General features: G+C 41.4%; 3 protein-coding genes across 3 annotated transcripts; 1 reads left to right on the top strand and 2 right to left on the bottom strand.

Moving 5' to 3' along the window:
- Positions 1 to 18,670: 18,670 nt before the first annotated feature.
- On the top strand, positions 18,671 to 160,586 carry SH3RF2 (SH3 domain containing ring finger 2). Its single transcript, XM_065935631.1, has 11 exons — positions 18,671 to 18,766; positions 19,897 to 20,386; positions 78,420 to 78,689; positions 82,408 to 82,503; positions 92,006 to 92,329; positions 127,434 to 127,525; positions 128,981 to 129,151; positions 136,105 to 136,337; positions 139,863 to 140,218; positions 142,045 to 142,340; positions 157,724 to 160,586. Exons 2-10 carry the CDS (start codon positions 20,009 to 20,011, stop codon positions 142,306 to 142,308), a joined length of 2,184 nt encoding a protein of 727 aa, XP_065791703.1. The 5' UTR covers positions 18,671 to 18,766; positions 19,897 to 20,008; the 3' UTR covers positions 142,309 to 142,340; positions 157,724 to 160,586.
- A 2,398-nt stretch (positions 160,587 to 162,984) lies between these two features.
- Positions 162,985 to 183,968, bottom strand: PLAC8L1 (PLAC8 like 1). The gene is made up of 4 exons (XM_065918833.1): positions 183,723 to 183,968; positions 175,664 to 175,800; positions 164,391 to 164,527; positions 162,985 to 163,125 (listed from the first exon to the last, which is right to left on the bottom strand). The coding sequence occupies exons 1-4, from the start codon at positions 183,845 to 183,847 to the stop codon at positions 162,985 to 162,987; spliced, it is 540 nt and encodes a 179-aa protein (XP_065774905.1). The 5' UTR covers positions 183,848 to 183,968.
- Positions 183,969 to 194,086: 10,118 nt separating this feature from the next.
- On the bottom strand, positions 194,087 to 258,062 carry LARS1 (leucyl-tRNA synthetase 1). The gene is made up of 32 exons (XM_065918831.1): positions 257,916 to 258,062; positions 249,392 to 249,510; positions 247,335 to 247,422; positions 246,860 to 246,940; positions 244,906 to 245,043; positions 241,957 to 242,118; positions 241,205 to 241,317; positions 240,478 to 240,541; positions 238,815 to 238,882; positions 238,486 to 238,711; positions 235,372 to 235,459; positions 235,212 to 235,288; positions 233,906 to 233,959; positions 232,682 to 232,822; positions 229,387 to 229,464; positions 225,677 to 225,762; positions 225,519 to 225,584; positions 225,205 to 225,287; positions 224,666 to 224,804; positions 223,537 to 223,749; positions 222,101 to 222,158; positions 220,011 to 220,074; positions 215,183 to 215,366; positions 212,362 to 212,452; positions 210,994 to 211,134; positions 209,837 to 209,977; positions 209,486 to 209,596; positions 205,598 to 205,708; positions 202,696 to 202,800; positions 200,631 to 200,726; positions 199,043 to 199,175; positions 194,087 to 194,479 (listed from the first exon to the last, which is right to left on the bottom strand). The coding sequence occupies exons 1-32, from the start codon at positions 257,919 to 257,921 to the stop codon at positions 194,274 to 194,276; spliced, it is 3,531 nt and encodes a 1,176-aa protein (XP_065774903.1). The 5' UTR covers positions 257,922 to 258,062; the 3' UTR covers positions 194,087 to 194,273.
- Between the last annotated feature and the right edge of the window lie 7,369 nt (positions 258,063 to 265,431).

A 265,431-nucleotide genomic window follows, 5' to 3' on the forward strand; every position in this document is an offset into this window, starting at 1 on the left:
TTGATCATTAAGTGACAGAAATGTCACCATGCCCCTTTATCTTTTCCACCCACCTTCTAAAATAAAATAGTCAGCACCGATGATTTCCTCAGTGGGAAGATCCATCCTTTATGTACTTAAAAATCCTAAGGATGATGGGGTTTTTTACAAGTTACCAAAAGAGATTCTGGCCTATAGAAGTCTCTGTAATTTACCAGAATTTCCTTAAAATGTGCCCTTAATACCTGGTAAAGAGTCTTGTACAATAGGAGAATGTTACAGAAATGTGTTTTTTAAACCAGCACACCACAAGCAGGGCAGGCTGATAAAAACTGTATTGACACCTGGTCAGTCCAGGCCCCTCACTCCTGTATCTGCATCACACAGACGTCCTTTGGAGCAAAGGTGGATTCTAACCCCCTAGAACACAAAAGTCTTCCTCCTCACCACTTATATTAGTTCCACTTAAATTTTCAAAATTAACTATTTGACACGGCCAAAATAAGAACCCCAAAATTAGAGTGATAGCCAAGTGGTGGTTACTACATTATATGTACATATGCCTGCTCAGTTGCTAAACTGTCTGAATCTTTGCAACCCCATGGACTGTAGCCCACCAGGCTCCTCTGTCCATGGGATTCTCCAGGCAAGAATACTGGAGTGAGTCGCCATTTCCTACTCCAGGGAATCTTCCTGACCCAGGGACTGAACCCACATCTCCTATGTCTCCCGCATTGCAGGCAGACTCTTTGCCATTGAGCCACCGGGGAAACCACTACATTATGTTGCTGTTGCTGTTGCTCAGTCGCTCAGCCATGTCCGCCTCTCTGTGAGCCCACGGCTGCAGCACGCCAGGCCTCCCTGTCCCTCACCAACTCCCAGAACCTGCTCAAACTCATGTCCATTAAGTCGGTGATGCCATCCAACCATCTAGTCTTCCATCGTCCCCTTCTCCTCCTGCCTTCAATCTTTCCCAGGGTCTTTTCCAGTGAGTCAGCTCTTTGCATCATGTGGCCAAAGTATTGGAGCTTCAGCTTCAGCATCAGTCCTTCCAATGAATATTCAGGGTTGATTTACTTTAGGATTGACTGGTTAGATTTCCTTGCAGTCCAAGGGACTCTCAAGAGTCTTCTCCAACAGCACAGTTTGAAAGCATCAATTCTTTGGTGCTCAGCCTTCTTTATGGTCCAGTTCTCACATCTGTACATGACTACTGGAAAAACCATAACTTTGACTATATAGACCTTTGTTGGCGAAGTAATATCTCTGCTTTTTAATATGCTATCTAGGTTTTTCATAGCTTTTCTTCCAATGAGTGAACACCTTTTAATTTCATGGCTGCAGTCACCATCGCAGTGATTTTAGAGCCCAAGAAAATAAAGTCTCTCACTATGTCCATTATTTCCCCATTTTCCATGAAGTGATAGGACTGGATGCCATGCTCTTTGTTTTTTGAATGTTGAGTTTTAAAGCAGCTTTTCACTCTCCTGTTTCACCTTCATCAAAAGGCTCTTTAGTTCTTTGCTTTCTGCCATAAAGGTGGTGTCATCTGCGTATCTGAGGTTATCGATATTTCTCCCTGCAATCTTGATTACAGCTTATGCTTAATCCAACCCAGCATTTTGTATGATGTACAACACATCTAAGTGAAATAAGCAGGGTGACAGTGTACAGCCTTGACGTACTCCTTTCCCAATTTGGAACCAGTCTGTTGCTATTCCATGTCCGATTCTAACTGTGGCCTCTTGACCTGCATACAGGTTTGTCAGGAGGCAGGTCAGGTGTCCTGGTATTCCCATTTCTTGAAGAATTTTCCACAGTTTGGTGTGATCTACACAGTCAAAGCCTTTGGCGTAGTCAGTGAAGAAGAAGTAGACGCTTTTCCTATAATTCTCTTGCTTTTTCAATGATCCAACGATGTTGGGAACTTGATTTCAGGTTCCTCTGCCTTTTCTAAATCCAGCTTGTACATCTGGGAGTTCTCAGTTCACGTATTGTTAAAGTCTAGCTTGGAAGATTCTGAGTATGACCTTGCTAGCATATGAAATGAGTGCAATTATGCAGTAGTTTGAACGATCTTTAGCATTGCCTTTCTTTGGGATTGGGATGAAAACATCTTTTCTAGTCCTGTGGCCACTGCTGAGTTTTCCAAATTTGCTGGCATATTGAGTGCAGCACTTTCACAGCATCATCTTTTAGGATTTGAAATAGCTCTGCTGGAATTCCATCACCTCCACTAGCTTTGTTCATAGTGATGCTTCCTAAGACCCACTTGACTTCACATTCCAGGATGTCTGGCTCTAGGTGAGTGATCACACCATCGTGGTTATCCAGGTCATTAAGATTTAAGATCTTTTTTGTGTAGTTCTTCTGTATATTCTTGCCACCTCTTCTTAATATCTTCTGCTTCTGTCAGGGCCATACCATTTCTGTCCTTTATTGGGCCAAATTTGCATGAAATGTTTTCTTGTCTTCTCTCATTTTCTTGAAATCTGTAGTCTTTCCCATTCTATTGTTTTCCTCTATTTCTTTGCACTGTTCATTTAGGAAGGCTTCGTTATCTCTCCTTGCTATTCTTTGGAACTCTTCATTCAGATGGGTATATCTTTCCTTTTCTCCTTTGCCTTTTGCTTCTCTTCTTTTCTCAGCTATTTGTAAGGCCTCCTCAGACAAGCATTTTGCCTTTTTGCATTTATCTTTCTTAGGGATGGTTTGATCACTGCCTCCTGTACAATGTTACGAACCTCCTTCCATAGATCTTTAGGCACTCTGTCGGATCTAATCCCTTGAATCTATTTGTCACTTCCACTGTATAATTATAAGGGCTTTGATTTAGGTCATACCTGAATGGCCTAGTGATTTTACCTATTTTCTTCACTTTAAGTCTGAAATTAAAGACTGCATTGGCTATAGCAAACACCGTCTTCCAACAACACAAGAGACGACTCTACACATGGACATCACCAGATGTTCAATACCAAAATCAGATTGATTATATTCTTTGCAATCAAAGACGGAGAAGCTCTATACAGTCAGCAAAAACAGTACCAAGATGACTGTGGCTCAGATTATGAACTCCATATTGCAAAATTCAGACTACATTGTGACCCCTACGCAAAAAAAAAAAAAAAAAAAAGAATGATAGTAGCTTACTTCTATCTGGTGTTGACAGCCTGTCCTGTCGTTAAAGTGTGGCATGGGACCACCATATCAACCCTACCTGGGAATTGGTTAGAAATGCAATTTCTCAGCCTCCCTCAAGACTTAAGAATCAGAACTCCTGCAGAAGGAGTCCAGCAATCTGTTTTAACAAGGTGACTGTGTGATTCTGGGGCTTCCCTTGTGGCTCAGCTGGTAAAGAATCCACCTGCAATGCGAGAGACCTGGGTTCGATCCCTGGGTTGGGAAGATCCCCTGGAGAAGGAAAAGGCTACCTGCTCCAGTATTCTGTCCTGGAGAATCCCACGGACTATACAGTCCATGGGGTCACTGAGAGTCAGACACAACTGAGCGACTTTCACGTTCACTGGGTGATTCTGATGCTCTCACATTTGGGAACTCTGGCTCACCTCACTGAGTCCTTATAGTGACCATGGAAGGTGTAGGAAGTGTTGGGCATCACTGTTCCCATTTTACAGAGAAGAAACCTAAGTCTCAAAACTATCAAGTGACCTGTCCCAAGTGAGTAGTAACACCAGGACTGGAATACAGGGTATGCTTTTCCCCAAGTTCCCACTTCTCTACACATGTGTTTCCTTATTGGTGAAAAGTAAGCAGGGGAGAGAGTCTGGGATTCACATATCTATTCCTATGGAAACCAATTAAAAGTACTGGGTTGGTCCCAAAGTTCATTCGGGTTTTTCCCTACCATCTGACAGAAAAACCTTAATGAAATTTTTGGCCAACCCAACAGTTTTAGCCAAGGGTCAGGAAAGAACATCTATTGAACGCCAGTTATGTGCCAGTCACTGTACCCAAACGTCTCATCTCACTCCCTTGTCACAGAAGACCAGGCCAGGTAGGCATTCTGAGATCAGACCAGGTAGGATAAGCCACTTTCCCAGGCTCTCACAGCTAAGTAAGTTGCAGAGTAGCACCTGAATCCTGCTTAGTCTGCCTCTAAGAATCCTCCCAGCCTCCCTGGGGCACATTTACACATTCAGCAGATGCAGGTGTCCTCATGGCAAAAAGAGCAGAAAGCCAGGGTTGAGTGCATAGGGAGCAACGAATGAGATCACCCCGCTCCAGGGGTGAAAAACCACCTCGACAGCAATTGTGGGGCTTTCACAGCGTCATCAGCCACCCCGGGCTGCCCCTCCCTTCCCTCCCTTCTCTCTCAAAAACCACCGACTTTTCCCTTTCCCCTTGTGGGACAGGGAAGTCAAGTTCTTACCAAGTTAAACATGCTTATTCTCTTCCTATTAACTGAGTATTCATCTACCTTTCCAGGGAAGCCAAGCCTTTTGTGGGTAATGATGCTAGAAATGGGTGAATTGCCAGTAGAAAATTCTAGCAATACTCAGCGAGGATTATCATACTGTTTCAGATGCCTTTAACCAGCTCCCCACACAGAATATATACACACCCTCGAAACTGGTTTGGAATTTACCAGCTACCTTCCAAGTCGATGGCTTAATTAACTTGCAGACAATGTACAACATGTCATGAAATGTCTAAAATCAAGCAGCACAGGAAGATAAAAAACTTAAAGCTACCGTTTCTCAGCCATCATTTTGTAGCATGTTATTTCTTTTTTAACACATTGCTCTTTCTTTTCACTTCAGAAAAACACACCAGTATTTCCACCCCCTCCCTCTTGGTTCATAGAATCAAGGGAATGCAAAATGAAAACTCTGGGTGAAAATATTTGTTGACAGAAATATATTGATATATGTGGGCTGAGCTCAGTCATGTCTGACTCTTTGCAGCCCCATGAACTGTAGTCTGCCAGGCTCCTCTGTCCATGGGATTTCCCAAGCAAGAATGCTGGAGTAGAGTACCATTTTCTACTCCAGATATTGATATAAAACAGCCCCAAATCTCCCTAGCTAAAAACCAATCATTGGCTTTCAGGTGCTTTCAGGATGGGGTCCAGGCAACCAGGCTGCTCTGTCAAGTGATCAGGTAGCTGCCCACGCTTGCCTGAAAGCCTGACATCTCCTGCCACAAACTCAGTACTCAGGCTCTACAGAGTACGGGCTGTTCCCAGAAGACTCCAGGTCCTCTCCTGCCTTCATACCTTTACGCCTATGGGGTCTCTCAACAGCCCCCTCCATTCCTTACCAGGCTAACTCCTCCTGCTCGTCTCTCCCAACTTAGCCCAGGTGCCACCTCTTGAGGGAAGTCTTCCCCAACTTCCACTGGGGTCTCCCAAGGCACCGTGTGCTGACCCTCACCACAGGACTCTTCATTCTGGTTGATTTGATGTCACCTCCAAAGCTGGGAGCTACATGCAAATACCTCACTCTCATAGGGGTACAACACAGGGCCAGACACATGGGAAGCACTCAGAACATGCATCTATGTTGATGGCAGCAGAGCCCAAGCAATTCTTCCTTTTTTTTTTTCACCTCACCACGCAGCATGCAGGATCTTAGTTCCCAGACCAAGGATCAATCCCAACACTTGCTGAAATGGAAGCCCCAAATCTTAACCACTGGACCAACAGGGAATTCTCAGAGCATCTTTGTTGAATGAAAGTGAATGAATGACAGATGATCACTTATATATTCTTTGTCTCACAAGCTCTGGGCACACCATGGAAATGACAGAGAAAATCATTCTGTCCCAGTATTTTTAAAATGCTGCTTCCACCATTGAGGACTCATACAGTCCAACATGACCAGAAGTACCTTGAAGCTGTAGAAACCCTAGTCCAAAGCAGTATCCAGACGAGCCCATCATCATTATGTAGATGAGCCCAGGGGTACCCATCAGACTCAAGATTCTTACTGTCAGTAATACAACCAAAGCTGGACCAAAATCCAGGAACTGGCTCCAGTCTGAAATGGTCTGGAAACTCATTCGGGTTCAGACCTTTCTAGCATAAGGCCAATAAAGTAGGTATGTTTGCATTTATCATAAACGCAGTAAGGAAACAAGGAAACCTCACTGCTCTACAGCCCAGCTGATGGGAAGGGGTAGGGTGTGTGCGGCTGCAAGTTCAAGAGCTACCCAGCATCCTGTGTGCACCAGCTCTCTACGCCAGACCATGATGTCATACCAAGTCTTCCAGCAGACTGCCTTCTGAGTGAGGGGCCTGTGGCTGGAGGGGTCAGAAGCAGGGGATGGGACACTATCTGGACAACCAATAAAGCTGTCAAACTCTAGGCTACATGAGGCTGTGCTGAGTTGCCTTGCAGGTGGGGTGGGGGGAGCTATGTGGCAGATCTGAACATCTTCATGGAAGGAACCAGACACTTACCATCTACACCCCATAGTTCTCTTGCAGGGGAGTCATGGCCATGGGACCAGCTGTCCATCAAGAGGCTCCATTCAGGAGGCATCTCCTCACTGGGGCATACCTTGGACCTGCAGATTTCCAAAAAACACTTACTCTCCATTACCTTGAACCAGTCTAAGGCTTATCTCCAAGACCTGTCCAAGGACGTGGATTTCTAGGTCACTGCAGAGGCCCTGGCCCTTGCTCCTCAAGGGTGTAGGCCCCTTACCCACTCACCTCGACCAATAAACTGGTCCTGTAACAGTCCTAAAAACCCTCAAACATAGAGCAATGTATAGAACATGGAAAACCATGCTCTGATATTGGCCCATAATATAATTCTTCAGAGATAGTCACTGGCGGGGCTTCCCTGGTGGCTCAGCTGGTAAAGAATCCGCCTGCAATACAGAAGACCCAGGTTTGATCCCTGGGTCAGGAAGATCCCTTAGAGAAGGGATGTCAACCCACTCCAGTATTCTTGCCTGGAGAATTCCATGGACAGAAAGGCCTGGCGGGCTATAGTCCATAGGACCACAGAGAGTTGGACACAACTGAGCAACTAAGCTTGCAAGGATGCAGGAGTATTTTAGAGACTGACATGACATAAGCCTGCAAGACAAATCCAGTTTACAGATGACCTTATACAGTTTTTTTTTAAAATATTTCTATTAGTTGCCATGAACTAAACATCAAAATGTTCTTGTATCTGAGATATTTTTGTTGAGATTTGAAGGTGGCAGAGAGGGAAACAGAGTGTCACAGAGTAGCATGAAAAATACCATCACTTACAGCTTCTCTTGGAAAATCCAAAGATTTTCCCTACCAGTAATGACTATCTGAAGCTGAGTAGTACCAGTTATTTCTACATCAAATGTGCTCTCAAGGTTGTTACAGTCCCTACCTAACCCATCTATAAAACCAGTCTGGCCCCCATATGCATTTGAGTTTGCAATCATTGATGTTGATCCTTATGAAACCCTTCCATAATACGAGTATTATGAGCGCTGCCTATAATTTTCTCTTTTCTAGTATATCCAGATTAATACACACAACTCTACCTATGTATTCCTCTGAATGACCTTATCATTATGGTCCCTTCCTGGCAGTTATTTAGGTTAGCCCCATTTACCTTCAGTTACAAACAAAAGGTAACAGTAAAAACCCTTGTCTGTATCTTTGTATATTTGGGCATTTTTCATTTTTTTAAATTGTATTTATTTACAAAATAATACAAAATGTATTATCTTTGGCTGTGCTAGGTCTTCGCTTCTGCATGTGGGCTTTCTCTAGTTGTGGCAAATGGGAGTTACTCTCTAGTTGTGGTGCAGGGGCTTCTCATTCCAGTGGTTTCTCCTGTTGTTGAGCACGGGCTCTGTGGAGTGCTGGCTCTAGTAGTTGTGGTACACAGGTTTAGTTGCCCCTTGCAGGTGGAACCTTCTGGGACCAGGGATTGAACCTATGCCCCCTGCATTGGCAGGCATATTCTTAACCACTGGACCACCAGGGAAGTCCTGAGCATTTTTGTTGAATAAACTTCAAAATGTGAAATTAGTAAAAGAAAATAATGCATATTTAAAATTTCAATACATAAGGCCAAAATACTGAAGTTGGGTTAGAATCCAAGCCATTTTTTAATCCCCAAGCAAGAGGCATGGAGTGGTTGAGACTGGAGAGAGGGATCAGAGATGAATCGCCCAACTCACAAACATAGAGAACGGACTTGTGGTTGCCACGGGGGGAGGGGGGAGAAGTGAGGGAGGGATTGGGAGCTTGAGATCAGCAGATGCAAACTATTATATACAGAATGGGTAAACAACAAGGTCCTAGTGCATAGCACAGGGAACTATATTCAATATCTTGTGATAAATCATGAATAAAAAGAATATGAAAAAGAATATAAATATGTGTATAACTGAATCACTTTGCTATACAGCAGAAATTAACACTTTGTAAATCAACTCTATGTCAATAAATAAATTTTTAAAAAAGAGATGAACTGTCCAAAATGTGAGCCCTCTTCTTGAATAATCACATTCTTATACTCCTGATCTACTCACAGATGATCACCACAAAGATAATATTGCAAATGGAAAATGCAGATACAGCAGGACAAATATATTTTAGAGTTCTAGCTAAAAATTATTTCACAGTCACCTCATAAACTGGGCATGAAAACAGAATGATATCATAATTCTGGTTATATTTATGGAATTCTCCATTTGTTGTTATAAGCCAAAGGAATTTTTTTCATTTTTTTTATTGGCGTACAGCTGCTTTACAATGTTATGCTAATTTCTGCTGTTTCACAAAGTGAATCAGCTATATGTATATATATATCCTCTTCTTCTTGAGCCTTTCTCCCACCCATCCACCCCCACCCCATCCCTCTACGTAATCACAGAGCACTGAGCTGAGCTTCCTGTACTACACAGCAGCTTCCCATTAGCTATCTGTTTTACACATGGTAGTGTATAGATGTCAGTCCTAAAATGCCAGTTTGTCTCACCCTTTCCTCCCCCACACCATGTCCACATGTCTGTTCTCTCCATCTACATCTCTATTCCTGTGCGGCAAATAGGTTCATCTGTATCATTTACTAGATTCCACAAATATGTGTTAATATACCATATTTGTTTTTCTCTTTCTTACTTCATTCTGCATGACAGATTCTAGGTTCATCCACATCATTACAAGTGACCCAATTATTTCCTTTTTATAGCTGAGTAATATTCCATTGTCTATATGTACCACACCTTCTTTATCCATTCATCTGTTGATGGACATTTAGGCTGCTTCGATGTCCTGGCTATTTAAACAGTAAAATCAAAGAAATTTTTATACAAATATATTGATTAGTTTTTATTTAGTTCTTTGATACTTCTTGTTGTTTTATCTATTAAAAAAATACTCCCTATACTTTCTCTCTTTATGCTTCAGGCTTATTTCCATTTCTGTTCCTTGTATATAACCCTGATATTACGGTGTAAAGGTTGTGTATGTTTCCAAGTTTTGAGTGGAACTAAAGATTAAAATCTGGGATCAAAATTACAACAAGGATTTGACTAAAATAGTCTCTCTTTATATGATAAATGCAGCAAGTGGGATGACTTGAAGGTTAAGAGTAGAGATTGCCAGAACATAAGTCCTGACTTCCCCCAAGCACTAGCTGGGGCAAAACAAAAACCTCTCTAAGCCTGTCTCCTCATCTATTAAGATTGGGGTAAGAATAGGGTTACTGTTCTTGGCATAGAATCTGTCACAGGATAATGTTTATTGTTAGTATTTATTCTAACACAATGGCCAACCTCCACTCCCTCTTAAAGTGTATAAGATGCTACAATGCCCAAGACCACATAAGCCACTGGGCAGCTACTCTGTGAGTTGATAATCATGTAATGGCCAAATCAGAATGAATAACTCCTTCAGAAAAGAAACCAGAAGTTGGGCTCAATGTTAAGCTGTACTTTAGATACAACATGATAAATAATAAGAGGTCTGGTAAGAGGATAATGGCTAACCTTTACTTAGAACTAACTCTGTATCACACTCTTTGAAGCATTTTATAAGCATCTTCTCAGGGTATGCTTACAGCGATCCTATGGAGTGAGCGCTATTATTATCATCCCTGTTTTACAGATGAGAAAACCACTTATATGATGTTTAATCAACTTTCTCTAAGTCATCGTCTTATTTAATAAGATGGCATGTCAGAAAGAAAAACAAATATTGTATAATATCACTTATACCCGGAATCTAGAAAAAATGGTACAGATAAACTTGTTTGCAAAGCAGAAATAGAGACACAGATGTAGAGAACAAATGCATGGATACCAAGGTGGGAAGAGAAGGTGAGAAGAATTGGGAGATTGGGATTGACATATATATGCTACTGTGTATAAAATAAATGACTGATGAGAACCTGGGAACTCCACTCAGTGCTCTGTAATGAGCTAAATGGGAGGGGAAGCCGAAAACAGAGGGGATATGTATATATATATGTATGTGTATGTGTAGCTGACTCACTTTGCTGTGCAACAGAAACACAACCTTGTAGAGCAAGTATACTCCAAAAATTAAAAACATAAGAGACAGCACAGGCCTTCTGACTTCAGAGCTTATGCTGTTAACCACTATAGTAAGTGAGAAACAATGGCAGCAAGGAACCAATTACAGCTAGGGCAAAATAAGGAGCTTGGGTGTTGTCAACTAATATCTTTCAAGCAATTACTGTGCATAGATTATTCTAAGGGCTACCCATACATATTAGGAAGTTTATTCCTAATGTCATTCCTGAGAATTACGCATTACTGATAGCACTTTTGTGGACTGGTGGAGCTTAGAACTTTTGAACACCTGAGAACACGGCGCTGTTAGTGGCAGAGGCGAGTTTCAAAGCCTGTCTGAAGATTCCAAGTGTCAGGCATTCTCCCTAGGAATGCAGTAAGAATTCCAAGCACAAATGACTCATCCTCACCACTCAGCAAATATTTATTTGTCTCAGGCACAAATGAGCAACACAGACATGGTTCCTGCACCATGGAACAGGGATTATTTGGAAGAGAAACAATTTATAGGGCTGAGTAACATTTTATATATTGGATAATTAATAAATAATCAGCACATCACAGGGCCCAAAAAATGTCTAATTGACTTGACAAATATTTACAGTAGTTAGAGTAAAATAATTCTAATCCTTTCTTTTAAAAAAAGAGGAAGGTATCTGTTTATCATGTATTTTCCTATTATCCTAGAAGACCTACTTATGAAGAAAGGCATGTAGGACTAATCGGGGCATTCAGGGAATAACTAAGTTTTGCAACTTTCCCACCTCTGATCAAAAGCACAAGATTGTGGTTACCCAATAGCCCAGGCAAAGAGTCAACTCTTGCACAGACTTGCCCTGAATTTAATAAGTATTAAGGTTGCATCCTGCTTATGGTTTTGAATCAAAACATTTACTGATTTCATCAGAAAGGAAACAGTAAAGGAAGAGGAGAAAGACTGGTTTTGAGTGAAATAACTGCTCCCAGCCCTTTTCTTCTGTAAGGCACAGTATCTGTTATGGATTAAAGTGTCTACATACAGCAATTTTGGAGCTTTGGTATTTATTTTTCTTTTCAATGGCTATCATCCATTGTAATTCATAGACTATTAGTGTTATAGGATTTAACTGTTGTAAATGTTTTAGTAAATCTATAGTGATTTAAGCTATTTTTATTATTTTTGAAAATTCTATTATACCAGTAATATATATTCATTGTAGAAAAACTACAAACACACCTGAGCAAAATTAAAAAATTAAAATCAATTGATAAGTCCAGTGGGCAGAAGTAACTGTCACTGACATTTGGGCATACATTCCTCTAGTCTTAATATTATATTTCTACTTAACATTCTTAAATAACCTGGGCTCTTATTGCTTGTGAGTTTCTATCACCACTTAATTGTGTATGTCCTTTATGTCATTAATATACATCTCCACTATAATTTTCAATAATTTTAATATGTGTCTATCTTCTATCCATCTACTCCACTATTTATTTATCCATTTATCCATTACCCTATTGTTGGACATTAAGGATGTTTTAAAATACCACAAATAATTATATGAGGAACATATATCTGTTCCATTAGTATAAATTTCCAGAAGTGGTATTTCAGTGTCAAATAGGGACATATTTGTAAAACTGTTGCTAACTTTTTACAGGTTTCTTTTTTTCTTCTTTCTTTTTTTTGAAATAATTATAGACTCATGAGAAGTTGCAAACATGGAAGTAGTATGGGGAAATCCCTTGGACCCTTCACCAATCTTCCCTCAGTGATAATATCACATATAAAAATAATACAGTATAAAAAGTGTAACACTGGCATAATATTAGGTAGGCCGAAAAGTTCATTTGGGTTTTTCTGTAAGATGGTATGGAAAAACCTGAATGAACTTTTTGGCCAACCCAATACAATAACTAGGCTACAGACTTACTTGGATTTAAACAGCTGAATTTTTTTTTTTTAATATTAATAGAATGGTAAGATGTATTCTCCCTTTCCTACATCTGCAGATGCCTTTAAAACTCTCACACAGCTGCCTTTAGCATTCCTTTCCAACCTTCCATAGAGGAAAGAATACAATGATACATAGTAGACTATTGTCTTTTATTAAAAATTAAGGGGAAGAAATGCAAGTACAATTCTCTCACCCAATGCAGAGGTGGTTGAATCAACATTTATGGCACAGAAAACAGGTAGAATTCTGTCCTTCTTTTGGTACTTTGCATCACTCCAATTCCTTTACTAGGGTGGTTTCAAAAAGTGGGGGTACTCCAACACAAAATAAGAAATAGTGAGTCACACAGGAAGAAAATCATTCATTTCTCTTTCAGGCCTTTGATTACATCAAGGAAAAAGCCTCACTTTAGGGCTAGTCTTCAATGCCTCTCTCATACTTGGTAATTCTCCCTCTTTAACAAACTGTTCAGGCTTCAAGTTCAGAGGTAGGAAGGCAATATCAGTCAACTGGAATTCAATGGCATTTTATTAGTTTAATGAAACGCACTTTTGCCTTCAAATTGCAGCAGATGAAACTGGTTTTCCATTTACAGAGTATTTTTGAAGTTCCCTTTTAAAATAAATTTATTTCAACAAAAAAGTGATTTGATGTAAAAATATATATATATATGATTATGGCTAAAAGCAACCAAACAGGGATCTAGTTCCCCAACTAGTTCCCCAACCAGGGATTCAACCTGCACCCTGTGCAGTGGAAGCACAGAGTTTTAACCACTGGATCACTAGGAAGTCCTGTGTAAGCATTTTGGTCAATAAAAAATTGACCAGTCACCTGGCCTGGCATATTCTACTTAAGAGTTGAGCTTGGGAGAGAGGGAGAACAACCTGACTCCTGGTTCTCTTATGGGATCTGCCTCCACAAATGAAAAAGGTGAAGAGAATTCTATAGCTATTAAGTACTTATTTGATACATCATTTCATAGACCCTCAGAACAACTCAGTGAGATAGGTTTCATTACTAACTTCATTGGAAACATGAGGAATCCAAGGGATAGAAGAATGGAATAATCAGCCCAAGTAATCCTTGATTCAGACTAGGTGACTGCTGGTTCCTACCATTTCTCATGAAATTTAAAGACCATTAGTCATCTCTGGGCTTTCCCAGAGGCTCAGCAGTAAAGCATCTGCCTGCAATGCAGGAGATGCAGGAGACTCGGGTTCGCTTCCTGGGTCAGGAAGATCCCCTGGGGGAGGGCATGGTAATCCACTCCAGTATTCTTAACTGGGAAACTCCATGGACAGAGGAGCCTGGCAGGCTACAGTCCATGGGGTAGCAAAGAGTCAGACACAACTGAGCACGCATGCATGCACAGTCATCTTGAGAAAATTTGGCATAACTCTTTATCCTTGCCAGGACTTTGGGTCACTGTGGGTCTGGTGATTGCATAGGAATTCCCTGAAGTATATTCCTGACCTGCAGACATCCTTCTGATTAGAAGGGAGATTTCAGTTCAAAAAAGACAAAACATCTAATAGCCATTCAACCACTGCCATTCTGCTTTCCTATACAGTTCCACTCTTGGAAGGATGTCTGCTTTTCTCTGATCCTTGAATAGTTCCAAATGTTTCCCAATACCATTAGAAAACCAAATCACAAGGGCAAATTCAGCATCATGGAATCAGATAATAGAGCTTCATTCAAATATTTAAAACCTATATTCAAATTTATACTAGGTACTGAGAACAGAGAGCTAGGCATTACAAAGCATGGGGTCTGCCAACAAGAGTCCAGGGATAGTCAACAGAGTCTTCATGACCCTTTGACATAATACCTCAGATTTCCAGCAATTAAAGTCCTTTAATGGATTTATGGATTTGTTTACAAATGATTAGGTTTATGGAAACACTCCCAAGACCTCCAAAGGGTTAAGAACAGATTAAATGAAAAGAGCACATCTCTAAAATGATAACTCCAATGAGTAAGCCAATTTGATTGACAAAACTGTCTGTACACCTGTTTCATGATTTAATTTTAAAATTTGAAAGACACTATCTTAGCCTGAGACAAACACTTGCTTGCTTGAAGGTAATTTATTTGGGAGCAAAAGTTAGGGATGAAAAAGTGATACAGGGAATGAAGGAGAGATGATATGAGGATGCATTTCATATTAGCCACCCAATAAATGAGTGGTACTCATGCCACAGAACCTTCTGAACATGCGTCTTAGTCACTTCAGTCGTGTAACTCTTTGCAATCCCATGAACTGTAGCCCACCAGGCTCCTCTGTCCATGGAATTCTCTAGGCAAGAATACTAGAGTGGTTGCTATGCCTTCCTCCAGGGGATCTTCGAGGCCCAGGGAGCGAACACTCACCTATTATGTCTCCTGCATCTACAAGCAGTTTCCTTACCACTATCACCACCTGGGAAGCCACTGAAACTTCTGAAGAGTCTTATGAAATCTCAGGACTGCTCATTCCAAAGGACGAGAGGAAGAAGCATTTATCAAAGACTCACCATTAGTGAAAGCTGGCCCACACTTTTGGATCATGCCCTTGTGACTAGAGACCAAGTTCCCATGGGTATCCCGTATTGCAACATCAGAGAAGCTCTGGAGCAGGAAGCAGAAGGTGCATGGCAGGGTCCTGACAGTGCCAGGTAGCAACCACTTGAATCTGGCAAAACTTCTTAGTATAAGATGTGAGGCGGAGAACAAAGTGACATTCAAGAGGTCTCCAACATAAAACTATTATCAACAGCCTAGATTTAATTTTTTTTTTTCTGGCCACACCACAAGGCATGCAGGATCTTAGTTCTGGACCAAGGATCAAACCTACACCAGTTACGTTAGAAGCATGGAGTCTTAACCACTGGACCACCAGGGAAGTCCCGGCTCAGACATAATTTTTTAAAAAATTATGCCATTCATTCATAAATGCACCCAAAAAACATTTATTAAGCATTAACCACATGCCAATGACTATGTTAAGTACAAGGGATAGAGTAGTTTGTCTATTATAAGTGCTTTGCTGTCTTGGAACTTGCAGTCTATTGGGGGGAATCAAGGATTCAACAAATTATTACAAAAATTACTGAATTACAATTGTGATAACTGTCATGAAGCATAGGATGATAAACTTTCTAGTAATGAGAATCAAGGAAGACTTCCTGGAGGAAGTGGCATTTAAGCTAAAATTTGCAGAGAAGGAAGTGAAGAAAACAAAGTGTGGGAGTGTAACTAGGAAGAGAGCAACTAGAAAGCAAGTTGCAGGCAGAAAGAAGAAATGTGAACAAATACCCAATGGCAGAAAAACTTAAACTATCCCGAGTAAAAAGAAAAATCCAGTGGGACTGGAGTGAATGACTGAATGGGGAGACATGAGGGTAAACTGATGAGTGAGCAGGAACCATATCACATCTGGCCTGACAGGTCAGAAAAAGATCTCGATTGTATCCCAAAGTCAGTGGGAATCTACTGAGGGATATTGCACAGGGGAACACTTACGATCAGATTTTTTTTTTTTTAACATAAATCAAGGTATGCTTGTACATACAAGCAGCAGAAGCTTGTAAATATCACACAGCAGGTATTTAAAAAGAGCACAGTCTGTAATCAGTACATAATCGTACAAATATAAACAGGAGTGTTGTGGTGAGGGTGGTGGCCTGAGCCTGGAGTCTGGGAAGCCTTGCAGAGTTAACCTTTTTGTTTGTTTTGGAGGACTGGTTGTTCAGTTGATTTGACGCCAGGTTTGCATTTGGGTAAGCCAGGATGAAATCCCCATTGAAAACTCTTTCCCTGCTTCAGAAGCTTCAAAAGAAAATTTCTCCTCAAATTTCCACTAAGACTAACTTCGTAGGTGGGCGGTGGTAGGGACCACCTACAGGGTGTGATCCGAAAGGTGCTAAAACACCACTCCTGTTCAGTGTAAACTTTCTCTGCCCCACATTAGTGTTGGAAATTCTACCATCACCATTTCATTCTGAAGAATTTTTAATTGTTAAACATAGTAGCACTGAATCTGTTCTGACTTCCTGAAATGGAGTGTTCTCAGGGATGGGAGAATCTGAAGCTTTTTGAGATGACTGGCCACACAGGAATAGGAAGGGGCCATGAGATGGGGTAGGTTACAGGAGGCATCCATAATATTGCGTGTGTATCTTTACAAGCACTTATGTAAACCTACACGGTGTACTTAGGGCGAATACATAACTTTATAACACGGAACGAAAATGATAAGGAACCTAGGCCCTGGAATTAGGCCAACCTAGATCACAACCTCTGTGACTGGGAAAGGTAGCATTAGCCTTGTAGGGTGGTTGGCAGGAAAGGGAGATAGTCTGTTCAAAGACTTAGCACTGCTCTGGGGCATAAATGTTACATTACTTGTCCTTGTGCACACATGTGTGTGCCAGTGTGTGAAGGTGCAGATGGGGGTATGTGAGACAGAGAGAGGATGTTCAAGAACAGGAGAGGGGAGCAGGTAGAGTTCCCACAGGAGTGGCCCCCTCTGCAGGGTGAAAGGACAGGGGCCACTCACAGAGGAGGTAGATCAGCTTTACCAAGCAGGGACACCAAAGGGTCTCAAATGGCAAGGGGCATCCTGATAAGCACAAAATCTAAAGTGGAAATAAATTGAAGGAGACAGGTAATAAGGTAAGGGTAAGGTGTGGTGGTGTTGAAGCTCAAAACACCCTCCATAAAAGGGAGAGGTAAAAAAAAAAGAATTGAAAGTGATCTCTGAAATTGACACGGATCCAAACTAGGGCTCTATACTTGAGAGGGACATATGACTTCATCTGCTCCATCCCTAAGATCTCCCCTGTTTTGAACTTCAAGCATGCTTGCTTTTTCAGAACTGACAGGGAAGAACTTTTAAAAACAAACAAATCACCACAATCTGTTTGCTTTCTGCCTGATAAGGAATTGTCAGCCTTATGTCTGAGAGAGAAGACATAGTAAAAGGAGAACACCCACTATCTAGTCCCAGCTCTGCCCCTAACTCACTGAGCAACTTCAAGGAATCTCCCAACTTCAAGAATCTCTCAGCAGCCTCATCTGCCAAAGAATTTGATTGGTCACTTCATTCATTATCTTTTGACTTTCTGCTGTCTTAGATGAGGTCCAGCTCACCTCAACCATCTCTCCCCCTCTTAAAGTTGTATCACCACAGGACAGATCACCTGCCTCTTGCTCACTTTGTCTCCTGGGACGACTTATTTAATGTCTCAGGTCTCTCTTTCCTTCTTCATAAAATGAGGGTAAGAGGCCAGTGTATCGTGGGGTTGATAGAAGGATTAAATGAGTTCATGAAGATAAAATATTTACAACAATGCTTGGCACAGATAAGAGCTACACTACTCTGTTGTTAGGTATTAATGATAAGATTATTATTATTTACTTTATTGGATAACTTTGTAGCATAGTGTTAAAGTGTTAAATGAAATATATTATTGATAAATCAAGAAATAGAAGTATAAGCATTATTTGGGGCTATAAAAGGCTCCAGTGGGTAGGGTAACGGAAGCTGGAATATTACATTTTCTTTTTACCTTTGTAAATTTATTATTATTATTTGGCCCATGCTACATAGCTTGGTGACTTGTGGGATTTTAGCTTCCCGACCAGGGGCCAAACCCAGCCCTTGGCAGAGAAAGTTCAGAATTCCAACCACTAGACCACCAGGTAATTTCTACTTTTCTTTTTTTAAAAAGCCCTCCTGTGCTTTGATTTTTCAAGGATGTGTCTGGACTACCACAACACTGTTGTTTTGTTTTGTTTTTTTAATTTCATAAGATTGAGCAAATAGATCACTCAAGTCCATCTCAAATCTCACAGTTCAAGGACTGACTGATTTTATAGGGCAGTACTTTTTAGGTGACCGGTTTATCTTTGTGTTCACAGCTACCTTAATATGTTTGAACTTTTCAGGAAATCCTCATAAAGGTTTGAAATAAACACAATCACCTTGGCATGTTCATAACTTGAGTGTGTTTCAATTTCCAGGAAAGGACAGAAAATGAGGAAGGGGAAATATAAACTTAACCTTAGAGTAAATTGACTTGTATTTTGCCCCCTTGTAATCTTTTCCCTGAAATCGCCTCCCACAAAGGAAGGATCCGTAGCAGAGTGTGAAAGCGCAAAGGACAGAACGGCGGTGAAGGCGTTAACTGGGCTGGGTAAGGCGATCCCCGAAACGAGTTAAGACTCAAGTTAAAGTTTTCAAAGCGGCGGCGGCAGCAGCAGCTCCGGGGAAACGGAAGCCGGTGGAGGGAGCCTGGCGGAGCATCGAGCGGGACCGTGCTGAGCTGAACTCAGCCCCGGGTGGCAAGCGCAAGGTGAGTGGCCCCGCACACCTCCGCGTGCTGACATCTTTGGAGCTGTCTCGGGAGGCCGGGCGCCTTCTCAGCCTGGCCTGTCCTATCTGCCTGTCTCCACCAGTGCGGCCCCCGGCTTGTGCCAGCCCTCCCGCTGAGCGGGACTGGGACCTGTTCCCAAGCCACTCTCCTTAAGAGGGGACTTCTCAGACATCCACAAGGAAACTGCTTCTGGAACAAGGACGATTTTCAGAATACACACACACACAGGTACGCGCACACACACACGTACCCCCCCCCCCCACACACACACACCTGGATACGCTGCCCCATCTTGGTTCTTGCAGGTTGTGACCACAATCCTAAATTCCTGTCTGCTTCAGTCGAAACTGAGAACAGTTGTCAAAGTAATAAAACAGGCTGTGCAACTTTATCCTATGGGAGGGATAGTGTCTCTGAGGCTAAGATAATCAAGGTAAGAAGGCAAAAAAAGAGGAACGAAAAGAAAGAAAAAAAACTTTCAAGGTCCACAGCCTGGAGTTGAGGCAAAACAATTTTGAAAATTAGGTTCTTGTAGCAATTGTGCATTGCTAGAACAAAGTAAAGGGGGAAGATGTACTGTGAAGGACAGAATTCTACAACTATGGGAGATTCCCATACCCTTATGTAAATAGCTTGTTATCAGTGTGATGCAGATAACAGATACATTTTAAGAAGGGAAAGAGAAAATAGCTTCAGAGAAATTGCATCCTGAGGGGCCTTTTTTTCCCCCCATTTATTTTTATTAGTTGGAGGCTAAATACTTTACAATAGTGGCTTTTGCCATACATTGACATGAATCAGACGGACTACCAGGCTTCATCCTTGGAGCCCCGGGTCAGTTCTGTCTCCCCCCTCCCGCCTTGCTCACGGAGAGGCAATGAGTAAGTTAGTCCCGCAAGCAGTCAGAAGCTGTATTGGCTGCTCCCTCGCATCCTCCAGCAGGCAGGAGTCGAGGTCTCTACCTGCTGGCACTGAATCAGAATGAGTCATCTGAAACTTGGGTGCGGAAACAAAGTCCCTGCGAACCGCCTTACGAGGCTCTGCCTCCTGTAGGTGGGATACACCTCTGAAGGCAGTCACAGTTTTTTCCCTCTTCCTTTCTCCTTCAGACAAGCGGGCATCCTGACGCTCTCAAGAAGCCCCGTCTCTGCCCCACTGGCTCAGCTGACCCGACCATGTGGACTCTGCCCCTCCAGGTCAGGACTGGAGTTTTAAAATAAAATGGATGACGTGACGTTACTTGATCTTCTGGAGTGCCCCGTGTGCCTTGAAAAGCTCGATGTCACCGCCAAAGTTCTCCCTTGCCAGCACACCTTCTGCAAGCCATGTCTCCAGAGGATTTTCAAGGCCCACAAGGAGCTGAGGTGCCCCGAGTGCAGGACCCTGGTGTTCTGCAGCATCGAGGCGCTGCCGGCCAACCTGCTGCTCGTGCGCCTTCTGGACGGCGTGCGGGCCGGACAGGCCTCGGGGAGAGGGGGGTCCTTCCGCCGGCCCGGCGTGCTGACCCCGCAGGACGGCAGGAGGAGCAGGACTCACCCCAGAGGTCCGCCGTGCAGTCCTTTCCGGCTGGTGCCTAACGTCAGAATCCACATGGATGGGGTAAGAAAGATCTCATCTGTTCCTTCGTGTTTCCTTGGAGGTTGGGTTTATGTGCGCCAGCAGTTGGGGCTTCTCTTCTTTTAGCTCTGTTTCAAAGGGCCGCTGCCGAGGATTCCCTGAGGATAAGTTTCCGTGGGTGGTGATTGTCGTATGGAGACTCAGTGGAACCGTGAGCCTATCCTGTCCAATCAGGAACTCTTAAAATTCTTCAAGCGACCCAGGTCCTCCCTGCTTCTAGTCCAGAAGGTGGTAGAACATGGAAAGCCTTCTTGATTGTTTATTTATGCATGTGTTTATTTTTGACTGCACTGGATCTTCCTTGTGGCTTGCAGGCTTCTCGCTGCAGCAGCTTCTCTTGTTTGGAAGCACGGCTATAGAGCCTGCGCTCAGCAATTGTGGTGCACAGCCTAGTTATTACTGGCATGTGGGATCTTCCAGAACCAGGGATCGAACCCATGTCCCCTGAATTGGCAGATGGATTCTTAACCACTGGACCACCCAGGAAGTCCTTTGATTATATTCTTGGTCTTTCATTTCTGCTGTTCTGAGGCCAAACCAGGGCATGGGAAATGCACAGAAGATGAGAAAAAGAAAACCAAGTCCAACTGCTTGTTACTTTTGAGATCTCAGAGAAGTTACTAAATGTCAGGTTTTGTTTGCATTTTACCCAAATCCATCCTTCCACTCCCAGTCATAAAGTGCCATGATGACAACACTCATTCACAATCACTCAAAGTTATCAAGACACTGGATACACAAAGTTCAATAGGGAAAGAAGCATGTATGTGGGTGGAGTGATTGACAGGAAAGGCTGGGCTGTGAAGTACAAGCGACATGTACAGGAGACCTGAAGATGTGTCTTACTTTACAAAATGAATAAAACATACAGAAAATGCACATCAGAGCCTGCCATGAAAAATGAAGCGCCCCAGGTGAGCTGCAGGAGATCACCCAGTAATGCGTTTTGTGTTTGGACAGTGTGAATCGTCCTGTCCAGCCTTGTGGGCATATCCTCGGGACTTTATGTGACCTGCCTGTGAGCCTCATTCTGGGAAGCTGGGGAAGGGGATAACTTGAGAGAAGATCATGGTCCTTGTGGCTCCAGGAAGATTAGTGACTGTCACCCCCAGAGTCTGTGTGTCCAAGTGGGCATGGCATGCTGTGGCCTGGGTGGTTGGCATGCTCAGAAATTCTGTGAGGTGCCACATAAAGCAAGCTTTAACCCTGGCAGCTAACCACAACTTTAACCATGACTCCCCACTGTGAAGAGTAGCAGAGGGTGGGAGGGTCTTCCCCAGACTCCTTCCCAATGAAGGAGAATAGACTCGGGTGTGCATTCAGGATAAGTTTCTCAAATACTCTTCTCAACAGCCTATTCTTGGATTGCCTGCACCCTTTTGCCACCCATGCAGCAGGGTAGTGTGGAAACTTTCCAAAAGGAGAGCAGGAAGAAACCGGGCATCAGTGTGATTTCTTCACAGCAGACTTTTTATTGCCATTGTGCCTGTGTGTGAGAACACATTCCACAAAAGGGCTTGGCGCCCTCCTTTCAGGCTCCTTATTAGCCCTAGGTCTAGCCATCAATCAGAATCCACAGGCTTGGAAAAGGAGGGGTAGGGGAACCAGCTTCTCAGGCAGGCTGTGTTTACAGAGCATCAGGCTGTATCTCGGGTCAGCAGATCTCCCTTTGAATTCCTAAGACCCAGCAACCTCTCTCCTCCCTCACCCTGCAAAGTCTGACTTGCCTCCCCGCAGGGCTGAGTATCATCCATCACTCAGAGAGTGATGGGAGACTGGGAGGAGGCAAGTCCTCTATCACCTTCGCATATTTTTGTTCATGCTTTCATCTTTTTGATGTGGCTATGTTGCTAAGAAAAGGTAGCAACAGATGGATCCACAGCTACCTACTTTTTGAACCACAGAGAATTCCCAGGTCCCTCCTGGCATGGGGAGCTATAGGAACTAGAGCTCTTATTCTCTTATAGGAATAAGAGACAGCCAGTAAGATCCTGCGTGTCCCTAGAAGTCTTTCACGAGGACCCGTCACTTCAGACCAAGGGGCCGGTGACGGGGTTGTGCCCATCCTCCGAGCTGCACTGGAGTCCTGCCATGAGGCTGAAACAAACCAAGCCATCGAGGAGGGCACCTGGTTTAGTGAAGATGCTCTATGAGAGGGCAGAGCCAGGGGCCACTCCACACCCTCACCCATTTCCTCCCTTTCCTGAGCCTACCTTTCTCCGTGTGGTTCATCTCATCCCTTTTGACTCTGTCAGTGGGGATGTGGACAAACTATTCCTGGACGTAAATACAGCTATAATTCTGCATCCTGTTCTACACCCCCTAATCTAGCTGCCTTTCCTGAAGTGTGAAAGTAATCGTGCATCCCTGGGTTCAGACAATTGCAGACTATCTTCGAGTCTACACCCTGTTCTAAGAGACAGAGGTGTGGCCTTACATCCTCGGTCAAACCCTCATCAAGCTACTTGCCCTCTTGGCCTCAGTTTACCCAACCCAGTCAACTGTTAATAATACTTGCTACCCCTCTTCCTCCAGGATAGTGTAAACATTATCTTTACAACATACTCATATCACCTTAGAAAACCTCCGTTGGATAAATGCAAAGCATCATCATTATCATTCATTTAAACTGACTATATGACTGTGGGCAAGCCACTTCAGCTTGCTGGGTCTCAATTTAAAACTCTGTAAAATGGGAAAATATATTATAAGAGTGGAGAGCCATGGTGAGGCTTAACTAATGAGTGTTTTCAAGGCACTTTGAGATCCTTAGATGAAAGGCATTTGGAAGATCGTTATCATAGTAAACATTATTATTGACTGTTTACTGTGCCCTGTCGTGCATGAGACATTCTACAAAACACAGCAGGAGTGATAGTCCTTGCAGAAGAGTGTCATAGGTGTTATTATTGAATTTGAGTCTACAAGGAGTCCAGGCCAGTATAATACTAAGTATAAAGTACTCTACTAATAGGGCATAAACAACCCGTTGTCACAGGGTACCATTTTGCAAAATACTTCTTTTGACTCAGTGTTAAGGTGGCATTCTCAAAGAGTTCATTTAATTTCCTGTTCAGGAGCTTTTTAAGTCCAAAGTCTGTTCTGCTCACCTTGCCTCATCTGAAAAACAAGCTCATCGAGATCTTTCTGTTGGCTCAGAGAGGTCTGGTACTTCTTGTGCTAGCCAGTATACCAGGGTGGAACCAAGAGCCACACTTCATAGTGCCAACGCAAGAGAGAAAAAAAAAAATAATCCATTGTGCCTACCTGTCTAAAACCCTCCCAAGCCAGTTGTGTAAAAAGAAAACTTGAGAAATGGCTGTAGGTTTCTACAGCATGCAATCATTTCAAGCCAACAGGTAAGATCAACAGACTCCTGGAGGACCCATGTCAGTGCTGATCTCACTGGTTCTCACTCCTTCCCACATTGTGGCCCAGCCAAAGGAACTTTGCAAATCTTCGAGAAGGTTATGGGCTTCTGAATTGCTGATCACTCTTCCTCTTTCCTCCACTACCCTTTAGTAGTATTTCTGATTTAGAACAGGCAGGAAAGCAGTGACGCTAAAAACTTGCAAAGTTAGGCTTTGAAAAAGCCGGAATTCAGATTCTGGTTCTGCCTCTCGATAGTTGCGTACTTCGGATGAACCTCAGGGCCAGCCTCCAATTCCGCTCTGTAACCTGGAGATAATAGCAGCACCTACCTCTGAGGGTTGTTGGGGAGAAATAAACGAGAAAATTCATGTCACTTAACTCGTAGCACCGTGATTGGTTCATATTACGTGGTCAATAAATTTTAGCTGGTATTGTTATTGTTATTAAAGCAACTCAAGACTTTCCATGCTAAATTATGTACCATCTCTCTTGTTAATCAAGTGTCCCGCAGAGATGGTCCTTGGTACCCTGGTTTTTGGTTGGTATGTGTGTCTCCAAAGGATGTGATGCCATAATTCAGATGTGTGATTCCTCCCAGCATGCGCTGGCTTGGCAGCTCATTTCCAAGACCCTTTAGGAGCTAAGAATGGATTCTAGGAGAAAACAATGCTAACCAGCTTCTCTTCCCCAAATGGTGAGCTCAGCAAAACACCAAAACAATGCTGACCCACCTTCCCAGCATTGCCAATGCTTCATTGGCATCTGTCTTTCCTTTCCCCTGCATCTTTCTATCACCAACACAAATGTTGCCGCCCTGGGTTCTTGCAGGGCCAGACTCTCTTCCTTCTTTGTTAAACATCATGCCAGCCACACACATTCCTGTCTTGCCTGCCCTACCTCAGCAAGAACACACCTGCCACCTCCAGCACACAGACCAGGTGGCTGTGTCCTAGAAACTTCTTCAGCTGGTGTGGCAAGCAGCTGAGATGAAAAAATGAGGTCAGAAGGCACAGGGGGGAATTGAGGCTGGGGAGAAACCAAAAGGCATCCAGGCCCTTTCCTGGGTCTCAGCTGCTGTGTCCTACAGCAGTGCTGCAACACACATGGTCATCTCTGCTAAATTTGCAAGGCAGTTAAACCATCCCAAGCCCCTGAAGACAGCAGGCAGATGGCAGTGGGTCAGCGAGGCCTGGATGTGGCAAGTGGAGGAGCCAAGCCTGAGAAGTCAGGAGACCCAGATAGTTCTCCAGCCTCTCCCACCTTTGCAAACCTTTTACAAAACCATATGTCTCCAAAATGACTTGACCCCCAACCTGTGTCGATGTACCACCTTCTTAGTTACAGTCCTCCCCATTTCACTGATTACTGTTTAAGGACTGTGGTCAAACAGCTGAGTTTGTGCTGGTATTCAATTACTTTTGAGCTGTGAGGCCTCAGGCAAGTCACTTAACCTCTCTGATCCCCAGTTTCCATATTTGTGCACTGGTAGTATTAACGGTGTACATATGTCATAAGGTTACATTGAGATGATGTATGTAAAATGCTTAGTATTCTATGGTAAATGTTAAGTAACAAAACAGTAACAATAGAGGACAAAGTTTGAAGCATTGGATTTGGAGCTCTTTGTACCCACACATAAACATACAGAGACCTCTGTTCAAAAATTAAGCAAAGGGGATAACGAAAGAAAAAGGGGTTTTCCCTGAAAAGACAAAACTAGGGACCTCCCTGAAGGCCCAGTCATTAAGACTCCACGCTCCCAATGCAGGTGACATGGGCTCAATCCCTGGTTGGAGAACTAAGATCCCACATGCCAAGTGGTGTAGCCCAAAAACAAAGGCACAAAACTACAGTGATGAAAAGGTGTGGTTTTCAGTGGTGACCAGGGGTTATGGGTTGGGAGAGGATTTATAAAGGATAGCATGAGGGAATTTTATGGGATGGAGGGACTATCCTGTATCCTGTTTGTGGTGACAGTTAAATGAATCTATATATGTGTTAACATTCATATGAATATATGCCAAGAGGGGAAAAAGTCAATATCACTTTATGACAATGTTTAAAATAACATTTTTAAAAATGAAAGGAAGCGCTTGTACATTTCTTTGAGTCTCTATCTGATTTTCACCTGGCCCTCTCTGATGTCCCTTCATGTCTGTGTGTATTGGCTCAATGCTATTTTGGAGAAGGATTTTGCCATCATTTAAGCAATCAGGGTAATTCCTGTGGGTGGGCTTCTCTCTGTTTTAGCAAACAATTCTATAACTGCTTCAGTTTTCTCATCAGTTAGAGGTATCTGGCCAGTAGACAAATAGCAGCGCATCCCCCAGTGGAGATGGCCCAAGCAGATGGCTGAGGCAGTAGGTTCTCCTTACTCAACATCAATTATCCATCACGTGTACTGGGGCATGTCACCTAAGTGATTAGTCAGTGCATAATTTGTGTTGTTTCGATGCCTCTTAGGAAAGGTTGTCTGTCCACGTGTCCCTTCATACTATGAAGAGATTATGGAACAAGGGAAAGTGCTTGTTCAGCCCTTGACACGCGAAGAGCATCCCCATCTATCTCATTCCAGACGCCACTGCATAGCTTTTGGCTGAGCAGGGACCAGCTCACATATGGTTCTCTTCAATCTCAATATCTTCCCCCTTTTTCATTTGTTTAATTTAATTTATCTTTATTATTTCATTTGGCCTGCTCTGGGTCTTTGTTGAGGTATGCAGGTTCTTCGTTGGGCACAGGGGATTTCTCTAAGTTGCATCGTGCAGGGGCTTCTTTTGCTCCCAAGCGTGGGCTCTAGAAGACCTAGGTTCAATAGTTGTGGTGCTCAGGCTTAGTTGCCCTGTGGCTTATGGGATTTTAGTTCTTGGACCAAGGATGAAACCTGTGTCCCCTGCGTTGGAAGGCAGATTCTCAACCACTGGACCAGCAGGGAAATTCTTCTTTCTCATTTTTGAATCTATGCTTATGTGTTAGACCTGTCTTTGACAAACTGTATTATGTAAGTGATTAATGGAGGTTCCATAAAGCTCCAGAGTCAAAGAAACCTGAGGTTGAAACAGTTAAACCTTTTTTCTTTGCTGCAGGACTTTTCTGTACTTTTAGTACTAAAGAATGGTGAATCTCCAAGTAGTGGACAATAAGAAACATTTCCCAAATTCCTGTGACAGCGGTAACCCTAACACTTTTATTAGTGCCTTGAGTTATATTAATTGTCCACAGAACAAATTTTGGGAAATGTTGTCTCATACTAATGCAGAGATAGCTGAGCCCTCAAAGAGAATCCCGATTATAATTAGAGACTATTGATGCATTCCAAGAAGAGTTGTAGGCAAGTTTTTGTCGTTAGAAGATATTTTTGGAAAACTGTTTGAAACTTGCTACCACCACTTTCTGCAGTATTTATTTAGCTTCTATCATTTTATTTTTTGGTCATGCACACATCATATGGGGTCTTAGTTTCCCCACCAGGGATCAAACCCACATCCCTTGCATTGGAAGTACAGAATCTTAACTAGTGGGCCATCAACGAAGTCCCCTAGCCTCTGTCAATAGTCAGCCAAAGGTACTTTGGGAATCTACACAACAAAGGAATGATTCTACCTTCCCAGTGCTTACTGTCTGATGGTAAAACCAACTAATTAGATATGTGTATTAACCATATGTGTATAAATATATACATACATATCCCTGATTTAAAGATATTATCTATTATAAGGCACATTATTTAGTTATAGCCCTAAAGGGAATAAAAAAAGAACTACTATATTAGATGTTCACTGTAAGATACATCCAATTTTAGAAATGTTAAGATGTGAAAAAAGGACTGTCTTACTGAAGAGTACATATTGTCTGATTCCATTTATATAAAATTCCAGAAATGGCAAACTATAGTGCTTTTTGGGAAATGCAAATGTTTTATGTGGTGTTATATAGGTTTGTCTAAATTCATCAAATCGTACACTTAAAGAGTACATTTTTGGTATATAAATTATAACGCAATAAAGTGATTAAGACAAAGAAGTCTTAGACTCAAAAGATAATGGTTTATGAAAATGTCAGATGAGGAGGTGGTTCAGTTTAAGGGAAATGAAGTTTGGCTAAAAAAAGAAACTTCCTTTTAAAAAATGGGCATTTTAATGGTTACAAAGAACACAGTCAGGGCTTGAAAAGGCAGGGTCTAGTGTGGGCACCTGGGGGCTGGGAAAGATGAGATTTCTTGAACAGAATGGAAGTTGGAAGAGAGGGAGAAAGAGATGGAGAGGAGTTGGCGTGACTGGTTATCTGCTTCAAAACCACCACTAGGAAGGCACATGTCAATTACTCTAATGAAGTCTCTCTGTGTCTGCTTCCATGTCATCACGTGGCCTATGGGTTGTATCTACCTGGTGGATTCAGAGCAGCCAGACAAGATATCTCTGCTCTGAACAGGTGGCCGAGCTCCCTGGGTAAACTAAGGAGCAGTTTCCACTTCACTGGCAGACGAACCACTCTTTTTCCTTGAAATGGTCAGGTTACCTGACAACCCCAGCATGCAGGAATGCTAGCCAGCACATCCACGGCAAGCGGTAGAACACAGGGCAGGGAAAGGCAAGTCTGTTCATCTTGAGCTGCTTCCTGCAACTTGGGTCTGGCTCAGCGCCAGGGTCACACTGTTCCCGATGCCTGACTCAGAAGCCAGGGCATTCAGCAGACTGCCTCTAAGGGCCTGCTACGTGCCAGGCTCCATCTTGAAAGCTCACACCATTGAAAGCTCATCGCAGGAATGCTCATGGGCTCAGACTCCAGGACTCAAATAGCAGCTGAGTTCACTTTAGATCTCTGTCATTTTTCCAATCTTTTATACAAACACCAGCACAACAGGCAACTTGTCCTGGGTCTGGGTCTCAGTACCATGCTTGGAACATATACCTACAGCCTGGCCCAGGTTAGGAACCCTCAAATGTTTTTTTAATTAATGAATGAACACATTCACGTTTTTGGTAGACTTTACGGAGTCATGGAATAATAACCCCTCATAATGCGGAAATGAACTCTTCCTGAATTGAGCCATGACAAAGCTCTATGAGGAATGAGCAGCATATTATATTAGGCATAAAGCCACGTGGTGGATGAAATATTCTGGAGGTGAAACACCTTATTAAATACCTTTTGGGGTGACAGACAGTACTGCCCAGAAAACATAGTGGGCCAAGTTCAAAGCCACTTAGCTCATGAATTGTTAACCCTAAGAAGATAGCAAATGTGTCTCCATATATGACCAAATTCCTGTGTCGGAATCCACAAATGCTATGTACTCCTCTGATGGTGGGGAAAATATTCATGATGAGTTAATTTACACTTAGCCCCAGTGACAGAAAGGATGAAGCCTCAGAAGAATTTGCCAGCGAGTTATGTGCTAAACTGGCCTGACCTCCTCCATGAAGGAAGGCAGCATTTCAGGTAGGAACATGGCTCCTGCACCTCTCAGGCTGACAAACCTATGTCATACATGTATATAATATATAGAACATAAAATTGACATTTTTAGCCATTTTTGTGTGTATAGGGCAGTCGCATTAAGTATATTTACATTGTTGTGCACCCATCACCACTATCCATCTATCTGCAGAACTTTTCATCATCCCATACTGAAACTCTGTACCACTTAATAGCTCCTCATTGCCTCCTGGTATGTGTGTGTGTGTGTGTGTGTGTGTGTGTGTGTGTAGACAGACAAATAGATATTCACATGTATATTTTGAAACTTCTTTCTGGGTAAGAGGAATAAGTCTTTTAGTATCATTTTTTAAATATATATTGTAATTTTCTGCTGCTCTGACCTAAGACTTCCAATGAGATAAGCAAACAAGATAAGCTGTGATTCAGAACCAAGGCTCTTCATTCATGTGTACTGGCTGTTTGCTTCTGGTCGTTATTTAGTCACTCTGAGCATCACGGCTACAAGATGAAAATAGGGAACTCAGCTCCTAGGGTTCTTGGGAGGATTCAGTGAGGCAATCCCTATGAAGTGCTTAGCACCGGTCTGGACGAGGTACGCTCCGAGTAAGGGTGAGCTGTTTGCTCGCACTCATCCAGGTCGGTTAACTCGTAAAGCACTACCACGCTTATTGCGGTCAGCCTGCTATTTTACTGCATTGAAGACATGGGGGTAACAGTGATCGTGGCTTCATTTGGAGGATGTCAAGACAACTCTTGTTAAGTTCTTAGCACAGGGCGTGACACATACTACTTCTTGATAATAATTGTGAGGCATTATTATTATTTCCTATGCCTCATTCAATCAGCAAGCATATACAGGATGCCTTTTATGAGTAAGACCCAATGCCAAGCTCTAGTGAAGAACAAAAGCAAATAATATATGATTCTTATTAACATGAACACATGGAAGAGACCCAGGAAAACTGAATAATTCACCAAAATGGCTGAAACCCTGCCTTAAAGAGCTCATGGACGTTTGCGAGGCAGCCACGTAAGGTAATAATTACGAGGCAGGTAATAAGTGTTAAAACAAAGGACTTACTGTGTCAGGCACTGAGACAGGCACTCTTTACTACAGAATCTACAGAGTCTCATTTAACTCTACAAATCTGAGATGACTGCTACCATTTCTGTCTACTTCACACATAAGAGGTTTGTGCTCAAGAAGAGTTCATATAAGAAAACACAATGGGAGAAAATGGCTGCAGATCAAAATTGAGCATTCCTGTATTTGTGTTCAGGGCAGTTGTTGAGGTTACATTTTATTTTATTTTTTTTAATGCAGTTTGTTGTCTAGTCACTCAGTCGTGTCTGACTCTTTGCGATCCCATGGACTGTAGCCCACCAGGTTCCTCTGTCCATGGGATTCTCCAGGCAAGAATACTGGAGTGGGTTGCCTTTTCCTTCTCCAGGGGATCTTCCTGACCCATGGATTCAACCCTCATCTCTTATATTGGCAGGCAGATTCTTTACCACTGAGCCACCAGGGAAGACCTAAATGCAGCTAGTCTTTTTTTGTTTGTTTTTAATTTTATTTATTTCTTTATTTGGCTGCACTGGGTCTTAGTTGTGGCACTTGGGATCTTTAGCTGCTGCATGCAAACACTTTAGATGCAGCATGTAGGGTCTAGTTCCCTGACCAGGGATTGAACTCCAGACCCTGCATTGGGAGTGTGGAGTCTTATCCACTGGACCACCAGGGAAGTCCCTGCAGCTAGTCTTATTCTTGATCATTCACAGCCACCCATGACACTGAGGATTGCAAACCTCAAAATACACTGAGAGGCATGTACACTGGGTGATGAGTCCTGGCATCATGGTCCCCACACCGCTGGTTTGAAAAAATATGCCTTTTGGCTGCCATTCACACTCACAACATGGAAAGCCAAGAGGATTGACGAGAGAGCTTGAATTATTCACTGTTAACCTAAGGAGAAATAAGGCAAATATTTCCCAGGGTGCCTGACGCAAACCACCCCCGGTTAAGGGTATCAGCCACCTGCCAGTGTTGGAGTAGGCAAGTGTGGAACCACTTGCTTAACTGGGAAATTGGTCCACGTGGCTGGCTGCAGCCCATTCTCCCATCTCAGTGTCCCCGTTGCTCCTCCAGGAAGTCAGCCCTCTGTCCCAAAGGGCTTCCTCCTCGGGCTTTCAGAGGCTACCCTTCAGCCTCCCAGCATATGTAAGCTCCTGGGGCTAAGGGGGTGTCTTGTCTTCTCTGTACCCCGCAGAGTGCCTGAAACGCAACCAGCATTCAATAAATATTGAAGTACTGAATGCCTAGTGTTGGTGACAATGCAAGAAACTGCAGTTAGATTCAGCATCTTCAAGGCCCTGGTGTTTTCCCCTGGGACAAGAGGAAAGGAAACATCCCCACTATCTCATCCCCCGGATCCCTTTCAGCCCCTGTCTTGTTGACCAGGGTGTTTCTTGACTCAAGGCCAGGTGTGTTAGGAATGGCACGTAAGTGCTTGCTGGGGATTCAGAGGTGAAAAAAGGAAGACCAGTATGGAGTCAGAGAGAACAGCAAAACTGGCAAGTGCATTCCTCTGAGCAGGTTCCCCTGGTTTTGCAGAATTAAGGATGATATCGCCACACACATAGGAGTATTTTAATTGGTTGCCAAGGCAATGAGGCAGAGTCAGTGGGCATGGAGCAGGAATAGATCTCTGCAGAGCTGTGCTCAGGAAGGGTGCTTGGCTGTGACATTAACGAGCTGCCTGGATGGGAGAAAGGCAGGGCTGCCATAAATCTTATTTGGGGCTTTTCTTCAGTATACGGAAATGGCAGAGAAAGGGAGGGGCAAAAGAGAAAACTTCTCTTTCTGGCCCTCTGGAGAAGCAGGAGAGGTAATCTTCTGGATTTCAGGTTTCTCCTCAGAGTGGTGAACTTTTGTGGATAAGGGAAATCCAAGGAGATTGGTTGCATGCTGGAAGGAAGAAGGAATGGAATGATTGAAGAACAGAAGGAGATGGCAGTGTTTTCTTCTTCTTGAGAGATCATAAAAAGGACCCAGGATGCAGGAGCCTGTATTTTCACAAAAAGAACACTTTCCATCTACTCCTTTTACTTCCCTTTGTGTGAGCAAGGAAAAGAATTTGCTATTAAATACATTTTTTTTGGGGGGGGGGGCTTCCCACGTGGCACTAGAGGTAAAATACCTGCCTGCGAATACAGGAGACATAAGAGACACAACTTTGATCCCTGGTTGGGAAGATTCCCTGGGGAAGGCATGGCAAACCACTACAGCATTCTTGCCTGGGAAATTCCAGGCCCAGAGGAGCCTGGCTGGCTATAGCCCATGGAGTCACAAAGAGTTGGACATGATTGAAGTGCTTAGCATGCATGCATGTTTCTATCTATTTTTTTGTTTTCTTAAGTTTTTGAATAACTGAGATTTTTTTTCCCCCCACAATCATAGAACTTTGTGGTTGAGACAGGTCCTGGGTTTTCTAACTTCTCTGTTCTACTTGCTGTCCCACAGCCTAGAGAATCAGACAAATTCCATCACATGGCATGCTCGTCCTGATGGCTTGGGCAAGGAAGGTGGGACCAGAAGAGAGAGAAGCCAGAGGGGAGGTGACATTTCTCATTAGCACCTTAAGAACTATGACCATCACATAGCACACACCATGCACCAGACACTGTGAAAGAAATATGGTTTTCTTGAGTTCTCCCAACAACCTCTGGAAGTCCATGATGTTTTCTCATTTTACAGATGAAGGAAGAGACAGGATTTGAACCAGATTTGCCTACATCCAATGACAGGGCTCTTAACCAGATCAGTTAGGGTGTCTAGAACAACGATGGTGCTCCCTTGGCAGCCCAGGGAGCCCTGCACCATCTGCCATTGCCCATCACTTCCTGTTGGCACCAACACCACCACAGTCTAATAGACTTCCAGAGGACGAGGTAATCTCTAACCAATCCAGCTCCATGCGCATGATATGCTATGTCTTAACTGGATGCCACTTGGCCATAAATTGAAGGGTTTAAGTAGTAGAAATGCGTCTAAGTGGGGGAATAGAGAGGGAGACAAGAGAGGAGGAAATGGAGTCAGAGAAAAGAGAAAGGTAGGGATAGAGAAAGGTAGAAAAGACACATGGGAGATGTAGACAGGGGCAACAAAAACCAGGGAGAAGGAGGAGGAAAGGGAGAAGCTGATCAAGGAAACAAGTGTGTGGGAGTAGCAGGGGTGGGGGGGAGCAACCTTGGGGAGATACCTTATCAGGAGACATGTCAGGCTTTGATCCAAAGCTGGTCTGCTTTTCTTGAAGTTAAACAGAGTTAAAACAAAATATTTATGCTCCATTCCTTTCAGAAACCTGTCATCAGGACAGGCAAAATGGTCTATTATAGGTGGTGAAAAATAGAGCCTGAAATTCAGGAAAGTCAGCTTTTAATCCTGGCTTAGCTGAGAACCAGCCCTGTGACATGAAATGTATCTGAGTGCTTAGTAAATGATAGCAGTTAGTATGGTTAAAGAAAAAGTCAGATTCTCTGAGTGTCTGAATTCCACTGTATCAAAGATTTTACAGAATATGGAAATGATTCAGAAGTATTTGCATTTATGTTTTAAAGAGAAAGATGCATAAATTTCTCCCTTTTCAAGGCTTCTCTGGTGGTTCAGTGGTAAAGAATCCGCCTGCTGATGCAGGAGGCACAGGTTCAATCCCTGGGTCAGGAAGATCCCCTGGAGAAAGAAATGGCAACCCACTCCAATATTGCTGCCTGGGAAATCCCATGGAAAGAGGAGCCTGGAAGGCTACAGTCCATGGGGTTGCAAAAGAGTTGGGACACAACTTGTACATTGTTGCGAGTGGCAAAATTTCCTTCTTTTTCATGGCGGAATAATGTTCCATTGTATTTATGTATATCACATCTTCATTCATTCATCTGTCCATGGGCACTTGGGTTGCTCCCATATCTTGGCACGTGTACATAGTGCTGCTATGAATATAGGGGTGCATATTATCTTTTCAAATTAGAGGTTTTGGTATTTTTCACATGTATGCCCAGGAATGGAATTGCTGCATCTTGTGGTAGTTGTATTTTCAGGTTCTTGAGGAACCTCCATACTATTCTCCACAGTGGCTACACAAATTTACATTCCTACATGTTGGTGATTTTTGCTGTTGTTTAGTGTTATTATTGTCCCTGTCTTTGCATAGTTGTCCATCTTATTCTCCTGGGAGCAGCTGGTACAGGATCCAGTTGCCCTTTGCTTAAACTATCTAAAACATAAGCAGTTCTGTCTTATAAAAGATCTCTGAAGTATCTCCACGCTGGAATTTCAGGAAGCAATGACACAGTCTTAGAGAATGTCTCTTGAGATCTCTTCCAGTAAAGAGCCTTCAGCCATAATAAACCTTGCTAAAACAATACTGTAACAGGAATGCTACTCTTGAAAGCACTGTGGAAGGCAAATATTTTTTATTCTGTACATTTGGGAAGAAACATGTAACATTATGTGGGTGCAAGATATGTGTGTTAGTCACTCAGTTGTGTCCGACTCTGCAACCCCATGGACTGTAGCTGTCCAGGCTCCTCTGTCCATGGAATTCTGCAGGCAAGAATACTCGAGTGGGTTGCCACTCCCTTCTCCAGAGGATCTTCCTGACCCAGGGATCGAACCTGGGTCTCTCGCATTGCAGGCAGATTCCTTACCATATGAGCCACCAACGAAGCAAGGTAGGTTAGTGGTATAAACTAAATTCAATGAAAGGAAAAAGTGCTACATTGCAGTAGTAATACCACTAGTAGGTACTCATTACAAAATTATATATTGAGTGTTCTCACCATGTACCAGACAGAAAACTAGGCAGCAGGATATAACCATGAACAAGATAGACATAAAACGTACACTCTCCTGGGATCGATAAAAACAACAAAAAAGCCATGGTCTTAGTTGGGTTCCCCTAGGAATCAGACTCTGACATGAGGGTTGAGTGCTCATAGATCATTTGGGATGCATGATGACATTGATCAGGGAGTGGGACCTCATACAGGAAAGGCAGGTGACTAGTTAAGGTGTGTTTTGTAGCCACTCACCACAGTGGGTTACTGATACTTAACCCTTTGGAAAAACTGTAGGAAGCAATGTAAAACTCAGACCTTAGAATTATCGTGGCCAAGAGGTGAGAGATCTGGGGCATTTAAACCCCTATACCTGTCAGTCATTGGTTAAGAGCTACCCCAAGGGGCACAGTGTGTTCTGGGAGCTCAAGGGAAGTCTTCCAACAGAACTGCAGGTGCTGGGTATTGGAAGCGAAGCTGAATTGCACAGAAATGGGAATGGGACCTGAGACGATAAGGGCAGAGCACTAACTGTGCCACTTACATGCACACGAGATAACCAAGATAATCACACATTGTGCCAAGTGTCTGCTGTATAAACTAGCTTTTATCTCTACACGGATATGAAACAGAGGGTGAAAGGGGAGATCCTTGACCAGGGGAGGCATTTGTGCCGAGATCTGAGTGATGAAAAGAAGGCAGCTCTGCGATGAGGAGAGGATGAGTTCTGGTGGTAGAGGACATCATGAGCCTGATCCTGGAAGGAACTCGCTGAGTTTGGGGAACTGACCGAACACCCGCTTGGCTAAGGGATGATAAACAGTGAGGTGAGAGGCATGAGAAAAGGTTGCAAGGGAAGGTCTACAGGGACCAAGAAGCCATGGTCAAGAAGGGAACTCAGATCGTGGATACAATGAGAAAGACTAAAGCAGGGACACCATCTGACCTGAATTTCAATTTAATATATTACTTTGGCTCTTGGGTGGGTAGTGAATCTCTAGGGAACAAGAATGGAAGTACTGGGTTGGCCAAAATTTTCATTTAGTATTTTCTGTGTGATGTTATGGAGAAACCCAAGTGAACTTTTTTGGCCAACTGAATAGAAGAGCAATTTCAAGTCTTCTGGATGTGTGACCTGGACTAAGATGGTATGTTTGATGGAGAGAAGTGGATGGGTTTGAGAATACACTTGGAAGTAGAAACAGTGGAACTTGATGGATTTGGGCATGCAAACTGGACCCTTGAAACCTCACTGAAAACTCGCTATGTGAAGCACTTCCATTTAATTCTTGCAACTTCTGTGTAATGTAGATACCATTTACCTTCATCCCATTTTACAGGTAGGGAGACTGAGGCTCAGAATGAATAATTTGCTTAGAGTATCACAGAGATCAAGAGACAAAGCTGGATGTGGTCATAGCTGGTGACTTTAAGGTGCTCTACTGTCACATTAAACCCAAGAGGAGATGAGGATCAGCCCCATGTCCCCCTGTCTGAACTTGTCACTGGTCAGTGGTGTTGACTGGCAGAATGTCAGTCTGGCACAGGGGAAAGCACAGGCATTAAAGCCAAAAGACTTGAGTCTGATCCCAGCTCTTTCACTGGCTGGCTGTCACCGAAACTCTCTGAGCCTCAGTTTCCTCCTCTGTAAGTCAGCTTTGTCTTTTCAAATGGTTGTTTTTATTTTATTTTATTGATGTATAGTTGATTTACAATGTTGTGTCAAATACCTGTTCTTGATATTAAATGAAGGACGGGGGAGCCTGGCGTGCTGCAGTTCATGGGGTCGCAAAGAGTTGGACACAACTTAGCGACTGAACACTAACAACAAAGTCTGAATCACTGAGTTGTCCAGAGCCAGTGTCCAGAACTCAGACCAACTCCTTGGGTGCCCCCAGCCAGGAGCAGAATTGGGGCCATGTCAGGCTTGCATCCTTAGGTGCTGTTTCAGGAGACTTGACTCTGAGGACTCAGAAAGACAGATTCCTTCAAGGGGGAAACCCATCCAAACGAATTCCTCCCATGACTCTGCCTGAGGCCTGACCGAGACTGGTGTTACGTAAAAGGTGCTCTTAACCCAAGTTCATCTCAGGCTTTCTTTAAAAATGCCACCTTGTAAGGAATCATAAAGCACAGGTGCTGAGAGCTGAAAAGGACCATAAGAAACTGCCTGGAGTGTCTTCCTATACAAATATGGAGTCTGAGGCTTAGCAAGAAGAAAAGACCAGCCAAGGCGACACAGTTTACCTGTGAATAGACAGGAAGGAGCAATGCCAGGCTTTCTGAACCTTGGCCTGAGCCCATTGTATTTTAACTGCCTTGCCTCTTGCCCAGGCCATTGTAATGAGTTTGCTGGACTGGGATCGGACGCCTCCAAAACAGATTTCAGCATAACGCACTCCTTTAGAAACGTGAGCACATTCAGATCACATGTAGTGTTTTGCAGCGTGGCCTGGTAAGGGTACTTTGAGACCTCTGGCGCTCAGCTGCAGTTTGGGCTGAAAAGCATGCAAACGTTTCCACGGTCTTACAGTTTACGCCAATTTGGAGCCTCAAGAGGCAGTTTCTAAAGACTTGGGGGAAAGAACAAGGGACAAACTACACAGAGAGAGACATAGAACAATGCTAGGATGGCAGTGAAAGAAAATTCTTTCCTATGGCAAACAAAAGGTATGAGAGAGGTGAGCCTGGCATTGACATCAAGTGGCTCTAATTTCATGGATATTGTTCTCTGAAAGCCCTTTCTTATGCAACCATTTGCCTAATCACAACCACTATTTTGGTTTTGTCTTTTAAACATTTTAAATTATTTCCAAAGAATAGAAAAGTGATTACTGGCTCAAAGGGGATGAATATTTTTGAGCCTCCTGATACATAATATTCATTTGCTTTCATCTGTGTTCATCTGAACTCTTTTACTTGCAAGTGACAGAAACCCACCTCAAATGAGCTCAAACAGAAGTGGGAGTTTGTTAACTCATGAAACAGGAAGATCAGAAAGCTGGTCTCAGGACCTCAAAGGACCCAGATTTTCTTGCCAGATCACTCTTATATCATAACTCCACTTCTTTCCCTATAATGGCATTATTCTCCCCAATTACAAATAACATTCTCCATAATGTGGATGGAAGAAGGTGCATCCCCCAGGGTTCCTAGTTACAAACAAGAGAATCCACTGCAAATAATAATAGTAGTAGTGGTAATAGTGTACTTCCCTGGTGATTCAGTGGTAAAGAATCCGCCTGCCCATGTGGAAGACTAGGGTTCGATCCCTGGGTTGGGAAGATCCCCTGGAGAAGGGAATGGCAACCCACTCCAGTATTCTTGCCTGGGAAATCCCATGGACAGAAGAGCCTAGCAGGCTATAGTCCATGGAATCACAAAGAGTTGGACATGATTGAGCAACTAAACAACAATAAGGTGTAGAGGTAGTAGTAATAAAAGTAAGAGTCAGGATTACTAAAGTCACAGAATTTCTGGAAAGGCTGCAAAGACTGACTTGGAGCCACTTTGCCAGGAGCACCACTTCAGATGGCCAAGTGCTGACTTCCAGGGTGGACCCTGCAGACAGCGAACACTGAATCTCCCCCTGCCCCGACCATGACCCTCCTCCTGATCCTGCAGTTGGAGCTCACCTTTGTATTATGCCCCCACCTTCCCACAGAAGTGGAGATGAGTCTTCCTTGGGTGCCTTCGTGTGTCACTCACTCCCAATTTGAAGTCCAAGTCAGATCTCTGTCACTGACAGAGCCTGGCCCCTGGTTGAAAGTGGTACCGATAAAGCAGGGATTTACAGCTTCGTAATTTTGAGGCAGTTTCTCCCATGCGCTAAAATTCATAAGGGGGGTGACTCTCTAAACATAGAAAGAGAGTTCAGACACATGGCACTCAAAAGAATCACGAACACATACCACAAGAAACATGACAGCAGACAGCTGAGCGTTACATCGCTCTAGCTCCACAACCCCAGAAAGAAAGAAAATTCTTTTCCAACACCACCTTGCTCAGTGCCTGCGTGCATGAGTGCTCACTCAGTCGTGTCCAGCTCTTTGCCTGGCACATAGTAAATACCTGTTGGACTGAAATAATCCTAAAACTTTAACAAATAATACCTGATTCCAAATCCCAAGACTCCTTTGTTTCTGGCTAAACTAAGATGAAATTAAAGTCCTGTGTTCCTCTGGTTTCCTTGTATCTAAAGTATTTCTTCCCTGAACTTTTGTTTAAAGGTGGGCAGGCTGACGTAACTCATTTATGTCTAACATTCATGGCTGTCTGATTTCTTCTTGCAGAGGGAAAAAGGGGGATGTAATATTTCTGATAAATGGAAACCCGGCATTTTTACCAATGGAAGTCTGCTGAAATAGAAGATGAGATTCTTACCTAGGAAGAACATTAACAGCATGTAAAATTGATATTGGCACTTAAAGATACATTAGTAGGGTCAAAACTGGGATCAAAAAGAGTCCAATAGGCACGGCAGATGCCAAATACAATTCTCAGTTTCACTGAAAATAAGGCAGGAAGTTAAAATGCAGTCCCTCAAAGAGCTTTCACAGGTAGCGTGATATTTGATAGCAGCACGCCACTGATGGAAAATTTTATACAGATGCTGAAATTAGCTTTGCTAACACATCCTCCAACAGTGAGCATTACACAGCTTTGACTCTTGGAAAGTTGCCTGTGGAGATAAAATGAAGAGGGTAAACTGGTATGGTTTTTGAAGACAGTAGGATTTTTCAGGAACCACTGTATTCCTGCATCTGCATCCATCTTTTTTTTTTTTTTTGCTTCATGTCAAATGTCAATTCAAAAGAGTGTAGCAGGGAAAATTCCTTAGAGGGTTATCTTTAGTTGTCACTTGTGACAGTCTTTCCCTAATTTGGTAGTAGAAATCAGCACGTGTTGAGTCATTAGAGTTTTCTCATTTCTCAGGAAAGCTCGCTGACTCTTCCCCAGACCATCCCACCTCTTTCTCCCTGTGGGGAAGGAGGGAGCCAGAGAAAGAGATAACCTTTCAGACGCAGATGAAGTAAACATTCAGAAAATCCTAGGTGCAGATAGGGAACTATTTCAGAATTCTCTGGAATGAAAGGAATCAAGACCCTAAAATATACAAATAATAATGGTGATTCACGGTTAAAAGAATTTTGTGGTTTTGGTGTAAAGAATTCAAAGTCAGGGTATCTACTTAGCCTTGTCTTATAACCACAGTGGTTTTATCATTTTAACTGAAGTTGCTGATTGAAGCCGTCAACTTATCAAGCATGAGAAGTTGGCCAAACCAGATGTCAACCTGAAATGTCAATTTTTATTATTACTGTTTAGACCAGCTTATCCAAGAAAATTTCCCTTGTGTCAACACAGTTTATCAGCTCTATGTGTGAGGATGTTTTCAGTTGCAGTTTGCAAAACTTGCCAAACTAAGTTAAGCAAAAAAAAAAAAAAAGGGGGGGAGAGAGTGACTAGAGGATAGGTTGTTTCATGGAGATTTGAAGAACGGATCTCAGGAGTGGCAGGGTCTGGGGGTTCATGGCAATCTGAATTCCATAGCTCTCTCTCTGCCCTACTTGCCACTGCTTTCTTCCCTCTTAGAAAAGTTCTTTCCAGGAGGAAGATATTGGCAGTCAAACTCTACAACATTCTTAAGGCTGTTACTCTTAGAGAAACAGAGGGTATTCTTGACAACTCTATACCAGAGATGCTAATTAGCTTGCCTTGGGTCTTATGAGACCCTCTGAGAAATTGCTGTGGGTGGGACGTAAGGAACAGTCTGACTGGTCAGGACCAGGTCATGTGGCCACAGAGAGCAGGGTGGGGTCAGCCATCTGCACCACAGGGACTAGGCCAGAATTATTAGGGAATAAAGGTGGCTGACAGGAGGAAAAGAGCCTGTGCAAACATCTCAGTAAGAATACAGCTAAATCTGGGCACATCTTTAGTATTATTTAGGATTAACTGTTATGCATGGCAGTTAAAAGCAAAAACAAACCAAAATACCAAGTACCTCCCAATGTTTTATTATTTCCCTGAACTGTCTGACTTTCCATCCAACCTTTTCACCATGCCACAGCTGAGTGTATCAAAATCCTGCCCACACTTTAAGGGTCCTGTTCAAATGCCACTTCTTTTTTTTCTTATTTTTTTTTTAAATTGAAGTATAGTTGATTTATAATGTTTTCAGGTTTATAGCAAAATGATTCCATATATATAACAATGAGGTATCACCTCACATGGGTCAGAAAGGCCATCATCAAAAAGTCTACAAATAACAGATGCTAGAGAGGGTGTAGAGAAAAGAAAACCTTTTTACAATGGAATGTCTAGCTTATATATTCTTTTTCAGATTCTTTTCCATTGTAAGTTATTAGGAGATACTGAATATATTTCTCTGTGCTCTACAGTGGCACCTTGTTGTTGATCTGTCTTATATGTGGTTGTATATATTTATTAATCTCATATACCTCATTTATCCCTCCCTCCCCCACCCTCTTCTCCTTTGGTAACCAAAAATTTGTTTTCTATATCTGTTAGTCTATTTTTGTTTTGTAAATAAGTTCCTCTGTGTCATTTTATTTTATTCCATGTGTAAGAGATATCATATGATATTTGTCTTTCTCTGGTTTGCTTCGCTTAGTATGATAATCTCTAAGTCCATCCATGATGCTGCAAATGACATTGTTTCATTCTTTTCTTGGGTGAATAATATTCTGTTGTGTGTGTGTGTGCTCAATTATTTCTTTCTTTTATAGCTTGTACAAAATAAATACTGGATTCATGGGTGGATGGATAAACAAAAAATGAATGACTTTATAGAGTTAGTTGTGGGCTGGCATAAACCTTCCCCTTACCCAATAAAAAAGAGGTCCAAAGAATGAAGGGATTAAGCTCAGCTGGGTAAAGAAATGAAAAACTTTATACTGGGAGGTATCATAACCACATTGAACACAAAATAAAGAAAGGAAGAAAGAGAGGAAGGACGGAAGAAAAAGGATGCAAATGGAGCACAATACCTTAAACTATTGCAGAAGAGAATTTGTTTTCGTATAAAGAAAAACTACTAAACTGATCAGTCCTGTCAGGCTGATTAAACACCAAACCCCCTCCTACCTTCGCCTGTATCTACCTTTCAAGCCCCCTGAACACAGGGGCTGGATTAAATAACATCAGGTGACCTTCCTCAACCCTCTCCCTCATCCCCAGCTCTTTGATTCCTTGGAGTCCCCCTTAATTGTTTTGGGTTTTTATTGCCATGTCTCCATATTATTAGAAAGTATGAAAACTGCAGTTCTAGTTCAATTCTATTTACAACAAAACCAGAGGCGAGCATGTTACAGACGCATGCCGTGTCAGTTTGGACTATGAATCCTTAAGTGATCTGCTTCACAGCTCCACTTTGTTCTCACAAAAAATGCTCAGTAGAAAGACATTTTCTCGTATGTGCCGAGAATAATTAAATGGCCAACTCATTTTTGAGGCTTTTGTTATTTCTGACAAGGTTTTTCAAAAAGCAAAAGCTAGAAGAGCCCTACTTTAGGCAATTGCAATTAAGCTAAAGGTTTTCTCCCAGAAATGGCACCACCCTGTTGTGTCAGAGGTGTTTACCCTCAGTTTCTGTTTGATTCTGTAGGTAGCTATCAAATGAAGAGTGCTGTGAGTGCACTTGTTTATCTGGGGCTGTATTAGCCCAACAGTCAATGGTCAATTGACTCACTGTGTTACACATCATCGTAAGACTATTCTGAGCAATCATCATTTTGCTATCTCGAGCCATCACCATTTTGGACTAGGATGACAGCAGTCTTCTGTTAAACTGCCAGAAAGAAAAGAAAGTTGAAACTCGATTGTATTCATTTCAACAAACATTGCCTTTTGCACAGAGAGAAATAGAGTGGGCATTTTGGGGTTTTCAAAGTTGAAAAGAGGTGAGATAATCAGTTTTGAGATGAGTCACTCTAAGTGTCATTCATCCTTTCAACGGATATTTGTCAGCCACCATATGCCAGACATACTGCAAGGTGTGGAGGGGCGCAGTGGAGAGAAATGGAGATGCAGCTTCCACTGTCACAGAGCATGCCATCTCATCAGAGAGGCTAAGTAGTGAAACATATAGACACATGTAACATTCTAAGGTGTGTCTGGTAATAAGAAGAAAAAGGTCCGAAAGCTCTAGCCTGCTCTTGGGGAGGGATATTTTAGACAGGAGTTGATGTCGTTATTCAGTCACTAAGTCATGTCCAGCTGTTTGTGACCCCATGAACTGCACCTCGCCAGGCTTCCCTGTCCCTCACTCTTCCCCAGAGTTTGCTCAAACTCACGTCCATTGAATTGGTGATACCATCCAACTGTCTTGTCCTCTGTCGTCCCCTTCTCCTTTTGCCCTTGGTCTTTCCCAGCATCAGGGTCTTTTTCAATAAGTTTTTTTAATTAAAAGAAGTTGATGAGGAAGTCTTATGTAAAATGAGAATCAGGGATGAGAAAAAGTTACTTCCCAAGGGAGTGAAGGATCAGTTGGGATGACCCAGGTAAAGAGCTGGGCAGGAGTATCTGAGGCAGGGATGTAGCTTGTGCAGAGGTCTCCGCAGAAGAGAAAGTGGACTGTCAGAGGACCCACCCTCAGGCCTTGGACAGAAGGGGCAGGGAGTCACCGGGAAAGGGAGAGGAAGGCGGGCCAGCCAGATTTCAAAGGCTCTGAGAAGCCCCCGACAAGTGTCAGATGGAAAGGGTATGATCTAATTCAGGTTTCCTAAGGATCGTCCTGGCTGTGTTTGTGTGAAGGACTGGGTGAGGGCAAGCAGAAGTAGGGACGCTGTGAGCAGGGCATGGCAGAGAGAGACGACAGCGGGAGGGAGACAGAAGTGACCTAGCTGAGGCCTATTTGGGACTCAACTCCCTCACCTTTAAAGTGGGATCAATAACACCTACACCTTGAGGTGGTGAGAGAAAAGGAAGGCAATGTATGCGATGGTGTATAGCAATGTTTGACACCTTGTAAATGCTCAATAATGTTAACTATTGTTGCTTGCAGAATTTTCAGACCGATTTTCAGGATAATTTGGAAAGAAAAAATAAACAGACCTCTCTTCTCTGTATTGAGGACCTCTTGAAAGGGGTTCTAATTCGCAAGAATTAAAATACATGTTCTATATCCAGTCCTGTACCAGATGCTGGGGGATCCAAGAGACAGAGGAGATGTGGTTCTTACACTCAGAATAATCCAGACTTCATGCGTAGGAGTGGAGAGATGATAAGATGGGTCCTCATGAAGCAAATAGAATTAATGACTTCATAAACAGGGGCCAAAGATCCTTCAAAGGGGCTTTTTCTTTTTACCCTTTAGCTCTTATCCTTTAGGTGAAAATCTGCCAGTTGGAACCCCAGTACTGGAACAGGAGCCCTGGTTTGAGTTGAATACTGTTTTAAATGGTTCCTACTTAGGCAACTGCTTCAAAACAATACTTTTGTGTAGGGAAAATGTGCCCAGCCTTTAAGTAAGCTCAACATAGATATGAATTCACTGTTCTCATTCTCCATTTTATGACTCCTGTCCGAGTTGGTCACTGACCAGGTACCAAGCCCTGAAGGCAGTCTGTTAACTGTCGGTGGATCAAAGATGCCTCAGGGTAAAATCCTTCAGCAAAAGTGCCAAAAGAGAAATAATATTTGTTTAGTGCCTGTCAGACCTCGTGAGGTAGGCTGTGTTCCTCTGCTTCATGGTGGAGGAGACTGAGGATGTGTGAGTTCAAGGTATAAGCCTCAGAGTGGGGCTCTGAACCCAGGTCTGCCTACCACCAGGGTGTGGAGTTAGATCTGCCTACCACCAGTGGTGCTGGACCACTGTGGGCTTGTCTGTCTCTTCTAGTCAATAGTCAGGACTCCTCGAAGCCGAATTTAAGGCAAGTTGTTTCACCGGCAGTAGACTCCTTAACTTTTTGTTTGTTTGTTTTTGTTGTTCGGGTTTTGTTTGTATTTTATTTTAAAATTTTATTTTGTATTGAAGTATAGCTGATTAACAATGTTGTGATAATTTCAGATGAACAGCAAAGGGTCTCAGCCATACGTATATGTGTATCCATTCTCCCCCAAATTCCCCTCCCATCCAGGCTGCCACATAACCCTGAGCAGAGTTACCTGTGCTTTTCAGCTGGCCCTTGTTGGTTATCATTTTCCATAGAGCAGTGTGTACATGTACTTCTTAACTTTGATTTCAGGAGATCCTTGAATTCCTGACACTCTATGGAAGACCATACACGTGTTTGCCTGTGTGCAATTTCCTGGAGAGAGAGTCCATACCTTCATCAGATTCTCAAAAAGTGTTCAAATTTGGCTTAATCTATCAAAATTTGAGATATGTGTACTTATTAATTTAATAATATCACTTGTGAAATATTAATGAAGTGCTTAACAATATTTGTGCATAGATGCTTAAACTCTGCATCATTGCATATAAAAGAAAATACTGGATACAGCCCCAGTTGTAAGAAATGATCAAATAAACAATGATCTATCTATACAACAGAATGTCAATTGCCATTTTTTAAAATGAAGATAGATCTAAATATACTAATAAAGCATGTCCACAAAGTATAGCTAAATGAAAAAAAAAGCAAGATGCAGAGCATATCCACATGTGCTATGTGGATATTTTTGTTAAAATTATGTTTACACATGCTTGTGCATGTATGTGGATGTGTATATGCATAGAAAAAAATCCTAGAACAGTATTCTCTAATATAATATGAGCCATGTATATAATTTAGCTTTTTTATGGCCACATTAAATTTTAATAATGTATTTTAGTTAATCTAATACATCAAAATATATCATTTCAGCATGTAATCAATATAAAAATTACAAGATATTTTCATTCTTTTTGAACACTGTCTTTGAAATCTAGTGTTTGCCTGCAGCACATTAAATTTTACTAGCCACATTGTAAGTGCCACATGTGGCTACCATATTGAATAGTGCAAATCCAGAAGCATAGACATCAAACGACAGTCTGCCTGCAATGCAGGAGACCCAGTTTCCATCCCTGGGTTGGGAAGATCCTCTGGAGAAGGAAATGGCTACCCACTCCAGCATTATTGTCTGAAGAATCCCATGGACAGAGGAGCCTGGTAGGCTATAGTCCATGGTGTTGCAAAGAGTCAGACACGACTAAACAAGTAACACCACGCTACTGTCCAGGAAGTAGAACAGAGGAGAGAGCAAAAAAGGGAGCTATATCTTCTTAATACATTTTATAATTTCTAGATTTATTTTCTTTTTTTAATTTATTTTATTGAATTTGTTATAATATTGCTTCTATTTCATGTTTTGTTTTTTGGTTGGGAGGCATGTGGAATCTTAGCTCCTCCGCCAGGAATCAAACTCGCACCACCTGCCTTGGAAAGCAAAGTCTTAACCAATGGACCCCCAGGGAAGTTCCTAGATTTTTTATAGATAAGATTTATTTCTTTTTAATCACATATATTTTAAAGAACTGTTAGGAGCAGCATAGAGGTACCTGAATTTGTTCTCAAGTTCAGCCAGATATCCAGCCAGACTAGAACATATTCGAATGTTTTTTGTAATCCAGAACAAATTTTCTATATCCAGGATATGTAAATATTTACATGCTGCTGCCACACAGATAAATAAAGCCATCAAGTGTTTATTAAAAATGTACAGTGCAGTGTCAGAATGTCTGTCATCAAAAATAACATAAATAAATGTTGATGAGGACATGGTGAAAAGGGAACCCTCGTACACTGTTGGTGGGAATATGAATTGGTGTGATCACTATTGAAACAGTATGGAAGTTCCTCAGAAAAACTAAAAAGAGTGTTTACCATATGATCCATCTATCCCACTCCTGGGTATAATGGAAACACTATTTCAAAAAGATACCTGCACCTCAATGTTCATAGCAGCTTTATTTATAAGCTAATCTAAGTATCCATAAAAGATGAATGAATAAAGAAGCTGCGGTATATATACCACATATATATACACAATGGAATACTACTCAGCCATAAAAAATAACGAATGTTGCCATTTGCATCAATGCAGCTGGACTTGGAGGGTATTATGCTATGTGAAGTAAGTCAAACAGATTTTAAAAAGACAAATATTACATGATATCAGTTATATATTGAATCTGAAAAAAACAGCAAGCTAGTGAATAAAACAAAAAAGAAGCAGACTCACAGATAGAACAAACTAGTGGTAAAGAATCCACCTGCCAATGCAGGAGACATAAAAGATGCAGGTTCCATCCCTGGGTCGGGAAGATCCCCTGGAGGAGGGCATGGCAATCCACTCCAGTTTTCTTTCCTGGAGAGTCCCATGGACAGAGGAGCCTAGCTGGCTACAGCCCATACAGTCACGAAGAGTCAGCCACAACTGAAGCGACTTAACACACACACACACACACACACACACACACACACACACACAGTGGTTACCAATGGGAAGAGGAAAGGGGGAGGGGCAATATGCAGGTAGTGGATTAAGAGGTACAAACTATTAGGTATAAAATAAGCTACAAGAATGTATTATACAACTCAGGAATATAACGAATATTTTATAACAACTATAAATGGAGTATAACCTTTAAAATTACAAATCAGTATATTGTACACCTCAAACTGACATAAGATTATATGTCAACTGTACATCAAGTTAAAAATGCATAGTGTGAAAAAAATCTAGTGAGAGCTAAACCCCATATAGGTTATAAAGAAGAAGGAAACACAACTCCTGCCCTTGAATTTAGAATTTTGCTGGAAGAAAAGACTTATTTATGGAAGAACTAAAGAAAAAAATTCAAGGCTGAATGGCATCATCAAGTAGGCAGTGTAGGTCTGACAATGCAATGGGAATTCAAAGAAACAGGAATTGGTGGGAAGTGGACGGAAAGGAAAGATGGAAGGGAAGGAGATGAGAAACAAACAATTTCAATCATGGGTGAATTAGATCAGAAGGACTCCAGGTTGTCATGTAGCTGAGGTGATGGAAAGGGCTGGAGGGCAGATTCGAACACCTCCTGTTTCTCTACCTGATTTTTGTAGCAGCTACAGAGGTGAGAGGGTAAACCAGCTTAGAGGAAAGAAGGATCCCAGCTGTGAGTTGTCAGATAACACCAGGCAGATCGGGATGGGGTGGTCAGTATACCCACTGATTTTGAATGATCAAAGTCATCCTATAGCATCACATGTCGTGAGCACATTCTCCTAGGACTTATTCTCCCCCTACCCCTTTAATCTGAAAATGCTCTACTTAACAAGAAAGAAGAGATTCATGTGCAGAGAACCTACTCATCCTGCCTAATAATAACAATAATGGCTAATCATGAACAAACCCTTTCTCTCAGGGCTTTACATGTATTAACTCATTTTATCCTCACAGAAACCTTGGGTAACTGTACCACTATCATCCCGTTTTATATCCAGGAAACTGAGACTCAAGAAAAATTAAATATTTGGAATACTTCTCCAACATTTTATTACATTTTAACTTAATTTTTAAAAATAAAATGCTTTTCTCTAATAAATTGCGATGTCACCGTTATCTCATATTAATTGAAGTGTGACACATTATGGACTTATATTTTATGCCACACTTTTATTATAAAGACTTCATACTATATTTAAGTATCTGAAAGTCTAGTCTCTAAAATTTCTCTTATTTTTCAGTGTTTCCCTGAATTACATGTTTACATACAAATTTGAAAATCAACAAGTATTGGTTGAAGGAAAAAAAAAGAAACATTAAATAGCTTGCTTGCCCAGATTTCTACTGCCAGTAAGGGCTGAGTTGGCATTTGATATAGTCTGAGCCCAAACCAGCATTCTCCCATCTCCCACCTCTTAATGGCTTGTTTGTTTCTTGAAGTAACATTGATTTATGGCATTATATGTTTCATGTGTGCAATATTATATTCCTACTTCTGTATAGCCTACAATGTGCTCACCACCAAAAATTTGCTTTCCATTTGTCACCATACAGTTAATCCATTTTACCCATTTCAAACTCTTCCCCCACTGCCCATCCCTTCCCCTCTGGTAATCACTACCCTGCGTGTGTGTTTGTTTTTGTTTGATTTGTTTATTGACTTTGTTTTGGTTTGTTTATAGCTTTTTTTATTCCACATAGGAGTGAAGTCGTATAGTATCTGTCTGTATCTGTCTGAATTATTTCACTTATCATAACACCGTCAAGGTCCATCCATGTTGTTGCAAATGGCAAGATTTCATCTTTTGTATAACTGAGTAATATTCCATCGTATGTGTGTCTGTGTGTGTACACAGCCATATCTTTTTTCCTTCTTTATCCATTCATTCGTTGATGGGCACTTAGGTTATTTCCATATCTCATGTGTTATAAATACTGCCACAGTGAACATGGGGTACAAATAAATTTTTGGATTACTATTTTCATATTCTTTGTATAAATACCCAGAAGTGGAATAGCTGGATTATATGGTTAGTTTTATTTTTAATTTCTTTGAAGCATCTCCATACCGTCTTCCATAGTGGTGGCACCAATAGTATAAGAAGGTTCCCTTTTCTCCATATCCTTGCCAACACTTACTATTTATTGTCTTTTTGATAATAGCCATTCTGACAGATGTGAACCAATATCTCACCTTGGTTTTGAATTGCATTTTCCTGACAATTAGTGATGTTAACCCTCGTTTCACGTGCCTGTTGGCCATCTGTATGCCTTCTTTGGAAAAGTGTCTGTTCAGGTCCTCTGTGCATTTTTAATCAGATTTGCCCACCCAGTACTCTTGACCACTGTGCTATGTATGTTTTCCTTCCTACTGAGTGTTGAATGGGCCCCATCTTACTCTAGCAAATGAAATGAAAGTCAGCATGAGAAAACTATTCTTGCAGTTTTTCCCAACCCCCTGGGAATTAAGAGCTTTGAGAATTTTTTTTAAGAGAGAAGTGAACTTGGTGATTTTCAGATGTTCTGACAATTAATGAATGTGTAATTTTCCCTGACAAGCTTAGAAATGCAGTTTGATCTCCACATTATTCTCAGAGTATTTGAAAAGAAGGAGGGAAATCAATCTCTTGACAAAGCTTTGACTCATTTTTGAGTCATAGGGAATATTAATGAGAACCCAGTTCCAAGGACTTCCAACCCTAAATAGTGTCAAGTTTTGAGGATTCCTTTGCACTGGGCTGGTTCTTAGATCAGGGCTCTGCTTTGTCTTGTAAGAACTTAGAAATTCAGCCCCAAACAGCCTATGAATATTATTTGCATGACTGTGTCTGGACTTGAAAACTGCAAGAAGCCATATTTGTTTCATCTACAAGCTGAGCCCTTGGGCTTAGAAATTTTTCCTACCAGTCAAAAGCTGACAAGCAGGGTTTATCGGTTTGTAAGTAAATGAAGCAACAAGCCAGTAAACAGCAGTCTACCTCTCTCTTTCCCTCCGGATCCCAGCATCTGGAGGTTACTGTCCTAGTTACAGGAGCTAGTTGAGGGAAGAGAAGGGATCAGTGCATCCTCACATGTCATTTCACCTCTGCAGGGACTGTACAGGGTGGGGGTTATTCTTTCCACTTGACTGATGTGGAAAGTAGAAATTAAGACGGGCTGTTTTTCTGAAGTCTCCCAGACAACAAATAGCTCTAAAGTCTGTGTTTATTCCTCAGCACCATGCTGTTTTCTAGGATGGGGGAAGCAAGCATCCGGGCTTGAATAACTGATCAAGATGTCCACTGTGTCCAGCCACGTGCTAGGTGTTGTGGTGAGAAAAAAAACACAAAAATCACATGGTCTTAGCTGATCCCAGCAGTGTTGGTACCTAAGACTATCAATCCAGAATGGTCAGATTAAGACCCATTCACAAAGTTAAGACACAAGACAAAACACAAGACCTGGAATAGCCAAAAAGTGAAAGTTACAATGATGATGTCTAACAAATTTGAGCAATTAACGAAGTTCTGAGCATTGCATATGGACTGTTTCTTTTAGTCCCACAACAAGTGCATGAGGTTGATGGTATCATCATCCTCGTTATAAAGAGGAAGAGACTGGGCCAAGGTCACGCAGCTAGGAGTGGAAAAACTGGGATATGAATCTACTTTCTCTCTTCAGTGAATATACTTCTTAGAATTTAGAACCAGAGAGACTTTGTTTTAGTCCTTTCTAGACCATTCATTCATCGGATGACCTTGAGCGTGCTATTTAACTTATTTTGCTTGCATCAATTCCTCTGGAAAATAAATAAATAAAACTAATAATACCAAAAGAGGAAGGGAGGGAGGAAAGAAGGAAGAGAGAGGTCACATTCTTAATCATATTAGGTAGAGAAGACAGGGACTCCTCTAGCATCCTACCAGAATAGCAGAGGCTCCATTTCTACTCTTCAGGACCAACTGCTGTGCCACCTCCAAAGGGAGTGCAGAAGTACAGGCATTAAAAGGGTGTGGAGTCCCCCCATCTCCACGACTACCACCCCAAATACTTGACTTCTCCCTGCAGATCAGGCTCTAGGGTGCTATTCACAGGGTAATCACCAGTGACAGTCCACAGCCGCAGATGGGGCAATGAACTAGATGCAAAGTCCTCTCCTAACCCAAGCACCGCCTCAACGTGTGAGTATCTGGGGCCACATGATGCCAGCAGGAAAATCTGCTCTGCAGTTGCTCCTACATCCTTTGTACCCTTCTGGGAGTTACAGAGGCTACATATATTATCTTTACCTCAGATGATCTACCACCATGGCAAATCACCTGGCCTATTTAGTTGAGAGATTTTGAGAGGAGCTGGGGCTGGCATTATCCATTACCATGATCCTAGTTTGAGCTCCGTGGGGGTGAACCTTGGTCCTATTTGCTGCTTGAGGCACAGTGATAAGCACACAGCAAGGTGTGAGGGATACAGAGGAACCAAACTATAAACCTTGCCCTTAAGGAACTCACACTTCACTGGAGCGAGACAGGCTTGTGAACGTGCAATTAAAATGTAGTGTATTAAGAGCTATGGTTGGAGAAGGAAAGGTCCCCTGGAGAGACACCTGACCTGTGCTTGGAAGTCAAGAAAGGCTTTGAATGAATGACACCTCAGCTGAGACTTGAAAGATGGATAAGAGACAGCCAGTTAAAGAACTTGGCAAAGAGGGTTCAGGACATAGGAACAACACATTCCTGTAGCAGGAAATTTCTGAAACAAGAGAGATCTAGGAACAACAGAGAAAGAAAGAGCAATAATGAAGCTGAAGAAGTTGACAGTGGCCTTTAAGCCATGTTGGGCTTCCCAGGTAGCGCTAGTGGTAAAAAATAAATAAATAAATAAAAATAAAAAAATCTGCCTAACAATGCAGGAAACACAAGAAACATCGGTTCCATCCCTGGGTCGGGAAGATCCCCTAGAGGAGGAAATGGCAACCCACTCCAGTATTCTTGCCTGGAAGGTCCCATGGACTGAGGAGCCTGGTGGGCTACAGTCTGTGGGGTCACAAAGTGAAATGAAAAGAAAGTCACCCAGTCATGTCTAACTCTTTACGAACCCATGGATTATACAGTCCACAGAATTCTCTAGGCCAGAATACTGGAGTGGATAGCCTATCCCTTCTCCAGCAGATCTTCCCAACCCAGGAATCGAACTGTGGTCTTCTGCATTACAGGTGGATTCTTTACCAGCTTACCAGCTGAGCTACCACAGAAGCCCTGATCATAAAGAGTGAAGCTACCAGGAGTCTCACAGAATCAGACACAACTGAGTGACTGAGCATGCATAGCATTTATTAACCATGTATTGTGTGCAAGGTCCTGTGCCAGTCATCTTTACATTTATTTTATCCCCACGTGCAGTAGGTGTTACTAATATTCCCATTTTTCAAAAGAGAAAACTAGGGTTCAAATCAACTACATTTCTCAAGTTTACATAGTGTAAAAAGTAAAACTAGAATTTACAATCATTCCTACTAGATAGATTCCACTGTCCGAGTTTATAACTACTATTCTATGTTTTAAGAGAGCTGAGAATGGGAGAGAGAAAGAAAATAAAAGAGAGAATAAAGAAATAAGAAAGAAAAGGTTTCCCAGTAATTGCAAATTTGTTCCTAAAAGAGTTGGCAATCAATAAGGAAATCTTAGGTCTGTAACATATTGGATTGGTTTCAGCAGGAAGCAGCCAGTTAGAAAAACATGAACTGAAGCTGGTGGGATCATTGATGAGTCTCAGCTTCTGAACCCTTTTCTGGCCCACCTGGGTTTTTCAGAACCTGGAATGAAGCACTGCAGTCTTGGACCTTGGAGATGCCAGCTCATCCAGGCAGTATCCTATACCCACCTTCTGCCAAATTTCTGCAGGAGCACATCTGGGCCCAGGTGGCTGGGCCGGAGCCTGGGCCTGTTTTTCACGGCTCATTTGCAATGTCCTGTTCTATTCCTGGGCGCTCCATCCTTCCCAGGTGACCCTGGAGCTCGGTTTTCCAACAGTCACTGTAACTCAATTGCTCCAAAAGTACTACTCAGCATCAGTCCTTGGAACTAGTATTTTCCAACCCTTGCTCCAAGAAGGATGGCTGAACATTGTACAGCCCTGACTTCCCTCCGATGTCTGCACAGAGCAGCCCTAGGCAGCACAGGAAGCCTCCTCCCGCAGACAGAAGATGACTCTCAGCCAGCAGTGTGGGGGAAAGGAAGGGTTTAGACACAGACCCTCTGCACCAATTTGGGGCTGGCAGTATGGCTAGCCCTGGCCCGCACCCCCACTGCCTGCGCTGTTTGACTTGACAAAGCCCCCAGCTGATCCCCTCCTGCCCAGAGGGAGAGATGAGTGAAACCATTGACCTTACAGTTCACAGTCAACCCTGCAGTAGTCCAACCCAGCCTTAAATCTGAACTGAGCTCAGACTTTACACCGGGGCACTGCACCCTCAGCAGAGAGGCCAAGGACACAGAAGACATTCTGTGCTCATACCTGGCCCCCGCCATTCACAAGCTGTGGCGTTGCTCGGTGCCTCACGTCCCTTTTCTGAGGGTTGGGACAAGAGGACCTACCTCATGGACTGTTCTGAGTCTCAGTTGAGATGCTGCCTTAGGGCATAGTACTGACTAACCGGTAAACGTAACTTATAGCAGACACTCAGCAAGGAATGAAGGGTGTTGAAAAGTTCCCACCTGCCGTGAACGACGTATACAAGTACTGTGCAGCTTGAGCAAGACAGTGACACGTCACATGCACCGCAACGAAGAACTTTCCTTTGCATGTGACGGACTTAGTAATATTTGTGGAGTTAACTGACCTGGAATATCCAGCAAGTACAGCCGCGAAGCCACTCCTATAGCACTCCCTGAAGAGGGATCTTTAATAAATGTAGGATGCAAGAGGCTGGGCTTCGTCTCAGGCTCCACCACCTGTTTATCAGCTGTGTGACCTTGGGCAGGCAACGCCTCCTCTCTGAGCTTCCAATTTCTTTGCCTGTAAAACACCAGTAATAACTGCCTCAGGACTTCCCCGGCAGTCTAGCAGTTAAGACCCTATGCTCCCAATGCAGGGGGCACAGGTTCAGTTCTTGGTTGGGGAACAGAAGATGCCACATGCTGCACAACACAGCCAAAAAAAAAAAAAAAAAAAAAAACCGCCTTGTAGTCTGGTTGTCAAGATTGAATGAGATATTGCATCTAAAGCTGCTTTAGCCTGATTCCTGATTCACAGTAAACACTCGATGATAAATAATGACTTTCATTCACTCTTTTACAGATTGAGTTAAGAAGGGAAAACAAAAGGGGATCTTTCAACTGACATGCACTTGCCTAAAGATGAAAATGACTAACTGCTTAGAAACCACCATGCCACAGTTTCACTCCCCGAATTGAGAGAAAGATTGCCTCATTCATGCCCGACTGGGAATTTGAATAGTCTTGTTCTAACTGGAAAAGTCAATGGGAAGTGAAAGATATTAGTCACTGACTGATAAAGGATCTGAGCTGGATAGACTCTTAGGCCAAATTGAGCAGAAGTGATATCGCCACTGTAACCCAGTGAGCCCAGGCAAGCCCAGGACGTGAAAGAGATGCGCACGCAGTTGACAGCTAGGCACTCCAGCCAATCCTCCCCATGGTTCTCTAAGCTCAGGTCATTTGAAACCATGTAGAGCTAACCCACTGTGTGATCCCGGGCAAGTCCTGTCGTCTCAGTTAGTGTTAATAATGGAGCGTGTTAGAACAGAAAGTCACTCAAAGACTCAGCCACTCACCGTGTTGCAGAGTCTGGCACGTACCCTTTTGTCTATACACACACTGCGCAGGGCAAGAACTCGTTACAGCGAAGTGCATTCACGTCACAAGGGCGGAACACAACCTGGACCAACCCACACCCTCATCTCAGTGACAGATGAGAAAACTGAGGCTTCGTGAACGTCAGTTGAACAATTAGAGGCGAGCAATGGGTGAATGGAAGCCAGAACCCAAGTTTTGTTTTTGTTTTTAATTTGGCTGCACCAGGTCTTAGTTGCAGCATGCAGGAGCTTTAGCGAACTCATAGCATGCGAACTCTCAGTTGCGGCATGTGGAATCTAGTTCCCTGACCAGGGATTGAACCCAGGCCCCCTGCTTTGGGAGCTTGGAGCCTTGGCCACCAGACCAGCAAAGAAGTCCCTCAGGTCTTCTGATTGCTAGCCCAGAGCTCTTTTTCTTAGGTCAAACTACCTCCCGCACCTACTATAATAAAAGAAAAGACAAGGTAGCTAATGGTTGCTGGTCACCTATACTTTGTTCTGACATATATGTTTATTATTTTTCCACAGACTCAAGAAAGGGAATTAACAGTTATTGAATACCAACTATATACTATAGATGCCTTACATACATTAAAGTCTCATCATACACCTCATCTTTTATATGTAGAATCTAAAAAGAAATGATACAAATGAACTTACACAACAGAAAGAGATTCCAGACTTATAAACAAGCTTCTGGCTGACAGAGGAAGGGATAGTTAGGGAGTTTGGGATTGACATGTACACACTGCTATATTTAAAATGGATAACCAACAAGGTCCTAGTGTGTGGCACGGGGAACTCTGCTCAATGTCATGTGGCAGCCTGGATGGGAGGGGCGTTTATGTGAGAATGGATACATGTAACATGTATGGCTGAATTTCTTCCCTGTTCACCTGAAACTATGGCAACGTTGTTAATCGGTTATACCACAATACAAGATAAAAAGTTCAAAAGAAAAAAGAAAAGTCTCATCATACACCCACAAGAATAAAAGATAGCATTTATTGATTAAAGATAGCCAAGTGCTGTTCTAGGAGATTATTTTTTTGGCCGCACCTTGCGGCTTGTGGAATCTTAGTTCCCCATCCAGAGATTGAGTGCAAGCCAGGCCCTCAGCAGTGAAAGCGTGGAGTCCTATCTCCTGGACCACCAGGGAATTTCTTCTATGAGCTTTATGTGTATTTGCACATGGAACCCAGTCAAAGAGGTATCATGGGGGCTGAATCCAACCTCTGCTTATCCAACCCTGACATGTGACCATATCAGCTGTTTGGCAGGAGGGCGGGCCTCTTAGTGTAACTTACCTGCCCAATTATACACACAGGCACACGTGGATATGTGGTGCAGAGGTCTTGACAGCATCTCCATGCAGCTGGTCCTATTACCATTCACTTGCTGAGATGTCACAGTTAGGTAGTGGGGTTGAGGCAGGATTTGAAACCAGGAACTCAGACCCTTGTCTCATATGTGGGCTTCATGAAAGTCAGGTTGAGATAGGAGCTCTAATAGATCTTGAGGACAGAAATTCTGACTGCTTTACTGACGTAGCCCCAGTGTCCAAAGCTGTATCAGCACGCACAAAATCTTGTGGAATGATTGACCCCCATTTTACAGATGAGGAAGACAAGTGTCAAAGAGGCTAAATAACTTGCTTCAGGTGACACAGAGAGTCAGAGATAGGGCTGGGATTTGAATGCAAGTGGCTCTGACTCTAAAGCCCCTGTTCTTTCCACAATAGCATTCTGTCATTCATAAGCATTCTGAACTCTAATTATGTGCTCAGGAATATGGAGCTACAAAGGTTAATAACATTTAGTGCCTACTCTCAAGAAATTGGAATCCGAATTGCCGGCGAGAATTCGTATTCCCCTGAAAAAGGATAGAGATGTGTGTATGTATGGCTGGGTCACCTTGCTGTCCACCTGAAAATAACACAACATTGTAAATCAACTATACTCCAATATAAAATTTAAAAATTAAAGAATTCATACTCCCAGATCCACGCCCCCCCCCCCGACTTCTTTATTCAAAGCAGATCCAAATGGTATAAGCCCACAGTACATTTTAAGGCAAGAAAGTTTCCCAAGCCCAGGATTGCAAAAGTGGCCCATTCAGTCCATCGGCCACATCTATTTCCTTCTTTGCACAATTGGCTGGGATGTCCACAGAAGACTGTTGCAGGGAGAATGGATTAAATCTGTGCAAACTTGGGACAGCCAGATTCACATCCCAGTTTCTCTATATTCCTTTGAAGTGATGACCACAGGTGACTTTATATATATATCTCCATGCCCTCTTTTTTTTTTCAAGATTTTTTTTAATGCAGACCATTTTTAAAGTCTTTATTGAATTTGTTACAGTACTGCTTCTGTTATTTCTGTTCTGGTTTTTTAGAGTGAAGCATGTGTGAAATCTTAGCTCCCTAACCAGGGATCAAACCCAAACCCCCTGCATTGGAAGGCAAAGTTTTAACCACTGTACCTCCAGGAAAGTCCCTCAGTGCTCTTTTGCTTTCTCCCCATTTACCAAAAAAAAAAAAAAAAATGAGATACTTAAGTCAGAACATTAGGTTAGGAAAGTTATGCTGTTCTAAAAGCAGCAATCACGTTCTGATGAGGAACATTAATTCAGGATTTGCTTCATTTGCCTTCCTGGTTTTGTGTTCTATCATATTTAAGAGGCAGAAAGTGGTTAGAAGAGAAGGGTGGTTTAACAAAATATCTCTAAATTCGTTAGTTGAATTCCACAGGGCTGTGTGAGCAATCTCTTAATAATCCTACATCAATACCAGAGAAGTTGTAACTAGTTCACTTGGTGTAATTATAGGGCAGCTCACTTTCTGCCAGGCTTTAAAGATAGACTTTCAAATGTTCCTTTTTTTTTTTTTTTTTCATTTGCCTCCCGCTGTGTGTGGGGAGCAGCTCAGGCTCCTGGGATACCAGCCAGAGCTAAATGGGGCCAACCAGAGAGAGAGGCACCAAGATTTGGTTCCTGTCTCCTTCTGCTCAGACTGCTGGGAGGATAAACCTCTTGCCAAAATGGTCTCCTGTAGAAAGCTCTGGAGCTGGAACCAGTATGGAAGTGCTCCCATCTTTTGATCAGAGAGAGTTAGTCAAACCACTAGGATGATTGCAAGATATACAGCACAAAGCTTTAGAGTTTGCACCAGAACCGTCGTTTCCCACCTGGGGTCCCCAGACCAGCAGCATCACCATCACCTGCGAACTGGTTAGCAATGCAGATTATTGAACCCCACCCCAAAATGCATAAGAAATTCTGAGATCACCAGCAATCTGTGTTTCAGCAAGCCCTTCAGGTAAATCTCAGGTGCTCTAAAATTTGAGAACCTTGTTTTTAGGGACATGATATTGAAGAGCATGATCCTACTAGCTTTGTCCAGGAGATGAGAATTCTCACTTGTAAGGAGAGATTTACTCAGACAAACCATATCTAAACATTAAGATCTTTGAAGCTGAGTAGAGCAGGGCTCAAATCCAGGCTCTGCCTTTTACCAGCGCCTGGGTTTAGACACAAGTGATTTAACTGCTCTAAGTGATAGGATGCTGGTAAATGTTTAACAAATGGCTCAGTGGGAATGCAGTGTTTGCTGATTTCCATGGTGTACATACTCCCATCTCAGCTAATTTCAAGCTACCTGCATGATGGTCAACGAACTCAAAAACTTCATGAAAATTTAACAATTAGCACTCATAAACCCATGCAAGCTGGTGCTAGCACACCACTGCCTCTAAAACTCAGTTTTCTCATCTGTCAAATGGATGAATTTAGTGTTTACCTTGTAGACTTGTTGAAATGCTAAAGAAAGACAATCATGAGATACTTATATGTGCCAGGCACTTAATATGCCTTATGTCACTGAATTCTCATAACCATGAATTGGGTACTATTTTCCCTTCTATTTTATTTATGAGGAAACAGCTGAAGTGTCCATGGTCCCACACTTAGCAAGTGGGAGAATCTGAGCTTGACTTCAGAGCCTGTAGGTGAGAGACATGTGTATAGACTTCTTAGCACCACGCTAGGCACAGGACGTCACTCAGTAACTGGTAGCTATTATCACCATAAAAACAAACTTTTTTTTTTTTTTTTTTTGGCTGTGCTGTACAGATGTGGGATTTTAGTTCCCTGGCCAGGGATTGAACACATGCCCCCTTGCATTGGAAACACAGAGTCTTAACCACTGAACCACTGAACTTAACCAAAGAAACTTCTCGGTCACAGACGCTGCCTTCATTTTCTTCTGGGAGCAAGGGCCAATGTCAGGGCATTCAGGCTGCTGTAGCAAATACCACAAACCAAGTAGCTTATAAACCACAGAAATTTCTTTCCCACAGTTCTGGAGGCTGGGAAGTTTACAATCAAGGCACCAACCTGGTCTTGTTCTGGTGATAGCCCTCTTCCTGGTTCATAGTTCAAGTCTTCTCCTTTCTGTCCTCATATGGCAGAAGAGCTAGGGAGTTCTGTGGAATCCTTTTTACAAAAACACTAATCTTGTTCATGAAGGCTCCATCCTCATGAGCTAAGCATCTTACTAAGCCTCACATCCTAATTCTATCATCTTTGGGGGTTAGGATTTTAACATAAAAATTTTTGAGGGACACAACATTCAGACCAGAGCAGCCAGATTGTCTGATGGAAAAGCCAGCTGTTTATTATTCGTGGTACTTCTTTAAGCTCCTCCCCTCCCCAATTTCATATAGTTTTCCCTCAGGCTTTTTCTGTGCTTACACACTGATAAAATATGTATACATACACATCTGTGGGCTTCCCTGGTAGCTCGGTGGCAAAAAAATTCACCTGCCAACAGAGGAGATGCAAGTTCAATTCCTAGGTTGCGAAGATCCCCTGGAGATGGCAACCCACTCCAATATTCTTGCTTGAGAAATCCCATGGACAGAGGAGCCTGGTGGTCTGCATCCATTGGGTGGCAAAAGAGTCAGACACAACCTAGTGACTAAACAGCAACAAGTATGTAGTTTTCTATTGGATCATAGTACACACTTTTTTTTTTTTTTTGCAATTTTCTTTTCTTTTTAACCTAAAAACATATCATGAACATCTTTCTGATGGTGGTCCATACCAATCTATTGCATCCTCTCTCAAGCTGTTTAGCACTCCTCACTGGCTACATGCCAGCATTTATTTAACCACTTCATGACTGAAGGACATTTAGACTATTTCCAATTCTTCACTCTTATAAATGATTCCCCACTCCATAATCTTTTATAGATTCTTCCATATGTCTGAAGGAAAAATTCCTAGAACTAGGATTTCTAGGTCAAAAAAACAAACAAAAAAAAAAACTACCCAGTTTAAATCTTGATCAGTGTATCCAAATTGACTTCTCAATGTGAAATTGAGAAGGTATTAAAAAACTAAGGTGCCTCATGTAAAGGCGCGCAATATTGCTCATTATCAGAGAAATGCAAATCAAAATTACAATGAGGTACCACCTTACACCAGTCAGAATGGCCATCATCAAAAATTCTGAAAGCTATAAATGCTAGAGAGAGTGTGGAGAAAAGGGAACCGCTACATCATTGGTGGAATTGTAAATTGGTACTATGGAGAACAGTATGAAGGTTCCTCAGAAAACTAAAAATAGAGCTATCATATGATCCAGCAATCCCATTTCTGGGTTTATATCCATACAAAATTATAATTTAAAAAGATGCATGCACCCCTATGTTCATAGCAATACTATTCACAATAGTCAAGACATGGAAACGACCTGAATGTCCACTGACAGGTGAACGGAGAAGACGTGGTACATACAAGCAATGGAATACTACTCAGCCGTAAAAAGTAATGCAATAATGCCATTTACCTCAACACGGATGCAACTAGAGATTATCATAGTAAGTGAAGTCAGAAAGAGAAAAACAAACACCATATAATATCACTTATATGTGAAATCTAAAATATGACACAAATGAACCTAACTATGAAACAGAAACAGACTCATGGGCATAGAGAACAGACTTGCAGTTGCCAAGGGGGAGGATTGGAAGAGGAATGAGTGGGAATATGGGGTCAGCACGTGCAAGCTGTTGTATGTACGATGGATAAACAACAAGGTCCTACTCTATAGCACAGAGAACTATATTCAATATCCTATAGTAAACCATAATGGAAAAAATATAAAAAAGAATGTGTATGTATGTATGTTGATATACATATATGTATGTATAACTGAATCACTTTGCTGTTGAGACCTCTAAAACTTTTTATTATGAAAGTTTCTTAATACAAAAACCACAAAATAATAATATTGAACTGCTGTGTAGTCATCACTTGGCTTCCACGATTATCCAGTCTTATTTCATTTATACCCTGCTTTCCCCTTCTACTAGATGAAGTGGAGATAAAATTCATGTATCATCTTTCATTTATCTGTGCACATCTCAGTAGGTGCCTTTAAAAGATAAGGATTCTTTTTTTAAAACATAGCCTCAATACCATTATCACATCTAAAAATTCCTTGATATCATCAAAAATACAATTAGTGTTCAGATTTCCCCAATTGTCTCAGACATTTGTATTTAATTTATTTATTTTTAATTGAAGGATAATTATGTAACAATAATCTGTTGGTTTCTGTCATATATCAATATGAATCAGCCATAGGTATATGTGTCCCCGCCTTCTTGAACCTCTCTCCCACCTCCTACCCCATTCCACCCCTCTAGCTTGTCACAGAGCACTAGTTTGAGCTTCTTGTGTCTCAGAAGTTTTTAATGATTGTGTTGTTTGAATCCGGATCCACCAATGACCACATATTACCACTTGATTGATATACTTCTTACGTGTCTTTTAATCTCTCTATTTCACAAACACACATAACACTTTCTCTTATCTCTCATTAGAGGAATTTGGTCATTTGTCTTATAGTTTCCCACTTTTTGAATTTTTCTTATTGCACCCTTATTGTGTCATTTAATATGTTCTTCAGTTCTTTGTATTTCTCGCTCTCTCTCTCTCTCTCTCTTTTTTTTTTTGGCCACACCACGCAGCTTGTGGGATCCTAGTTCCCCAATCAGAATCGAGATTGTGCCCTCTGCGGTGAAGCACAGAGTCCTAACCACTGGACCACCAGGGAATTCCCCTTTCTGTATTTCTTTTAACTGTTATATCCAGAGCTGTGCAGTCCAGTATAATAGCCACTAGCCACATGTGGCTATTTACTTTGTATGAATTAAAAATCAATAAAATCTAAAATCCAGTTCCTCCCTCACAACAGCCATATGGCAGTACTCAGTAATCATGTGTGGCTGGTGGATACTGTATTGGACAGTACAGAATAGCACATTTCCATCATCACAGACAGACATTTGGACAGAATGCTTCTAGAGACATCGTCATATCCTCTATGACTGTTTAATTATTTTTTCCTCATTTGTGCTCAAGATCAAAGATGCCCACCCCAAAGTTTGCATTACTAGGCAGGCTTGGGTAATATGAGAAGTCACTCACATGTGCCAGGCCACCCCTGCCTGTTTTAAGTGGCAGCCACCTGTGTTTACAGACAATGATCTTATGTTTGCAATGAGACACGCAGCTACGTACGAGATTCCGTGATGCTAGAAGGTCAGCAGCTCCCAGCGCACTAGCAGCCCTGACCCTACCCTGCCTCCTCAGAGGGAAATTGAGGGAATCAAGGCTAAGCCGGAAGGCTCAGGCTTGCAGTTCTAGGGCATGCTGGTTCCAGAATACTCCCAACCATTCTTCCTTTCCCAGAGGGGCAGGTGCTTCTGTCTGGAATCTTCTTCCTGCCTTGTGTCTTTGTCTTGGCATGTGTGTAACGAGCACATTTCAGAGCACACCGAACAGGTTTCTCAGCTTGTTTCAGTGACACTTGGCAGAGCCCGGGGCGGGGAGGGGGGCGGCTGCTCTGGACGGCAAGCAGTCTGGCTGGCTATGCTTTCTAGCAGAAACCCCACGCCAGAATCCTGAGAAAGCCTCAACCATCTATGAGAAAATGGATTCTCTGGGGATCCTGATAGGAAATAGTGTGGAAAGCAAAACATTCTGTGAGTGTAGGGTTAGGAGATCATCGTTCATGGGTTCATTCATTCTAAAAATAGTTATTGGGCCATAGACTGTGTTTGGCACTAGGATCAATGGTGAACCCAATAAAAGTTTCTGCCCTCAGTGTGGGATGGACATGTACACACTGCTATATTTAAAAGGGATAACCAACAAAGATCTACTGTACAGCAAAGGGAAGTCTGCTTAATACTATTAACTACCTAAATGGGAAAAGAATTTGAAAAAGAAAAGATACATGTCTAACTGAATCACTTTGTTGTACACCTGAAACTATCACAACATTTTTAATCAATGGTACTTCAATATAAAACAAAAACTTTAAAAAAAGTTTCTGCCCTCACCAAGTTTACAGTCTTGAAGGAGGCAGATTCATAAACAAGCCATTTGAACAACACCGTGATGGGGGTGGTGCTAGCGAGTGTCATTAAAGTACCTGGAAGAGATCCCTGCCCCTGACGTGGACTTTCATGGACACACAGTTTAAGCTGAGACCTAAAAGTGAAGTAGCAGTTGGGCAGAAGAAGAGGGTGGAATGCTGAAAGAACATCCTGGAGGAACATTAGAAGTAAGCGTGCATGGGGCATTGGCAGTACAGGATGATGCACGTTTGAGCCGCAGTGGTCAGGGTGGGAGGAGAACAACCAGGGTGAAGAGCAGAGAGACAGGGACTGAGCAAAGCCAGCTCTAGGAGCTGAGGCCGGTCCGAGCTTCCTGTGCCTTGATTTCTTCCTCACCAAATAAGCATAACTCTAACCATGCAGCATGATGGTTAGAGCCCGGTGACCTAACAGACGCAGGAGTATTTTACCACCCATAGCCTAAAGTCCCAGTTGCAGAAAGACAACTGTACTGGTCTGTACAGTCTTTTACCCCTGGAGCCAGTGTGAATTAGAGAGCTATGTCCTGGCATCAGGCTATGTCACGGCATTGAACTCAGCTCCTCTGGGCCCATGAAAGGCAATAACACACATCTCTTGTCTTCCCAACTCCATGTTCAGCGATGCCAGGTTGTTAGCCCAAGTAGGGTACTTACATCATGGAAATTGTCAAACACTACAAATTAGAGCCATCTTTTCCCCTTTGTTGGAGAGCTCGTTAACCAGCACACCACCAAGATGAGGAGGAAAGGGATGGGAACACGAGGAACCCTGGGGCAGCAATTATCAAGGAATGTCCACCCACAACCAGAAAGATCCTTCACAGAGTGGGTCTCTCGTTTCTTTCTGCCATCTGAAGCTGGCCCACCCAAATCTAGCCCTCACAGAAGGGAACAGCAGGGCCACCCTTTCATGCCAGCCTGCTCTCAGACATAGATGAGGAGTGCCAGTGACGCCCGGGTCACAGGGCTGGGACCGGAGCCTCTCAGATCAACAGCTGCTGGGAGCCGCTGTCTTTGGCTCATATGGCCAGCGAGAAATTGGACTTCAATGTTCTGAATAGGCAGAAAAAGATACCTCCTTGCTCCCTTCTGCTCCCTTTCCTGGGGCTGCCAGCTGGCATTTTTTGTCACTCATCATAGCTTCCTGCAGTGGAGATTAGACCCTTGATGAAGAGGACATGTGGGCAAGAAAAAGTCTTTAGCGGTAGGAGGCTCCAAGGCAGGTATACATTGGCATAATGGGGACGCAGACATAGCTCAAAGCACATTTCAAGTGATGGGGCCTTTTTTTAAGGATGACCTAGAGAAATACTGTTTTTATCTGTGGCTAGCATGCCTGGATACTCTTCAATCCTAGAAAAATAGCTAGTTGGGCCTGCTAGAATTTTATGTCAGGAACAGAGACGGCAAAATATCAAGGTTGGAGTTGAATTTAAGTGGCAGTGGTGTGGCTTAATATTCATTCTTTCATTCATCCAACAGATGCTTTCATTCAACAAATACAAATATTGAGTTCCTAGGTGCCTCTAGAATGTAAGTCCCGTAAATGCAGAGACATCATCTGTCTAACTAGTGTGGGTTTTCAGTATGTTTGTGTTGAATAATAAGTCGATGGCGTTGCTTTGACAGGTGTGACTGCTTTGTACACACCATGGTGCTTCTGTCGTGTCCGACTCTTTGTGACTCTGTGGACAGTAGCCCGCCAGGCTCTTCTATTCATGAAATTCTCTAGGCAAGAATACTGGAGTGGGTTGTCATGCCTTTCTCCAGGGGATCTTCCCAACCCAGGGAACGAACCTGCACCTCTTTACATCTACTGCATTGCCAGGAGGGTTCTTTACCTCTAGTGACACCTGGGAAGCCCATGGGAAGTATAAAGATGGACAAATTGTAGACCGTGCTGAGGCAGAGCTCAAATCTGGCGGACAGCAGACAAGTAAACCAGCAGTTACGACACAGGGGGATGAGTGTTGTGCCAGGGGAAGTGTAGGGTTCAGTGGCTCACAGAAAAGGAGGCTCAACTCAGCCTTGTGGGATGAGACAGCAAAGGCTTCCCAGAGACCGGGATGCAGAAGACATAGACTCCATGCCAAAGACATTGGCATCTATTTGACAAGACCTTACGGAAAAAAACAACCATCCATGTATTCTGCAACATCTCATATTCCTAGGAAGACTATAGACTTTGTCTTATTGAGAATATGATTGCAAATAACTGCTGGAATACTTCTATGGCTTAGCCCTCAAAAGCAATTTCTATTTCTCAGGGACGTTCAGAGGATCTCCCTAAATTCAAGCTTCCCACTCCAGTGATCCAGGGCCCAGTGTGACAGGCGACTTGTGGGTCTTCAGTATTTCTCTGATGTCCAGTCACTCACTCCTAACATCAGGTCCAGCTCTGTAGGCAAGCAGGGTACTCTCCTCTAAGGTCACGTCTGTTCCATTTGATAAAAAGGAGAGGGATGCTGTGAATTTTTATTTCAAAGAGGCAGACACGACTGCAGAGGTGCAGAAGGTCCTGGTGGTGACAGTCTTGTCTCAGGGACAGCTGAACTGAGAGCGGAGATTTCTAACTTCCCAGGGCTGTCTATTTTCAGCAAAGGTCATGCAGACTTTTTCTTTGGGTATCACCAGATTAAGATGCCAATACGTCTGAGTGGGCACACATACACAAAAACACCCGGGGCTGAAAGGAGGGAGATTAAAAAGTAAAGCATTTGAAATCCAGATGTAACTTTGGGACAGCAGAAGACAAGCCCAGCCACTTCAGCTCCGCTCGCCAAAGTCACTTTCCCCGAGGGTCTGGGGCACTCACATCCCTTCATTCCTTTTCACATCCTATCCTGTGTGGCACTTTTACTCACCAGCCATTCTCTGGAGGAACACATACACGAGAGCAGAGAGAGTGGTGGAATAAAGTGCCTCTACCCATGACTCTTCAATGGCTAGCAACATTTTGCCAATTTGGTTTTGTCTCATCCCTTGCCCTTATTTCTGATATATTCTGGTATATTCTAAAGTAGATCCTCTAACAGGGAACTCTGCTCAATGTCATGTGGCCGCCCAAATGGGAGGGAGTGTGGGGGAGAATGGATGTGTACATATGTATGGCTGAGTCCCTTTGCTGTCCACCTAAAACTATCACAACATTGTTAATTGGCCATACTCCAATACAAAATTAAAAGTTTAATAAAAAAGGGAAAGAACAGAGATCCTCCTGAAGCTTTAATCATCCACCTAATCTCCCACTATCATGAGCATTGGAAGGAAAGGTAAAATTCACCTTCTTCGCTTTGCAGTTAAGGAAACTGAGGCCCAGAGAGGTGCAGTGCTTCAAGGACCAAGTCTATAAGTTGGGTGTCACATCTTGGGGCCACCTCCAGTGCCCAGACCAGACGACTCCGTGATCAGAAACACTGTGCTGTTTAACCGCGTCATTGCTCCTTCCACTCCAGAAACCTCCACACGGAGGCAAAAGATAGAAAGAACCTGGGGGAGAAAGCCAGTGTACACGTGAGCAGAGCTTCCCCCCACAGGGGAGTAGTGGCGGTGATGGTGGGAGGGTCATTTGACTCATCTTTCCTCCCTCTGTGTGGTGGCTTGGGCTCAGCTTCTCAAACCACATGGAAAGACACTCATAAACCAAGCCCCACACCTACAGGAAAAGCTCTCTCGGGGAATGGGAAAAATTAATGAGGGCAGAATGGCCCCCCAGAATGGGTGAGATGGCTCCTCCCTTTGTCTTTCAGGCTCCCACACACCTCCAGCCCTTCCTCCAAGGTCCCCTGTGCCCTACCTGGAGGAAGACACGGCCACCAACAGCTTCAGGACCAGAGACCCCGCTTATCTCAAAAGCAACCCCAAGCTGTGTATCGAAAACCAGCTGATGTCAGGAGCCGGGGATATGGCTATGAATGTGTTGGGGATTATTTCCTGTGCTGGGGGGTATCAAATCAGCCCCAAAGCAATCTCAGAGAAATGTTTGGAAGGAAAAATGAAAGCATGCTAATAGCGACCCTGAAAAGAGGCTGCTGGTTGTGAGTGGTTCTGTCTCTGACCACTGCTTGAACTCCTGCTTTCTTCCCCCTTTTTCTGCTTTGCTGTGCCGTGCTGAGTCGCTCAGTCATGTCTGATTCTTTGCAACACCTTGGACTGTAGCCTACCAGGCTCCTCTGTCCATGGGGATTCTCCAGGCAAAATTACTGGAGTGGGTTGCCATGCCCTCCTCCAGCGGATTTTCCCAACCCAGGAATCAAACCAGGGTCTCCTGCATTGCAGGCAGATTCTTTACCAGCTGAGCTACCAGGGAAGCCCTTTCCTGCTTTCAGTTTAGTTCACTCAGTCGTGTCTGACACTTTGCGACCCCATGGACTGCAGCACACCAGGCTTCCCTGTCCATCACCAACTCCCAGAGCTTGCTCGATTCATGTCCATCAAGTCGGTGATGCCATCCAACCATCTCATCCTCTCTTGTCCCCTTCTCCTCCCACCTTCAATCCTTCCCAGCATCAGGGTCTTTTCCAAAGAGTCAGTTCTTTGCATCAGGTGGCCAAAGTATTAGAGTTTCAGCTTCAGCATCCGTCCTTCCAATGAATATTCAGGACTGATTTCCTTTAGGTCTGACTGGTTGGGTCTCCTTGCAGTCCAAGGAACTCTCAAGAATCTTCTCCAACACCACAACTCAAAAGCATCAATTCGTTGGCTTTCATCTTTCCTTATATTCCAACTCTCACATCCATACATGACTACTGTAAAAACCATAGCTTTGACTAGACGGACCTTTGTCAGCAAAGTAATATCTCTGCTTTCTAATAAACTGTCTAGGTTGGTCATAGCTTTTCTTCCAAGGAGCAATCATGGCTGCAGTCACCATCTGCAGTGATTTTGAGTGTGGCAGTGTATACAGGAGACCTTTTGAAGAAAGTTGCCATTATCTTCATTACCTCCACGATAGTTTGATCTCAAGTCAAACAGGGAGGGAACAGAGCCCTGCCCATCAACAGAAAATTGGATTAAAGATTTACTGAGCATGGCCCCACCCATCAGAACAAGACCCAGTTTCCCCCACAGTCAGTCTCTCCCATCAGGAAGCTTCCATAAGCCTCTTTTCCTTATCGGGTGTGGACAGAATGAAAACCACAATCACGAAAAACTAATCAAACTAACCCAGGGATCAAACACAGGTCTGTCACATTGCAAGTGGATTCTTTACCAGCTGAGCCACAAGGGAAGCCCAAGAATATTCAAGTGGGTAGCCTATCCCTTCTCCAGGGGATCTTCCCAACCCAGGAATTGAACCAGGGTCTCCTGCATTGCAGGTGGATTCTTTACCAACTGAGCTATCAGGGAAGCCCTCATATGGACCACAGCCTTGTCTAACTCAAACTATGAGCCATGTCGTGTAGGGCCACCCAAGACAGACGGGTCATTGTGGAGAGTTCTGACAAAACATGGTCCACTGGAGAAGGCAATGGCAAACCACTTCGGTATTCTTGCCTTGAGAACCCCATTAACACTATGAAGAGGCAAAAAGATATGACACTGAAAGATGAACTCCCTAGGTCGGTAGGTGCCCAACATGCTACTGGAGATTAGTGGAGAAATAACTGCAGAAAATGAAGAGATGGAGCCAAAGGGAAAACAATACCCAATTGTGGATGTGACTGGTGATGAAAGTAAAGTCTGATGCTGTAAAGAGCAATGTTGCATAGGAATCTGGGATGTTAGATCCATGAATCAAGGTAAATCATAAGTGGTCAAAGAGGAGATGGCAAGAGTGAACATCAACATTTTAGGTATCGGTGAACTAAAATGGACTGGAATGGGTGAATTTAATTTAATTCCTGCTTTAGGATCCCTGGTAACTCAGGAAGGGGGTAGGAGGGACCAGGGGAAAAAAGGCTGGCATGTTCTGGGTGCCTGATTGATATTTGATTCGGGGGGAAGGAAGAAATGCCATGTCCACTGACTCTCAGTGGCTGGAGATACAGAAGGCAGACGTGGGTCTGCGCCCTCCCAGCTCTCTGCCCAGAAGCAGGAGAGGCCTGAGACAGAAGACTTCAGGGAAAGAGGAGAGAGATACATGACAGAAGTCACAGGACAGAAGAGACATTTTTTAAATTGGAAGATACTGGGAAGACCCAGAGGAATCAGGTGGAGAGGGAGGTGGGATGGGGGACCGGGATGGGGAATACGTGTAACTCTATGGCTGATTCATATCAATGTATGACAAAACCCACTGAAAAATAAATAAATAAATAAATTGGAAGATAATTGCTTTACAATGGAGATGTTTAGCTATAGAGCCAATAATAAGAACCTTCCTTGCACTGGTTCACCTTCTATTCCTCAGTGTCTCTCACCTCCCTATTCTCCTCTATAACACTCCAACTTCTAGTTATGCACATAATTGTTTACTTATATTATAAGTTTGATCTTTGTTCCCCCCTACAACTAGACAACACCTGTCATAGTTGGCACTCAAAAATACGGAAGGGACTTCCCTGGTGGCACAGTGGCTAAGACTCTGTACTCCCAATACAAGTAGCCCAGATTCGATCCCTGGTCAGGAAACTGGATCCCACACACTGCAACTAAGAGTTTGCGTGTCACAGCTGAGAGTTCAGAAGCCACAACTGAAAGATTCCACGTGCCACAACTAAGAGTTGGTGTAGCCAAATAAATATTTTAAAAAAATACTTCTTGAAAGAAAAAGTAAGACGTAGGACTGGAAAAGTCAGTCCAGAAGGTATAACAGCAAGCTCATTACTCCCCTTTCCTCCTTTGGGCAAAAAATCTCCAAGCATTCTAATTTAAATACTTCTTATTTGCTAAGAATTTTACTCATTGTTTAATTTATCTCATTAGGTCTCTCAGCAAACCCGTGGGAAAGTGTGTTCAGGGTCCCCAAGAATCCCCAGGATTCAGTGATTCTCTAGAAGGGCTCACAGAACTGAGCAAATCTGTTATACATAGCCCACCAGGTTCCTCTGTCCATGGGATTTTTCAGGCAAGAATACTAGGGTGTGTGGCCATTCCCTTCTCCAGGGGATCTTCCCAATCCAGGGATCGAACCTAGGTCTTCCGCACTGCAGGCAGATTCTTTTCCATCTAAGCTATTAGAGAACCCCCTCATATGCAGTTACAGTTTATTACAGTGAAAGGATACAGACTAAAGTCAGAAATGAAAAAAAAGAAAAGCACATAGGATAGAATCCAGGAGAGACCTGGCACAGCAGCACTTATTTCTCCCTGTAACAGTGCATGACAACACACACATGAAGTACTGCCAACCAAGGAAGCTTGCCCAAGACTCGATGTCCAGGGTTCTTATTGGGGGGTCAGTCAGGTAGGTGTCACTGGCTCTCCATGCAGTTGGCCTTAGTCTCTAGCCCCTCCAGAGGTCAAGATTTTACTGCATAACCCAACCTCTCCCCCAACATAAATCACATTGTTCACCTAGACTATCTACTATGTCCCAAGGCTCCAAGCAAACAGTTCCTCTTGTCAGGCAGGATTTTCCAGGAACTTAGAGGTTATGTCAGGTGAATGGGCCAAATCTCCCACTGGAATCTGCAGAGTTTGGCTAACACAGATTTACCGAGTTTACTACACAAAGAAGTATTAGTATTAGCCCCAATTTATGAATGATCCATACTAAGAATCAAGAAGGCTAAGTGATTTGGCCACAGTTACCAAAGCCAGAATGCAAACCAACGTCTTCCTTGACTTTAACATATGTGTTCTATTGCACCCTAGTACCACTCCCTGAACAAGTGAAATTCTCTATGATAAAAAGAAGTTCTCATAGTATGTCTCATAAGCCTGGCCTCAGAGAGGAATGTCCAGATTCAGACCTTCTGGTGATCTCAAGCCCCCAGCAACAGATGGTCTGGGATTTATCAAGGCCAGCCAGATATGATGTTGTTGAGTGCTGGGAGGGTGGGGGTCTCCCTCCTCACCAGAGATGCATGAGCACAAGGGCCAGCAAACACTTTCTTAAATATACTCCCTTGCCTCTGATATCTGCTCCCAAAGGATTGTCACCATGAGGGAAGGAGGCAGGATGGCTCAGCTGGCCAAGAAAGCAACTAGGAAGTGAGAACCCAGGCCAGTCAGCTTGACCCTTTGCCTCACGAGCAGAGTGAAGTCACCGGGGAAGTTACGTTTACTTTACCCAGCATTTCCTGGGCCTGTCCTGCCAATCTGCAAAGTGGTTCAGATGGCAACGCGAAGTCACACTAGCGGAGTGGAGCTTCTGAGAAGCCTGCCAGCAAATAAGCCTGTATGACTTTGTTCAACTCAGTGATTCCTGAGCCTATTTGAGTATGGAACCCTTTCTGAGTATGGGTACCACTAAATTGTTAAAATTCAGGGCAATTTGGAAAATAGGACCCCAACTCTCCTTTTTTTTTTTATTTTCTAGCTCATGCCAATAGATCTTTCAAATAATTATTATCAGCCATAATTAGTAATCTAATATGCATTCTTTCCCTCCAAGAATGGCAATTTCTGGATGTTTCTGGATTAATTCACAAATTCATTCATTCACCAAGCATTTATTAAACACCTGTTTGTGTCCAGGCCTCAGAGATAGAATTTCAGAGGTGTTTCAGACATGAACCCTAATTTATCCGGTAGGGAATTCATAGCCTGGTGACTGATAACTTGAGCCAAAGGCCAGGATGTTTTTCTCTTGGCTCCATCCTCCCATGATGGGCCATCTTGTGACCAGCGCAGGGAGGTAAGCTGTTAGGTCAGCACATTGGTTTTGGCCCCACCCAATGCCAGGAGTAGAGAACCAGACCAGCCTCTTTCTAAACAAGTGGGGAGTGCCACTCATGCATGGTAAACAGCTCGTTACCCAGGAACAGGCTAAATGCTCACTGCAGCAAAGCTTTTTCCCTTGTCTGCACTCACTGTGATGGTTCCACTCAATTGGGCTCCTTTTCTCTTACCCTGTTATCAATCCACCTACCTCCTTCTTTATTTTCCAATTGGAAATAAGCTCAGAGCTCGTTGGCAGATAGACCTGCTGCTGTTTTTGAATTCTGCCATTTGGTTATTTCCCTGTTTTGCAGTTTTACTGTCTATAGGGTTGTAGTATGCATTAATCAAGACTTTTTCAGTTTCAGGGGTCAGAAAACAATTCCAGGCAATTTCAATAATAAACAATACATTGAGAATATCATCTCATTTAACTGTGTATCCTGAGTCATAGCTGGATGTAGACATTCAAATTTTATTGCCAAGGCTCTATCCATCAATACCTATTATAGTTACCTGTTTATCTCATGATTTCGCTAGTTCTTCTGCCTTCTGCACCTTCGTTCAAGAAGGTGTGCCTGGTGTTTGGGAAATATCATCACTGGTAGTCCAAGGCTCACCACCTCCAGGCTCATGATCCAAAAGAAACACTCTCTTCTTGGGTGTCTATATATCACACATCAAAGAAGATTCTAACTGACCCTATTTGGAGCACATGCCTGCCCTGTACTGGCATTATACCAGGAGGATTTGGGCACTCTGTTACTGAGCAAAACTTGGGTCCACTCACCCACACAGTAAAACCAATCTACTGACATTGGTCGTGGTGAGGAAAGTGCAGCATTAATTGCGGAACACCAAGCAGGGAGAATTGGTGGCTAATGCTCAAAAGACCCAACTCCACAAAGGATTTCAGGGAAGGGATTTTAAAGGCAAGATGAAGGAGAGGGTTGCAGGATGCCTGATCAGCTCATGGATATTTTTCTGATTGGTTGGTGGAGAGGTAACTGGGTGGTATTTGGCGAGTTAACATCATCAACCTTTTGGTTTTGACTGGTCTGAGTTCTATGTGTATGTGGTCATCACTTTTTTCACCTGAAGGGGATTTTAGTATCTATAAAACTACTCAAGGACATGGCTCAGAATATTACCTATCATCCTTGATGAGAAACGAAAGGTCCTTGACTTTGTATTTGGCTAAACTATTTATTGTGTCTTACTTGGCTGTTCTTGTTTCTGCATTTTCTCATCTTAAATTTATTTTCTGAAACTCAGGGAAGCCTTAGGAGGCTAAAATTTTTTTCATATAAACAAAAAGCAGAGGACATAGCACCGAATAGGGGTTAGTCCTGTCCCCAGAAAGACCCCCACAGGGCCTTACTCAGTTTATTAATGGCCAGCCTGGGCCACATACCCATGTGTATGTGGTGTGACCAGAATGAATGACATGCCTCTGAGAAGATGGAGACCAAACCGGTGGATCCTCAGAGAAGGGGCGCCTGCCATTTTACTAGTAACACACATAAGTACTGCAACATAATTTTACCATGAATATCTCTGCATGCCCCTGTTGCCTTATTTCAGTGTCCTATGCTTTATCTTCCCTCAAAGAATGGCCCTCAAGACTTTCAGACCCTACTGAGGTGATAGATCAATAGACTGGCACATTGACTTATTAAGTCTTTTGAATCTCAGAAAACGAAAGCTTGTTAGCCACACACTCAGCCTTCCATTGGATTATCTGGCTCTTTGAAAAGCACCAGGAAAAACATTTGGTTATTACCTGACTCTGAAACCTCCACACTCACTTTATCCTCATCGCCCCTTCCACCTGCACCTGTCAATACAAAAAACAGGGTGGTAAAAGCTGTTTCCAGCCATACACCAGGTGATGGCTAATGTGGAACTTGGAGTCATTTTCCCTTGAGAGAACCTTTGAGGACCAGATAGAATCTGGTCCACCTGAGTCTCTTCAGGTGCTTAACTTTTACATGAGGGCTCTGGAATTCAATAATTCATGCTAATGCGACCAGCAGCAAGCAAATCACATTCAAACTCTGCTCAGATTTTGATTATAAAACAACACCCCAAATGAATTTTATGATGGATAACATACTAGGTGATTTCAGGAGGATGAAACAAAAGTCAGGGCTTTGAGGTCAAATGAACGGAAGTCAGTCTCAGGGCCGCTGGTCATTGACTGTGTGACTTTGCCTGAACGTTGAACATCTCAGAACTTCTGTTTCGTCATTGATAAAATTAAGATAAAACTATTTTACGGGTTTTGAGATCATATGAATGAGATACTACATAGAAAGTGCAATTATTGTTGTTGCTTAGTCATTAAGTCGTGTCTGACTCTATTGCAACCCCATGGATGGTAAATAACCTGCCAGGCTCCTCTGTTCATGGGACTTTCCAGGCAAGAATGCTAGAGTGGGTTGCCATTTCCTTCTCCAGGGGATCTTCCCAACACAGGGATCAAACCCACATCTCCTATGTCTCCTACACTGCAGGTGGACTCTTTACCACTGATCCACCTGGGAAGCCCACAGTAGGGCAATAAGACAAATCTCTACGGGTTGCCAGAACCACAATAAATGTTCATTTCCTTCCCCTCTTCAGATTCTCTCTGTTTCTTCTTCCCCATCCCCACCCCCACCTCCACCACCTTTACAACACAGAAGCCAGTGTTTCCTATAAGTATGAATGTAGAACTGAGAATAAAAGGGGAGAATGAAGAGAAAAGGTGATGAAAAATATTTTCATGTTAAAAGTAGAATTTACAATCTGCTTCCACAATCCTTTATCCCTACTGAGGGGAGATGGAGATAAGATGAAGATGGTCAGACAATTAGTACTATCACAGGGTTTCAAAGTTTATGTCTCTTCAAAGAGATTTAAGCAGTTTGTGCAGTTTTAGTTTAATATACTTGCTCAGTGGTCATTAAAATATATAAACCACTTGTATGGAAATGTCTTCCAGAAAAGAAAGGAAAAAAGCAACTTGGCCATTTACAACACCTACGTTAAATCTCCATTGCTCTTATTTTAGTTAGAATAAAATGTAACTCAGACCAGAGGCATCAAACTTGGATGGGTGGGAAAGTGTCATAAAAATGCAGCTAAACAGTTCATGAACTTAGGCAAATTTTTAACCTCTTTGATCCCCAGTTTTCTAATCACAGGTGGGAAGAATTAAATAAAAGATATTGTGGAGTGCTTAGCACAGTATCTGGTACATAGGAAGAAACACTCAATAAATATTAGTTATTGATATCATCCTTATTATACAAAGTCAAAGGGCTTAAATTCTTTTTTTCCTAATTTTTCATTCCTCCTTCCTTTGCTTTCCTTTCCTTTTACAAATCAAAAATGACAGTGTAATAGGCAAGATGGAAGTTCATTTAGCTTTCAGATAAAAATTGGGAAGTAAAGTAACCCAGGACTTGCCTAGCAGCTCTACAATGCAGACTACTTCCCCCCTTTTTAGGTGAGACTTTCATCCTCATTGTTCAAGATGGCAGCTAGACCTCCAGCAATCATGTCCACATTCCCCATAACAAAATGGAGGAAAGGAAAAGAAAGTCAGTCCCTTTCAGTAAGGACATTTCCTAAAATGTTCTTATATCCTTTTGGCCAGATGTAACTGCCAGTTGAGTTCAGTTCAGTCGCTCAGTCGTGTCCAACTCTTTGCAACTCCATGGACTGCAGCGTGCCAGGTTTCCGTGTCCATCACCATCTCCCAGAGCTTGCTCAAACTCATGTCCATTGACTCGGTGATGCCATCCAACCATCTCATCCTCTGTCGTCCCCTTCTCCTCCCGCCTTCAATCCTTCCCAGCATCAGGGTCTTTTCCCCTGAGTCAGTTCTTCAAATTAAGTGGCCAAAGTCCTGGAGTTTCAGCTTCAGCAGAGCTGGTAAATGTGACCTGTGTGTTCCAGATGCTGACGTACCCAGAAAAATGTGATTTATATTACAACATAAAACTGAGAGAAGGCATAGAGACTGACAACCATTACTCCCTGATATAGCTCACCCTGGGAGTCTAACAGATTTAGATCATTTCCCAGAAATCCTCTGCTGTCATTCTGCTTCCTCCTACTTACTTCTCATGTAAGGGAACAGCTTCTCCAAAAGGTAGTTCCATGGTTTGTTAATCCTACTTAGCTTGGCTTATTTTCTTCCTAAATTTCTCCCATACCTTTCACTTCTCATCCCCTAGCTTCATTCATTTTCTTTCTACCATCCGATTTTAATAGACAACACAATTACTCCCTTGTAGAAAAGTTAGAAAACTCATCAAAGCACTTAGGGGAATTTTATTTTAAATATTCAAAAATCTCAGCATTTAGAAATAACCACTTTTCAACTGTTAGTGTACAGCCATCTAACATTTTCCCCAGGTAAATATATACATGTATATATATACATGTATATATTTATAAAGAAAGCCTAGCGTGCATAACTGTTTTTAATCTCTTCTGTTCTACTTAACAATATGAGTAACTCTCAGTGTTGTTAATTATAGATCAACATCATCAATTTTAATGATTGCAGGGTTTTCCATTGTATGGGTATATCATAATTTATTCAACTGATTCTGTTTATACACAACACTGGGTTAAACCTCCTAATACATCCATCTTGGCCACTTGTCCACCAGAGGAGCTGTGTTCCCGTGGTTGTCTAACTCCCCAGGGACCAGCAGAAAAGCACTCGTCTGCCATCCCATTAGCAATATGGTGCTGTTCAGGTCTTATCTCGATCCCTAAGCTGTGTGCAGTTCATTTTTAAATGAACATTGAAGACTCAGAAGGTCCTTGAAGAACTGAATTAATATCTCCTTACCTCCCCCTCATAAATAGAAAGACTGTCCCCAGCCGAGGGGCTACTCCACCCAATGACTGAGGGAAACACAATACAATTGCAGCTGACACTGAAGGGCTTTCTATAAAACCCAAGTTACTAGAACTTTCCATTTGTCAAACTGACTTCAAGCAAGACCAGAGTGAGACCGTTTCTCTGTGGAGAAACCAGTTTCAATTAGGAAAAAAAAATGCATTTGACTGAAATAATTATTTAGACTGACAACTGATTTGACAAATAACAGTTCTTTAGCTGATTTTTTTTAAGCGATGATTGATTTCTGACTGTTAATTTGTCTTAGTTGTGCTTGCTAAAGATCCAAACACACATGGGGTTTTCAGTTTCTAGACAAGGCTGAAGACAAATTATGGTGTATCACTCTCACATCGCACTTTCTATTTTCAGGGAGTTTTCACCTCAGTTTTCTTCCCATTAACACGGAGGAGTAGGTAGAACTGATAGCAGTAGCCCTACACTACAGATGATCATTCTAAGAGGTGTCATCTATTGAGCACATTCTATGCAAAATATGAAACAATTCACAAATACATCTTTAATATTCTTTAGTCCTCACAGCAACTCTAATAAGGTAGATATTGTTATCACTTCATCTTATAAGTGAACATGGTTTAAGAAAGATGAAATGACTGTAGTCACACAGGAGCAAAGAGGTGAAGCCAGAATTCAAAATCAGTATTCCTAGCAAGAGTCACGGTCTTACCCAAGTTCCCAGAGTTGCCGTCAAGTCCAAAGCCCTGCTCCCTGCATAGTGACTAAGAACAGGGTCTCTAAAGTCAGATTGTCTGAGTTCAAGCCCCCTATCGCCATTTCCCAGCTGTGCCACCTTAAGGCGAGTTACTACACCCTCTGTGCCTCAGTCTCTCCACCTTAGAAACGGGGGTAATACTGTCTGTCTCAAAGGTCAGACAAGGAAATCCACCTCTGGCACTTAGTGCGTGGAAGGTACTCTGTAATTAGTACCTAATGTGACCCCTTGGTCCCTCCAGCCTCTAAGCCATACATATTTTCTTGATCTGTGTCACTGCAGGTGCCTCGAGCGAAGGCCTTATGCAACTACCGAGGGCAGAATCCCGGTGACCTGAGGTTTAATAAGGGAGATGTCATCCTCCTCCGAAGACAGCTGGATGAGAACTGGTACCAGGGGGAAATTAATGGAGTCAGTGGAGTCTTCCCAGCCAGCTCCGTGGAGGTCATCAAGCAGCTGCCCCAGCCACCCCCACTCTGCCGGGCCCTCTACAACTTCGACCTTCGTGACAAGGACAGGAGTGAGAACCAGGACTGCCTGACCTTCCTCAAGGTGAGATTCTGGGCGGCCACCAAAGTCACCAGTGATCACATAAAGGCTGTGGCAGAACTTAACTGTTTGTTTAATATTTGTTGATTTTTTAAAATTGCATTTTATAAAGGCTTCCCTGGTGGCTCAGTGGTAAAGAATCCACCTGCCAATGCAGGAGATGCAGGTTTGATCCCTGGGTCAGGAAGATCTCCTGAAGGAGGAAATGGCAACCCACTCCAGAATTCTTGCCTGGAGAATTCCATGGACAGAGGAACCTGGCAGACTACAATCCATGGGGTCTCAAAGAGTCGGACATGACTGAGTGACCAAACAACAATGAACAGCGTGTGCCTATATATGTTATGTGTACGTGTAGTTCAAACTATATGGAGGTGAAGTCACCAGAGAAATCTAACAGGAGTTTGATGGCAGTCCTCAAACATTTGTATTGCAATTATGAAACTAAGTATCCATACACTCATTCATTCATTCATTCATTCATTCTGCAGTCACTTTTGACCACCTGTTCTTTTCAGACACTGGGGAGATAGCATGAACAAGTCACAGCATCTGCGCTTGGGCAGAGTAGTGGGAGAAACAGATAGTTAGAAAATTGTAAACATAGTTTAACAGCATGCTGTATAGAACTACAGATCTTACCTCTTCATTGAGTGTCTGTAAGGATATTCTTGCTGACCAAGTTCACTACTGCTTGTTTACCACACTATTTTGTCTGTAGACATTGCATTCAAAACACTCTAAACAGCAGCTCCTGAAGCCTGCCTGCCTAGAGCCTGTGCTCCTCAACATCAGAAGCCACCACAATGAGAAGCCTGCACACCACAGCAAAGAATGACCTTCACTCTGCAACTAGAGAAACTCCATGTGTAGCAACAAAGACCCATCGCAACCATAGATAAATAAGTAAATTTTTAAAAACCACTCCAAACACACACAATAGCATAATTATATCTTTACACATAAATAACCTCTTACAAGATACATTTTCCAAGGACATCAGTTACCTACGATTTTTTTTAACCTCTCTTCTTTATTGGCTGATTCTTCACCATCTGTAAGTAACAAGTTTGCTAAAGTCTAGACGATAGCCATCTCTGTATATTTGGGGTGAGGGGGTGGATCCAGGACACACTGAATCCTGAGGATGCAGAGTCCATGGATCCAGAGGCTAAACTGTACCCTAAGTCTCGAATCTGAGCAACCTCCGGGAGGTAGTGGAGGACGGGGAAGCCTGGTATGCTGCAGTCCATGGAGGTGCAAAGAGTTAGCGACGTAGCGACTGAGCAACAACAAAATTCAGGATTTATTATTCCCTAAACATTCAAATTTTCTCATAGAAACCAAAGTTGGGGTAGTTTTTATTCTTTGCAACTTAAGTCAAATACAAGTGCAAGTAGCACTGCTACCGTAAGTTCAGGAAAAGTCTTTTGTTTTGTAAAACATTTTTCTTCCATCGCTCCCTGACATGAGATTTGCTTCAGATTCCCTCAGACCAGATCACTTCACTGTTCTCCATATTATGAAATACTGATCTTTGTTATTGTCTTCACACCTCAGAGTGAGTCCCCTAAAGAATACTATTCTGTAGCCGACCTGCATATTTTATACTTTGGCTACAGCCAGAGGACAGCAGTTCAATTCCACACATGTTTATTGAGTAGTTACTCTGTGCCTGGCATTAGGCACTGAGCTCTGGGGATACAGCCAGAGGAAGACATAGGCAGGGAGCATATCTGCTTTCGTGTCCCCTCTCTGGGAATTTGCAAACCGGGACACTTACCCAAGAACTTGTTCATTCATTGAATTCATCCATGTACCAGGCTGTCTATGCAGATACAGTGAAGAGTCATTGTCCATATCTTCATGGAGCCAGCAGTCTAGTGGAAGGAGCAAACACATAAATGGGAAATTATGACAAAGGACTCAGAAGAGAGGATTTGCTCCCTCCTAGAAGATTATCAGGGTTTCCCCAATGGTTCATCGTTAAAGATCTGTCTGCCGATTCAGGAGACACTGGTTCAATCCTTGGGTTGGGAAGATCCCTTGGAGGAGGAAATGGTAACCCACTCCAGTATTCTTGCCTGGAAAATCCAACGAACAGAGAGCCTGTCGGGCTACAGTTCATAGAGTCACAAAGAGTCTGACATGACTGAGCGCGGCACAATGGCAGAAGGCTATCATAGACTGAGACTTCACTAGGAAATCTCATGGTCTTCCTAAATTCAGCATGTCTAAAAAAAACTCAAGGTCTTTTCTCCCAAAGCTACTCTTTTCCTGGTATTTTCTGCCTCAGTAAGTTTTCCAGTTTATTCACACATGCATTCATTCATTCACCCATGCATGCATTCAAGAAATACTGATTGTTTAAAAATTGTGAATCACTGTGTTGTACACCTAAAACTTATATTGCACATCAACTATACCTCAATTTAAAAATGATAATAATAAAAACTGATTAGTTGACTGCTAAAAGGAAGCCATTGTATAAGGTCCCGGGCACAAAAAATGATCAAAATAGATCCAGGCCCTACAGACACAGAGTTTATGGTCTGATGGGATAGACAGATATTATAGCAACCATAACATAAACGTGTAATTGCAGATTATAATAAGGACAAAGAAATCTAAGAAATGGTATAGTGCCATAATGAATTTAGATTTGGATTCATCTACATTACTAAGGGACATAGATCAGAGAGATCAGTGGATGAATATTCAGATTTAGATGGATGAATATTCAGACTTAGATCGATGAACAGGTGTGGACATGGAAAGATGTTCCTGATGTGATGTTAAGGGAAAAAAACAATGTATCCTATATGACTTCATTTGAATGAATGCAAAAGAAGCCAAATGAATATATATGCTAGAGTCAGAGTGGAGGTAACCTCTTGCTAGGTGTCAGGGAAAAGCACAAGAGCCATCTAGGTGCTGGAAATATTCATATGGGGGCTTTGTAGATATATTCAATTTTAAGACTTAATCAAGCTTTACATCTAAAATATTTATGCTTTATTGTATGCTTGTATACATTTTTTAGAAAGAGGTTTTTAAATTTTAGTTTCTAATTTTTATATTAAATATAAAATATATTATAATTTTATATATTTATTTATATATATTTTATCTTCATATAAAAGAACCTGGAAGAAAAACATGTTAACCAAGAGGTTAACACTGATTGTATCTATATTGTGATAGAATTCTTTGTTTTGCCTATTTACGTTTTCAAACATTTCTACAAATCTCCATATAACCTTTGATAATAAAAACTTGAATAAAAAGCCATTTTCTGTTTGATACATTAAAAATTGAACGGGTTCTGAAAAGTGTTCAAAATCAGAGTACAATACATTCTTCATTTTGCTAAGCCAAAAGTCTGTCTCCCTACGTCTTCCATGTTGATTTCGCATCAGATTAATTTAAATGAAAAGCCCTGATTCTGCTGGTGATGGAACATTAGAGACATTTCCAAGTTTTCTTAATGGATTTCCTTGATGCTCCAGATTATTTCTACTCCTCCTTTGGTCTTAGTGACCCAAATACTGCCCTTTATGGAGAAAAGAGTATTTTAGCAGAGAGATTTTGTAAATAGGTTGTGAAAGAGTTACCTTACTTGCACCTTACACCGTCTGAGACTCCAAGCTGATCTCCATGGAAAGCTTCCCTCCCAGAAAACTGAGAGTAAAAGCTAACCAGGAGACTTTCTGTCTTTCAGGATGATATCATCACTGTGATCAGCCGAGTGGATGAGAACTGGGCAGAAGGCAAGTTGGGAGATAAAGTCGGTATCTTCCCAATCTTGTTTGTAGAGGTATGTGACTATCAAATCTACATCTGATGTGAGGTTAGAATTATACACAGACTACAGTGATGACCGAGAGCAATTTCTATTTGATATGAGGCTTATTTCAGAACTAACTAAAGTCTTGAAAGAGGAGATGCTAGTCCATAATATCCATTTCTGAACTTCTCTGGTGGTCCACTGGTTGAGACTCCGTGATTCCAATGCAGGGGGCACAGGTTTGATCCCTGGTCCAGGAACTAGTGTCCCACATGCCATGCTGTGAGGCCAAAAAAATTTTTTTTATTACAAAATACCCATTTCTGGCAAGAGTGTGGGTAAATAGGCCTTTTCATTCTGCTGATGGCAATACAAATCACCATCATCTCTCATCTCCAGACTTAAACTCTATCAAGGATGTTGAAAATGTACATCTCTTGTGAGCCATGAATTCCACACCTGAGAGTTGATTATAAGGAAATAATAAAACAAATGTTCAAAGAAGTATGTACAAAATGCACAAAAATGTTTACCATAGCATTGTGCGTAGTGGTGAAAAGTCTGAAATAATCTAACTACACAGCAATAAGGATTTAGGGGTTTTTTTAATTATGGTGATGGAAAAATACAAGCCCATTAAAAATAAAATGTTAAAAGATAATACTCAATATCAGGGAGCATCTGGTATTATGGAAAGATGTTTGTGATTTATTGTTCAGTTCAGTTAGTTCAGTAGTTCAGTCATGTCCAACTCTTTGCAGCCCAATGGACTGCAACACACCAGGCTTCACCACCATCTCCCATCACCAACTACCAGAGCTTGCTCAAACTCATGTCCATTGACTTGGTGATGCCATCCAACCTTCTCATCTTCTGTCATCCCCTTCTCCTCCTGCCTTCAATCTTTCCCAGTATCAGGGACTTTTCCAAGGAGTCAGTTCTTTGCAGCAGGTGGACAAAGTATTGGAGCTTCAGCTTCAGCATCAGCCCTTCCAATGAATATTCAGAACTGATTTCCTTCAGGATGAATTGATTGGATCTCCTTGTAGTCCAAGACACTCTCAAGAGTCTTCTCCAACACCACAGTTTTTTTAAAAGCTTCAATTATTTGGTGCTCAGATTTCTTTACATCCAATTCTTACATTCATACATGACTACTGGAAAAAAACCATAGGTTTGATTAGATAGACCTTTGTTGGCAAGGTAATGTCTCTGCTTTTTAATATGCTGTCTATGTTGGTCATAGCTTTTCTTCCAAGGAGCAAGCATGTTTTAATTTCATGGCTGCAGTCACCATCTGCAGTGATTTTGGAGCCCAAGAAAATAAAGTTTGTCACTGTTTCCATTGCTTCTTCATCTATTTGCCATGACGTGATGGGACCGGATGCCATGATCTTAATTTTTTGAATGTTGAGTTTTAAGCCAATTTTTCAGTCTCCTCTTTCACTTTCATCAAGAGGCTCTTTAGTTCTTCGCTTTCTGCCATAAGGGTGGTGTCATCTGCATATCTGAGGTTATTGATATTTCCCCCAGAAATCTTGATTCCAGCTTGTGCTTCATCCAGTCCAGCATTTCACATGATGTACTCTGAATATAAGTTAAATAAGCAAGGTAACATTATACAGCCTTGATGTACTCCTTTCCCAATTTGGAACCAGTCCATTGTTCCATGTACGGTTCTAAACTGTTGCCTCTTGACCTGTGTACAGATTTCTCAGGAGGCAGGTAAAGTGGTCTGGTATTCTCATCTCTTTAAGAATTTTCCAGTTTGTTGTGATCCCTACAGTCAAAGGCTTTGGCATAGTTAATGAAGCAGAAGTAGATGCTTTTCTGGAACTCTCTTGCTTTTTCGATGATCCAACAGATGTTGGCAATTTGATCTCTGGTTCCTCTGCCTTTTCTAAATCAGGCTTGAACATCTGGAATTTCTCAGTTCATGTACTGTTGCAGCCTGGCATGAAGAATTTTGAGCATTACTTTGCTAGCATGCGAGATGAGTGCAATTGTGTGGTAGATGGAACTTTCTTTGGCATTGCCTTTCTTTGAGATTGGAATGAAAACTGACCTTTTCCAGTCCTGTGGCCACTGCTGAGTTTTCCAAATTTGCTGGCATATTGAGTGCAGCACTTTCACAGCATCATCTTTTAGGATTTGAAATAGCTCAGCTGGAATTCCATCACCTCCACTAGCTTTGTTTGTAGTGATGCTTCCTAAGGCCCACTTGACTTCACGCTCCAGGATGTCTGGCTGTAGGTGAGTGATCACACCATCGTGATTATCTGGGTCATGAAGATCTTTTTTGTATAGTTCTTCTGTGTACTCTTGCCACCTCTTCTTAATCTCTTCTGCTTCTGTAGGTCCCTACCATTTCTGTCCTTTATTGTGCCCATCTTTGCATGAAATGTTCCCTTGGTATCTCTAATTTTCTTAAAGAGATCTCTAGTCTTTCCCATTCTATTGTTTTCCTCTATTTCTTTGCACTGATCACTTAGGATTGTTAGCTAAAATAAATTTTAATGCTTGTAGAGTTTCAGATTTAGAAAATGAAGTTCTAGAGTTTTGTTTCTTAACAATGTGACTGTGACTATAATTAACGTTAACAAATTGTATACTTAAAGATGATGATTATGGTAAATTTGCTATGTATTTTTTCCCCATGATTTTTAAAAAACAAAGTAACTGCATGAAACTAGCTTTATAAATGTGTGTGTGTGTGTGTGTGTGTGTGTGTGTGCGCGCATAAATGGATAAAGGACTGGAAGAATATGTACCAAGATATTAACAGTGGTGATCACCAGATGGTGCGATTCTAAATGATTTCCATTTTCTTCTCCCACCCTGTATTTTGTAAATCTTCAGAAATAAGCACAGATTACTTCTATTTTTTTTAATCTACTTTAAAAGAAAGAAAGAACACCTGTTAAGTTATCTCCCTGTTTCTCCAGATAATATATCATCTATAGCCTCTAACCTCTCTAGCTGTCAGCCTCACCCCAGCTTGAAGCAGGTTATCACAAATTTGAAAGAGAGGTTTCATTGTTTAACGACATTTGTTGAGCGCTTACCAAGCACAAAGCTTTAAAAGTGAGCAATGCCGAGCTATAAAAGAAGTAAAAGGTGTATTCTTGGCCCTCTAGGAGGGTGGGGTGAAACGAAACAGAGGCAGAGTTGCAGAGAAGGGACCAGTATGTCCATCTGAAGAGCCAGAGCAGGTTGTGAAGTGCATGGAGCGCCCAGAACACTGCCCAGGTGTTGAGGTTCCGTCTGTACCACCCACCACCTCCATCTGTATGGAAGGAAGGAAAGATGGGAGGGAGGGAGAGAGGAAGGGTCCAGAGAGGCTGGGCCTCCTACTCTCACCACCAAACGATAGTGCTTTTTCTCTTGTTGAAGCCCCACCCAGGTATACCCACCGAGTTCTCTACTTGTTCAATGTCACTCATTTTATGAGGCTCAGCTAGAAACCTATTTTTCCACACAATTCCAGTAACTAGTTGGAACACTCAGCTGTCTCTTTCTTCTCTGAACACCTCATGAATATGTGCATTGTACTCCACAGGCTAGCCCAACACAGAGCAGATACTTTGTTTAAAAATTTTTTTTTAAAAAATTAGCTTCACAAGCAAATGAATGAAAAAATATTTGGGAAGTGTTCCAACTGACTGGGGAAAAACCTCAGAGAACCATCCTTTCAACGTGACCTCGTCCCTCATCCTAAATATGTATTCAATCGTTCAACTAATTTTTCATTGAATGCCTGCTATGTCAGGTCTTGTGCTAAGTTCTAGTGATACAAGTCAGATATGGGTCCCTAAGTTCAAGGACTGTAAGGGAGACATTAATAAGTAATTATAAGTGTGATGAATGATGCAAAAAGTGAAGGAGAGGGAATTACTGGGGGGAGGAGGGTATGATGTGCAACTTACTTGAGTAGGGTGTTAGCAGATGCCTTGTAAACCAAGATCTGACAAGTGATTAGGAGTTGTTTAGGTAAGAATGGAGGGAAGAGAGTTTTGGGGACTGGAGGTAATATGTGCAAATGTCCTGCAGGATAAGGAAGTGTGGTAGCCTCCAAAGAACCAAAAAATACTAGAGCTGGAGCTTAGAGAGTAAGAGAGAGACAGGAAAACAAAGCCAGGGAAACAAATGGGAACCAGACCAGAGGGGACCTTGTAAACCTTCCTGCATTAGTCAGGATGAGCCAGGTTATGCCATGGTAATAAACAGCCCCCATATCTCAGTGGCGTCACAAGAAAAGTTATATCCAACCCACATTACTTGCTCACATAGTCATTGAGGAACCCTGCAGGATGAGGCTGGGCCATCTTAAAGCTATGCCATCAGGAACACATGGACTTCCTAGGTTTCATGGCAGGGGAAGAGTAAAGAAGAGGGAGTTGTATACCAGCAAAGGCCTCAGCTCTGTGACATTTGTCACTCCTACTCATAGTTCATTGGCCTGAACGAATCACATAGTCCCTTCTGTCCTAAAGCCAGCTGAGAAGTATAAAGGATCACATGAAATATTTGCTGAGCATTCCTGCCATAGCATAAGAAGTTTGAACTTGACCCAGAAATCAGTGGACACAACTGAAATATTTAAAATGAGGCAGTGGCTCCTTCAGATTTGGGCTTCTTTTTTTGATTATTATTTTCAGTTTTTGGCTGTGCTGGGCCTTCGGTGCTGCACGTGGGCTTTCTCTAGCTGCAGAGGGGGCTCCTCACTGTGGCGGCTGCTCTTGTTGGGGAGCAGAGGATCTAGCCCCACAGGCTTCACTTGTTGCTTCACATGGACTGCGTGGTTGCGGCTCGCGGGTTCTAGAGCACAGGCTCAGTAGCTGTGGCACACGGGCTTGGTTGCTCCATGGCATGTGGAATCCTCCCAAACCAGGGATCAAACCCATGTGCCCTGCATTGGCAGGTGGATTCTTTACCACCTGGGAAATCCAGATTGGGGTTTCTTAAAGATTGCTCTGAATGCAGTGGGGAAAATATATGAGCAGGAGGGGTTAAAAAAAAAAAGGCAGAAAGATCAACTGAGCTACTCCATCACTCAGTTAGAAAATGACTGTGGCTTTGACCAGTAGATTGGAAACAAGTGGACAGGTTCCAGAGCCTTTGAGTAGGTAGATCCACAGGAGTGGGGGACACGGGCGAGGAAGTGGTCAAGGATAACACCCCACTTTTGGCTCTGTGTGCCCAGGTCAGTGGTAGGGCCATCTGCTGGATGAAGCAACACTTGGTGACGAGGAGCAGTTATGATGTTTGGGAGATGGCGGTTATGTCTCCAAGGACAGGCATCAGCTACGAGTAAACCCTGTGCTGAGTTTAGTTTCTCAGTCGGGTCCGACTCTTTGCAACCCCATGGACTGTAGCCCACCAGGCTCCTCTGTTCATGGGATTCTCTAGGCAAGAATACTGGAGTGGGTGGCCTTTCCCTTCTCCAGAGGATCTTCTCAACCCAGGGACTGAACCCAGGTCTCCCGCATTGCAGGCTGATTCTTTACCATCTGAGCCACCAGGGAAGCCCAAGAATACTGGAGTGGGTAGCCTATCCCTTCTTCGGGGGAACTTCCCCACCCAGGAATTGAACTGGGGTCTCTTGCATTGCAGGTGGATTCCTTACCAGTTGAGCTACCAGGGAAGCCCCTCAACTAATCCCTAGCTGGATGCATAGTAGGTGCTTAAATTTTTGTAGATTAGAGCTTACATAGTCCCTTGTATTATTTCAAGAAGCTTCTTCATCGGTATGGGAAAACAAGGCATCACTGATTTCATTACCCTTTTCTGATACCCTTCTTTCCCAAAACTTCTACACTTAATGATTATTCATTTGGATACTCTCCCCACCACTCCACCTCTAAAATTAGTGATTACAAGAACCCTCACGATCATCATCAAACTAGCCATTGCTTCATTTGTTCTTCTAATTGCTAGGAAGGGGAAAGATAATCAAGTGGTTGCTCTAATCTGAGAACCTGGTTTTCAAAAATTACTTGAAATCCAAATTGAGCTTTTTAAAGCAGCACTTAAATGTTGACTCCAGTCATTTCATTAAGACCAGCACTCGCTGAGAACTCTTTAAATAAGTTTTGAACCACCAAGGCCATGCAGAACAACTGGAAGGAAGGAGAGCTTCCTTCTGGGAGCAGCAAAGTGGGGCGTTTTTGGCATCAACAGAATTTTTCTTGTTAATGTATCATTTGACTTATTGAATTGCACCTGGATAAAAGGTGATAAAACAAATGCCGAGCTTATGCCAGTTCTTGTCAGGACTCCTCCTATGGGGCCTGCCTGGGTCATGTGAACCTCGCTCAGCCCAATGAACCTCAAGGATATTGTTTCGAATGAGTGAGTGCAAATTGAAGAGCTCTGCAGCCCTTCCCCGACGGAGCTATTAATCACACTGGCAGAGGACAGGGAAGACCCACAGTCACATGGGGCTCTTTGTCTGTGTTGCTGATGGAAAACTCACAGTGTTGCTCATCTAGGGACAGAAAAATTAGGTAGAACCAGAAAAAGAATATATTTATTTCATTGTGGCTGTGAATGACCAGAAAGAACTTTACTCATTCAGTTCAGAGGGTGTATTATCCTCTTCCCGGGGGAACAGTAGCGGGAGGTGTGCTCTGGGGGGACGTGAGGCATGGTCCAGGCTTCCACTAGAATTGCCCTAAGTAACTTCAGTAATTTCCCAATTGATCACCCTCCTTCCGGCCTGACACTTCTGAATAGCAGCCAGAATGAGCTTTTGATGTATTTATTTTTATTTACATACAGTAAAATTTGCTCTTTTAAGGGACAACTTAACCATCGTCTCCCAAGCATCATGATTGCTCCTCATCAACAAATGTTACTTGATCCAGCAAATGGCTGTACTGCTGACGTAGGCACACAAAGCAGAAAGTGGGGCATGGTGAATGACCACGTCCTCTTCCCCACCCCATGCTTCTGTCCAACTCCCAGTCCTGTGGATCTGCCTCCTGAAAGGTCCTGGAATCTGCCCACTTGTCTCCAATCTACTAGTCAAAGCCACAGTCATTTTCTAACTAAGCAATGGAGTAGCCTCTTAATGGGTCTTCCTGCTTTTCTGATAAATGCATACAGTATAACCACACCACCATCAAGATGTAAAATAGTCCCTATACCTCCCCAAAAATACAAAGGCAGACTGCCCCTTTGAAGTCAGCTCCTTCCCTGACTCCTGCTCCCGGACACCCCACTGATCTGTGTTCTGCCCCTGCAGATTTCCTTTTCCCGAAGGTCATAGAAATGGAATAGAATAGAATGTAGCCTTTAGAGTCTGGCTTCCTTCATTTAGCATAGCGCCTCTGAGGCTCATCCGTGTTGTTGGGTGTATATGAAGCTCATCCATTTTTATTGTCAAGTCATATTCCACGGTAGGGATGTGCCAGAGTCGGTTACTCACTCACCAGTTGAAATACATTGCGGTTGTTTCCAGTTATTTGGCAGCTAACACTAAAGCAGCTATAAACACTTGCATGCCAGTTTTTGAGTGAGCCTAAGCTTTCATTTCTCTTGGGTAATTACCTAGGAGTGGGACTGCTGGGTCAGATGCTAAGTAAGAAACTGCCAAACCGTAGCATGAGCTTTTAAATAAAGGCATAAATCAGATCATGTCACCCTTCTACCCCAATCCTGCCAAATGCTTCCTGTTACACTTAGAATAAACTTGAAGGCTCCCAGCCTGGTGTGATCCAACTCCTGCCCATCTCCGTGGTCTCCTCTTTGCCACCTGCTCCTCACTCGCTCTAGACCATTCTCCTTTCTGATTCTTTCACGTCTTTTTCTCAAACAGTCTGAGCTTGCCCCCTCTTGGGGATTTTTCCACTAGCTTACCCTGCTATCTGGCATATTTTTATCCCCATCTTCACATGGCTGGTTCCTTCTTGGCATCTATGTCTTGGCTTGAATGTCACCTTCTCAGCAGGTCTTCCTTGACACCTCACCAAACCCCCCCAAATCTGAAGTAGCCTCCACCCCCTGTCACTCTCTGACACATCAGAGCATTTATTACTGCCTGAACTTTATTTATTTATTCATTTGGTTGTGCTGGGTCTTAGTAGTGACAAATGGATCTTTAGTTTTGGCAGGCTAACTCTTAGTTGCTGCTTATAGGATCTATGAATAGATCCTATAACCTTACCAGGAACGAAACCCATGCTGTCTGCATTGGCAGCAGGAAGTTTTAGCCAGTGGACCACCAGGGAAGTCCCTGCCTGATATTTTCTTGTTTAGTTGTTTATGTGCTGGCTCTAGCATGTATAAATCACCCCTTTTGGGCCTCAACTCTCTTATCTTTAAAGTAATAATGCCCCTTTCCCACTTGATGGCTTTTTCCCCCAATATTATAAGCTTCTGGAGGCAGAAACTACCTCTCCATTAAAATTTTCTATCTCAACTTAATCATTTTAATCATCTGAACATTTTCATTAGAAAGTTCTTAATGAAAAAACAGTTCTTAAATGAGCAAATTCCTTTTTCCCTCTATCATTGAATTTCAGAATTAGAATGAGATGTGCAATTTTAGAGAGCAACTGGTGACAAGCATCGTGATGAAGATACGTTTTAACTGTCCTGGAAAGTTTATTCACACCATCCCCTTTGTCAGCATATTTCTGATTTCTGAAGGACATGAACTCACGGGGTGCTTGACAGGCAGAGTATTCAAAAAATACAGTACAGTCAGTGGTGGTGCTAGTGCTAGAACTGGCTGGAACTCGATGGCAAGGGCTGGCGTTAGGTTTACAGGAATCTTGCTAGACAGTGGTTAAATTGCTGGTAGATATTTACACCACAAATCATGGTAAGAGGATTGTCTGTTTTTCTGATGTACCAGCACTAAGAGATATAGAACAAGAGAGAATGAAGATGAGATCAAAGTATTTAAAAGAAGTAGTAAAAGATAGTCTTAGCCTTAGATGATCCAGGGTCCTGAATGGATTTACATTCTGGTCAAACTTATCAAATGTGTGAACTTGAGCAGCTTCATCCACCCATTCTTCCACAAGCCCATAGGAACACCCACCCTGGGATACAGCAGAGAACACCCTGCCCTCAGGTAGCTGACAGTCCAGTGAAGGAAAGGAGGGTAAATGATTACAGTGTACAGTGGGAAAGCGTGGGGGCTGCAGGAATAACGAGAAGGACAAGCAGCTGAGTCAAGGTTGGGGGAGGGGGACTCGGGGGGAGCTAGAAGAAAAGGGAAGGGTCTTCCAGGTAAAGGGAGCCACGATGATGCTGAGAGAGATGGGCAAATCAGAGCAGAGTATCAAGGCTTGTTTTAAATTCTTCAGCCCTCAGTAGAGTTGTACCTACGTTGCAAGCGAGTTGTGAGAATTGATTGATACAGTAGAGGGATTGGGACTTATGGATAAAAGATGGAAACTGTCCAAGGAGTGACACCTGAAGTGGTGGCATTGGCGCTGGCTTCAGGCTAGCCTGGGGAAGATATAGCTGCTCACACGAGGTGAGGATGACTAAATTCTTATTGGATCTTTCATCTTTTCAGCCAAACCTCACCGCAAGACACCTCCTAGAGAAGAACAAAGGCCGTCCATCGTCCCACACGAAAAACCTGTCCCTGGTGTCCTCCCCCTGCAGAGGCAAGGCAACCAACACGCCCACCCTCCGAAGGGGCCCAGGATCCAGGAGGAAGGGGCCCGGCCAGTTCTCCATCACAACAGCCTTGAACACCCTCAACAGGATGGTGCATTCTCCCTCGGGGCGCCACATGGTGGAGATCAGCACCCCAGTGCTCATCAGCTCCAGCAACCCCTCTGTGATCACCCAGCACGTGGAGAAAGTGGATGCCTCCCCTAGCTCCGTGGGACAGGTAGGGAACAAACCCCCAGGAGAAGGCCACCCTGGAGTTGGGCAAGTGGTCCACACCATGTCACAGGCAGTATTGGATATTCAGTACCTGCTAAGCCCTTATAATGCATTAATAATAACTAATGTCAAATGTATTATATGTCAGGGCTGTCTTTACATGATCTCATTTCACCCTTGAAACAGCCTATGAGCTAGGTATTATTATTATTGTTACCCCCGTTTCACAGATGAGAAGACAGAGGTTTAGAGGCAGAGGGTTGCTTTCCCATGCTAAGAGCCATGGCATGGTTCCTGCCCCTTAGAGAACATCCCTCCTGAGCAATAATAGCATGCTTTCTGGGATCACAGTCTGACATTCACTGTTTCATCCTCTGGCAATGTGTCAGACATCACATGGAAGGGAAGGAAAAGAAAAAAGAGAAACTATGGGTTATTGGGTGTTTTCAGGACTAGCTATATACTTTACATGGCTCAATGAAAAGTGAAAATGCAGATCAAAAATGATTAAGAATTTCAAGATGGCAACAGCAGAGCATCAAACCAAGTGAAGGGCCCTTCGGAGCCGAGAGCCCCATGTGACTATACATGTCACACACTCATGAAGCCAGTTGTGGTGCTTTCCTATGACACATTTAATAAGATAATATATATAAAGTACTTAGTACCATGCCTGGCACATACTGAGTACCCAATAAGCATTAGCTCTAAATACTATTATTATTAATACTACCACTGTTATTGTTAAACATGGCCCCTGAATTGCCTACTGTAGGGAGATAAGCCAAAAGGCAGTCCTGACCACCCAGCAGCGCAGACATACTTCTAACAGCATGAGGCTATTTAGGTTGAAGGATGCTTTAAAAGATGAAGGACCGGAGGTATGAGGCAAAGTAATTAAGAACTGCTTGTCGGGTATTCTGCTATAAACACTCTTTGGAACCATGCAGGTGGCAACTTAAAAGGACAGACCTCAACGTGCAATTTTTTTTAAGCTGTAAATCTTGTTTTTAAACATGATTCTCTACCTTGGGATTAAATGACTTAATTGGACTCTAATCCGTTTTTAACAAGTCAAGGAGGAGGAGAAAGTCAAGGGCTCCTCAAAGACCTGTGTGCTGGTCTAAAAGGAAAACAATCACTTCCAACAGCACTTCAGACCTTATGCCACTGTCTGCATTTCTAGAGGGCTGGCTGTGGATGTCATTCTGCCCGCCACTTGCATTACATACATACCGCACACACACACAATTACACTCTTCCCTGCTTATACACTCTTCTTTCATTAAAAAATCATGAATTTCCTTCCCTTCCTATACACACACTCCAAATGCTTTTTTATAAGTACACACATAGTTTGCGCCCAAAGTTCAACACTCTCTGTACACACACACACACACACACACACACTCCAACATGGGGATCTAGTGACATACTTAAGTGAAAGACCAGCAGAATCTTCTGAAACCATTCTTTCTCTACAGACATAGGTATATGAAGTACGGTCCACATCCAGGAGACCTAGGCTAGCTCACTCAGCTGTAAGTTAGCTTTCTAAAGGATTTGGCCAAGAGTCACTTTCCATGTGCTTTTTAAACTCTTTGTCCTGGTCAATTTACCTCACAGACAGAAAGGCTGGACCAGAGTAGAGAATCCTAGCAGGATTCAAACAAGCATTAACTAATAACTAACACTGCTCTCAGCTCTCTCTGACTCTTTGTGACTCCATGGACTGTAACCTGCCAGGCTCCTCTGTCCATGAAATTTTCCAGGCAAGAATACTGGAGTCGGTTTCCATGCCCTCCTCCAGGGGATCTTCCTCACCCAGGGGCTGAACCTGCATCTCCTGCAGTGGCAGGTGGATGCTTTACCCCTAGTGCCACCTGAGAACCCCAGGTATCGGGTGGCCAAAAAGTTCATTCAGGTTTCTGTACCATCTTATGAAAAATCCCAACTGAACTTCTTGATCAGTCCAACAGTATTTGTTCTTAATTTTCACAAATGGTGAGAATTCCAAAGTGTAGCTTTGGCATATCCTGTCCCCAAGGAACCACTACACAGTACTGATAGCCTTTTCTAGATTCAGATGGCACTGGATTATCAGCATTTCTACGTTTGCCCAGATCTTGTCAAAAACACCCTTGTAAAATGTCCCACCTAAGAGCTATATCTAAAGATGAGAAGCAAGTTGAGCCAGTGACAAGGTCTGCTATTTCCTTTGTCTCTAATATCCTTCAGAGCTGTGACTGGATCCGGCTTCTCAAGCCCCTCCTTCCTTCCACATCCCAGCACCATCTATGGTACAGAGTCCCTAGTAGGTCAGTAAATCAAGGAATCAAGACATTTGATTTAAACACCTGGGCAGACAGTGGTGACATATACATAGAGAGGGAAGACGGGAGGAGGAATTGTTTTCTACAGAGAGACCACAGGTCATTGTAACTCTTCCAGCCAGTAGACATCTGTTGAGTGCTTACAGTGTACTAGTAACCATGGCAAGTCCTAGGTATTCTATACCAAAACAATAAGAACAGCAGTAATAACCTCAAACATTTATTGAAAGTAAAAGGATAGGGAGGAGGGAGGGAAGGAGGGGAGGAAGGAATGAGGGAGGGAAAGAAGGAAGGAAGGACAGAAGGAGGGAGGGAAGTGCCAGTCTCCTGAGTGCTGCCCTACATTCTAAAATATGGTTAAGAGCCTTTGTAAGAGAGGTATTGTTACCACTTTATAGCAAAGTAATTAAAGCCCTGAGAGAAAAATGGTTTGGCCAAAGTTCATGTAATTAGTGAACAGCAAGAGGCTGTATTGACCCTAGAATCATGTGATTCTGGCTCATAGACTCTTGTCACTCCACTATGCCATCAGCAAAGATGTCATCAGGCAAAATCCTGAAAGTCTTTAGCCTCCCTTTTCTTGCATGTCTTCATTTGACTCCCTGTAGATGCTAAGGCCTTCTAGTATTCTCGTCCCTTCCCACCCCTCAGTAAAGAATTTGCCCTAAGCCTTCTGTACCTCAAGAAGGTCTTCATTTAATATCACTTTGTTCCTTTATGAACTACCAACTGTGCCCAAGTTTTATGTGCAGCACTGAAGGCAGCAGTGTTTGTCCCCAAGGAATTCACAGTCTAGCAGGGATATAAAACATAAGTGACTGTAGTGGAGTTGGGACTTCCTGAAATAAGATGAGGACCCTGTTGGCACCTGCACTGACTTTGGTCATGAAGATACTTGGAATTTTACAACCAAGAACTGTCGTAGAGACAGGTATTCCCTTTCCAGTTTCCCCCAAGCCTTTTGGTGATATCAGAAAGTCTCAGTTTGGTGCTTGTCTTTCTGGAACATCTTGTACCAGGGTGCTAATCTCCTTGCATCAGGAAGAGAGAGCAAGGTATCAGGCTCAGGGCTTCAGCCACCAGTTGCCCATGTCTGAACTTCATAACACTGTATGTTTTTATCATGTTGTTGGATGGGATGGTTATCCTCTGTATCATGTAAGAGATGCCAGTTTTATGTTCTCAGAAGTCTATGAAAAAATTTTGCTTTCTTAAAATTTTAAAGCTTTTTTTTTTAAAGAGCAGTATGTTAACAAGGTACAAGTGGGAAGTAGATATGGCAAAAATCTTTAAGGATGAGAAGCAATATAGTTTAGAAAGCAGAAGTCCAGAGTAATTAATGCAGAACTAAGACACATGTGAAGTGCTATGGAAGCAGAGAAGAGGGCATTCGTTAGCTTCATTCTCCCCATTGTTGCCTCCATACTCTTAAAAACCCAAATCTGATACGCTGCTCCTCCTCCCCAGACCACCAGTGGTTCTCTAGTCTTCAGAGGCAGTAATACTGCCATGAATTAAGTGGCCACTGAAAGTCAGAGACTATAAGACTTCCTCCCTTGCCTCCTCGGAGCAGTTCTCTCAGGATTACTTGAGATGCTGCTTCAGCCCTAAAAATGTTCGCCAAATAAGACATAACTCTCAAGAAGAAAAGAAAAGAAAAAAGAAACTATAAGAGATGTAGTACAGACAGTATGACTCTTCTCACAACTCTTCCGAGTAGGTGTTCATATGCCCATTTTTACCAAGCAGCCCAAACTATGGGACAGAACAATTTGGAAACTTTTTCAAAGCCTTAAAGCTGGAAAGACCCAGGATTTGAGGGCATACGTGTGCTCTCTCTCCTAAATAGTTAAGGGCATTCTAGACCCTCCCTGATCTGACTATAATCTTCCAGCCTCCCCACTTCTCCCCTATACGTGCACACATGAGCAATCAGGCCTGCATGCTAAGTCACTTCACTCGTGCCCAACTCTTTGCAACCTTATGGGCTGTAGCCTGTCAGGCTCCTCTGTCCATGGGATTCTCCAGGCAAGAATACTGGAGTGGGTTGCCATGCCCTCCTCCAGGGGATCTTCCTGACCAATGGGTCAAATTCAAGTCTCTTACGTCTCCTGCGTTGGCAGGCGGGTTCGTTACCACTAGTGTCACCTGGGAAGTCACACACGAACACACACACACGAAACTTGCAGTGACCCCTCAACATTCATGAGTACAGTGGACACTGGGCCGCCTCTTGGCTTTTTGCCCTTGTACCCAGCTTAGCGCCTGTATTATTCTAAGCAATGAATAATGTTCGTGAAATAAATAAATGTTGCTCCTCCTAGAATTTATTTTTGGTGCAATGGCCTGTCACAAACACATCCGCACCCCACGCCCTGTATGCACACCATTTCTTCAAGGAAACATCTGCCACTCCTCTTCTGCAGAATTCATTTTTCCTCTGTGTTCACACTGTATTGTCTACAGTTGGGTTCTCTGTGCTGGAAGTACCTCGTATGTATCTTAAAGGTTCACTAGATGGCAAACTTCTTAGGGGCAGAATTGGAGTTTTATTCATGTATGTTGCTGTTGACGTTCCAAAACCCCAATAAGTTTTCTAATAGCATATTTTGCCTCAAGAATCAAAAACAAAGACAGAGGCCTCTGATTTACTTCATTATCAAGTTGGCCAAAAATTTCATTCAGGGAACTTTTGCCAACCCAGTAACTACCAATCCTCTTTCACTCTTCTTATTACCCAGAAAACAAAAGAGCTAAGACAGAGAGGGGAAGGCAGGTCACTGAAATTATTCCTTGTGTGCGATTCCCACACCCAGGCCTCCTCCATCCCATCCCAGGCTGATAACGGCAAGTCTAAGCATCTTTTCCCTGGCTCCTGGGAAGATGAGCTGTCATGTGCCTTAGGGAATTCTGAGGTCTATAAAGCTGACTCTCCTTTTGATCTAATATCTTAAATATCCTGAATGAAGTAGTTTCTGGGAGCTTCAGCTCTAAGTCCAGATCTCCTATGTCCCTTTGTCTGCACCTTTTGGAGAAGTCTCCCTACCCGAACTTCCAGTACTCAGGATGGCCATGAGAGATGCTTTTTACTGAGTAGTAACATCTTTTTTTTTCCTTTGGACACAGTCTCAGTGCTAACATATGTTTAAGATTCTTAGCTAATCCTCCATCTAAGGTAATTTACAGAAATAAGCTTAACCCTATATTTATATTCTTATTTTGAATATCTCCCAATATAAATTTCATCTTTAAAATTTTCACACAGCAAATCCCTACTCACTATGATGCTGTCAGAGCTTTCTTGAACTGGCCAAACTGGCCTCAAAGAGTCATGGATGGAAAGTGGGGAGGCTCCATTAAATGGACACTTGGCCCCTCAAACTGTTCTGTATCATGTCTTCATTATCTGCCCCAAAGTACCTTCTATGGAACCTAACAGGTGCTTGAGATATCTTTATTAAATGGTCAAGAGCACACCCCTTGGGTGAAGACAGCCCCTTAAACTGTTCTCATACATTATCAGTTCATGCCTTAGCAGAACTTCCCTGGCAGACATCTGAAAGCAAAAAAAAAAAAAAGACAGAGTAGAACCAGAGGGCCTCTGCCACCCTCTGCTTTGCCAGATCTTCTGGATAAAGGTCAGGAGCCACCTAGAGAAGCAGTGTCGTAGGGGAAACCCCTCCAGCCTTAGACCCAGATGCCTCTCCCCCATCCCAGCAGTGAGACTTCAGACAAGTCAGGAGACACTCTAAGCTTCATTCAGTTTCCATCAAGAAAATAGGAAGAACCCCTACCCCCACAAAGTTGTTGGGAAAATCAAAAGATGTAAAATGGGTATAAAGTGTTTGGCTTCCATTTTTATTACTATCAAAAATATTAGCAGTCAAAATTTCTTAGTAGTTAGTTGCTAGATTTTTCTTAAATCACTCTCCTGTAAATTTTTGGAACTTTTCTGTAATAGGAAATTTCAAAAATGTACAAAAGTTAAAAAAAGAACACAATGAATCCTCCGGTATGTATCACCCTGTTTCAGCAATTATCCACACCTGGATCAATCTTATTTCAGCCATATCCTCACTCCTGAGCCTGCTCCCCCATCAATCATTTTAAAGCAAAACTCAGACATCATATTATTTCATTTGTACACATCTCAGTGTCTCTTTTAAAATATCAGTATTTTTCCCTAAGAGTTTAACACAAGCACAGTCCCATTATCACAATAATTTCTTTAAAGCATTATTCAGCCCATGTTCCAATTTCTATATTTGCTTTATACATGTTTTTTTTATAAGATTATTTGTTTCAATGCCATCTAAATGATGTAAACACCTTGCATTGGGTTGATGCATCTGTTAGATTTCTTTTATTCTACAGGTCCTCTTGCTTTCATCTTCTCTCTCTCTCTCTCTTATTTATCCTCTGCTATGGACATGTACAAAAGAGCCAAGTCATTTGTCTTGTTGCATTTTCCACATTCTGGGTATTACTGGTTATGGTTATGCAGTGTCAACATACTCCCCTCCTCTGTTCATGAGGAGCCATTCATGACCATTTATTGGGGGTTGCAAAAAGGTGACATTCTAAATCTATCGGCCCTCCTGAATTTTTTTCCCATTTATTTTTATTAGTTGGACGCTAATTACTTTACAATATTGTAGTGGTTTTTGTCATACATTGACATGAATCAGCCATGGATTTACATGTGTTCCCCTTCCCGATCCCCCCTCCCACCTCCCTCCCCACCCCATCCCTCTGGGTCTTCCCAGTGCACCAGGCCCGAGCACTTGTCTCATGCATCCAACCTGGGCTGGTGATCTGTTTCACCCTAGATAATATACATGTTTTGATGCTGTTCTCTCAAAACATCCCACCCTCGCCCTCTCCCACAGAGTCCCAAAGTCTGTTCTGTACATCTGTGTCTCTTTTTCTGTTTTGCATATAGGGCTATCATTACCATCTCTCTAAATTCCATATATATGCATTAGTATACTGCATTGGTCTTTATCTTTCTGGCTTACTTCACTCTGTATAATGGGCTCCAGTTTCATCCATGTCATTAGAACTGATTCAAATGATTTCTTTTTAATGGCTGAGTAATATTCCATGGTGTATATGTACCACAGCTTCCTTATCCATTCGTCTGCTGATGCAGCCCTCCTGAATTTTAAACTACAATGCTTCTTTAAGAATGATTACTACTTTCTAAGAGTTGATGATGTGTAAGATCCTTTCCTGTGACTTTTAAATAAATTATCTCACAATGATCTCCAAACTTTGATATCGTAGGCCCTCAAGGTCTACTGGGGACTCCCAAGTTAACTGCTCTTTATTTATTCTCTACCACCTGCTCCCTGTTTGTCTCTCTCTGTCTTCCTTGTTTGTTCCCGGGCGCTCCCCTGGTTCAAAGACAGGGCTCATTTCTCAGCACCTTCTCTTTTCTGGCTACTCCTGAACTGCTGCCCCTTTCTCCACTGGTCGCTGCCAGCTGGGCTAATCTCCCCTGCCTGCCTGTGCCAGTCTCCTTGTTTACAGCCTTATCAGTGCCCTCAGGCCGCCTCCTCGGCCTGGCCTCTGCAGCTGTGTGTTCACCCTCCTGAGGATCAGCTCTCACAGCTGGGCTGAGACCAGGTTTGGTCTGCCTGGAGAAGAAAGGGCTTCGGGGTTGCTGTGGGGACAAGGAGATGACTTTATGTTTCCAAACATGGGTTTAGAGACTGGTTTGGTGTTCGTGTGTCTGCAAGAGGGAAGGAACATAAACAGCACAGGAAAGATCTCATGAGAGCCAAGGAGAAATCTCTCCCGTTGCATAGATTGTTAGAAACCAGGTCCTGAAAATGCTGCAGGAGACTATGGAGACTGCTGTTAGATTTGGGGGTGGTTTTTATGTTTCCCTATAGAGGAAAGGCTCTTAGTATGAATAGAAGGGCTCTGAGTCCTTCTCAAAGCTTCATGCCATGGCTTTACCTCCTAATGACTAAGTGACAATGAACTAAGTACCTTGCCCCACCGAGCCTCAAGTCTTCATCTGCAAAATGGGTAGGTCCTTCCACCCAGGGTCTTTGCAGGGATGAGCTGTAACCGACTAAGCTGTCACCATTGCTTTTACCTGCTTGCTTCCAAGCAGAGCATTTTGAACAGGGGTCCCCAACCTTTTGGGCACCAGGAGCCAGTTTCGTGGAAGACAGTTTTTCATAGACCTGGGAGGCGGGAGGCGGGAGGTGGGTGGGATAGTTTCAGGATGGTTCAAGCATATTACTTTTATTGTGCACTTTATTTCTATTATTATTACATTAGCTTCAGCTCAGATCATCAGGCATTAAATCCTGGAGGCTGGGGACCCCTGGTTTAGAACATAGCATCATTTGGTGTGATTGAGGAGGACCCCTGGCTTAAACCCGGCAATGAGTGACACATCTTCCAAGATCTAGGTGACCCTCCCAATCTGAATTCCGTAAGACATATTTTTCACAACTCCTGGCCAACATGAGAGTGATCTTGTCTCATTTTATATGTAAGAAAATAGGCAGGAAGAGGTGATTCCTTAAGAGTCAATGTCTTTCCTCGAAATAAAATAAACTAATTGCAGTTTAAGACCAAACTAAGAGTCCTTTTACTGCATCATTAATGCCTCACCCTTGAGCCATGTAGTCCCAGGCTGCAGTAGCAGTTCTTGGCACAGCACTCATGCTGTCACCACCTGACATGTCACTTTGTCATCAGTTAGGCCTAAGAATCTGATCCCAAGGGCTCCCTCCCATCCAGCCGCATGACCCTGGGGCAAGCATTTTGCCTCTCTAGGTCCCAGTTTTCTCATCTTCTAGGTGGAATAATCAAACAGACCTGAGCATTCTGTTGCTCTGTGAGTGAATAGCACACTCAAAAGGTAAATGGCACCCAAAGAACTGTTTCTATTATTTAGTTAATGATGGTCATGGTTGTGGGTCCTCCAGTCTTCCCTCAAGCACACTTTTACACAAGAGTCCTGTTTCCTTTCCAGCTACCACAAAGCTTTCTCAGGCCCAGTAAGTGTCAGGTAGAGTTCTCTAAGAGCTTATTAACAAAGAGCTTCTTGGTACTTTAAGAAGAAGTAGTATATAGTGAGAGAATGAAAGTAAGGGCTTTGGGGGTCAGCCAGCTCTCATTCTGCTTCTTACTGAGCAGCGTGACATCAGGCAAGTTACTTCATCTCTCTGGGCCTCTGTTTTTCCATCTGTAAAATGGAACTGGTGTAGTGATTCTTTTTTTCTTTGTTTTAACCTCTTAAGATTGCTGTGGGGATAAAATGAGGTGATGCATGTATATGAGCTAATGGCCAGGGGTTGGCAGGAGTAAATGGCTCAATAAATGTTCACTGTGTGATTAATGTTGGGTCAGGTTCCCATGCCCATGCCCCGGGGCTGGCCTGTGCGGAGCATGCCGTTCACCAGCAGCACGCTTCAGAAGGATGCTCTGTCAGAGCCTGCCTGGGAGTGCAGCGGCTTCCAAAAGTCCCTGTGTTTCATTGATAAGCAATGATAATTGTGGAAGTAGGGCAGGAATATGGCTTTGGGCTTATATCCAGGATGCCCCTGGGGCGATTGTACTTGCTCAGCTCAGCCTCTCAACTGTAACTCCATGGGGAACCCATAGGAGAAAAGCCAGGAAAAGAGACTGGACAAAGGAGGAGACCAGGGTGGAGACTGAGGCAAGGTCTTGTTTCCACCATCTTCTGTTGGTACCTTTCAGCTTTTTCTCTAAGCCACATCCTTACCTGATCTGGTCACCCAAGTGCCTCATGGTCCACCAGTGAAGCGAAGCAGCAGTAGGATCCTCCCATGCACCAGGCACAGGTGATACAGTGGACCAGACAGATGTGGTCCCTATGCTCATGGACACTCCAGACCAACAGGGAAGACAAATACTAACCAAAATACTATACATACCTGATTACGTGGTTGTAGATGTGCAAAGTGCTGTGAGGTTGAAGGATGGGAAGTGAAGAGACTCATCATGGTCAGGAAGCCTGCCTGGAGGCTGTAACCTTCGGGTGGAGACCTGAAGGATAAAGGGAGTAGGCCAGGGGAAAGGAGAAGTTGAATTGAGTCCCTCTCCTTGGTCCCAGTAACTTAATCCTGAAGTTACACCAGAAAACAGCAGCTCTTGGTGCCCCGTGAGGCTTGCAGTCTCAGATCCCAGCCCTGCCCAGGTTCCCTGAGGTCCCTGGGGAAAAGCCATTCTTGTTTCTGGTGACCAAAGCAAGTTCAGTAATTAACCCGGCTTGCTGCTTTGATTCAGCATTTCTCCAACAAGAGTTTAAACTTTACATCATCATTCTGCCCAATTAATCCTGGAGCCCCAGCCCTGCCTGGGTGAAAAAAGGAGTGGCCCAGCCTGCACTGCAGACATTTTAACACAGACGCTATAGCTCTGGGAGCCGGGAGCAAGGGTAACTGATCCCCAAGGTCACCGGGGCCTGCAGCACATAAACATAAACACACACACACACACACACACACACACACACTGACAGAATTCAGCAAGAAGGAAAAATAAGAGAGGAAAAATAGAAGGACAAGAGAAAGAGAAAAGTGGGGTACAGTCAGGGACAAGGAGGGTTGTATACAGAAATGTGGGATAGTGGTCAGTCCTTAATGCACAGAGACCTTGTCCCTGTGGCTCAAACTTGCCAAGACTCAGTAAGAGCACCCTTCACACAGACCTGCTACGAAAGTGAATGAGATATTCATACACAGGATTTCTCCACCTCAGCACTGCTGACATTTGGAGCTAGATAACTTTTTGTTGTGTGGACTGTCCTATGCATCACAGGGTGTTTAGCAGCATCCTTGGCCTCTACCTACTAGATGCCAGGAGCACCCACCACCCAGCTATGGCAACAATATATGCCTCCAGACATTGTCAAATGTCCCCCAGGGTCAAAATCAGCCCCAACTGTGGACTGCTGATGTGCAGGAGATGACCCAGGGCCTGACATATAGTACATGCAGAATAAATGGCAGCTAAGGGGACTTCCCTAGTGGCCCAGGGGTTAGACTCTGTGCTTCCCATTCAGGGGGCACAGGTTCAATCCCTGGTTGGGGAACTAGACCCACAGTGATGTGGGCCAAAAAAAACAAAACAAAATTAAATTAATTTTTTTTCCCTTAAATGGCAGCTGACATGAGGTCTGTGCAAGGCAAACGCCCTTTCTGAATAGCAGCCCCTTCCTCCCAAACACATGCCAAGAATATAAGGGCTTTGGAGGAAACCGGAGCTTTCCAAATGCAGGAGAGGTAGACCTGCCAGTGCCGTCACTGGACATGAGCGATTGGAGACTCATGTGCCCCAGGGTGGAGAGGCTCAAGGGAACCTGTGTGTTGGCTGGATTGTTGGAACAGGTACACTTCCCACTCTGCGCAGCTCGGAGGGGAAGGAGCTAATTTTGTGGCATGGGTAGCAGGTGTCAGGCCCAGTGCCAGGGTCTTACATGCAGACCAGCTTCTGGGAGCACTATGTAATTACTTCCATGTTAGATGGAGGAACTGTGACCCAGAGACCCTAAGTAATTAGCTAAATGCTACCCAGCAAGGACATTTCAAGATTTGGGTTAGAAGATTCGGGTCTGACTCTCTTCCAAGCCCATACTCTTTCCCCACCCAGGTGGCAGGAGTGGGACTTCTCATATACCAACTTGATCATTCGCAGGGACAGTTTAAGAGCAAATCGAGGGCAGCAACCAGGCTCATTGGGAAAGAATGATGGGATTGATTAGTAATGTCTATCATGGGCCCAGGAGTAGGAAAAGGAGGCAGGTGTGACATGTATTTGCCATCCATGTACATGCCCATAATCCAAGATTCTGTGATTCTGTATCATCCTAGCTGGCATGATCTGCAGTTGTACTGGACTAGGGGAACATCTGGGTTTTTTCAGCAAATTAACTGCTTTCATGCTTTCTCAAGTCATAGCTGAAAATTAAGCCTTCTCCATAGGTGAGGGTTTCCACGGAGGGCACAAGGAGCCTGCTCTTAACAAATTGCTCTCAAAACAAAATAAAAGCCCTATCACAGCCCTTTGTTAATGCTTGAGGAATTTTATTTTCAGTGAGTAATCATGTACTCAAAAAAGAAAAGGAGAGAGAAACTTCTGGGGAAATGAGCCATTTTTTTTTTTCATAGAAAAAACTTGTTTATTGTATTTTCAAAGCACAAGCTTCGGAAGATGCCATACCCATCCTTCTCCCTCTCTTCCCATTCCTAAACAATCCAGCCCTGGTGGCAAATGGCACAACTAATGCATGCTAAAACCTGCTTACATGTGCAGAGAACACTGCAAACACCAGGTTGTCTGTTTCCAGACCCATCAGCTTGGGCAATGTGCTTTCTCACGGCTGAGTGGAGGGCAGCTCTGAGGACAAGAGAGGGCAGCGTCACAGGAACAGACCCTTCCCTCCCACTGGGCTTAGTTCAAGCTGCCTAACTGAGCTATCTGCTCTGCCCGCTGCCCTGGCCTTGACCTTGACCTGAGCTGCCACTGATTAGGGAAGGCTCCTTGCCTTCCCCATTCTGTTCACAAGCATGGCGTGCCCACCACATGCCAGACAGCCATTCATTCGATAAACATTTGCTGACTTCCTATCATGTGCCAAGTCCTGGGCAAGCCTTGGGAAGACCAACTGTTAATATATGTGAAGCAACGTATACCAGGTCATAGAGAGCATTCACGATTGTTTAGTCATTTTCTTGCATCCCTTTCAAGTGGGCAGAACATGAATGAGATTGGAGAATGTCTGCCCTTGATGTTCAAAATCATTTTCCCCATGCCTAAGATTAGGCCCTTACTGGGCCCTCATCTCTCAGTCGCCAGAGAAGGACTATACTCTACAAACTATTTCTGCTATTGACACCTGGAAATTATCCACTATTCATTTATTTGGGGGAGCATTTTAAATGGCAAACTATAGGTCACTGGCCAGATGCTGCCTTCAGCCTGGATTTTTATGGCCCATAGCTGTGAAGGTTTTTGCAGGTTTAATTGGTTGAGGGTAGGAGAGGCTCAAAAGAAGAGTACTCCATGATGTGTAAAAATTAAATGAAATCCCACTTTCAGCATCCAAAACTCAAGACTTTTTGTCTTTTTTTTAACTTTCTGGCCACACTGTGAGGCATGCAAAATCTAGTTCCCTGACAGGGGATCAAACCCAACCCCGCTCCCCCACATTGGGAGTGCAGAGTCTTACCACTGGACCACCCGGGAAATCCCCCAGAACAAAGTCATATTGGCTCACAGCCCCACTCATTCTTTCCGTATTGTCCACTCCAGGATTCTGGCCTGGAGAAACCCATGGACAGAGGAGCCTGGCAGACTACAGTCTATAGGATCGCCAAGAGTCAGATGCAGTTAACACTAACCCTATTCCTAGTGAGTTCTGAGGTCCTGATGCCTTGGTGAGAACGCATGTACCTGATCACTTGCAGCCACACAAGGGAAGAGGCAGCTCAGATGCCTGGGAGACACCAGAGGCGCCAGCTGGTTGAACCCCCTCAGCCATTCATCTCTGCCTCTTGGTGTATAGCTGTCACCTCACATCTTGTTTTGGCTTTTATGAAACTGCTGTCTTCTTACCCTAAACTCCTTAACCATAAGGTAACTGGAGCCTCCTGACCCCCTCCAGGGTTAATTCTAGTTGAGCCCAGCATGGGGACGTGTTTAGGAAATGTTAGTTGATGTGGAGTGAAAAAGTGAATGAAACCCAGTGAGTGTACTGAGGTGTCTGAGTCAATAAACATAAACAAGAGATTGAGAAATGGATGAATGAAGGAATGATCAAGTGATTGGGGTGCTGGATGAAAGGAAGGAGATGTGAATGAGTGTGTCAGTGAGGGAATGCTTGTAAGAGTGAGGAACTGAACAAAAAACTAAGTGTAGGACTTCCCTGGCAGGCCAGTGGTTAAGGCTGCACACTTCTACCACAGAATGTACAGATTCGATTCCTAGTCAGGGAGCTAAGATCCCCCATGGCACAGCCGAAGAGAAACGGAGAAATAAGCGTACAAGTGAAGGTAGGTGATGGGCTCCCTACAAATGCCATGTAAGGAGGAGGAAGGATGTTACCGCCCAGTCTACTGATCCCGCTGTGCCTTGCCTGCTCACGCCCTGCCAGCCCTGGGGATTTAGCACTTAATCAACACCCTCCCTTGCTGAGGGTGTGCCCGTGTGTTAGTGCTTTAGTGTCTAGGGCTTCTGTCAGAGGACAAAAACACCTGCGCCCCTGGGCCTGGGGCCAGACAACCGCCTCCCAGACTGTGGCCTCCCATATATGGAAAAAGTATGCCTTCAGAGGATGTGTCCTCAGCCCCAACCCTCTGTGCACTGCAGGGGACAGGACCTACCCCAAAGCTGAGAGCCCCAGAAGTCACACTTTCCAGGTGCAAAGGGTGGGCAGCCTGTCCATTTGGATAACATTCATGGCCAAGGTCATCCTAACCAGGTGGCAAGACTGGAATCAAAAACACCCTCTTCAGTGCCAGCCCCTCCCATTATCCTGTTTCCTTCCTAGCACATATATTTGAGTCTCTTGCCTCGTTTTTCATTTTTGTGTTTATTGTTTTGTCTCCTCCCTCATTAGAATATAAACTCCCTGAGGTCAGAGCCAGGTACAGGGAAGTCTCAAAAAATACTTGGCAAAATGAATGAAACATAGTCTGGCAAACAAACCATGTAAACCAACCACTTGAACCAGCTACCATCACAGGATCCCTTCTCACAGTGGGGACCTGACCTGACTCTGCCACCAAATCCCACGTGTGACTTTCAGCATGCCGTTTCCCCTGCAGAGGCTCAGGAGATTAGGTTAGACTATTTCCACAGTCCCTTGCAGCTCTCGTATGTTGTTGTCCTTGGCTAGTCGCTAAGTCATGTTCAACTCTTTTGTGACTCCATGGGCTATGGCCCGACAGGCTCCTCTGTCCATGGGATTCTCCAGGCAAGAATACTGGAGTGGGCTGCCATTTCCTTCTCCAGGGGATCTTCTTGACCCAGGGATCGAACCTGAGTATCCTGCTTGGCAGGCAGATTGTTTACCATCTGAGCCACCAAGGAAGCTGCAGCTCTCATATACTAGAGCTGTAAAACCAAGAGGAGGGACTTCCCCGGTGGTCCAGTTGCTCAGATTCTAAGCTTCCAATATAGGGGGCTGGGGTTCGATTCCTGGTCAGGGAACTAAATCCCTTATGCCACCACTAAGAGTTTGTATGCCACAACTAAGACCTGGCACAGTCAAATAAATAAAAATAAATATTAATAAATAAATAAAGCCAAGTGGATTGGGCTTCAGGTTTTCCAAGGTTCAAATATAGTTAATAAGAACCTCAGTCCCCTTACCACAACTGTAAAAAATATATATATATAGCTTTGACTATTACATAAGGGACAGCCATTCTATCTGGCTCATAATCAGGATAAAGTGACCTGGGTGTGGTGACATCCCTGTTTTGGCCAGCGGCCAACTGAGCAAGTGTGACTATCCAAATGCAGCTGTTCCTCCCCCTCAGGCTTTGCCAAGCCTCCACCCAAAGCCAAAGTCCGCCTTATGTCCCACTGCCTATGCCTTATGAAAGCCATAATTGTGTGCCATGAAACCCTGGGAGAGAAAGGACTGGGAGATCTGTTCCCAGGCATGCTTGCAGGGTTCCCAGAAAACAGGCAAACTTGTCCTGGCTCAGCCCAGCAAATAAGGTACAGACATCATCCCTCGCTGACTCATGCACTCTCAGGACCCTCCAGCCCTGACAGCCTCTTGATCCAACCTCCCAACTCCACACGCTGCTTTGAACACTATGTAGGGAGCTCTGAGAGGGCTAGCTCTCAAGTCCGGATGTTTAGGTTTGAACCCCAGCTCTGCTCACTTGCCAGTTCTATGGCCTTGGTCAAATTTCTTTCATGGATTTTTACCTTGATTTTCATCTGTAAAATGGGACTGGTGATGATAATAATAGTATTAGGTTGGTGCAAAAGTAATTGCAGTTTTGGACTGTGAATTTTAAATCATTATAACTAGGCTCAAACACATCTTTATTAACCAAAATAGGAACCACTACAAGCAACATATTTTTGCCAACTAGAAATAAATTTGCTTATTCCTGTAGCATAAAAATCCATGCTTTGGGATTCACAGAACTCTTGGAAAGCATTTTCTGCCTCCTGGTTGTGGAAGCATTTTGCCTGCAAAAAGTTGTCAAGATACTTGAAGAAGTGGCAGTCAGTTGTCAAATGGTCAGGTGAATATAGGACTTCTTTAGTGACTCAGATGATAAAGAATCTGCCTGCAATGCAGGAGACCCATGTTCGATCCCTGGGTCAGGAAGACCCTCTGGAGAAAGAATGGCTATCCACTCCAGTGTTCTTTCCTGGAGATTCCATGAAGAGGAGCCTGGTGTGCTACAGTTCATGGGGTCACAAAGAGCCCGACAGGACTGAGTGGCTAACACTTTCACAGATGAATATGGTGGGTGAGACAAAACTCTTTAGCCCAATTCATTCAACATTTGAAGTGTTAGTTGTGCAACATGCGATTGGGTGTTGTTGTGGGGAAGAATTGGGCCCTTTCTATCGACCAATGCCAGCTGCAGGCATTGCAGTTTTCGATCTATCTCATCAACCTGCTGAGCATGCTTCTTAGATATAGTGGTTTCACAGGGATTCAGAAAGCTGTAGTGGATCAGACAGGCAGCAGACCACCAAACAGTGATCATGATCTTGTCTTTGGTGCGAATTTGGCTTTTGGAAGCTCTTTGGAGCTTCTCAGCCCAAAAACTGAGCTGGTCATCACCGGTTGTCATATATAAAATCCACTTTTCATTGCACGTCACAACTCGATCTAGAAATGGTTCATTGTTGTTGCATAGAAAAAAAGAATACGACACTTGAAAATGGCAACTTTTTGATTTGCAGTCAGCTCATGAGGCACTGACATATCAAACATTTTCACCTTTCCAATTTCAAATGCCTAATGACCATAGAATGGTCGACATTGAGTTCTTCAACAACTTCTTATGTAGATGTTAGAGGACCAGCTTCAATGATTGCTCTCAATTGGTTGTTATCAATTTTTGATGGCAGGACACTGTGCTCCTCACCTTCAAAGCTCTCATCTTCTTTGCAAAACTTCTTGAACCACTACTGCATTGCACGTTCATTAACAATTCCTGGACCAACTGCATTGTTGATGTTGCGAGTTGTCTCTGCTGCTTTACGACCCATTTTGAACTCAAAAAGAAAGTCGCTCGAATCTGCTTTTTATCTAACATCATTACCATACTCTAAAATAAATATAAAAATAAACAGCAAATAATAAGTCATTAGCAAAAAGCATGAAGCGAGAAATGCACATTAAAATGACATAAAAATATTGCACTTATTTAAGAATGTATTCCAATATCAAACAGCAAATTTCAACAGAGCAAAAACCACAATGTTTGCACCAGCCAAATCTTAGCCCTTTGGTGTGTTGTGAAGAGGACTTGAGCTAATAGGGTGCTTAGGAATGGGGGATCCCTAAGAAGCAATTTAAATATTAGCCCTTTAGGTGGTTGTGATTTCCAAGATCTGTTGTGGTGTTCTCTATCTTATCTCAGTGAGATTAGACACTCCTTTAGGGCAAAGATTGTGCCTTCTTTTCAACCCATCTCTCATTGCCTCACTCAAGGCTGGGAACACTCAGAACGCTTGACAATCAAAAGACATCAGACATTCATCCTTAAATGGTACTGGAGGCCTGTTAATCCAATTCCATGGACACTGAGACAGTTTGTGAGAAGAGGCTGAGCTAAGGAACATCAAGAGAAGATAAAGAACAAAAAGTAAAACTTTCCCCTCACACACCAAAAAATATATATGGCTCTTTTGTTTGGTTTTAACAAATTCTAAATGCCAACAGAAAAGAGAGTTGGGAGGATAGTATCTTCACATCTCTCCCAGATGGTTCAGATATGGACCTTTCTGGAAGCACTCAGCAGACATTTATTGAGTGCTAAGCCACTGTTCTACAGGCTGGGAAAACCAGTAAGTTGACAGTTGTTCTAAGCAAGGGCCTCCTTAGTGCACGTCCATGGTTTCATTCCTTCCAACCATAGTGAGATGAAAATATGACACCTGGAAACGGAATTTGCCTGAAAGGTTGTCTCCCTTTATTTCCTGTCGGATGCCATGCTCTGAAAGGTGAGGTCCATCACGTGTGCAAACAGCCTAGGGTTATAAGCTGGTGTGGTCCACTCAGGACACACAGAATTGCACCAAAGTCTGTGGAGGCACCAGACTGAGCCCTCTGGGCAGACAACCAGAACTACTGAAATCTAAGTTGAGACTGTAGTCGACAAGTTCCTTCTGATTTCTACAGAATCTTATAAAGCCAACAAGCACGCTGTCCAGAAAGGAGCTATAAGTTCCTGCTCTGGAAATCCTACATGTTCTTTTCACTCACTGTAGATTCCTGAGCTTGTCTCAAGAAAGGACCTCTGGATTTCAGTGGACTTTACAACCACATTCTGTCAAGCCCGTGGGAAGGAAAAATTGTTAGTTTGACAACCACATCAGAGGTCTCCCAAGTGTCTCCTGTAACAATAATCCAAAAGAGGAAAGCTGACTTGTCAATCAAAATACATCAGGCAGTGTTCCAGGGTACCATGACAACTCTAGATCCTATAGTTTCTAAGATTGTAAATCCTTCATTTACTAAGGGGACTTAATTACTCAGAAGTAGCAAAGACAACTACTTCAATAATGTGGAGGGGTAATGAGTGATTATCTTTTTTCTCTTCTTAAAAATATCCATTAGGGTTGCTATGATATCCTTTGAGAAATTTTTAAAATAATGAGACAATGGATATGTGGCAAGTAATCAGCTTTCTGAAGATGCCAAGTGAACTTCACATTGTCACATGATTCCTGGGCTCACTAATTTTTTTTTTTTTCCTTCAGCAGCACCACACCACTTGTGGGATCCTATTTCCCCAAACAGGGATTGAACCCAGGCCCTCAGCAGTGAAAGCACCAAGTCCTAACCACCAGAACACCAGGGAATTCCCTTCATTAAATTCTTTAGAAGGAAATTTTTTTAACCATTATAAGTCCTGTTTCAATTTCCTTCTCCACTGACTCTCCCAAAGTAAACCTATAAACACTGACAGTCCTTAGAGAAAATCCTATTAAACCTCACCTAAAACAGATGAAGGAATTTAGGGCCAGGCTGGTAAAATAACTTCCCCAGGGTAACATGCTGAAAGAGTAATAAAGTGAGGAGCTGTCCCTAGGAAAATTTGCATTCAGAACCCACGTTTTGTACAATGATCCCAGACTGTCTCTTGACTGGTCTTCGTCTGAAGCTCTCTCCATCTAGCTCTCCTGTGGGTCTGTTTTTCTTATTTCAACAAATAACTGTCTGTTCCATTCTCTCCATCATAAAAAGCCACTTTCTAAGACATGGTGTCTGTATCAGAGGCAGGGAGAACATGTGAATTTCTGGATATTCAGAAATTGCTCCTCTTTGGGATGCTCTTGTCTGAAAGATGTGAGGGCAGGACCCAGGTGTAGGACAGGCAGAAGAGTTCTCATTCAGTCTGTGCTATCCTGGTAAGCAGTGGCCTTTGTCATCCATCCCCAGGATCTGACACAAAGTTTGGTACTCAGTAGATGCCTGACAAGCATCTCCTGTGAATAAAGACCATGAGAAGACCCACAGCAGACTCAAGAGGAACTTTGCTTGTTTAGGTTTTTATAGCCCCTAAGGAAGCCCAGTGAGAGGACTTAATTATAATTATTGCCAAGCAGTTACTTCTTCAAATGGACTGTTATGACTAGGAGGGCAAGAGTTGTAATTAAGGTTTGGGTATAGCCCAGCATTTCAGAAAGTACTGGTGGCACTCAAGTCATCAGACTCTGCTTTAGTACTAAAATCCTGCCTTGCAGGCAGCAAGCTGTTGGGCTCAGGAGGACATGAGGTCAAAAATGGAAGGGGAGTAGTGGAGCTGGGGACATTCTTTGCCCAAATAGAGGACTCAACTTAACAAAGAAGATTTTGCCTTTCTGGTTTGAGGTGTGGGGTTTTTTGTCTGTTTTAAATTTTATTTTATTTTTCATTGGAAGATAATTACAATATTGTGATGTTTCTGCCATACCTCAACATGAATCAGCCATAGATATACATATGTCCCCTCTCTTCTTAAATTTCTCTTCCACCTCCCTCCCCATCCCACCCCTCTAGGTTGTTTTGCATTTTCTCAAGAAGTCGATGCAAAGTCGAGCTGTGGAGAGGTGCCAGAGCCCTCCTTCACTGGAACCTCAGCATGCATGAGAACTGGCCAGTCCAGTGTTAGGGAAGAGACTCCTGAATGCATGTCCCACGTACAAGGCTAGTCACCCATCACTGGGTCTTTCTCAAAGGCAATCTGGACTATTGAAGCTGGCCCTTGAGTCCCAGAGAAAGAATATTTCCTCCTTAAAATCCAGTCTCATTGAGAAAGTCCTATTTTCTTCTTCTTTTTTGATGTTTTTTATGGTGATAAAGGGGTAAGAGTCACATAATAGAAAACATACTGTTTTAACCATATTTAACTGTACAGTTCAGTGACAACAAATATATTCACACCATTATGCAAATCTTACCATCATCTATCCCCCAAATTTTTTACCTTCCTAAACTGAAACTGTCCCCATTAGAAACTAACTCCCCATGCCCCCTCCCCACTCCTCACCCCCCACTCCCCAGTCCCTGGCACCTACAACATAGAGAAAGTCCTGTCTTCTGCTGCTTCTCATATTTCTGCTTTGTGTGTCTCCCTTCTCATAATAGTAGCAATGTTACAATTAGGTGGGTTTTTCATATGAGCCCAACAATAAGTACTTTGCATGCACGTTCCAATTGAATCCTTATGAGAATCTGATGACGTGGGTACTGTTATCGCCCCTTTTTATAGATGAGGAAACTAAGACTGGGAGGAAATATGTCTGAGCCTCATACAGTTGGTTAGACTGCCAAATTTCAAACTCAGTTGAGACGGCCCCTGAAGTCCATTCTCTTAACTATAGCTGCATAGTGTCTCAAGGAGTTATACAGAAATCCACTAAATCAGTGACTGTCCCCATGGGGTTCTTCTTGAGTAATGCGGTGATACCCTGGAGGTGCTAAGGGCTTGAACTGACAGTGTGGAGGACCACATCAGCTGTGGTTTTCCAAGCTTCTATACAGATGTTCTGATACCACATTCCTCCCCAGCAGAGGCCAGTGAAAGTGAAAGTCGCTCAGTCGTATCCAACTCTTTGCGACCTCATGGACTATACAGTCCATGGAATTCTCCAGGCCAGAATATTGGAGTGGGTAATCTTTCCCTTCTGCAGGGGATCTTCCCAACCCAGGGATTGAACTCAGGTCTCCCACATTGCAGGCAGATTCTTTACCAGCTGAGCCACAAAGGAAGCCCCGGCAGAAGCCAGTAGGGAAATAAATTAAGCAGGAATTTATCTTCAGCAAACAAGGTTTATGAAAAATATTTTACATCTGAGACATAGCTCTTGGCAACCCTCTAGAATCGTATTATAACCATTAAATAAATTTAAAATATTCCTGCAAAGAAAACCCCAGACCCAGACAGGTTTACATGTAAGTTTTCTCACATTTTCAAGGAGGGGATAGTTTTCCTTTTTACAAACTCTTCTAAAGAAGGGAAGAAAAGAAAATATATCCCAACTCATCTCATGAGGCTGAGATATTCGTAATTTCAAAAACCAGAAAACAACAACATAAGACAGGAAAATTTGAGTTTTACCTCACTTATAAACATAGATGCAAAACCCCTCAAGTGTCTATTAGCAAAGCAAACCCAAAAATGTCTGGAAATAGAATATACCATGATTAAGTTGGTGTTTTCCCTAGACTGAAGGGTTAATGTTACAAAATTAGTCAGTATAATCTCTCATTAACAAATTAAAGGGAAAAAAAAACCTTTTCAATAGATATAGAAAAGGGTTTGATAAAATTCTATAACTATTCATTATGCATATTTAAAAATCTTAGCAAGCTAGAAGTAAAAGGGAACATGATAAATGGAATTTATATAGTCTACAGCAAGTATCATACATAATGGTAAAATGTTGCAGGCATTCTCTTTAAGATTAGGAAAAAGAATAAAATGTCCATTATGTTTCAACTCAACACAGTCCCTCCCAGAGCACCTGGAAAAAAAGGAAAGATAGGAAGGAAGATAGGGAAAAAAAGTAAAAGGTTAAATATTTGAAAAGAAGAAACATAGCTGTCATTATTTGTAGATGATATTGTTGTCTATATAGAAAATTCAAAACAATCTAGAAAAGTGTATTACGAATAAATAAGAACTTAGCAAAGTTACTACATACAAATCAGTACAAAAAAGTTCACTGCATTTCTGTATTCTAAAAAGAAAAACACAGAAAAATATTTTTTTTAAAAAAAGATATATATCATTTACCATAGCAACTCAGTCTATAAGTCCAACAAAAGATATGCAGGCCCTTTTTGGAGAAACTGTATAAAACTTTACTAAAAGACATTAAAGAAGACCTAAAGAAGGTTGGGGGAGGAAAGGATTGGGAGTTTGAGATCAGCCAGTGCAAAATACAGAACAGATAAACAATAAGGTCCTACTGTATAGCACTGGGAACTGTAATATAATTGATATCTGTGATAATAATGGAAAAAAATATGAAAAAGAATACATACATGTATAACTGAATCATTTTGCTAAACAGCAGAAATTAACACAAGATTGTAAATCAGCTATGCTTAAATAAAATTATAAAAAAGACCTAAAATAAATGAAGAATTATGCTCTTGGCTAGAAAGTCTCACAGTTTTTAGGATGTTGATTCTCCCCAAATTTTTTTACAAATTCAAATCCCAATGGGCTCTTTGTGTGGAACTCAAAAGGTGATTCTAAAATTCAAATGGAAGGACAAAAAGCCAATGACCAAGATACTTCTAAGAAAGAAGATGGAATTTGGTTAGGGTGAAGAATGGGACCTACCCTATCAGATATCAAATTTTATTTTAAATCTATAGTAATTAAGATGGCCTGGATTTAGCATAGAGATTCTATTAAACCAATGGAACATACTGGAGAACCTAGAAACAGATGCAGCATGAAGACTTGATTTATGACAGAGCAGGCTTTGCAGATCAGAAGGGAAGAATGAACTATGGTGCTGGGTTAATTGGGTATCCATGTGGAAAAAGATGAAATTGGATTTCTCCCTTGTCAAAAAATCAATTCCAGGTGGGTTAAAGACTTAAATGGGAAAGACAAAACTATAAAACTTTTAGAAGACAATATAGAAGTATATCTTTATGACCTTGGGATGAAAAAAAATCATATTCAAGATTCTTCAAAAGTATAAACCATAAGGGAATATATTGTAAATTTGACTCTATTAAAAACTTCAGCTCTTCAAAGGACACCACAGAGTAAAAAATGCAAGCTACAAAAAAATTCATATCCAAAATATTAGAACTCCATAACTTAATAAGAAAATAACCCAAGAGAAGGGGAAAATATACAAAGAAAATGAACAGGCATTTCATATAAGAAACAAGAATGGCCCATAAACATTCAAAAAGGAACCCAAGCTCATTAGTACTCAGAGAAATTCATTTGAAACCACAATGAGATATCATTTCACACCCACCACAGACAGGTATTAAAAAGCTCAGCCTTCCCACACACTGGGGTAACAGGAATTGTCATTCACTGCTGGTAGAGGTGTAAATTGTTACAGCCATGCTGGGAACCAGTTTGATATTGCCTAATAAAACTGAGCAGGCTCCTACCCTATAGCCCATCAATTCTACACACAGGCATAGATCCTAGGGGAACTCTTGTACGTGTGCACGGGGGGCATACACAAGAATGTTCCTAGCAACATCATTCAGGACAGCCCCGAGCTGAAAATCACTCAAATGTCACATAAATGATAGGATGATTAGATGGTGGTAGGTGCACATGATGAAATATGAGACAGCAGTGAAAACCAACCACAAAAACCTAGTGTTAAAGCAGAAAAACGCACGTCACAGAAGAACACACGCAATGTGCATCCATATGCCCTGTGTTCAGAAAAACAGGCAAACCTCAACAACATGTGGTTTAGGGATGTATTCCGACATGGTAATAAAAGTTGCATAGAAAAGTGCCAGAACCATTAGCTAAATTTCTGCATTGTCAGCTCTGGGAGGAGGGAAGAGATCTGATTACAGAGGAATATGCAGAGGGCCTCTAAGCACAGTGTTCAATTCCTGTTTTTATTCTGTTTTCTGAATTGGGTGGTGGTGTATGCAGATGTTAGTTTCATTCCTCTTCTTTAAATAACAAAAAAATTATATGCACATTTCATGCATAGTGTGTGTGTATATATATATATATATAAAATTTAAAATGTCAGCAGCAAGGGAACATAACAGAGCAGAGGTGGGGTGGGGGTCTGGAAAGGGCAGGGGTGACAGAAACAGTGTGGTCTGCTCAAGGAGCTGAAAAAAGACCCATGGCTGAAGGAAGTGAAGGGGGAGGGTGAGGGTGGGAGGAAGGTGAGGCTGGAGCCAGATCACAGAAAATATTCTAAGCTTTGATGACCCCCTGAAAGATGGAAATGGCGTTGTCTTCACAGCATTACACAGGATTACCCCTACTGACTTCACTATGTACTTTAGAAGACATTAAAAAATTTTTTTTCTTTTTTAAATTTTTTGCCATGTCTCACAGCATGTGTGATCTTAGTTCCCTGACCAGGGATCAAACCCTCGCCCCCTGCATTGGGAGCAAGGAGTCTTAACCACTGGATCGCCAGGGAAGTCCCCTAGAAGATACTTTTTGAGATGGACCCAAAGTAACCTGCTGCCAGCTCCTGAGTGAGTTCTGTTTCTCAGACGTTTTTACTCTCAGAACAGATCATAGCACTGGGGAGCTGCTCCCTGCTCATCCAGAACAGGGAGAGATTGTAGGCTGGGCTGGCTCTGAGACCGGCTTAAAGAAGGAAGGGGAGCAGTCTGGTAAACGGAGTTCTGACTCTGTAAGGACCTCACTTCTGCCAGGGAATGAAGAAGAAAAACGAACAAACAGAAAACCACTTCATAGCCTACCTGTCTCCAGATCTATTGTCTATTACAGGAGACGCTGGCCAGGAACAGTGGTCATCAGGAACATGACATAACTGTGACCCTAAAAACAGAACTCTGAGGGCTTCCCTGGTGGCTCAGTGGTAAAGAATACTCTTGCCAGTACAGGAGATCCAGGTTCAATCCCTGGTCTGAGAAGATCCCACATGCCACAGAGCAAATAAGCCCATGCGCCACAACTTCTGAGCCTGTGTTCTAGAGCCTGAGAGCCTCAGCTGTTGGGCTTACCTGCTGCAGCTACTGAAACACTCGTGCTATAGAGCCTGTGCTCTGCAACGAGAGAAGCCGCTGCGATGAGAAGCCCACACACCACCACTAGACGGCAGCCCCTCTTTGCCACAACTGGAGAAGAGCCCACATGGCAGTGAAGACTCAGCAGAGCCAATAAATACAATTATTTTTCTTTAAAAAATGAATGCTGAATTTGGCTAGAAGGCTTTTCCTGGGATCCCCAAGCATGCCTCACAGATGTGAGCTCTCTAGGCACATGGAGTTAAGTGCTAACCTTGAAAGTGAAAATCGCTCTGTCGTGTCCGACTCTTTGCGACCCCATGGAATAGTCCATGGAATTCTCCAGGCCAGAATACTGGAGTGGGTAGCCTTTCCCTTCTCCAGGGGATCTTCCCAACCCGGGGATCAAACCCAGGTCCCCAGCATTGCAGGCGAATTCTTTACCAGCTGAGCCACCAGGCAAGCCCCAAGTGCTAACCTTGGTCAGCACTTCAAAGGGCTCCTGGTGTCAACTTAATCACCCACGTGCGCCTGAATATCACGTAGTCTTTCCATCTCAGCTTATCTGCAGAAATGAGGATGACAAAAATGAGGCCTGTGTGTTACAAGTTAGTGTTGGAATTGCAGCGTGTGAGTGGAACACCTCTTGGAGACCAAGGCAAGCCTCTCCCAGCAGTGCCCAGAGCACTTTGAGCCCCACCCTGTCCCCCGTGCCAACATCTGCTGTGTTTATGTAACTGTGGGTTTAAGCGCCTTCCCCGGTATACGGGGTGAGGTCCACCTGAGGAAGGAACTCTGTGTCTTGGTTGTTCCATTAGCTCCAGTGCTGGGGACCAAGTGTGGCCCACACACTGCAACTGCTGAATATGGCTCAAGTCTCTCGTAATAAAAGAGCAGAAGGAATTTTTAACTCTATAAAGTTCGATGGTCAACTCTAGATTATCCATAGTGATGGTATAGAAACTACCATATAATACTTAATTTTCTGTCTCTAAAATGCAGCCCTCCTCCCAGCCATGAGTGAACATTCCATGGGTTCAGGCCCTTGTTCGCTCCTGGGCCTCCTGAGATCCTGGACCCCAGGGGCTGCCTCGCGCTCTGTTGAGGAGGAGCGCACCCCATGCCCAGCAAGCTCCTGAGAGGCATGAGCCCCGGAAGAGACAGCTGAGTACCACAGCAGGGGCGGGGGTGGGGGACTGCAAACATAGTCTGGCAAGCCAGGAACCTGAAAGCACCTCTAGAAGAGAAGAGAGGAGGCTTGCTTATTCCCATCCCCACCTCACTCCTGGGTCCTGCTCTCAGTCCAAGACCTGGCAGGGCTGTCACGTAAAAGGAGGTGCTCCACCCACACCACCCACACCCCGCACAGCAGCTAATCTCTTAGTAGCTCAAAATAAGGAATATTTAATTAAAATATACACCCTCCTATATATAAAACAGAAAACAAGAACCCACTGTATACAACAAGGAACTCTATACAACATCATGTAATAACCTATAATGGAAGAGAATTTTAAAGAATACTTCTAGGTGGCTCAGTGGTAAAGAATCTGCCTGCCAATGAAGGAGATGCAGGAGATGTGGGTTCAATCCCTGGGTCGGTAAGACCCCCTGGAGCAGGAAATGGCAACCCACTCTAGAATTTTTGCCTGGAAAATCCCATGGACCGAGGAGCCTGGCAGGCTACAGTTCATGTGGTCGCTAAGAGTCAAACACAACTTGGTGACTGAGCACACACACACATGTATTTATATCTCTTTATATTTATATCTCATATTATTTATATCTATATATATCTGAATAGGGATTCCCTGATGGCTCAGATGGTAAAGAATCTGCCTGCAATGCAGGAGACCCCTGTTCAATCCCTGGGTTGGGAAGATATGGAAAAGGGAATGGCAACCCACTCCAGTATTCCTTCCTGGAGAATCCCATAGACAGAGGAGCCTGGCGGGCTACAGTCCAAGGAGTCACAGAGTCCGATGCAATTGAGCGACCTAACACGTGACTGAATCACTTTGCTCTGTACCTGAAACTAACACAACATTGTAAATCAACTCTGTTTCAATAGAAAAAAAATTTTTTTAAATAAGCAATATGTATTGAGCACTTACACTGTGCTAAATAATACACATGGGTTCTTTTATTCAATCCTCATAAAAACTCTAGGAGAGAAATACCATTATTGCCCCCATTTTACAGATAAGGAAATGGAGGAGCCACAGAATTTGATCTTTGCCCAAGATCACATATGCTAGAAAATGCTCGAGCCGCAGAGCCAAATGCCTGAGTAGGCTAGAGCTGCCTCCAGAGGCCTGGGGGGGTGCTGAGTCCCAAGTGATCTGGGAGGCCAGGGCCAGCAGAATACTGCAGCAGCTCCCGCCAGGCCCGAGCCCCCTCTCCTCCCTTACTTAACACCTGAAAACGCCCGGAGGCCACACAGCTGTGCATTCCTCTGTTTCTGATAAAGACTTCTTTTCAATGAGTCATTTCCTTCAAAAGGAGGAAAAAATGCTTTTATAACAAAGCAGAAATTCCCACCCACATTCTGGAATACCAGCACTTTCTCTCATCCTGCTCAGATCCCCGGATCCTACCCCAGGAAGCAGCAGAGCCTAGAGGACCTCAAAGGTAGCCTCACAAACCCTTTGTGGCACGGGGACCGAGGTCATAGGTGACCTCAGGAAACCACCCACCGGAGGCCCTTTCATTCAGACAGGCTGGGCCTGTGTCTTGAATACCACTGACAGGAACAGACCTGCCTTCCTCAGAAGCTGGCCATCTACCTGGCTGTCTTCATTTACCGGGTGGGGCCTTCGTCTCTGTCTTGTTCTGGCTGTCCTTCCTCCCTGGCTTTTTCTTGCTCTCACTCCATACATTCATTCATTTTTGTTTTCACCTTACTGGTGGAATCTCTGTCTGATCCCTAGGTATCCACATTTGATTTTTCCCATATTCAGGTGGCCCCCTGCCATATGAAGACCACTAGCCCACTGTTAGGTTAACCTATCGCCCCTATATCCTTTGCTGACTAATTCCAGTGCTTGGGCTGGGTCAAGCTAAGGTCATTTCCTGCCCGCTAGATAATATAGTCATATTTTTTAACAGCTTTACTGAGTTATAGTTACATACAATAAAATTCAACGATTTTAAGTATACAGCTCAATGACTTGGCAGATGTTAAAAGGCATGTGATGACTACTGAAACCAAGATATAGAATATTTCTATCACCCTCAAAAGTTTCCTTGTGCCCCTTTGCAATGAATCATCTCTCCCCATCCCTGGCTCTTGGCGATTCTTAACCTGTCACTATACTTTTGTTTTTTTAAGAATGTTACATAAATGGCATCACAGAATATGTAGTTTTGTGTGTCCTGCTGCTTTTACTTAGGATGATGTTAAGATTCATCCTTGCATGTATTGCTGAGGGGTTTTCCATTGTTTGTACCACAGTTTGTTCATTCACCAGTTGATTGGCCTTCGGGTTGTTTTCAGCTTCTGGCTAAAACGAATAAAGCTGCTATGAACATTCCTATACAAGTCCTTGTATAGACATAAGTTTGCATTTCTCTTAAGTAAAAACCTGTGAGTAGGATTGCAGTATGGTAAACGTATGTTTTACTTTAATAAAAAATGGTCAATTCATTGTCCTGTGGCACCCACCAGGAGCAGATAAGAATTCTAGTTGTTCCACATCCTCACTGACACTCGGTATGGTCAGCCGTTTTAATTTCAGCCATTCTCATAGGTTTGTAGTAGTATCTCACGATGGTTTTAATTTGCATTTTCCTGATTATTGTTGATGTTGAACATTTTTCCATGCGCTTACTGGCCACTTGATATTATCTTCTTTTGTGATGTCCTTTGTCCGTTTTAAAAAATTCATTTGGCTGCAGTCAGTCTTAGTTGTGGGCATGCAGAATCTTTGTTGTTTCATGCAGAATCTTTCATTGCATCGCATGGACTCTCTGGCTGTGGCACACCAGCCAGTAGTTGCAGCCCATGGGCTTAGTTGCTCCGTGGCATGTGGGTCTTAGTTCCCCAACCAGGGATCAAGCCCACATTTCTTGCATTGCAAGATGGATTCTTAACCACTGGACCACCAGGGAAGTCCCTTTTGCCTATCTTTTAATTGGGCTATTTGTCTTCTGAATGAGCTATAAGAGTTTCCCCAATCTTTATCTCCCCTTTCTTCTTCCTTCCTCTATCCCTCCGGATTTTTCTCTTTCCCCTGTGTGTCTCTGTCCCAGACTCTGACTCCCTCCCCCACTCTCAGAGCTGTCCACAGTCTCCCTCTCTCCCTCATTCTCCTTCCCCACTTGTATTCTTCCTTCTCCTCCCTGACACCTCAATCTGAAAATCTGGCCTCCCTTCCCATTTCACCTTAGAAAGAAATCCAACACAAACCCAGTGATTTCAGTTCTGGCAGGTTTCCCTGTTCCAATTAGGAGCGAAATACCCACCTCTCCAGCTGAAGCCTAGAGAAGTAAAAAGAGAACTTCTTTAGGTGTAATGGAGGGATGGTTTTCTTTGCATTCTGGCATCTTCCTCCTCCCTAAATGATTAATAGTGCTTATGGACAGTAGGACTTTTTACTCAAGCATAACAATGGAAAGTCACAGGTGTTATGTGAAGTTCATCCTGCTTAATCAGTGATCCAACAGCCTTCACAAACATAAGATTAGTTGTTCACATAACGAGGCTCTCCCTTGGCACATCTCCCAATCCCAGAAGGATTATATCTTGCCCAGTCGCAGGGGAGGAGCAGCCTAGCCCAAAGTCGGCAGCTTGTTTGAGGGAACCAGTGTGACAATGTTTGATTGCAAAGTTCACAACACTTTATGAAGTATTAGAGACTTTCAGATGGATGACCAAGGAATGTCTTGGGGGGTTTTTTAAATAAATTTTTAAAGGTCACTTTCCACTTACAGTTATTACACAATATTGGCTATATCCCATGTTGTCAATACATCCTTGTAGCCTATCTTATACCTCAATAACTTGTACCTCCCACGCCCCCACCCCTATATTGTCCCTCCCCACTCTTCACACTGGCAGCCCCAAGTGTGTTCTCTGTATCTGTGAGTCTGCCCTCTTTTTGTTATATTCACTAGTTTGTTGTATTTTTTAGATTCCACTATTTATTGTTGTTGTTAGTCACCAAGTCATGTCCCAACTCTTTTGCAACCCCATGGACTGTCAGCTACCAGGCTCCTCTGCCCGTAGGATTTTCCAGGCAAGAATACTGGAATAGGTTGCAGTTTCCTTCTCCAGGGGAACTTCCACATCTCCTGTACTGCAGGCAGATTCTTTACCACTGAGAAACCAGGGAAGCCCCCAAAATCTTAAAAATGTATCAATACAAGGAAAAAACAATAGAATAGTGTCCATAATGTGGGATTTTTCTATAAATTAAAAAATAAACAGATATAGATATATGATGTTGGTATATGCATACACACATTTTCCCAAAAAAAATCACAAGAAAGCAGCAGTAGTGATGAGATTGGGATAATAGAGTTATACAGGGAAAAGGGTATTAAGTAATATCATATAGTATTTGTCTTTCTCTTTCTTATTTCACTTAGCATAATGCCCTCCAAGTCCATCCACGGTCTTGTAAATAGCAAAACCTTGTTCTTTTTTAATGGCTGAGTAATATTCCACTGTGTGTGTATATGTACCGTATCTTCATTATCCATTCATCTGTTGATGTACACTTACATTGCTTCCATATCTTGGCAATTGTACAATATGCTGCTGTAAGCATTAGGGTGAGAGTATCTTTTCAAATTAATGTTTTTGGTTTTTCTGGACATGCACTCGGGAGTCAAACTGCTGGGTCATATGTTAGATCTATTTTTAGTTTTTTGAGAAACTTCCATACTGTTTTCCACAGTGGCTTCACCAGTTTACATTCCCACCAATAGTGTATGAGGGTTTCCTTTTCTTCATATTCTCACCAACATTTGTTATTTGTGTTCATTTTGATGATAGTCATCCATTCTGGCTGGTATGAGGTGATATATCATTGTGGTTTTGATTTGCATTTCCCTAATGATAAGCAGTGTTGAGCATCTTTTCATGTGCCTATTTACCATCTGCATTTCCTCTTTGGAAAAATATCTATTCCATTCTTCTGTCCATTTTTTAATCATATCATTTTGTTTTTTTAATGTTGAGTTGTGTGGGCTATTTATATATGTTGCATATTAATCTCTTACTGGTCATATTATTTACAAATACTTTCTCCCATTCAGTAGGCTGTCTTTTTATTTTGTCAATGGTTACCTTTGCTGTGCAAAATCTTTTTTAACTAGGTCCCATTTGTTTATTTTTGCATTTATTTCCTTTACTTTAGGAGACAGATCCAAAAATGCCGCTACAATTTATATCAAAGAGTTTTCTGCCTATATTTTACTCTAAGAGTTTTATAGTATCCAGTGTTACATTTAGGTCTTTAATCCTTTTTGAGTTTATTTTTGTACATGGTATTTGAAAATGTTCTAATTTCTTTTACATGTAGCTGTCCAGGTTTCTCAGCATCATTTATTGAAAAGACTGTCTTTTCTCCATCGTATATTGATTCCTTTGTCATAGATTAATTGAATATAAGTACATAGATTTATTTCTGGGCTCTCTAACCTGTTCCATTGATCTATGTGTCTGTTTTTGTGCCAGTACCATTTTTTTTTACTGTAACTTTGTACTATAATCTGAGGTCAAGGACTGTCATCCCTCCAGCTCTGTTCTTCTTCTCAAGTTTGTTTTGGCTATTTGGAGTCTTTTGTGTTTTCATATAGATTTTTAAATTATTTTAGGTCTGTTTAAAAAAATGCCTTTGATATTTTGATAGGGATTGCAGTGAATCTGTAGGTTACCTTAAATAGTGTGGTCATTTTAATAATATTGATTCGCCACCAAGTTGGACTGTTTCCTAAATCTCTTCTTCTGATCTTGCATTATTAGTGTATAGAAATGCAACAAATTTCTGTATATGAACTTTGTATCCTACAACTTTACTACTAGAGCTCTTGATGAGCTCTGAGCTATAGTAGTTTTTCTGGTGGTGTCTTTAGGATTTTCCATGTATAGTATCATGTCACCTGCAGACAGTAACAGTTTCACTTCTTCCTTTCCAATTTGGATTCCTTTTATTTCTTTTTTTCTCTGGTTGCTGTGGCTAAGACTTCCAAAACTGTGTTGAACAGAAGTAGTGAGAATGGACCTCCTTGTCTTATTCCTGATCTTAGAGGAAATACTTTCAGCTTTTCACCATTAAATATGATGCTAGCTGTGGGTTTGTCATATATAGCAAACCTTTATTACGTTGAGGTATGTACCTTTTATGCCTACTTTCTGGAGAGTTTTTATCATAATGGATGTCAAACTTTGTAAAAAGCTTTTCATACATCTATTGAGATAATCATATGGTTTGGGACTTTTTTAAAGCTTATTAAAATATATTTTATATACCATATCATATTTTACATACCATAAAATATATTTTACATTTAACCCATTTAAGATATATAAACAGAACTATGTAATGTTTCTTGTGTCTTGCTTTTTTCAATTAGCATAATGTTTTCACAGTTTATCCATGTTCTGGTATTTATCAATACTTCATTTCTTTTGTGGTTGAATAATATTCCATTGTATATATATAACATGTTTTCTTTATCCATTCTTCAGCCAGTAGACATTTAGGTTATCTCCACCTTTTGTCTATTATAAATAATATTGCTGTAAAATTCACATACAAGCTTTAGTGTGGATGTATGTTTTCATTTCTCTTGAATGTCAGACTTAGTAAATCATATGGTAAATCTATGAATTATTTGAGGGACTGCAAAACTATTTTCCAAAAGGCTGGAACCATTTTACATTTCCACCAACACTGTATGAGGGTTTAGATTTCTCTATACTCTTGCTAACCCTTCTTACTATCTAACTGGAATGGTTTTCTGATCCTATAACTGAGTTGAAACATCACACATACATACACAACTATACATACATTTATACAATCATTGACACAGACACACACACAAAACTATATCCATGTCTTCTTGCACACACCTCTAGAGTTCATAGACATATACACAGAATTCCAGATAGACACTCACAACCATACATACATATATCACACATAGCATACATGCTTATCTGACCCACATGCATGAACATAAGACATACAGTAGACCAGTGCCATCAAACATGTACATACAATTGTCACAGGTTCTGAATAAACATACAGACTTGTACATACATACTCAAGTAATGGATTCACAACTGCTCAAACACACATTCTGCAAATAATAGTTGTACCCACAAAGCACAGTCCTAAAAAGGTACATATATGTAGTTACCATCACTTAAAGGTAGATAACTGAAGACTGATTGAATGTATTTACTCTGGATGGCATGGAGATAGTTGAGGTTTCATTAGTATTTGATGTAGTGGGTAGAAAGATGTTTTCATTCATTCATTAAGTTACAAGTAACATATTAAGCATATAAGAAACACAAAGATAAATAAAATGTAGTCCCTTCCTCATGAACTTGTAGTCTAGTGATGAGGGATGGTCAGTAAATAAACACGGAAACAATCACAGTCTGTGATATGTGCCAAGAAGAAAATAAGCAAGGTAAGACATTAGATAATAAGTGAAGCCTCAGGATAGCTGGCAGTTTCCAGATGCTTTTAGAATTTTTGCCCCCTCTCTCAGCCTGGAAAAGTGAAGAGGTTGCAGATTCACCATCACTAAGTCACAGGATAAACTGGTGTGTGTGTGTGTGTGTGTGTGTGTGTGAATACTAACATTAGTGAGAGTGTGGGATCAGGACCTGGAGTACCTGGTTTTAAATGTTGGTTCATTCTAGTTGAGTGATTTTTCTCTTTCCCTCAGTTTCTCATCCAAAAATAGGGATGATACCAGTTCCTTTAATAAGGATTAAACTAGCTGATACTTACAAAACACTTAAAACTGCCTGGCGAGCGTTCTCAACATTAGCCATCGTATCATTTTCGAGAACAGGTTTTCTTAGAGGGAGGTGAGTGCACTAGGAAATGGGTGGAGAGGGGCCGGGGGAACATAAAGAAGAGTCTGGCAGTGCTCTGTTGGCTGTAAATTGAACAGGCCTTCATCCCAGGCCTTATCTGAGCAGTCTTTTGGAATGTGACCCTGGCATACCACCTCAGCAGACCATAAACCAATCCACCACCACTCTGCTCTGCCCACAGCCACAAACCACAGAGAAAAAGACACACGATGGGTGGTGCTGGGCGTGCCTGTTGGTTTTTAGTTGCGTCAGAATGCAGCAGCTCTGCTGTGGGTCTGGCTCCTAATGCTTGCTGTTTCTGCAGGTCAGCACCTATCACCCTGCACCTGCCTCCCCAGGACATTCCACGGCCATTGTCAGTCTTCCTGGCTCCCAGCAACACCTCTCAGCTAACATGTGAGTAAAAAAAAAAAAAAAATGAGTTCAACCCTCCACTCCTGGTCCTGGCACAGAGGGGTCATCTTTGCCATCCCTCTGTCATTGAGCATCCCCCGTCCCCAACCAGCTTCCCCTGGAACCCCAACAACTTCCCTTCCATTACAATGTCCAAAGGAAATAATAATGAAAAATACAAATTACCAAACTACATCATCCTGGCTCATTATTTTACAAAAGCAGAAAGAGACTAGTTTATGTACCAAAACCCTACAGGGAGATTGGGTACTGAGCGATTTCTATTGTCTTTGTTTAGATTCACAATGCTTGGTCATCAATAGATGCTGCTGTATCAGTGAGGAATAAATATAACATTTCAGTAGGGAAAGAAATCTTGCAGATGAGAACATTCTCCTAGCCCCTTTGATAAAACCTGTCAGTGCCTCAAAGTCCTTAGAGCAGTTGTCCCCAACCTCTGGGCTCTAATGCTGATGATCTGAGGTGGAGCTGGTATAATAATAATAGAGACAAAGTGCACAATAAATGTACTTTGTGCACATGAATGTGCACTTGAATCATCCTGAAACCATCCCACTGGCGCCAAAAAGGTTGGAAACTGCTGCCTTAGCGTCTATCCAGCTCGAAGCCATAAACTTTTAACCCCAAACCTGGGAAACCAAAGTGGGTTATTTTTAATGCCTTTAGTTGGGTAATTATTCTCCTTCCACAGCCTAACTACTCCCCAGGGTCTTTACCCCAAGCTCATACCTGGATGTTACCTACCCAACCTACTATGTGGACTCCAGAGTGGAAAGTCACTGCTCCAACCCAAGAGCATTTCTACCACGTTTCAAGCCCATTCTCCTCCATCCCACAATGCAGCCAATATTCATTCCACTGTGTGCCGAAACAATGAAATTAACCCTTGCCTCCCACTCCCCCATGTCCATCTCCTGCCTACATTAAGCTAGCATCTTGGGGGTTAGACACGCCACTACCCTCAGGAGAGGGAATGGATCAGAGAGGCTTCCCTGAACCTTGACGTCTATGACCACTGTCCTAAGGGTACTCTAAGCAGTGTGAACAAGCATCCTAGATAGAACCATCACGTTCAGGCTTTTGACCCGACTCTCCCACTGATTCCTGGTCACCAACTCTTTTCTCTATTCTCGGCCAGTTTTCCCAGTGTCAAAATGCTGATGTGACCTCAGTGAGTGACCTGGAGCTTCAGGGCACTCTATGGAGGAGCGAGGAGATGAAGGGGGCAGGGATTTGGGCCCCTCCACTGCAACTTCAACAAGGTTCCACCGTTTCCATCTGCCTTACATAGTAAGGTTTCAGTTCTTAAAGGATGTTTAGTGCTAACCACTGGGTCACGGACTCTGAGTTTTCCTCTCCCTTCACCCTTTGCTGGTTCCATGCCCTCCAGTAGGCACACTCACCAGCGTTCTTCACCAGTTCCCTGTGTCTCCCCAGGTTTGTAGCTCTGCACTCCTACTCAGCCCATGGACCCGACGAACTGGACCTACAGAAGGGAGAGGGCGTCAGGGTCCTGGGCAAGTACCAAGACGGCTGGCTCAGGGGCGTCTCCTTGGTGACCGGGCGAGTTGGCATCTTCCCCAACAACTACGTCATCCCCATTTTCAGGTGCGTCCTCTCCAATCTCAGGCATCAGAGGGTTGGATCATCTAGGCCAGAGTCCATCTCTGAGTTGAATGGCTGAAGGACTCAATCCTTTCAGAGTGTGGGCCAAGAAACAATTTTTGCTTCACTATCCTCCTAATGATTAATTTTTTAAAAAAATAGTAAAATAGTTATCTTTTAAATAGCTCTTCACATTTTACAAGTATTGATACTTTTGCATCTTCTAACTCTTTGGCTTTGCTCAAGTATCCCAATAGGTGGGTGTTATTTTACAGATGATGAAAGTGATGTGCAGTTAACCAGCCTGCTCAAGAACTAGATTTCAGTTCTACCGTACAACCCCCACAAATCACACTTCACTGTCTTCACCCAGACACTCCATAACTGTAGCGCAATGGGAAAGCCCAATGATCAGAAGACCTCTAGGAGCACCTTGGGAGACTTCCCAGGATGTGGGGCCATTAGGCAGAGTTTTCGTGACTCAGACCACTACCCATACATCCAATCCACCAGTCATGTGCTAGTTACCCTGCAGGTCTTCTTTCCAGACAGCTTTTCCCAGCCGTTTTCATTCTCGGGCACATTCATCAACTGCACCACTGCGCAGTTTGTCCAGCACCTCATACAGCCACAAGTGCACACAGGCCCCCGAAAGTACCCATGGCTCCTCCTGTAAGTCCAGTGCTGCCTCCACCCCCATGAGTCCAGGCAAAGCCTATCACAAGGTCCCAAGCCCCTTACCACACATAAACACTACCTTTATGACATACCAGAGAGTCATAACTCCAAAGGATAATCCCATTGTTCTCTATGGGGGTCAGAGCAGCAGTCATATATGGCCAGTTTGGGGGACCTTCCTGTAGGTGGGCAGTGTGTCCAGAGGAGGGCTGCAATGGTGAGGAAATAGAAGCTACATCACTGGATAAACCTAGAAAGACAATAGGATTGTTTGAGTGCAGAAGACAAGGGTCAGAGAGACCACAATAGACTGTGTAGACCAGGAAGTAGGCTTGTTCCCTCAGGGGAAAGTGAACCAGTGAATACAGCTTAGAAGATTCTGGTTCAGTAAACGACTGCATTTGCGTTTATTGAGGTGGCGGATCCCCTTTCTAGATAGAATACAGGCAAAGTGTGGGTACCAATAGATCCAGACAAAAAGATTTCTTTGCATGCCAGAAAGTTGGAGTAGAGGTCAGAGTTACTCCCTTCAGTGGTTCTTGGAATTTGTTAGACATTTGCAAAATCTCCAAAGGCAAACTAAGGATGCCTATAACTGATGCTTTAATCCATTTAGTCAGCAAATATATATTGAGCACAGTACGTCAGGCACCCTTCTAGACACTGGAGAAATACCAGTGAACAAAATACACAGAAATCTCTGCCCACTGGAGCATCTGGTGGGATGGACAGAAAATAAATAAGACGTATAAGGAATATAAGTGGTGTGCTGATAAGGTCTAAGAAAAAATAAGTCAGGAAAGGGGGATAGAATTTACATGGGGGTGACTACAATGTTAATAGTTTGGTCAGGGGTGGGCTGGCAGAGCAGTGAGAAGGAAGAAGGAAGGGATGTGGGAACTGTATTCCAGGCCCAAAGAACAGCAAGAACAGATCAAAGGCCCCGGGGAAGGAGCATACTGACGTGAAGGCCGAGAGGAATGGATTAGGGAAGTGAGAGGGGCTCGTAAGAGATGAGGCCAGAGTGGTAACAGGGATTCAGATTCAGAATTTGCTCAGTCATAATGAGGAATGTGACTTCAGCCATGTTACAGGGCTTGGAGCAGAAGCGTGACATGACCTATCTTGTGTTGTAATCAGAACCCCTCTGGTTGCTGGGTTGAGAGTACATTGTAGACAGGAGAAGTGGAAGCAGACAGACTAGTTAAGGGGATATGGTAAGAATCTGGGGGTGGGGGTGGGAATCGGGGGAAGGCGGGGATGTTGACAGTGAAATGAAGGTGCTGGCTGTGGAGGGAGGGAAGGAGCGGTGGTTAGATTTTGGTTTATTCTAAAGGTAGAAACAACAGGATTTTCTGACAAATCCAATTCTGAGTGTAAAAAGAGAGGATTCAAAGTGGGTCCTCAGTAACTGAAGACAAGGTTGCCTTTTACTTGATGGAGTTGAAATCCAAAAGAGGAACAAACAGGCCTTGAGGTGCTAGTGAGGGGAAGCAAAAGCCTGGTTTGCAGCACAGTGTCTCAGATGCCTTAGTATTCCTAGTAAATGGTTGCATATACAAGTCTAGCATTTAAGAAAGAAGTCTAGGTTTAAGATGAAAGCCCAAAGACTAGATGAAATCATCCAGGTAGGATCTGTTGTGGTGGAGAGAATGACCGTGAGCCAGGAACTTAATTCCCCAAGGAAACAGGGAAAGTGATGCCTGCAACAAGGCAGAGTAGGAGATGGTAGAGTTTGTTCTTGTGACTCCAAGCTGGGAAGTCTTGAGGAGAGTGGGAGGACAGTTCAGGAGTGACAGAGAAGAGCAAAGACCTACCTTAACTCACGAACAGTCTTCCATGGAAGAAACTATCGTGAACTCTCTAGGGCCATCTCTACTACTATACTGGGGCATTTGCATCAGGCCTTAGCCCGAAGTCCTGATTATTCCATAAAAAACCACTAAAGGAAGAGTCACTGTATAATTCATCATCCAAACTAGGACGTTTTTGAGATAGAAGAGGGACACTGCCAGGAGAGCAGGTGTAAACAAACTCTCCCTGGAAAACCTGGACTTAAGATCACCCTAACTGAATGCACACGGGACTCTGTTCCAATGTAGCTCAAGGCTCCAGCTTCCTATTCTCTCCTTGGCTTTTCTCCAAGGTAGATCTATTCTTGGGCAAATGATGAGCTTCTGGACTCACTCTATCTGAGGTGGCCGTGTGTCAGATGGTGGATGGATGTTCAGCAGCACCGTAGGTGGCCATGAGTCCCTCCCCACCCCTGGCTCATAGAAACCTGACTCTGTGCATATATTGAGATGCTGCTGGTGCTGATGGGAGTGTTTGTTTCCAGGAAATCAGCATTTCCAGAAAGGAAAGTCACTGTCACAGTATAATCTCCCTAGGGCTATTAGTTGACAGCAGATTCATGCTTTCCCTGTGTGTGTGTTTTCTCTGACAGCCTCCCAGATGCAGAGAAAGTTTCCATCCCCGAAACCTTGGATGCAGATGACATGCTCAGTTTGTCTATCTGGGGGCAGCTCACCCTTGTTCTTAACAACCCTTCCCACTGCAGGAGGCTTGGTTCCTCCCAGTTCTCAGGGCTGAATGAAGCCATCCTTTGTCAGCAGAGTTTCTGCTACTGAGTGCGTTGGACTACATGTGCGAGGTCCCTTTCTGCTCTTCGGTTCTGTGTGGGTGAGAGGTTTCCCCCCATTTTCATTGTGTGTTTGCAGGGATGGCTTTGCACTACCTCCAGCCCCCATGGTGTACAGGACTGCCTTTTCTAAGACAGCCAAACCTCCAAGGTGTGAGGTGCCCCCTGAGATTTGAACCTTTGCTCTTAATCAGCATCCTAATGCACTGAGCCAGACAGAGTCTGGGGATCAACTGAGAGACTAGAGTTGACCAAAATGCCAGGGTTTTGCTTTACGGTTCGCAAGCGGGCCTCTGAATTACCAAAGAGGAGAGGCTGCTATGCCGTGTGAAGCCCCAGTGCTCTGTGCTCGAGGGGAATGACGGCCTGCCCAGCTGTGCTGACCACCCCTAGATCTCTGCCAGTGTGACCTATTCCCCAGATCCCAGAGATAGCCCATGGGTCGGGGGTACACAACACTTGTCACGTTTTCATTCAGGCCCTTCGCAGCAGCACCTGCATGCTTTTGGGTTTCCTGCTCCACACCCAGTCTCAATGTTCCCTCCCATTTTAGAGGCTGCAGAAACCAGCTCCTCCCCATTCCTTCTCCTCCTCCTCACTCTCCCCCTCGCCTCCCTCTCCTCCCCAGCCTCCTCAGTTCATCACCACAGTTGAGGGACAGGCTCAGGCCTCTCAGAACTTGGAAATGGGATCAGGGAAGGAACAAGGGAGAGAGGAACATGGGCCAAGTTGAAGGCTGTTCACGGCGGGCACTCAAGCAGCAGCCCCTGATCAGACCCTCCCCATCTCAGACTCCTGCCTCGCCACTCTCAGCAGCCTCCCTAGGATCCTGTTTCCAAGCTCTTTCCACTCCTTTCTGTCCTCCCAATATACGCCTATCTGCCCAGTGAGCTGGGATACTTCTCTTTCAGGCAGCCTTCAGCAGACTCATATGCCATCCCGTTGCCTAAGGGGTAGAGAAAAGTGACAGGTGGGCCACCACTCACTGGCCTTTAACTTGCTACACAGAACTGTATAAAGACTGTCACAGTGCAAGCTCTTGCCTTCCCAAGAGGCTCCTGCCACTACTGAGCAGGGTAGACGGCATATGTGTCGTGCCCCTTTCATGTACTGCACAAGTTCTTAAGGGCTTGTATCTCAGGTAGAAAGGGGGACACACTCAAAGCAGTGCAGTGGGGCAAATCAGAGGCAACAAGCTCACCTCCCCTTTAAACCCAGAATGCCTTTCAGTCTCTCCATCTAGAAAACAGGGGTCATAACGTCTGCAGATCTCGGGTGTCATGGGGATTAATGAATATATGTTAGCACAGCATTTTGATGTTAGAAGAGCATGCTGAGTAAGTGCTGAGTTTTGTTTTGTTTTGTTTTTTGGGCTGTGCTGGGTCTCTGGGTCTTCTTCATTGCTGCTTGGGCTTTTTTCTAGTTGCAGTGAGCAGGAGCCACTCTCTAGTTGTGGTGCATGGGCTTTTCATTGCAGTGGCCTCTCTCGTTGCAAAGCAAGGCTCTAGGGTGCTCAGGCTTCGGTCGTTGCAGCTCCTGAGCGCCAGGGCACTGGTTCAGCAGTTGTGGCACTTGGGCTCAGTTGCTCCCTCGTGGACCAGGGATCAAACCCATGTCTCCTGCACTGGCAGGCAGATTCGCTGCCCTTGAGCCACCAGGGAAGCCCATGTTGACCTTTTTGCCAAAAAACATAGAGGGGTTCAGTGTTGGGAAGGGGACTTAAAATTTAGGAGTTTCTGGAATCCAGCCTCGTGCTGGGCCCAGAAAAATGAGGTTGCACCTCAGTCTGTAAACAGTTGTCCAAAGAAAGGACTGGTGGAATAAGCTTGACTCAGGCCTCATTAACTGTTTTCTGTACTTGCTCCCGCTGCTACTGCCACTACCAACCATTCTGGAACCTGTCTTCCCTGTTGCTGGTCCATTTTGCAGCATCCTACACTTTGAGGTCTTTGTTCAAAACACAGGGAGATGCAGACTCTGCCATGAAAACCAGAGCTGGGGAGTTCTCTCAGCCCAGCCCTCATCTCCAGAATGTAATTTGAGCTCTGACTGGTGGCCAGCCCACTCCACTTCCCTAACTGCATCCCCAGAGACCAGAGGAGAATGGAAGCTGTGGCCAGAAACCCCCTCACCACAAGCATCTGTCCCCAGGGCATGTGGCTGCATATGCTGCATGGGCAGAGTTGGCCACATTAAGTGGTGCCTTTCCCATCTCGTGCAACACGGGTGGCTCATTATTAAACCACATACGCTTTTTTAAGCAAAAGAGGGAGAGAAAAAGGAGAAATAAGAGGAAATTACCTAAAGAGAAACCTGGAGGCATTGACAGGAAGGAAACTGCATGGAGACATCTTTGTGTCAGGACCTTGGTTGAGTTGGTTAGCTTCAGGGAATTAGCAGAGGTTACTGAATCAACAGAGTGACAAGGTGATTGATGGAGTACTTCTCTGGGGCGGTGATGTTGGGGGTAGGATGGGACAAGGACAAGAGGAGTGTGTAAAGTGACAGCCATTCCCCACAGGGTTCAGGGAGCTGCAGGCTGGAAGGCGGTGGGCAAGAAATTGCTGTTTTCAAAATTTAAATACTAGTCTTAAAAATTAGAGCCTAAGGTTAAAGGATTAGGTTTTGTGGAGGCATGTGTAGGGCCTACCAGCTCCTTTGGTTTGTTTATTTCAAGCAGGATGCCGGGTTTTCCAAATGATGAATGCTCTGACTAGCCAGAAGGTAGTGTAGCTCAGTGATAAGAGCATGGGTGACAAGGGCCAGCCTGGACCTAGGTTCAAATCTCAAATAACTGTAAATCTGTATTTTTTTAATCTACAAAACAGTAGTATTTCTAGTTGCTAACTCAGAAGGCTGTTGTGAAGAACCCATGAGATAATGTGGGCAAAGGACCTGGCCAACGCCAGACATACAGTGAAAGTGAAAGTATTAGTCACTCAGTCACGTCCAACTCTTTGTAACCCCGTGGACTCCCCGTGGAGCCCGCCAGGCTCCTCTGGAATTTTCCAAGCAAGAATACTGGAGTGGGTAGCCATTCCCTTCTCCAGGCGATCATCTCAACCCAGGAATCTAGGCCAGGTCTCCTGCATTGCAAGCAGATTCTTTACCATCTGAGCCTACGTGCTCAATATGTGTGACACAAAATGACTGGCTTCAGTGCTAAGTGCATTATGGCAGCCATTCAACACTTTAACAATATATGCAGAACACAGAAGATATAAAATAAGTCATATAAAATCTCTGCCTTCAAAGAGTTTAGAATCTAGTGGACAAGTCACTGAACAAACAAGAAACTGCCCCTCCAAAGTGAGATGAACACATACAAGGTCTTATGCTCTAAACTCAGGGTTGAAGGAACATGGGATGAGGAGTGATCAGAGCTGGAGGGAAAGAAGATGAAATTCAAATCTTCTTGTCCCACCAGGACTCAGTAGGAGACCTCTTCCCTCGCTCAGCACACCCACACAGTTATCCAGGTGTGGGAGCAGAGGCCTCTGTAGTTAAGAATCTGTGTGGTATGTATATATGGGTAGCAGTAGGTGAGGAGAGGCCACAGGTGGTATATGGTTGGACTCTTGACTGAACTTTTTCTTTTTCTATTTCTTCTTTAAAAAAAAAAAATTTGCACAACCAGAAAGACATCTAGCGTTCCAGACTCCCGAAGTCCTGGCCTCTACACCGCATGGACGTTATCCACCTCCTCTGTGTCCTCCCAAGGCAGTATTTCAGAAAGTGATCCCCGGCAGAGCCGGCCCTTCAAGTCCGTCTTCGTGCCCACGGCCATAGTCAACCCCGTGCGGAGCCCAGCCAGCCTGGGGGCCCTGGGGCAGGGCTCTCTCCGCAAAGGACGAGGTAGCATGAGAAAGAGTAAGTGGTGGCAGAGAGGTACGTGCCTAGACCTAAGGGATGGGAGCGATCTCACTCTGGGCAAACAGAGTGGTTTTGGGGTTTGGTTTTGTTTGGGTTTTTTTGCAAAAACAAGGATCTTTGCTTTAAGGTTGCTTTACATTTCCCAAATATCAAGTTGTTTTATTAGATGAAGCCAGACAATCTCAGGGTCACAGCCCTCAGTCACTACATACATACACACTGATTGGGATGATACCAGCCCTGAGTACCAACGTATAATTAGAACATGGCCTAGGTTGGATGCTAGTTCTTATTAAGACAGAATGACCAAAGTACTTGCTGGATCAGTGTTTCTCAAACTGTGCTCTGTGGAAATCCTCAGGGGGTACCAAAAGGGAAATGAAGGATACAGGGGAGGAGGAAAAGAGGAGTTGATGCTAAGAGCCCCTGAATCCCACTTTAACTAATATATGTACAAGTTTAAAAATTATATTGTACAAAATTACATTATATTGTACAAATACATCCTTCCAATCCTTCACCCCCAGTCCCAAGTTCTCATCCATGTACATGCATACCATGTAATCTTAATACATTGTTCTGCACCTTGCTTTTATTTTTAAATAACATCCACATTGCACACATGGCAGTTACATAACTTCCTTCATCTTAAAGGTCATGCTTTTATCTTCTAATATATTGAACCTCTGCATAAGACTTCATTCGGGGAGGGTTCTAAAAAGTTTCTGAGACCCATTGTTATATAACACATCAAACCTCTATCTTTGTACACCTCTCTAGAAGAAGACAACAAGCTAAGCTAAGTCAACTTGATTTGTTCTACATCCCCTGACTTAGACTGGACTCTGCCATCCCTCCTTTGATCTTAAAAAAATGATTAAAGGTGAAACTGCAGTACTAGTCAGAGCAAAGGATTCACATGTGGGGCAATATGCCACACAGGAAAATGTCCCCAGAAAGTTAAAGCAATTATCTTGGTTCTACTCTTTCTCAGTGCTTTCCAGTCTCTTGCTTGACTACCAATTCCAGCAGTCTTGCCTCTTAATTCGAGCCAATCGTGTTTCCCTTCTGCACCCTCCAGTGCCTTCCTCCCCCTTCTCCCTGCAATACACACAATAAGTAATCCAACCACAATAGCCTTGGACAAGTTAGTTACTTCTTGGGTCTTCCGTTTTCTCATTTGAAAAATGAAAATAAAAATAGCACCTACCTCATCAGATTAATAAAAGAATCCATTTAATAGTAATGACACTGTGCCTGGCACACAATAAGCACTCAAGAAATGTTAGCTACTTTTATAGCATTAGTGTCATATCAGTATTATCAGAGCTCTTACAATTCAGCAGATCATGTTAGGTCCACCCATAATGTGAATGTATCATTTCACTTAGTGCTGAAATGTTCACACTTATGAATGCCGAGAAGAACATTCCTGTGGCAATGTTTCCCACTTACTTTCGGACACTGCCTCTCTTCCTTCACATCTATCTTGATCAATTTGGAGTTTTGACCGATTGCATTGTGTGCACATGTAATAAGCTCCAATCTCTTGGAAATTAGGAACCCATAAGATAAACAGATATGGCAATAAACTGATTTTTCACTCATTTCCGAGAGCCTAAGGACAGGTCTGGGCTTCCCTGATGGCTCAGACAGTAAGGAATCAACCTGCAATATGGGAGACCTGGATTCGATCCCTGGGTCAGGAAGATCCCCTGGAGGAGGGCATGGCAAGCCCCTCCAGTATTCTTGCCTGGAGAATCCCTATGGACAGAGGTGCTTGGCAGACTACAGTCCTTGGAGTTGCAAAGAGTCAGACACGACTGAGTGACTAAGCACAGGACAAGGACAGGCCTGCCCAGCGCGGCTTTGACTTTTCTAGGTCCCAGAAGCTCTCTCTCTCCCTTTCCCCAAGGTGAGGCTGGTCAAGCTATCAATCTCCCCAAAGCAAAGAGAAATGACAGAGAATTGACTATGTGCACCTCACAGGGCTGTCAGTGGAAAAATAAATGTCGACATTGAAAGGTCAGACTCCTGTAAGCGGTGGCTGGCTTGCCGGCGGTGGCTGAGAATACCGACGCTCTTGAGTGAGTGTCTGCTTTTCATGTTCACACCCATCCTGATGAAGGGTCATGACACAGAACATGGCCTTGGATGGGCCCTCTGTGCCGGACACACGTAACTTTGATTCACACGCGTGTCCATAGAGCATCACAGAGGACTGACGTCTCTGCTATGGCTGCAAATGCTGGGAGACCCTTATGGAGAAATGACCCAAAATGCGGCTCAGGGTGTCTCTCCCACTACCCACCTCAGACTGCAATAACTTGCTGCTTCTCCAGGTCACCCATAGGACATGTGCTAAAGGGGTAGGGATCTCCTGTCTTCTGGAGAATTTGAGGGGAAGGAATGGCTTCCTTTTACAGAGGAGGCTTATCTCAGTTAAAACCGAAAAAAGAAAAAAGAAGAAAAAAGGAATGAGCTCAGGGAAGTGAAAGGAGCAAAACCAAACTCCTGGACCATGCATGCATTTTTACAGTTTGTTTCTCCTTTACCTAAAAAGGAAAAAATAAAAAAGTTTTAAAACATGGGGGCATTTATTATGTTCCAGGCACTATCTTATCCTAACTCTTTGCATGCATCATAAAATATAATCTTACCCCAGCCCCTGAGGTACTGTTGTTAGTTCCAGTTTACAACCAGGGGGGCCAAGGAGCAGGAAGGTGATGTGAGTGGCCCCTGGCTCCTTGAGAAGAGATCAGATCCCAGAGCCCGTGTCATGGGACTTCCTGAAGCTCATCCACTCCCAGCCCTAACTCGGAAAGCCTCTCCAGATTTGCTTCCAACCACTGTCACTTGTGCCCAGTACACCTGGTCTCTAAATGCCACTCAGCTTTCCTCCCCACAGACCCGATGAAGAGCAGAGGTCCCCACACCACAGGCCTAATGCTTCCATCAGAATTTTCTTCAAGAAGCGGGTCAGAGTCCCCTCCCCTCTCTCCTGCCCTCTCCCTCCTGCTCATGCCTCTCAACTGACTCAGCCTTGTGAGTCTCAGTGTCTGCTGTCACTTGCTTCGTCTCTGCTTTTGTGTCCTCTTTGGTCTGTATGACCTTTCTCTTCTCACTGTGAAGCCCTCTCTTTAGGACTGTCTTCTTCATTTCCCATCTTAAAGGCCTGGAAGGAGAACACAGGAGTGTGTGTGTGTGTTTGTGTGAAAGAGAGAGAGAGACAGAGACAGAGAGACATAGAGACAGACAGGACAAATGGAGGTAATACACCTTCTGACACCACCCGCCACCAACATTCACCTAGCCAGTCATTGGCTGCCAGCATCGGCAAACAGCACCAAAAAAAGAATAAGGTCACCTTTGAGAGACCCTGGGAGAATGTGAGCACTGTCAAATTGGGAAAGCACTTAACTATTCTGGGATATCAGGACGCACTGCCTCCCCAGCCCCCCCTCCACCCCCAGCTGCTGTCAGCCACCCCAGGGCTGATATCTCTGTCTTGTAACTCCCCAGATGGATCTCTGCAGAGACCCGTCCAGTCGGGCATCCCCACCCTCGTGGTGGGCTCCTTCAGACGCAGCCCCACCATGGTGGTCCAGCCTCAGCAGTTCCAGTTCTGCCAGCCACAGGGGGCCCCCTCCTCAGCCTCCACGGTGGTGGCAGAGCCGGGACCCAAGCCCACTCCCACCGGGGAGCCTGCCCTCACGTGCGTCAGCAGGGCCAGCGACACCAGGACCCACACGGCAGCCAGCTCCCTCATCATGGAAGGCAAAGAAATCCCCATCAAGAGTGAGCCTCTCCCCAGACCGCCTGCATCTGCCCCACCCTCCATCCTGGTGAAGCCGGAAAACTCAAGAAGCAGCGAGAAGGTAGGGGTAGGTGATATGGCGCAGTGGTAAAGAAACCTCCCGCCAATGCAGGAGACACACGAGACGTGTGTTCAGTCCCTGGGTTGGGAAGATCCCCTGGAGGAGGAAATGGCAACCCACTCCAGGATTCTTGCCTGGAACGTTCTATGAACAGAGGAGCTTGGCAGGCTATAATCCATAGGGGTCACAAAGGTTTGGGTACAACTGAACATGCATGCATGACCATGAGGTGACATGAGGGGGACCTGATTCTTTAGACCCCTCACTGCACAGTGTCCCAGCTCCTGAGATTTCAACTCTGAATGGACAAGGAGTCAAAGGAATCCTCACACACAACCCCCTCCACATCGTCATACCACCTCCATCCTCCCTGGACATGTTACTGAATCTCCTTGATGCTTCCAGAATATCTCATACATCCTGCTTTCAAGGCCCAGGGGTGACTTGAAAAAGCATGGCTTTGGCCTCAGATACAATGTTGTTTTGAATTCCAGCTCTGCTGCTTGCTAGCTGGTGACTCCGGTTAAAACATCTCACCTTTCTGGGGTTCTTTTGCTTAATCTGTAAAACGGCAGTAAGAAGAGTCATAGCCTCACAGGATTGGAGTGGAAATTAAATGAGATGAGTAAAGTGCTTACACAGGGAACAGTGTGTACCTGTTCACAGTACGGAAGAGCTAACAGACACAGGAGAGTGTAAGTGACTTGTCAAGGTCACACAGAGTTATAACTGCTCCATTGACTGTTATCAGGACCTTTGTGGTTCTATGGCTTTTCCATAAGAAGACATAAGAATTTCTGTAAACGTATTATGTTCTCAGTAATATCCTTGAGGAAAGAAGGATGGTGGGATGGAGGAGGTAACAAGAAAATTAGGTGACTGTTATCATTTATAGTTTTGGGGCTTCCCTGGTGGATCAGCAGTAAAGAATCTGCCTGCAATGCAGGTGATGCAGGTTCAGTCCCTAAGTCAGGAAGATTCCCTGGAGAAGGCCATGGCAACCCACTCCAGTATTCTTGCCTGGAGAATCCCATGGACAGAGGAACCTGGAGGGCTACAGTCCATGGGGTCGCAAAAGAGTCAGACATGACTTAGTGACTAAACAAACAAACAAAAGACAGGGAATGGCAAGGTAAACACGATTGTACCAGACAGGTCCTGTAACAGGCTAGGAAAGAAGGGAGAGAGGAAAGGCTTATCCAAATGTGAGGTGGTGACTTCCACATAGACAGGGAGCTTGTTTGCTGGCTCTGCTTTGAGGATTTATAAGTTTATCACAGAACGTGATGCAGTCAGCAGGTAGGCCTCAGGGAAGAGGTGGGCCTCAAGACAGGCTTTACTGGCAGGTGGAGAAGAGACGGGGAGGTGAACTTATATCTTCTCGAAAGGATCATACCCTCTTGCCCAGGACCCTGTTCTTAGGTCGGTGATTGCCCCTTCTATTTCTGCTAGATAATCCCCAGTCATTCTTCAGTTCTTGATTGAAATAACTCTGCCTCTAGGAGGCCCTCCCTGACAAGCCCCATTCCAGCTTCAATTGGATAATCCTACCCATTCCCTTAGCATCTTATTCTTCCCCACGGAAGCACTGGTTCTCCCTGTCATCTGTCAGGGCAGTGCTGTTCACTCTTGGATTTGTACAAAGCACCTGACAGAGTGGTGATCCCCGGTGGACCCTCAAGGCAGACACAAGCATTTGCTGGAGGAACACATGAATGAGGCATTCCCAGAAGGGACAAGGGTAAAGGAACAGTGTGAGCCAAGTCCGGGGGAAACAGTACAGTTCTCACACCTCAGCCATGACCCTTTTCTCTCCTGTCTTACAGCAAGTCAAAACCGTGAGATTTCAGAACTACAGCCCTCCTCCCGCCAAACACCACACCTCCGGAAAGCCTGAACAGCCAGCCACCCCAAAGGGGTCCCAGCCTGAGGCAGCCCCTGTGGGCCCGGAGATGACCATCCTGTTCGCCCACCGAAGCGGCTGCCACTCTGGACAGCAGACAGACCTCCGGAGGAAATCAGCTTTTAGCAAAACCATGACCCCGGCGTCCACTGCCTCGGCCACGCAGACTGCGTTTCCCAGCAAATGAATCTACAGGCGGCTTTTCCTAGACCCAAAGAGGTGAATTGCATGTAAATATAGTATGCCTCCACTGAGGGTGTCCTGCTGTTCTTTGCGGACTCGAGCATGGGTCCTTGTTCTGCCTTGTTTAGCTCTAGGAAAGGACAGGTGGGAGCAGGGATTCCTGCCTTGGCTAGGAAGGTAGACTAGGTGACCTTGCAGACATAATGATTCGATGTCTCAAGATGACTGCCCAGACCAAGGAATGGGAGCTCACCCCGCCCACTCTCGTCCCAGTGTGGAGTGTGCACCCCTCATTCCCTGTGCTCTGTGTACAATTTCTATGATGCTCTAAAGGGGGGTTCAGCTGGGGGGGTCACAGTGGTAGAATACTGGCATTACTTCTTTGACCTCAACATCTTATAACAGCTTCTGCCATCTTCTGGGGCCTGGATACAGGCCACTAGTAGGCACTCTATCTTTTTCCCTTCCATTGAGTCACAATCCTGGCTGCCAAGGGAGAACTTTTGGGAAGGGTGTGAGATGAATGCTACGAACATTCCAAGAACCCTCTAAACCAAAGAGAGTCAGCTCCCTGGCTTTGCTCCAGACAAGGTCAGAGAGAAAGCTGACTGCTGTCATACTTGAAGCTTCTCAATCTGTTTGCCCACATACAGCCCTACACAGTAGATAAGCAGGAAGCATGTACTTATGGAGAGGGTCCTGTATGGTACTGTGGACCATCATTCATCCCTGGCTCTAGACAGACTTCCCCAAGAAAACACAGTGTGCTTAGAAACAACTTCATAAGGGGTTTGAGTTTAGATATTCATTCTGTTTGCACTGCAAACAGTCTTCACTTCCCCTAGTTTCTTCTATTTGGGGCAGACTAGATGTTTTCCTGGACTGCAGGATAAGGTAACAATATTATGGGGAAGATGGCAATCCACAGCTGGGTGGGGGTCCCTTCTAGAGGAAAGTGTCTGTAAAGAGGAACTGGACAAATAAAGTTGGAGAGGAGAGGGAGTAAGAAGGAGGAGATGAGAATGAGAGAGAGAGACAGGGGGTTAGGGAATGAGTCAGGGAAGAAGACCAGAGAGGAGGAGATCGACCTTGACATTCTTGGCAGGTGGGGAAAGAAGGGCGGAGTCTGCAAAGCTAGGCAATCCCACTAAGATGGGGGCTGACTGAGTGGGACAGCCAGACAGAGCCTTGTAAACAAGGCTAAAGGGCAGCCCAGGGAGCAGAGATAATGCTGTAAGACAAACCATTAATTCTCATTAAACTTAATTGTTGTGATTTAACATTTATTGCATGCCCATCAATGTGGGCACTTCAGTGCATGAATGCCATTTAATCCTAAGCCTGGATATCATTTTAAAAAAAAAAGGCAAGTCTAATTAGACCTTCTCCCTGGACAGTTCTTAAAGATCCTGGGATTAAAAACATTTATCTTTTACATACCAACCACACACTTGGCAAATTGAATTATCCAGACTTTTCCAGACCTTCATAAAACACAAACAAAACCATCATCCTGCCAAGGACTACTGCACATGTCAGACATTTGGGGTTGGTAGGGTCAATATAGCAACATGTTCTGGTGCTTCTGTGAGATACTGACCCATGTCTACTCCACAAAATCGCCACCCCAACTGCATGATTCAGTGAGGTGAAAATAGTCATCCAGGTGGAGAAATGGAGAAAAGTCACCAAGACAGAAAGGCATCATATGAGTTTTTGAAATATGAGTACCTACCCCTCATATTAACCCCAAAAAGTACTCACAATGAGTTTAGCAATCTGCCCCCAGAGCGGCATACATGTGACATGCCCAGAAAACCAAATATTTACTCTGTGCCTCAGTAGCACTAGAACCAGTTAATTTTTAACTGTTGTGACTGAAAAGCAGGTTGTTTGAGTGTAATGAAGACAGGATCCAGTCCCTCCAAATGAAACAGAATATTCATCCCATTGCCCACGATCGTTATAGAGTAAACCTTTCTGAGAATTGTAAGCAATGCCAGACTGGCCACTCCCATTCCATCCAGCCCCCTTCCCCCTGCTCAGCAGGAAATTCCAATTATAGAGCCTAGGAAGCTGTGGCTTGTAGGGTAACCACAGACAGTGGCAGAGCGAGTTTGGTAGCTGCCCTCACCCTGAGTTCAAGCTATCTAACTTCAGAGCCTAACTCGGGACTATGCTCAATGAACCAAAAGACCATCCTTGCTGTGAGTTTACCGACTTCAGACCATGGAGAGGAGGCACAGCGCATTGGTTACAGTTGCCGGCTCTGATGCACACAGACTAGGTCCAGTCCTCGTTTACCATGTGCTAGCTGTGTGATGCTGGGCAAGTTACTTGACTTCTCTGGGCCTTGACTTCTTAAAAGCCTTGATAACAGTGCCAGCCTCACTGGGTAATTGTGAGGGTTAGCTGAGGTAACATAAAGTGACTGAAGTCATGCTGGTACATAGTGAATACCTGTAAAGGGTAGCCTTGAATGATTTTAAGAAAGTGGGTTATTGAAATTCCAGGCAAGAAAGTCTAAATAAGGGCCTGCCCAGGGCTGTGGTGCTGAAAGGAGACCAAGTAACCTAGTCATGGCGGTTGAGACACAGACTAAGCTGAGACCTGAAGGACAGGAAAGAGTCAGGCAGGCAAAAGGATGGGAGAAGGGTGTCCAAGTAAGAAGCACTGGCAGTGGGTTTAAATGTAGCAACCAAGTCAAGTTCTCTTGTCCTCAAGTACAAAGAATCTGCTTCTGTGTGGAACATTCCAGGGATCCCGTGCCAGGTGGGTGTGGAACACCTCACGTCTGAAGCCAGACATTCCTGTGAAAGCTCTATACCCTCAGCCAAGACTCAGAGGCCCTAGAAGAGGCCCGCCTTCACCCTGTGATCAGCCCTGACACCTCAGTGCAAGGAAAGCTGCTGTGGGCAGCCTCTGCCGGGGCAGGAGCAGAGGTGGGGACACCTGAGAGATGGAGGGGTGCAACCAGTTGAGGACAGACTCTGAGGACCACACTTGAGGAAATGGTCGCCGTAAGCAGCTAGTGGTAAAGAAACCTGCCTGCCAGTGCAGGAGACTTAAGAGACCTGGCTTCAATTCCTGGGTCAGGAAGACTCCCTGGAGGAGGGCATGGCCCTCGCTCCCGTATTCTTGCCTGGAGAATCCCATGGACAGAAGAGTCTGGTGGGCTACAGCCCGTGGGGTTGCACAGAGTCAGACATGACTGAGCAGGCACACAAACACCATCAAGGTCCTCACTTAAAGCCTGTCTCCTTCCCGGCTCGCGTGGGGCCAGCTACGCCTCCTCCCCCGCCCCCTCCCATAGACAGAGCTTCTGCAGGGAGATTTTAAAGCAGTGGTCCCACTGTGACTCAGTGAGAGGCCGAACGAAATCACTGATTTCTGACTCCCAGACTTCCAACTCACAGACTTCCAGCTTCCCTGGGGCGTTCAGAAAGTCCATCTACACCAGGCCCACATTCCCGACGGGCAGCCATCCGGAGGGAGCTGCGGCAAGGTCAAGATTTCAGTGAAATGGACACGTGCTCTTCAGTTTGCCTTGACCCCAGCAGCCTGCTTCACTCACTCACATGACCTGCACCTGAACTGGGCGTGTTCCCCTCCAGACTGTGCTCCACTTCATCTCAGAAGCATTCTAAACCCCTTCCACATACAGCTGGGTCCCCAGACATCAGCTGATCCAGGCGCACAGGTCTCAGGAGCATAGTGGTCCCTGCCAGGGCCCTACCGGATGCCGTTCAGTAGTTTTGGGGTGGGGACTAAGCATGTGTGTTTTCGACAAGCTCCCCAAGTGATTCAGAGGTACATAACAAATGAGAGTAAGTTCACGTTTCTTGTACGGTATAGCAGTGCTGACATTTGGCTCTGACATTCAGCAGGAATATGGTCACACTGGTTGTCAATATATTGAAAGCGCCCTGGACTAATAGGAGAATAGTAGATTCTCTGAGCTCCCCGGGGCCTCTCCCCGCTCCCACACCCTGGCTCTTTCTCCAGGTCCTCCCCATCACTTTCCCATCCAAAAGCTAAAAAGCTAAGGCCAGCTGCAGTTGAGACCTGCAGCAATGAAACCCTTCTTCATTCTGATTAGCTGGTGCCTGTGACATACTGGGCTTCCCTGGTGGCCCAGACAATAAAGACTGCCTGCAGTACAGGAGACCTGGGTTTGACCCCTGGTTGGGAAGATTCCCCTGGAGAAGGGAATGACTACCCACTCCAGTATTCTTGCCTGGGAAATCCCACGGACAGAGGAGCCTAGGGTCGCACAAAGTCAGACACAACTGAGCGACTAACACCTTCACTATGTCATACTGATTCTGAGATGTCTGGACTGCTACCCTGTTGCACAGAGTAAGGCCCAGAGAGGTCTCTCAGAAGTTGAGACCACTACTATCAAGCCCAACACTCTTCCTGGCCCCCATCCTGGCCACTGTTCAGCCCTTAACATTTGCCTTTGTAGGCCCTCAGCTGAGGCAAGGAGCTGATTTGGAGGACAGGAGTTTCCATGCCTGTTCACCTGTCTTTTTCAGCTAAGAGTTTCCTAGGTGTAAATGACGCACTTCAGTGTCCCAGCTCCTCTGCTGCCTTACAGGCAGGTAAGGAGGCACGTACTTTACTTCAACAAGGTGAACGGGCCCCCATCTTGATCCTCTCACCGCCTCTTCACACAGGCCGGCCCCACAGCATCCGACTCCCTGCCCGGGGAGCGAGCAGCTGAAGCAGCAGGATAACAAGGGCCTCTCCAGCTGGGAGCACGTGCTTCACAAGCTGGGCCCTCCCGGGGCGGCAGTTGCTGCCACTGAGGCTTCTCTCACTCATGTCTTGAGAGTGAAGACCCCAGTTCCCTCTCGGGTTGAGTGAAGGGAATGTTAGCACTTGCAGAAACCTCTTAGGTGACCATGAAAGACAGTCACTCAGCAGGCAAGACCAAGTGGGGGAATTAACTCCAGAGAGCCTTACAGCAGGTTGGCGTCATTGAGGATAAAACTCACAAGGACGTTTTGCCTGAAATAGAACAATGTTAAATGATGATCAAGCCATCTGCTGTTTGCCAAGCTATAGGATCATGTCCTAGACCAGAGTAGAAACAAAATGTTCCCAGGAAGCCCTTCCGCTGATCGACCTATACTTTGACAAATGGAAGGCAGCAGAGGTGGGATCAAAGATGATGGGATGGAGGACATAGAGGAGCATTACAGATTCACCCATCCATCCATCCAACAACAGTTAATTCACCACGCACCCTGGCCCAGGCTCTATGAGAGGCAACAAGGGGAGAGTAAACAGGATAGATAAAATACATATGGCTCCCACAGAATGGTGTTTCTTACTACTTCTTTTCTGGATTTGGGGCTTCTTTCTGCTTTTCTCCCCTTTTATAATTAAATGTCCTATAGACATAATTATATAGGATCATGAAACCAATAACCATATTATCTACCACCTAGCTTTTTAAAAAATGATTGAAACCTGCTGTGTGCTTCTCCCAGTTTTATTCCTTCCTTCCCCACCTCCCACTTCCCTCACAACCTCTATCCTGAATCCCATGTTTATCATTCCCATGTACATATCCCACTCATGTACCATATGGAACTTTCAGCACAGCTCATAGAGGTACTCAGTAAACACTAGTCAAAAAAGATACTGCAACCTGAGGCCATACACACCCAGCCTGAATATTTAAACTCCCATCTGGTTTCTGTCACTGGGACTCGAACGCTTTGATTTATTGCTGGGATTTGAGATTTTGATGCACCAGCATGTCTGGTTTTGAGGCATTCGGGTTTAAAGGGGTTTTTACAAGAATTCTTCCAAGTACAGCTGCTTTAGGAGACCCTGTTGCTCCTGAATAAGGAAAATATGGGCTGTGACTGTGCCTACATTCCTTGAATATAGGGTTTTCAACACAGCTCTCCTCTGCACCTTGCCTGGAGCCTCTGGGTAGCCAACTGCAGAAACCAAAGTAGCTTCTCAGATTCTGAAACTAAAACACATCTTGCTGCTGCCGCCAAATTCTTCCAAGAACTCCATGAAATGCTCAGAGAAAAATTATATCTGTCCACAGACTACAGATCAAGAAACTGAGACTCAGGATGTTTCAGCAGCTTGACTAAGGTCACATAATAAGTTTGAAATGGAAGGGAGACGACTGACTCTTCATCCAGTGATAATTGTTACCATTTACTGAGCACCTGCTGTGTACATGTGTCATGCCATCCAATCCTACCCAACCCTGTGATGGCAGGTACTGCTGATATTCTACTTTAGAGATTAGAATTATGGCCCAGAGGTCAAATGATCTGTCCAAGGTAACAAGGACTAGAACCCAGAACTCTTAAATCCAAACCATAATCTTAAGTCACCATGTCCCAGGCATCCCCGGTGGCTCAGTGGTAAAGAATCTGCCTGCCAATGCAGGAGACACAAGTTCAATCCCTGACCCAGAAAGCTCCATTTAAAAAAAAGAAAAAAGAATCACCATGTCCCTCTTCTTCAGCAGCAACTGTAAACACGTAACATGGTTGAAGTTGGGGAGGATGCAAAGTGTGTGTGTTCTGCAGAAACCACAGGGATGAAGACAGAAATGGGAGTCGGGGAATGGTTTAACTCGGGTGAAACCTCCCAGAGAATAAGTTACGGGTCTTATCAACCAAGAAGCAGGGGTGGGAAAGAAGGTGACTGAGAATGTTCTGTACAAAGAAATCCAAGAAGCACATCTACCCCTGTTGCAAGGGCAGCCAGACACAGCCAACAACTTGAAAAAGAACCAAAGCTTGCAATGTGGTTCTGGATCATTGACATCAGAACACGATGATCATTCTGAGGTCTCTAGATCTCTCCCTCTTCACGAGTCTATTTCTGGTTTTGCCTGTCCTCACTCTAAATGATACACAGTTCAGAAGAAGGGGGTTATGATTTCCAAAATTACCCCCACTTTCATCTTCTCTGTGGGAACAAGAGGGCTCAGTGAGCTGACATCTTCCAGTGTTCCATGCTGGTATTTATCCAAAGTTCAAAGGCAATTGCTTTGGGGGAGTAAATACAGACCCACAGATGCAAGCTAATTATGCAAATAGGGTCACTGCTGGATGGACAAGAGCTGCAGTCTGGTAAAGACTAAAGTGATGCCAGCCAAGACCCGGAGAGAGAGGCGAAACACATTTGCAAAGGCCACTCTGTGTACCCTTGGTTAATGCTGTTAGAAACTGTGCTAGCGTGACCGACTGACTTGATGAAGGCCATCTGCAATGTCAGAGTTTGACTGCTGTAGGCCACACATGTCCTGGAGGCCAGAGCCATCCTAACGTCTTTCCCATGAAAACAAGAACTCCTCCCTGGACCATCTGAGTGGATTGTGAGAACTATTTGCAGTCAGGAGACTCTCACAAATTAGCAAAAGCAAACTTGAATCAAAACATAAGGAGGCAGCAAAAACACCTGAAGGACCAAAGAGGAATTCAAATAAATATCACCTTCAAAGGATCGTACCTGGATTCCCACCTCATTCTTGCCTGGTTCATATGTTTTCCTTCTCTGTCTAGAAGAGACCCAAAGGACCACACTCCCTGAGGAAGACATGGCAGTCACCACTCAAGAGTGATGGCAGCAGCTTCCATGACAAAGGACAGAGCAGTCAGACAGACGGGATCATACTGTTTGGAAGGGAAGACTTCTTTTAGATATCAGAACCACATTTCCAAATACTCCATCCTGCACGTTCTATTTATAAATTGAATTCTTTTTTAAGCTTACATTCATTTTAGATGTTGGCAAATTTGATAGCTTGGACCTTCTTCATGGAGACCTCCAGTAAAGAACTACATTTTAAAACATCAGTCAACAAGGATTTGGTGGTAGCTATTCTAGCTGTGTTCCCAGTCCACTGGAACTTAACAAGATATGGAGAAACAACAAAACATAATAGCTAGAGTGGTGGGTTTTGGAATCAGATTGTCTGGGGTTTGGTCCCAGCTTGTCACTTACTAGTTATGTTTCCTTTGGCAAATGACTAAAGCAACTCGGAAAAGTTACACCACCTCCCTAAACCTGCTTTTTCATCTATAAAATGGAAATCAGAACCTCCACCTCATTGGATTCTCAGCAGGATTAAACGAGATCCTGCATGTACAGCCCCGATTGTGGTATGCAGTGCATCAAAGTATTCAATAAATGGTAGCTATTACCCATACATACATAGAGAGGCACAATTCAGAAATGGAGTATAAGAAAGAGCTAGTCTCGATCAGACAGACAGATGTGTGAGAGAGGAGTGATAAAGAAGTGGGGTTTTTTGTTTTTATTTATTTTTTTTAATATGAACCAAGTTTTATTTTTATTGCTTCCCTGGTGACTCAGACAGTAGTCTGCCTGCAATCAGGGAGACCAGGGTTCGATCCCTGGGTTGGAAAGGTCCCCTGAAGACGGAAATGGCAATCCACTCCAGTATTCTTACCTGGAAAATTCCATGGACAGAGGAGCCTGGCAGGCTACAGTCCATGGGGTCGCAAAGAGTCAGACACAATTGAGTGAAATCACGTATTTAATTTATTACAACATTGCTTCCATTCTGTGTTTTCAGTTTTTTGGCAACGAGGCATATGGGATCTTAGCTCCCCAACCAGGAATCAAACCCACACTCCCTGCATTGGAAGGTGAAATCTTAACCACTGGACCAGCAGGGAAGTCCCGGAAGGAGTGTTTTAGTTGTCAGGAGAGCTCCACTGAGCAGCAAGAGGTTCTGAAAGACGGTAGCATGGAGAATGGTTATTAGATAGAGAGGAAACCACTTGGGTTTTAGAATCACATGTCCCTGGGCTCAGATCTTAGCCCCACCACTTCATGGCTGTCTAATCTTGGAGCAAGTTAACTAACCTCTCTGAGACTTTCTTTTCTCATGTGAAGAGTGAAAACAATAATCAGCACTTCACAAAGTCATTGAGAAGATGAAGTGAGACAGACAGGCCAGGTGCTGGTGTGCAAAAGGGACCCTAGCAGTGAATTTTGCAGTTATGACAAAGGCGTGATGGCAAGATCAGGAGAAATGCTAGAATAAGAATAGATCCTTCTAGCTGCCATTCATTACAAGTGTACTAAATGCCAGGTATTGGTCTAATCCCTTAGAGCAAGGGTCCCCAACCTCCAGAATCTATCTAATGCCTAATGATCTGAGGTGGAGCTGATGTAATAATAGTGGAAATAAAAGTGAAAGTCACTCAGTCATGTCCAACTCTTTGTGACCCCATGGACTGGAATTCTCCAGGCCAGAATACTGGAATGGGTAGCCAGTTCGCTTCTCCAGGGGATCTTCCCAACCCAGGGATCGAACCCAGGTCTCCCACTTGCAGATGGATTCTTTCCAGGCTGAGCCACCAGGGAAACCAAATAATAATGGAAATGAAGTGCACAATAGATGTAATGCACTTGAATCATCCCAAAACCATCCCCCTGCACCTAAACCATGGAAAAATCATCTTCCACGAAACTGGTCCCTGGTGTCAAAAAAGGTTGGGGGCCACTGCCTTAGAGGATTGTTACAGGGAGGTCACAAGCATAGTGAGTCAGGTGACCTGGATTCAAATGCAGACTCTGCGTTTCTTCCCTGTGTTACCACGGGGAAGTCATTTAATCTTCCCAACCTTTAGTCCCCTTGTTTGTAAAATGCAAGGTCTAATTGTGCTTTCTTTGATGGTTTGGTGGGGATTAAATGAGATAAGGGTCGTGAAGTCACTAGCACAATGCCCAGCTCATAGAAAACCTTGTGATGTTAGCTGTCATGACTATTTACATGCCTTTTCACACTTTACCTTCACAACAATCCAATGAGTTGGGTGTTATTGTCCCCTATGTATAGATCAAACAGATCTGAGGCTCTGAGGATCAATCAATTGTCTAAGGTCACAGAAAGGAAGCAGTGGGGCTGGCTCTGCGAGACTAGAAACTCTCAGCTTCTTTGTTCTCTTCACTTTTCAGATCAGCTGGTGAATGGTGCCAGGGTTGAGGCAATATGACAGTTATTTTTAAAAGCGTCTCATGCCATAACCCTCATCAGTCCTTTGTCTTCTGGTTGTCCCTACGCCTTACCTCCCATCTGTCGAAGGTCTGAGGTTTAAGGTTGTCTGTGACCCTGAATGCAGCTAGGGAGCACCTTGGTGCAGCCCCTCCGGGGACTTGCGGCCTCACAGGGTTGACAAGGTTTATGAAATGTCCATTCTGATTTGCAAACAGGTCTGCAACGGCCATGCTTCCAGCTGGCTGGTGATTTTGATAACAACCCCTCCTCCTCGGTGCCAATTAACAGAAATTAAATGTCCCTGGCATACTTTGTAATTCAGGAAATGTATGAGCTGTTTAGTTAAACCCCTGCTGGACATGCCATTATGACCAAGGGGCTCCAGGCCAACATCCTAGCTCTCACTCCATCTCCATTTAAAGTCACAGAATGTTTTCTTCCTGGGTAGAAATCAATGTCACCTCACTCACTTATTCATTCATCTTCATTCAACAAATATTGACTGAGCATCTAGTGTGTGTGAGGTTTTGTTCCATACAGTTCACAACAGTGAACAAAGCAAAGCAAGTAATATTCCTGCCTTCATGAAAGGCAATAAATGGAAAATGATTAAACACACAGGATTATTTCTATATGACAGATGCTATGAAGGAAACAATCTGGTGGGACAGACAATGACTGGGAGGTATGAGTGACATTAGGTAGAGTGGACAAGAGAGGTTTCTCCAAGGAGGCCAGATCTGAACTGAGATTGGAAGACTGAGAAGAACTCAGACATGCACAGTAACGAGAGGAACAGGAACAAGTTCAAAGTGTCAAGGAAATTCATTCACTTATCAAACATTTTTGGTCATTAATCAATTATGTGTTGAATGAACAATTGGAGAATAAATGAATCCTCCCTTTTCCTGCCAAGAAGGATCTTCACAGGAAGAATAAACTTAAAGGAGATGCCACAAACTTAGAGGCAATTTGCTTCCCTTTTCTCCAACCCCATTTCATCCCTCAAACAAGGGGCTTGGATCAGGCATTAGCATTCCAGGATTGCAGGATCACAAAACCTCACCTTCCAAAGGGACTGGCCCTCGCAGCTCTTTAAAGTCATGATTCTGCAGCATGCAAAAAGCAATGTCATTTTTCTAAGCGGTCAAATGGTTGTTTGGAATTATGTAGACAAGGCATGAAATGTCATCTGCTTTGTTATCACTAGGATACATTTATTGAATTCCCACGCCCACTTACTCATTCCAAGAATACTTATTATCAGTTGCCAGCCTCCCTCTCCCCTTCCCTCCCTCCCTTCTTCCCCCTTCCCATCCCCAGCTCCTTCACCCTCTTCCACTCTCCTCTCTCTGGCATGGCAGTGAACAGCCCAGGCTATAGAATCAGAACACCCGTTGTACCTCAAATGTGACTCATTATGTCACTTTGGGTAAGTCATCTCACCTCTCTGAGTCTCAATTTTCTCATCTATATAGTGAGAAGAATAATAGAGGCCATCTCATGACAATCATATAAAGTACAATAAATACTGAGCTATTGTTATCCTTATTTTGTTGATTAGGATATAAGATTTTAATAACTCTATTTAGGTTTTTAAGGCAAAAGAAACTCCCGTAATGAGTGTGATCATGAGCCAGTTTAATGATCTGTATCCACCTGTATGGTTTTCCGTTCTTTGAGATAATCAAGAAGCAAGATTTTAACACATAGCCTTGAAGAGGTCTCTTAATTTATAGTAATACTTTTGAGCCAATAATGAGAGACAGACACCCTGCCTTGTGCCAGACACTCTTTTATGTGCTTTACTTATATTGGCTGATTTTTTTAAATTTTCATCTTTCGTTTATTTTTAATTGGACGATAATTACTCCACAATGTTGTGTTGGTTGCTGCTGTACAAGAGTGTGAATCAGCTGCGTGTACACATATGTCCCCTGCCTTGAGCCTCCCACCCCCCATCCCACCCCTCTAGGTCATCACAGAGCACAGAGCACAGAGCTGAGCTCCCTGCTTTAAAAGCAGCTCCCCATCAGCTGTCTGTTTTACTCACAGTAGTGTATATGTCAATCCTACTCTCTCATTTCATCCCACCTTCTTTCCCCACTGTGTCCACAAGTCCATTCTCTACATCTGCATTTCTATTTCTACCCTGAAAATAGGTTCATCAGCACCATTTTTCTAGAACAAGACAAGGGTGCCCACTCTTGCCACTGTTATTCAACATAGTTCTGGAAGTCTTAGCCATGGCCATGAGAGAAGAAAAAGATGTATTGACTGATTTTAAAATCTCACCATAACCAGACAAAGTAAACACTATCACTATGCCCATTTTACAGATAAGTAAACTAAGACCTAGAGAGATTAAATAGCTTCCATGGGGTCACATGGCTGGAACTTGGTGGAGCTTGGGAATAAATCCACGCAACTGGACTCTAGTGTTCACTGGAAGCTATTTGCCACCTCATTTAAGATGAAACACCAAAGTTTTCCTGCAGACATCAGGGTTTTCTACTTCAAGTAGACCTGTCCCAACTGATCACGTAATATACAAAGAATCATCACCTGCCTAATCCTAAAACCCTGGCCTGTAGACACAGGACTGATATGAGCTGCTACCCAGTACAGCACAACGCCAGCCACAGGTAAATTCACACCTCCTGCCACTGATAGGATTTTGAGGTGTCTATTAAGATGTCAGTGGATCCTAGAGTTGAAGTTCTTTCTACATCACTTAGCACAATCTGGAAGGTCAGATCCATGTGGCAGTCAGCCCTCCATTGGCAGTTATTTCCTATCCCTACCCTGTCCCTCTGCTGACCCTCAGAAATGCTGCATCACAGTAAAGGTACTTAAAGAGCTAACAAACCGCTACTACTCCCTTGAGATCGAGAAGCAGCTGACTCAAATCACCTTGCCTCCTCCAGTCTCAGGGGGATATGCTCCCAGCTGCTGATGTCAGGCATGATGCGCAGACCAAAGCAGGCATTTCTGGGCCCACTGGGATAGCTATGGGTTGACCCATCTCCAAAGGCAGGTGCCCAGCATCAGCGCCAGTACCCACTTAGGCAAAGGTAAAAGAAGCAGGATATGACTAACACGGGCACTGTCCCTTTTAAAGACTAAAAGTTGTGAACTTACTTGGTGACCCAATGGTTAAAACTTTGCGCTTCAAATGAAGGGGGCATGAGTTCGACCCCTGGTCAGAGAACTAAGATCCCATTTGCTGTATGGCTTGACCAAAAGAGATAATAATAAAAAAATTTTTAATAATAGAAGTTGTGAACAGCAGGCTGAAACTCCTGCCCACGTTTGGGGATGGACAATGGAGACAGCATAACTCCAGATCCTGTGTAACTTATTATCTTGATGGGAGGCAGACTCTGTATTTATGCCTGCTTCTCCCACTGAATAGGAAGCAGTCCCATTAAGCCCCCCATGGCTCTTACCTGCTGTTATGGTGAGTGAAGCACATCAACAAAGGAGTAAGTCCTGCAATTCACTGGGAGGCCCTGAGAGGGTATAGAAGCTCAGTGGTTAGCCTAGATGTGGCTGCCTGCTTGAAAGCTCAGCCTCCTTCAGTACACTCTGTGTAACAACAAATCATAGTTCAGCCTTTCGAGAGTTGGGAGTTTGAGTCAGACTCCCCAGATTGCTGTTTCCCATAAACTTTGCTTGCAAGATCCAACTGTCCCATGTCACCCTGAAAAGAGTGAGGCTGTGATCATCACTAAAAGTTTCCCCAAAGAGAAAACTGGCCTGTTAAATCAGCAGGAGTCCTTGGATAGAAAAGAAATCAGGCTCCAAAGCAAAGACCTTGGACAGGAGATGGAAAATTCCCTCTCCTACTTATTTCCTGTTTTACTGGGTTTTCGTGGAACTCACTTGTGGACAAACCCCGAGCCTGAGTCTTTTAGAAAACAAGTCTTTCTCAATGTTCTGGGACCACTTTCCCATTACCTTCTTAGCTTTCTCCTGTCCCCTTTCAGCATAGTCAGCTGGGACTTCATTTGCGTTCAGAAGGGCCAAGAGCCAAGCACTGGCAGCAAAGTCATAGAGAGCAGCCAGCTCCTGTGATGCCCATCCAAACTGCCTGCCCTCACCTGGACAAGGGAAAGCCGGAAGTGTTGGCTGCACTTCCCCCTGAATGTGCTCAGGAAGAAGCAGCCCCAAGGGACACACAGGGAGGGGAGGACATTGGCTACATGTGTGGGGGTGATAGGGATGCAAGCTGAGTTTGGAAATCAAAATACAGTATTTCAGGCTTTGGAGAAGTTCTGAGGCCTTGTGAATTTTAAATTATTTCAAATAATTTCAGATATCTAGAAATGTTGCTAAAAATGTACAAGGGATTCCTGTATACCCTTCATTACTAGATATTAACATTTTCCTATGTGTGTTTTGACCCTCTCTCTTTTAAATATGTATATACATATATACTAATTAAATGTCAAATTAAAACTTAATATAAATTACATATATAAAATCTTTCTGAACCATTTGAGAACAAGCTAAAAATGTTCACTTTCCCCTCAAATATTTCAGTGTATATTTTCTAAAAACAGAGATGTTACCTAACAACAATATAATCCCCAAATCAAGAAATTGACATTGATATGGCACTATTAACTAATCTACAGCTCTTATCCAATTGTCCTATTCCTCTACAGAGAAGAAAGGTTTTAATGTCCTGTCTAGGATCCCATCCAGGACCACACATTTGTCTCTTTAGTTTCTTTTCATCTGGAACAGTTCCTTGAGTCATTGTCTGCTATGATTCTGGCATTTCAAAGAACATACGCCATTTATTTTACAGAATGTTTCTCAATTAGGGTTTACCTGGCATTTCTTCAATAGATTCAGACTGTTCATTTTTGGCAGTAATGGATAATAATCCTTACAAGTAATCAAATAGGAATCCTTGAGTCTATAATATATACAGAGAGTAATGAGAGAGAAGGAAAAGCTCTTCCTGACAGCAGAGTCCCAGCTACAAAATATAGAAGGAATGATGAAAAAATCACCATTTGGTAACCACTACACTAGCCACTGGCTTGGGCAAGAGTCACCCATGGATATTAAAAGTAGTGGGTGAAAGCCTGAAGAGCTCAGAGTATCTCCTCCAAAGATACTTATTAATCAAAAAGTGGAAAATAGCAACTTGATAGTGGAGAATGCTGGTAAACAACCACCTTAACCCAAAGATCAAAGTTAGCATCCACAGAAATGGGAAAGTAGAGAGTATGTGTCTCCTGATATGATGAATGGACAACACCATATCTCTCTTGTGAAATGAAAAGACATATTCCTGCCCTAAAGACTTTACAATGTTAAAGAACTATAGTTGGAACCTGGCTGCATTTACACAAAATAGATTCTAAAATCCTCTTCACCTTCACAGATCTCGCCTTGGAAACCTTCCTGGGAGGAGTAGTAATAACGGGATACTGAAGAGACAAACTGTCTGCTTGGATGGAAACTCCTCAGTGCAGAGTTCTGGGCTGTGTGATACTCCCTGGACATCAGGGACGGTACAGGAATACTGATAGATTGGCCTCCAAGACAGAAGGGGAATAGGAGAAAAAGTAAATCTGTCCTCCCACAATATCAATGCGTGGTGGGCCAGGCTGGAGGAAACACATGAGCCATGTGACTTTACAGGTTACACCATACCCTTGGCCCTCCTGTTTTTCTGTTCTGCTGTCAAAGCCAAATTTCCTTTTGCCAATTTCTCACACCTTGGCACCTAACCGACAAATGAAAAGACCAGACATCGAGTGCCTCCCAGAAATGTGTCTGGCCTGTCGCTCCAGCTCGGATTGGAGCAGTGCAGGGGGTGGCATCGTATTCTCCTCTCAGGTGTTCAAGCCACAGAGGCCAGGGCTTCGTCACACTGTCCCCCAGCCATCACCCCCTCCCTTGACCACACACACTGCATCACTCCACCACATCTGCATTCTTTTCCATTCCAATTCCATTCTGCCTTTTCACCCTGACACTTTCTGATCCAGAGAGTTTTTGTTAGAAGCCTCACAGCATTGGCTTCATCTGCCAAGAGGTGAGTGAGGAGGCAAGAGGCCAGTGAGACCACAGAAAGGCTGATAAAGCAGTGACATCTCCTTCTCACACATGGGCTATGAGGGTGCCACCAGCTGTTAGTCATCTCTTTTCTCTCAACTACCGTGACTAAATGTTGGTTCCATTTTCTCTGGTATGAATTTGGGTTTGGTTGGCTGCTCTTGAGCGTTGGAAGCAATGAATATGGAGATGCTGCCTTCAGATTCTGGAATCTACTTGTTACAACCATGAAGCCCTACAGCTCACCTATAGATAGGTTTCAATGACTTCACTTTTCAGGGCAATCATAGAATGTCAGAGTTGGGAGGAATTTTTTAATTTTGTAGATGATATACCAAAACATTAGGTATAGGCAAGCTGTCCACACAAAAAGCAAGTTGTATAAACTGGATTGGGGAAAACAATACAACTTGTAATGCCCAGAAACCATTAGTTCACATTGGCTAATTATAAATATGTCCTCAAGGCTCTCTCGTTCAGATTTGCTTCTTCTTAGACTGGCCTCTGCCTCTCACATTTAGAACAGCAAGAAACCACCACTCCCAATATTTACACATACTGTTTTTTTCATCTCTGGAATCTTTTCACAGCTTACAGTTTCATGGAGGGTTTCATGAAGATTTAGCTTTTTCTTTGAACCTGGTTAGCCAGTAAAACAAATATTTTTTCCCCAAAGCACAAATTAAAGAACCTGATTTGTTCCCAGCCAAATTCAGAAGCTTAAGAAAAGCTCCCCCATTCCCTAAAGTTTTCATCTCTGGACTGTCAGCTTCAGGATATAGATTTCAAATGGCTATGGGTCAAAAGTGGTGGAGGTGTGGCAAGGCAGATTCAGATGAATTTGAGTGATTAGAATGAGGTCAGGCCAGAAATGCACCTGAGAACAGTTTGCTAATCATTAGTTCTGAGTTTCATCTTCTGAAATTATTGCTTCTTATATTGGGTCAGGGGAGAGGGTATTATTTAGGTGAAAAGGGAAGAAAGAGAAAACAGAAGAAGAGAAAATTTCACCTTTCCATGGAAATATCAGCAGAAAATCTATAGACTCTTGTGTCTCTGCTTGTTTTTTCAGTACAGTGTTTTTTAATAGACCAAAAGAAAATTTTTATGAGGTAATATGTATGTGAATAATGTTTATAGAAGGGGTATTAAATGTTAGTCATTATGGACAATTGTATAAATAAATCTTAGACATGTAAAATATATAAACATATAAAAAATTATTTTATAGGGCCGTGGACACTTTTCATATCTTTGTTCTAAAACATAGAGAGTTCCAGGGCTGGCAGCTTATTTCTTTGTTAGTATATGCCACTGGAAACCCAAAAGGTGTGGTGGGATGTTATGTGTTTGTTTTCTGGTTTTGTAATTTATAATGATCTGAATGGATTACTTTGAAATGTCTGTTGCTTATGTGTGGGTGTTGTTTGCCCACAAGGAGTGATCAGAGATCCTTTCCAAATTTTGTGTCTTAGAAAATAAAAAGGAATTTTCTAGTGAGAAGAAAAATACATAGAAGAAGCCTCCATTGTTGAGTAACTCAGATTTGTACCACTGACAGTGTCTCGTAAGTCCGAGGAAATAGACAGCTTAAGATCAAGGTTGTTGTCTCTCACTTAAACACTGGATGCTGGATAACTTTTCTCCTGGGAAGGAAGCACAAATTTTTGTTAATTTCTTTCTTCACGGATTTGACAAGTTTTAGGGGAAACCAGAAGTCATGGCCCTTAAGCCACCTTGCTTCAGGACAACTCTCCACCATCCATTTTCAAAGAACCATCCATGTATTAATTCTGTTTGATATGCTATGATTCATTGGCAGACCAACGCTTTTAGAGCCCAGAGCCCACTTGTTTGGATTTGTGGCTCTGAAGAAGTGTTAAGTTTGCTCTACCACTCAGGCTGATCAGAAGAAGCAGAGGGAAAGTGGTGGGGGTGGAGGCAGGGCTCCCTTGTGGAGAGGCTCACTCACACCTCTAACCACCTCTGACCACAGCCGAGAGCAGTCCTGGGCCAGCAGCCAGTGCATGACATGCCATCTACTCTTCACACAGCGAGGGCTCATCACATGAGAGTGGAGAGGTCACCCCGGTCTCCTTTGCCAAAATTTCATATTGTTCCCAGATATAAGCTTGTGAAACGCAGTATGTGTTTTCGCTCAAAACAATAAAAGAGGTTTATTTTTCACTTAATAGACTCATCCCTCAGGCCTTTTTTTTTTTTTTCAGTAGCTGACTTGGAGAGGGGAGTACTTTATCATGTATTAAATGTCAACACTGAGCCTTTTATTGTTCCCAAAGGGCTTTGGCTGCTGGCAGCTTCCCTGGACATCCAAAAGCAGGGCTGGGAGGAGAGGAGTGACTTTGTCAGACAGGAATTGCCTATTTTCAGTGGGGATGACTGGGGGCGGAGTGAGTGACACTTCCTTTCCACGCTCACCAGGCTGAGTTCACCTCCCTAGAACAAATGCCGGTTTGTCAAACCACAAGGGGCCAAGACAGCCTCTTGGCCAGAAACCTCTGCTTGCTTAGTCCACACCCTCAAGAGTCTGACTGCCTGTCACCTGCTCGCTGTGTGGCCTTGGGCAAGTTACTTAACCTCTCTGTGGTTCAAGTTCTTGTCTGGAAAATAGAACTATAATAGCACTTTCCTGACGAATATTAAGGATTAAATGTCTTAAAATATGTAGAGTTCTGAAACAGTGCCTGGCACCTACAAGTGCTCAATTCATGTTTTACCATCCTCATAATATTTGCCCTATCCACCAACCATTTATATTATCATTTATTTAATGTTTTTCTTCTAATTAACTTAATTTTAATCTAAAACTTGATAGAAAACTTTATATCCCAACTGTAAATGGAAGAGTATATCATGTACTATGAATATAAGGTAATAGTAAATAGTAATAGTAGCTAATATTTACCAAGTCCTTGCTCCTTTCTGAACATTGAGCTAAGTGTCTTGACTTGTTAAAATCCTCACAACCCTGTGAAGTCAGCACTGTCATTTTACAGAGGAAGACACTGAGGTACTGACAGATTCACAAATTTGCCTGTAGTTACACAATTAGTAAGTAAAGGAGGCAGTTCAGCTTCAGACCCCAGGGTCCTCAGCACTGCTCTATGCTGCCATGCTAACAAAAACAAGAGTATTCTACTCACGTGGTAGATGGTGGGTGAATTAGTTTCCTACGGCCGCTATAACAAAGAACCACAAACTGGACGGCTTAGAACAATGTAAATTTATCCCTCACAGTTCTGGAGGCTGGATGTCCAAAATCAAGATGTTGGCTGGGCAGTGCTCCCTCTGAAACCTCTAGGAGAAGACATTCCCTTGCCTCTCCCAGCTGATGCTAAATCTGAAGCTCCAATACTTTGACCACCTGATGTGAAGAGCTGACTGATTGGAAAAGACCCGACTGATTGGAAAAGACCCTGATGCTGGGAAAGATTGAGGACAGGAGGAGAAGGGGGCAACAGAGGATGAGATGGTTGGATGGCATCACCAACTCGGTGGACATGCGTTTGAGCAAACTCCAGGCGATAGTGAAGGACAGGGAAGCCTGGCGTGCTGCAGTCCATGGGGTGGCAAAGAGCTGGACACAACTTAGCGACTGAACAAAACTCCTACCTTCAGGTACCCCCAGGCACTCCGTGGTTTGTGGTAGCACCCCTCCAGTCTCTGCTTCCATCTTCACACAGCTGTCTTCTCTCTGTGTGTTTCTACCTGTGTCTCGTCTCCTCTTCTTGTAAGGACAATAGCCATATTGGGTTAGGGCCCACCCTAGTGACTCATCTTAATTACATTTGCAAGACTATTTCCAAATGAGGGTACATTCACATATACCAGGAGTTAGGACTTAAACATATCTTTGGTAGAAAGGGGTTGGGGGAGGGGCACAATTCAACAGCTGCCCACCTAAGGCTTTGAGTCTGGGGCTAAAGATTTATAAGTTCTGGAGAGTTGTTCAAAGTCAGCAACAAGCTGAGGCTGTCTCCTTTATGCAGTCAGGACTGAAGGAGTCAGGACAAAGGAAGGACAGTGCTCTGGTATTACAGTGGTGTTTAGGGCCCCGTCCAGGTCCTATGTGATTCACTTCGCTGTACGCCTGAAACTAACACAGCATTGTAAATCAACCACTACTTTTAAATAAAAATTTAAAAGTAAGAAAATAAAACAAAAATTAAATTAACCATCTTCTGCCCCATCATCGATACTTTGGGAAAAGAGGCTTAGCATAAGAAAGCCATATAACAATTCTTCCAGCTTCCCAGACATCCCTTGTGAAAGAGGAAGATGGGGGCAGGGGGAATTCAACCTTCCAAACTCCAGGCAGGGTGTGGAGGGCACAAAGCTTACCTCTCTAACCTGCCTAACATGGCTGAGCTGGGACAGCAACTTCAGACAAGTAAGTGTCTTCATCAGGGGATATGTGTGAAGAAAGGACAACAGTAAACACAGTAGTGGGAAACCATTTTATTTTCGTACTACTTCAGTGAAAACTTAAGAACAATCTCTCCACCAAGAGGGATTTAAGAGGAGGGTGTGGGGAAGTGAGGAAGGAGGAGTTTTCTTGATCTATCAAATAAAAGCTTCTTTGGTTGAAGGGGCCATATAGATTTCATAGAGTTGGGAGGTCCTCACCTTGAGTTCCCGGGCCACCTGGCAGATGGAGCAAGGCCAGCAGCAGTACACCGCCAGCCAGTCCTCACACAGGGTGCCCTAGGGGAGAAACCGCGTGTGTTCTGGGGCCATCACACAGGCTCAGCTCCGCTACCTGGAGACCTCCACAGTATTACCTCACGGCCCATCCCATCCACTGCTCCCAAGATCCACCACCACCCTGAAGTCATTGCCCATGGACACAAATCCACCGGGGTTACAGGTGCCAAACACCTTGACTGCTAATCAATCCTTACAATTCAGAGACCGGCCCTCAGGGCTTCATACTTGAAAAACACTGTCTAACTGACAGAAAAGCCTCTGTCAACATCTCTTTTTTCTCTTAGAAATTAATATTTATAATTAAGTATTTTCTTTACTTATTTGGAGTAATAAGTATATATGATCCAAAATTCCCATAGTAAGAAGGGAGAGGAAGTAAAAAGTAAATCCCCCTGGTCATCCAGTTACCTGTCAGGAGACAACCATTGTGGGCAGTTCTTATATAGACTTCCAGATAAATTCTAAGTCTAGGCATACAGATACATACAGATATGTACACATTACATTTTAAATATATATATATATATATTCTTTTGCTAAATATATATCTTTGGGATCATTTCATAAGAATAGATAAAAAGATGCCTTTTTATCTGTCCACATCTGAGTCGGTATGACTTGTCTGTCCTCAGTCTCTCCTTGTACCTCAGTCTCAACCACGCTAGAAATTATCTGGTTCTTTGAAGTGTCCTCAGGGAATCCCCTAAGTGAATTCTGTGTATGCCAGAGAGTCTACATTTTAAGTGAGATTATCCCAAGTTTATCCTTCAAATTTCGTGCATGTCTACCTGTCATTGTTGGAAAGATTGAGGGCAGGAGGAGGAGATGACAGAGGATGCAATAGCTGGATGGCATCACCAATGCAATGGACATGAACTTGGGCACACTTTGGGAGATGGTGAGGATCAGGGAGGCCTGGCATGCTGCAGTCCATGGGGTCACAAAGAGTCGGACACACTGGGTGACTAAACAACAACTGTCTTCTCTTGATGTAATAAGAGAGAAACAGAAGTGGCTCATTGGCCAACAATCTAATTATAATAGGTCTCTCTTGGAAATACCCTCCAAAATGTGGCATTTTGGTTTAATATACATCCTAGTAACAAGTGAAATCAGAAATTTCTTCCCTTTCCTTTCCCAAAGCCTTCCACTATGTATGGTGTTTTTAATATCCTCACCCACACCTCATTTATAAAAATAATCACAGGCTTTAAAGGCATCCATCCAGGTTCTCATATACATATACATCCAAACACACTTACCCGTATTTTATGTCTCTCTCTGGTGCCAATTCTCAGTGCAAAGGTGGACCCAGGTAACAGTGGCCAACAAAAACACTCTCCATAATGCCTGGCGATGTCACACTCAAGACACATGGGACAAAAGAGACCACAGAAACCTGTCAATAATCACATAAAGGCAAGTCAAGGTTCTCAGAGGTGCCTGGAGCCACTTCACATCTCAAAGAGCATTTACAACCCTATGCCATCAATTTAATGCTGCTTCGTCTCCCTACAATCAGAGATTGAGGATGAATAACCAATTCTCAAAACTCAGTGTATGAAAATTGCCATAACTGAGCCACATCAAAATTGTCTTCTTTTGTTAAACACTGGCGAAGCTGAATCTGCTACAATTCTGTTAACATTCACTACAGTAATTGTTTTTACTGTCAAGAGAAAAGCATTAAATAATTTTTATAGTTGAAACATGTGTTGCTTCTATTATGTTCATCTATCTAATTTCAATATTTAAAATAGACACAGTATATAATACTTTTGAATAGCAGGCGTCTTTTTTATATATGTGATTGAAAGCTCTTTTATGATACACTGATTCTGCCTGCTATTCTTATCAGGACTTTATTTCTCAGGCCTGAAGGTTTCTCTAATGTTTACAGTTTCATGGAGTCACTGACACGTACCAGTTTTAATCTGTAAACTAGTAGAGGCTTGGTTCCTCAAACATGTACTGGAAACAGTTGATCATTTATTCATTCATTCATCTTTAACTTACTGATACCATTCCCTACACATCCTGCATGAACCATTAACACAGAGGTTCTGTTTTAAATACATTTTGGGGTCATGGACGCTTTTGAGTATATGGTGATAGCTATGAACTTTTAAGGGAAAAGAAAAATACATGCACACAGAAATGCAAAATTGTGCATTCAGTTTCACAGGGTTCAAGGATCCATTGAAAGCTATCATTGGACCGCAGGTTATAAACCCCTGGTAAATGATTAAGATGTTAACATCATTGCAAAATATGACAACATTGATGAATACAAGTAACCTGAACTGTGAAAGAGCAAAAAAACACTTAACCATAACCTTTAAAAATGTATTCAATAAATATGTAATTGAGGCATAATTTACATACAAGAAAATCTACAGATCATAAACATTGAGTTGGATGAGTTGTGACAATCACATTCACGAAAGTACCCAAATGTGCAGAACACTCACCCCAGAGAGCTCTCTTGTGCCCCTTCTTGGGTGATCCCAGTCCTCCCACCCCACTCCAGACATGATCACTATTCTGATTTCTATTACCATTGAGGGGTTTTACCTCTTTGAGAACTTCATATAAGTGGATCATGTTTAGTTTCATAACTGTCTATTGTTCAACCTCGTGTTCCTTGAGATTCATCTATGTTGTTATAGGCATCTATACTTTGTTCTTTTTATTGTTCAATAGTAATTCCAATGTATAAATGTGCTATAAATCATATATCCATTTTCTAACTGATAATTCCATTTTCAACCTGCCTGACTTCAGGCTATACTACAAAACTACAGTCATCAAGACAGTATGGTACTGGCACAAAGACAGAAATACAGATCAACGGAACAAAATAGAAAGCTCAGAAATAAATCCACGCACCTATGGACAGCTTATCTGTGATAAAAGAGGCAAGAATATACAATGGAGAAAAGACAACCTCTTTAATAAGTGGTGCTGGGAAAACTGGTCAACCACTTGTAAAAGAATGAAACTAGAACACTTTCTAACACCATACAGAAAAATAAATTCAAAATGGATTAAAGATCTAAACCTAAGACTAAAAACTATAAAACTCCTAGAGGAAAACATAGGCAAAACACTCTGACATAAATCATAGCAGGATCCTTTATGACCCACCTCCAAGAGCAATGGGAATAAAAGCAAAAATTAACAAATGGGACCTAATTAAACTTAAAAGCTTTTGCACAATGAAGGAAACTATAAGAAAGGTGAAAAGACAGCCTTAAGAATGGGAGAAAATAATAGCAAATGAAGCAATGGACAAAGAATTAATCTAAAAAATATACAAGCAACTCCTACAGCTCAATTCCAGAAAAATGAACAACCCAATCAAAAAATGGGCCAAAGAACTAAACAGACATTTCTCCAAAGAAGACATACAAAAAAAAAAAAAAAAAGACATACAGATGGCTACAAACACATGAAAAGATGATCAACATTACTCATTATCAGAGAAATGCAAATCAAAACCACAATGAGGTACCATCTCACTCCGGTCAGAATGGCTGCTATCCAAAAATCTACAAACAATAAATGCTGGAGAGGGTGTGGAGAAAAAGGAACCCTCTTACACTGTAGGTGGGAATGCAAACTAAAGCCACTATGGAGAACAGTGTGGAGATTCCTTAAAAAACTCTAAATAGAACTGCCATATGACCCAGCAATTCCACTGCTGGGCATACACACCAAGGAATACAGAATTGAAAGAGACACGTGTACCCCAGTGTTCATCACAGCACTGTTTATAATAGCCAAGACATGGAAGCAACCTAGATGTCCATCGGCAGACGAATGGGTAAGAAAGCTGTGGTACATATACACAATGGAATATTATTCGGCCATTAAAAAGAACACATTTGAATCAGTTCTAATGAGGTGGATGAAACTGGAGCCTATTATACAAAGTGAAGTAAGCCAGAAAGAAAAACACCAATACAGTATACTAACGCATATATATGGAATTTAGAAAGATGGTAATGATAACCCTATATGTGAGGCAGCAAAAGAGACATAGATGTATAGAACAGTCTTTTGAACTCTGGGAGAAGGCGAGGGTGGGGTGATCTGAGAGAATAGCATTAAAACATGTATATTATCACATGTGAAACAGATCGTCAGTCCAGGTTCGATGCATGAGACAGGATGCTCAGGGCTGGTGCACTGGGATGACCCAGAGGGATGGGATGGGGAGGAAGATGGGAGGGGGGTTCAGGATGGGGAACACATGTACACCCATGGCTGATTCATGTCAATGTATGGCAAAAACCACTATAATATTGTAAAGTAATTAGCCTCCAATTAAAATAAACAAATTTTTAAAAAAGAAGAAGAATACCCTGTCAAAGACCAGTCTCTGACTCCTCATCCCTCCCTCCCTCTTCAACAGTCAGGAGTACAGAGTCCCACTCCCCGTTTCAGTAACAAAGAAGCAGAAATCTAGGAATGCTGTTTTATCTTAGAACCTCCAGGGGATGTGCCTGAATTCTGGACTTCTTCCATTTCATGTAAGGGGTGAGGGAGCACATATGCACAAAGGGCAAGGCGCTGGGGTGGGAGGAGGACAAGGAGCAGCCTACCTTCCAGGAACAGAAGGTCTATTTCCTCTCTTTCATCAGGAATCTTGAGACAATCTCTAGATTATACATTGCAGTCATCACTTGGCCCAAAGGAAACACTAAAGTCAGCCTTGACTAAGTCTAGGATGTTTCATCCCACATTTAAAAAATCATTACTCCTAGCGAGATCAGCAGGCCCCACACAGCACTGACAACTGGTATCAACAGGTCAGATGATAGTAAGTGGCCCATGAACTTAATGTGAGTTCAGAGTGGTAATATGGTATGTAGCCCTGATTTAGAGAACTTTGAAATCATGGTACATAGAAGTCAACCAAAACTCATTTTATGCATGAATTACAAAATACAGTAGTGTGTATCTCTGCAAAGAAAAAATTAATCAAAGTTGCATAATTATAAAGCTGGCAAGCTAAATGAGTAATAAATTGTGTTTATACAATTGCCTGCGCCGTACCACTTTAACTGACAAAGAAATGCCCACCATCCTTCATAAGCCTTTTGTAAAGATGTTGTTTTGTGCACTGGAATTCTTGTACCTTATTTTTATGACTCATATGTCTTTTTAAATAACACATGCTGTTAATTTTATTTTTAAGCCTTCCCATTGTATAGCCACGTTATCTTAGTGTTCATTATGAGGCAGTAACAGATACTGAGGAAACACACCCAAAATTCAATTACCTTGGGACAGAAGCCAGATATAATAAAAAACAAAACACTATAAAAGCCAAAGTTTTATTACATAATAGCTGGTAATTATACAGATTTTACCATGTGCCAAGCCCTGCTAAAAGTACTTTGCATCTATTAACTCAATTCTTACAACAATCCTATAAAATTTACTCTTACTAGGCCCATTTTACAGATGAGCAATCTAAAGCCCAGAGGATTTAAGCTATTTGCCCAAGTTCATACATTTATTAGGAAGGCGCAGAGGCCACGTTTGAACTCAAATAAGTCTGACTCCAAAGTCTCAACAACTACACATAACACATATGCCATATGTTCTCACGTTTTATGTATTTATCTAGTAAACAACTGTGGAGTTGTGTGTTCCAAGACAGTGCCCTCACTACCACCACTTGGTATTTATTTCTGTAGGACAGGCTGAAATTATGCAGCTTCTTTAGGAAATGAAAGATCCTTGCTCAGGGCAGGATGATGGAATCCTTTGTCTGAAGGAGACTCTCAGGGGAAATTCTGCTACCTATATCACAGACCAAGGTTTAGTATCCAGAATATACAGAAAACCTACAAATCAATGTATAAAGGACTAAACAAAAGAAGAAAATGAACATAAGACACGAATAGGTAATTCACAAAACAAGAAACACAAATGGCCAATAACAAACATGAAAAGTTGTTCAACATCATTAGTAATCAGGGAATTGCATATTGACAATCAGAAACCATTTATTACCAATAAGAGTGCTGAATTTTTCTTAATTTTTTAATATCAAATATTGTGGGACATCATAGAGAAAATAGGTACTCCCCAGACATATGGGAGTGGAAATTGGCACAGTCGCTTTCAAAAGCAACTTGGCTGAATCAAGTAAAATTTTTAAATACTCTGGGATCCAATAATTCCACAAATAAGAGTAATGCTTACACATGCACACAAAGAGGCAGGTACAAGGATATCCAGTGCTGCATTATTTGTGACTTAAAATTTAAAACAAGTGTACATTGATAGACAAAAGCGTAAATAAACCATGATGGTGTAAATCATACTAGGGAATGATTAAGAATGCAGTAAAAGATAAATTAAGTAACAACAGGGATAAATCTGTAAGATATATTTTGAGTTAAAAAAAATCAAGCTGCATAACAATATTATAGCATAATACCATTTATGCTTTGTTTAAAGAGCTACAAAGCAGTAGTATATATTACTAATAGATATATATGTAAATGAAAAAGAGTGACATGGTTCTGTTTTCTGTAATGTTCCATTTTTAAATAAAATAAGCATATTCATGTGTTATTTGTATATGCAAGTATATGTGTGTATAGATATACAAACGCACACACATATATATTCCAATGCTGCTGCTGCTAAGTCGCTTCAGTTGTATCTGACTCTGTGTGACCCCATAGATGGCAGCCCACCAGGCTCCACCGTCCCTGGGATTCTCCAGGCAAGAACACTGGAGTGGGTTGCCATTGCCTTCTCCTATACATTCCAATGAAGTGAAGTGAAGTGAAGTCGCTCAGTCATGTCCGACTCTTTGCGACCCCATGGACTGTTTAGCCTACCACACTCCTCCGTCCATGGGATTTTCTAGGCAAGAGTACTGGAGCGGGTTGCCACATACATATAAATATAGATATGTATATCTTTTTCCTTTGTAAAAGAAACTCAGGGTCAAGAAAGATCCAAGCCATAAATTCAACCTCTTCCTCTTACACTCAAAGGCCTGGTGGTTATGTCAGCTTCCACAGCCTAAATATTCCTGGCCTGTTCTCTGGCATGAACTCCACCCTCAAGCATGGAATGTGGCTCACTATTCATCCCTCTAACTCACAGGGGGAGTCAAGATAAAAAGGAACCCCACAGAACCATGTGGAGCCCCAGGGGGCAGAAGCAGGAAAGGTAGGTGGAAACTGCAGTGAGGCACATTTCAGATCAGTTATCACAAAAAGGCAGAATCACCTAACAAAAAAAGACTCTTAAAAAAGGAGTAGAGCGCGCTCATACATTGAGGTGGGTGGGAGTGTAAATTAGTGCAACTTCTAAATGGAGAGCTGTTTGGCAACTTCGGTAGAGATGTAAAATGGGACGTGCTATCTGACCAGCAGGTCAGCAATTACTATCTCCTCAGCAATTACCCACAGATCAACGGACACACGTACCAAATGGCACCTACACGAGTACGCTCACAGGGCGCTGGTTTGAACAGCAAAACATCTGGAAACCACAAAAAGGTCTGCTTATAAGAATTTGTGGATACATGAATTATGGTACATTCATACAATGGAATCTATGCAGTCATTTAAAATATTAGCTCCAAAAGAGCTGATAGGGTCTGATCACCTATATTGTTAAATTAAAACAAAATAAAGATGCAGAATTGTGCTTATAATTCCATTATTTGCATCAATTATATATACCACATATACAGAAAAAATCTGGAAGGATAGATACTGAAATATTAACAAATGTTTATCTCCGATGGCTGGAATTATAGGGTACGGCTTTCTTCTTTTATAACCTTTTATATTTTTCTTTATTCCCATGATTATATGATACTTTTCTAATAAAAAATTAATCTATCTTCATTAAAATGGCTTATATATTTACAGACTACACTGGGGCTCAGGCAAGAGTGATGGGCTCTGGGAGAACTGGGCAGCACGGGAGAACAAGGGTGGACTTCCTGTTCTTCATACACTAAAGGGACAGGTACTTTTGAATTTTGTACCATGTGCCTGGTAATCTATTCAAAATCATTTAAGCACTGAACTGGCTCCAAGGGAGAGGAGCCCTCCTCCCCAGAAACGTTCAGAAAGCCAAGGCTGTCAGGTCCTTGCCACGCCTCCTGTAGGGAGAACTTAGACAAGCTGCTGAGGGCCCAGAACAGGTGACCTCAATATCCCTCCTGACTGTTTGTATGATTGTTTCAGTGAAGTGCAGGAAAGAAGGAAGCAAGTGAGAACACAGGTTAAAATTCATTCATTGATGTTTCTGTCGTTCAGGAAATATTCATAAGCGCCTCCTGTTAGCCAGATCTCTGCTGGGCAAGACCAGTGAGCATACAGTTCAGGGATGTGACTCCCAGTCTGGGGCCTTTTCATGTCTCTTCCTCTTCCAGAAAACCAAAGAGAAATTCCTGGCCTGCATCCCCCTCCCCACCTTGGGCATCTGATGATTCCTCGTCCACACAAACCTCTTTGCTGCCTGACACTTGCGGTGCCTCCACAGGGAAGGTGGTTTTAGTGGCTGGCTGTCTCCCATCTTTCAGAAATCAGCTTAAGTAGTTTCCCATAGATGCCATACTTTACTTACCCCCTATAATTTCCTTTCAGAACACCCTGTTTATTTCCTCCATGGCATTTAGCACCACTGCAATTATTTTGTCTATTTGCTTATTGCCTATCTCTTCTCAGAAACCATCTCTGTCTTATTCACTATTATGTCTGCAACATCTATCACATGACTATACATAGGTAAATACCGGCTGAATTATAAACCCAGGTTGATTACACCTTCCACATCAACCTCCTCTGAGACATCACAAACATCCCCAGCTGGAACGGCCAGCCTTTCACCCATGAAGCCATTTCGCAGCCACTTATTTCATCTTGGCTTCATCTTCTCATCTGAGCTTTCAGAAGCCGCATCTTCAAAGGACATAGAAGCACCTATTTCTAATCCCTGTGCAGTGTGAATTCAGATGAAAGAACTGAGGTGGGAAGAGGGAGGCAGTTTAAAAAATAGAATCGCAATTAAATGAAGAATCAAAATGTCAAAAATAAATGGAAATCATCACTGCTCATAATGTACCCTTTGCTTAATGGATGACAAATTGTAGCAGTCATTCTCAACATTTAATCCAAAAAGCGGTTCCCAGGATGGGAACCTGATGTGAAACAAAGTCATGGAAAGAAGATCTCCCTTTTGTTTCCAAGTTTGCCACAACTACTGTCACAGTGATTTGCTTGAAATAAAACTTCGTGGTTGAAGTAGACCTTTTAAACAAAGAAGGAAAAAAATCCACCACTCATGGCACTAGTGCTCCAGCTGCGTCCTGGGAACTGTGGAGCAGACAACCTGTGTATAAGGTCATACTGCCTTTAAAGTTTCTGGTGAGACAATGAGCTTGGAGACTCTATGAGCAGTCACGAAGCAGAGGCCCATCCAGGGAAGATCAGTTAGGACACAGAACATTCGCCATCACCTGGTACTATAATATCCATGGCCTCTCCTGTGCAGATCACATCCAACTGTCCTTCCTTCCTCCCTGGCCCCTAGAATGGGCTCCAAATGGACAAGCAGGGACCCAGAAGACCCAGTGTGCAGGGTTTAAGGCGGAGGGGGTGGGGAACCGTCCTTTCTTTGATCAACTTTTTTTAAGTACTCTTGGAATTAGGCAGCAGCTAGTCTAAGTCTCCTGGTTCTACTCTTTGCTCTCAACATGTTGGAAGATAAAAATTTATAATAACAATATTAATACCTGAGATTACTAAGGTCATCACTGTGTATTACTGCAGTGGGGAGGGGGGTGTTCATGGTAACACACCCCAGTAGTGAATTTAGGAAAATACCCCTTCACTACTGCCAGCCGTAGTGGGAGAACTGTCACTCAAAATGCCCTGGGCTGGTCAAGCAGCAGGCATGACTTAGGCTAGGCAAAACGGGCTTCATTGCTGACAGAGTAATTCCCACACAGGAAAGCATAACGATTAAAATGTTTGGAGTTGACCAGTTTGTCAACTATCTCCTGATAATGCATCTTGTCCCTTGTAAGCGCAGGTTTTTGTTTATTTCCTGATTTTGTGAACTGCTACCCATAGCCGCCTAATGAAATTCAGTGTTTGTTTTGGTATTAATTCCCTAGGGCTGCCATAACAAAATACCACAGACTGGACATCTCAAAACAATAGAAAGTATTCTCTCACTGGAGAATTCTGGAGGCTAGAAGTCTGAAGTCAATGTGTTGGCAGAGCTGGTCCTCTGGAAGCTCTAGGGGAAAGTCTTTTCCATTCTTGTCTCCAAATTTTGGTGGTTGCTGGCAATCCTTGACAGTCTCTGGCTTATAGATGCATTATTTAATCTGTGCCTGTCTTCACATGGCAATCTTTGCTGTGTGTCTGTCCAAATTTCCTTAAGAATACCAGTCATTGGATTAGAGCCCACCCTAATCTAGCATAACCTCTTATTAACTTGACAACAATGCAAGACTGTTTCTAAATAAGGCCACATGCAGAGCCTATAGGTGGACAGGAATTTTGAGGGGACAGTGTTTAACCCAATATAGTAGGCAACCAAAAAAGACTCTGATCCAGTTATGTTCCAGACCAATGTTCTTGAGTGGGTTCTATGCATTATCTGCTTTAACCTTGACGATCTTTAAGGTGGGCACCTTTATTTACCCTCATTTTAGAGGTGGAAAAATGAAAACTCTGAGAATTTGTTCAAGGTCAAATTGCCAGTAAGAGGCAGAGTTAAGATTAAGTTAAGAGTTAAGATTTAAGTTAAGAGTTAAGATTAAAGCGAGGACTATACCCAACACAAATATGTTCTCCTAGCCACTACATTATATATCAAGTTTTGCTCTACTTGGAAATGCATTGATACCCCAACTCCCAATCACCAGCTACAAGCTATGAAAGGAAAATCGTCCAGTTCCCAAATTGGGGTAAGGCCTCTGTATCTCCCTATGGTTATTCTGCCTTCTCTGTACTACAATACTGAGCAACAACCAAGGTCAGAGAGTGTGGACAAGAACCAGGAACAATCCTGAGAGAATCAGAAAAGAGTTGCCATAATTGTCTGGACAGGAGTTCACCTGGGTAGCGGTGGCAGGAAGAAATCTGCTGGGCTCTGGGTCAGATGGTCAAAGTGACAGCGACAGAAGTTATGGTTTAGCGCTGGGAGGTCTCTTGTCTGTGAGGTCCAGGCAAACAGTGAAGGCTCAGGCTTGGATGATCAGAACACCAAAAATGGTTTAGAGCTTTAGACTCAGCAAGACCCAGCTGAATAAGCCTTGGATTGGATAATGGCTCAGAGGTCTCTGGTTGATCCATCCTGTGAGGCTTTAGGACAAATTCAGATCTTGCCAGAGCCTCTACAGGATGGGAAGCCATATTCTTTGAAAATATTAAAGTCTATTGAATTTAAGAGACTGGCCCTCATCCATCAGAAAGGAAACCACGCCACGCCCCCCCACCCCCGCCCCGGCAAAAAGAAGATTCTGTGATCAAGTTACTCCTTAGGGCAAGAGCATCAGGTCCTGGAAAAGGATACTGACAGGTGGTACCAGAGACCAGTCAGAATGTCCTAAGGTAAAAATAGAATCCATGTGCTTTGAACTTTAACCCAGGAGAAAATCATGCAGTAGAGGACAGTATTGTTGGTACTTCTTCACAGCTAAACCAGCATCTGAAAAGATTTCAGTCAACAAAGGGAGCTTCTTTTTATGATTGGTCTTACTGTTATAAGAGTAATACACTTTCCTAACAGAAATACTAGAAATAAGCGAAAAGAAAAATTATTCATTAGCATACCATCTGGAGACAACTGCTGTAAGTATTTGTATTTGTATCCTTCCAGATATTTCTCTAAATGTCCTCCCCCAAATAATATCTAATGTGTGTGGTTTTACAATCTGATTCTTTAACTTAAAAATGTATCCCAAAATTTTTCCATCTCAGTAAGTATCATTCTATGATACTTATGACTTTTCATGGCTGTATAATAATTCATGGTATGGAAGCCCCCATTGAATCCTTAGTTTGTTCTAGATTGTTGCTACAATAACCAGTGCTGCCAATTTTAATGATGCTGCTAAAACTTTGCATGTGATTTGTTTCCTTAGACTAAATGGCTAAAAATGTAATTACTAGGTCTAAGACTATATCACACTTGAGGTCATTTTTACAGGTATTACGAGCCATTCACCAAGAAACCTATAATAATTTATGTTCCATCAGCTGCAGACAAGGGAGCCCATTTTGTGCATCTTGGTTTACAGTGGATTTTGTCATTTAAAAAAAAATTTAAGTCACCACTTACTCTTTCAAAACATCCACATAACTGAAAACAAAATTTTTCCTGCCAAGGAGTATATTGGAGTCACTAGAATATTAGTTCAACTAGTCTGAAACCATTTAATTTCTGTCCTTGCACCTGACATAGTTTTTCTACCCACTGGTGTCTCAGGAAAGAAAATAGTAAAGAACTTAAAGGAAGAGAAAAAACATACAGATCCTCTTATCTCTGCAGACACTGAAGAGGCCGGTGCTCCAGTCCCCACCAGTCCGGACAATGGCTGTGACTGCCGTCCTGCCGCTGGCTCCCCGGACAGGCTGCCTCACCACAGCCTGGGCTGGTGCATGGCTCCTAGAGAGTCAAGGATGGTGATTAACTTGGAAACAAAGAAGATGATTCAGAAAGATAATCCTCAAGCCAGGACAGAGTGATAGAGAGACAAAGACCCAATGATGCCCAGTGGCTCTTGTTCCAGAGCCCAAGCTGACCTTACCACCTCCCTCCCTCCTCCTCCATCACACCACCTCGTCCGAGTTTTTCCCCCAAAGATACTCAAGCTAGTTTTAGAAAAGGCAGAGGAACCAGAGATGAAATTGCCAACATCCGCTGGATCAACATAAAAGCAAAAGAGTTCCAGAAAAACATCTATTTCTGCTTTATTGGCTATGCCAAAGCCTTTGACTGTGTGGATCACAATAAACTGTGGAAAATTCTGAAAGAGATGGGAATACCAGACCACCTGGCCTGCCTCTTGAGAAACCTATATGCAGGTCAGGAATGAACAGTTAGAACTGGACATGGAACAACAGACTGGTTCCAAATAGGAAAAGGAGTATGTCAAGGCTGTATATTGTCACCCTGCTTATTTAACTTATCTACAGAGTACATCATGAGAAACACTGGGCTGGAAGAAGCACAGGCTGGAATCAAGATTGCTGGGAGAAATATCAATAACCTCAGATATGCAGATGACACCACCCTTATGGCAGAAAGTTAAGAGGAACTAAAAAGCCTCTTGATGAAAGTGAAAGAGGAGAGTGGAAAAGTTGGCTTAAAACTCAACATTCAGAAAACTAAGATCATGGCATCTGGTTCCATCACTTCATGGCAAATAGATGGGGAAACAGTAGAAACAGTGTCAGACTTTACTTTGGGGGGCTCCAAAATCACTGCAGACGGTGACTGTGGCCATGAAATTAAAAGACACTTACTCCTTGGAAGGAAACTTATGACCAACCTAGGCTGCATATTAAAAAGCAGAGACATTACTTTGCCAACAAAGGTCCATCTAGTCAAGGTTATGGTTTTTCCAGTGGTCATGTATGGATGTGAGAGTTGGACTGTGAAGAAAGCTGAAGGCCAAAAAATTGATGCTTTTGAACTGTGGTGTTGGAGAAGACTCTTAAGAGTCCCTTGGACTGCAAGGAGATCCAACCAGTCCATCCTAAAGGAGATCGGTCCTGGGTGTTCATTGGAAGCACTGATGCTGAAGCTGAAACTCCAATACTTTGGCCACCTGATGCGAAGAGTTGACTTGTTGGAAAAGACCCTCATGCTGGGAGGGATTAGGAGCAGGAGGAGAAGGGGACAACAGAGGATGAGATGGCTGGATGGCATCACCAACTCGATGGACATGAGTTTGGGTAGACTCCGGGAGTTGGTGATGGACAGGGAGGCCTGGCGTGCTCAGATTCATGGGGTCGCAAAGAGTAGGACATGACTGAACGACTGAACTGAACTAAATTAATGGCATTACTCTCCCAAGTCCCGTTACTCAAATTCAATATTCAGTCTACTACCTCACCGCTTCTCCTTGTTTCATAATAGTTAGATTCACAGATTTGGAACCAAGGGGCCTCACTTCAAACCTCAGTGTGCCCTTTTCTGGAAGCTTGACCTTGGTTAAGCTGCTTAACCTCTCTGCTTTCTGTTTGCTCAAATTTAAAAAGAAAAACTACCATATACAGTTATTACATCAACTGACGGACACATAATTCATTTACTGTGCCCAGAGCATGTGTAACAAAGTGACCATGAGTAAGGCTATACTGCAAGGATTTTGAACCTTTATTAAAAAGACAAATAAAGAATTAGACTAAGCGTACATACATCTAAATCTGGATGCTATTGAAGTTGAACAGATGGTATCATTTAAGTGAATAACCTGGACTTCAGAATATATCTCGATACCAAAGCACTGTATGTATGATTGTCCTAGTGCAGCCACAAAGTACTGATTTGATTTTCCCTGAAGGGCACAGCTATTCTGCTCAATCATTCTGAAATAAAAAACCAGGCCCAGGGGGCAGGCTTCAACAGCAAGGTGAGAAAAAATTTCCGTCTCTTTCTTGGACTGAAAGTTAGTTTTGCCTGAACTCTTACCATAGGGATATATCTGGAATGAGTACTAGAGTGAAGGATAAGCTGCTGTCTGGCCTTGGAAGGGGCGGGTCAAGAGTAGGGTAGAGCGGCTGAAAATGCATCTGAGCCTGTACATAACAGGACTTACTCCGTTTTGCTCTGCTCTTTTAGCAAGCTTCATTATGAGTTTGCACTTGGTCTCTGATGTGTTATGAAGACATAAAGAGCCTGCCTCATACTTGAGAGAAAATAAAGAGACAGCAGAATTTCTTCCTGTAATGGCTGTTGTTACAGGGCATGCATGCTCAGTCACTAACTCATGGCTGACTCTTTGTGACCCCACAGACTATAACCTGCCAGGCTCCTCTGTTCATGGGGTTTCCCAGGCAAGAATACTGGAGTGGGCTGCCATTTCCCATTCTGGAACACAAAGACTAGAGGCCAGGAGAGAATGCTCCTGAACATCCTTAAGGCAACACTCTGGGGGCATTTTGGAAACAGCTGGGGAGTCCTTTGAGAACCTCTCATTTGGAACATTAAAGTCAATGGGATTTCATGTTATCATAATATAGGGAACATTGTTCTTGTTATGAAGATCCACATCTCCTTTTTCATTTCACCAATACTGCCCAAGTCCACACCTTCTCAAACCTGACAGCACATTAGCTTGTTAAAAAAAAAATTCCCAAGCCCTATTATCCCCAAGCCCCAAGACCACTACACAGGACTCCAGGGATAAGGCATAGAAATCGGTATTCAAAGTTTCCAGGCAATTCCCATGTAGTCATCCTGATAACAGCTTGAAACCTGAAACAGGGGGACTTGGGAGACTGATGATCACGCAATGACTTCTGAGTCTCCTACCAGTTAGATGATGATGTCAATGTAACAGAGATGGCAAGAACAACAAACTATGAGGTAGGGTGGAAGGGACAAGAGTGCTTGGAACACAGCCAGGACATAGTACCAGTGAGACAACAACAGCTGGGAATGCTACACCAGAGCTTGGAAGAGCGAAGAAAGTTAGGAGTGACCTACCTAGGAGTGTGAAGCAGAGCTAAGAGACATCCCCACCCTTTCGTCCATTTGACATTACAGACAAAGCATTTGGCCTAGCAAGCTTTACAAGAGCCTACAGAAGTATTTGAGACCTGGAAAAAATATATTGGCTACAAAATATAAAAACTGCAAAATATAAATTAGTTAATGCTCAATTAAACATAAAAATCTAGTATCGTATCTATCTCATTAAGGTCAAATTTGGAATTCAGATGTAGATTTCATTACATTTGAAAACAATTGATGATTTTCTAATTTTGTAAAAAAAAAAAAAAATTCCAATGACTGACTGCTAAGCAGTAGCAGCCAATCATAAATTACTCAGAGTCCAATAATTTCAAAAGCAGAATTATAAAAATTCTTTCACTTACTATGCAGCAAAATAATAACAACAACAACATTTGGTATGGGTGCATTTTAATATATTCATTATGATGTGGGTTAGAGCCTATTGTTATAGACTGAATAATATCCCCCCCAATTCATATGTTGAAGACCTATCTAGCCTCCAATGTGGCCACATTTTGAGACAGGGCTTTGAGGAGACAATTAAGGTTGTATGAGGAATAGAGGTGGGATCCTGGTTCATTAGGACTATTGGCTCATAAGAGAGGAAAGGCCATGTAAAAACACAATGAGAAGGCTGCAAACCAGGACACAACCATGCTGGCACCCTGATTTTAGACATCCAGCCTCCAGAACTGTGAAAAGTATCTGTTCTGTGAGCTACCCAGTCTGTGGCATTTTGTTATGAAAGTCTAAGCAGACTAAGGCCCTATGAAGATTTCAGACTGGTCCTAGAAAAACTTCCTCTATATATATCTTATCTCCTCTGCTTCCATGTGAACTCCCTGAGGTCAGGGGGCACCTGGGCTTTCTCCCTGTGTCCTCAGGCTCTAGCACACTCCTTGAAACCTAGTGGGTACACAACATTTGTTGAATTGCATAAAACTGAATTCACGTATCTCTTCTGCTATATATTGTTATTATTGTTCAGTTGCTCAGTCGTGTCCAACTCTTTGCAACCCCATGGACTACAGCACACCAGGTTTCCCTGTCCTTCACTATCTCCCAGAGTTTGCTTAAATTTCATGTCCATTGAGTCGGCAATGCTATTTAACCATCTCATCCTGTCATCCCCTTCTCCTTCTGCCTTCAGTCTTTCTCAGGGTCAGGGTCTTTTCCAATGAGTTGGCTTTTCACATCAGGTGGCCAAAGTATTGGAGCTTCAGCTTCAGCATCAGTCCTTCCCATGAATATTCAGGGTTTAGGATTGACTGGTTTAATCTCCTTGCAATCCAAGGGACTCTCAAGAGTCTTCTCCAACATCATAGTTCAAAAACATCAGTTCTTCAGCCTTCAGCCTTCTTTATGGTCCAACTCTCGCATCTGTACATGACTACTGGAAAAACCATAGCTTTGACTAGACAGACCTTTGTTGGCAAACTAATGTCTCTGCTTTTTAACATGCTGTCTAGGTTTGTCATAACTTTCCTTCCAAAGGAGTAAGTGTCTTTTAATTTCATGGCTGCAATCATTGTCCACAGTGATTTTGGAGCTGAAGAAAAGAAAATCCATCACTGCTTCTACTTTTTCCCCTTCTATTTACCATAAAGTGATGGGACTGGATGCCATGATCTTAGTTTTTTGAATGTTGAGTTATAAACCAGCCTTTTCACTCTTCTCTTTCACCTTCAACAAGTTCTATCTGTTATATCAGTCCTCCTCAAATATAGCTATAAATTATGTGACCATAACTGTGTTTCATCCTCTAGTAAAGGCACAACTCTCAGGTGTGAACTGATTACATAAAAACATCAAGTTTTTATTGAGAGTAACCTAAAAGCTTCTTACATGCCTCCACACAACCCAGTGCATTTACCTCTTAACGTGATCCCTACAAGTTGGGACTTCCATTATTACACTAAGAGTTTCCAATGATTTTAGTAAAGGAATTTCTTAGAGCTGAGCCCCTAGATTAGATTTTCCCCAGAAATGTACTTATAGCTTGGAGCCCTAGAAGAGAATTTTCTGCTTCTACCTCAGCATTATATGTGTAACACCTCATTATGGCAAGGAAGCCTCTTCTCTATTCCAAATCAAATAACTGAGATAGCTTTTCCTTGGTGGGGGAAAAAAAAGTTGGTTTTTGTGTGTATGTGTTTGCTTAATTTTGAACTCAAAAACTGTATTATTTTCTTTCCTTGGATATTCTGAATCTTTGGCCATTTTTATGTTTGAATTGAAATGCATTAGCTAAAACATTTCAGTTCAATATAATAGCTCATGTGTCAAAATTAAAATAGGAAGCATAGCTACCCTTAACTGAGCATCTGCTATGTGCCAGTTACTTCATAGTTCCTTTAAAAATTGAATAGTTATTCAGGGGCTGCTACAGATATCAAACTAAAGTAGCTATTGTAGCTTCCTGCACAGATTTTGGACACGACTAAAGTGAAAAAGTTGGCTTAAGATTCAACATTCAGAAAACTAAGATCATGGCATCTAGTCCCATTACTTCAAGGCAAATAGATGGGGAAACAGTGGAAACAGTGACAGACTTTATTTTGGGGGGCTCCAAAATCACTAAAGACGGTGACTGCAGCCATGAAATTAAAAGATGCTTACTCCTTGGAAAAAAAGTTATGACCAACCTAGACAGCATACTAAAAAACAGAGACATTACTTTGCCAACAAAGGTCCGACTAGCCAAAGCTATGGTTTTTCCAGTAGTCATGTATGGATGTGAGAGTTGGACTATAAAAAAAGCTGAGCACCAAAGAATTGATGCCTTTGAACTGTGGTGTTGGAGAAGACTCTTGAGAGTCCCTTGGACTGCAAGGAGATCCAACCAGCCCATCCTAAAGGAAATCAGTCCTGAATATTCATTGGAAGCACTGATGCTGAAGCTGAAACTCCAATACTTTGGTCACCTGATGCAAAAAAACTGACTCATTTGAAAAGACCCTGATGCTGGGAAAGACTGATGACGGGAGGAGAAGGGGACGACAGAGGATGAGATGGTTGGATGGCATCACCGATCACCGACTCAATGGACATGAGTTTGAGTAAACTTCGGGAGTTGGTGATGGAGAGGGAGGCCTAGCATGCTGCAGTCCATGGGGTCACAAAGAGTCAGACATAACTGAGCAACTGAACTGAATTGAACTACACAGATTTTGGGTTTCCCCAGTGGCTAAATGGGGGCTTCCTAGGTGGCACTAGCGGTAAAGAACACAAGAGACACAAGAGACAAGGGTTAGATCCCTGGGTAGGGAAGATTCCCTGGAGGAGGATATGGCAACCCACTCCAGTATTCTTGCCTGGAGAGTCCCATGGACAGAGGAGCCTAATGGGCGATGGTCTATAGAGTCGCCAAGAGTTGGACGCGACTGAGCGCACACACACACACAATGGCTCAGCAGGTAAAGAACCCGCCAGCTAATGCAAAAGTCACAGGAGACATGGGTTCAGATCCTGGGTCAGGGAGATCCTCTGGAGGAGGGCACGGCAATCCCCTCCAATATTCTTGCCTGAAGAATCCCATGGACTGAGGAGCCTGGAGGGCCACAGTCCAAAGTTTTGCAAAGAATTGGTCATGACTTAGCACACATGCACGCACAGCTTGTAACTCTGTATATTACTCTATATTCTATAGGTAGAATCTTATACTACCATTAAGAGGAATAAGTTTGGAAGCAAAGGGTAAAGCTGATGATCACAGAGCTTCTCAATCTGAGCAGCTAACCATTTGCCATCAAATCCAGCAACTTCTTCAACTAGTGCAAAGGGGACAGAGCTTAGTTTTAGACACAATAAAGTCAAATGTGGTTCAGCTGCATTCTAGTTGTTTGACCTTGGAAAACACGAACTGCCCCAGCCCTTAGCTCTGATCTCCTCTTGCATAAAACTGGATTTAAAATACCCTACTTACATAGTTGCGCTGAGGATTAAACACCAGGTACTTGGCATATAGTAGATAGCAGTTACTGTTATTATTTAAATTAAGGATCTTGCACGTATATACTGTTTTCTGAGAAACTAGTAACAGAGGAAGTGGCCCTGGGGCAGTTTCTCAGTGGTCGCATGTCTTACCCAAATACCTCAAAATTCAATCAGGGGGACTAATCATTCCAGTTTGCCCTGGCCTAAGGGTTTTCCCAGGATGGACAGTCCCAGGCAGACCAAGAGGGTTGGTCACCAAAAGGGAAAGAAGCAGAGAGGGGCTTCAACTGGTGAAAGGCAGGAGGCTGACTCCAGTCATTCTCGTTATCAGCTGCCAATAAGTGAGTGAAGAGAGCTGGATGACAAACACAGCCTCTCCCCATTTCACCCTCACTCTAACCTTCACCTCTTCGGGCAGCTAAACACACTCCCCACTGCATGTCCCCACACATCTGGTGCTTTGACTGGGGGCAGGAGGGGGTGGTGGTGGTGGTCATGTCACCATCTTCTTTATTGAGACTTGCAGCACTAAGAATTTATTCTGCCTTCCACTGAAGCCTCCTTGATTATTTCAAACTCTTAACTGAAGTCAAGACTCTTGAGTTTTGATTTCAAAAGGGTGGAAATTACTGGCAGCCACCAGAAATAAAGTTTCACTTGATCAGGGCTCATCATTTTAAGAATATACAGACACCCTTTCATCCAAGTCAGCTCTTCTCTTTTCACCAGCCAAGCAAGGCCAGGAAGAAATAGTCAGTTGCCCCCCCTTTCAAGTACACATGGGAAATGATAGAGGCTACTTTCTTCCTGAGCCCAGTTTTCTTTTTCCTGGCTCCTTATAAGAAGACATTGATTTGATATTCCAACCAAGTAGTGAAAGCTGGGGGTAAAATCACCCTACTTCCTACCTCAAGTTGGAGATAAAACATTGTTCATCTTCAGATGATACAAGTGAAAGCAACAGAGGTGCATGTGTGTTGAGAAAGGAAACATCCTCAGGAAACTTAGAGAAGTAATTTCCAAACCAATCCATAGTTAATAGGTATTTTCTTGTCACTTGGGATATCCTTTTTCCCTTCAACAATAAGCTGACTGATTCTAAACTTAGGTTCAATCCAAAATGAAACACCTAAAGAATGTTGCCTTGATATTCTGGAACCTGAGGTCATAGCAGTGTAACTGACAGGTATCTTATTTCTTTAAAGACAGGTACACACCTAACTGTGGGCAAGGCCATCTTACTAACATGAAAGGAGATACTGCTGAAGATATAGTGTAAGTTAAATAAAAAGAAAACTTCTCTTTGGTGGAAAAATCCCTTGAAGAGATAACTCTAGCTAAGCATCACGTGACCTTTCCTTAGGGGACTCAGAGGTTACAGATTTCAGCCATGCCTTGTAGCTGAGAAGCGATAGGGAGGGGCCTCTCATCAACATCATCCCCAGGGCTGCTGGTTCAATTCAGCAAGAAGACACGAGTCCCAGAGGCGGAGACCAGAGACAGAAAGTATTTAAGCCCAGAGATCATGCTTGAAACCACCTCATAAAAGATGGTTTTCTAAAGTTTAAGCTATGCTAAGTTTCCCCAAGCCTCTAAGGATTTTCACAATTTTTAGAAGTCTCCTACTCTTCCATGGACTTCTTTGATTACAGCAGGAGAATGGTACTGCCTCTTCCCTACATGGCCCAAATGGAATCCAGTGAACAAGGCAGGGCTTGGCTGGTGATTGCCTCCCTACTGCTCTGCATCTTAGGAGTCTCTGAAGCACACCTTGCAGAGACATGGGCACCAGAAACACTAGAAAAATGTTCCTAGAGAAGAAAAATTCAAGAAAATTGCACACTGAGGGGAAAGGTCTGCAATCACAATTCAGTGTTACACTAGAAAGACAACAGGAGCCAACTACACTGTACATTCTTCTCATCAGAATCATAAAGAATGACTGTGTAGGGTTCTGAACTTCAAAGCATTTACCTGAACATGGTTGTTAGCAAAAGCCTATGTAATCCCTCCCAATCAAGACCCTTCAGATATAGCTTCATGACTGCCTTCATTCACTAGGTCCAGGTGGCTCTCATTGTCTTGTTAACTGTAAGGATGAATCCTACATGAAGGACAGCCACGTTGCTCACCACTCTATTTCAAGTGCTTAACACATGTCTGAAACAATATTAATAAGCACTCTATAATTTGCTGAATAAATGTGCTATCTATGAAAATTCAAGGTTATAAGAATAACAGAAATTAAGAAGTGAGTACTAGTGTTGCAAAAAGATTAGAATAAGATTCCTTTGAAGAATGAGCAACATAAGTTAGTTCCGTATTTTAAAATTTCATTTGTCCCAGCTTCTCTCGTCAAACATCTGTTGTGCAGGGCTTCCCTGGTGGCTCAGTTGGTAAAGAATCTGCCTACAGTGTGGAAGATCTGGGCTCGGATCGCTGGGTTGGAGAGATTTCCTGGAGAAGGGCATGGCAACCAACTCCAATATTCTTGCCTGGAGAATGCCCATGGACAGAGGAGCCTGGCGGGCTGCAGTTCATGGGGTTGCAAAGAGTTGGACACGACTGAGCGACTGAGCACACACAGCATTTGTTGAATAAAGTGACCAATCCAAATGCCACACAGCTCTTTCACCTAAAAAATAAATGAAAAAGAGAAAGAAGAAAAAAGAATGTTCTTCTTTATTTATGGAAAAGAAATGATAGCTGAAACCGAATCCCCTAAAACAAAGTTCCCTTGCTGAGTTCATGATTTGTCACGCTATGAAAAAGCCTTTTTTTTCTTGTTCAGCCCCTCTTCCCCTCAGGATTAAGGAGTATCAAAGAAAAGGGGGGGCTGAAATTGAGCAGGATATTGCAGGGGCCTCTCAGGTACAGAAATCCCTCCATGTTCCCTGTTCTTTATTTGCAGAAAATGCCTTTAGTCTCGAAGGCCTTCCCACTAAGTAGACTAAGGCAATTACTAATTAGGGAAGTGAGGGAATACAAAAACAAAGGAAAAGCAAACAGTTCAGTGAGAAAACAGAGTCCTAGCTCCTCAAAGGATATACCTAACAATCTGATGCATATCTTCGAGTTTTTCTGCAGAAACTAAGCACCCCCCCACACAGACCGTCCCCAACCTGGTAGAAGATGGTGATTATCTGCTAACTATAAGCACAGAAACCTGACACTAGCTGGAACGAGAAAGCTGATGATTAAGATTCCCAAAACATTAGCCTGTTATTTCGCCATCAACCAATCAGAAGAAAGTGAAGGAGCTACAACCCTCACCCCAAATGTTGTCTTTAAAAACTCTTACTTAAAAGCCATCAGAGAGCTCCCATCTTTTGAGCACAAGTTGCCCGTTCATTATCCCTGCTTGTGTGTTAATCACTCGCTCCCGTCCGACTCTTTGTGACCCCATGGGATTCTCTAGGCAAGAATACTGGAGTGGGTTGCCAATCCATTCTCCAGGGAATCCTCCCGACTCAGGGGTCGAACCTGGGTCTCCTGCACTGCAGGCACATTCTGTAGCACCTGAGCCACCAGGGAAGCCCATTAACCCTGCCTGGCACCCCACAAATAAATGCTTTACTTCCCTTCACCACACCCAGTGTCAGTAAACTGGCTTTGCTTCACAGCAGACAAGCAAATCCAAGTTTGGTTTGGTAATATTTTGGCATTAAAAAATCACTATTTTTCACAGTCTCCAACATAATTTATTCAGGAAAGGATTGGGGTAATAAAACCATGAGACAAAAAATTGAGAATAGGACATTCCCAAGATGCCAAATCATCACTCTACAGATTTCCATTTGCAAAAGAAATAACCGATCTTAACTCTGGAGAAATACTCAAAATGTATCTTTACAATGAAGTTCTAAAAAGTGGTGGTGTTGTTGTTTTTAATGTATCTTTACAACAAAAATTCTGAAAGTGATTTAAAATATATATACCTTTATAATGGAAAGTTCTGCAAGTGATCAAAATCAAAATGTATCTTTAAAATGAAGGGTTGAAGAAATTATAAAATTTAGCATCACTAAGAGTGGGACAACAGGAAGTAATGTTTAACCTAAACCTCATTATCAATAGACCATGCTGTCCAACAGAAATAAAATGCAAGTCATATATGCAATTTAAAATTTCCCAGTAGCCCTTTTTTAAAAACTAAAGCAAAATCAATGACATTAATATATTTTATTTAATCCAATTTATTCAAAATATTATTTCAGCACATAATCAACATAAAAGAAAATTATTATTGAGGTATTCTATGTTCTCTTTGTCACAGTAAATCTTTGAAATCTGAAGTGTATTCTATGCTTTTACCTCGCGGCTCAATTCAGACTACTCACATTTCAAGTCCTCTATAGACACATGATTAGACAGCACAGTTATAGACCTAACTCCAGTATAAGGAAAATAAGGGATACAACAAACTACCACTTACTTCTCCAAAGTGAAAAGACATTAAGTACTCCTTTGTCACATTCCTCAAGCCCTTACTTAGGAGCAAGGATCATGTCCTATCCTGTTTGTTTTTCAAGTGTGCAGGGTTTTTCCTCCCTACCTTAAAACCAATTAAGTTCTAAGGAGAGCAGTGAGCAATTAGAAAACTTAATTGATGCTAGAAATCTTGGGTGCCAACTGAATATTCTCTAAGACAGATATGAAGAAACTAAGAGAAAACAGCATACCAAAGTATCAGCTAACATTGAGAACCAGGCACATAGATAACTAGTAAACAGTCATTAGAATGACTAAGTGAATGAATTTTTCAAGAGAAAAACAGACACAACTACCACAAACTATAAAAGACATGAAGTAACATGTCATTTTATTCCCATCTCAAAAATTTACAATGATTCTTGAGGTAATTAAATCAACTTCGAATATCTGCCTAGAATCCAAAAATCATTATAAGGCCCAATTTACTGCTAACTTATCTATTTCCAATTTCTTCCGCATTCTGCCAAGATAAGCATTCCATTCCTGGCATCATCTCCCAAACAAGACATGCATTTACTTTCACCTCCAAGCAGTCATCCACACATAGTTCTAAAAGCTAGAAACACGGCTCTGATCTCTCCTAGCTGCTACTCCAATCCTCATCGCCCTTGATGTCCCACCTCATCTGCCAAGTCTTATCTGACTCAAATCCAAGAAACTTTTCCCCCTTCTGACCTAACAGCCCTGACATTGCTGGCCTTGGTCAAATGCATTCTCGTCTCTCATGCATGCATTCCTCGTCTAATACATGTGCTGCAACGACTGGAGACATGGAGGCCAGGACTCTAACTCAGCTCTGCCACTGGTGTACGGGATGTGGACAGGTCACTTGTTCTGCCGAGGCCGGGTCTTCATGTGGCCTCTTTTCTATTCCTAGAACACATCGCATGCTCCTGCCTACGAGCTTTCACACCCGCTGTACCCTCGAGCTTTCACACCCGCTGTACCCTCGAGCTTTCACACCCGCTGTACCTCTGCCTAATGTGTTTTGCCCAGATTATCTGCTAACAAAACTATATATACATTTACTCTTGAATGTACAAGCTCACTGCTATAAATTTATTAAGATACACTTCCGCAGATACAAAACTATACATCCACAGTTTGTCACTATGTAATTCTATACAGATTCTATAAAACATCAGAAACTTATAAACAACCTAAATGCCCATCCATAAGAGACTAACTGAATGAATTATGGTACACCTTTATAACACTACAACACAAAGGAAAGAAGAGGAGGGACAGAAGGGGACAAAGGAAGAGGAGGAGGAGGACAAAGAAAGAAAGAGACCTCCATGAACTAAAACAGAAAAACACTTACATATATAGTAATCAAAAAATAATGTTGTTAAAAAAGCAAGGTATAAAACAATTATAACATCTACTTTTAAATAAGAAAAGAAAAAGAAAAGTACATAAAAATAAATATTTGCTTGCTTTTGGATAAAGAAACACAGGAAAGATAATCTAGAAACTAATGAAATGGTTAGCTACGGAATATGGGAAGGTGGTGCAAAAAAGTAAAAATTTCTGAATGGATGTAATTTTCACTTTTGAATAGTGTTAAGTATTTTAATTACTCACAAAATAAATAAAAAGGGAAAAAACAAAGCATAAAATTGAATGAAAAGAGAAACAAATAATTGTATTAAAACCACAAATGAAAAGGAATTCATTCAGGTAACATTTGAACTTTGTCTATATGTTTTAGTGTGAAACATTTTAAGGACATAAAGAACTACAAATTTTTTCCAAAAAATCCATATTGAACTCTACTTAGTAAACCTGTCATTCATAGTAGCCCTGGATTGGTAATTTTAAAATTATTAACAGACCAAATGAGTAAATATACTGAGGTTCTTGGGAACCAGAGTTCTCACTGTGTGAGAAGAAAGATACAAATATTTTCAGGGAGAAGGCAAGAAGAATTGCGGCGTTAGATAAAATTATGATTTTAAAAATATGTATAATACATGTATTTCTTAGCTCTGTCCACTGGAAAGGCCTAAAAAAAAATTTAGGAGCAATGAGCACACAAAACACCCAGATCTTGATTTCTTAAATACCATTCTCCATTAAAATGAAGCAGGGCTCCTAGGAGAAAAAAACTGATTCCTGCTTTGGGACAGGACAATACAAGGTGAGCTGGAAACTTCTTGTTGTACCAGTAAGCAAAGAAATGTTCCAAGACTGATGAGGAGACAGCAAAAGGACACAGGAACTAGCTTGAAGGGGTTCCCATTGGGTAATAACTCAGGAAAAGCTGGGCAGTCAAAGCATAACGATAGTAATAGGTTATGGCACATAGGAAAAAAGAATCCACCAGTCCATAGTGGTTTGTAAGAATGAAGAAAGACAAAAACTGGGAACAAAGGGGAAATCCCTTCTTTACAGAAGAATGATACCTAATAAATGGAGGAAAAAATCATAAAATTAAGAACTCTCCTATCAGTGTAGTTACTGGCAGAAAAATTATCCATGAGTGCTACCATTTCCTCAAAGTCTGCCAGCAAACAGGATATTCACATAAGTTTTAAAATATCACCTTATAGGCTATTTATTAATTATAAAAGGGAAAGATCACTTTTTCAGTTAAGAAATCTGAAGATGCTACTGTAATCAATGATCAAACTTAGCATCATCAGTAATAGGAATATGCTAACAATATATGAATCTAGCAATCATGAATACATTGTGCAATGGGAAATATCACTCATGTAGTACTCTTGCCAAGACTTAAACCTGAATTCAACCAGGAGAAAACAGACAAATCTAGATTGTGAGGCAAACTTAATAACAACTGGCATAGAGTCCCATCAAAAATTTTACTGTGATGGAAGACTAAAAAAGAAAAGCTGAGAAACTGCTGTAGTGTGAAGGAGATCAAGAGACATGAACACAAAATGTAACATTTAATCTCTGAATAGATCCTGAAAAACATTTATTGATGAGATATTTTGGAAATTTTATTACTTCATGTATTAGGAACACTTATTACCTAATATTGCTAAATTATACTGTGCATATAAAATATATGTCCACATCGCAGCACTGTTTATAATAGCCAGGACATGGAAGCAACCTAGATGCCCATCAGCAGATGAATGGATAAGGAAGCTGTGGTACATATACACCATGGAATATTACTCAGCCGTTAAAAAGAATTCATTTGAATCAGTTCTAATGAGATGGATGAAACTGGAGCCCATTATACAGAGTGAAGTAAGTCAGAAAGATAAAGAACATTACAGTATACTAACACATATATACGGAATTTAGATAGATGGTGGCGATAACCCTATATGCAAAACAGAAAAAGAGACACAGAAATACAGAACAGACTTTTGAACTCTGGGGGAGAACGTGAGGGTGGGATGTTTTGAAAGAACAGCATGTATATTATCTATGGTGAAACGGACCACCAGCCCAGGTGGGATGCATGAGTCAAGTGCTCGGGCCTGGTGCACTGGGAGGACCCTGAGGAGTCGGGTGGGGAGGGAGGTGGGAGGGGGGATCGGGATGGGGAATACATGTAACTATATGGCTGATTCATGCCAATGTATGACAAAACCCACTGAAATGTTGTAAAGTGATTGGCCTCCAACTAATAAAATAATATTAAAAAAAAAAAAAAAAAAAAATATATGTCCAATGTTACATTTTTTAGGCAAGATGTGTGTATATTGTGTTTTATACAGGAGAATGTCCTAGTTCTTAGGGGTTCCTGCTAAAGTATTGAAAGATGAATTATCACAGTTTCTGCAACTTACTGTCAAATGGCTCAAAATTTTTAAAAAGTATATTCTAAGTGCAAGGTGGTATCATGGATAGGATCCTATAATAGCAAAAAGGCATTAGTGGAAAAACTGGTAAAGTCTTAATGAAGCCTTTAGTTAATATTAACTAAATATTAGTTATTAGTGGTTATTAGTTATTATATATATAACTATATATTAAATATATATTATATAAATATTAGTTATTATTAGCAGTGTACCAATATTACTTATTTTTGACAACTGAATCAAGGTTACATGAAATGCTAACATTGGGGAAACTAATGAAGGGTGTACTGGAACTTTCCATACATTGCTGCGGCTGCTGCTGCTGAGTCACTTCAGTCGTGTCTGACTCTGTGTGACCCCATGGACTGCAGCCGCCAGGCTCCTCCATCCATGGGATTTTCCAGGCAAGAGTACTGGAGTGGGGGGCCTTCTCCGTTCCATACATTAGATGCAAATTTTCTATAAAGCTAAAACTATTCCAAAATAAATTTTTTAAAATGTATGTTTAAAGAGAGAGCACAAATGAAACAAAATGTTAATAACTGATGAATCTCAGTGATAGGTATATGGGTGTTTACTAGCTGATTACTTTAACTTTTAGATAGGTTTAAAATTTGGCACAATAAAATGTAAAAAGAAAATAAAGCTATGGAAGGTTAAAAGTAAATGGATAGAAAAAGATATTCTATATGAACACTAACCAAAAGAAGACTGATGATATTCAGTCGTCTGAATAACATCAGAAGTATCATAATGTTATATATAAAACAAAAACTGTTTTATGTAGATCAAAATTTTATATATAGCATCAAACACAGCATAAAATATTATATATAAAACAAAAGTTGTCTGAACTAGAGGAGAAATGTATTAATCCAGGGTCATGAGATTTAGTACGTCTCCAAAATGGAGAGTACATTAAGAAAACAGAAGAGTAGGATACAGATTTGGACAATTCAATCTGCAACTATGACCTAATGGACATATGTAGAACTCTACAACTGCCGAATAAACATTCTTTAAAATCTCACATGAAACATGTATAAAGACTGTTTATACACTGGGCCATAAGTTTGTCTTTATGGGTGGAGGCTTCTGAGGTGCTGGTATTGTGCTATTCCTTGATTGTGTGGTGATTACATAGGTTTTTGCTTTGTTGATGAACTCTGTTTCATTGTTCATTTAGGAAGGTAACCACCTCCTATGATATTAATACAATAAGCCCAATGCAACTTGTTTTTCCTTCGGTATTTCAATTAATTGCTTTTTTTTTTTTCAGCTGCACATCAAATAAAATAATAGGCTTACATTTAGAGGCTTACATATTTTTAAACACAAAAAACATATTCAGTCTAGCAAGACATCTATTCTGAGAGAGAGAGATTGGAATTGAGACTGAGGGAACAGAGAATCCATGAATCCCAACTCACCTGTAATCCAAGGAAGCATAGGTTCATAGCCTCATTTATTAAAACAGGTATAATAGTTCACAATACTAAAATTATTTTCCTTTCTTTTTCTTTTTTTGACCAAGCACACTTCATTTAATTTGCTAAGCTAAACCTAAGTAGCCTTTGTTTAGGCCTCAGGAAGGATTACTTTAATTTAGGGAGTAACTATAGCTATGCAGATTGAGGGAGCAACAAAAGAATCTAATGGAGGGCAAATGAATTAGGTGCCCCAAAAGAACCAAGCAAATATGACATGATTATTAGCCATATAATCCTATTACTCCTAAATCTATTATTACTACTACTACTATACTCTGATATAGTAGTACAGTAGTATTCAGTACCAATCATTGAAGGTCAGCAGCAGCAGCAGCATTTCAGAAGGTTTACCACTTGCCAGGCACTAGGCTATTAATATATATGTAAGATTTTCCTAGATTGTTTCCTCTGAGTATCTCACAAAAAGCCTAGAAAGCAGGCACATTATTAATTTCATTTTATAGATGAAGAAATGGGTTGAGTAATTGGCCAAAAGCATACCAGTAGCAAGTGGAAGAAATGGAAATCTAACTTAGCTAGTCTGACCTCAGAGCATGTAATCTTATCTACTCTGCTATACCGCCTCCTCCTAGCAGATAAACAATGATATGTTCTTACTGATCTCTAAAGGATTGTTCAGTTCTAACATTCAATGATTTGTCTTAATGAATCTGTAAGAAAGTATTCAACTAGGCCCTGTAATCTCAAATTGCATGAAGCAAACTAAGGAAGCTCAATAAAATCTCTTCACATGATTTGAAAGTTAGAATTCAGATTTCCTAGGATTATCAGAAGTGGTCTTTCTCCACATGAAATCCTTCAATAAATGCAAATTTTTTCTTGTCTGTCAATCAATATCTAATATTTTTTCCTCATATGAAAAGAGATGACACAGACAATATCTAAAGACATTCCAGAAAGAATAAAAAAATAAATATGCAATACTGTTGGCTTGATCTTTAAATACAACTGGACTAAAGGCAAATCTGATAAATGCAGATTTCTGAGGGCGGAAAAAAATCCTCTCCTTTAAAACATCTAAATTTAGTATAAATCAAATAACTATTTATAAATTATCAATATTATCCTTGAAAAAAATATTATTGGTGGCTAACTGAATATATCAAAGCTAAAAAAAATTATTTTAAGACCTATTTGTTCTTTATACAAAATACTGAGTGATCACAATCAAATCAAAATATTCTCATTTGTTCTTTTAAAATCATCATGAGAGTTCTTTTTAAAAAGCAAAACTGGCTGTCTAATTACTCTTCTTTTTAAAAAAGAAAAACAGCTAACTCCATAATGGATGTAATAAAAAAGTTGCTAGCTACTCCTTAGCCCTCATATATAACATGAAGTACATCTCATACAAGAAGCATACTGACAATTTTGCATTAACCTGAAGTACTCACAGCTTCTGGGAAACAGCAAACATCTGTTAAAAAACAAAAACAAAAACCAAAGTATGGTACAAACTATTTCTACTTGAGGCCTCAATGAGGAAAAAAAAATTTATTAGGTCCAGGAATTGAAGAAACTTGGTATAGTTACGAGTACATGCAGAATTTGATGGTCAGAAATTAAATCTATTTAGGTCCTGCCTAAGGTTCTTCAGAGCCTACCTACAGACACAATCATAGCAGTAATATCCTTAGAAACCAGGATAAATCTCCTGTGCCTTTGTTTAATGAACTAAATAGATCATTGTATCACCAATATCTGCCCGTAGCCCATTTTCAGTAAGATGAATTTTCTTGTTCATGAGATCCACATGGAAAACAGCATGCTCAGTAATGGGGGTCTTTTCAGCGTTCTCTTTTCCCAGGACAGGAACTCGCCGAGGCCCCAACACTGGATCATCAAATCTCATCAGTTTCACTTTGGAAAGGTCTACGGCAAAATAAAGTAGCAATATGAACATTTTATTACAGTCACTGGCTCAAACCCATGCCTGAGTCTCATAATTCATGTTTTTAACACACTCATTGTTTTATGTTAAAAAATATTTTCATCAGGTTATTAAACAAGACCCAAACTCAGAAAGCAAAGATAAATCTAACAAATCTTCATCCTCTGTCAGCTTTTACCCAGATCAAAAACTGGCAGAACTTCTGTATAACACATCTTCTGGAATTATAAACCAAGGGGAGGTGCTGAGTATATTTTTGACCATTATCCTATATGCTCTCTCGAATCACTTTTAATACACTTCAATTAACCATTTTTCAGAACATTAAAAAACCTAAAAGTTTTTTTTTTCCTTTTCTTGTCTTGCTTCTTGGAATATTTAAAAGTGCAAGAATTGTAGCTTTCTTTTGGAAGATAATTTTGGAAAAAGAATTACTACTCTAAGAAACAGCATTATCAGATTTTTGTTTTGTTTTAATGATGAAAGGTGTGTTAACAAGCTGATGAGAGACAAGGAAAGGAGAAGAACAGGGGGAAAGGGCACAGACTTTAGAATTCTGAGCTTCTGGTTGAGCTCCAACCCTCCCCTGCTTGAGATTTTCCTGACCTGCTCTTGTGCAAGCTGATAAGATGGCTCCTGGCAAAGAAAGCGCTTGTCCCTTGAACAAATTTATGATGCAACAATCCTGCCAACAACTGAGCCCAAAAGAAATGTATTTATTTCAGCAATTCTGAGACTTTTCGACATCAAATGGTTTTATTTTACAAGGTGGAAAAACACCATAAATGACTACAAATGCTGATTCTGTGCTTATTGCTCATTCTAAGCATAGCATGGCTAGTTTATGCTTAACTTGATCTACAGAAACTGAAGATATTTTCTGACTTATTTCCCACCCTTTTCTAAAGTAGACTGCTGGGTGGTCCATGAGCTACACTCCCTCATGCTGCCTTGAGACTATGACTCTTAGCATGAGAGGGATAAGATTTTTAAAAAAGATAAAAGGAGACATCAATGTAGCTGGCAACTATTCGAGGAGTACAAGTTATCCAGGCATTCTATTATCCTTGGGAAACAAAGACTAAAGGATGATAAGCTTAGAGCAGGGATCTCAGGGTTTACAGAGCAATTACCTGCAACTACCATGAAGGCAATCCTGCCTAAGAGTCTTTACAGAGGTTCTGCAGAGGCCATATAATCTATCCCCAGATACAGCACAAGCCCTGAAAATTAAAATGAGAAAGGAGAGGCCCGGTCTTCCTGACAACCATGGTCTTATTTGAGCAGAAGAACACAATTCACTTTAATAGCTATTGTAATTCAACGTGCACATCAGTGGTATCAGATTATTTCCCTACAGAAGCAATGACAAGTCCTGCCAGCAGATTTTATGCACAAGGCTTTTTACTGCAGATATGCCTCTGTCTCTCTGTCTCAATCTCTCTGAAACAGACCTCCCTCATCATTCCAAGCAATTCTGAATCAAACTATTTCAAAGAAGCCTTAATACCCAATCAGGCTCCTAAGTGACAAAACACATCTGCTTTGATGTTTCCCCATGTACTTCATTACTGCAAATAAAATTCTGGGGGCTTTCTTAGTGGCTTTACAATCTTTTCTTATCCCAGACCTGTCTTATCATTGAAAATGTTGAAATTTAAGTCTGCAACTACACAAGATTTAAGGCACTTAGAGAAAAGATGAGAATGATTGAAAGTCCCTAGGGATTGATAATGCGAAATGGAGCTTTTCACCTCCGAATTATTAGCTCATATGTGGCATGGGTTTTGAGCGATTTAAAGTCATTATCATCAAATAGTTACTCCACAGCCTTTGTGGAGTGAAGTGATGATTTTAGTTCCTAGTTCCTCCTGGACCTAGATCATAATCACCCTCAATACAATTGGCACTAATTGGACAACTTGCTGGCTATCATAGCAGACAGAGAAGTATGTTATTGAATTTCACTCCTTTCTCATTTCACATACTCAGTTCCCTTAGATATCAAAGTATCCTGAGGGCTTTTGGAAAAGTCTTAAGTTTAGAGCTCTTCTGTAGATACTTGGGGGAATATCAATTGCAAACTTCCCCCAATGTTTCTCTATTTTCCAAAATTCATAGCAGCTACTAATATCAAACTTAAAGCACTTTATGATAACATTATTCACAGCTAGAATAACAAAGGAAGTAAGAATTATGCCAGAAACTCAGTGAGAAAAGACAAGCTAAAGAAAACACACCAGTACAGTTCCAAAGAACCTAGACAGTGCTGTATCTGAGAGTATTTAAAGGGAAATCAGATTTAACATTATATAATCCAATTTCTAATACACGAATAAAGCCTATCATGCACTACAACCTCATAATTATCCTACCCAGTGGGTACACACAAATCTATTTTCTTCAGAAGATACTATATTGTTCTTCAGAGTTAAGGGTTCTTCCCGTTACAAAATTTTCTCATGACTAATATATGCAATATAAAACAGCAAAAAGGAAGGCCACAAAATGGCTTATTTGTTCACACTTCAAAATTTTCAAGTTCTGCTTTTTGTTGCCTATAAGTTGCAAGGATGGCACTATCATTCTACAGCACCTGGTTTATTGAGGGAACATGCTAAACGTCTACAACATAGATAAACCTTGAAAACATTCAGCTAAGTGAAGTAAGACAGACACAAAAGGACAATATTGTATGATTCCACTTATACAGGTACCTAGAAGAGTCAAATACACAGAATAAAAGAGCTCTTGCCAGGGACTAGAAGGAGGAAGAATGGGAAGTTATTGTTTAATGGATAGAGTTTCAGTTTAGGATGATGAAAAAGTTCTAGAAATGGATAGTGTGATGGCTACACATCAATGTGAATGTATTTAATGCTAATGAACTACACACTTTTTTAAAAAATGATTAAGGTGGTTAATTTTATGGTTTGTATATTTTACCACAATTTTTTTCAATGTCTACAAAAAACAAAAAATCCCCAGTCCTAACATATTGCTGGTACACAGTGAAACAAGTTATCAGTGCTTCCCTCCTGCAAGTACACATGCTCCCTTCACCCTCACAGGGCCCATCCAAATGACGTTTTCTCCATAAAATCACCCTTGATCACCACAGCTGGATATAAATAAGCTCACCTTTCTCTCTGCTATAAACAGTATCTGGACCTCTCCTACTGTACTCAGCAGTTTCTTCTTAGATTATAATTATGTACTTCAATAGTCAGGACCCCTACTCCTTCAGGAGATGCGGTCTCCAAGTGAACAGTACTTTGTGGACTCCCCAGAGCCCCGAGTACCTACACAGGAGTCTTTACATACACACTCACCTCTGCACACATACCACACACAACAGCCTCTCAAAATTTTCGAGGGAACAAAAAATGCATGGCAGAATGAATTCCACAGGGCTATTTTAAGCCTTCTATGTAAACGGAATATTGTTACCCTGAATACAGTTTCAAAAACTAGGTCACTGTATGGGATTTGTAAATCTTTTCAGGAAATTTTTATACTGATGGTATGTGGCCCAATCAACGCTTGATTGCCATCAAGAAGAGAAGGGAGAGATCATGCAAAACAGGGAATCTCAACATTAATTTGTCTTCATAATTTGGAAGAAAAATAATTCAGAAACACACTAATTCCCTTCATGCTCTTCTCAGTGTAAGATCAGCTACAAATTATTACAAAAGAACTACAAATTATTATATCAAATCTAATCATAAAAGATATAGACTTAATCTTGCTAATAAATTAAGATTTTACATATTTTACCCAGAGGCATATTATCTAAAAGAAAGAATATGAGCTTTGCAGAGACCTGTGTTTGAATTGTTTGAATTCCAGCTCCAAGATTTACTAGCTGTATGAACTTTGTAAGTTATTTAGCCATTCAAATCACCATTTCATCATCTGCAAAAGGGGAATAATACCCTCAATGTTAGAGAGTTGTAAAAGGATTAAATGACTAACACATGGCAAACAAGTAAAAACTTTTATTCTTCTTCTCTTCCTTCCCCAGGAACAGATTCAGTCAAGCAGGTTAATTTGGAATATTAAGGGAATATGTAGCTTAATTCTGAATCTGAGAAATGGAAATTGCTTATTACAATTTTAACTTGGAATCCTGGTACTTCCCTGCTGGTCCAGTGGCTAAGACTATGCTCCCAATGCAGGGGACCCAGGTCCAATTCCTGGTTAGGGAATTAAGATCCCACATGGTGCAACTGAAGCCAAATCAATCAATCAATATTTTTCAAAATAAAGCTAGATGGAATCCTAGAAAAACATGTAATCCAGTGTTCTCATTTTATTAAAAGAGAAATCAACTTAGAGCTTAAGTGACATGACCAAGTCACCAAGCTACCTAGTCACAAGATCCCAAGAGAAGACAGGTGTCCTGATTCTGTGGCCAATATTCTTTCCACAACATTACATGATGTCCCTAAACAAGCCAGTTACTCTTCTTTCTTCCCGCTGCTTAGAACCCACAAATCCATGAGCTACTGCCAAATGTGCACTTCAGGGAAGCAATTTACCTTTGATTCCTCGGTCCGCTTTCATTAAACGCCTGAGTATAGAATCACGGTTATCTCCTTGCCTGATTTCAACTTTGGTTGAGAAGTGGCCACTGAATGGTTGAGGATTCAGTAGGGAAACTAATACACCAGGCTAAGAAAATAAAGAGAAAATGACTATTATTAGAAATCAAATATGAATACTGCTGAGAGAGGAGTGTCTGCTCGACTTTTAATGTCCAAGGAAATACAGACTTAATTCTGGTATTTTAAAATCAAGATCAAAGGATACTCAAGTATGAAAGAAAAGATGTACAAAAGCTCATGCTTATAACCAAATGCCTACATAAGAGTGACTATGAGTACACAGATCTATACTGATGATGGATAGTAACAACGATTCTATTTTCTCTTCCACAACTACCACCATTTACTGAATTCCTACTAGGTACCAGATGATGTACAAAGCACTTTATAGACATCATTCCTATATCCTGAAAAGCAGTTCCTTGAGACCCCTTTTCACAGATGAAAAGCTGAAAACCAGAAAGATTAATAAAGCAGCCCAAGGTGACACAGCTAGAAAGAGGCAGAGCCTCACATTTACTGAGCATAAACTCAGTTCTATACCATACTACTTTCCATGTGTATACGCTATATAGTTAAAGACAATACTCATTATTTTAAGTGAAATAAATTAACTGAGCATTATGAAACGTAAATACATAGTAGCTTAAGGGAATGCTTGAAAGTAGCTTGAAATAAACACATTTGTATAGGGAACACTATTTCATGTACCTATCTCCATGGCTCAAATGACTGTACTTTTAAAGCCACCATATCTTAATGTAATGAGACTGTTTTAATCTGATGATAAATTCAAGAGGTCTGCATGATCATCATTACCTCATTCTTTCAAAACAGACTTTTTCTGTTTGCTGGGTTTTTGATGAAATGTGGTTAAGAGTAGCAGGATCTATGCAAGTTTTCTGCTTATTAAGAAAAGTAGGGCATTTCATGGACTCTCACAATGGCACCCCACCAGACTTTACCAAATGCTGCCATTCTGAATGGATTCTTTAAGAGTTAATAAATACAATCTCCTCAAACTTCAAAACCTATTTATCTTCACCAATAATGGCCCCAAAATAAGAAATTAAAAAAGCACTACCAGCAAAATATGAAATGATCCATCAATCTGGTTTATGCCAGAAGCCAAAAGTCTTAAATAACATTATCAAACCAAAACTCATCTGAAATATGAAGGCTCCCTCTCTCTGTTTAAAAGTCTCACATTTCAACGTCCACTATCTTTTTTTAAGTCGGGTTTTGAAAATCATATTCTTATTTTTAAAATCACAAGAAACATCTGATGCTAACCGTAACAGTAGAGTTAAGGAAAAGTGAGGACTGGACTAACCAGGGAATTAGAGGACCTGAAATCCAGTCCCACTACTGACCAATTATGTGGCTTAAGTCAAATTAATCATTTAACTTCTCTGCACCTCACTTTGCTTCCATCTTCAAAATGATGGGTTTAGATGTAAAGCTCTCTAAGGTCTCTTCCAGCTTTAAAATGCAATGATTCAGTGAGATTCTTTCAACTTACTTCTGTTCTAAAAACATTAAGTGGTTTCCCAGGACAGCAATCTTCCCTGACTTTATCTTCTGCTTCAGAGGCAAATTTGACTTCTATATGTTCTAGCTAAATAGAGAGGGAAAAATGGAAGTCATTAGTATCACTTAATATGACTGAAATTAATCATCACCTCATTTCACCAAATAGCAAAACTAGGTTCTCCACTTGACATGAAATGATCTGTGCAATTTTATTATTTTCCATATAAACATTAAATGAAATCTATAATCAATTATTTAACGCTCATCTTGGATATCTCCTAGTATGTTATTTATACAATCATGTTTACCATCTTCTATAAGGAAATCTGACATTTACCTGCTGCCTACGAGAAAACAATAAAGAGGATAAAAAGCTTTCATTCAAATAAATGGAAAAGCTCAAAGTAAAAGTAGCTCAGTCGTGTCCGATTCTTTGCGACCCCACGGGCTATACAGTCCATGGAATTCTCCAGGCCAGAATACTGGAGTGGGTAGCTGTTCCCTTCTCCAGGGGATCTTTCCAACCCAGGGATCGAACCCAGGTCTCCTGCATTGCAGGCAGATTCTTTACCAGCTGAGCCACCAGGGAAGCCCAAGAATACGGGAGTGAGTGGCCGATCCCTTCTCCACTGGATCTTCCTAACCCAGGAATCAAACCGGAGTCTCCCGCATTGCAGGCAGATTCTTTACCAGATGAGCTACCAGGGAAGCCCGGAAAAGCTCAAGATATGTAGCAAATTGCATATATCTGAATATAAGATGACCCTAAATAAAAAGTGTTCCCACTGTCCCAATGAAAATATCCAAGCAGTGTTTTGACTTTCATGAATATATATGAACATTTAAAAATACATAAAATAGATGTCTACTAATACTTAATTATGCATTATAATTGTTATTGCTGTTGTTTAGTAATTAAATCATGTCTGACTCTTTGCAACCCCATGGACTATAACCTGCCAGGCTCCTATGTCCATGGGATTTCCCAGGCAAGAATACTGGAGTAGGTTGCCATTTCCTTCTCCAGGGGATCTTCCTGACCCAGGGATTGAAACTGTGTCTCCTGTTTAGAAGACAGATTCTTTGGGAAACCCACACACTTATAATTACATGAAATAAAATATTTACTTAGAAATGATTGTTTCTTTCATTCCCATATTTCATAAAACAATTTTATTCAAATCTAAACCTGTTCTGTTTTTATGCTTTGTTGCTCAGCTGTGCTCAGACTCTTTGAGACCCATGTACTTAGCCCACCAGGCTCCTCTGTCCACGGGGATTCTCCAGGCAAGAATACTGGAGTAGGCTGCCATGCCCTCCAGGTGATCTTCCCAACCCAGGGAATGAAACCAGGTCTCCTGCATTGCAGGCAGATTCTTTACCATCTGAGCCACCAGGTTTTCATTATTATTAGAACCACTTTTTGAGTCCCCTAACACGATTTTCTATAGAAAATTATCTTTCCTTCTTCCTAAGTTGAATGAGAGACAGCATTTTTAGAATCTATATATTAAACTGTCACTGGTACAGGAAGATGGGATGGGGAGAAACTCAAATATGTGAAAGCTACTGGTAATGTTCTGTTTCCTGAGTTGAGCAGTAGATTCATGGATGTTCATGTATTACTAACTAGGGAAAAAAAGGGCCAAACATGGACCACTGATAATATATCATGAACCAAGGATTTTAATTAATCCAAATCTGTCAATCTGAAGTCTTAAAGGGAGGTGGGAAAAAGAAGCAATTCAGAGTGTCCCATACTATACAAGATTTTGAAAGTATATGAATATAAGGTCTCTTCCTCATTTTGCAAAGAAAACTTAGGCATATACAGTTAATATTTTAGATACAGAATGATTGATAAGTGAAATAAGATAAAAGATGATTTCTTCTTCCCGTAACTTCTATACTACCCATTCTCTTTCCCCCTACAATATATTTGGCAAGGGTACTAAACATAGAAGATGAAGTTTTTAAAAAGGCTTATTATAAAACAAAAGAATTGGATTGTTTACTATAGTCAGTTAGTTATCATAATCCTGGACCCCTCTTACCTCAAGAGAGTTGGTCAGGTAGACTATGTTCTCCATGAGCACTGCCTGTTCATCAAATTCTAATTGCAAATCCAGAACACGAGGTCCCATCTTTTCCAGATTTTCCTAACAGCCAAAATGGTTTTGAAAAACAAAACCACATTAAGAATATGTTGAAAAGAACATATTTCCGCCAAAGCAATCAGTCTCTCAAGTGATAAAATCTTCAAATTTGAACAGTTAAAGGAAAGGCCTTGGACTCATGGTTTCCCTTATCTATGTTTGCTCGCTAATGAAATTACTAGCTGAGAGTAATTATCACTTAAAAGTATGATAAGATTAAGACAGCACAGAAAAGACTAGAGGACAGGGTTTCAGACTTATAAAAGAAATACGATTTCATCACTGTTTATTTAGCCTGCCTTAACAAGCAGATCCAAAGAACTTGCTTTGACAAGGAATCAAACAAGTATGTTAAAATATTCCTTAGCTAACTAAAAAAAAAATTAAATTAAAAGTTTCTAAGGTACCACATCAATAAGACTATTTCAAGGAACAGTAAATTAATAATAACCAGACATAGAGTAGCATGGATACATACACAAACATATGTAAATAGAAAGCCAATGGGAATTTGCTTTATGACTCAGGGAACTCAAACTGGGGCTCTGTGATAACCTAGAGGGGTGGGAACGGGTGGAAGGTGGAAGAGAGACTTAAGAGGGAGGTATATATGTGCACCTATGGTTGATTCATGTTGATATATGACAGAAATCAAACCAATATTATAAACCAATCATTGATCAATTAAAAATAAATATTAAAAAAAATAATACGAGTACCAAAATGAAATAAATAACCAAACAAAAAAATCCCTATAAAATTTAAAAATATCTTAAAAACTTGATTTAAATGGGTACTCGGATAATCCTATAACATAAAAAATCATTTCTTTAAAAAAAATTCCTTATTCTTAATTTTCTTTAACATTAAATAAAATATTTGCTGCTCAAGATGCAACCTTCAAGACCTAAGCACAAATGCACAAATACAGCTAACCTGCCTAGAACATGTTTCATTTATTTATATGAAAGTGACCTGACATGATGCTTGATGCTCACTATCTTCATTTATCATCCAAGTTGTTTCTTTTCCCATAAAGTACTAGAAAACCATTCTTATTCCCAGATTTATTAAATACTTTTCAAAGTTTCAAACCACTAATTTGCCTGGCAAATCACCAATATTACTGAAAAAATATTTTACTACCTGAAAATTCTAAGAATGGTTTTTCAAAAAGCCAACCCTTGAATCTAACATCATTTAAAATTGGTTTTACTGGATTCTGTAAAGCATGTCACCAAAATTTATTGCCTGTGCAATGAACAATGGGATATTTTGTTGATTCCCATATTAACAATGGATCTGACATTGGACCAATGGCACTAGCTGAGAACCAATGAATTATGAGTATACTCACAAACATAACTTGATCAGTGTACGTCAAGCCAAGATTCTAAATTATTTCTGAAACTTCAAATACCATAAGGCTCAGACAGTTGACTATGTGTCCTTAGGAAAGCCTTTTAATTCTCCTAGAAGCAATTTACTCTAACACAGGACAAGCTATGAGTTTTGCTTTCTTATCAGGAAAGCATCTATAGCCTCCAAGATTCAAGAATTAATCTAAAGTATAATAACCATTACATGCTTAATAGGGCAGAAGACACTGATTAACTTTTTTTTAAATTTACTGAGCCTACTTTTTGACAGGTAGTATTAAAATGCGTTATATGTATTAACTGATTTACTCTTCACAGCACTCCTAAAAGGATCCTATTAATTTCCTATTTTATAGATGAAAAACCTTGTGGCCCAGAGAATTCAAGTGATTTGTCTAAGTCCTTCAAACTAAGAAGTAACAGAAAACAGGATTGGGGTCAAGATTTGTCTGCCCCCAGAGTCTGGGATCTTAAGCAACATTCAGATTTCTTTCTGTTTCTCTGTCAAGAAATCCAACAGATCAGCTATCTAGATGAAGAAAACTAAGAGTTTAACCCAAAGGTTCTCAATGTGTGTGTGCTTAGTCACTCAGTCGTGTCCGACTCTTGCGACCTCATAGATTGTAGCCTGCCAGGTTCCTGTCTATGGGATTCTTCAGGCAAGAATACTGGAGTGGGTTGCCATTTCCTTCTCCAGGGAATCTTCCTGACCCAGGAACCAAACCCGGATCTCCAGGAACCAAACCCGGATCTCCCGCATTGCAGGCAGATTCTTTACCAAATGAGCCACAAGGGAAGCCCTCAATGGGGAAGCTGGAATTGGGGGGGCGGACAACCAGGAGATAAATGTCTCCAATGTCTGGAGACATTTAAGTGTCATAACTCGAGTTGGGGAGGAAGAAACTCTACTGGCATCCAGTGGGTAGAAATCAAAACACTATTAAACATCCTATAGTGCACAGGAGAACAGCCTTCTAAGAACTATCCAAACTAAAATACAAACAGAGCCATTATTGAGACACCCTGGTCTAACCACTATAAACAACATTTACCCTGTTAATAAGTTAAACCTATACAAATGTAGAATCCTGTTTCTAGTAATCGGATCTAGTAAAAAGACCCTAATGGAAGCCAAAGAATATGCTTCCTCCTTAAACTGAAAAGGGCAGGTAGAACATGAAGAGAATCATTTAGTGCATTAATTCTAAACCAATTTTTCTTCCACGATATATATTTTAACACACTCAGTAATTCCACAGGTAAAACCCAAATATGATCACTCATTTCCACAATCACTGATTGTAAAGTGTTATTTTAGCAGATTTCCTGAGAGAGACCTTGCCCAAAGTTTTCCTCTTCCTTCTACTATCCTAGCTAACCATCACCCATGTGATCACAGCTACACAAGATCCACAGCTTACCTTAATCATGGCGACAAATGGCATCACTTTCTTCATATATTTCTTCAGTTCTGGCAAACTGCCTAGTTCACCAGCAATGACTTTGTTATCAGGCAACTTTCCACTGTTGTTCTAAAAAAGAGTGGGAGAGGAATATGAGAAAAAGTATTTTTAAAATAATGTAGGATAGTAGATATGCCTATAAAAAACTGGCCAGACATGAAACAGTGGCCACCAGTCTGACAGAGAAGAGCAAAAGAGGGGGCACGCTCCAGCATCATGGGGAAGTGAACGTAAATGAATAATACAGAAAAGAGTCTCTCGTTTCCTCTAAATTCAAACGACACGTGTTTAAGGACAGAGAAGAAAAACAAGTGCAGCATGCAGAGTATTTAATTTTTCCTTACACTAACGACACTTTTAGGATCATAACGTTAGTCTTACCTGGTCATAAAATGGTCTATAAAGATATCATTTGTCTTTAAACTTCTAAAAGCAATTCATTAGTCAGAGCAAAATGAAAATTAATTATACAACTATCATATAAGATGTATATAACTTCTGTTTTTGAGCACTCTTCCTTATAAATTGTTACCACAAAGTGAAAAAAGAATATAATTTCTTTAAAATAATAAAAATAAAAATAAATAATAATAATAAAATTAAAATAATAATAATTTCTATCTTCCTAAAGATATCATAAGCAGTAATATGCACACAGTCCCAAATGTGCTGCCTAAATTTAAATTCACTCCTACAAACATCAACAAAGGAGTAGTAAAGCAAGTGACCTTTTCAGAGTTTTGGATGACCTATTTTCTCCTTATTATAAAAGCATTGCACCAAAGCCAAGGGTTGGGAATAAATCTAAAAGAAAAGTAAGATTTAGTAAAAGAAATAGTAAGATTTTTAATAATTTATTGACATTCAATTCTAACCTTTACTAGAGTACACAGGAAAAAATATTTTCTCCACTGGCAAAAATGTTGCTTTGAAATACATAAGGAAGAGAAAAGGAGAAGGTGAGACACATTCATTTTCCCTATGTCACCAAAAAAATGTCATACTAAATGTAAGAACATTCTTCTAGATTATAAACTGACACTCTTTTAGTTCTTTAGGATAAAAACAAATGATAATTTTAAAGGAAGCTGGTCAAAAGATGATGTTGATTTCAAACTATATAATCTAGTCAATGAATATAAGTAAAAATATAACTTCTAAAAGAACAGTGGTGATGAGTTTTTTTTAATACCTGGGATATTCCATACCATATTGAATTCTTCTGCTGCTTCCTAGAAAATGCTGATACGAATACATAAACCACTGAGGCACAATTTCATTTTCCTGACTACCAAAGTAGCTTTTACTTTTACTTACCATAAGTCAAAAATCTATAAGCAGACTCTAAAAGCTACTTTCTCTTTCTATTATACACAATCAAAGGAAGAAATACTTCTCCATAAAAACAGGTTCACACGGAATATGAAAACAATTGCTCTTCTCTTTCCATCAAGTTTTACAAATCTAAAAATTCTCATAAGAAAGAAGAATGGAACTGGAGGAATCAACCTGCCTGACTTCAGACTCTACTACAAAGCCACAGTCATCAAGACAGTATGGTACTGGCACAAAGACAGAAATATAGATCAATGGAACAGAATAGAAAGCCCAGAGATAAATCCACGAACCTATGGACACCTTATCTTTGACAAAGGAGGCAAGGATATACAATGGAAAAAAGACAATCTCTTTAACAAGTGGTGCTGGGAAAACTGGTCAACCACTTGTAAAAGAATGAAACTAGAACACTTTCTAACACCATACACAAAAATAAACTCAAAATGGATTAAAGATCTAAATGTAAGACCAGAAACTATAAAACTCCTAGAGGAGAACATAGGCAAAACCCTCTCCGACATAAATCACAGCAAGATCTTCTATGACCCACTTCCCAGAATATTGGAAATAAAAGCAAAAATAAACAAATGGGACCTAATGAAAATTAAAAACTTTTGCACAACAAAGGAAACTATAAGTAAGGTGAAAAGACAGCCCTCAGATTGGGAGAAAATAATAGCAAATGAGGAAACAGACAAAGGATTAATCTCAAAAATATACAAGCAACTCCTGAAGCTCAATTCCAGAAAAATAAACGACCCAATCAAAAAATGGGCCAAAGAACTAAACAGACATTTCTCCAAAGAAGACATACAGATGGCTAACAAACACATGAAAAGATGCTCCACATCACTCATTATCAGAGAAATGCAAATCAAAACCACAATGAGGTACCATTACACGCCAGTCAGGATGGCTGCTATCCAAAAGTCTACAAGCAATAAATGCTGGTGAGGGTGTGGAGAAAAGGGAACCCTCTTACACTGTTGGTGGGAATGCAAACTAGTACAGCCACTATGGAAAACAGTGTGGAGATTTCTTAAAAAACTGGAAATAGAACTAACATATGACCCAGCAATCCCACTTCTGGGCATACACACCGAGGAATCCAGATCTGAAAGAGACACGTGCACCCCCATGTTCATCGCAGCACTGTTTATAATAGCCAGGACATGGAAGCAACCTAGATGCCCATCAGCAGATGAATGGATAAGGAAGCTGTGGTACATATACACCATGGAATATTACGCAGCCATTAAAAAGAATTCATTTGAATCAGTTCTAATGAGATGGATGAAACTGGAGCCCATTATACAGAGTGAAGTAAGCCAGAAAGATAAAGACCAATACAGTATACTAACACATATATACGGAATTTAGAAAGATGGTAACGATGGCCCTATATGCAGGGCAGAAGAAGAGATGCAGAAGTACAGAACAGACTTTTGAACTCTGTGGGAGAAGGTGAGGGTGGGATGTTTCGAAAGAACAGCATGTATATTATCTGTGGTGAAACAGACCACCAGCCCAGGTGGGAGGCATGAGTCAAGTGCTCGGGCCTGGTGGGCTGGGAAGACCCAGAGGAATCGGGTGGAGAGGGAGGTGGGATGGGGGACCGGGATAGGGAATACGTGTAACTCTATGGCTGATTCATATCAATGTATGACAAAACCCACTGAAAAATAAAATAAATAAATAAATAAAAATAAAAATAAAAATTCTCATAAGTATTTCTTGGGTAACTATGAAAAGTAGTGAGACAAAATTGCAATAAAGGTCTAGAAGATCAAAGCTATGGACTTCTCTATATTATCACTTTATGCTTTGGCCATAATCCCTATTTTGTCTCTTTCTCAAGTGCACCTTAATGGTTTCTGTCCACCAATAACTATTCCTTATACCTAGGCAAAAATTCCACAACATATACTTTGTTTCCATATTTTGAACATGAAAGGAAAAAAGTAGGCAAATTTTTTTCTTTAGGAAAACCTAGAATTAAGTTTAAATATTGAGCTTCCTTCAAATACAACTATCATATTTAACAGCGATTTACCTGACAGTCTTAAAAAAAAAAATAAACACCAAACTCTCCATGTCTACTGGTAATTATTGAACTGGACACTTTCTTTTAAAGTATTCAAGCACCAAGCTTCAAATTTTTCAAACATCATAATGTTAAGATTTTGTGAATCCCAGTGTTCAAGGCACAACGAAACCAAAAGGCAAACTTAGCTCTTTTGCTTCATAATTTTAACCATTATATGAAAAAGTTCCACATCTCTTATTACATAACTACTAGATCCAGTATTTTTGTATGAAAGTTTCAGAAATGAAACAGCTTTTCCCTCAGCATTCATTTAAGAGCCACAAAGGACACTCCACATCTAAAGGTAATTAAACAAGGATGCCATTCTTCCTTCCCCTAGACATTGCCAACATCCTAAAAACAAAAACAGCGTGAACAGTACACAACACTGCTCGGAGGGGAATGTCTACTGAGAAAATTACCTCAAAGTGATTACGTAGAACTGACAGGGTGATATGTTGCCAAGACGGATAGTTCTTTGCCACATAGATGGTGCAATGTGAAGGCTTCTCAGGGGGCTGCTTGTCAGTCTTCTACAGGGCAGAAGAAAGGAAAAAAACATCTACTTACTTTTATGTACACCAAAAATGAAATACACTTCCAGTGCATTATACTACTCCCTTTAACATAAAAAAAAATCATATTATAGAACTGCATCAATAATGAAAATAGCCTGACATGTTTTAATGAAAGTTGTCTTTATCTTCATTACTATTAGATGTTATTTGACCAATAACTTTTAAGTAATGACTCTTTAAAAAAAATGACTTCACCTTCCCTTTAGCTGGCATCATATAGTTCTTGAGTCGCAGTCTAAGGTCATGTGCTACTTCCATGAGATACTGTGAGGAACGTATCAAGCTTTCATCCACAGGACCTGCCAGAGGCCATGAAGCAGTCATAATTGAGTCGGGCTTAAAAAAAAAAAAAAACAGGTTCAGTGAGATTAGACAACACAACTACTTTATGATTCTTGGTTATAGTTTCATACCAGGGTTCCATCTGTAACTGTGTGCTCAAAGTTCAAACCTGACTACACAGAACACACTTTCAGCCCCTGATCTAATGTTCCCTAGAATTCAAGCTGTGAAGTCTGACTCTACATTCTTAATTAGCATCCATTTGTACAAGCATATTAATACCCACACACATATGCTCACTTTCAAAGAAAATTATGTAATGCTAATTTGCCTAAATTTAATCATTATATAAATTACACACACTCTCAGTTTTTACCCTATTAATACATCTAGTACTGAAAGTATGGCTATTTGGAATATATTTTATGAACACATTTTTGCATTGTTCACACACTGAAAAACAGAAAAGAGCCTGGCTAATAAGGCTGGAAAGGAGTTATTAAACCAGCCAATCTGTTTATCTGCAAGCCTGGGAGAAATAATTAAATTTACCTTCACAGTAAGAACGCTAATATAATATCCCTGAATATGCAGCCCTATATATGCCAGGAATTTTATATAAAACAAGAATATTTATGCAAATATACACTTCTACCTTTGTTTATAAGTAGTTCATAACAGTTATATATCTCTCTCAACATTTTCACCTTTTAAAACAAACAGCTAGAAAAACAATATTAGTTATACATATATTAAAATATACATTCGAATGTATTCAAATGTATTATAACGTTCCCTAATAGGAAGGAGATAAACAACACACACAGTCACATGTTTTTAAAATATACATAGTGTGTATATAAATAAAGACTCATACATGATGTTTCTATCTAAAAAGGAGATAGCTTCAATTTAAGCTGCTGCAATAATTATGAGATGATGAACCCAACATCATATTTAAACAGTACTCATTTTCAGTCTTTTTCTTGTAAGTAACATTATTACCACAACATTTATTTAATGATACCAAAATCAAAACCACCCAGAACATCTTAAACGTGTAGCGCTACCTTTCCCAGGAGTGTCCAGATGTGCTCACACAAATGTGGACAGAATGGAGCCAAGAGAAGTGTCTGGACTTCAATAAACCGGAACACGAGGTCTCGGTGCATCCCCTCTACAGCCAGTTCACGGTACTTATCTTTGGCGGCCTATAAAATTTGGAATTATTTATCATTTCTCTCCCCCTACTTCTTTGAAATAAAATTATAGGAAAAAAATTCAGTATCTCTATTTTAATGCATTTTTAAGTACTTAGTCTTTAAAAATTTCATAATGAACTCCTGAAAAGGTTTTACTTTATTTTTAAGATTCTGAAAATAAATGTGTATCAATCCTTAGGTCCATAACAATTAATTGTTTAAATCTGTACATCTTTGATGACCTTTGCTATTAAACATTTCTTTTTAAGAACTTCTTAGCCATTTAGGATTCTTTAGGGAGATTGTTCACATCCTTTGGTTATTTTTCTTTGGACATCTGTATTTTTTTTTTGATATGTCAAAAATCCTAAAATACAGACTGTAAATAATTTTCCAATTAACTGTGTATTTTTAAGATGATTTCAGTTGTGATTTTCTTATCTGTGTTGCCAAATTCATCAGTATTTTTTTTATTGCTCCTTTCTTTTGTTTTTATGATTAGGAAATCTCTTAATTACAAGATCAAATAAATGTTTGATTAACCCTGTTTTTCAGTTAAAAAAAAAAGTATCAATCCTAACAAAAGAATATTGCACTTTTATATTACTAATTCTCAAAAAAAAACCTGAAAAAGACATTTTGTAATGGACATAAAAATTTAACTATTTAAACTGGGTACTAAAGGTGAACTCTCTAAGTAACATGTATTAAGTATTAAAAAGCCTATAAATATGAAACACTGATATGCTCAGCACTTATCCTTATTTAACCACATCTCTGAAAGCCAAATTACATAAATCCCAATGTGATATTCTACAAAACTGATTGAGAAAAGCTACGTTTTTACTTTAAGCACTTAGACTGTCAAACTTGAGGATATACTGACACCTTGTGGAAAATCTCAGAAAACATTTGCTTTCAAACTAACAACAATTAGTTTACAATTAGGCCTTGTTTTTAGTCAATTTTAAAATGCTTTTCTGGAAAACATGACTAGTTTTCAAATTTAACCTCAATTAACTCACAGCTCAACTAAGAACAGAATTATTTATATTAAAGGAACATAACAGAAAAAGTACCCAAGAAAACTATTTAAAATCATCATTTATTGAAGACTACATATTTTCACTCTCCACTTAAAAGATGAGTCATTATGCTATAGCAGGAGGGAAAAAAAAGAAATGTATAATATTCACATTGACTATTTTATAGCTATGAAAAGAATTAACAGCTTACCTGAAACTCAAAAAAACCTGTTTTCAAAGCTTCTTTAAACATCATCTTTTCATAATTTTGATCTGTCTTTATAATTCCTGCATTCATTTCACTATGGAGTACGGAACAAAGGTAATTGAGTTTAAAGGTAAGTATATATAGGTATAAAAAAAACTTCCACATATACTAATAAAACAGTAATATGAGAACAATGCCTGAAACATTTCAGACTGCTCTATCACAAAACCATCTTTGTGTTCCTTAAAACTATTATAGCCTCCCACTGTCTATCTACTTGAGTACTGTCATCTGACACTGCTTAGAGATCCTATTTATGACAACACAAAAAATTTTATTATGAAGTCCAAAGTACAATATGAAAATACCTTTACTAAGACTGTAGTCAGGTTTAGTTGTTGCATTAAACAATGGACACTGGAATAAAAAAAAAATTCCTTATGCTACCTCAGGCCCTTCAGAATTTGGCCTAATGTGGCCCCAACTTGTCTGATCTACTTCTGCCCTCCACACACTATACTTCAAATAAATACCATACTTTTTGCATGGATTTCTCCTCTGCTTCAAAATTTCAGTTTATTTTTCAAGAAACTCAGAACTCACATACCACCTCCTCTAATTTCCCTCTGTTCCTACTAGTATACTTATAATTGGTCAGAGAAGCGTTTTTCTCTCCCGCTGGACTACAATGAACGATCAAGTCTTAATTCATCCTTGTAACACTGGTGCTTAGGATGGCTCCTAATACAAAGAGACTGATATATATCTTATGAATGAAGAAACAGAAAAAAGACAATTCTTTTCTTTAAGCTACTTTTCCTTTAACCATTCCATTCTCCTCTAATGCAAGACAGCATGGTGCAATGGTCATGAAAACAGGCTTTGGAGACAGAAACAAATTCAAATCCAAGTCTGAAATGACTAGCTTTGAGGCATTTAATGAAAAATTAAAATTTTTCTAGGCTTCAATTTCTTTAATTATAAAATAGAGCTAGGACTTCCCTAGCCAGCAAATTTGGAAATATGCCAATATGCCAGCAAATCTGGAAAACTCAGCAGTGGCCACAGGACTGGAAAAGGTCAGTTTTCATTCCAATCCGAAAGAAAGGCAATGCCAAAGAATGCTCAACTACAGCACAATTGCACTCATCTTACACGCTAGGAAAGAAATGCTCAAAATTCTCCAAGCCAGACTTCAAGAGTACATGAACCGTGAACTTCCAGATGTTCAAAATGGATTTAGAAAAGCCAGAGGAACCAGAGATCAAATTGCCAACATCCACTGGATCATTGAAAAAGCAAGAGAAACATGTACTTCTGCTTTATTGACCACGCCAAAGCCTTTGACTGTGTGGATCACCACAAACTGGAAAATTCTTCAAGAGATGGGAATACCAGACTACCTGACCTGCCTCCTTAGAAATCTGCATGCAGGTCAAGAAGCAACAGTTAGAACTGGACATGAAACAAAAGACTGGTTCCAAATCAGGAAAGGAGTATGCCAAGACTATATATTATCACTCTGCTTATTTAACTTATATGCAGATTACATCATGGGAAATGCTGGGCTGGATAAAGCACAAGTTGGAATCAAGATTGCAGGGAGAAATATCAATCACCTCAGATATGGAGATGACACCACCCTTATGGCAGAAAGTGAAGAATTAAAAAGCCTCTTGATGAAAGTGAAAGAGAGTGAAAAAATTGGCTTAAAACTCAACATTCAGAAAACTAAGATCATGGCATCCAGTCCCATCACTTCATGGCAAATAGATGTGGAAACAGTGGAAACACTGAGAGACTTTACTTCTGTGGGCTCCAAAATCACTGCAGATGGTGACTGCAGCCATGAAATTAAAAGACGCTTGCTCCTTGGAAGAAAAGCATATTAAAAGACAGCATATTAAAAAGCAGAGACATTACTTTGCCAACAAAGGTCCATCTAGTCAAGGCTATGATTCTTCCAGTAGTCATGTATGGATGTGAGAGTTGGACTATAAAGAAAGCTGAGCGCAGAAGAATTGATGCTTTTGAACTGTGGTGTTGGAGAAGACTGTTGAGAGTCCCTTGGACTGCAAGGAGATCCAAATAGTTCATCCTAAAGGAAATCAGTCCTGAATATTTATTGGAAGGACTGATGTTAAAGCTGAAACTCGAATACTCTGGCCACCTGATGTGAAGAACTGACTGCTTGGAAACGTCCCTGATACTGGGAAAGACTGAAGGCAGGAGAAGGGGACAACAGAGGATGAGATGGTTGGATGGCATCACCGACTCGATGGACATGAGTCTGAGGACGCTCCAGGAGTTGGTGATGGACAGGGAAAACTGGCGTGCTCCAGTCCATGGGGTCGCAAAGAGTCAGACATGACTGAGCGACTGAAATGAACTGAGGACTTTGCTGGTGGTCTAGTGGCTAAGACTCTGCACTCCCAATGCAGGGGGCTCAGGTTTGGTCCCTAGTCAGGGAGCAAGAACCCACATGCTGCAACTAAGTGTTCACATGCTGCAACTATTAATAAAACATCCTGCATGCTGCAATTAAAAGATCCCACTTGCTGCAACTAAGACCCGATGCTGCCAAAGAAAGAAAGCAAGCAAGCAAGCTAATAATATTTTTATCATATAAAATTGCTATAAGGCTAAAATCAGATAATGCATGCAAAGTGCTTAGCATAGTTCCCAGCACAAGTAAGCTTTCAATGAAGAGTGGCTATTATTAACATCTAATTTAAGGGTTAAAAAAAAAAAGAAAGAATATTTAAAAATACACCAGGACTAAGCAACTCTTTAAACTAATAAGTGGTTGGGGACTATAGATTACCTGGCAAAAACTTTGTCATTGAAGGTATTGGCAGGACCACTTCTGAGGCTATCCCAGTTGGCAACCATTTCTTTCACCCATTCCACCCAGGTGTATAGACGGAGAATACCTGCATCTGCCATGGCTTCCACAAAGTTAGCATCTTCAACAGTGTCACCAGCATCAGCTAGAGCCAAGCGCATTCCTTGAAGAAGAAGAAAAAGAATTAATCGATGATTTAAAAATGTAGTTACTGAATATGAACTATGTGTGCAGGTGGGTACACTGCCAAGCCCACATATAAATTAAGAAACAGCAAGTGCTTTAAACCACTGCATGGATCAACAGCAAAAATAACAATCACCAAAAGCAGAATCCATAATGATGTTGTTAAAATATTTGAATCTTCTATATTGATTTGCATCACTCAGCATCAATATGCGTTTCTTCTCAGGCATGTTGTGCTAATGAGATAAAGTGATCCTTAATGAGGCAGAGGAAAAAATGATAAACTCAGGAAAGATATCCCTATCAACATCTCAGCCTCATTTAAAGGCAGCAAAATATTATGATTATTTTAATGCATAAGAAAACAGAGCGGTACCTCGTGTGCACAAATACATATTTTCTTACTTCTAAAAGCAGATTCTTCTAAGTTTCTTACTAACAAAATACAATTTTTAAAACAAAATCTTCCATCCTAAAATATTAAATTAAAAAACCAAAAACAACCCACCCATCTCTAAGAGTCTCATCAATTAAATTACAGGACATCCTTGCAATGGAAGACTATACTGCCCTAAAACAGTGAGGAAACTTTAATGTATCAACATGCTGCTGCTGCTGCTAAGTCGCCTCAGTCGTGTCCAACTCTGTGCGACCCCATAGACGGCAGCCCACCAGGCTCCGCCGTCCCTGGGATTCTCCAGGCAAGAACACTGGAGTGAGTTGCCATTTCCCTCTCCAATGCATGAAAGTGAAAAGTGAAAGTGAAGCCGCTCAGTCGTGTCCGACTCCTCGCGACCCCATGGACTGCAGCCCACCAGGCTCCTCCACCCATGGGATTTTCCAGGCAAGAATACTAGAGTGGGGTGCCATTGCCTTCTTCGGTATCAACATGAAGTGACCTCAAATATGAACTCATAAGTGAAAAAGGCAAATTTCAGAATAGTATGGATGGTATGCTACCATCTGCACCTTAGAGGAGATGAGAATGTGATATCAAATTATGTATGCATTAAATATCCTTTATAATAATACATAAGAAGCTGAACACATTTTTTAACTTTTTATATTGTAGTAATTTTACAGTTACAGCAAGGATGCAAAAGACATGAATAAACGTTTCGCCATTTACCAGACTTTCTTAATGTTAACAACTTACATAACCACAGTTTCAAAAAAGCAGGAAGTTAACATCAGTATGACACTACCAACTGAGCTACAGACTTAATTCAAAATTTCACCAGCATTTTCTCTAATATCCTTTTTCTGTTCGAGGATTCAATCCAGAATCCCACCTTGCACTTGATTATTTTATCTCCTTGGTCTCTTCAAATTGTGAGAGTTTCTCAGTCTGTCCTGGACCTTGACTACTGATGGGTAATCAGGAATTTAACAGAATTTCTCCCAACTTGGCTTTGTCTGATATTCTTGCATGATTAGATGGAGGTTATGAACCTCTGGCAAGAATATCACAAGAGTGATGCTGTATGTCTTCTCAGTGCATCATTATCAGGGAGGTACATGATATTGATATGACTTACTATTGCTATTACAAACCCTCCTTATGTGGTCAGGTAGTATCTGCCAAGTCTCTCCACTGTAAAGTTACTGTCTTTCCCTTTGTGATAAAGAAGTATCTTGGGATAGATACTCCGAGAATATGCAAATAATCTGTTGCTTTTTTTTCTAAACGTTCATCCACTGATTTTGACAACCACTGATGGAACTAAGATCATGGCATACCAGCCCATCACTTCATGGCAAATAGATGGGAAGACAGTGGAAACCATGGCTGACTTTATTTTGGGCTCCAAAATCACTGCAGATGGTGATTACAGCCATGAAATTAAAAGACGCTTACTCCTTGCAAGGAAAGTTATGACCAACATAGACAGCATATTAAAAAGCAGAGACATTACTTTGTCAACAAAGGTTCATCTAGTCAAGGCTATGGTTTTTCCAGTGGTCATGTATGGATGTGAGAATTGGACTATAAAGAAAGCTGAGCGCCAAAGAATTGATGCTTTTGAACTGTGGTGTTGGAGAAGACTCGAGAGTCCCTTGGACTGCAAGGAGATCCAACCAGTCCATCCTAAAGGAGATCAGTCCTGGGTGCTCATTGCAAAGACTGATGTTGAAGCTGAAACTCCAATACTTTGGCCACCTGATGCGAAGAGCTGACTCATTGGAAAAGACACTGATGCTGGGAAAGATTAAGGGCAGGAGAACGGGACGACAGAGGATGAGATGGATGGATGGCATCACCGACTCGATGGACATGGGTATGGGTGGACTCCAGGAGTTGGTGATGGACAGGGAGGCCTGGCCTGCTGCAGTTCATAGGGTCGCAAAGAATCAGACACGACTGAGTGACTGAACTGAACTGATGGATCTTGTTGTAACCTCAGATATGCAGATGATACCTTATGGCAGAAAACGAAGAAGAACTAAAAAGCCTCTTGATGAAAGTGAAAGAGGAAAGTGAAAAAGTTGGCTTAAAACTTAACATTCAGAAAACTAAGATCATGGAGTCAGGTCCCATCACTTCATGGCAAATAGATGGGAAAACAACGGAAACAGTGAGAGACTTTATTTTTGTGGGCTCCAAAATCACTGCAGATGGTGACTGCAGCCATGAAATTAAAGGACGCTCCTTGGAAGAAAAGTTATGACCAACCAAGACAGCATACTGGAGAAGGAAATGGCAACCCACTCCAATACTCTTGCCTGGAAAATCCCATGCATGGAGGAGCCTGGTAGGCTGTAGTCCATGGGGTCGCAAAGAGTCGGATGTGACTGAGAGACTGAACTGAACTGAACTGATGGATCTTGTCTGTGACAATATTACTATGATGTTTCTCTACTGATGATTTTATTTCACTCAATCCTTCCACATTACTTGGAATTCTTCTGAAAAGAAGAACAGTTCCTACTCCCCCACTTACTTATTCAATCATTACTATATATCCCTAGGGGTTCATGAATATTTAATTTATGCAAGAGGTTATAATTCAATACTACATTATTTACTTTGTCTCTTAAAAAGTTCTTGCTTGGGCAATTGGGAGCCCCTTCAAGTTGGCTCCTGTGCCCTTTCAAACTGTCCCCATCCTTTTTGAAACATTTCCTCAATTTCTGGCATCATAAACTATTCCATGCTCATTTTGTATTTTCCCTACTCCAGACCTCAAATCACCCTACTTCCTTTTACTAGAGAATGGTATTTAGAAACCAAGATCTGAATGCCAGGTGTTTCACCGCTAACTAGTGTTTTCAGTATCCACAGGTTCTCTCAGCAATGCATATATACTAACCCACACATAAATCTATGTTTATTTTTATTTATTTTTAAAATATTTTTATATTATTTGGCTGCACTGGGTCTTAGTTTCAGCATGCAGGATCTTCAATCTCCACTGCGGCAAGTAAGATCCAATTCCCTGAACAGGGATCGAACTGGAGTCCCCTCCATTGGAAGCAGACAGTCTTAGCCACTGGACCACCAGGGAAGTACCTATGTTTATTTTTATGTCTTTCTGTATGAAAAATAAAACCCATGAGTTTATGCTGATACTGCCAATTCCAATCCAACACCACGGAGTTCATTTGAGCACTTCCTCTTATCGTATTTATAGCTTCTGACACTGAGCTCTCACCCACAATATTTGTTCAATCCCAGTAAATATATAAAAGTTTCAGACCTGCTAATATACACTTCTTTAAAAAAAAAAACTAACTACAATATTGTGTACAGTTCTTTTCGTCTTACTATGTTGTCAAAATACTGTTTTTCTAAGTAACTTAGGTTAGTTCTTCTCCATCCCTTTCAGTACAGTCTCAAACTGTGGCAGCCTTGATCAACAAAAAGAAGTGCCATGATGACCAAAGGCTAGGTTACGTAAGGAAGGACTGGCTCCTTCATGTTAGATAGTGCATTTTTTCTCTTGACAAAGTAATGATTAAATGAAATAATAATGAAGTCAGGGCAAACATATTTTTCAAAAAAATGAAGGCTTCTAGGTTCAACTCATTTATATGTATATCAAATATGGAGGAAATACTTTTGAAAAAGCTTCCTATATGCTTAACATCTCTATAAACCAACTATTTAATTTTAGAAATAGCATGAAATTGGGTTTCCAGGTGGCACTACTGGTAAAGTGCCCACCTGCCAATGCAGGAGACATAAAAGATGTGAGCTCAATCCCTGAGTTGGGAAGATCCCCTGGCGGAGGGCATGGCAATCCATTCCAGTATTCTTGCTAGAGAACTCCACTGACAGAGGAGCCTGGTGGTTACAATCCATAGGGTCGCCAGGTGGACATGAATGACGCACTTACCCCAGCATGAAATTAGGAACAAGTCAGGCAGCACTAACAGTGATTTTCCTTTGAAAGAAGACTCTAATAATCTTAGCTTAAATTTGTTTCTAAACAGATATTAGCAATTCTTATGTTTTAAAAATGATGCTGCTTGTACAGAAAGAAAACATGAATGTTTTAAAGAATTGGTAAAAGCTAAAGAGAAAAGCAATGAAACGGAAACAAGAATGCTAACTTGCCTTCTGCAGTCTGAGGAGAACTAGGGACATGAGGCAACAGCAATAACAAAAACATACACTCACCATCGGCTGAAAATTTATCAACAGCTTGGGACAAAGTGAGGAAGTTGCCTGTGGATTTTGACATCTGAAAAAGAAAGTCAATGATAAGGCTTTAGTAAGAGCATATATCAATAAAATAAACCAGATCAGCCACATCAAATTAAATGAGCAGGCTACAATTAGATAAAGATGAAAAGGATTAGAAACATGCAAAGGAAAAGACACCTTCAACTTATTTTACAGAGGAGCAAACTGAAATCCAGTCAATACAATAACTTGCCTGAGCAACTAATCGAGTCAGTGACAAAGCCAGGACGGCATCTCCTGTGTGACACTCAGTCCACGGCTCTTTCCACCAACTGATGCTGTCGCTTGGGAATTGGCTTAGACACGTGAAGTGATTACACTGTAACTATGGACCACTTCAGCTGGTTGTAAGAGCTTTATAACAATTAGAGTCATTCAGAAATGAATGGACAAGCTCATTAGGTCAAAATTAGGGCTTCGGGAAACTTCTTGTCATTAGGGTCACAATAGCTGCTTACTCAAGTTGTGCTCTGCCTGAGGACAGCACGGGAAGCAGGTACTGTGCACAGCCCAGCAATCTACTGCTTAAAGCACTTCTACGTCTTGGTAACTTTGCTAACACCAAAGAGAAGTGGCCATTCTATCAGGTTTCTACTACAGAGCGATAAAATCTTGTAATAAAACGAGTATGAAACCTAAGTGAAAGTGTTCGTCGCTCAGTCATGTCCGACTCTTTGCGACCCTATGGCTCCTCTGTCCATGGAATTCTCCAGGCAAGAATACTGGAGTGGGTGGGTAGCCACTCCCTTCTCTAGGAGATCTTCCTGATCCAGGGATTGAATCTGGGATGTCCTGAATTGCAAGCAGATTCTTTACTGTCTGAGCCACCAGGAAAGCCCTCTACCAGGGACGTACAGTGTATACATAACACAACAATGTGGAGACCAAAGGAAACATCATGTTATATTAATAGCAGGATTTCTATTTGCACTCTCATATACACATGCACACACATATATATATGTAAATATATATACAGTTCCACTTTGACCTACAAAGAAAAAATGAGTTCGACAATCAAAAGTCCTTGTTGATTTAACAAAATCTATAAAGTAGCTGTTCTCCAGCCTAATGTACAGATTATCTTAAATGAACTTTTTTATTCCCTGTTAGGGCACTGGTTAAAAAAAAAAATCTCATTTTGCAATTCATATAATCTACTATTTGTTTAAATCTATAACTATTTTCATTATGACATAGCAATGAATATTCTTTGATCATTAATATTCCATCAGATATAGCAAGATTCAGTGGTTGGAACAAGTCCAACTTGTTAGAATTGTTATTAATGAGAAATAAATAACATTGTAACTTAATTTTTTTGTTTAGTTGAGGAAGCGTGCCCCTTTCTCGTGCACAAAGACATTATAGGGGCAAAAAAGGGCTTGTCAAGAGATTGGCATAACTCCTGTTGAGGATACTGAATAATCAGATACTTATGAAGCATTAAAAAAATCATATATATTAATATATGTACTATCATTATACTACTATGATACTACTAGTATAATTATAGTATCATTAGTAGTAATAGGGGAAGTTGCAGTAGTATAGGGAGAGATATACTGTCTAGAAAGAAGCATTAAATAACACTTAAGAATCCTACAGACTCCAAAATTCTGTTATTCTAATCTAATGGCTAGTCACAGTAAAAAGCAAAACCGCCAAATTATTTTCTCAACTTAATGAGAAAGATATTGTAGGGCCACAAAGCTAGAATCTTTATATTTCCTGTCCCTTTCTCTGCCTCTCTTCTCTGATAACAATTTGTCACTCTTTGCCACTCTAATACAATTATCATATAGGAAAGTTTTCCCTATCCCGCCTCTCAATACTATCTACTCCACTCACTCAATTTTCAAGATAAATCTTTAATTTACACATTGGTAGTACTAAAAATTTTAAATGCAAGATTTTTAACTCTCTGATTTTCATATTCTTTATTTCTTTAAGAAAGTACAACATCCTAAATCTGAAAAACATTTCTGCAGAATTCTAACGTTTCAAGAGGTAATGAGTGTTACCTTCTCAGAGTTGAGGAGGAGATGTCCATTCGCTCTCACAGCTACAGGCCATTTATCACTTGACAGGTAAATGTTTAAAGATAGAAAATAAAATTTAAAGATTATGGCTTAGCCTTAAAAAGTTGAGGTAAATGCTAAGAGTCATAAAAGTTTCTTAAGGCAAATGTGCAGGGATATTTATTGAGTCCTGTTTATAACAGGAAACAAAGGAAAATAAGTATTCACTAGTAAAGGACTGGCTTATAAATTATGGTGCAGCATACGATGAAATACTATGAACTATCTTAAAAATGCAGGCCGGGCTATATATATAGATATAAAAAGATCTTTGTTGTTTAGTCAATAAGCGGTGTCTGACTCTTTTGCAACCCCATGGACTGTAGCCCGTCAGGCTCCTCTGTCCATGGGATTTCCCAGGCAGGAATACTGAAGTGGGTTGCTATTTTCTTCTTCAGGGGAACTTCCCGACCCAGGGATCAAACCCACATCTCCTGCATTGCAGGTGGATTCTTTCCCACTGTGCCATGAGGGATAGATCCTCTTCCACGAAAAGTTGCAGTGAAAACTACATGAGTTACTAAAAGTGATTATAACAATGGTAACATAAGCACCGGAAGCTACCACTTATCTATAATTTCTAACACCCTCATATATGTCCAAAACTTGATGCAATGGAAGTATTCAACCATGTTACTAACAAGTACTTCTAAGGCACCTGATTTCTCCAAAAACACATTTAAACCAATAGAGAAAACTAACTGAATGACAAGAACCACAACAGATTTATTTTATTCCTCTCCTTCAAAATCTTTCATTCTTGAGAAAGAAAATGTAATCTCATTTCAAATGCAATCTCACCCTAAATACAAGAAGTTCCATGAGATTGCTTTGGTTCTGCAAAATAAAATTTAAATAGTGGGAGGGGGTTGTTTCTTCAGCTACTTGAAGACAGGAGAGAAAGACACAGGAACATGTCTGGGTCAAAAGGGAAGATGACAGAAGGAATACTCTCGAGCACATGGTATTAAAAATGCATCTCTGATCCAGATTCTAGTCAGAACATCATGACTTAATACTGGAAACTTGGGGCTCTCAGCTCTAAAAGGATGTTTCCTTCCCATTCTAATGATCCAGACTCTGTCTGAAATTGCCTGTTATTTCAGCATCTTAACAGGTCAAATGAGTCATGTAATAGGTCAAGCAAATTACTGATTGACCGTCAAAGTATCTGAAATGTGAAATGTTTTGGCAGTCCAAAGCAGCTATGAGAATTTCTGGATATAACAGGTGTGCTTTCTCCTTCATTACATTTAATGTAAGAAAAAGAACGTATTGGCAAATCTAATACCCTCTACAATAACATCAGTATATCTGAAGCCACAAGGAACCCTTGTCAATAATCAATAAGCTTAGTTCACATCTTTTTTAGCACTCACCATTCTTCTGGCCACATAGCCACATGATTATAAAGGAAATACGAAAGATGATTTGGAATAAGATCCTTGCCAGAGGCTCGAAGATCCACAGGATACCAGAACTCAAATTCCTGCTTTAACTGATCTAATTTTTCCTTTGGGATCTGAGTCTTAGGAAATGGAGCTTCCTTGAAGAAAATATAATCCCAAACCTCCTTGGTCATTTGCTGTGGTCTGTATAAAAATCAAAGTAATGAATAAACAACAACAGAACACAGATATAGTTTCTTTGAAAAAAAAAAACAGCATTCTAATCCAACCATGAAGTGGAAATCGATTTTTTTTTTTTAAGTATTTATTCTACTTATTCATTTATTTGGCTGTGTCGAGTCTTAGCTGTAGCATGGGGGATTGTCATTGCATCATGCCAGATCTTTCATTTCAGCACACAGATCCTCTAGTTGTGGCACACAGGCTCAGTAGTTGCACAACTCGGCCTTAGTTGCTCCTCAGCATGTAGGATCTTAGTTCCCCAACTAGGGATTGAACCCGCATTCCGTGCATTGCAAGGTGGATTCTTAACTACTGGACCACCAGTGAAGTGCCAGAAATCGCTTTCTTAATGTTTTACAGTAACAAATGAGGACAAGAGACTCCCATAAGAATAAAGAGTGGATAACAGAGGGGTTTTTTATTACTTTTTCTCAGTTCAGCAGCAAAAAACATCATGACAAAACTCCACTAAATGAATTCTTATAAAAACAAATTATTAGAAAGTATTTTCAGGGACTTCTCTGGTGGTCCAGGGGTTAAGAATCTGCCTTCCAATTCAAGGGACGTGGATTCAGTCCCTGGTTGGGGAACTAAGATCCCACTTGCCAAGGGGCAAATAAGCCCACATTCTGCAACTACAGAACCCATGCGCCCTGAAGCCTGCACACCACAATTAGAGAGAAAGCTTGAGCACTGAAAAGTCCTTGCACCACAACTAAAGATCCAGAACACCACAATAATGATACTGCCTCAACTAAGATCAGATGCATCCAAAAATAAATTAATTTTTTTTAAAAAAAGCATTTTCAATACATAAATCCAAAAAATTACATCTCATGCTAACAAATTACCTTTCTTCCCCTATCCATTTACCAACCTGATGCCCAACGGAGACTCTGCTTGTCCATGCAAGTTACCTCCCTGCAGCAGGTGTGCAACTGTGTAAAATGCCATGTAAATAGTGGAGTCAGAGAGTGATTCAATCAGCCACTGCTCATCCCATGGCAAACGAGTACCTACAAGTAAAAGGAAGAAAATCCGTGCAAGAGGAATCTAAGAGACACTTCATCCCCAGAATTCACATTTTCAAAGCAGATCTCTAGCACTGACAAAGCTACTTCTGTAGGTTCTTAAATTTACTTGAATAATATAAACTGATAAATTTTTTTTAAATGGTTGAAGCACTAGAAATTTTCCATTAAAAATAACTGCACCATAAAACTATATGGGTTAGATACTTCTACCATCAGGTGAATAGGAGGGGGGACCAGACCCTAGTTTCTTTCACCCTCTAACCAAAAAAACCTCTCACTTCCAGTCCAGAAAAACAATGGGAGAGAAAGAAAAAAGGTAAAGTGTTAACCTGCTGCGTAACTGGCCAAGCCATTCAAACGAACAAATCTGAAGTTCACTTACCTAGGCCGTAAGTTCTTGAGCAAGCATGCTCCTGCAGCCAATCTAAGGTTGCTTCAAAATTCCTCCTAGTCTCCTCACAGTACCTGGACAGAGCAGAATATAATGTGTCTCTCCTCTTCAGCTTCATCGTCTTCCCTATTTCTCATCTGCTTCCCCTTCCCCTTGGAGAAGGGAATGGCAACCCACTCTAGTATTCTTGCCTGGAGAATTCCATGGACAGAGGAGCCTAGCGGGCTACAGTCCACGGACTCACAGAGTTGGACATGACTGAACAACTAACACTTCCCCTTCCCCAGAACCTTCTCCCATCTTACGTTTCCAGGTTCTTCAAGCATTGGGATGTCTGTTTTCTCCAGTTCTCTTCTCCATAATCCAAGTACCTGGGAGTGGACAAATTGATTAAAAAAAAAAGTCAAGGATAAGCAAAGTGACGGGAGAAAATTTCTGCTTGCTATCTATAAGAGAAACTAACCACTGGTCACACAGGGCCACAACACATTCATCTGAAGACCTGGACATAACTTGTTTCTCTGGTTCCATGTAAATATATGCATCTCCCTAGATGAAAGTAAAGAAAAATATGTCAGATACCATGTCAAAGCAATCTCTATTCCTCAAGAAAAGAAGTAACTTAAAAAAAAATGCTCTATCACCAATAACTAAATTGCAAGTTTTCACTATATCTTCCCTCTTCTCAGAGTAGAAGTTACTTGCCTTTCTTTCTGTATATCACTTGTTTCTGAAAAGGCCTGCATCTTTATCAGGTGGATCACCTTCCCTAGGTATGACTTATTCCTTTGTAGAGTAAAAGATGTTTAACAGCTTCTATTGCTATGGTTTGAAAGCTATGGCAGCCTTCTATTTTTGTTTTAAGAACATAAAAATAGGAAACTAAATGCATGGAACAACTGCCTTTTAAAAAACACAGGCATGAAAACTAGATACGGAAAATAACACTACCAAAGATTTATAGTATCATGAAAAATTTCCACTAGATAATTGACCATAAATTTTATTTTTTTTTAATATTAAAACAAATATCTCTTAAGGTGTTACAATCCCAAGCTTATTAGGCTAGGATAATTTTTTAAAATAAGATTCAGAATTGTTATTCATAAAGTGATTCACTGCTCTGTGTTCTTAACACAAGTTCTTCACACTGAAACAGGTAGGACTTTGGTTTAACAATGGTAAATTAAAAACAGACATTTAATTAACTCTGCTCCTTCTCAAAATTCGAACAAAATGACAGCAAAGAAGTTTTCTTTTTAATGGTATGAAGTCACAAAGACAGAATGGGAGAAGAAATAACATCAACGAAATTTTGAAAGCTAAAAAGCAGAATGACTGACAATTGTATTAGTGGACCAAAGGAAGCTAGCTGAATCCTAAGCCCACAGAAAAAAAAGCTGAATTCTTGTGGCTCAGTTGGTAAAGAATCTGCCTGCAATGCAGGGGACCTGGATTCAATCCCTGAGTTGGGAAGAACCCCCAGAGAAGGGAAAGGCTACCCACTCCTGTATTCTGGCCTGGAGAATTCCACAGATTATGGACTGTATAGTCCATAGGGTTGCAAAGAGTTGGACACGATTGAGCAACTTTCACTTCACTTGCATTACAGAACCTCCAAAAGACTTGAGATTTGTGGCACAAGACAGCTCTGGAAAAGGAGGTAACATGAGGCTGGAAAGAGGAAGGGTCACTGAAGTCTTTTAAAGAAGTTAGAACCAGATACCCTAATCCCACACCAAGCAGACAGGCGGCTGCCCCTCCCTGAGCCTGCAGAGCAATGAGGGTTTATACTCGAGAGAGGGCAACACAGAGTCTCCCGACCGGAGGACAAAGTTGAGGGAATGGGTTTCATAGTGAAAGGAGGGGGATTAAGAGAAAGTCAGCACACGGGCGCTGATACCCACCCTGGCAATCTTCCTTCATGTTAGCTCCCAGAATGCTCACTTAGCTTAGACCCTTTAAGCCAGAAACTGAAGAATCTTTTGAGAGGAATCTAACAAACCACAAAGCCCTACTTAACATCAAGGCTAACAGCAGGGCTTCCCTGTGGCCCAAATGGACCTTCCAGATCTCTCCCAGTGAAGCCCAGTGACAAGTTCTACCTATATCCAAAAAGGTTCCAATCATCTTTTTTTTTTTCAATCACCTTTTGTATGCACTCTTAAATATCAATAGTCTTCCTCAGACTAATAAGAAATTAAAATTTCATATTCATGAAATAAGAATTGCAACATCCTATCACAAAAGATCAGATAACAAGAATAAGTTCTTAAACTGGCTCTGAGATGGTAAATGCTTAAGCTGAGTAAGAGGTATACAGGAATTCATTACATTATTCCACTTTTCTATGTTTGAAATTTTCTACACAAAGAAAAAAATTTAGTGATTTTTTTTTTAAGGAATATTTATTTAAACACATATGCACAAGCACATGTAGAGCTGATATAAAAAACACACAGTAAACAAACGCACAAAAACTCATAGGAAGAAAAAGTTGAGGGACTCCCCCAGAGAGAAAAGCAAAAGAACTTCCAGAGTCTAATAGAGCCAATATCTGAATAGTAAGATTTCCGAAAACAAAAATAAATAAGAAGGGATAAAACAGTTAAACAAAAAGTTAATTTTCCCAGAATTAAAGAACATAAGTTTTCAGACTGAAGGAGCCAATCCTACACCCAGAAGAACGAATGAAAACTAATCTACACCAAATAAATCATCATGAAATTTCAAAAGAGAGGATTCTACAAGCTTGGTGGGGGGGAGGGGAGACATAGATCACACCATAGCAGAATGGTTTTGGACTTCTTAACAGCATCACTGAACCAGAACACCATGGATAATGGCCTTCAAATTTTTAAGGGACAATTATTTCTAACCCAGAATCCTACATCCAAGCATTCAAGTATGAGGACAGAATAAAGATATTTCAGATATGGAAGGTCATAATATTTACCTTCCAGGTACCCTTTTCCAGGAACATTTCTAGAGGCAGAGCTTCAACAAAACAAGAAAGTAAATAAGAAAGAAGCAGCCATGGGATTAAGGAGATTCAACTCAAGAAAAACAAAGGAAATCCTAAGTAACAGTGGAGGAATATCCCAGATGACATTTGTGCACGCCTACAGTAAGCAACCAGTCTGGATGACTACAACAGGCTGGAAGGCTCTGGGAGAACTTTCTCTAAGATGTAAACAATAGCACACTGATATGTTTGAAAGTACTGAGAAGAGAAATAAACATTTGGACAGAGTTTGGGGATGAAATGTGTATTATTATATTTAAAAGTTTAAAAAGTAGAGAAAGAAAAAAAAGACAGTTATTAACTCCAAGGAAAACCAAAAGCTGAGGAAGAGAAGTTCTCATTGTATACTACATTATGGATCAGCCATTCTCAACAACACTGACTATCTCTCTAACCTAAGTTATAATATTCCTATACTAGGAAGATGTGGGGTGAAGAAGTATATACAAATATGAGGTTAGAGGGGAACACACAGATTGGAGAAGAGTTAAATCTTGATCTTTCATAGCAGGAAATCAATGGCTAATGCCTAAAACTGAAAAAATTTTTAATTACACTACAAGCGTTTAGATTAGAGATCTGTAAGAGAGGTGGAGATACTAAAAGAAATAACAAAACAGATGAAAGTAAGCCTGTCCAAAGAAATTCAAGAGGATGTGGAAGAATGGAGAGGAAACTGCTGCCTTTTTTTAACAAGCCTTACAGACCACAATCTCTCTGTATTACAGGTATACATAACTGTCAAAAACAAAAATTCAATTTCAAAAGTTCAGCAGCTAAGTAGCTCAACAACAAAAAAATTACAACAAAAACGAAGAGGGGGAAAAGGATGAAAGCAAAAAGCACTACAGAAAGAACTGCTAACTACCAGTACTGCAAATGGTCACTGGCAGAAAGCATCATTAAATTTCACTGTATGTGATCTACACATGCTAACTTTAGAACACTACCTTCATCAACATGACAGGTGGGATGTTCAGGTTAAGTGAATTGCTATTATTAAACAGGTCTTCAATTTTATATGTAAATAAAATTATATCTTTAATACGGCTCCAGGTTCTACTACAGAAAATTGCTAATTAACCTTGTAAAGTCTATGAACTAAAAGCTCTTCTAAAACAGCCTTCGGGGGATAGTCTATTACATACAGTGTCAATCATCTTGTTTCTAATAGTCTTCTTTACGTCTTGGACCTTCTGTCCCTTAAATCCATCCACCAACATTACCTAAAAGGATCAGAAGTGTAAAAACACGTACAATTAAAATTTGTTTTGGGTCCCCCCCTTAAACCTTCTCCTACCTAAGCTTACCTCCACAAACAACCAAGATATTTTCAGTGTGAAATTTATCACATTTATAACCATACATCTTTATTTCGGCACAGCTTGGACAACTAATATTTATAACACACTTGTTTTTCTTTTAGTGTAATGAGGATACATATTATGAACATGATTAGAAAGAAAAGTTCATTTCCTTCCCACTTCTTAGGTTTCCATGTGGAGAGAATTCCTCTGCCCTAACTCACATCATTCCTGAAGGCTTTGGGGGAAGGAACTGAGCCAGTGCAGCTCAGCCCGTTAGGCTTCTCTTTTCAACTCCGTCTGTTGCCAGCAAGCATTCTCCTTTGCCTGGCCATGTGATAAACTTGGCTCTGAGATGAAGGCCTACGGTTTCTCAGCTCTGCCTTTTATGTAATGGGGAGACTGAATTCCCGAGCAGAGTATTGCCTTGCCCATTGTTGTCACAGAGCTAAGACACCATCCCCTTCCTGCTGATACTGACCTCCATCTATCTGATTCCTGTTGACTCTTTCAAACAGGTTTTATCTTTTTTATGTTTTGGGGGCTTTCTGGCCATACCTCACAGCTTGTAGGATTTTAGTTCCCAATCCAGGGATCAAACTTGGGCCTTCAGCAATGAGAATGCAGAGTCCTAACCACAGGATCACAGGGATTTCCCAATACTTTCTACCTTAAGTGGAAAAGACATGTTTTCTATTTTCACCTCCCAATCCTCTAATGTGCCAAAATGTTCCGCATCTATTTAATTCATCATTATGAAATTACAGATTATTCATCATCATGGCACAGGGGTTAACAGCACAAATCTTAGAGCCAAATTGCCTAGTTTGAGTTCCAGCTCTGCTTTCACCTGGCTATCTGGCTGATACTGGGTAAATAACTTAGTGTCTTAGTACCTCAATTTCCGTATCTGTTAAATGGGAATAAATGCCTACTTTGCAAGGTCATTTTGAGATGTAAATAAGTGAATATGTAAGTGCTATATTAGTGTTGGCTTTTAGTGTCATCCAAAACATGGATGAGTTGAGTTTTAAAAAAGACATATAAACAATATTTGGTCATACAGAGAAATGGAAAGCAAAAGTAAAAAACATTCTCATTTACAGCCTTAAAAATATTCAACCTCAAGTCACTAATAACTTGACTGGGTGTTTACTTTCTCTAGCCTCACCTTCTTTTCACAGAAATGTAAGCCACATTAACATATGTACAATTAAGGAGAAAAGAGAGGTTCAAAAATTGTGCTAAGATGGCATGTAGTAATTGTATTAACAAGTAAATTAATGAACTGAATGAAACTGCTTATTTAAAATTTCATCTCATTAAGATAGCAAAGGAAAAAAAAGAGAGAGAGCAAAGGGACCGGGTATTGTCCACAAACCTTTCGAATGTATTGCATAATGAGACGAACTAACTTTAAACATCTTCTTTATAAATTCACCCACAGATTAGGGGCAGAAAAATGGAACTTCTGTAATACTGCTGGACAAAAAAAGATTTAAAAAAAGAAATTTGGAAAGAGAAGAACATAATCTTATAATCAGTTCAGTTCAGTTCAGTCGCTCAGCCATGTCTGACGCTTTGCGACCCCATGGACTGGAGCACACCAGGCTTCCCTGTCTACCACCAACTCCTGAAGCTTGCTCAAACTCATGTCCATTGAGTCGGTGAGGCCATCCAACCATCTTATCCTCTTTCATCCCCTTCTCCTCCTGCCTTCAATCTTTCCCAGAATCAGGGTCTTTTCAAATGAGTCAGTTCTTCGCATCAGGTGGCCAAAGTACTGGAGTTCAGCTTCAGCATCAGTCCTTCCAATGAATATTCAGAACAGATTTCCTTTAGGATGGAGAGGTTGGATCTCCTTGCAGTCCAAGGGATTCTCAAGATCTTCTCCAACACCACACTTTAAAAACATCAATTCTTTGACGCTCAGCTTTATGGTCCAACTCTCACATCCATACGTGACTACCAGAAAAACTATAGCTTTGACTAGATGACCTTTGTTGGCAAAGTAACGTCTCTGCTTTTTAATATGCTGTCTAGGTTGGTCATAGCTTTTCCTCCAAGGAGCAAGCGTCTGTTAATTTCATGGCTGCAGTCATCATCTGCAGTGATTCTGGTGCCCAAGAAAACAAAGTCTGTCACTGTTTCCGTTGTTTCCCCATCTATTTGCCAGGAAGTGATAGGATCTGATGCCATGATCTCAGTTTTCTGAATGTTGAGTTTTAAGCCAACTTTTTCACTCTCCTCTTTCACTTTCATCAAGAGGCTCTTTAGTTCTTCTTCACTTTCTGCCATAAGGGTGGTGTCATCTTCATATCCAAGGTTATTGATATTTCTCCCAACAATCTTGATTCTAGCTTATGTTTCATCCAGACCGGCATTTTACATGATGCTCTCTGCATATAAGTTAAATAAGCAGGGTGACAGTATGCCGCCTTGATGTATTCCTTTCCCAATCTGGAACCAGTCCATTGTTCCATGTCTAGTTCTAACTGGTGCTTCTTCACCTGCATACAGATTTCTCAGGAGGCAGGTCAGGTGGTCTGGTATTCCCATCTCTGGAAGAATCTTCCACAGTTTGTGGTGATCCACACAGTCAAAGGCTTTGGCATAGTCAATAAAGCAGAAATGGAGCTTTCTTGCTTTTTCAATGATCCAACGAATGTTGGCAATTTGATCTCTGGTTCCTCTGGCTTTTCTAAATCCAGCTTGAACATGTGGAAATTCTTGGTTCACACACTATTGAAGCCTCGCTTGGAGAATTTTGAGCATTACTTTGCTAGTGTGTGAGATGAGTACAATGGTGCAACAGTTTGAGCATTCTTGGGCATTGCCTTTCTTTGGGATTTGAATGAAAACTGACCTTTTCCAGTCCTGTGGCCACTGCTGAATTTTCCAAATTTGCTGGCATATTGAGTGCAGCGCTTTCACAAGATCATCTTTTAGGATTTGAAATAGCTCAAGTGGAATTCCATCACCTCCACTAGCTTTGTTCATATCTTATAGTAATCCCTCTCAAATCAGGACACAGATGAATTTGTATTAAATCTTTCTATATTTTTTTCTAAATCAATAAGAAGAAAATCAAAGATCATGGAGTATGTAAATCAAAAATGATAACAAAAATATTACTTACACCATCATAAAAACCTCTTAGATACAATTTCTCCTTTGCTTCTGCAAGTTTTTCTCGGTCATTCTGGCTCTGAATTTTCAATTCATCACATATAGTTACAGCAGAAAGCTTTCCAAAATCTGGGATTTCAATGATTGGCACCTTCGAAAAAGAGAAATGTGAAACTATTCACACTGAATGAACATAAAAACAGCCTTATGGGCATAGTCCTTTGCCTCCACTGTCCAATGAAGTCATATGAGATTTTATATATCATTAGGTCAGCTCCACACATTAGGGAAAACATCCAGATGTGAATCTATCTTCCTACTGTCCGTAGGAACCACCCAAATTCTCTGCACCAACCCCCACACTGTCCTTTCCTCGCTACACATATAGCTTCCACAGCTCTCAAGCCCTCACTGAGCATATAATTTACTGAATAATGTTCAAAACTGGCAAAATGATGCATGCATGTGTGCTAAATCATTTTAGTCATGTCTAACTCTCTGCAACCCTATGGACTGTAGCCGGCCAGGCTTCTCTCTCCATGGGATTCTCCAGGGAAGAATACTGGAGTGGGTTGCCATTTCCTACTCCAGGGGATCTTCCAGACCCAGGGATTGAACCCTAGTCTCTTATGTATCCTGCATTGGCAGTCAGATTCTTTACCACTAGCCTCACCTGGGAAGCCAGTGAAATGATGTAAACTAAATTTATGGATGGTCTTATTTCTGATTTATATTAAGTCTTCCGGAGTCTCCATGAAAATTATTCACTAGTAATTTACATTTCTAAAGACACTAACATGAAAACATAAACATTCATGAGTAACATGGCAAAATTTTATCTTTAGAAGCCTGGAAATTTGCCACACTAAACAATAAGTTACTATAGAATTGGTGATACGAAAAGGCAAACTCTCTTGTTCTCGAACTGCAGGTGGCAGGTGCTAAGAAAATGCCTACTGTTAAAAGTTTTTTGTTTGTTCTTATCCATCACAGCAGATATCAAGTTAAAGCAGATAAACTGTTAAACTCTATCTTATTTTCATTCTCTACGAGTTGGTGATGGACAGGGAGGCCTGGCCTGCTGCTGTCCATGGGGTTACAAAGAATAGGACACGACTGACCGAATGAACTGAACTAAACTGAAACAATTATTTAATTCTGTTACAAGTGCTAGCTCTTTTCTTCCTCTAATGAAAATATGGACATTAATATTCTGAATCATCCATGTACTCACAGGTTCAAATGGCAAGACCATGTCATCTCTAATTCCGTACTTCACTCGTAAAGCCTACAAAAACAAAAAGGAAGTTAACACTTATGATCAATATTTTTCTGGTATTATCATTAAGAGAAGTATCCTCTAAACTTTTTTAAAGTATTTTTCTTCTTCTCTCCATAAAGAACAATTTTTTAATTTTATAGAGAAAAATTCTCAAGAGGGGATGTATGACTTTTAAAAACTAAACAGTTTAAGTTAGACTGAATTGCTTAAATGATGAAACTATACAGTCCAAAGCAAAAGTTCACACAGACACACACGTATCACTTAAAATGAAGTTCACATTCCAGTTGCAATGAAAATGCGAGTATCAGAAACTTGTTTTTACAAACTTTCTCCTGTTAGCAATCAAGTTGTTCTTCAACAGGTGAATGAATAAATATACATCCAGACAACAGAATATTATTCAGTGCTAAAAAGAAACAAGCTGTCATGCTATGAAAAGACATAAGAAACCAAAATGCTTATTACTAACTGAAAGAAAATCTAAGAAAGCTACATAAAGTATGAATCCAACTATTACATGACTTTCTGGAAAGGAAAAACTATGGTGACAATTAAAAAAATCAGTGGTTGCCAGGAGTGGGAGGGAAGAGAGATGAACAAGAAGAGCACAGAGGATTTTTAAGGCAGCGAAAATACTCTATATATCATAATGATGGATACATGTCATTAAATGTTTGCGTAAACCCACAGAATGTACAACACCAAGAGTGAACCCTAAGGTAAACTATGGACTTTGGGGAATTATGACGTCAATGCAGGTTCATCTTTGATAAAAACGTACCACTCCGGTGAGTGACTCTAATAATGGGGGAGGCTATGCAGGTGTTGAAGCAGGGGGTGTTATCTGGGAATCTCTGTGCCTTCCTCACTATTTTTATTATGAACCTAAAATTGCCCTAAAAAAGTAAGTCTTAAAAAAAGATTCTAAAAAAAAAACAAAAAAAGCTTCTACAGGGACTTCCCTGGCAGTCTAGTGGTTAAGACATCACATCTCCACAGCAGAGGGCGCAGGTTCAACCCCTAGCTGGGGAACTAAGATCCTGCATACCATGCAGGACAGCCAAAAAAAAAAAGGTTCTATGAAATATTATATTTAAAATTTAAATCAAAGGAAAACATATAAATATTAAGAAACAGGTTAAAGATAGCATTAAAAAGATATCTGCATAGTTTTTCAGCCTAATCCAACAGTTCAGTGGTACCTAACCAATGAGATGATAAAGAGGAAATGTGACCATCAAACACAGAAACTCACGTGCTTTTTCTTCAAGTCTCTGAGGGCAGCAAAGTCATCAGGAGAGTCAGAAGGAACACTTGTGACCACACCAGTGCCTTATAAAAGAAAATGGGGAATTAACTAATAACAACCAGAATGTGTACGCCAAATAATTTCTAGAAAGAAATAAACTCGTTACCTTTGTCCTCCTTGATGGTGAGCATTGGGAGAACATAGACCACCTTGTAAGATGTTAAAGGTGCAGAGAGTGAAACACCAAGAATATCCTATGTAGGAAAAAAGATCAGTATAAAGAGGAAGTAACTTATTCTAATCATTAAAATTTAAAACTATGTTTATATTTTAAGCCATGAGAGGCTAGTAATCAACAATACTCATTCTTTTTTACCTCCTAGACTAGAAATAACTGAAAAATAATTATAAAGCTCAAATCTTGTAATGTTGTGAAGAAATTAGTACACTAATATATTGCTTTTAACTTTGCACTCCTTTAGGAAAACAATATAGGAATCCACAGCAAGAGACAAAAATGTTCACACAGCTTGGACCCAGCAATCCAATTCCAGGAATTACCTCAAAAGATTCTTTGAGAATCTGCCCAATGCTGTGTTAACTACATTAGCAAACCTGGAAGCAACTAAGACTTTAAATGATTTAAAAAAAAAAAAACAATAAAATATGAGACATCAACAAGATAGAATATTATGTCCCTATGTTTCTATTTTAAGCAATAATTAGAAAGACAGTTAAGAAGATGTATCTAGTTTCTCTTTAAAATTAAAAAAAAGTAGAAGATCCAACAACATAGGACCCATATTCTTATATATGAACAAGCAGCTTGCAGCTGTTTGTTTAGCTACAGAAATGCACTTTTCAATTCCATATAGTTTCCTTTACCCATATACATAAGTTGCTTATAGAATCTGGAGCCATACTGATAAAGGCTAAATATCATTAACAAAAATCATTATCATTTAAAACTATTTTTAAAATTATACCACCCATTTCCCTCATACCAGAATCTGCTCAAATTAACAAGGAAAGACGTTGCATTTAAGAGCAAGAAAAAAAAAAAATTGTGTCCTTAATACTGTTCCCCAAAACCTCTCAGACAAAACTCTAACATCAGGAACTAATGAGATGCGGCAGGACTGCTTATAACAGAAGAAGCAATTCAAATATCCATTATACAGAGTCATTAAATAATTTGTGGCACAGCCAAACAATGGAATACTGTGTAACAGTAGAAAACAAGAACAAAGGGAATTCGTTGGCAGTCCAGTGGTTAGGACTCTACTTTCACTGCTAAGGGCCCAAGTTCAACCCCTGGTGAGGGAACTAAGATCCTAAAAAGCCACACGGCACAGCCAAAAAAAAAAAAAAAGAAAGAATGAGAACAAGGAGATGTTTATCTACTGATAAAATGATTACCAAGAAATAGCTAAGCGAAAAGGAAAGTAAAACACAGAAGAATGTGATGACACTGCCGTTTGTGTGTTTAAAAAGACGGCTAAAGAATATATATGTATGTATTTGCTCGCATATACATGAAATCCTTCTGGAAGGATTCACAAGACACTGGTTCCACTGACCGCTTCTGGAAGAGAGACCTGAGTGACTGGGAGTATTTTGTGTATCTTTTCCTTTTTTTTTTGGCTGCACAGCCTACAGAATCTCAGTTCCCCAACCAGGGATGGAACATGTGCCCTCGGCAGTGAAATCACAGAATCCTAACCACTGGGCTACCAGGGAATCCCTTCTTTTTGTCTTTTAAATTTTGAGTCTTATGAATATTTAGTAATCTAGTCAAAAAATAAATTTACAAAATAAGAAATGTCTAATTCAAAAGGAGAATTGAGATGGTATTCTACTCATCTTTTTCTTTTAAAAGATTATCTATTAAGATACCAAAGATCAGCACTTAACCAAAGGGAATAAAACACCCTAGTAAACAAGTAAAAGTAAAAAATAAACCTAAGTAAAATAAACTCTAAGGATACTACAGGTGCTCACGCTTGGTTATCTCCGACTCTGTGCGACCCCACGGACTGTGGCCCACCAGGCTCCTCTGTGCATGGGATTCTCCAGGCAAGAATACTGGAGTGGGTTGCATCTCTTCCTCCAGGGAATCTTCCCAACCCAAGGATCCAGCCCGAGTCTCCTGTGTCTCCTGCATTGCAGGCAGATTCTTTACCAGCTGAGCCATCAGGGATTTAGTTGAGATCAAGACTTTCTTTTCAGGAAAAAAAAGCAGCTGCTACTGCACACCAGGAACGCGGGTAATCATATTAAAAAAGTAGTATCAGGACTTCCCTGGTAGTCCAGTGTTAAGAATTCACCTACCAATACAGCAGACACGGGTTCCATCCCTTATCAGGGAAGATCCCACATGCCACGGAGCAGCTAAGCCCATGTGCCGCATCTACTGAAGGCCATGTGTCTACAGCCTATGCTCTGCAACAAGAGAAGCCACCGCAGTGCGAGGTCCGAGCACCCCAACTAGAGAGCAGCCCCTGCTCACTGCAACTAGAGAAAGCCCGTGCACAGCAAAAACAACCCATTTTTCAAAAGGAGTAATATAATGTCTACTGCAGCTATATACTAAATCTCTTGGGGAGAACTGAATTTTTCAATCAGATAATTACTAAGCAGAAACATAAGATTCAAAAATGCTATTTCAGGGAATTCCCTGGCAATCCAGTGGTTAGGACTCCATGCTTCCACTGCCAGGGGCCTGGGGCTTAATCCCTGGTCAGGGAACTAAGATCTCACAAGCCACATGGTATGGTCAAAAAAAATTTTTTCTAATAAGTACATAAATAAAAATGCTGTTTTACTGATATGGTTACACAATGAATATATCACAGCAATTAAAAAGCAGACAAAAAGAACAAACTACTCCAACATATACAACATGGGTGAATCTCACAGGCATCACACTGAGCCAAAGAAGCTAGACATAAAAGAGTACAAAGTATACAATTTCACTATGTAAAGTTCATGAAGAGCAACTCATCTTTGGTGACTTAGGTCATGGTAGTGGTTACCTCTGCAGAAGCAGGGATGTGAAATGAACATGAGAGTGCCTTCTGGAGTGCTCCAACTGGACATCCCTTGATTTGAGTGGTGCATAACATTTGAAGATATACCAAAATACACACATAGGACTTACACACTTGACTGTACGTATACCTTAGCTAAAATGCTTTTTTAAACGTTCTTTTCTCAAATTTCATTTCTGACATTTTCCTCTGAGTGTATGCCCTAAAATAAATTCCACTGCCCAACTTACCTCTCCCATTAACTCTTTCACAACAGGTACCACGCCGTTGTCCTTGGTAAAGCCCTGGTACGACATATTCCTCGCAGCCCTCTGGGTGCAGATGAATATATCGCCACTCACTGCCTCAAACCCAATGTACTTCATGTCGGGGCGGACCCAACAGTTCGTCTGCCCAAACATAGTCTCGGGTCTGAGAGTAGCAGCGACCAAGAAGATAGTTTTCCCTTTCAAGCCACTAAGAAGAAAGAAACGCACATTTATGCAAAATATGTTGTGGATTCTATCACGACTATCTGATACTTCAAAAAGGTGAAGCCACAATTCTTTGATAAACCTACCTTAATTTGGATGGGTATGGCTCAAGCACTTTCAACTTGATTAAAGTATATTCCTGAGGTCCAACACCCTAAACAAAATAAAAATTTGAAAGAGAAAAGAGCTGGATTAAAACTACTAATCTATGCAAGAGATCCAATTCAAATTTCTAAGATGGGTTCTTGCATTGCTAGAATAATTCTTCCTTCCAATGAAAAGACTGTCAGTGGTGTGTTGACCACATGGAAGCCTAATGTATAAGAAATGACTTGAGAGACCACCATCCTACCCCACAGCAGACAGAACTGGTCAAGGAGGTCCAGACTACTGAATAAGATTTGCTAAGAGCTCTCTTGAGAGAGAAGAACAAGGGGAGGATGACTTGGATTAATCAGCCAAAACAGTGTTTGCCAAAATGGGACTCAGAAGATACAATCAACATCAATCCTACAGAGCAGTCATCACAGACAAACGATGGACCAGGGATCAAATGATGTGTATTCAAAACCTAGATTGGGCCCTCACTTGTGGCTTGCCACAAGGAGTCACAATCACTCTGAACCTTCATTTCTTCATAAAAAATAAAATAAATTAATTACTTAAAAATTAAAAAAAATAATAATAATAACTGTGCTGTGCCTCACACAGGACTGTCCTGAGGAATACATAAGAGAATGACACATAATGATAATGACAAAAATGCTTTGAAAAATTATGATGTACTATTGAAACTTAAGATGTTGCTATCATTGACTACATTAAAGCTTAACATAGTAAACTGGACTTCTGAGGGTTCTCAAATCTTTCAAAATTTTGATCAACTCTCACTTCTATCAGGCAAGTTACATCATAATTGAAGGCTGATTTTGAAAGGCAGTCACTAGGCTATAAATGTATTCAAAGGTGGTAATAAAGAATGACACACTCATAGGGACTACAAAGTTCATTGTTGTTGATTTACTGTGCCAAGGCTTTACACCAATGACTTACCCTTGCTTCATTCAAGTATTATAGGGAATAATGTCACTAATGTGTCCTCCAGGAATGCAGAATGAACTAATGTCATACATGACTTGAAGTACTTTGAAAATAAGTAGGCATGTGACCAAAGCAAGTATAAATGGAATCTGTGTACATGAGTGAACCACATATCTCGTTACCTTTCCACATGGTCTCTTTTTAGAACAGTGCACTCTCCAAGTGGTGCTTCTAAAACATGAGCACGCATATGAATCACACAGAGAACACATTAAAAGACAGATTCCTGGGCTCCACCCTCAGAGCTTCTGATTCAGCAATTTGGGGGTGAGGTTCAAGAATCTACTCTCTAGGAATTCTCTGGCAATGTAGTAGTTAGGACATCACGCTTTCACTGCCAAGGGCCCAGGTTCAATCCCTGATCTGGGAATCCTGCAAGCCAAGCTGAGTGACCAAAAAAAAAAAAAAAAAAAAAATCCAAGAATGTGCTTTTCCAGCACAAGCTGATGCAGCTAAGCCTACTGCCAAGGTTCTAGAGAAGATACAGGTACCTATGATGCCAATCTGCCTTCCTCTTAACATCCACCAAAGTATCATGTATTCCTCAATACTGGAATAAAAATATTTTTAGGTTTCTGATTTATTTCTTAAAATCTATGCCCACATTAAGAATTATTACAGTAGCTATTCTATGTCACAAATAATTACCTCCCCAGTTTGTCTGTCATGATCCATACAAGGCTGTCCATCTTTTGGAGAATAAATGGTATACCTAAAACAATAAATAAATGACAAACATTACAATGTACAAACTTTATCCTAATGGATTTGTCAGTGTTGCTCCTAACATCTCACAATATTTATTCCAACTAAAAAAAACTTCTGAGTAAATGTCTACATCATTTTTATGCTTTTATGGGGAATTTTGCTGCCAACACAGTTACTCAATGAAAGCTTTTTGCCTTCATCAAAGGTAATACCACTGAAAACTATTCACTGATCTTGGCTTTGTGGTATGAAACACAAGACTGTAGAATATAAACAAGCTTCTGAAATGCAAATACCTTTTAATGAGTCCATTATGATCAAGGGAGAATTTTACAGAACAATTTATAGAGCAAAAGGATAAACTAAAACACAAATAAAATTATTTTTCTACTTGGCTAGAATACTTAAGAGAATCTTTCCTGAGACCATGAAAGAGAATCTTTAGTGAGACTCCCTATTCTCCCGGGTTCTATCTGTCACAAACACTAAGCAGCTCCAAGTAATTCAGACACTGGCCAGACAAAAAGGAAACCAAAGGAAATTAGAGAACAGAAGAGGAGTTATAAAGAAGAAAAGAAAATGGAAAAAAGTAGGCTCTGGGGCACACCGAATTACAACACAGGAATTATGGTTTTTGCTTTATTAAACTGAAGGACAACAAACTCACCGCTTCCCAAACTTAATTCTGCTCCTTTCTCTTAATGTTAGAAACTGCCACCTGACGAACGAATCATAGTAAGGATTAACATCAGTGGTGATGAAGGACCGGCGCCAATCTACCTACAGGAGGAGAGGGGAAAAGGTGACTTTTTAGAAACTTATATTATATAGTCTCTATAAATAGAATTCCCATGAATCAATTATTTATTCGCCTACTCCTTACTTTTCAATGTAGACTTATATCAAATATCAAAAGCAAACCAAAAAATTTCAAGTTCTATCTATTTAATATATATCACAGTTATTACATTAATTTATGGTTAATATGTAAGCCTTTAAACATATATATTTACATATTAAACATATAGGAATTATAATACATTAAGGAACACTTAAACAACATCTTTATGTGTCCCTCAATATTCAAGCTACACTTGGGTTTCTTCATATCTCTTTTTTTTTATTTTATAGAAGTACAGTTTATTTACAATGCTGCAGGTTTCTTCACTTGAACAGTATTCCTTTTTACTAATTGCTAGTATATCTATATATATATTCCCAAACAACAAACATTAAAGTACTTCACTGCTTACCTCAAGGCCCATGTGGTTCTAATCAGAAAATAACAGTACCAAGTCATTCGTGGAATACTGATGGACTATATTATTCTACATTAAGAGGTGGTCCAAATCTCCTACAGTCACACAAATATAACTGTGTTCTTCACATTGCCTTAAACTACAGAGGTGGCTGGCATACCTTCAAACCCATTCGCTTCAGATCCTGGATAGCCAGTGGTGGGAAATATTCAAGCCAATGTTCTGCTTCAGAAAATTTGACTATCTCATCATCAGAAAGACCCAGGGATTTCATAATGTCCCACTGGTATTTAGAAGATCCAGCTTTAGCAGCAGCTTTACTCTGAAAACAACCAGCAAAACCAAACTCCATCAAAGAACAACTAACAACCAGTTAACAAACTCCAGAACCACAATAATTTTAAATGAATGATCCTATTTGGTAGTTTTTTAAACTCTAAAACAATATTACTGACATATAGGAACACTGCACAACCTGGATGTAGTGTTCTATATGTCAAACCATACAGTCTGATACCTGAATTCTGACACCAAAGATAAGTAAATGGATGGAACCATAAAAAAATTATCATCACAAAGTTAAGTTCTTAGCACCAAACCTTCTCTATTTCCTTTTTTCAAATACCACATGCATCTTTTTTAGTTATGAATAAACTACTAACAAGAGTTTCCTCCTTTTCCAATATTTACCAGTATCAAAAAAGTAACCACATGCCAGGAACTGGAGGTGGGCAAAGGTGTTGGACCATAAAACTATATAAAAGGTAGGAAGAGGAATCTCGGGGCTAAGGAAACCGATCTCTACGTACCGTGGTGGCAGAAACAAGACTCTGTGCATTTGTCAAACCAAGGCAACGATATACTCCAAAGAGTGAATTTTACTGCACGTAAATTAAAAAAAAAAAAAATTGACCAGGATGTAGGAAGAACCCAAGATAGAAAGCAGACTGTGACAAAGTTATCTAACTATATTACAAATGCATGACATAACCACACTAAAGGGGTAGGAAAGAAAGAACTTTAGAAGTAACTGGAAAATAGTGTGTTGACTAGATTCTAAAGACAAAATGAACTATACACAACCAATGTGTTTTAGTTGGTAAAACTGTTTCTCTTAGAAGTACAGATGAGCATTCTGTAACTACTGGTAGACAACTGAACAAATAACAGATATACTGTAAGTAATGAGAGCTAGGTTTCCTACTGTTGGAGAAAGAAGTCACAAATAAGCAAAGGAAGAAAGCTAGAATGGAGCCCTGTGGTGCTAAAATAGAGCCAGAGGTATCAGTATGCGCTTAGAAAAAATAGAGCCAGAGAGACAAATGCCATATGATACCACTTACATGTGGATAATCTAAAATATGACACAAATGAACTTATCTTTGAAACAGAAATAGACTCAAAGATATAGAGAACAGATTTGTGATTGCCAAAGACAAGGGGAGTGGGAGAGGGGTTGTTTAGGAGTTTTGGATTAGTAGATTTAAATTATTATACACAGATGAATAAACAACAAGGTCCTACTATATAGCACAAGGAACTATTCAATATGCTGTAAAAAAAAAAAAAACCATAATGGAAAAGAAAAAAATATTTTAAATAAAGAAAAACCACAGGAATTCCCGGTCAATTCAGTAGTTAAGACTTGGTTCTTTCATTGCTGTGCGTGTGGGTTTGATCCTCGGTCAGGGATCCCTGGTCGGTGTGGCCAAAAATAAAGTGTTTACATTAAGAAAAAATAAGAAAAAAATCTCATTTTAAAAAAATACAAAGAAGTAAATACAGACACATACATACACAGGGGCTAGTAGACATACACATTACTTCCTTGCTCTTTCTACTGAGAAGACCTAGAAACAATGAGCATACCTAGCACTCAGAATTTAGTTTCTAAATACCATTTTTCAATAAAAAGAAAAAGGACTCCTTGGAAAAGTGGCTGACTCCAGGGCTAAAATAGGGAGAATAGAAAATGAGCTTGCAGCACCTTGCGGCACCTGAAAGTACAAAAGTGCTCAGAAAAACAAGAAAAGGGGGGAATAAAAGAAAAGATGGGGGTGTGTCAAGTGGACACAGGAGCCAATCTAAAGATTCCCTTAATGGCCAATGCTAGAACAATCTGAGCAATAACAATAACTCAGCAACAACAACAACAAAAACCAACAGTATTAGATTATAACTCAAAGAATAAATAAATACATATGAATCCATACTGATACAAAAAAGAAATAAGTAAATGAAGAAGAAAGGAAAACTTTCCTTTCAGAAGAACTCCACAGAATAAGTGTAGAAAGATGAGGGAAACAGAAAATCAACATTAGAACAAAACAGCAATAACCACTGCAGGCAAGATCCACTGATGAATGCTAAAATTAGTGAGGAAATATATATTTTTTAAAAAAACAAGATGTTATTCCCATAGTGTCAAAGTATCTCTCCCAAAACACACACAAATTTCAAAGGGAAAAATGAAATCTTCACAGTAGGAAACCTGAGAGTTACCACCTAAACCAAATGATCAAGGTTAACATCACCAGTAATAATACATAGCAATTATCTTATAGTCCTTGATTGGATTCACTGAAGACACATCACCTCTCAATCCACTCATGAGAAAGCATTAGACAAGCCTAAAACAAGGGACACTTTATACGTTATCTGACCAGTCTTTTTCAGAAGTGCTAAGATCAGGAAGATAAGACAGAAGAGACATGACAAGCAAATGCAAGATGGGATTTTGGATAGGATCTTAGAACAAGTAAGAATGTTAAGAAAAAACTGGTGAAACCAAATGAAGTTGGTAGTTTCTCAAACAGTATTGTTCAAATGTTGGTTTCTTAGATTTGAGGACTGTACTATGGTTATATAAGACGTAAACGAACCCTATGCAATCTTGCAATTCTTCTGTAAGTCTAAAATTATTTCAAAATTAAGTAAACAGGGGGGAGAGGCAATCAAAAGATAAGAAGAATATTTTTGCTTCATTACTTTTTAAAAATTAATGAGTACATTTTATGTGTCAGATACTATATTGTTATACTGGGAATTACATATAAATTGGACAAATATAAATAAAACTTCAACCAAAATAAGTATCAAGTCACCAAACCTTTTTTCCTTTAGCTTTATCCTTAATTATTATATCTTCTGTTTTAACATTGATTTCTTCCTCTTCCTCTTCCTCATCTGGAAAATCAGGAGGGCAACCATAAAGCTCTACTTCTCTTTTTAATTTATCAGCACATGCCTACAAAAAACACAACATTAGAGGCAGTAAAGTTAAAAATTCCAAGGCAGAAACACTTTGTGTCTTTTTGTTGTTTCTATGGCCAACTAATACTGACTCTGAACTTTTTAGCAATACATCTATAGATGTGTAGATCATTACAGAAAACTCATGTGATACAAATCATCTACCTAAAAATTAACTATTTTACTTCATTTACTTGGCAATGACTTATTCAATACCCAGACTATTCAATGCAGTATACTCTATGTTAGGTGTCAGAAGTACAAAGATAAAGATATAGTATTATCATATTGAAAACAACTCTAATAACTACATTTCTCAATTTAAAGATTACTGTCACATATACTCTATTAGTTATCATCACAAGGCTGCTAGGTAGGTAGGACGAGAGATAAAACGTTAGAAAACAGACACTGAAAGATGAAGTGACTTATCCAAGGTTATAAAGCTAGTGAGCTACAGAATTATAACATGAACCTACATTTTCAACTTCAGCTCTTTTCAAGTGTACCCCACAATGAGTCCACTGTCACAAACAAAGATGACACCAAGTATACAGTGTTAAAGTTAAAAAAAAAAAAATACAAATATAGAATTGTGAATTTTCAAAAAGGGAGGGGATGCTTCCAAAAAGAATTTCAGCTAATAAACAGGGGAAAAAAACGAGACAACTAGAAAGTCATCATTTTACAACCACAAATTCAACAACTGAAAGACAAGGATCATGAAAGGATGCTAAAACCACTGAGTTGTTGGGTAACCAGATATTCAAAGGGGCTTAAGGTATCATTCCATAAATTACTTCTTATTAAAAAAGAGAAAAGTTAACTTTAGAATGAGGAAACATGGACATTATTAATATCACTAAAATGATACAAGTTGCCTTATATGGCATTTGATGTCAGACAGTGGGAAGAATAAAAAGTAAAAACCTGCCAGAAAAGACATTTTGGGACAGCAAGGGAGATTTGACTATAGATTAGATAATGATAGTATCACATCAATGATTAATTCCTTGGAGAGGATAATGGGATAGTGACAGTGTAGAAGAATGGCTTTGTTCTCAACAGATAAAAGCTGGAGTGTTTAGGGGTGACATGTCATGATGTCTGCCAACTTACTTTCAATGAGGTCACAGACAAAGAAAGAAAAAAGCGTGCATGTATTGTATGTTGAGAGACAGAACTAGAGCGACTGTAGAAATGTTAATACCTGGCAACTATAAGTGAAGGCTATCTGGCTGTTCGCTGTACTGTCCTTTCACCTTTCCTATAGGTCGGAGATTTTTCAAAATAAAAGACTGGAGCATAAAAAGAAGTAAGTTAAATTTCCCAACTCCCAAGGATTTAGGGAATCCTTTCAAATGTAGTTTTCTTGCCCATTTTATATTAAAAATTGTTTTTAATATAAATTTATGACAAATTTAAGACACTTACAAAAATGACCGAAATACAACAGAACCCTTCATTATTTTATGCCAACAGCCTATATATGCCATGAATGCACAACAGTGTCCACTGTACTTGTTAGTAGTCATTATCTAATTCTAAAACAGAAATGTGAATATATAAGGTAACCAAAAGATATCAAAATTAGTTAGAAATCACTTGGACGTTAATGTTTGCCCTTTAAGCACTACTTCAAATGTTTTCTAAAAATTAATTTTTACTATAATAAATTCAATTCATTTCTAAAAATACTTTAACATAGTACAGAAGCACATATTTGAAAACCCTATTTCAAATTCTTGAATTGGATATTGCTATTTGCTCTAAGCTAAAAAGAGTACAAAGCAATCCCCAAGCAATCCTACCTTAATAGGCATCCCAGTGCAGTGCAAACCAAAGGGAAACAGACAAGTCTTTCCTTTCAGTCTCTGGTACCCTACTGCAAACTACAGAGAGAAAAATAATTTTAAACTACAAATTTAAATGCTAGACGAATACAAAATTCTGACTTTTCAGAATTAGCTCTGTTTTCCTCTTCACATCTTCCTTTAGAGCACCAGTTAGATGTTATAGTCATTCCAGAGTTATACTTTTTTTCTATGTCTTCACCAACCCAAGAATTACTTTTGAACATATACACATACCTAGAACCCTGTGTATACACACATGCAGCATATGAAAATAGAAAACTAAAATTATTTAAATATAAAAACCATGCTTAAAATTAAGGAACTCTAAGTTCCCTTAACAGGAAATAAATTCTATAGATGTCATTTTCTTCAAAATAGTATTCATTAAAGACCCTCCATTCCATTACATTAAACAAAAAGGAAGCTTTACCTCACATTTAGATAAAGAGAATGTGTGTCCCAAGTGAAGGCGCCCATTCATATATGGATACGGGAAGGTTACAAAGTACTTGTTCTTGCTGCAAAACCATCAGGTAAGAAACAAAGTACAAAAAAGAAAACGTTAAATTCCTTTAACAATTAAGGGTGGGGTCAAGGGAACACTTTACTACAAGTAACTTGCTTAAATTTTAGTTATTTAAAACATACTGAAAATTAAATTTATAAATCCAGAAATTAAAAGGTCTCTAAAATTGAAACATATTTTTGATTTAAAAAAAAAAATAAGATGTTTATAGGTGGCTATTAAAGAAAGAAATATCCTTGTAGCAAATATTGGAGAGTTTAACTTAAGCTAAAACACTGAGTAAAAAAGATATTAAAAAAAATTAATAGAAAACTGTAATGTTTTACTGATTAAATGAGATATGCTTTCACTAAATATATATAAAGCAATTTGAAGTCCCTAAGGTAAAATAAAACATCCTCAAAATACATATGTGGCAAATTCACTTTAAAAAGCACCTTTTAAAAGCTGCTTGATTATGCTTTATTCCTTTTTTTAATGAATCAAGTATATCAAACAGACATATGTAAGTTATGAAACACAATGAACACATGTAAGCACACCATCCAACTTATGAACTCACTGACGCTACCTGTGTGCTCCTCCCTATCCTCCCACCAGAAATAACCATTATCTTGAAATTTACTTTTGACATTCCTTTGTTTTTTAATAGGTTGCACATATGTCTATGCCCTTAAACATCATTCAGTTTCACTCACTTGTGAGCTTTATTTTAAATATGGTCTACTTCACAAAGATTCGTCAATTAGCTTTTTCACTCAATGTTATATTTCTAAATTTCTTCAGTTCATTTTCTTTTACTGAGCAAAAGAGCTTTCAAATTCATGTTAGATTATTTTAAATTACCTTAGAGTTGACCAAAATCCTAGAATCAAATAGAAGCTTTAAATTCTAGTTTAAAGTATAACACCAGAGAGACTCTATGCTCCTAATGCAGGGGACCCAGGTTCCATTTGCAGTCAGGGAACCAGATCCCACAAGCCTCAATTAAGAGTTCATATGCAGCAACAAAGGTGGAAGATCTCGAGTGCTGCAACTAAGACCCAACACAGCTAAATAAATTAATAAACTTTTTTTTAATTGGAAAAAATAAAGTATAACATCAGAAACTTTGTCTTAGAGCAAATCCTTCTCTTCTCTTAAAAAAAAAAAATTCCATTAGAGGCAGCTTAACAGCAGAGATAGACTTTGGAATTAGAAAGTCCTGATAAGAAGTCCAAGCCCTGGTCAATTCCTAGCTATGCAACCTTAAGCCGGTTACTTAACCTCTCTGTCTTACTATACTCATCAATAAAACAAGAATTAAAATATTGGCAAACTCAAAGCATTATTAAGAAGATTAAACAAGAATACACAGTTTAAAAAAAGCATATTTCCTACTGACTTGGCATATTGAACAACACCTGTTCAATAATAACTACTATTATTGCTATTGTCGATGTATATCCTCAATTCTAAGAAGCACGTTTTTCTACATTCCAACATATCTGAAATTGCGACTCATAATTGGTGTACATACTGTGCAGCAGCAGTTACTTTTTGTTTTTTCCTCAATATCAATTCTTAACATCAAGGCAATAAACATTTATAAAAGAAGATCTTTAAACTACAGAAACCCTTCAAAATTTATATTCTGTGCCTTTGGAGATAATTATCACTATAATATGAATCTCTGTAACAGAACCACATCCTTTTATCAGTCAGCAAAGATAAAACTTAAAAACACTCTCCTTTGTCTAACTATGAGAAATAATAGTGTTTTAAAAACCTTTACATAGGAAAAAATCTTTTTAAGAATTCCACAGGAAAGAGGATGCTAATTTGAAATAGAGAAAATGGAAGTCACCCCCTTCAGCCTGTTTCAGACATAAACACAATCTGCTTTATTCCTTCCATACAGCAGTTTCTGAGCCAATGGTTCTGAAAGTATAACATAGGGAACCTCACAAATGATTGCTCACCTGGTCTGTTTCTCTAAATTAGATGCATTGACCTCAAACACCTTCTTGGCATCCCATTTTTGTTGGACTTCTTTCTCAATCTTCTTCAAAAAGTCCACTTTGGCTGTTCCTTTTCTTTCCTATTAGACAGAACAGATACAGAATAATCCACTCTATATTTCAATAGACTTATTTTTTTAAAAAAGCAAAAAAAGATCTGGGTTCACATAGAACTGAGCCATTTACTGATAATCTTTCTATGGTTATCTTGAAATTTAAACGAGTTAAGATTAAAAATTAGGGTTATCATGACTTGATAGGGTGATCCACTTCAAATTCAAAGGGATGATTAAAGACTTACTTAACTACATAAAAAAGTTTTGAAATATTTTTTAATTAGATACTACAATAAATAAAACACTGGTTTCAAATATTCCTATTTAGTTAAAGTAGGTGAATACTTAAAAAAAGCATAGGATAGAACAGTGCCTGCTTGCCCAGTTGCAGTTATTGCCCCCAAAGGAGGTGAGGCCAAATGGATAGAGGCTGCAGGAGGATTAGTCATCTACGTATTTTTTTTTCCCCCCAAGAAAGTTGATGAAGAACTTCTCCCCAAAATGGTTAGCAGGCTATTAATATGAAATTAAAATGAAACAATAATCATACAACAATATTATTAACTCAAAGAAAATATGCTACACAAGTACTAACTAAAAACTGGTTAATTAATACTAATTAACTGACAGCTGATATAACTATACTGATATTAGAAAATATAGCCTTTAAACCAAAAATGATTACTAGACAGAGGATAAAAAGTGTGGCATAATAAGAAATGCATTTGGTCTCTGTCCTGCGTTCTTAGCCAGAGCTCCTAAAACCCTCAGAATTTCCTGAATGATGAGCATATCTTTTGCTATTCCTAGCACAAACTGAGCTTGTGCTAATGGGGTGACTGAGACCCTAAGACAGCCTTAGGATGGGGCTGATCAGCAGAAAGATCAAGGAGTTAGGGGGTTAGAAATTCAGGCTACTGATCTCTAGGAAGGGGAAATGGAAGGGGGTGCTGAAGATTAAGATCTATAAAAACTCTTCGGTGGGGAGACTCGATGATCTTCTGAACGTGTTGAGGTATTGGGAGAGTGGCCGCCTGAAGAGGACATGGAAGGTCTCTGAATTCTCTGTCCCCACCCACACCGTGCCCTCCACCTCTCTTCCATTTGGTTGTTTCTGAGTCATACCTGTTATAATAAATCAGTAAATATTTAAAAAAAGAAAGAAAGAAAGAAAATGGCAAGCATGCCTTTAGCATATTGGATCTACCTGGCAACATTCCCATCATTCCTTATGCCACCCTTGGATGAAAACAAACAGAAAAAATACACATGATCACTCCAACTCTGAAAAAGAAGGGCTATAACTCCCCTCTGTTTGTGACTCTGTGAAAAAGAATCAGCTGCTAAAAGCATGTGTGCATGTGCCAGTGCTCATGCAACTGGCAAGTATGAAAGCTAGACACCACACACAAACCTAATTCCGTTTTGAAAACTTAATATTAGTGTCTAGAATTTTATTTTCTTCTACAAAATTATCTGAACCAAAATTAGATTTTCATCCCCTTCTTATATGCTAACGTTTCCAGATTCTGCACCATTTTTAAATGAGAAAATACCTGGGGTTCTACATCTACTTCTACAACCTACTAGGCAGGTAACCTTGCCAAATCATGTCATGTCTCCCTCTGTACTTCCACCCAACAATTCAAAACATGCTTTCTAATCGAATCACAGATATGCCACTATTTTTAGACAGCTATTTAAAAAAAATTTTTTTTTTTATTAGTTGGAGGCTAATTACTTCACAACATTTCAGTGGGTTTTGTCATACATTGACATGAATCAGCCATAGAGTTACACGTATTCCCCATCCCGGTCCCCCATCCCACCTCCCTCTCCACCCGACTCCTCTGGGTCCTCCCAGTGCACCAGGTCCGAGCACTTTAGACAGCTATTTTTTTAAGTGGTCACATAAATTTGAAGTAGTGATGCAAACAGTACTTCTGTGCAATTAAAAAAATAGTACTACTATTTCTTCAATAACTATCTTAAATATACCTTCTTGTACTGTATGACAAAAATAAAAGTATTAAAATTAGGTAAGATTCAGTACAAATCTACGATAAATTTATCAACTCTGTTTTACTATTTTCAACTTTTTATATATATATATACATATACATATATGTACGTGTATATATATATATATATATATATGTATGTATACATATATTTCTCTTTTTTTTTCTTTTCATTTGGCTGTGCTTCACTGCCTGTAGGATCTTAGTTCCCTGACGGGGGATGAAAGCCCAGCCCTCGGTACTCAAAGCAGAGTCCTAACCACTGGACCATCAGGGAATTCCCTCAGTTTTCTATATTTTAAATCAAAGGATGGTTTATTATTCCTTTTTATTTTTTTAAGTAAATTTAAGACAGGAGAGGACAAGCAACAGAAAAGATGAAATGTCAAATTACTTCGGAGGAGGTACAGTGATAGATTAAAGGGACCTTGCAACAAAGACAAAAAGGAAATAAGAAAGAATTCCACACTTGAAACATCATGGACATAAGTTTCTCTAATAACCAAACGAAAATAAAATAAGTAAATTTTTTATTTCTATAAATCCTGACCAGATCATAACCGCCATGCATGAAAATTATATCAAAATACAAATATGATCAATGCAATTCCCTTTCAGAGATTTTCTACTGCTCTCTGGATAAAGTCCACGCTCTTAACCCTGGCACTTAAGGTCCTTCTTATCTCATCCTTGCCAGGCCCCTTCTTCTTCCCTCTCACCATCACTCCAGGCCTATCCTGGACGTTTCCAAGTGTGTCACGCTTCTTCCTCTGTCCCCTCGGGGCCTTTGTTCAAGCTATTCTCTCCACTCTCATACCCCATCCATCTTTTTTGCCTGGCTATCTCATCCTTCAGTTCTCAGCTAATCACCTACTTTGATTCCCCAAGAGCTGATCAAGTGCTTAACATGTCCTACCTATCAGTATTACCTCTATGATAGCACTAATCACACAGTATCAGTATCTGTCTATCTTCCTCATGACTATAAGTTTATTCACAGAGGGGACTGTGTATCACTTCTCATTATATCCTCAACATCTAAGCTTATATTTTGTTTGTTCAATCACCCGGCGAGTCTGACTCTTTACGACCCCATGGACTACAGCACGCCAGGTGTCCCTGTCCCTCACCATTTCCCGAAGTTTGCCAAAGTTCATGCCCATCCGGCCATCTCATCCTCTGACGCCCTCTTCTTCTCCCCTCAATCTTTCCCAGCATCAGGGACTTTTCCAATGAGTCAGTTGTTTGTATCAGATGACCAAAATACTGGAGTTTCAGCTTCAGCATCAGTCCTTCCAATGAATATTCAGGACTGACTTCCTTTAGGATTGACTGGTTAGATTTCCCCGCTGTCCAAGGGGCTCTCAGGAGTCTTCTCCAGCACCATGGTTCGAAGGCATCAATTCTTTGGCACTCCACCTTCTTCACAGTCCAGCTCTCACAACTGTGGGGCTTCCCAAGTGGCTCAGATGGTAAAGAATCTACCTGCAGTGCAGGATTCCGGGGTTCAATCCCTGGTTGGAAAGATCCCCTGGAGAAGGGAATGGCGATCCACTCCAGTATTTTTGCCTGGAGAACTCCACGGACAGAAGAGTCTGGTGGGTTACAGTCCATGGGGTTGCAGAGTTGGACACGACTGAGTGACTAACACTTCACTTCACTTCTACAATCGTACATGACCACTGCGAAAACCACAGCCTTGACTGTACGGACCTTTGTCGGCAGAGTATGTCTCTGCTTTTCAACACACCGTCTAGGTTTGTTTTAGCTTTCCTGCCGAGAAGCAAACGTCTTCTGATTTCATGGCTACAGTCATCATCTGCAGTGACTTTAGAGCCCAAAAAGAGGTAATCTGTCACTTCTACCTTTTCCCGCTCTATTTGCCATGAAGTAATGAGCTTATAGCAGGCTCTCAAGTACCTGTTGAAATTTAAAGACTTAAAAAGTTGAGTGAGGAAAAAAAGAGAGAGAGAGAAGTGAGGAACTTGTCTGGTGGTCCAGTGGTTAAGATTTTGCACTCCCGATGTACGCAGCCAGGGCTCGATCCCTGGTCAGGGAACTAGATCCTGCACGCCAAAACAAAGATCTGGCACAACCAAATAAATAAAACACAATAAAGTAAAAGGAGAGGTGAGCAACACATTGCCAGCTTTTGCATACTGTGGCCATAGAAAATAACAGAGACTAAGAACTGGGTTGCACATTTGAATAAAGATGCTAAACAATCTGAACTCTTTCCTAAGAATTTCCATAAAATTAAGTGTGGATGCATAACATATTTCCTTTTCCAAGAAAGAATAAGGGCCTCTGTGGATTCACTCTTTTCTAAAGGACTTCATCTAGACCTCAGCTCCTCTGCCCCCTCTTACTGCAAAATCCTCTTTTTAACAAGTAACCTGTAAGTCTATACATGCTGACCAATTTTCACTTCTAACATACAGGGACTACCATTTGAAAAAAAGCTAGGGCAAGACAGCAGTTTGCCTATGCGATATCCATCCATTCCTTCCCGTTCTTCTTCAGCAACAAACGCCCAGTCTTATTTAGAGTAGTGCATCAGAGGCAGTTAAGCATATGCTTCCATGGTTCCAGGAGAATTCAGATAGGAACTATGCTTCTGGGTTCTGCCAAAGCAGTTTTGAGCAAAAGAAAGTATATCGCTTCCGCCCAGCCCTTAAAACAACCCGTACAACTGCTAACAGCCACTTAACCTCTAGATGGAACAGGCATACTGCATAGGGCCCACAGTACTTCTAGGGGCTCATCAAAATATGTTAGTAGCTTTTAAAATCAGCAGAAAAAATAAATTTTTGATAGAAGAAAACTCTTTAATATGTAATATTCATATGTGTCTTTAACCAACACAATTGTCAAATATGTATAATTTTTTTTTTAAACAAAGGAAGCGGCTCACAAAGGAAAAGTATCTAAGACCTCATGAAGCCTAGTTGTACTTCCTTTGCTAAGGTCATGGGTCATATGAAATCCCAGTATATCATTACTAAATTCCTCTCTCCTTAAATCAACTTGAGTTGGTTTCCACTGCATGCAATCGAATAATTCCTGACATTTACCCCATTGGGTTGTGAACTTCTGGCAGACAGCATCTTTTGGAACTTTTATACTCACCTCAGCACCACATACAATGCTAACAGACACAGAAGTCATATGACAAATATCTTTTGCCTAAAAATAACCATGTCACCCACTTTAAAGAAGGACATGAAAGCAACAGTCTTCACAAATTGCTTAGAACTGTTTCTTTTCACTGTACTGAGGATGCTAAATGCAGGGAAGCTCTTCTTTGAGGTCTCTGCTTTTCAGAAAACCTTGTTTCTCAAAACCTCCAAGGTCAATTGTAATGAAATCTGATACTGGCCACAGCACCAACTTGCTGTATTACGTTGAGTAAGTCACTTGATCAAGCTGAGTCTTCGTTTCTTCACTGGTTTTTCGGTTTTGTCTGGGGTTTTTGTGGCCATGCTGAGCAGCCTGTGGGATTTTAGTTCCCTAACCAGGGCTCGAACTCTTGGCCCCTGCACAGAAAGCACAGAGTCCTAACCATTGGACCGTCAGGGAATTGACAATAATTGGCTATTTAATGAGAGCAAAGTCCTAAACTTCCGCTCTACTGACATTTGGGGCCAAATAACTCTGTTTTCAGGGGCTGGCAAGTGCACTACCAGATATTCAGGAGCAGCCCTAGCTTCTACCCACTAGCTGCCAGTGGCATGCTCCCAACTGCCCTGATCCAGTCTCCAGACCAACTTCTCTGCAGGACGAAACCACCCCAGTGAAGAGCCAATGAACTAGACAGTAAACTCTGTCTTATGTGTATAGCACTGTGCAGTTACTAAAACTTTTATGCACACTGACCCTAACTTCTTTGATTTTAACAACAACCCTAAGAGGTGGGCAACAATCACCCTAAGAAATGGGCAGACCAGGGATTACTATTTCAAAGATGATTAATATGAAGCTCAGAGATCATCATGCCAGCAAACGGTGGGACTGAACAAAAACTCTCATCTTCTCACTTTTATTTCCGCTTTCTCTTACTATTTTGGCCATATCCTAGCGCCATTGGCTATAGAACCTAGACAAGATCCTTAACCTCTTTAAGCGCTTTAAGCCTCCATTTCTCTATCTACAAAATGAGGTTAATAGGTAATAATTATACCTACCTTCTACTATTATTATGAGGATTAAAAGATATAATACACACGAAGGACTTAGCATAGTAGCAGTGTGCGTGCACACGAAGCAGCTTCAGTTGTGTCAGACTCTGTGTGACCCTGTGGACTACAGCCCGCCAGGCTCCTCCGTCCATGGGATTATCCAGGCAAGAATACTGGAGTGGGTTGCCCTGCCCTCCTCCAAAGGATCTTCGGAACCCAGGGATCAAACCCACGTCTCTCTACATCTACCTGCATTGGCAGATGGGTTCTTTACCACTAGTGCAAACTGGGAAGCCCAGTAAGGTACCAGACCCATGGTAAATGCTCAATAATGCTAACCATTATCACAGGGAGACAACTGGACATCATGTACTTCTTGTTGTGTGTCAAAAAGGCATTGTGGTTATGTCTTAAGATAATTTTTCATTTTATTTTTAAAAACTTACTAAAACATGTATGGATGAAATCATACAGTGACTTAAATTTGCTTAAAATGAATCTTAAGATGGGGAAGTCGAGGTTCTGGGGATGATACAACAGAAACAAGACTGGCCCTAAACTGTCAATTACTGAAGTTGGGTGATGGGTACATGGAAATACACAATACTATTCTCTACTTTGTTCACTATTTAAATTTTCCAAGTGAAAAGTTTAAAAATAGTTTTAAAGTTGACTATTATCTTTATTACATCACATCCCCCAGTCCCCTCTAAAAGTCTTCTGATATGCAACTAAAAGAGATTAAAACTGTCAAAAGTTCTATAATATAAATACTTCTACGATACAAAGAAAATTACATTGCTTACTCTTCACACATTCAATTATAAAGTAAAAACTAAATTTACATCCATACTACTCCATGTTTATTATCTTATACACTTTACTATTATAAGGTTTCTATCAGAGTTAGAAAACTTTCATTATAGGAGTGAGCCTGCAAAAGAAATTTCCCCATTAGTTTACAATTGTGAATAGAACAATGATTAAGAGAATGAGCTCCAGAATGGGACCAAATGAATTAAAACTCTACTTCTTAGTAGATCTGATCTCACTTCCTCTATTCTATACAGGAACATCACTTCTCTCTTCTATATCCATTTTCCCTTTCTATAGGACAATTTCCATAAGCATATAAGCACAATATAATTTCTCCTGTCCTTAAAAAAAAAAAAGAAAACCTCTTTTAGCCTTCATCTATTACCCCATTTTTTTGGTCTCCTTTATAAAATTCTTCAAAAGAGGTCTATACTCATCATCTCCACTCCCTCTCTCTCCATTCTTTTCAAAAGAGCTTTTCATCTTTTATAGGAATACAGCCGACTAACAATGTTGTGACAGCTTCAGGTGGACAGCAAAGGGACTCATACACATACATGTACCCATTCCCTCAAATTCCACTCCCATCCAGGCTGCCACGTAACACTGAGCAGAGTTCCCTATGCCGCACAGTAGGACCTTGCTGGTTATCCATTTTAAACACAGCAGTGTGAACATGGATCCCAAACTCCCTTCCACCTGGCAACGCTACGTTTCCATTCATTCAGTCAGGACTTACAAGGCTTTACATGAACTACATCCAATCATCGGTCAACCTCCACCACCACCACCACCACCACACAAACACCATCAGCATCATCACCATCTCCCCTGGAAGACCCCCGCCCCCGCACACTTTGAAACATACAACCCTCCTTGTTTTTCACTGACACGGTTGGCTCTGCTCGGAAATCTTTTCAGTGGCCACACTGTCACCTTGGTAAAGACATTCTTGATCCTCCTTCCTGATCTATTCTTGTTTACAGCACTTATCGGCACCTGACATATTTTACCGCATACTTTAAAATGTAGCACGCACACCCGTAAACACCACGAATGCAGAAAAGTTTGTCTATTTTACAAAGAGGCGCTCAACAACTTGTGTTGGAAGGAGGAATCAATGTTACATACTCTTTCTACAAATCAACTTTTAGAAACTTTGGTCAAATAACACACGTGACATGAAGTAATCTGTAAACCTAAAGACACCAGGGCCTGGCTCATCAGCTAGCACGAAAAGGCAAGTCCTCACAACAGCCAAGCCTTAAACGTGAGAGGCAAGGGCCCCCTTTTCTTTAGAAAATGGTTTTTCCCTTCAGGACAGTGGCTACCACATGGAGCGCCCATTCTGGAGAAAGCAGCCAGACGGGTTCCAAGCCCCGGCCAAGCGAACTTTCTTCCCGCCAAAACTCACCGCCATGGCGCCGCCCAGCAGACTCCTGCAAACCCACGACAGTGACCTCGGTGATCCCCCCCAAAGGAGTGGTTACAATCTTTCCCCTCCCTCTCGGGGCTGCCAGGCCTACCACGACTTAAGCACACACTGCACGCCTGCAGAGGTAATATCTGGCGCACCAACTACCTCCGGGGTATATCGTAGTCTTCTGGGAATTGTAGTTCTCAGATCCCTAAAGCCCACGGCCTTCAAGCATATATTGACTACATTTCCCAGAGAACAATAGGTTACCGGAAGTCCAATCGGAAAATACGCCTCTCAAAGGGGCGCCGGTAGTGACGTCATGAACATGTTGAACTACAAAGCCCTAACTACAAAGCCCATGATGCAGTTCAGGGTCTCTGACTGCAGCGAGCATGCTATGACTGACGTGGGCTTCCCTGGCCTTCAACCTTTTCAACCTACATAGCTGGGTTGGGTGTCTTGTCAGGATGCCAGGAAGCAAAGTGTATTCGTCTTCAGTAACTGAAGTGCTAATTATGACTTGTCATTGTGCGCAGATATTTATGACTGTCGGTGGCATTCAAAAGTCCAGAATTTAAACGTTTTGAAGCCATTTATTAACAACCTCCAATTTATTAAAGGAGTGGCTGGAAACCTTCTCCTGGTCCCAGTGCCTGGTTCAGATTATTTCATCTGTGTCACCAACCAAGATGGAGCTGTCTAGGTAGTAAGTGTCTAGGCCACTAGACACATGTGGCCATTTAGTTCTTCAATTGCACTAGCCACTTTTCCTGTGCTGGAAAGTCATGTGGCCAGTTGTTATCATATCTAGACAGTTGCAGATACAGAAAATTTCCATCATCAAAGAAAGATCTATCGAAAAAAAGGGATCCAAGTCTTTTACTTTCTGGTTGTCAGATTAGTTACTCTCACATGCTTTCCTTTGTTAATTCAGTAAACAATCAATTAGCATATTGTACAAAGCACTTGGGAGGGGTAGAGGTGTGCCCAGGTCAGAAATGTGGCTTCCTAAAAGAATAACAGGGGAAAAAATTAATAAAATTTTTAACAAAAATAAAATTTAAATTATATATAATGTACATTATATTTACACTGTTCAACAACTAGTTTTGAAATATAAATTTAGTGATGGCATAATCCAATGCCTGGAGCATGGTATGGGCTCAATGAAAATTCAGTGGCTGAAGAAGTTAAGAAGGAACCTTGGGTTATAGAGAACCTACTAGTGGTTCCCTTGCTTCTGGACTCTTACACACAAAAATACTCCCCATTATCCTCCACCTTTAGCTCTAACCATTTAGACATCACTTCCTGACAGCCCAAGTCTGGGTTAAATGTCCCTTTCTTGATGTTCCCCAAAGCAGCTCCTTCATGCCCTCCCTTGTGAAAGTTATCTCACCAAATTTTAATTATTTGTTGACCTATCACTAGACATAAGCTCCATGATAACAGAAGCTGCCTAGCATAGTGTCTGGCACATAGCAGGTGTCTTACAAACATTTATTGAATGAATGAAAGACAGGATCCTCATCCTCCACAGCTCTTATAACTATGGTTAGGCTTTCCTGTTCCAGTTCTGCCCTAACCAGTACTATTTGTCATCTTTGATTCATCGGCTTCCAATCCACATTGTTCATACAACAAATATGTATTAAATATCTCCTATGAACATGACATAGAGGTAGGATATAGTAAGGAGAAAGACATGGCCCCTGCCTTCATGGAACTTACAGTCTAAAGGGTGAGAACTATTAAAGAAGAAAATAAATAATTGTGTGATAGCAAATTGTGAAAATTATGAAAAACCTACCTCCATGCATCCAACTGCATCCTTGTTAACTTTCTTATTTAAGTGATATTTTTTCAAGAGTCATTAGTTTTCATTCACTCAGCAAACATTTAATTCACTTATACTATAACCAGTGCACTGTCCTAGATGCTGGAGGTACAACACTTAAACAAGACAGGCGCCGTCACTTCTTTCTAGTGGAAGAGGCAAACACTGAAGCAATGGGAGGTCATGGAAGTAAGTGTTTTAAGTGAGAAAGGGGCATGGTCCTATTTGTGTTTCATAAAGATCTTTCTGAAGAAAGGTTGAAAGGAGTAAAAAGTGGAAGCAGAAGGTTGTTGCAATTGTCCAGGTAAGAGGTGATAATAGTTCAGACTATAGTGGTGACAATCAAGGTGAAGAAAAGTAAAGAGTCCAGAGATATCTAGAAAATGAAATCACCACAACTTGATAATATGGCTTTTTAACTGGGAAGTGTTCATTGTTTGAGTTCCCCAGGTGGCACAGGGGTAAAGAATTTGCCTGCCAATGGAGGAGACGGAAGAGATGCTGGTTCAATCCCTGGGTTAGGAAGATCCCCGGGAGAAGGAAATGACAACCCACTCCAGTATTCTTGCCTGGAAAATTTCATGGACAGAGGAATCTGTCAGGCTACAGTCCATGGGGTCAGAGTCAGACATGACCAAGTGCGCACGCACACACACACACACACACACACACACACATACACACACACATCCATTCTTTGTTCTGCTATGTGGAATACCCTCTCTAGATAAATGAAATTAGATAGGTAGCAGAGTGATTAAGAGCTCAGGCTGTGAGTCAAACCAAGTTCATCATTTATTAGCTGGGTGACCTCAGGCAGTTCAATTAATCACTCTGGTTTAAAGGTAATAATAGTAAGCACCTCACAGGATTGCTATGAGGATTAAAGAAATAATATGTACATAGATATAAATCCTGTGTGTATATATATATATATGTCAAGCATGTAGTAAACACTTTAAAATGTCAGATATTTTTATTATTATTTTAGGAAAATTGGTCTATAAACACTAATCTGATTAAAATAGAAAAAGCTTGCCTGCAGCCCATAATAAATCTCTTTCCTAGCCTGACTGAGCTAGTTATCATCATATAATTGTGTGGTATACCTTCATGAACTGTCAGATCATTTGCACTCATTCTTTAAAATTCCACAACAGAGCTCGTTTATTTTGTTTTGTTTTCCAAACCCATCCCACTGGTCACTCTTCTGGATTCAACTGAGCCAGCATTTCTAAATTGAGATCCATAAAACTATCATTAATTTTGGCTTGTCTCTGGGTCCCCTTATATTTGTTTTTCATGCTTATTTACCTAACTTCCCAACCTTTGTATGACACGGGCCAAGGAAGGAACTGTGGGCATTTACTTTCACACTTCTGTCTCACAAATGTGGCATGCAATAAATATGGTTGCCACTCTCCTACCCTATTAGACACCTTTTTTTTTTCTTTAGGCTATTTAATGTATTTCTTTATTTGGGCTATATCTGATGGCCTGTGGGATCTCAGTTCTGCCACCAGGGATCAAACCCACATCCCCTGCACTGGGAGAGCTAACTCTTAGCCACTGGACTGTTAAGGAAGTTCCTCATTCTTTGTTTTTAAATGATTTTGTTTTCCAGCATTAGTGTTCTGCCTTTACTTTTATGTTTCCTGAATGATGGACAGATTATTTTTTATAGTCTAGGTGATTAATATAAAGAGAAGGAAAGATTCTCTATGATTTATGGACTTTAGCTGATCCCGGGGTTGCACTGTGTCCAATTTCCAACAGTTAATGGGCAACAGAGAAAGTGTATGTACGTGTGTGGTGCTCACAAGCTTTAGCGTAAGATGTCTAGGTCTGACTTGGAGCTTTGTCCTGTGCTAGCTCTGCTCCTTCAACCCTGGGACTCCAGGTCTTCACATATAATGTGTGGGTAATGATAGAACCTACTTCCTAGGCTTGCTATGAAACTAAAGTGACCTATGTCGAAGAAGGTGATTAGTGTGGTTCATGATCTAAGTGCTCAAGAAAGATTAAAGAGAAAGAAAAGTGGTTGACTGGAAGCCAGTTAGATCATTGTCATGGTCTAAATGTTTGGGTCTGCACAAAATTCATATGTTGAAATCTGAATGCTCAATGTGATAGTATTAAGATTTATGAGGTGCTTGGGTTAGAAGGATGAAGCCCTTTTGAAGGGATTAATGTGCTTATATGTGATTCCCAGGTGGCACTGGTGGTAAAGAACCTGCCTGCCAGTGTAGGAGACAGAAGAGACAAGGGTTTGATCCCTGGGGTCTGGAAGATTCCACTGGAGAAGTAAATGGCAACCCACTCCAATATTCTTGCCTGGAGAATCTCATGGACAGAGGAGCCTGGAGGGCTACAGCCCATGGGGTCACAAACAGTAGGACGCAACTGAAGCTACTTAGCATGCACGCATGCAATGCTCTTATACAGGAGAGCCCACAAGCTCCCTGCGTCTTCCACCTTGTGAAGATACAAACAGAAGTGTTCTCCATGGGAGAGGGCCCTCACCTGGCCATGCCGGCACCCTGCCCTCAGACTGTCAACCTTCAGAACCATGAGAGATTTTCTGCTGTTTATAGGCCTCCCAATCTATGGTATTTGGTTATAGCAGCCCAAATGAACTAAGAGAGTCATTCAGTTAATGGGAATTCTGTATCTAACTGACATAAGCTAGGAACAACTAGCCATATTAATTAAGAAGACAAATGTAACCAAAGTAGAGAAGTTGCACTTCCAGGTACCAAAGTTTCAAGAAGCCCCTGTTGCCTAGATTTCTCCTAAAGTAATGATACTTGTAATTCTCGGGACTTGGAAGTCACTCATTCATGCCATCCCACTGCAGATTCAGGATCCACATGCCTCAGCCTGCTCTTGTCAACATTCCACAGAGCATTGCCAGGGTGTCACAGGGTCATATGGGAAATGTGACACCTGAGTCATCAAAACACTGCCTGTGATTCCTAAATAACCTGCCTATCCAAACTGCTACCAGCATTTCCATCACCATAGTGGAGCAGTCCAAGGGCCTCCAGAAATAGAAGGAATGGGATTCTCCTGGTGGTCCAGTGGTTAAGAATCTGCCTGGCCGCACAGGGGACACGGATTAGATCCCTGGTCTGGGAAGATCCCACATACCTCGGGGCAACTAAGTGGGTGGGCCACAACTACTGAAGCTTGCATGCCTAGAGTCCACGCTCCACAAGAGAAGTACCACAATGAGAAGCCTGAGCTCCACAGCTGGAGAAAGCCCACGCACAGCAACAAAGACCCAGTGCAGCCACACACACATACACACCTGAAATAGAAGGAAAGAGGGAAGGACAGACAGATGGAAAAGAAGAAAGAAAGGGAGGAGGAGAAAAACAAGACAGCCAATCACTTATTACACAGTTTCCAGGTTCAGTGCCTATATTTTTAAAATTTAGCTTGTGCATTTACTGCATTTGGGATTCCAATTTTTACAGTATCAGTGAAATCAGACTGGTCTAAATATAATACTGGAGTGAGTTGCTATATCCTTCTCCATAGGACCCAAGGATCAAACCCAGGTTTCTCTCGTTGCAAGCAAATTCTTTATGTTTGAGCTATCTAGGAAGTTCAAATATGTTCAAATATGTAAATTAGGGGCACAATCATGGTCTTACATTTTTTCCCTAGTAATTGGACAGGCTCCCATTTTCTTTGTAGCCAGAAGTCAGTATCTTCCTCTAGATGCCATTCTAGGTAGTGTCTGAAAAGGTGGGCTCTAGTGCCAGGTTGCTTGACTTTGAATCAAGCATACCCCCCATTGCAAATTTGCTGTATGACCTTCGACAAATCACTTGATCTGCCTAGGCCCATAACATAGTAATAATAATAGTACTTACCTAGCAATATTATTTTCATGATTATATTAGTTATTCATTAATATTTATTGCACATCTATTATATACCAGGTTTTGTCTTCAGCACTAAAGATAAAATGCAAACAAGGAAGACAAAATCCTTGACCTCATGAAAATTCTAGTTAGGATGAGGTAAAGAAAATAAATTCATGACAAAGTTTCAGACCATGAAAAATGCTATGAAAATAAAACAGGATTATGTGACAGAGAATAACTCTAACACTAATAACACAAATAATAATCACACTAAGAGAAATGTAGTGTTAATTTAGATGGATGGTCAGAGAAAGTCTTCCAAAGAGGGTGATATTTGAGCTGACAAGAAAAAATCAACCATAAAAAGATGTGTGGAGGGACTTCCTTGGTGGTCCACTGGTTAAGAATCCAGCTTGAATGCAGGGGACATAAATTTGATGCCTGGTCCAGGAAGTAAGGTCCCAGATCCCTGGTTGGGGAACTAAGATCCCACAGGCCACAGGACAACTAAGCCCTTGCGTCACAGCTACTGATCCCGTGTGACACAGCAAGAGTCCATGCACCTCAGCAAAAACCCCGCATGTTGCAGCTAAAACCTGACATAACCAAAAAGAAAAAAGATGCGTGGAAAGGAGTTCCAGACACGGCTTCCCAGGAGGGTCAGCAAAGCTGCCTGCCAATGCAGGAGACGAAGGAGATGTGGGTTCAATCCCTGGGTCGGAGAGATCTCCTGGAGGAGGAAATGGCAACCCACTCCAGTATTCTTGCCTGAAAAATCCTATGGACAGAAGAGCCTGGCCTGCTATAGTCCATCGGGTCACAAAGAGTCAGACACAATTGAGCGCACACATGTATGTCAATTATACCTCAATAAAACTGGAAGAAAAAAATATTTTTTTAAGTTCTAGGCAAAAGGGCCAGCAAATACAAAGGCCCTGAGGTAAGAAGGAGCTTAAAATGTTTGAAAAACCTAAGATGCTTTGTCCTCACACCTCTCTTCTCAAGCATCCAGTACTCCTTCTTCACATTCAACTGATGATTCCTTTCTAATTCACTGAAAGCATAGAAGCAAACTGTAAAGAACCTCCATGAGTTCCTTTGACTACAGCTACTATTATGCCTAAGCCCCTTATCATGAGCTCTATTTTCTACTTATCATGAATAACTGGGGCACCTATTAAGACCTAAACTCCGTTTGTACACTAAATCTCATTGTCTTTTCCTACTAAGAGATTTCATTCCCGCAGTTGCCCACTTCACCTTCCACATCATCGAATTTTCTTTCTCAGCTAGGTCACACCCATCTACCTTCATACATATCTTCTAACCTAACACAAGCAAAAGAAAAACAGAACAAAATATAAACAAATCCTTTCTATCCCATCATATCTTTTGGTACCCTCTTTGTTCTACTCCCCTTTACAATAAAACTCTTCAAGAGAACTGTCATACTATCTGCAATTCCTCTCTTCTCTTTCTCTCCCAGACTCTTTCCAATTGAGTGTTCACCTCCTGAATTCCATGGAATTGTTCAGATCACCAATGACCTCCTCATCCATATTGCCAAATCTGATGGTCAATTCTATGTCCTCATTCTACTTGATGGAGAAGGAAATGGAAACCCACTCCAGTATTCTCGCCTGGGAAATCCCATGGACAGAGGAGCCTGGTGGGCTACAGTCCATGGAGTCACAAAAGAGTTGGCCTCTACTTAGCAACTAAACAACAACAACAACATCTTACTTGATGCAAGAACTACATGACATAGTTGAAAACTCCATCTTTCCTGAGGCACATT

This window comes from Muntiacus reevesi, chromosome 1, assembly GCF_963930625.1.
Source record: "Muntiacus reevesi chromosome 1, mMunRee1.1, whole genome shotgun sequence".
In the NCBI taxonomy this organism is placed as follows: Eukaryota; Metazoa; Chordata; class Mammalia; order Artiodactyla; family Cervidae; genus Muntiacus; species Muntiacus reevesi.

Excerpts from the sequence above, each read along its gene's own strand:
- SH3RF2 (XM_065935631.1), top strand. The coding sequence starts at position 20,009 with ATGGATGACGTGACGTTACTTGATCTTCTGGAGTGCCCCGTGTGCCTT. Across the intron at positions 20,387-78,419 it reads TCAGAATCCACATGGATGGG|GTGCCTCGAGCGAAGGCCTT; the intron begins GTAAGAAAGATC and ends GTGTCACTGCAG. Across the intron at positions 92,330-127,433 it reads CCCCTAGCTCCGTGGGACAG|GTCAGCACCTATCACCCTGC; the intron begins GTAGGGAACAAA and ends CTGTTTCTGCAG.
- PLAC8L1 (XM_065918833.1), bottom strand. The coding sequence starts at position 183,847 with ATGGATTGGTTTGGAAATTACTTCTCTAAGTTTCCTGAGGATGTTTCC. Across the intron at positions 175,801-183,722 it reads TGTTTTATCTCCAACTTGAG|GAGCCATGCACCAGCCCAGG; the intron begins GTAGGAAGTAGG and ends TTGACTCTCTAG. Across the intron at positions 164,528-175,663 it reads CTGCAGAGATAAGAGGATCT|GTTTCTGTGGTCTCTTTTGT; the intron begins GTATGTTTTTTC and ends GATTATTGACAG.
- LARS1 (XM_065918831.1), bottom strand. Across the intron at positions 225,288-225,518 it reads TGCTTGAAGAACCTGGAAAC|GTACTGTGAGGAGACTAGGA; the intron begins GTAAGATGGGAG and ends TGCTCTGTCCAG. Across the intron at positions 215,367-220,010 it reads TGATAAATTTTCAGCCGATG|GAATGCGCTTGGCTCTAGCT; the intron begins GTGAGTGTATGT and ends TTCTTCTTCAAG.